The sequence below is a fragment of the Sorex fumeus genome, unplaced genomic scaffold (genome assembly GCF_029834395.1).
Source record: "Sorex fumeus unplaced genomic scaffold, SorFum_2.1 ptg000088l, whole genome shotgun sequence".
Taxonomy (NCBI): domain Eukaryota; kingdom Metazoa; phylum Chordata; class Mammalia; order Eulipotyphla; family Soricidae; genus Sorex; species Sorex fumeus.
The window spans coordinates 983,508-1,236,590 of record NW_026606145.1 but is presented as its reverse complement, the minus strand read 5'-3'; the positions used below and the strand labels follow the sequence as shown (position 1 = coordinate 1,236,590).

General features: G+C 43.9%; 1 protein-coding gene, 1 non-coding gene and 1 pseudogene across 2 annotated transcripts; 2 read left to right on the top strand and 1 right to left on the bottom strand.

The window, feature by feature from the left end:
• The first annotated feature begins 21,588 nt into the window (after nt 1-21,588).
• LOC130039570 (NUT family member 2G-like) lies at nt 21,589-141,264 on the top strand. The gene is made up of 9 exons (XM_056131435.1): nt 21,589-21,609; nt 78,689-78,861; nt 79,309-79,437; nt 79,810-79,942; nt 80,418-80,645; nt 81,046-81,147; nt 81,596-81,643; nt 140,515-140,672; nt 141,132-141,264. The coding sequence occupies exons 1-9, from the start codon at nt 21,589-21,591 to the stop codon at nt 141,262-141,264; spliced, it is 1,125 nt and encodes a 374-aa protein (XP_055987410.1).
• A 65,630-nt stretch (nt 141,265-206,894) lies between these two features.
• On the bottom strand, nt 206,895-207,135 carry LOC130039571 (COX assembly mitochondrial protein 2 homolog; annotated as a pseudogene).
• An 806-nt stretch (nt 207,136-207,941) lies between these two features.
• Nucleotides 207,942-208,048, top strand: LOC130039572 (U6 spliceosomal RNA). Its single transcript, XR_008794925.1, has one exon. It is a non-coding gene; the product is annotated as a U6 spliceosomal RNA (small nuclear RNA).
• Nucleotides 208,049-253,083: the final 45,035 nt, after the last annotated feature.

Genomic DNA, 253,083 nt, shown 5'->3' with positions numbered 1-253,083 from the left:
ATAAAGCACAAGCAAGTCAAATGGGAACAAAAAGCCTGGAGACAGAGCTGGACCTTGAGAAAGCAGGAAGGACAGCAGCCCGGAGCAGGTGACACAGTAACCCCAGGTCATGGCATGGCCAGAGACGTGCAGACACCTCCCTCCTCTGGGCACATCATTAAGCACTGACCCCTTTAACTCTTCCACAAGAAGAAAACATCCAACCCCATCAAAAATGGGGCGACGAAATGAACAGAAACTTTCTCAAAGAAGAAATTCGAATGGCTAAAAGGCACACGAGAAAATGCTCTACACCATTAATCATCAGGGAAATGCAGAGCAAAATAACAATGAGATATCATTTCACACCACAGAGACTGGCCCACATCCAAAAGAACAAAAGCAACCGGTGTTGGCGCAGATGTGGAGAGAAAGGGATCCTCCTTCACTTCTGGTGGGAATGCCAATTGGTTCAACTCTTTTCGAAAACAGTACGGACGATTCTCCAAAAATTAGAAATTGAGCTCCCATTTGACCCAGCAATACCACTCCTGGGAATATATCCCAGAGAGGCAAAAACGTATAGTCAAAGTGACATCTGCACTTGTTTGTTCATTGCAGCGCTGATTAAAATAGCTAGAATCTGGAAAAAACCTGAGTGCCCGAAAACAGATGACTGGTTAAATAAACTTTGGTACATCTACACAATGGAGTACTGTGTAGCTATTAGAAAAGATGAAGTCAAGAAATTTACATACAATTGGTACTACATGGAAAGTATCATGTTAAGCGAAATGAGTCAGAAAGAGAGGGACAGACATAGAAAGACTGCATTCATCTGGGGAACATAAAGTAACAAAATAAGAGACTAACACCCAGGAATAGCTGAGATAAGTATCAGGAGGTTTACTCCATGGCTTGGAGGCCAGTCACACGTGTTGGGGGAAAAGGCAGCTCAGATAGAGAAGGGAGCACCAAATCAAGGGTGTTGGGAGGATACTCCCAGGATGGAAGATGCATGCTGAGAGTAGACTATAGACTGAACATGATTGCCACTCAATGCCTCTTTTGCAAACCACAGCACCCAAAAGGAGAGAGAGAACAAAAGGGAATGCCCTGCCACAGAGGCAGGGTGGGATGGAGGGTAAGGGGAGTGGGAGGGATACTGGAATCAGTTGTGGTGGAGAATGGGCACTGGTGGAAGGATGGGTATTCGATCATTGTATAACTGAAACCCAAGCACAAAAATGTGTAAGTCTACAACCGTACCTCATGGTGTTTCACTAATAAAAATTAAAAAGACCAAAAAAAACCCTGTGTTTTTCAGGAAATTCTGACACATGGTCAATCCTAAACATATGCTACCAAGTGAATAAACCAGCAAGAAACAGAAATGCTATGTTGATTCAGCCTAGACAGGTACTCTAATGAGTTGGAATCTTGAAGACAGAATGAAGAGTTGCAGGTTCCTGGTGAGAAGAGGGAGGAGCGTGTGCTTATTTACAGAGCAGTCTCCACCTGCAGAGGGAAGGGGAGAGGAAGATGGAAGGCAGAAGGTTGCACAGTATCATCACTGTAGTTAACATCGCTGCACACTAAGAACAAAGATGCCAACTTTCTCTTTCATATATGTCACAATACAAACCTTTTTAAAACTTGGGAAGTAGATCAGTCATCAAGTGGAAAGGAATGAAATTCTGCAGGGATCTCTTCTGGAGACAAAATAAGAGGCAGAGTGGAGGACTAATTGGCTGATTCTGTGTAGAAAAACATGTAAACCAGAGAAGCCAGGAATAAATAAAAATTATTAAAGACAAAATTAAAATGCCTACACACATATTTATGGCACATGTAATAGATACAACGATAACAAGTATCTCCAAATGGTTAGAAGAACAAGAAAGAAATTAGAAAAGACTTGAAAGGTAAGAAGACTTTCCTGATGAAGTCTGTTATTACAAACTACCACCAGGAATGGTCCAGAAACAGCGTAAAAAAAAAAGTATCTGTCTACTCAGAAGTCTGTATTCCAGGGGCTGCTTCTGTACCACTATCCCACCCCCATCCGCTGCATTCAAAAAAAGCCACATTTGACAAAACGGCTGCATTTTCTCAAATGAAAGCTGCTGTTTGTCTGATGATGGAGTCTGGGTGTGCACATGACCGATTTCGCCAGCAGGGTGAGCTCAGTCCTTGGTGATAAACACTTCTGTCTGATATAAGCTAAAAGAAGTCTTTTCTGTATTCGCAAACAGACATGGGTGAATACATTTTTCTAAGTAAACTGTTAAATTGGAGGCTAAAATACATATGAAGCTCTGAATACAAATTTAAATGTAGCAACACTAATAGGATAATTTAAAAAGTAATTTCTATTTTGATTTTTTTGGTCCCATATCTTGTTGAATCCCTTACTTTACTAGATTATTTTGTACATTATTCTAGCTTCTGAGTACAGAATTATTCTTACAGTATAGCATTTTTACGATACTATCTCACTGCTTTTTCATAGTTGCTTTTTATCAGATTAAAGATTATTTCTTCTTAAACTGTGAAATTTGTATACTGAATGAGGATTATTATGTCGAATTATCTTTCTGTATACAATCATGTGAACATAAAACTCTTTTATCACAATGAATTATGTGGACAGAAACTTCACATTGCTAGAAGATTCATTCTGTCTTGATTGATAGATGGTTTGAAATGTAGATTCAAAGGAACAAGATGTAACTAGTTACATAACTACTTAAGGGAAAATTTTATTAACATTAAAAACATAATCCATGTATTAAGCTCCTACAGTGTTTGTTTTGTAATCTCAATGCTTCCAGAGAAAAAAATATTTGACTGTCATAGTTAGATTTTTTTTTAATTTTATTGAATCATTGTGAGATAGTTACAAGCTTTTATGTTTGGGTTACAATCACACAATGATTAAACACCCATCCCTCCACCAGTGCACATTCCCCACCACCAATATCCTCAGTATATCCCTCCTTTCCTACCCTCCTCTGCCTCCGTGGCAGACAATATTAACCATACTCTCTCTCTACTTTGAGGCACTATGGCTTGGAATGCAGCTGTTAGGAACGATGAAGTCATGAAATTTGTAATAAGTGGATAGACAAGGAGAGTATCATGCTAAGTGAAATGAGTCAGAAAGAGAGGGACAGACATAGAAGGACTGCACTCATTTGTGGAGTATAAAACCACATAACATGAAGTTGACACCTAAGAATAGTAGATACACGGGACGGGAAGATTGCTCCATAGCTGGAAGCCAGCCTCATGAGCAAAGGGGAGAAGACAGCTGGAATAGAGAAGGGATCACTAAGAAAATGATGGCTTGACTTTTGGAAAACAGTATGGATGATTCTCCAAAAATTAGAAATTGAGCTCCCATTTGACCCAGCAATACCAATCCTAGGAATATATCCCAGAAAGGCAAGAAAGTATAGTCAAAGTGACATCTGCACTTTTTTGCTCATTGCAGCACTCTTTACAATAGCCAGAATCTGGAAAAAACCTGAGTGCCCGAGAACAGATGACTGGTTAAAGAAGCTTTGGTACATCTACACAATGGAGTACTATGTAGCTGTTAGGAAAGATGAAGTCATAAAATTTACATACAAGTGGTACTACATGGAAAGTACCGTGTTAAGTGAAATGAATCAGAAAGAGAGGGATAGACATAGAAAGATTGCATTCATCTGGGGAACAGAAAGTAACAAAATAGGAGACTGACACCCAAGAGTGGCCAAGATTAGTACCAGGAGTTTTGCTCCATGGCTTGGAGGCCAGCCACACATACTAGGGGCAAAGGGAGCTCATAGAGTGAAAGGAGCACCAAATAAAGGGTGTTGGGAGTACCCTCCCAGGATGGGAGAAGCATGCTGAAAGTAGACTGTAGACCAAACATGATTGCCACTCAATGCCTCTTTTCCAAACCACAGCACCGAAAAGGAGAGAGAGAACAAAGGGGAATGCCCTGCCACAGAGGCAGGGTGGGATGGGAGGGATGGGTGGTGGGAGGGATACTGGGATCTGTGGTGGTGGAAAATGGGCACTGGTGGAGGGATGGGTACTTGATCATTGTATAATTGAAACCCAAGCACAAAAATTTGTAAGTCTACAACTATACCTCATGGTGTTTCGCTAATAAAATTTTTTAATTAATAAATAAAAGAAAAAAGAAAAAAAATGATGGCTTGAGGAACCGGTAGGAATAGGAGATGTGTGCTGAAAGTAGATAATGGACCAAACATGATATTTGGGTATCTTGCACTTCTCTTATTGTTTCCATAACTTTTTCAGCTTAATTTTTAATTTCATTATCAATACTTTTTATTTCTCTATATTTTGCAAGTTATTTTTATTCTTCTATAGAATGATATTTTAGGACCATTGTAAGCATTCTATCACTATCACTATCACCCCATTGTTCATCGATTTGCTCGAGCGGGCACCAGAAACATCTCCATTCATCTCTGTCACGTGCTAGTGTAGCCCGATGACATATTGGGGGCTCTTTCAAGGTCAGGGGAATGAGGACCATCATTGTTACTATTTTTGGCATATCTAGTATGCCACAGGTAGCTTTCCAGGTTCCGCCCTTGGGGCGGGATACTCTCGGTAGCTTGCCAGGCTCTCCAAGAGCAATGGAGGCTTTTAGGGCAGACTCTAACGTCCTTTACAGGTGTTCCCAGTCAGGCATACATGCAGGAAAGAGACTCTCAGTAGCCTGTTGGGTTCTCTGAGAGTGAGAACTAGACAATAAGAGGTTGCACAGTTGCAAATGCAGCTGTGCACTTCCGGGAGCTTGGTTTTATAGTCTCTGGATCTTGGCTGTTGATGGGTTTGCACGACAGTTGGTGGGTATAACTGTCTAGCTACTAGAAGATGGGGGATCTAGATGGAGGAGGCCCAGTCCCGAACCAGCAGGCTTGGGGATCTCAGCCCCAGGTCCCGCACACCTGGGTTCCTCTGCCGGTTCCTTCATGCTTGAGGCCAGTCCTAGTGTGTAGATAGTGGTCTCAGCATGGCTGTGGCTGGGTCCCGGAGGTCTTCAGCTGCCGGGGCTCTGCGCAGGGCAGAGAGGGAAACTCAACCTTCCTCCCCGCTCCAAGGGGCCCCGGTGAGGACTGCCAGGCACGGAGACAGGAGGTTCTGTGTTGTTCTCTTCTGGGAGCTTGGTTTTATAGTCTCTGGATCTTGGCTGTTGATGGGGTTACACGGCAGTTGGTGGGTGTAACTGTCTAGCTACTTGAAGATGGGAGATCTGGGTGGAGGAGGCCCAGTCCCAAACCGAGCAGCCTTGCAAATCTCAGCCCCAGGTTCTGCACACCTGGGTTTCTCTGCCGATTCCTTCATGAGTGACACCTGTCCTAGTGTGTGGAGAGTGGTCTCAGCATGGCTGTAGCTGGGTCCCGGAGGTCTTCAGCTGCCGGGGCTCGGCTCAGAGCATAGAGGGAAACTCAACCCTCCCCCCTCCAAGGGGCCCCAGTGAGGACAACCAGGCATGGGGGCAGGAGACTCTGCCTTGTAAGCATTAAAGGAATGAAAATTACATCCACTGTAAATATTCTCAGGTCAAAAAAATGGTTGATAATAATAAAACATTCAAAGTCTACAAAAAGTTTAAGTGAACATCATCTTCACCAAATACCATAAGGTAAAAAAAGGTAAAGGCCCTCCCGTTGTTCGTCGATTTGCTCGAGCGGGCCCAGTAACGTCTCCATTGGAGACTTTGTTGTTACTGTGTTTGGCATATCAAATACGTCATGGGGAGCTTGCCAGGCTCTGCCGTGTGGGTGAGATACTCTTGGTAGCTTGCCGGGCTCTCCGAGAGGGGTGGAGGAATCGAACTCGGGTCGGCCATGTTGGCTGCGTGCAAGGCAAACGCCCTACCGCTGTGCTATCGCTCCATACCATATTAAAATACAAAAGTATCTCAGAAAATTTATCCAGAATCTGAAGATACAATCAAAAATAAAAATGCTATCAGAAACACAAGAGAAAATATTTATTGATGAAATTTCAAACCATGATGACCTAGTTTTTCAAAAAAGAATATTTAATCAGCAAACTTCAACTTAATCTTAGAAACCAAATACACAATAGTTGTGAATATAAAAGTTTTAGTATTTTCAATATGATAATAAAATAAATAAACCTGCAATTTAACCACAAAGTTTCAAACTCATTACATTTACAATATGCTAAAATTCTTCACAGAAAAGTTAAAAAATTAAATAATAACATATTTTCAAAATCTCTAAGAACTAGAAAGAGCCCAATGTTTTCTGAAAGCTTCAGGAATGCAGGTTTCATGTTGGTCCCTAGCCTCCACCTGGACTGTCCAAATCTACTCCTTTATGTGACATAAATATAAGGTAAAAGTTATCTTAAACCCTTAAAGCAGTCTTGTTGAAAAGAAGTAGCCAGCTCTTTTGCTGTACATTTCAATCTAACATTTAATATCGCCATCAAATATTAAATTGCACTGTAGCACTGTCCTCCCATTGTTCATCGATTTGCTCAAGTGGGCACCAATAACTTCTCCATTGTGAGACTTGTTGTTACTGTTTTTGGCATTTCAGATATGCCATGGGGATATTGCCAGGCTCTGTCATGAGGGCGGGATACTCTCAGTAGCTTGCTGGGCTCTCCGAGATGGACGGAGGAATCGAACCCAGGTCAGCCGCGTGCAAGGCAAACACCCTATCAACTGTGCTATCACTGTATCACTGTGATCCCATTGATCATCGAATTACTCAAGCGAGTGCCAGTAACATCTCTGTTCCTCCCAGCCCTGAGATTTTAGCAGCCCCTTCTTACTTGTCTTTTCTCAGTGATTAGAGGGTCAGGGAAATGAGACCTGTTGTCATTACTGTTTTTGACATATGAAATACATCACAGGGAGCTTGCAGGGCTCTGCCTCTGTGGGCTGGATACTCTTGGTAGCTTGCCGGGCTCTCTGAGAGGCATATATTTATGTTTTTCTCTATGATTTGTTGCCTACCCATCAGACATGGTGTAGTAATAGTGGAAAATGGGTAGGAAGTGTCTTATAATGTGTCGCACAGCCGCACAGTCCAGTTCCACATTATCTGGGTTTATTAGCTTGAGGAACGCAGAATGGACCAGAAGTTGCAGTTTGGTACCTCATCAACTCTGCAGTGACTTTGGCTGCTGCAATTAGCCCTGCTGCTACCACATAGAAATGGTGGCCAGTGCCCTTGAAGATTGGAACTGAATAAAAAAGATCTCATCAGTGGCCTCACTTCTTTGGTATGCTAAATTCAATTGGTGATGACTGGATTAGCAGGACACTTATTTCCTTTGCTTGGGTTTTTGATTCAACCTATATTTTTCATTGCTTATTAAGTGTGTTAACCAACTAATTTCATCGGTAACATTGGTGTGTATATGAATTCATTATAATTCTATCATGTTAATGGAAAATGGTAACAATGATTTGATATGCACAAGAAATAAAAGAGGAAATATGGTATGTAAGGATTAAATTGCAGCTTCGCTTTGATCTTCGTGTACTCATTGAATTAAGAAATTCCTTATCTTGATGTATTGTAGTCATAGTGGGAAAGGTAAAAGTCTAGGCAGGGAGCTGGAGGTAGGAACTCGGAGTAACCCATTCTAGAAACTGGACAGTGATGTCACAAAGAAGGACCTGATTAGCTAGATAAAGTTGGGAGTGACGCAGAAACAATCTATGACAAAATGAAACATAAAGAGAACGCATCCAACACAAAGATGCCCAGCACTGGGGCTCATTGGTAGCCCTATGTGTGCCCTCCCACCCTGATTTTACAGTAACAATGCAACCAACCAAGAAACTCCATAATTCTGATCCTCTTTGTCCAACAATTGTAATATGGGCCAAGAAAATGCCTACATAAGGTTCTCTGTATCCTAATTCTGGGTCACAGCTTCAAGTCAGTTGGCTTAAATGTGGTCCATTTAGATGCTAATAACATCTTGATTTTTTGCCTAACCATGGTTTCAGTGTGATTAACTAAGCAAATTTCATTACAACGCATTCCCATTCCTTGCCTTTGCAGGGAGTTTCTCTGGCCTAACCATTTTGACTTAGGCTTCTCCACACCTGCTCTTAGGGCTGAAACACTTCAGTAATTATACTTTCTTCTTAAGGACAGTGAGATCAGCTTCCAGCAGCCTTTCATCCCTCCCTCACCCAGCCCCCAAGAAGCAGGTGCACCTACCCTTCAGCCTGCATCGGCCTGTGCAGTGTGCCTGCAACTTTTTTCCCCATTCAGCTCCTGTGGGCAGACACTGGGACACTCCCTCTCTGAGCAAGACTGTGAGAGTCTCACTGGAGACAGGTCAGGGTGAGCCTAATGAGTCTGGGCAGAACTGGTACATAAAAAAGGATTGCACTGTTCCTCTGACTGAAGTGTTCACAGATGATTGCCTGTAAAAACACATGGTCCTCAGCAACAGGATAGAGCTAATGAAGGCACTGAGTAATTATACACAAGCATTGAAAATGGATTCATTCAGAAGGTTCAGGTTCTTCTGTATCTTCAGCTGAGTCATTTCCCATGGCATCAGGTATCTCAATAACTGTACTAGGCTCGGTCTGTGGTAGCAATGTGTCTCCAAGGGTTTGGTAACTACCAGTGTGTGATGATGATACAGAAGAAGTGATAGTGTGTCTTGTGAACAAGACAACAGGTTTCTTTTTTCACGACTGTCCTCATGTTTCAGTAAGAGCTTATTTTTGGAGATTCTCTTATAGTATTTCCAATGTTGCTGGACTGATTAGAAATGTCTTCTATGCTATCAGAGATGTCACATATTTTTAGTAACAAGAAGCATCATTTCCATCATCCTTGATCTCCCACATAAGATCTGAAGAAGGTGTAGTGGTGAGTTAAGGTGGCAATGGACATTTCTATGCAGACGATGAAGTCCTGCAGCCCCATGGCCAATGTCTCTTCCATCTTCCATTCCCAGATGGAGCTCTGGGATATCACACCAAATTTCACCAACAAAGCAATCACCACTGCATGCCAGAACTTAACGACAACCACAAGCTTCACACAAATGAGCTTCCCTGTGGGCTGGGTGGGACTCAGCTCTTCTTCAGTGCTTTGTGAAATAATAGGAGGAAATACATGAAAAAGATCTGGGACACGTTGCTGAAGATAATTAAATCCAAGCTCTGGACAAGATGAAAACTCCTTCACTGTAAACGTGCAATAGCTCACAGATGACTGCCACAGTGATGGTGATCAGAGTGATCATGACATAATGCAGCATGCTCACCTTGCACGAGGACAGCAATGTCTCTCCTAGGGTGCAAGGTGGGAAACAGAGGAAGAGAGGTGAAGATCCTGCACTGCTATTTGACTTTCAGATTGGCCTTGAGGGTGGGAACTAGCTCTTCAGGTAGTTGAGTAGGAAGGTCATGAATTTGTGGAGTACATAAGCTCTAAAGCACTCCAGGAAAGTGTGTGTGTGTGCGTGTGTGTGTGTGTGTGTGTGTGTGTGTGTGTGTATGGTGATGGTGGATTATTTCAGAGCCATGCAGAAACCTTGAGTCCAATTGGTTCATCAGGGGAGTTGCCATGGTTTCCTCATTTTCTGCTGCAGATTTGTTTTCTCAGGCGTCACATTTCAATGGTACCACTTCACAAACATAGGTTCTGCCTCTCCAGCATGATGCTCTGATCCCCTGAACACACGGCTAGTCACTCCTCAAATACTCAGGTTTTTCTCAGGATGTGCAGAGGAGAGCATTGGGCATGTCTATGCCACCACCACCACTCAAGCATCTGGGGGCATTGAGACGTTCACAAGCACTTCAGAAATGGTGTAGAGACCTGGCCAACCTCTCTGTACCTGATGTGCCAGTATGGGGCCTCCACGGGAGGCTTGGGGAACTGGAAGTACCTTCCCAGAGCATTGAAACAGCTGGGTTAGACCAGACCAGTGACTGACGGCCTGCTGAGCAGATACTCCAACTCTCTCCTGCACACCCATCCATGCTATGGGGTCTCTATCCCCTTCACTGAGTGATGCTGCCTGTCTCTTCTCAGAGCACTCAAGGCCCTGCACGCTAAGTCACTCTTGTCCTTTCCCATTCCCGCCCTTTCTTCAATCAGATTAACCATGGTTTTTCTTCCTCATGACCCCAGAGGATGTAGATGTGGGTTTGGGGCATCATCCAGGCATGAGTAGATTTGCTTCTATGACTATTCCTTCTTTTCTGAGGAAATAACCTTTTGACTTTGTGAGTAAATAATAGAGTCACTCTCCTCATGTCCACATCTATCATCGGTCCTCCTCACTATACTTTAGAAATTATAACCACAGCATTGGAGCAGCCGGGCTAGACAAAACCAGTGCTTGTCCTCCTAAATACATGCTAGAAAACACATTTCTCTTTGGCCACCACATTTGGACATGTTTTGCTTACATATCTAGCCTGTAAGAGTCAAGAGGGTTTGGGAGTTTCTTGTTCGCTGAACAGAGGTGGGAGCACAGTGAGAACTTGCAGTCCCAACAAAGTGGGACTTGTGCAATGCAAGGACTTCAGACACTCACTGGTGATAGATGTGACTAACCTGGGCATCTTCTGTGCACTGGTTTCAGCTAAGGAATTTAAGCTAAGTACAAATACCCCAAAGTGAATGCTGGGTTTGGGGCATAGACACCCACACGTCCCCCAAAAATGGCAATTTCAATACCATACTGTGGCTTATCACTTTGATTTTGCTTCTGTCTATGGAGCCAGTTACTAAGGAGCTGAACCCAATTCAGTAGGATGATACAATGTTGCCTCACAAAGAAAGATGAGGGGAGGAAGAGACTATATGCCATTTGGGCGTAAGGATTATTTAAACTCTAAATTTAAAAAAACAAAAGAAGACTTGTGGTAATCTTTGAATTTAGAGTTCTCAGGGAAATCCTGAATTGTATGTGAAAGAAAATAACATTGCTGATGGGAGAAAATTCTGGAAACTGAGACTTAAACCTTTCATAAGACATGTGCATTGATAAAGGATCATTTGCAACTACCCTATCTCCCTGGATGACGTTAAGTCCCAAGAAACTTGTCACTAGAATGGACAGCCAAGTTAGATATGCATAAACAACCTTATTCTGTGTACTATTATTTTCTTGATAGCCTCCTACAAGTGGTATCTCATCTCATCCCTCATTCATACCTTTTGGTTTGGCTTAAGATGATACATAAGGTGGCTGAGTAGGCCATGCTGTAAATATCTCCCATCTATAGGAGAAACACATGACATGACAGTTATTTATTGCTCCTGTTTATCTCTTTTGTTATGAGGACATATTAGCCAAGAACCTAAAAGGTCCACGTGAAAATGTTTTTTCTCTTTCTCCTCCTTTTGTTGCTGCTGTGATGTATGGGCATCACATATCACCTCCACCCACACACCCCGCACAAACACACACATGCCAGCAAATGCCGGCAAGGGGCTACTACCTGTGTGCTCTCCAGGGCTCACTAGTCTGTGAGCTGTGGGCCTCAGAACACACTGGCTGGAGTTCCTGCATTCACAACTCCCATGTCTTTGGATAATGAATAATGAATACACAGCAAGTTTGTTTGTTCATAATCATCTTCACCCTGTGATATGTTTCTGACCTTTAGTGGTCCCCTTACATTTTTCCAGTATTCTTTACCTGCCTAGAAAAGACATATCTGACATCAGAGACAAACCAACATTGCTATGCACGGAGAAGTGCACATTCCTAGTTCTTGACCTCCTACAAAGAATGTAAAGGGCAAAGTATAATGATGGGTTATAATGGCAAAGACTATTTCAAGGCAGATTATGAAGTTCTGCAGTCCCATAGCCACTGCCTACACTGCCTGCCATTCCCAGGTTCGCTTTTGGGAAACAATACCAAGTTTCCTTCAACAATGCAATCGCCATTGCTTCGCAGAGGAAATGAAAACCTTGGGTTTTGCAACAAGGAAATTTTCCATCAACTGGCTGGGACTCAGCTCCTCCATTAGTACTTCGTAAACCAGTAGGAGGAAACACATGGGAAAGAACTGGGACACGGTGTTAATGACGACCAAATAGCTCCAAGCTTTGGAGAGGCTGATGTTTCCTTTGCTGTAGATGTGGACCTGCTCTCAGATGTCACTGATGATGGTGACAAGCAGTCTTATCATGATGTATGGCAAGCATACTCTTCTTGCAATAGAACAGCATTTTCTCTCCTCTGGGGTACAGCAGACAGGAGGAAGGAGTGCTTGTACTGCTCCTTAATGAAGTTGTCAATGACAAACACTTCGTGTGTGAAACTAAAACAAACTTCAATTAAGTATAAGTACAAGTCGAGTAAACGTTATTTAGCTTATGATATTAAATAATTAATATATATTCTGCCCCTCTCAGAGAGCCCGGCAAGCTACCGAGAGTATCTCGCCCTCACGGCAAAGCCTGGCAAGCTCCCCATGATGTTTTCGATATGCCATACACTAACAAGTCTCACAATGTTACTGGGCCTGCTCGAGCAAATCGATGAACAACGGGAGGACAGTGACAGTGAAGTGACAGTGATATATAGTATATATATATATATATATATATATATATATACTTAGTATTCAAATATATAAAATATATTCTCTAAATAACTAGTAAACTTACATGTGAAAATGATGTTCCATAGTACCATACAATGCTAAACACTTCAGTCATGATAAATTGCAGAAAATACTAAAAAATTATGAAAAACAAAATCGTCATTATTATCTTCCAAATATATTTAATATTTAGAAATTTTAAAACCGGTATGAAAGAACAAAAAATTACTTACCAATAGAGAATATAGAAATTTTTTAACAGCAAAAACTTCAATTTTGAAATTAGTTGAAGGTCAACCACATTCTTTTTTTGTGTGTGTATGAAGCACCAACTATTGCATTCACATTAAAAAGAATTTTGAAGTTGAAAATAATTTTATTGATATAAATAACTTATAAGAGAAATTTCAATTCTCAAAATCCATTTATAAAATTATGTCAAGGGCAAAATAAAGCAATCCCTTCCCCCAACCACTCAGATGCAAAGGATCTTTCTACAACTTAATCCTACGAAATAAGGAAACAATTTGAACACCTTTACTAGAATCTCCAAGGTAATTTTATAAAGGGCGGTGGCATATCTCTCTTTAGTCATAAACTTAACTAAATAGGTCTTGTAATTTATCAGATTCTTTAAAGGAGTATCCTATTTGTGTACTCGTTTGTCAAACACCATGTGTGATGCAAGTTTAAAATGGTAGAAGCCAAAAAGGTAGAACATCAAGCACTTACCTAGGACACTACCAACCTAGGTTCTATCTCTCTGGGATCCCAAAGAAGCAGACTTTTGAGTTCAAAGTCAGGAGTAAGTCTAAGTACCTCTCGGTTTATATATGAATATATAGTAAAGAAAGCTTCTTCTTAAAAGGTGTAAACAGCTCTTCATTTTCATCCCCCAAGCTAAATTGGTCTTCTCCCCCACCCAGCTGAGCTGGTCTTCTCCCCCACCCAGGTCAGTTTATCTGCTGCTTCTCGAACCTGGGACTTGGATTTCTCCCTGCAAGCCCCCAGGCGTCCTCTCAGACCTTGGGAGACAAAGCAACCCTGAGCCTCTGACTCTTCCTTTTCGTCCCCTAAACTAAGCTGGTCTCCCCCACCCAGGTCAGTTTATCTGCCGCTTGATCATTGTATAATTGAAACCCAAGCACAAAAATTTGTAAGTCTACAACTGTACCTCATGGTGTCTCACTAATAAAAATTAATTTTAAAAAAAGGTATAAACAAAATCAAAAGTAAAAGGTTAAAAATACTTCAGATAAGCAGAGCAGAATATGCACAAACTTAATTCACGTTTTTACTTTTGACTTTTATAGATGCGAGATGAAAAACAGAGGCCTGAAGAATCACTGTCCTCCCATTGTTCATCAATTTGCTAGAGCAGGCCCAGTAAAGTCTCCATTGTGAAACTTGTTGTTACTGTGTTTGGCATATTGAATATGTCATGGGTAGCTTGCCAGGCTTGGCATGCAGGCGAGATACCCTTGGTAGCTTGCCGGGCTCTCCGAGAGGGGCAGAGGAATCGAACAGGACTCGGCCATGCTGGCCACATGCAAGACAGATGCCCTACCACTGCATTGGTGGTATAGTGGCGAGCCCGAAGAATCATTAATTAATAAAGCTAGTAACTTCTTCTACAAATCAGCAAACCTCAGGGAACATGGACATTGAAGTTTGAAGTATAATAAAAGATTCAAATTGAGACTATAGGAGTTCTACTTACCTCTACTGTGAAAAAAATGCTGGAGACAGAGAGTCATTCGAAACCTTAACAAAACAAAAAATATCTATATGATCTACAAAGTCTTAAAGTTTATTCAAGCAATGAGAAATCTGGGGTAACCAGTAGCTCCCCATCTCTCCCAAAAGCTACTTTCAGAAGGAAAGAGCATAAAACTATTCGCCTGTGTAATGAGGGATCAGAGAGATATAAGGTAGGTAGAATAGGACACTAAAATTGCAAGGATTATATTAGTAATGCAAGATAGAAATAGTGTTAGAGATACAAATGCAAGTTCAGTTCACCCTCAACTACAAACACTTCGTGGTGTCCTTTGCTGGGAACTCTTAAGAAATCTGGGCAGCCCCAATGAAATCTTTCTTTTTCGAAACTCTGGTAAGGGCAGCCACGTTCATTACAGAGTCCTACCAGGAATATTCTCTCTTCATGACATCGAACTGGAAAAAGGCCCTAACCAGCTCCACAGGGATGTAGACTAAGACACAATACCAAAGGGTAAAAACAAGAGAACACTGCTAAACTGACTTGAGGGAAGAAACCCTAGGACTCACCGCTTACCCACTTACCGGGGCAGGGAAAGGTAGAATCTAAGGGCATGCAGAGGAAAGAAGGATCACAAGGACAACAAGTCCTGATACTCTGAGAAAACAGGTGTGGGGAGCTTGGATCCTACTTGGACATCTCACCTGTGCACAGACCGCTGCATACTCACAGCTAACAAGCAGCAGCAGAAACAAGCACACACCGGGAGCCCAGAGTGTAGGAAGAAAAACTTTTCAGGTACAGCAGTGAGTAGGAAAACAGTGAGAAGTAGAGCTCCGAGCAGAATTTCAGCAACAAAGCTCCATCTTAATATTCAGGTTGCACTGAAGGAATGTGCAGCAGCACTGTGCTAATGAAAACAGTATCTCAGAACCCGTTCAACGCTCCTAATCTGACTCAAATTTCCACACGAGTTTCTTGTCAAAAATAGTTTTAAAAAACATGTCATGGCCCAAATGAGCAACTATGTGAGAGCAGACACCTGCGGTTTTACAAGTGTTCTAGAAGTGAGACTTGAATTGTAAACCAGGATCTGCACCAACACAGGGACCCTTCCCTCCAGGTATACCTGTGGCAGGGGGCATGACCTCTGGGGTTGCTGCAGATCATGCATCTGACAATTAATTTCCCTTTCATGCTGCACTGGACCCATATCTCAGCTTCCTTTACAGAACTCTTATGACTAAAGCCTGGCTACCCCAGCTGCATTAAACCAGTAGTCTGCCATTCTATTCCAATCAAAATTCAACAAAATAACTGTGAACACAAGAAACTGTACAAACCTAATTTAAAAGAAAATATTGCCTGGATCAGTGTTAGAGGTCCCACATAATTCGCACAGGAGCACCAAAGTACTATACTTGAAAGAGGAAGATACTATACTTGAAGGGGGAAGAAGAGAACACTATTGACCAAGCTGAAGCCTCAACAGGGAATACCCACATTAAGAATCTCTCTGATAAAGAACTCTGAGGTGAAGCTAAGAGGATGTTATTGAGCTCAAAGAAATAGTGGAATGGACATCCAATAAAATAGAGAGGTAAAGGCCCTCCTGTTGATCATCGATTTGCTCGAGCGGGCCCAGTAACGTCTCCATTGGAGACTTTGTTGTTACTGTGTCTGGCATATCGAATACTCTCGGTAGCTTGCCGGGCTCTCTGAGAGGGGCAGAGGAATCGAACTCGGGTCGGCCATGTTGGCTGCGTGCAAGGCAGATGCCCTACCCGCTGTGCTATCGCCCAGCCCAATAAAATAGAGAGGATATGAAAGAAATGGTGGAAGGGGCAGTCAATATAATACAGAAAGAAATGAGAGCATAAATTTAAAAAAAGCTACAAAAAGAATAGTCACTAATAAAAATTTTGGTAGATGAAATAAAAAACTCAGGGGATGCCCTCAACAGTAGAATGGCAACTGTTGAAGACAGAATCAGTGAGCTTGAAGATGTGCTCCAGAAAACATAAAGGCAATAACAGAATATGGTAAAAAGACTTCAAAATAGCTCAATGGTGAGTAAGAGATATATGGAATGAGTTCAAGAGGCATAACATAAAAATCATCTGAGTACCAGAATAAGGAGGCAAGCCCAATTACTACCAATATTGGTAGTAACTGTTAATGACATCTCTACTGAGAAGTTCCCAGAGCTGGAGAATGCAGGCTTCCAGATCCAAGAAGCCCGAAGGGTACCAGCTAAAAAAGACCCTAATAAAACGAATCAAAGAAACATAATGAGAACGACAAATAGCAAAGATAGAGACACAATACTGAAAGCAGCAAGATCAAAGAAGAAATCACATACAAAGGAGAACTTTTTAGATTTTCAGCAGACTTATCAGACAAAACCCTCCGGGTCCAAAGATATTGGGATATAGTTAAAAAAAAACTCAATGAAATGATTTCCTCAGAATACTGTATCCAGCTAGACTCTCATTCAGATTTGAATGATATACTACTTCATAAATTAATAACAGCTCAGGAATTTTGTAGATTTAAACCTTAAATGAAAAACTGAAGGGGCTAGTGTAACACAAAATAAAACCCCAAAATACAACAATCTTCTACAGAATGTTGACACAAAACCCAATGAAAATATTCTCTCTCATCGTCAATGGTTTAAGTGCACCAATAAAGAGTCACAGAGCTGAAAAATGGATTAAAAATCTAAATCTATCATTCTGCTGTCTATAAGCAAAACACAAACAGTCGTAGTAAAAATAGACTCAAGGTCAAGGAAGGAAAACGAAATTTCAAGCAACCAATTTCTTCAAAAAAGCCAGGGTAGCCATACTAGCATCTGACAACATAAATTTTAGGATGAAAAAGATAAGAAGTGACAATAAAGGCCATTTCACAATCACTATCACCCTATTGTTCATCAATTTGCTCGAGCGGTCCCAGTATCGTCTCCATTCATCCCTGTCACATGCTAGTGTAACCCAATGACATATTGGGGGCTCTTTCAGGGTCAGAGGAATGAGAACCATCATTGTTATTGTTTTTGGCATATTGAGTATGCCACAGGTGGCTTTCCAGGCTCTGCCATACGGGATACTCTCAGTAGCTTGCCAGGCTCTCCGAGAGCAATGGATGCTTTGGGGGCAGCCTCTAATCACCTTTACAGGTGTTCCGAGTCAGTAATATATGCGAGAATGATACTCTCAGTAGCCTGCTGGGTTCTCTGAGAGCAAGAACTTGAGAGTAAGAGGTCGCAAGGCCACAAATGCGGCCGCACGCTTCTGGGGGCTTGGTTTTATTTTATTTATTTATTTATTTATTTAATTTCACAATAATCAAGAAATATGTACATCAGGAAGAAATTACACTCCTAAATTTACACGTGCCCAAGAGGGGTCAGCAAAATGCTTAAAACAACTGCTAATAGACTTCAAGGAGGACACTGTTAGCAACAAAATAGTAGTCAGAAACTTCAGCACTGCCTTATCACCTCTTGATAGATCAATGAGACTAAAACTAAAAAAGGAACTACTGGTGCTGAAGGAAGAAATGGAAGAGAAAGGGCTAGTAGATATTCACAGGGCTTTTCATCCCCTCAAAAGCAGAATACACATTCTTCTCCAATGCACAGGGAACATTTTCCAAGATTCCTTAGTGCAGAGACAGGAATAACCCCTGTGCATTGCCATGTGTGACCCCCAAAAAATGGAATCTAAATTAGCTAGAATGCTACTAGGATGAACTTCAGAATAAGAAGAATCACCAAGGAGAGAGAAAACCATTAATAATCACAAATCATTAATAATCAAAATGCAACATATGTATATATATAACCACAAATATAGTATCTCAATATGAGTAAACTTTGATGGAAGAGAAAAATACTTTAATATCCAGAGCTGACACTTGAACTACCTTAGTAATCTCCAGAACCAGTGAACAAAACCAGTGGCCCAAATCATTGTTTCTCACCCTTTCACTGACTACAACTCCCTTCGGACCTTGTTTCTTCTTGTGGCACCCCGTTCTATCAGTTGGTATTCTAACCTTGTCACAAGACTAGAGGCAAAAATCACCCATTTATAGATTTAAACCCGTGTTCCCCTTGTAACATCCTGGAGGGCCCTAGGAGTTATTTGATCCCTTGTTGACTAATGCTGGTCTACAAAGTTCTATCATTTACTCAATCTACTTAACAATTGTGGAATATACATATACATATACATATACATATACATATACACATACATATACATATACATATACATATGCATATACATATACATATACATGTTTATAAGTATTATACTGCAATCACCAAGCAAGGGATGTAGGGGGGGGGAACGAAGGGACAGGCTAGAAGTATCATATGAGGTGGGGACTGGCAATGGCTTCCAGGGAACTGTTCTAACTATCCATTAAAAACATAGATGCTATTTACACTATTATAAGCATATAACCTGAATTATCATAATAATTTTAATTGGCTAACGTTCCCCACATTTAATTTTCTCAAAACTATGTTCCAGCGGAGCCGCCGCGGGCCCTCGCGGCCGCCATACTGGGGCGCGCCCGTGCATGCGCCCTGAGCCTCCTCTCTGCCGGGCTCGGCGGGTCGCCCCGACTCTGCTGCAGGCTCCTGGGCCGCCCGCCGTCCGGGTTGTTCTGCTGGGGTCCGTCACCTCCTCCTAAGGATGCATCCCAACTTATCTCCACACTTGCACAACTGAAGAGTGCAACATCTTGATACACTTGCTTGAGGAATGTCACAAAAATCACAGCTCTCTGAAATGTTTTGGTCATTGTAATGATCTTGATTGAGAGATGACAAAAATGCTTGAAGAAAGAGCAGAGGCATGGTAATGCGATGCGAAAGAGACTATTTAATTCCCCAGAGGATTCTGAAAAATAAATTCTATTTTCACTGGTTGCCTTGACTGAGAGAAGACCTAAAGCCTCTTGGTTGACAGCTGAAAGAATCCTCTCATTTGGTCTCTAGAACCCTTTGCCGATCCGTAGACACAAGGCATGGAAAGATCCAGAAAAGCCTGGATTCTGACAATGTTTGCAGAGCCTTCAGTTCTCACCAGCAAACTTGACTTCCCACTTTCCCCCTTTCTCTCCACCAGGGAACACTGGAGTAACTTCTCTCCCTCAATAAAAGAACTGATTTTAATCATAAAACACACACACACACACACACACACACACACAAACACACAAAACACTATGTTCCAGCAGCATCCCTTTTACTTACCTCTTATGAAATAATTTGCTTTTTTAAATAAATGGACCCAAGAAAAGTTCATTTGTTAATGGTCATACGATGACTAAAGAGCAGTTTATCTTAAACCCAAATTTGTACGATCAGAGAGATAGAACCAGGATAAGGCTGTGTAGCTGACCCCAGTTTGTTCTCCAGCATCGCATATGGTCCCCCAGAGTACTTCCTGGAGTGATCCTTGGGCACAGAGCCAGCAATAAGCCCTAAGCACCACCAGGTGTAGTCCAACCCCCCTTTCCACTCCTGCCACCACCACCTAATTATGTATAAAACCAAATCCATACACATTACTAGCCTCAGTGCTCATAAATAAAGAGAGAGGGGAAAATATTAGCCCCAAGGGCTCCTAGGTGGAGAAGTCAATAAAGCACAAGTAAGTCAAAAGGGAACAAACAGAAAGCCTGGAATCCAAGCTGGACCCTCACAAAGCCGATGGGAAAGACAGCAGCCTGGGAGCAGGTGACACAGTACTTCCAGGTCACGGCATGACCAAGAATTGCTGGCACCTCCATCCTGACACATGCCCACGACTTGATGTCCAGACACACCATTAAGCACTGATCCTGTTGACTCCCACGTAAGGAAGGTTTATTCAGTAGAAAACATACCAGACCGGCTACATACTCTGACACCATATCTGTCAGTGTTTCTGCATCTCCTCTAAATACGGACCTTCTGGTCTGGCTTCCTTCCAGGACCCGTATCTCCCAAATACAAAATAATGATAATAATAATAATAGTGGTAATTTAAAATGAAATTCTACAAACAAAAATTAGAATAAGATTATCATATAGTACAGCTGTTTGACTTCAGGTTAGATGCCCAAAAGACTGAAAAGAGTCAAAAAGAGATATTACAACCAAGCACACAGCATTAATCACAATAGCAGAAGCATAGAAGAAGCAACACAAGTGTCTAGTGGTAGAAGAGGAAGTAGCAGAATGCTGTATAGACATAAAACAGAGCACTACTGAGCTTCTCAGAAAATTCTGACACATGGTGAACACTAAAGACATGCTGCTAAGGAACAAATCAGTGAGAAACAGAGAAACACATATTGAATCAGCTTAGACAGGAACTCTAATAAGTAGCTGGAATCTTAGAAACAGAACAGAGTTTTGGTTGCAGGTTCCTGGAGAGAAGGGGGAAAAGCATGTGCATTATTTACAGAGCAGTCTCTACCCTGCAGAAGGAAGGGGAGAGGAAGATGGAAGGCAGTTGGTTGCACGACATCATCACTGTAGTTAACATCGCTGAACACATAAGAACAAAGATGCCAATTTTTTTTTTTTTTGGATTTTGGATCACATCTGGTGATATTTAGGGGTTATTCCTGGCTTTACACTCAGGAATTACTCCTGGTGGTGCTCCAGGGGACCATATGGGATGCTGGGAATCCAACCCGGGTCAGTCACGTGCAAGGCAAATGCTGACCCACTGTGCTATCGCTCCAGCCCCTGAAGATGTCAATTTTATCTTTTATATATGTCACAATACAAACCTTTTTAAAGCTTGGGAAGTAGATCAGTGATCTAGTGAAAAGGAATTAAATTCTGCAGGGATCTCTTCGGGAGACAAAATAAAGAGGTGGAGTGGAGGACTAATTTGCTTATTCTGTGGAGAAAAACATGTGAAACCAAGGATGAGTAAAATTATTACAGACAAAAGTAAAATGCATAAGTACGTATTTATGGCACATATAATAGATAATACAGGATTGAATATCTCCAAAGAGAAAAGAAAGAAAATTAGAAAAGATTGAAAGGTAAGAAGACATTCCTGAAGAATTCATTACTGTTATCATAAACTACCAACAGGAATGGTCCAAAAACAGTAAAAAATAGTAACCATCTACTCAGAAGTCTGCTTTTGTGTCACCCCACTAAATTTGAATATTTTAGAAAACCTTCATTTTCTCAAATGACAGCTGCCGTTCGGTTGTCTGGTGAAGGAGTCTGAATGTAGACATGGCCGATTTCACCAGCAAGGTGAGTTCAGTCCTCTGAGATAAACATTTCTTTCTGATGCAAGCTAAAAGAAATCTTTTCTATATTCACAAACAGACATGGGTGAATACATTTGTCTAAGCAAACTGTTAAGTCAGAGGCTAGAATACATATAAAGTATATGATTACAAGTTTAAATATAGCAACAATATTAGAATAATTTAAAAAGTAATTACTATATTGAGTTCTTGGGCCCCATATCTAGTTGAATCACTTACTTGTACAAGATTATTTTGTACATTATATTAGTTTCTGAGTACAGATTTTTTCCTGAATGGTGGACATTTTAATTTTACATTGGTACCCTTTTCCTCAAATGATTTCATTGAATATTATTTCTATGATACTATCTCACTGCTTTTTATAGTTGCTTATCAGATTAAAGATTGTTTCTTTGTAAACTGCTAAGTTTGTTTAGTGAATGGATATTACTATGTTGAATGGGGCTGGAGCGATAGCACAGCGGTAGGGCTTTCGCCTTACAAGCGGCCAACATGGCCGACCCGAGTTAGATTCCTCAGCCCCTCTTGGAAAGCCCGGCAAGCTACCGAGAGTATTCGATATGCCAAACACAGTAACAACAAAGTCTCCAATGGAGACGTTCCTGGGCCCGCTCGAGCAAATCGACAATCAACGGGAGGGCCTTTACCTTTACCTTTATTTAAAATTAATTACCTAAGAAAATTATTAGCATAAAAACGTAATCCACATATTGAGGTCCTACAGTATTTTTAATTTTATTTTTATAAAGTTGTTCACAATAATTGATTACATTTAATATGTGAACCGTGCACGGCAGAGTCTGGCAAGCTACCCGTGACGTACTCGATATGCCAAACACAGTAACAACAAGTCTCATGATGGAGGCGTTACTGGGCCCGCTCGAGCAAAATCGGTGAACAACAGGGGGACTGTGATATATATACCGTGATATATAATATTTGAACATCAATTTCACCACAATTACACCTTGCCATAGCCATATTTCAAGTGTTTACATCCCAAACCCCAAACCCTGCCCCCAAAGCAGAACCTAAGTAATTTATTTTGTATTTCTTGTTATGAATAATCCACTAAAAATGATCCAAAAAAAGTTTTCTTAGAGAAAAATGTGTGAAGATTGTTGTATTTCACCCAGGAGCCATTAAGCCCTTCTATTAGAGATTAGTAGCATGTTGTTAAAGGTTGAGACTTGTGTGCTGAGATATATATATATATATATATATATATGTATATATATATAGCCTACAGTATTTTTGTGTAATCTTGATGCTTCCAAAGGAAAATAGTATTTGACTGTGATATTTAGATCTTCTATATTTCTCTTATTATTCTTAATTCTTTTTATACCTTTGTCAGCTTAATTTTTGTTTTGTTTCTATACTTCTAATTTCTCTGTATTTTTCTTTTAAGAGATATCTATTTCCTTTTATAGGTCCCTAGCCTGGACTGACCAAAGCCTACTTCTTTACATGACATGGTCTCCTAGACTACAGAAAGAACTGGTCAGGCAACAGGTCACCGGAGATCTTTCCGGACCTCTTACTGAGCCAATTCTACTGGGGCACTTCAGACAGAAGAGACGTGCCCTCTCTGCCCGCTCCAGATGAAACCCCTACGGCCACGAGTTTCCAGAATCAAAACCCAGGTATCCGGATTCCAGGACTAAGACTCCAGGCCACATGGCAGTAGCTGAGATGGGCTGTCCCTCCCAGTCTCCCTGCCTGCTTGGGATCCTGGCTGTCATGCCCACGATCTGCCTCCAGGCGCCATCTCAGTGCATGGACAGTCTTGATTCAGAGACTCCCAAATGAATCTCAAAATGTATTAGCTCCCTACAGAGATGTCTCTGGACCCAACCATTTACAATTTTAGAATTCCAGAAGTGTGTGGTTGCTTTTGTGGTCATGTGACCGCTCGTGTTATTCATAATAAGCAATAGAAAATAAAGTATCTAGCATCTGCCGCTGGCAGGCAGGCTTGAATGGTGGTGGAAAAACTCAAGAAAACCATAATGCCGAAAAGTAGAGAGTGTGGGAGAAATTGCCATAGAGGCACGTGGGGGATACTGGGGACATTGGTGGTGGAAAATGTGCACTGGTGGAGAGATGGGTATTTGATCATTGTATGACCAGAACTCAAACGTGAAAGCTTTGTAACTGTAGCTCACAGTGATTCAATTAAAAAAAAAAACTGGTCAGAAACTTAAGAAACTGAGAGATAACATTTCTGCTCTCAAGTACCTTTCAACCCCTAATAAGCTGTATAATTTCACAGACTTTTTAACAGAGAATATTTGGACCACACAGCATTTCTAAGTTATACAACTCAGCTTTGTTTAAAGAAAATCACACAAGTGTGTCCAATTAATTCTCAGTAACATTAAAATTTGTAACAGATTCCACGCATATTATTCTGGGTGCATATTTTGAAAGCAATAAATTCAAACAATAATCATAGCTTACCTATGTGACAAATTTAAATGTAAATGGTAAAACTAAAATAAGTAGGTAAAACAATTAGCTAAAACAAGAGGTAAGCTCGTGTAAGACCATGCTCCAGAGATTCATAAGTAAATCTCAAGAGAACAACAAGACACAAAAGATATTTTTTCCAGACACTCACACATGATTGAGATGTCCATGGTACCCTGGAAGGAGGGGTGGGTCCTGGGCTGACTCACCCAAACAGAACCCTAGCCCGCGCTTGCTCCCACACTTCAAAATAGCCACCATGCTCCCTACGGGACTTCATTGTCTTGGGACTCAACCTCATAGAGAAATTAGTCTGCCGAAAAACTCAGGCATGCGGGTTTTGTGACTGAGATCTTCCAGGCTTTCTCAGAGTCAGGATGGGCTACTTCTGCCCCGCTTCCTGTACTTCCATAAGCCCCAGAAGTCACTTACACACCCTAAAGCCACCACCCAGTTAAAAATTTAACTCCAGTCGCACCACCCTATTAAAAATTCCCAACTTCCTGGAGTGAACAGCCTTGAATGCAAATGACATCTCAAACTCCACAACACAGATTAACCAGTAGTAGCCCACCAGATTGGATGGGATGTAACATAGAAGGCAATCAATCTCAATTAATAAAACATAAACATAAAAGACTTAAGCTGAAATAACATCTTAATAATCTCTCATACAAGGACTTAATGTCTCCATGGTGAGATACAACAATTTATACTAATTTTCTGCTAAAGAAATATTTGTTATCATTGTTAGCAAATTATTGATAAAAGGCAATATAAAATAAATCGTTGAGGGCCTGCTATGGGGACAGGCTTAAGGGGTGGTTGGGAAAATTGGAGACAGTGGTGGAGGAAAAGTATAATGGTGATGGTATTGTGTTGGAATGTTCAATGCCTGTAACGAACCAACATGAACAACTTTGTAAACTACAGTGTTTACATAAAGTGTAGGGGAAAATTTACATATGTAGGCTTTACATATTCCACGCGAACTCCAAAATATATTAACACAGAATTACATGAAAGGTTTTATTAATGACAGGTGAAAGATGATTATTACCATAGTGAGATCCATGTAAAAAGTAAAATTTAATGTAATATACTTTAGATTCCAGTAGCTAGACAGTTGCGCTCACCAACTGTCCTGTAATCCCACCAACGGTTAAGATCCAGAGACTATAAAACCAAGCTTCTGGAAGAGAACAATGCAGACTCTCCTGCCCCCGCACCTGGCTATCATCACCGGGGCCCTTTGGAGTGGGGCGGGTTGAGTTTCCCTACCGGCCCGAGCAGAGCCCTGGCAACTGAAGACCTCCAGGGCCCAGCCATAGCCATGCTGAGACCACTCTCCACATGCTCGGTTGAGCCTCATGCATGAAGGAACTGGCAGAGGAACCCAGGTGTATAGGACCTGGGTATGCAATCTCCAAGCCTGCTCAGATCAGAACTGGGCCTCGTCCACCCAGATCCCCCATCTTCCAGTAGCTAGACAGTTGTGCCCACCAACTGCCGTGTAATCCCACCAATGGCCAAGATCTGGAGACTATAAAACCAAGCTCCCAGAAGCGTGCAGCCACGGATGCTAGACCTTTTATTGTTTAGTTTTCGCTCTCAGAGAACCCAGTGAGCTACTGAAAGTATGTATCCTTCCCGCATACATGCCTGACTGGGAACACTTGTAAAGGTGATTAGAGGCTAACCCAAAAGTCTCCATCCCTCTCAGAGAGCCCGGCAAGCTACTGAGAGAATCCTACCCCCATGGCAGAGACTGGCAAGCTACCTGTGGCATACTCCATATGTCAAAAATAGTAGCAATGATGGTCCTCATACCCCTGACCCTGAAAGAGCCCCAGTATGCCATCGGGCTACACTAGCACATGTCAGAGACGAATGGAGACATTACTGGCACCTGCTTGAGCAAATCAATAAACAACGGGAGGACAGTAATATAGTGATACAGTGATACTGTAGATTCCATAGTTGGAAACAGACACATGGAAATGAGAATAGGCATTTTATTACATTGTATTAAATGATTTTGATTCTTGTATTTACATAGGTCAAATTCATACAGTAATCACAAATTAGCTCTTACTGTTTTATTTTCTGATTATTCTATTTGCCATCTGTTAAGTTTTTTTATTTGGAATAAGCAACATAATGTAAATTTGTTATGTGCCTAAGGGGAAAAATTGGGAGAGAAACTAGGGATATTTGTGGAGGAAGAACACACTGGTGGTGATGAAACACTAAATATTTGAAACAACTGTATAATGAACAACTTTGTAGATCACGGTGCATTTAATAATTTATTTTTAAAAAATTTTGGAGCTAGAGCAATAATACACTGAGTAGGGTGCTTATCTTGCAGGCGGCCAACCTCAGTGCTGTCACAGAAAAGCCTTGCACTGTTAATCATCTGGAAATTGTGGCCTTTGAACTGCTGACAATGTCTTTTTAATCTCACAGATTCCTCTGCAGCTGCCCCTTTTCTGAGGGCTCCACCCTTCTCTGGATGGAACCTTGGATTTCTCCATCTCCTATAGTGTCTCAGTTTCTCCTCTTCAAAAAGCTCAGGGTTTGTATTTCAAAGAGGTCTTCCTATCCTTGGGTTCCTTCAGGGCTAGATAATCTCTTCATTTTAAAATGTATTATTTGCCCAAAGCACATTCCCAAATTCTCTTATCAGTCTGCCTACAACAAAAAGGAAAATAGTTTCTGCTGCCATGATCGTTTCTATGGCTACTTCTAACCTGAGGTTGGTGAAGAGAGAAGGAAAGATCAGTTTAATTCATGGCTCTCACTTGGCTTTTTTTTGCAAATGCACTAGAGTTAGGTTTTGGCTTTTTTTGATCAGCATATCTTTATCAACACTGGGTGAAGCTCAAGTTGCAGTGTGTGTCACATCAGGTGACACGGGCACTTTCATACTCCACTTCACTTTTACCCCACATCACATCCTTATGCTGCACCTGAAAACAGTTGAGTGAAGGCTCTTCTGAGGCACAGTGCATTGCCTGTCCTCTGTACCCACCTCCTCCAGCTCGCCTTCTAAGCCAGGCACAGCAGAAATGCCACGCCTGCCCTGGGGATGCCCCCCACCAGCTACTAGAAGAGGAACACCACGGGCAGTGGTTTTCCTCCTCAGTTCTCTTTGTTTCTTTATCAAGTGCTCAAGGTCCAAGAAATTCCCTGCCATCAGCAAGCAGAGTGACAAAGGAACAGGACTTGGTATAATGGATAACCTTGCAAATCACAGTGTTTTTATTAAAATTGACTTTACAAAAATTGTGGAGCTAGAGAGACTGTAGAGTGGGCAGGGTGCTTATCTTGCAGGCAGCCAACCCGAGTTTGATCGCCAGCACGACATATGGTCCCCTGATCTCACCAAGAGTGATCCCTCATCACAAGTCTGGTGTGGTTCAAAAACAAACAAACAAAATTTAATGTGCTTGACATGTAAGACTGTGTACATTTAGGTTTATAGCACCCTGGCTTAATACATTGAAATATTATTAATGTGACTGCCAACATAGCTCTATCCCTCTACAAAAGTATCATTTTTGTGTTGAGAACTATTAACTCTTCATAACTTTGAGATTTATAAAACAATATTGTCTTTAATCACTAAACTATGCACTAGATCTCTAGAATAAACTTAGCTATGAGTTGCAAGTGAGTGTGTACCCCTAAAAAAGTATCCCCAATTTTCAACCCCTTAGAAACCACCATTGTAGGTTCCATTTCTATGAGATTGGCTGTTTCTGATTCCATTTGTAAGTGGCATCAAACAGTATTTGTCTCTTTCTATCTGGCTTATTTTACCTCACATGAGACCCTAGATCTTCATCTATATTGTTCAAAAGTCATTCCTCTGTTATAGACACAGTTGTTTTCTTATCTTGTCTACTGTAAATAATGTGCAAACAATAAGGGAGTGCTTAGGAGATGGGAGAGCACTAATGGTGGCTTTTAAGGGAACAAACTTACAAGTTCAAAAGTCAACGGGAGCTTATACTTCAAGCCCTAGAGCACATACCTGACTAAGTTTTCTCTTTGTTTATTTCCACTCTGGAGAAGCCCATTTTCTTTAGAGCGTGTACTTCTCTCTATCGTTACCCTCACATCTTTCTAGATAAGTTTCAATAAAAACTATCATGCTTCACATTTAACCTCCTCATGAAATTCTTTTCTGTGAGAGAAAAGTGATGGACCCAGAACTTCCATGCTGATAATAGAACTGACCTGACCTAGACCAGGCATTTCCATGAGCACTGGTGACCAAGGTGAGTCGAGCAGAGGTGGAAGCACTTTCACATGGAGTTAACCTTTTATACTTCTCTCTCGCTCTCACAGTCTCTCCCCCATCCTCTTTCTTTTCTTTCCCTCTTCCTCTCTGCTCTCTCTCCCTCCCTATTCCTCTTCACTCACACCCTTCTCTTCTCTCCTCTCTATTCTTGAGTTAGCATCATCTCTCCTTTTGCTCTCTCTACTTTCTCTTTCTCACCACACCTGGAAGTGCTCAGGGTTTACTCCTGACTCTAAAGTTCATCTCATGCTCCTCAGTTGTTTCAGTCAGTTAACTGTGGGTAAGAGTATATTGGAGACAGGAGTAACGACCATGAAATCTAGAAATAAAAATTATCCTTTCCCTGGGGACCAGGCAGCTTCAGGAAATGACCATATATATACATATGTGTGTCTATAATATGAACATTGAAAGAAAGGTCAGCTAGCCAGAGAAGATAATAAGACTCTTACCTCACAAGGGCTGATCCCAGTTTGATCCTCAGAACCACCAGGAGCAACCCCTGAGCTTACTTCCAGGAGTAACCCAGGAAGAGATCCAAAACCAAAGAAACACAAAAGAAATGACAACTTGTGTTTGGCTTTGTTCAGTGCTAGTGAAGGGATTTCCTTTGCTTGTATAGATATCCCCCTACCTTTCCGTAGTATCTGGGAGGTGTGACGAGTAATATAACTGGAATAATTTTAAAACAGGGCTGTAGAAGCCAAAGATTTAGTATAGGGTTTAGATAGTTGATCCGAGCTTGATCCCAGGCACCAAGTGGCCCCGAGACTCTACAGGTGGAGCTCTGGAGGGCCCAAGTACAAGTGCAGGGGCCTAGGTCATCCCACACCCTAGCCAGCAGCAAGCACCACATCCACAGTCCCTTACATTGGATGTCCTGCATGGTTGGTGGAGAATTGCCAAGAGGACCACGAGGGCCTCTTGAGTACCACTTGATAGAACACCCGCTTCCCCATAAAAGAGGGCTACAGGAGAATGGAGTTGGCTCACAGGGCTGGTGCTCATACTTCCGTTTTGCATCCATGAGGATCTGATTGATCGTGGCACCATATGGATCCCTGGGAGTAGTTCCTGAGCCCTACCGTGTGACCCCAAACTCAAAATAAATGAAATGAAATAAGACAGAGCTGCAAGAAGCCACTGCAGATATACCTACTCTACAATCTGTCTTTCCTAAACTGGGTAAGGCCTCTGGGTTTAAGCATCCCCGGTACTATCCTGCCTCCCTGGGTCCCTCCTTTCGGCTGGCTCCTTGGGTCTCCCGTTCTGCTCCAACGTTCTCATCTAAGGCCAGATCCACTCCCCGAGCTCCAGCTGCGCCTTCGGCCCTTACTTAACTCTGATGTAGACCTCTCCAGCCCAATATCTTCCAAAAGCCAAGTGGAGTTCCTAGGTCCCTCACTTGAGTGAGTAGAAGCACTCAGCTGCTCTGTGGACCCTGCTCCAACTCTCCAAGGCCTGACCAGGTCAGAGTGTGGCCAACGTGGTGTATGAGAGCGGGGGGGGGGGGGGGGGGGTCAGAGGGGGTCAGGGCGGGGTCAGGGCAGGGTCAGGGCAGGCACAGCACAGGGGCAGGCCCTAAGTCAAGGAGGGCTCAGGAGAGAGCTGTGTCCAATGGGGAGGATGGGATTAGAGAGGTCATGTATTAGGGTCAGGGGGCAGTGACAGGGTGGGGTCAGAGGTCAGAGGGGCGGGGCCAGGGCTGATAACACTCTGGCCCTGGCCAATGAGCCTGAGAGCCCCTGGCAGGAAATCCCGCCCCCGGAGCCCTCGTGCCCAGCATGTGCCTCGGGCATCCTAGGCACAGAGGAGCAGATGGGGTGTGGGCGGGGAACAGCCTGGGGTGGACTGGCCCAGCCATCTTCTCTGTTTTCCTCTCTGTGTTCCCCTGTATTCATGCTGGCAGCCGGTCACAGGGTCACAGCGTCCACACAGTTGGGGCACCTGGCCCACCCTGTCCAGGCCACATGGCCCACCGCCCCTCCTGGAGACAGAGGGGAGGTGGAGGCAGGATATTAGTACAGCCCTACACACAAAGCTGGTTTCTGGGCCAGGGGTGGTAGTGGCGCGCGCTGCGGTCATGGGGTTGCCGGGATGCAGCTGTGACCAACTGTGGCAATCATATCACTTCCACGTCACCCCACGGGTCTTGCTCACATGCTCTCTGCTGTCCAGGTTCTTGCTCCCTCGGCAGCAGACAGGGACATCAGACACCAAGCTGCCCTGTCGCTCTGGGACTGGTTGACCCCTGCTTCTGCTTTTCCACTGAGAAGTGCTCAAGGGTCTACTGGAGAGGAAACGGGGATCTCCTGTTTGCCACATGGCATCGGGCTGGTCATCACAGTGTGTGGGAAGCCCAGGGGCATAGGGATGATCTCTGGGGGCCAGGAGGCCGTGGAAGGCCAGTGGCCATGGCAGGCCAGCCTGCAGTACCAGAGCATTCATCCCTGTGGAGCTGTGCTCATTCATTCCCACTGCGTGTTCTCTACCGCCCACTGCTTTACAAAGTGAGTTGTTTCTCAGGTCCTAGCAGCTGGGCTGGCAGGGGGAGAGGGTTAAAAGCTTAGAGCCCCTGCATCCTCACGCTGTGTGCTGGGACAATCTGTGTCCTTCTAGTCCAAGTCTTTCTGCCTGTGACCTGTCCTCTCCTGTATTGTCCTCTCTCCTCACCTGATTTTGCTCATCTTCCATCCTCATCCCTATGTATTTCCCAGACACAGGTATGCACCCGAGATGGCAGTGTTCATCCTGCCTCCCAGGTGCAATGTCAGCTGGTTCTGTGTCACCTCACACCAGGGATTCTCTCAATGTCCCTGAAATCCTGGTTGTCAGAGAGAGGCTGGAACCTGGGATGCAGTGGAAGATGCTGGTGTTCTGCACATCTCTGGCCTGGGGTCTCTGCTCACCACATGTCTATTGGTCAGCTGCATGGACACTAGATATGGAGTCCCTGACCTTGAAGAAGAACAGAGTTGCACTCTGTCCTGGGTCTGGTTGGGTGTTCTGAGAGGTTTTGGGGGGCAATAACCAGGAGCAGGATCTTTGGTACACACAGAGGACCACAAGCACCTGCTCTGTGCTGTGTCCCACTGGAGACCCACTGTGGATTAGGTTGGCTTGACCAACCTCACTGTGTCTCCAATAAGTCAGAGCAGAAGTTTCCCCTGTGGGTGAGCAGGGCTGACACCATTGGATTGGGGGAGTCAGATGGGCAGGCTCCCATGGGCATGGGTCAGCTTGTGAAAGCAAGATTTTGGTCACCAGCTGTGTGGGGAGGAATTTCCAGGTGAGTGAGTGGGAAAGTGGGATGTTTCATCCCTCATGGTCAGAACACAGGACATTTTGCACGCATGGTCTCTTTTGACCAATGATTTTGTGCAGTTTCAGAACAGGTGAGTACCAAGAAGGAGTGAGAAAAAGGAGTGGTGCGAGAGCAGTTTGGTCATAAGGCTTGTCAAGAGCCAAGATGGAGCCAGAGCTCTCTGCATGTGCCGAAGTAAGGTCAGGATTGTCCAGCCCCAAGGGGCCTCCAGCCCTCCGTGATCCTTTCCTTTAATAGTGGGTGTGTGCTGAGCTGTGACTAAAACCGCCCCTGGTCTCCAGAGAGAAGGGATGACAGAAAGGGAGAGTTCTGTGTGGTGGTGCAGACAAGGCAGTGCTGGGGGTCAGATGATGGTGGAGAGGCGCAAGCTGGCATATGCAGAAGATGGATGATGACTGTCACCTTCCCTCCTGCAGGAAGTCTCATGCCCCTGAGGATTACTGGGTGTTTGGGGGAAGTACCCAGCTCTACCAGGACACCCAATAGGCCAGGAGGGTGGCTGTGAGCTGCATTATCATCCATCCAGACTTTAAGAAGCTCCACCGTTTTGCAGCGGTGTTACAACTGCAACAACCTGTGAACTTCAGCTCCTATATCATCCCTGTCTACTTTCCAACCCCTGGCATGGAGCTTCCCCTTGGCACATCTTGTTGGATAACTGGCTGGCGAAAGCTCACTGAGGACAGTGAGTGGCTATGGTGTGGGTGTGGGTGGGAGACGGGGAATGGGATTCTAGCTCATCAAAATCTCTAGTTAGCGTGGAGTCCTATGGACCTTGTGCCTCTGTGCCTTATTTCCAGAGAACTGGACTCTTCTAGTTTCTCTTGTGAAAAAATGTGTCCTTCTGAAAGCTTCAAAGTAACTCAAGTCAAAGACACTGAAATTCTGGTGTCGTTTGCTTTTTGGAGTCAGGAATCTGGATCTCAAAGTTTCTCTGTCTTGGGTGTAAAAATTTAACTACTAAGTGAATTGATGTAGGGTTTCTCAAAAATGCTGTTTAGGTGGCCTGAGAACTCCTCTCAGTGAAGTATGGCTCACCTGCTCAGTTTGAGGATACAGTGTTGTTAGGTCTTGCAGTGACAGGGTTAACCATGCCACCCCAGTGCTGCTGGGGAAACCTCTCGGCCACATCTGGTTGTGCTCAAGGGCCTGTAGGTCTTTATCTTGATGCTTAGGGAACATGTCATGCCAGAGATATAACTGGCAACGATTTTGTGAGAAGCATGTATTTCACACTTCTGTTCTCTTCTAACCCCTTGGTTCTAATATGTCAATTTGATGTAGATCAGACATGACTTTGTCAACTCAATTTGTCTGAGTGCTTCTCTTTCTACTTTGAAATATCTTGATTTTTCCATGGCCATAGAAGGAACATGTAAAAGAAAGAAAAACGCTCTTGGAGAACCCTGGGGAAGAACAATCATGGCCTGAATTGATCTCAGCTCCATCACCTAAGTTTTGTTTTTCTCCTAACCTGTATCTCCTATCTACCTCTTGGATTTGTTAAGTGAATGGAGTAATAGGGTGAATACAGGGCAAAACTTTGTGGATGTTTTCAGTAAAATGAGGAGAAGTATAAACATGAACATTGAGTATAAACATGAACTTGTTCAGAGAAGTGTGTTTATACTTTAGTGAAATGTTGATGGCATAATGATTAGGGAAAAGAAAATATTTATTTTCCTTTAATTTTTTATATTTATAAAGTTGTTCACAATAATTTATTACATTTAGTATTCCAACACTTGAGTCTCCTGCTCCCGTGTCTGACCGTCCTCACCGGGGCCCCTTGGAGGGTGGCGGATTGAGTTTTTCTCTCCACCCTGAGCAGAGTCCCGACAGCTGAAGACCTCCGGGACCCAGCCAAAGCCATGCTGAGACCACTCTCCACACGCTTGCATGAGGAACTGGCAGAGAAACCCAGGTATGCGGGACCCGGGGCTGAGATCTCCAAGCCTGCTCAGTTCAGGACTAGGCTTCCTACACCCAGCTCCCCCACCTTCCAGTAGCTAGACAGCCACCAACTGCCATGTAACCCCATCAATGGCCAGGATCCAGAGACTCTAAAACCAAGCTCCCAGCTGCACGACCTCTTATTCTCTAGTTCTCACTCTCAGAGAACCCGGCAGGCTACTGAGAATATCATACCTGCCTATATGCCTGACTAGGAACACCTGTAAAAGTGATTAGAGGCTGCCCCCAAAGCTTCCACCCTCTTGGAGAGCCCGGCAAGCTACTGAGAGTATCCCGCCCGCACGGCAGAGCCTGACAAGCTAACTGTGGTGTACTCAATATGTCAAAAACAGTAACAATGAATTGTCCTCATTCCCCTGATCTGGAAAGAGTCCCCAATATGTCATCGGGCTACACTAGCACGTGACAGGGACAAATGGAGATGTTACTGGGCCCACTCGAGCGAATCGATGAACAAAGGGGTGATAGTGATAGTGATTCCAACACCAATCCCACCACCATACACCTTCCCACTACCATTATTTTGAATTTTCCCAACTTCCTTCCTTCCTTCCTTCCTTCCTTCCTTCCTTCCTCCCTTCCTTCCTGTCTTTCTGTCTTTTTCTCTTACTTTCTTACTTTTTTTGGTTTTTGCTTTTTGGGTCGCACCCAGCAATTCTCAGGGGGCTGCTCCTGGCTCTGCACTCAGGAATTATTCCTGGCGATTCCCAGGGGACCATATGGGATGCTGGGAATCCTACGTGGGTTGGCCACATGGAAGATAAACGCCTTACCTGCTGTGCTATTGCTTCAGCCCCCCAACTGCCTTTATTTCTAAGGTCATTATTTGGTACACTGTTTCTCTTCAAAGGTGCTACAGACATTTCAGAGAGACCATATCTTCTGGAAATGGGGTACAGCAGCATTCCATATTCTTGCCTGACTCAGTGGCAGGAACACTTCCTTCCTCATAACCAGCCCCCAACTATACATGCACATGCACACATACACACACACAAACACACACGCACAGACACACTCATACAAGCTTATACTGTGTTTGTCTTGAGGTCCAGGAGCAGACTTATCATTAGTCACCCTATAGAATTTCAGACAATCATCTTCTGACTTTTATGGGCTTAGATGTGACCAGTGCTCCCATGCCAGCTCGCCTCCACAAACATTCTTCTGCCCATTACTTCCTCTCCCCTTCTCCTTTCTCTCTAGAAGCTTCCTTGTTTTCACTGGGTCTACAAGTTAGTGTTGTCATTCCTTGGTGATTGCTTGCCTTAATAAATCATCTCGTACATCTGAGCAAAATTTGTTAATTGTCTTTGGATAACTAATTAGTAGTGGTACTTTTGAATCATATAGAATTTCCGTAAATTTTTTTAAGGACTGCATATCATTATCCCTAGCAACTACACTAATTTCATTCCCACTAACAGAGCCCTTTTCTCCACATCCTTGCCAACACTCATTTCTTCTTGAACCATTTTCCCAACTATGAGCCATTTCCCTAATTATAAGTAATTTTGACTTTTTTAATGTGTCTGTGCGCCATCTTTGAGGAAGTGTCTGTTTATGTATTTTGAATAATTTTTATTGTGTTGTTTTTTCCTTTTTTTGTTTTATGAGTTAATATATTCTGGATATTAATCCTTCCTTTTGAATTATGATCAAATAGCTTTTGCCTGTTACTCAGTTGCGTTTGTTTGTTTGCTTCCATGGTTGTTTCCTTTTCTTTGTAAATGCATTTTAATTTTATGTTGTCCCAATCCGTTGGATAACAATGGGTTGTCCTTGCTCCTCCCCCAGAGGCTTAGGTTTATTGAGTTGCTCCCACAACAGTGCCCCTGAAGCACACCCAATTCCATCAAGCACTAATAATCCTATATTATTTTCCTCTTTCCTTTATGTTATTTGCATAGCTTATTTAGCATTGTCCTTTTTGTATAGACAAAGAAAGACAGTTGATGCTATGCTTTGTAACATGGAAGTTAATTCGCTCCAAAATAATATTTACTCCTGGGCATCCATATTTACTTGACTTAAGCCTCAGTTTCCCTTAGTTCCTAGCTCTCCAAAAGCAGGGTCCTGACGAAGGGACTGAATAGGCCCAGGGTAAGCGGAAAACTATCCTGGCATCGGAAAGGGACAAGCTAAGTGTATGAAGTATAAGAAGTTACGAGCATCATCATGGAACAGACTCTGTCATGACCCAAGAAGAAGTTACTGAATAAGGACCCTGCTGAGGTTAGGATCAACTAGCCTGGCCTGAGGACTGTGGTTTGGAATATATAGCAAGATGTCCCAGGAAGAGCCAACCTTTAAGCTTAATATAGTTCTTACTGTGTTCATACAAAAATGACTAGAAATTGTATAAGAAGTTACTATGACTGTTCAAATGGATTACTTACTAGCTAAGGAAAGGAGAAAGCAATACACCCTAGATGCAATCCCGCCCTTGTATGGATCTCCTAGTAATCTGGAGTGCTCCTAGTTATCTGGAGTGCTGAACCCTCAGATGAGATTTTGTCCTTGAGTTAATCTCCTAGAACTTCCCCTGAATGACTAGCTTTATCTCTGTTTGTTGTTCTGATATTGTTCAACCCCACCTATGTGTACCCCCGCCCTTCATGATTTCTATATTACTATACTGTAAGGGGAAAGAGGGGACTAGGAGGATGACAAGGAATATAAGAACAATGCCTGGAAGTAGAGGACTTTGAGATCTATGACGAGACTAGGATGACGGAACTATGATGACTGGGACTACGAGCAAAAGTACAACGATGGTTGTGCAGTAAGGAGAGAGATCAGACTACATTGGGGAGGAGAGAGAAACTGGCTACTGACAAGTTTGGGGTCCAGTTCTCCTGTTCCCTCAATCCTTTGTCCATCTCTTGCTGTTATCTAGCCTGAAAGGTGGCTCTCGGCCACCAAACACTTGAGTCCCATATGTGTGCCCACTCCTTTATTTGGAAACTCACACTATCCATGTATTCTTGATTGCTTTTCCCTCCCCATTGGACATGTGTCTGAATGTATCCCTAATGTTGAAATCCCAGAACATACCCCCTAAATTTTCTTCTGTGTGTTTTATGATGTTATAGACAACATCTCTCTGTATGTGTTTCTCTGTGTGTTTGGGCCACACCAAGAGGTGTTTAGGGAAATTTCTGACTCTGGGGGTGAGGTTGTCACTCCTTCAGCATTAAGGGTACCTGCAGTGTCGCATAGTGACATTTACTCCTGCATGCAGAACATATGCTCAGCTCTTTGACCCAACAATCTCTCTGACCCAAGAACCTTATGTACAGGCAATATCTCCAGACAGTTCTCCCAGCCCCATGCTGTATATGATTTAGTGTCCACACAACTTTATGAAGGTTTGCTGTAAGACTTCAATGCATCATTGTCTGAAAAGTTAGTGGATACAATTTTATCTTCCTGATTCTATTGAGGTATGTTTTGGGACCCAGCACATCGTCTATCTTGAAAAATGTTCCATGTGCACATTTGCAGAAAAGTATGTGTATTCATATTTTGGGGGATGGAAAGGCCTGTATACATCTATCTATCTTCCTGATTCTATTGAGGTATGTTTTGGGACCCAGCACATAGTCTATCTTGAAAAATGTTCCATGTGCACATTTGCAGAAAAGTATGTGTATTCACATTTTGGGGGGATGGAAAGGCCTGTATACATCTATTAGATCTCTCTTTTCCATTTCTTCCTTCAAAGCCATTCTTCAAAGCCATTCTTCTTCCAAAGGCATTCTTCCATGACTTCCTTCTAAGTTTTAATTTTGTTGATCTATCCAGAGGTGATAAGATGGTGTTGAATTCTCTAACTTCTATTGTTTTGCTACCAATATCCTCCTCAAAGTTTCTTAGAATTTGTTTTAAGTGTTTTGGTGGTCCCTCATTGGGTGCGTATATGTTTAGGAGTGTGATTTTCTTCCTGCTGTACATATCCCTTGATTATTTAAAAAAATGTCCTTTGTTGGCCCCTATAATCTTTTTCAGCCTAAAATCTTTGTTGTTGGATATTAGTATGGCCACCGTGGCTTCTTTGAGGGATTTGTTTGCTTGAAGGATTCTTTTCTATCTTTTGACTTTGAGTCTGTGTTTGCTCTGGCTGTTCAGATATGTTTCCTGTAGGTAGCAGAATGATTGGTTCAGGTTTTTAATTCATTTTGCCACTCTGTGTCTCTTAATTGACATTGAGAGATTATCGTATGAGGTTTTGTGCCATCTTTCTGTAGAGGTGTGTTTTGCTTGTAGGGATTTGTCTTGTCTTACAGTAGCCCCTTTAGTCCTTTTAAGATTGGTTTTGAGTCTACGAAGTTCCTGAGTTGTTGTTTATTCAAGAAATAGTGCATCATTCCTTTGAGTTTGTCATTTTCCTCCTTTCCTAAGAAGCTTGAATTTTCATATCAGCTAAATATATTCCCCCCTATAATTTCATATCCCTACTGAGTTTTCTTCACATTACTTATTAGGTCTAGCTCTAAAATAATTCTCTTTATTTCACTTACCGTTTTATCTCTGAACTAAAAATATTCTCCTGAATTTTTGTTGTCTAAAGGTATTAATGCGATGGCAGATGGGTACTGGAAGCCAGGTGGGAGGGTAACAGGAAAGATGGTGGGTCTGTCATTGGATGGTGGAACAGGAAGATATATTGGCTGATCGGGGATTTCTATGAGAATGATGGGAGAATGGATGAATAGATGGACAAACGTGAATGGATAATCAAGGGATAGGAGGGTGTGTGAGTGAATGTACACGAGGATAGAGAGGCCAACGGAAGGGTGACTGCTGATCTGGAAGAATGGGAGAAAACTGACTCTTGGAGAATGAATGGATCCTGAAAGGGGATATCTGCTGGTGAGTGGTTCTGCCCTGTGAGTTGAATGCGTTGGTGGGGGAATTTGCCTTTTTGTGTGTGTAATAAGAGGGTTGAATATTTATTTATGGGAGAGAGATAGACAAAGTAAGATAATTTAGGAGGCATAGGGAAATAGGAGGAGGCTTTTCTTGCTGGTGGGTAGGGGACTGAGGCAGTGCTTGAGGCTCAGCTGGGCTGAAAAACCTTGTTCTTTTGGAGTGCTAGAGAGTGGCAGAGTGAGGTGGGGAGTAACTGAAATGCCGAAAACCTCCTCTGTCCTTTGAGAGCCGGAGACTGGTAGTGAGTTGGAGGTTACAAGGACTCCTGGTGGGATTTTTAGGGAAAAGTATGATTGGCACATTCCCACTCTCCAAGATTAGCCCAGCTCTCAGGCACCAGGGAAGGTGTGACAGCTCACTTCAAATTAGGTGACTAACATAGTGGAAATTCATTATGTTTTTTGGGTCACACCCAGCGATGCACTGGGGATACTCTTGGCTAATGCACTCAGGAATTACTCCTGGAGGTGTTCAGGGGACCATATGGTATGTGGGAATCGAACCCGGATTGGCCACATGCAAGGCAAAAGCCCTACCTGCTGTACTATCGCTCCAGCCCCTGGAAGTGCATTATGATGTGGCTGGAAGTGAAAGTCTGAAATCGAGGTGCAGCCTCTGGTTCCTTTGGATGGTGTATGGCACATGGTCACTTTGGCTATTCCAGTTTCCAGATGCTGCCCCCATTGCTGGCCCAGTACCCCTTCTGGCACACTCAGGGAACATATCTGAGTCTTCCTCTCACCACATCTGTTCTCTCACCTAAGTCCCCTGTCTCCTTCCAGTCGAAGGACCCTTTGATGATACAGGACCCACTGACATGATCCAGGAACATCTCAAATTTCCCGGTCCTCACTTCCATGATGGAGTCCCTTTGCCATGATAAGTATGTGTCCCTTGTTGCAGGGATGGGGATGCTTACATTGTCACATTGTTTGCACCATGTTATTCAGGTTCTGTGCTCCGTCAAGACTGACACCCAAGGAGAGTAGACACAAGGGCCAGGAAGGATTCCTCCACAGTTGGAAACCTGCCATGTGAGTTGGGGGAGAAGGCAGTTGGAATAGAGGAGGGATCAGTAGGTCAATGATGGTTGGAGAGGTCGACCGGGATGCTGAAAGTAGATAAAGGACCGAATGCGATAGCCTCTCAGTATTTATATTTTAAACCATAATGCCCAGAACTAGAGAGAGAGTATGGGGGAAATTGTCTGCCAAAGAGGCAGGGGGAGGCTGGGCTCGGGGAATAATGGGGACATTGGTGGTGGAAAATGTGCACTGCTGGAGGGATGGGTGTTCAATTATTGTATGACTGAAACTCAAATATAAAAGTTTTGTAACTGTATCTCATGGTGATTCCATTTAGAAAAGAGGCACATCCACTTCCTCCTCTCCCTTTCATCTGTAGAGCTTGCTGCCTCTTCTTGAGAACACAGAGCAGTGGGATGGCAGCCACTGATGTTCATGTCCTCATCTCCGCTCCCCTCACCCCTGCATCTTCATCTCTCCAAGCCCCTACAGTGCCACATTGTTGTGGTCTGATTTGGGTGCACAAAGGCTCTCCACCTCAGTCTTCACAACACTCTTTCCTTGCCAAGAGCAGATCCGCAGGTACAGTGTCTGGTCTGCTGCCGCCTTCCCTCTGTCTAACTTTTTTGGGTCTCCTCCTCCTCACCCGTTGTTTCTTCGATCCCCACACCCAGTTGTGTCTCCATTGTGCCCCCATCCCCCTGTGGTCGGTTCCTCGACAGCTGTAATCTTGCCACTGATGAACTTTACATAGGTGTGCATAGATCTATCCCTCATATGTGACATATAAAGAGACATAATAAGGAAATAATAAATGCCAGGCACTATAAAAACTAAGAACTAACCTACAGAGTGGAGTTTCCTTGGTGGCAGGGGAAGAGAATATGGGGGAGAGGAACTGGCTGGGGGGAGGGGACTGGAGTCAAGGCTGGGGTGGGCAGTGGACTCTCTGGTGCTGGTGTGGTGGAGGGACACTGTGTCCATGGACCGCTACCACTGTAACAGTGGGCAGTGCTGAAAGGAGGTAAAGGGATACGCGTGATACCCTTTCAGTAACAGTATTGCAAACCACACTGCCTACAAGGGAAATGAGAGGGGGTGGGGTAGACAGACAGACAGACAGACAGACAGACAGACAGACAGACAGGTGCTCTGGTCTGGTGTGTAGGACACTGTGTCCATTTTCCCTTATCACTGTAGCAGTGGACAGTGAGCAGTGGGCAGTTGGTGCTCTGGTACTGGTGTGTAGGACTCTGTGTCTATGGGCCCCTATCACTATAGCAGAGGGCAGTGGATACTCTGGTGCTGGTGTGCTAGAGGGACATTCTGTCCATGGAAACCTATCGCAATAGCATTAGAAATCATGGTACCAAATGTTTTAGAAATATAAAGAATCACTCATGGTGCCCCCAGATCTCCTGAGCATCCCATGCGGGAGTCTCCCCAACCTCAAGAGAGACCCTGGAACCAGCCCAGTGGTCGCACATGCGTACTGAGGGGCGCAAAGGCCATGTGCTGCCAGACACACGCCCAGCCCAGCACCACTGCCAGGGGGTGTCCTGTCCTCTTGCAGGCCCAGCAGCCAACATAGCCTTCCTGGGGAACATAGCCGAGGTGCCCCGGGCCTCTGCCCAGGTGCAGCACCCCAGAGGGGCAGTCCTGTATGGGGCAGCAGACAGGCACCTTCTGAGGCAATAAGGCCCCAGGAGGCTCCAGATGTCTCCCAGGGTTTAGCAGCACTGTAGGGTAAACTCACAGGCTTGGTCCCCGGCACAGTGTACGTTCACTGGAGCAGTCAAGAGTAACTCCTCAGTACAGAGCCATGAGGAGCCCAAGCACTTCTGGGTGTGACTCAACTGCCCCCAAATTGTTTTAATATTTCTGCTATGGGGGTATATGTTATTCACTTGCATCTCCACTAATGTGTCCAAACACCTCCGCCACTGATTTTTGTCCTGTCTCGTCTGTCCCTTCCCTCTTTGCAATGTAATTTTATATAAATTTAAATTCACTAAATATTTTAAGAAACACATTTTATGCTTAACTTTTCATAAATAGTAGCACTATAGCACTGTCCTCCCGTTGTTCATTGATTTGCTCGAGTGGGCACCAGTAATGTCTCATAACAAATTGTGAGGCTTGTTGTTACTGTTTTTGGCATATTGAACACATCACGGGTAGCTTTCCAGGCTTTGCCGTGAGGGCGAGATACTCTCGGTAGCTTGTTGGGCTCTCCTAGAGGGGCAGAGGAATCAAACCTGGGTCGGCCACATGCAAGGCAAACACTCTACCCGCTGTGCTATCGCTCCAGCCCTCAATAATAGTAATAAGTGCAAATAATTAAAAGGTTTAACACTGAAGAGTTGTTTTCCTACTGTTTCTCAATTATTAGAGTTGTAAGTAGTTTTGAAAAACTATGTAGTAGTTTAGTCTGGAGCGATAGCACAGCGGTAGGGCGTTTGCCTTGCACGCAGTCAACATGGCTGACCCGAGTTCGATTCCTCTGCCCCTCTCCGAGAGCCCGGCAAGCTACCGAGAGCATCTCGCCCGCGCCCAGAGCCTGGCAAGCTACCCGTGACGTACTGTACTCATATGCCAAACACAGTAACAACAAAGTCTCCAATGGAGACGTTACTGGGCCCGCTTGAGCAAATCGATGAACAACGGGAGGACAGTGATACAGTGATGTAGTAGTCTAATTCCCTGAGAATCTATAAGATCCTGAGTTTCAAATATCTTGTCACTGAAAATAAAGAATGGCTTTCAGACACCCGTTCTACAGGTACCAGGACCATCACGATCAGGATCACGATCAGCCTGTTGCTCGTCGATTGCCTCGAGCAGGCACCAGTAATGTCTCCTTCTTTCTAGCCCTGAGATTTTAAAAGAGCCATATTCAATGCTCTTTCAGGGTTAGGAGAATGAGACCTATCATTGTTACTGGGATTTGGCATATTGAGTATGACACTGGATTTGCCAGACTCTGCCATGCGAGCAGGACACCCTCAGTAGCCTGCCGGGTTCTCCAAAGTAAGAACGAGGTAATAAGATTGTGGCCACGTGCTTCCGGGAGCTGGGTTTTTATAGTCTCTGGGTCTTAGCCGTTGATGTTTTTTCATACATGATTATATTAGGATTCTTTATTTCCTCAGAAGGTCTTTGCTGTCGCCTTGCAGAGAGCCCTTCCTCACAAAGCACACACCTTTAAACACTGATTATTCTGTCTGCTGGAGCATGCCTACTCAGAGCTGTTAGGGAACTTCCCTCTGGAAGCAGCCCCATCACCTGCCTGATTTAGAACACAGTTTCTCAAGAGACTCCAGAAGCAGTGGCTCAAGCCAGGCCCCACCAAGAATGAAAGCCTTGCCCTGAGTGCAGATTCAGCCTCTCACATAAATGGCGATTTCTTACTGTTTGTTTTGTTTTGGAGTCACACTCAGTTGTTCTCAGAGTTTACTCCTGGCTCAGAGGTCACTCCTGACAGTGCTCAGGGAGCCACATAGGATACCTGGAGTGGAGCCTGGGTTGACCATGTGCACGGTAAGTGTCCTAAGTGCTGTACTATTTCTTCAGGCCCCCACTTAGGTATTTAAAATAAACAGTTCTTTCTGCTGTTTTATACTCCAGACAGCATCCTAATGCCTGTTGACTCTCGAAGAGAAATGTGTGTGCACACAGGACAGGAGATGCCGCAGGGCTAGAGACTCAGGAAGAGGGCCTCCATCAAAATCCTAGTTTGAAGGTATCTTATCCACACCAATAATTCTGCATTCATTGCAGTCAGGTGATCTATGCTTATTTAACAGTCTGCATCCATAGGAGTTTTGCTGGGGTAGGGGTTTTTAATATTTCTTTTTTTATGCATGTTTTTGTCCTCCATTGTCAGATATGAATTAAGGGGTTGACTTAGATCTGGCTTATTTCATGCTGAAGATTACCATGAAAGAAGTGTGAACAGAATTATTTGATCTGGTGAGGAAAATATCCCTTCAGCTGTAAACTACATTGTATCTTCATATCCCTGCCATGAAGTTCACCTTCAGTCCAAGACATATTTTGCTTTTGCTTTTTCATTTTGGAGGGGCTACACTGGTTTATGTTCAGGGCTTACTCCTGGTGAGACCAGATGGGGTTCTGGCGACTGAACCCAGATCAGTTTTTCTGCTCTACCAACCCTCCAGACACTCCAAGACATAATTTGGGGTGGCAAGTTTTTGAATCTCTACAGTCATATCTTTGAATATTCTTGAGAGGATCCATAACTCAAAAGTTGTTTTGTTCAATTATTTTAGAAAATCCTTTTAATAATCCATACCAAAGGTTTAGTCTAATCTTACTTGATAATCTCAACTGAACAATCACCACATACTTCACTTTAATTTTCAACATTAAACATAGCGAGAGCACAGCGGTAGGGCATTTGCCTTGCACGCAGCCAACATGGCTGACCCGAGTTCGATTCCTCCGACCGTCTCGGAGAGCCCGGCAAGCTACCGAGAGTATCTCACCCGCATGGCAGAGCCTGGCAAGCCACACGTGATGTGTTCGATATGCCAAACACAGTAACAACAAAATCTCCAATGGAGACGTTACTGGGCCCGCTCGAGCAAATCGATGAACAACGGGAGCGCCTTTACCTTTACCTTTACCTTTAAACATAGCCCAAACTATACCTTTACTATAACAGAACACCAGTCCTAAGCCAAAATTATCCTTGAGTAACCCTAACCGAAGGTTTGACCTAACCTTATCTATTAGCCTTTAGCGAACAATCAATCTCCCTATACTTTACTTGCATCTTGTACTTGTGGGTGGAGTGATAGCACAGTGGGTAGGGCGTTTGCCTTGCACCCAGGCTGACCTGGGTTCGATACCTCCATCCCTCTCGGAGAGCTCAGCAAGTACCGAGAGTATCCTGCCTGCATGGAAGAGCTTGGCAAGCTACCCGTGGCATATTCGATTTTCCCAAAACAGTAACAAGTCTCACAATGGAGACGTTACTGGTGTCCTCTCGAGCGATGAACAACTGGAGGATAGTGCTACAGTGCTTGTACTTGTACAAGTAGCCCAGTCTATATCCTTACTCTAACAGAACCCAAACCCTAATAACAGTAAACCAAAAACAGCAAAGCCACATTCTTATAATCCCCAACCTAAAGGCTGGGCATAAACTTACCTATTAGCCTCAACCAAACAATCTCCCTAGACTTTCCTTCATTTTCAGTTTTAAAAGCAGTCAAACCCTTATCAAACAAAACTTTAATCCAAACCCAAACCTGAATGCAATCCACATTCTTTTAGTAACCCACACTAAAGGCTCTGCCTAATTAGCCTCAAATGAACCAACACTCTTTCTCTAATAACACCAACCCCGTCCTAATTCACATTGTTATAATATCCCATACCAAATACTTGGCCTAAACTTACCTGTTGTCCTCAGATGAAAAATTGCCCTATTTTTTATTTTCTCTTTTCAACTTTAAACATAGTCAAACCAATACTTACTTTACAGAACCCTACTCCTACGTCAATTCACATTGTTTTATTCTTTTTTTTTAATTGGATCACCATTAGATATAGGTACAAAGCTGTTCATGATCTGGTTTTAGTCAAACAATGTTCCACACCCATCCCTTCATCAGTGCACATTTCCGACAACCATTGCCCCCAATTTCTCTCCTGTAGGAGAACATTGGTTTGCCTTTCCTTCCCAGCCCCAGGGAGCTTGGGGTTGTTGATTGCTCCCTTAACCTGTCGATTACCTTTGCCTCCTGATCAGACTCTGCTGACTTGTAGATATTGTTTTTCTCTCTTAATGTCTTTTGCATAGTTAGCTACCTCAGAGCAATTGCTTTTTGTATGGACACAGGAAGACAGTTAAAAAGACATGCTTTTGTAACTTGGGAGTTGATTGACTCCAGATAATATTACCTCCTAGACATCTGCTCTCTCAACTTAAGCCTCAGTTGCCCTTACTGTCTACATCCCCCAAATCAGGGCCCCGATGATGGACTGGATGGACCCTGGGCAAGCGGTGATCTACCCTGGCATCAAAATGGGCCTGGCCAAAGTCCCCTAATACTGAACTATAAGTTAAGAGCAAGGTCATGGATAAATTCTGTCATGACCCAAAAGTAATAACTAGATTTGGGCCCTACTGCGGTTAGGAATGATCGATCCGGCCTGAGCAATGTAGTCTGAGTCTGTGGTGAGATGTCCCCAGGAGAGTTGTCCTACAAGTCTAATTGTGTCTATTCCTGTGTCCATACAGAATGGCAATTATTAGGAATTTGAATTAAGATGTTAATTAACTTTCTGGTTTAAGGAGGGGAGAAACACACCTTAAGTGCTGTTTTGCCCTGGTGGGCTGCAGGTGGTCAGAAAGGCGTGAAGAACATGTTGATTGTACCTGGGGTGGGGGAAGGCACGGTTTGGGAGGCTTGGTTAGAGAAGAGGCAGTAAAAAAGATGGCCGCAGAGAGTTGGTGAAAAAAGAGAGGTAGAGTCGGAGAGAGGCAGAGTTGGAGATGTGGGCAGAGCAAGAGACAGAGTTAGCGAGTGAGGGTTGGAGAGAGAATTGTGGAGTGTGTTAAAGAGAGGTTGGAGAGAGTTGGAGAGAGTTGGGGGCACATTGGGGAGACATGACTAGAGGTGGAGAAAATGGTGGAGAGAGTTTGGGAGAGACAAGAGATGGAATAAGGCAACTGATTATCAACCAGCTTGGCCCTAGTTTCTTCTCTGTTGGCCTCAGGCAATGGTCATCCCAGGTGGGGATGCGGTTCAAGAGCACTGAACAGTGAGAGAGAGTCACGAGGAGTGCCCATGAACATCCGTTAATCTGTGATCATTCCTAGCGACACCTGGGTAAAAGGAGTTTTTACAGTCAGGGAAAGGAGCTTAGGGAGTAGCCTGGGAGAGGAGAGCACAGAGAGGAGCCCAGGAGAGCCCAGGAAGGAGTCCAGGGCAGGAGAGCATATTGGAGCCCTGAGTGACAGCAGGGCAGGCCGCCCACCAGGCGCGCACTCCCTGCCGGAGGATGGACAGCGGGGTCTGCACCAGTGACCGGGGTCACTGCACCGTGACTGGCGTCTACACTGGGTGACCGCGGTCTGCACAGGGAGACCCGCGGCTGGAGCCGGACAGGAGGGAGCCGCACTCGGACCCCCGAGTTCGCTCCAGGCCCAGCCTCCTCACTCTGGGGCACACCCTCGGCTCCCCTCCTGCGACCGCCCGCGTGCCTGGGGTCTCGCGGAGATCCCCGCAGGATGTGCGGACACCGGAGGCCGGTCACACTCAGTCCGGAGCGAGTGTAGCCAGAGCGACAGAGCCTGGCTCGCCCTGCACCAGCTGCAGGACAGAACGATGCGTTGAGGGGGCGGTACCTGCACTGCGCCTGCGCACTCGGAAAATCGCCCTCAGCGTGTCAAGCACAACACACGATCCCCCCAAATACCACCAGGTGGCGGTGCTGAGCCAGGAGTAACCGAGACATGCACCAGGGATGATCCCGAAAGTCACTTATTTCAACTCATATTAAAGTTGCCTGTATTGGGTGGTGGCGGTTGGGGGCCAGAATTTCCCTTCCAGCACTACATTCTAAAGTCAGAGAATGTATTTTAATTGCTTTTGCCACTATCCTCTAAAGCAACAGGATTTAGTACTGGACAGATAGTTCAATGGGTAGGGCGCTTCCCTTGCACATAGGGATCCGAGATCCATGCCTGGAATCCCATATGGTCGCTTGAGTCCACCAAGAGTAATCCTTGAGCAAAGCCAGGTGTGAACCAAAATCCAAAATATAAAGAGCAGGAGGTAGGATGCTTGCCTTCATTCTGCAGATCCAGTTCAGATCCACAGCACCACATGTGTTCCATGAGAGGCAGAAAAATCAGAGCACCGCTGGACGTGGTCAAATTGAACCCCGCCCCCCGAATACTATTGATGCAGGTGCAGGAGAAGTGGGGGCAGAGGGTTTCTATGTTCAATCGCGAATCCCAGGTTCTTCAATATTTTCAAGAATGAAAATATTAAATAATAAAGATTCTCAGAGTTAGAAAGTAGAAAAGTTTACTGATAAGTAGAAGAGAAAAAATAGGAGATTCCCAAAATGGGAAGGAACTTAGTGTGGGCCTATGGCTCTTTTTGCGAGACTTTGACAGGAAAACCAGGTCTCTGTGTGACAGAGAATGCAGGGAATCTACAGGGTGGTCATGCTGGTTTATCTTTCAGGTTGTCTGCCTCAGGTATTGTTCATTATCTTAGCCTTGTGACTCCCAATTCTAGGACAGGAGAATATGGTCCTGGGGAACTTCGGGAATGTTTAAGATTTGGCCTTGAACATGAGTTGTAGTAGATCAATAGGGAAAATGGAACTGCTTGTGAGGGGGAAGAGTGGACACCACTCTTGTTGGCGAGGGGAAACTGAGGCTTCCTCTTTCACTATCAAATGATGATATATTCCTGAAGGAGTTACTTGGTTACATAAAACACTTTATTAAGTTTTTCAATTTTGTTTATACCTGTATTTTAATAAGGGCTGGAGCAATAGCACAGCGGGTAGGGCGTTCGCCTTACAAGCGGCCAACATGGCCGACCCAAGTTCGATTCCTCCGCCCCTCTCAGAGAGCCCGGCAAGCTACCGAGAGTATTCGATATGCCAAACACAGTAACAACAAAGTCTCCAATGGAGACGTTACTGGGCCCGCTCGAGGAAATCGACAATCAACGGGAGGGCCTTTACCTTTTTACCTTTACCTAAATTACAGGACATATCAGTTTGGACTCATAAGTGAGTGAGTGAGAAGCAGATTCTCACTATGTATTTGGTGAATGAAAGCTCAATTGAGTCACTTAACACTCTTCTATTCTACTAGATTTTATCAGTTTTTCCTTTAACATTTTCTCGTTTATTGGTTATTATTTATCTATACAACCTCTGTAATGTAATTAATCAAAGAAACATTATGGTAGGGCTGGAGTAATAGTACAATGGGTTGAGCACTTGTCTTATATGCAACCGAACCAGGTTCGATCCCTGGCACTACATATGGTCCCTTCAACCTGGCCAAGACTGATTTGTGAGCACAGATCTGAGATTAATTCCTGAGTACTCCCAGGTGTGGCCCCCAAAACAAACCAAGCAAAAATTACTTTTATGGATCAGTAATATAATGGACTGAGTGCATGCAAGAGTCTCAAGTTTAGTCCATGAACAGATCCCAGGCCCCACAAGCACTACCAGGAATAATGTTGAAAAACAAAGCAAAAAAACCCCATAAACTCAAAATTATTTATTATGATGTGGATTCTGTCTTATCTGGAATGAGAGGCTATGTGTTAGATGACATCCTAGGGATCTTCCACTGGGTGCAGTTATCACTGCACCATAGTAGAGCTCTAGCCAGAGACAGTAGAAATTTGCTTAAACAAAGGATTATTTTGTAGACATGTGAAACGGTGATATTTCTGAACAATTTCTCAGAGTGGAGCTTAATTTATCTGAGTTAGATGGCCAGATACGTAAAATTTAACACAGAGCAAGGTGAAACTTACCATCTCCTTTTCAAGTTCACTGTCTTAGCAGTGGTAGGTTGGTGTGTGGGTTTGAAGTAGAGCATTAATCACCTTTTGGGTTACTAATTGTTTTTTTCCATCTTCAGTGTTTTGCCATTCTGACCCCGGCTAATTTGAGTTGTATTTACTAATGTGATTGTGTAGTTTCCCCATCTTAGTGGGAACATTTGCTTTTGTTTCAATATCTCAGCTGTGCTCCTGTTCTTTCCTCCACCTAAACATTTTCTAAGAAGTGTAACTTCACCATTGGAATGAAGCGTTAATTAACTCTCTCAGCCTTCTAGAGGCTTTTCAATTTCTCTGACTCCTTGTAATCCATAAGTACCCCTTTGCAGTGCATCCACATAAGATATAGTTCTGAACTCTGGAGTACTGTTTGTGGCTGGCTTTACAGCCATATAGCTCTGTGTCAGGTGAACTTGATCTGGCACCATTTAATAATTTCTAAGCTGTTTTTTGGGTTTGATTGTGGTGGAAGGAAGTACAGTAACTTTATACATGCAAAACATGAGCATTAACAATTATAAAAAGCAATACTCAAATAATAATACCCATATTTGGTGTGTGTGTGTGTGTGTATGTGTGTATGCTGATACCCAGGCATTGTTTTAGCCGAAGAGTAGTGTTTCATTTCTGGCTGCATTTTCTCCCAGTAGCCAGAGTGAAAGTGAACAAAAAGTGGGAGTACAACTTAGCTTTCAGGATGATATGTTCTTGTTTTTTTCCTCTTTTAACTGCTCTAAAATGAGTCTCACTCAGTATTGTGAAAAATCAAGTGTCTCTGATGAACTCATTCTAAGGATATTTCTTAGATATATTTCTTAGATATATTTCTTAGATATGGGGGGATGTATGTTGGTACTACCTCCTAAATGGTGCTCTGAAGGTCTGGGACCCTTCTTGGCAGTTCCTAGACAACTGTGCATGAAGTTCATTTCAGGATGCTGCTTGGGCCCTGAGAGTTTGGCCAGGCATCACTGTTGGTTGTCAAGTGCCTCCGAGACCAGAATTAACAGGTCCCAGTGCCCAGGGCTGCAGCTGGAGATATTTGGGGGGCTATGTGATGTCAGGGATCAAACCAAGGTTGGCTTCATGCAAGGCTTGCACCTTAATCCATGTACTGTACCCTAAACCCTATTCTAAGAATTCTTAGATTTATTAATATGATTTAAATCATAGTTTTAATTATTCAAAGTACCCTTTCCCCCCTCACTTCTGAAAGTCTTATATACTCATTGGAAAAGCTAGAAAATACTAAAAATTATATGAAACACAAAAAAGATATATAATTCACCTAGAGAATTGCTGTTAATTGAACTTTTATCTATAAACTAGTCTTCCATATTTTTGCACTTTGTATCCTTGTATCTTTAAAGTGTTTAAAGAGAGACGCCTGCAGAAAAGTAGCTCTGAGACTCTGTCTTTCCCTCTTCACCGCTCACACTGCACTGATCACAAATCAAGGAGCCCAAAGAGTACCAGATAAAAGAGACCCTAACAAAAACACTGCAAGACATATCATAGTTAGAATGATTGATGCTGCCAATAGAGATTACTGCAAGCAGCAAGGTCAAAGAAGGAAATCGCATACAAAGGAGCTCCCCTTAGATTCACAGCAGATCTATCAGAGGAAACCCTCCAAGCCCTAAGGCAGTGGCAAGATATAGTGAGAAAAATTCACTGAAATGAATGCTTCACCAAGAATACTCTATCCGGCTAAACTCTCACTCAAACTCGAAGGAACGGTACACTATTTTCTAGACAAACAGCAGCTCAGGAACTTCATAGCCTCAAAACCAAACCTAAAATAAGGGCTAAAGGGGCTACTGTAAGACAGGACAAACCCTACAACCACAACACACCCTTACAGAAAGATGACACAAAACTTCATAACAATAATCTCTCTGAATGTCAACGGTCTAAATTCAGCAATTAAGAGACACAGAGTGGCAAAATGGATTCGGAGACAGAACCCAACATTCTGCTGCCTACAAGAAACTCATCTCAACAGCCAAAGCAAACACAGACTCAAAGTCAAAGGATGGAAAACAATCATGCAAGCTAAGAGCTCCCTCAAAAAAGTTGGGGTGGCCATACTAGTATCCGACAGCATTAATTTCCCGTCAAAAAAGATTAGAAGGGACAGCAAAGGCTATTTTCTCTTCATCAAGGGACACATACAACAGGAAGAAATCACACTCTTAAATGTAGACACACCTAATGAGCAAACAGCTAAATATTTAAAACAAATGCTAACAGATTTTAAGGAGAACATTGCTAGCAACACAATAGTAGCTGGAGATTTCAACATCACCTTATGATCTCTGGATAGATCAACAAGAACAAAACTCAGCAAGGAAACCTTGACTTTGAAAGAAGAAATAGAAGACAGAGGGCTTATAAACCTATATAGGGCTTTCACAAGATCACAAACATCCTGTTGTTCGTCAATCTCCTCTAGCAGGCACCAGTAATGTCTCCTTCTTCCTAGCCCTGAGATTTTAAAAGAGCTATTTCAATGTTCTTTCAGGGTTAGGAGAATGAGTCCCATCATTATTACTGGTATTTGGCATATTGAGTATGACACGGGAAGTTTGCCAGACTCTGCCGTGCAGGCAGGATACTTTTGGTGCCTGCCAGGTTCTCCAAAAGCATTTGCGGCCGCGTGCTTCCAGGAGCTGGGTTTTATAGTCTCTGCATCTTGGCCGTTGATGGGACCAACCTGGTGCTGGCAGCAGCTGATAGGTATGACGCATACCTACTGGAAGATGGGGGGTCTGGTTGGAGAGGGCCCAGTCCCAATCCAAGTAGGCTTGGAGACCTCAGCCCCAGGACCTGCATGCCTGGGTTCCTCTGCCAGTTCCTTCATGCATGAGGCTTGTCTGGACATCTGGAGAGTGGTCTCAGCATGGCTTTGGCTGGCTTCAGAGGTCCTCAGCTGCTGGGGCTCTGCTCGGGGAAGGGGGGCAGAGAGAAACTCAACCATCACCCCTCCAAGGGGCCCGGTGAGGACAGCCAGGCATGGGGGCTGGAGACTCTGTAAGAAATACTACTGTTAAAAATATTGTAAAATTATCAAACAGTGGCTAAAATGAAATTTAACACTAAATATTTAAAATTTTTTTAATATTCAAATTGCTGTCTCCAGTAATTGGTTATTTTACAACATGCCAACTTAACTATACCTAGTATTATTCCTTGTACTGAAATCCACTGTATCTATTTCAGTTTTCTTAGGTGGGTGGTGTTGGGTCCACTCCCACCTTGCTTAGGTGGTACTCCTGGCTTTGTGCTCGGGAGCACTCTCCAGGGAGCATATGTGGTGCCTGGGAATAAATTGCAGCTGGTGACAAGCCAGACAAATGCCTAAACAATTGTGTGCCTTCCCTGCCTCTCTTCAGGAATTTGAAACACAGTGTTTGCTTTTTCCACCCCCAAGTGCAGAGCTGTTCAGTCTTTATGGTGCTGGGGACAACCAGGCCACACAGAGAGTGCTCTAGTGCTCTTGGGGTCTCCAGTATCTAACCTTGAGGTGGTCAGGGGAATCTTAAATCTATTTAGCTCCCAGTGTTGAGGGAGGGGCGATGTAGTGCCCATATCAAAGTCAGGTTCAGCACCTGCGAAATATGCACCACTGACTAATGAGCTATCATTGATTAAGAACCTAAAAATAAGGGTCATGCTAATCCAGTCAAGACCTATTGAAAATTAGGGTACCAAATAAATAAGCCCTCTAATAAAGTGTTTTCTGTCCAGTCCCAATCCTCAGAAGCAGTGGCCACCAGTTCTGTGCTAGCAGCAGGGCTAATGCAACAGCCAAAGTCAGTGTCAGCTCACTGCACAGAGGTAACAGACTTCGACCTCTGGTCAACGCGGCATTCCTCAGCTTCTGCACTGCTGGCCAGATAGTTCCCAGGATGTTACTGGGTAGCACTAGAACTTCTCGGTCACCTGGAAATCCTCAGGAGTAGCTTTCTCAACCTGACTGGTGAGTCTGCTGAGTTTCCTTGAAGTAAACATACTAAAACACACTCACACACTTGGTGAATGCAAGCTCTAAATAAGACAAAAGAGAATGTCTGACACATTGCTTTCTCTTCTCCTCTGCTAGTAATTCACGAAATAATCCACAAAGTAATGGGTTACGTTTACTTCTGATAAGTAGTGCCACTTATTTTGCATCAACACATTAAGAAATACACAAATTCCTTTCATCTAAAATGTAAAGAGTTTCTTTGGACTCAGCGTAAAAGTTTAGAGCAGGGTGATTTTTTCTGGGGACATCCGGTCATATTCCCATACTAGAGACCTTCAGGTCGGTTTTGTTTAAGCTTTTCCTGTCCTATAATGTCTTGTCAGTTGTTTCCTCTGGGTCAGAATCTGTCCCATGATTGTGCTCTTCACAAATTATATTACTTCGGCATTCAAGTGTTCAGAAACAAGAGTTCTCATGACAGACAACAAAGCAGTAGTAGACAGAGAATCAATTCAATAATAGAGAGAGAATCAACTAATAGTTACCTGGGAATAAAAATAACTGAGTCACTTGGGAAGAAAAATCAGCCACTGCCAGATCGAAAGTTTGCTTCTCCCGAAAAGGAGCATAACTTGAGACCCCCATAACCATGCCACTGGACTCCTCACCAGGCTGTTTCACACGGAGCACTTCAGAGGGGGGCAGGTGAGAGCCCTCCCTGCCCCAAGAGACCCAGCTCTGACAGCCAAAATCTCCACAACCCTACCACCCTACTGCCATGACGCTCTGGGGTCATTCCCCACGTGCTCAAGTGGAGTCTCACACGTGAGTGAACATATTCCTGGAAACAGCATAAAACACCCCCTGCCCAAACTCCATAATTACCACACCACATTTGATGTGGTTCAGATAGTAGGAACAAATCATAGAGGGAAATATATATGCATATATATATTTCTTCACAGTTTCCTATATGAATAATGTTTGTAAGCATTTTCAGCAGTACTACGTAACAGACAATATGAAATATATTATTTCTGTTGTGTTTGGGACAGGGATTGGGGCTTGGGATGGAAACATCCTGAATTTGGTGGTGGTAATATGTAATGGTGGTGGGATGGGTGTTTGAATATTCACGATCACAATCATCCTGTTGATCATAGATTGCCTTGAGCAGGCACCAGTAACTTTTCCTTCGTCCTAGCCCCGAGATTCGAAAAAGTGCCACATTCAAGGCTCTTTCAGGTTTAGGGGAATGAGACCCAACATTTTTACTGGCATTTGGCATATTGGGTATGCAACGGGGAGTTTGTGAGTTTGAATATTAAATGTAATCAAATATTGTGAACTAACTTATAAAATAAAAAAAAAATCTTGACTTTCTTACTGAATACATTTAGCAAGGGCTAAATTATGTACCATTGCATTTCTAACATAAAAGCTCTGCTTTAATTTTTTAATTTTTTATCTCTGTAAAATGTTTTATCAAGTATAAAACTACAAGTGCCATAAGAATTATCTTTGCAGATATTTGTAAGAATCTATTTTGGCTCTGTAAAAATACTTGATGTTGCTGAGGTTTCTTGTGCTCTACACTACATAGATGTTCTACACTAGAACTTTGTAGAAAAAAATTTATTTCTTGTGGGTGAGGAGGCCATCTCATGTGGAAGACAGGGTAGCAGAATGCTTGCTACATGACAATGTTATGTCCCCTTCTACTCATGCAGTGCAACTCCTTCCACAAGAGCGCATGCAATGGTGTTATGAAATAACATGAAAACCTGGTCACAAGGTCTCTCATGCCATTTACCAGATATTTGCAACATAGTTCTAATAATAAAATAGTAAAGGTATTTAGAAACCTGTTTTAAAAACCACCTTTTCTCAAATTCTAACACATGAACAGACAAGACAACATTGTGGTAAAGCAAAAGAGACAAAACCAAGTTTCCAGTGTGACAAAGTTTAAATCTGAAACACAGGTACAATAAATTTTGCAAAGGATCAACGATTTTACATACAATTAAATATCCTATGATACAGAGTAAACTAGGCAGAAAGTCTGCTCTGTATTGCAAATTAACCGGGATACACTCTCCAGCCTTCAAAATTTAATTTCTAGGAAGACAAATGTTAAAGGGTTTAATAAAGCATTCACTTAGATGATTATGAACAAGCAAGACTTTTGGGCCGGACCTATAGTACAGCAGCAGGACATTTGCCTTGCATGTGGCTGGCCGGGTTGGATCTTTGGCATCCCATATGGTCCCCTGAGTAATGCCAGGAGTAATTCCTGAGTGCAGAGTCAGGAGTAACCCTGAGCAATGCCAGGTGATCCAAAAAGCTAGGAAAAACAAAACCAAAAACACATAAAAAAAAAACCACAAAAGAAAACAAAATAAAAAAACCAAGACTAGTTTTGGACATAGTAACAAAGCTGACACATAATAAAATCATCTTCATATATTGCACTTTCAGGTACTTTGCAAAATAATTAGCAATATCATTTAACACTGATTACAATAGTTTCCCACAGTTCTTGCTCAATTATTTAAAAAAAATTTATATTTATAAAGTTGTTCACAATACTTTATTACATACATTCACTATTTCAACACCAATCCTACCACCATTACACCTTCCCACCATCATTATTTCGAATTTTCCCACCCCCACCCAAGCCTGCCCCAAAGGCAGTGGCTAAATAATCGATTTTATATTGCTTATTATAAATAATAGACTTAAAATTATCCAAAGAGACTTCCTTAGAGGAAAGTGTGTGAAATTTGTTGTATCTCAACATTAAGCCCCTCTATAGGAAATGACTAACATGTTGTTATAGGTTGAGCCTTGTATACATATATATATATATATATATATATATATATATATATACAGATCAGTTGCCTTCTACCTTACATCTCATCAAATGTAAATCTCTGACTTCTTTATTTATTATGATGATAACTGATGCTACTTGGCTCAGTGTTTGGGTAACTCCCAGCATTATTTGGGGAACCATGTGTTGCTAAGGACAGAACCGAGGGCTCACATATGTAAAACATGCACAACAGTCCTCTTAGCCATCTCCCTGATGATCCTTCCTTATATTTATGGGAGGTGACTTGCACTAAATTTTGAGAATGGGGCGAGGTTTAGGTAAGCTTCCCAGTTTAGTGGGGTTTTTTGAGTATTAGAAATGATGCTTTCTGAAATGCTCTCATTCTTTTTCTTCTTATAGTTTGTTGTGGGACTTCTCTTTGTCTTTATTCCCCCCATCCTATTCAATTTTGTTTTTATCCTTAGGACTTTTACTTTGCATGTGGGCCCTGGTCTGGGAAGGGATCTTTGGTAGGTCACTTTCGACTGTTCATGAGGCTAGACTAGACCAACTCTTTCGAGTCTTTCTAATCCTGCCTATTTCTTATGTCATCATGACATGGGTACACCTTTTCTAGTGCCAATAACTATTCTCAAATTGGCTGGTTGTATTTTTCATTAAAGTTCCTTTTTTGAAGGGGTGGCAGACCCTATCAGATGCAGCCTTTTATTCTCCCTGGCTTCTCCTTTATTGAGACCTCTATTTACATGCAGGTTTTGTGGCCATTGGTGATTTGCTAGTATTCATTTGTAGTTTGTGGTTCCTTTTGTTATGAACTTTGCCCGAGTTTTCTTATTTCTCTAGTTCCTTTAGATAGAATAAATGCTTTTCTTTGAATGCACAAGGATATTAAACTACAAAGGGCAAAATATCGTTGTGAAAGATATAGATAGGGCTGGTGATAACCAATTTCTATATGGGGACAGTCCCTGGCATTGCCCAGGTACCTAGTGGTACTCAAGCCCTGTGCTGGAGGCCCCTGTTGGCCCTGCAGTGTGTGGTGTCAGGAAGTGTTGGGAATGAGCCCAGGCCTCCCATGTGCAAGGCATGTTCTCTACTACTGGATCCATTTCTCCAACGCAAGAACCCATTTTTTTATTTTACCTGTTAGTCAACATTTTTTTTGACAGGGCTTGGGGTGGTATTTAGGTTTGGGGATCATATCCAGTATTGATTAAGGTTTATTACTACGATTTTTAAATTAAATCACCATGAGATACACCGTTAGAAAGCTGTTCATGGTCCAGTTTCAGTCATACAATGTTCTGACCCCCATCCCTCCTCCAGTGTAGATTTCCCACCACCAGTGTCCTCCAGTTTCTTACTGCCACCCTCAACTCCCAGCCTACCTCTATTGTAGACAGTTTTCCTCTATCTCTCTCTCACACACACACACTATAGTTTGCAATATAAATATTGAAAGGTTATCGTATTTGTTCCTTTACCTACTTTCAGCACTCAGTTATTATCCGAGTAATCATTTACAACTATCCTTGTCATAGTGGATTCTTCTCTATCCCAACTCTAAGTACTTTCCTAAAGGGATCACTCCTAGCAGTGCTCACGATGTTGTGCTTCCATATATGGTGCTAGAGATCAAACTGGGGTTGGTTGTGTTCAAGGCCACTTTTTTTTTAATATTTCTTGACCCTCAACTTTTTAATTAATTATTTTTTGAGAGAAGGTGGGATTGCCAAGAATATAAATCATTACCTCATACATTACAAGCATGTATATCATGCATATATACACATGTATATCACTGAGTAACAACTAGGCTGGTAGTACAATATGAGGACCTGAGATAATTCAGACCTGTTTTGTGGACCATGTGGTATCAGGGATTGAACTGGGGTTGGGCACATATAAGGCATGCACCTTAACGTCTACTGTCCATCTGGCCCCCATCTAATCTTTTAAATTGCAATAAAATACAGCTTTAAAAAATTCCAGAATATACCTATTTCTTATATAGTAATTAAAAAATACAAATTAGTCAAATTCATATCACCCATAGTTTCAGGAATCACATATATACCACTGATATCTATTTATATCTCTATCTATCTATCTATCTATCTATTACTCTTCTTACACATTTCATCCCATCTAACTTATTTCCAGACATCTTGGAAAATTTTAATTATCAATAATAAAGTATATTTTGAAAAAGTTGGAAGACTGACCAAAAGTTTAAACGCTTCTATTCATGCCAGTAGTCAAAGGTAAGACTTCCGGGTCTTCTCTTATTTGAGGGATGTTTTTGGTTTCAGGGAACCAGGGGAAGAAACGTAAGTGAATTTTGGGTAAGTGGATATCAGGTTGACTATACGGATTCTCCTGGTAAGAGAAGCAGAGAACTCCTGGAACTGGAGGAACCATTCAGGGAACTAGGACTAGACCCAGACTCTGCACCTTTTTGTGAACTCAGTCCACAGTAATGTGTTTATTTTCTTCTTAAACTGACTTACTCTTTCATTCCTAGTGACTCAAATCTTTTCTTCCTGATATTTCTGCTTACCTTTTTAGGTTCCCTATTAGAGAGCCTGGCAAGCTACGGAGAGTATCCTGACCACATGGAAGAGCCTAGGAAAATCCCCGAAGTGTATTTGATAAGCCAAAAACAGTAACAATAAGCCTCACAATGGAGACATTACTGGCGCCCGCTTGAGAAAATTCTCTGCTTGGGAGGACAGTGCTACAATGCTGTAGTAGATCAGTAACATGTTGTTACAGGTTGAGCATTGTGTGCTAATATATATATATATATACATATAATTATTTTTTTATCAAGATCGGTTGCCTTCTACCTTACATCCATCAAATGTGGTGTGCTACTCTTGGTATATCAGTGGCACACAGTATGAAATGCCCAGGAATTCTAAAATTTTAAATATGGCGCTAGAGCTGAAGTTAAATTTTTAACTGGATGGTGGTTTGCAGTTCGGAAGCATCTCTGTATCATGTTGGCTCTCTTCCAAAATTTATTTGTGAGTCTCTGGATCATGGTCATTAATGAGCTTAAAAAGGTCACTACTTTTTTTCTATTTTAAGGAGCAAACAATGAATTCCTAAGCTGGAGACTTCCTCCAGTCAGGAAGTGAGAGAAATACAGAACAGAGCTACTTCTAAATTTACTCAATAACACTAAAATTTAAACCACAAGAAAATCTCAAAAATAAACTATTCCTAAGTGTAGTCTATTTTGGTGTATAACTTTGCCTTTCAACTAAGTGAAACTGACTGAAATTAGTTAACACATAACTTTATTTTACAGCTATATAAGTCTAAACTCTCCTTCCCGCCCCCCCCCCACCATTTTTTAAATGACAATGCCGCCCATGAAACTCCAAACAGGCTTGAATTTATAAATAGCAAATTTCATGGATTGTGCTAGAAGCTCTTCTCAGACTGTCATCCCCTTTTATTTTCTTCGAATTCAAGTTTTTCTGTAGAGTTTAGTTCTGGGAATCCCTGTTTTCCAAAAGTTACCACAAAATAATATTTACTTATGTATTTCAACAGAGAATTCCTCAGAGTATATATTTTTCTCCATTAGAACACTAAACATCAAAATTGAGTCTTAACCCAGTAAAGCTGGAATCATTAAAGTTTCGTCGATTCGTCAATTGCCTCGAGCAGGCCCCAGTAACGTCTCCTTCATCCTGGCCCTGAGGTTATATTCAAGGCTCTTTAGGAGAATGAGACCCATCATTGTTACTGGTATTTGGCATATTGGGTGCGCCACGGGGAGTTTGCCAGACTCTGCCGTGTGGGCAGGCTACATTCGGTAGCCTGCCAGTTTGTCAAAGTAGGAATGAGATGTCATAATAAGATGTCGAGCGGCCGCGAATGAGGCCGCGCGGTTCCGGGAGCTGGTTTTTATAGTCTCAGAGTCTTGGCCGCTGATGGGATTACACGGCGCCAGGGGGCCAGTTGGTGGGTGTGACCCCCGCCTACTGGAATTTGGAGGATCTGGGTGGAGGATGCTCGACTCCAATCCGAGTAGGCTTGGAGATCTCGGCCCCGGAACCCACGTGGCTTTGTCCCTCTGCCGGTACCTTCAGGTGTGCGGAGAGTGGTCTCAGCATGGTGGTGGCTGGTCCTGGAGGTCTTCGGCTGCCGGGGCCCTGGCCAGGGCGGGGAGAAAAGCTCAACCCGCTCCCCTCCAAGGGGCTCCGGCGAGGAATAGCCAGGCGCGGGGGCAGGAGACTGCGCTCTTCTCCTCCGGGAGCTGGTTTTTATAGTCTCAGAGTCTTGGCCGCTGATGGGATTACACGGCGCCAGGGGGCCAGTTGGTGGGTGTTGGTTTAAGTTGCCAAAAATGTTTAAGTTGCCAAAAACCTGACGTGATTCTAAATATTTTAAACATTTTGGTCTACTTTCCTTTCTTCAATCTAAATTAGAAGCTACTGATATTCATGACTTCACAGTCTGAGCTTTATTAATGATGCAGCTTTCCTTGAGGGCTTCTACTTCTGCTTTCAATCTCGCTCTAACTTTCTAGCCTTTACACACAGAAAATTGGACAAACTGACTGCACACATGTGCAAACTCACATACACACACATGCATACTCACAGTCTGTTGATTGAGTTTGCTGCTTCTCTGATCCCTCCCCACTCCAAATGGCCAGAAGACTTGAAGGTAGACCAAGAAAGATAGGGTGTTCCCCAGGGCAAGTGGAGCCCTATTGGCCTACTGAGACCATCCAGTGTCCCTTCAGACTCCCCCCCACAACTTCAAATGCCCCTCTGCCCTGTCTGTCTCTTAGGGAAACAGGTCATGAAAGAGCTCTCTTGGCATCAATTTGGCAAAGATAAATCATGAACAAGTAATTACTAAACCAAGACAGTGGTACATAAGCATTCTCAGCTTTTCTAGTTCTGAGCGAGGCATTTTCTCAGCAAACCAGGAGTCTCAAGGTGGCGGTCTTTCTGCAGTTTAAGTTGCAAAGGTGGAGGGGCTGCAGCCTGCTGAAGAAGAAGGAGGGCGGTGGGCACCACCGACAATAGGGAGGCAGGGAGAAGGTGGGAAGGGGTGTATACCAGGAATATTGGTGCTGGGAAATGTACACTGGTGGAGGGATGGGTGTTTGATCTTTGTGTGATTGTAATCCAAACATGAAGGCTTGTACCTATCTCATGGTGATTCAATAAAATTTAAAAAAGGACACCTCTCTCTTTAGAGAGAGAAAACCAAAAAGTATTTCTCTTATCTCATGTCTCAGATTAGCTCATTTTTACCCTATTTCTTGGGTCTAAATCAGTGTTTCAAAAAAAACAAACTCAAAATCTCAAAAGCCCAAGTGTTGGAATTTTCTGTATTAGCCCTTTAAGTCCATATATTTTGAGAATAAGAAGTGTAAAGTAAGAATTTCTCAATGTTCCTTGGGCAGGGAGGGCTTTCATCCGCCCCCCCTTGGGGTGCCTGGAGTGAAACAGCTTGGCTCAGAGTCTGGTGGCATGGCTATGTCAGGTGTCATGTTACTCCCTTCCAGGAGAAAAAGCTGGGACAAAGCCCTGGTAATTGAAAGCCTCCAACCCAACTGCCACCATACTCAAGGCTGCTCCCCACATGCTCAGGCTGACTAGTGAACATATTCCTGGACCACGCCACACATCATAAGACACTCCATACCCATTCTCCATAAGTACCACACCACATTTGATGTGTGCCTACAAATAGTAGGCAAAAAATCATTTTGGGAAATATATATATGCGTATATACATATTTTCTGATATATAAACGAAAGCTCATATCACTGAACCTTTAATAACATGTTAGTGATATCCTAATGTATGTTTTAATGGCCCCTGCCAAAATAAAACAATCTTCACACTGTTTCCTCTTTGGAGACATTCTTGTAGCATTTTCAGTGGTTTTTCAAAACAGACAATACAAAACATATTATTTCAGTTGTGTTTTGGGCTGGAGCAATAGCAAAGCAGGTAGGGCATTTGCCTTGCATACAACTGGCCCGGCCAAGAAGGGTTCGATTCCTTCGCCCCTCTCGGAGAGGCTGGCAAGTTACCGAGAGTATCTCATCCACAAGGGTGAGATTGAATATAATATATATTCAATATGCCAGACACAGTCACAACAAGTCTCATGATGGAGACGTTACTGGGCCTGCCGCTTGAGCAAATCCATGAACAACTGGAGGACTGTGACCCTGTTTTGGGACAGGAACTGGGGCTTGGGATGGAAACATCCCAAATTGGGTGGTGGGAAGGTGTAATGGTGCTAGAATTGGTGTCTGAATATTATATATAATCATGTATTGTGAACTACCTTATAAAATTTTAAAAAGTGATTGTTTTTTGCTTTTATTTTTTTTTCTTTTTGGGTCACACCTGGCGATGCTCAGGGATTACTCCTGGCTCATGCACTCTGGAATTACTCCTGACGGTGTTCGGGGGACTATATGGGATGCTGGGAATCGAACCCGGGTAGGCTATGTTGGCTGCATACTAGACAAACACACTACCCGCTGTGCTATCGCTCCAGGCCCAAACATTTAAAAAAAAAAAGAATTTCTCAGCGTTCCGTGTAGGAACCTGTCAGCTAACAAGTTTCAGAGAAATGATCAAAGCAACTTGGATGATGCCAACAGAGAGGAGGAGTTCTGGTTCTCTTGCCACTAAAAAACAAACTGTCAGGGACCCCTTATGCTCTCTTCCACGGAAGCTATTAACCCCTTGCTTCCTGGGGAATGGAAATCTTGGTAAAATAACGGTGAGTTTCTGAGGATAGGAAAGAAAGACGAGTAACTCCAAAATATTTCCTCCCAGCCATCTAAGAGAGAAAAGTTGCTCACTCCACCACACGCAGAGTAATACGAAAAGAAAGTCCCAGGTCACCAGATGAAGTGGGGTAACAGGAAAGAGAAAAAGATGGTGAGCAGGGAAATGAATACCAGATCCTTGGGAATTCCCCAAAAGAAAAAGACAAACACTACACATGGGTGACTCATTAACCCTTCCCCACACTGAGTAGGTAGGTGATCAGTCTCTCCCAGGCCCCTGAGTGAGAACCATTGTGAAAGCAATGTTCAGAACAGGCAGCACTCTGTGGGCCGCTTGGGGCCAGTCCTGGCATCTGAGAATCAAACTCCATCCAGAAGGGAAACTCACTCCCCACATACTGAAAAGGACTCAGAATCCAAACCCTCCCTGGGAGAGGAGCTAGGGGCTTTCCTGGAAGTCTGTCCAGGTAAGAAGCTGTTAGGGAAGGTACCTGTTGTCAGTGAATCCCATTGATCCCTCGCCCACCTGGCCAACTTCTCCTGGAGTCTGTGGGCTGCTAAGGAAAGCTGGTACCCTCAGGCACCTTCTATAAGGACCCAGGTCTCCTTTCACCGACCAAGCCAGGAATTCCAAGTTGTCTTAGCATCATACCAGGGCCTCCAAATGTAACAGTTCGATTAGTCCATCACACCAAAACAAACTTTAGGACATTAAGCAATGAGAGTGAATTATTTCATGTCAAGTCTGACCGCAACCAGGCAATCTGCTGGAACTGTAGCCAGACAGGGGCACTGAGCACTTGACATAGGAACATTCCTGAAACCACTCACTGGGGGCAAAGAGAAGAGAAGCAAATAAATGGGGCTTCTCAACTGGTTTTGTTGTGACAATACACTAAGTTACACTGAAGCAGGAGGGGTCTTAGTTGTGGTTCCTGTTGCTGGAAATCTTTGTTATGGACACATTCTTTTAGGTACCATATATGAATTGACTAATTGTATCTGTGACCCTTCCCTACTTCTCCATCTGGGTAACAGGTGGGTGTGGGTCCTTATGCTCCATTCTGAACCAAGACTTATTACTGATGACCTATTCTTCTCTGCTAGGTTCCTAGAATGAGCCACTCAGAGTTCCTGCCTCTGGCTGTCTCCTGGTTCCCTTTGCTTAGCTCCCCTTCACATTTCTAACTTTGCTGTCACTATAGCAATACACCATGAGAAGGTATTTCTTAATTCAAGAGGTACAGCAGAAGTAGAGCAAAAGTACAATTTAACCCTTACAATATCAAAGTAGCCTGATACACCAATGGGAACAGTACATCACTGCTCAGACCACCTTGTACCCAGGGTTAAACCCAAAACTCACATGAAGCACTAGTAATAATGAAAAAAATTAAGAAATTTCACCATTCTTTGGACAGAGACAGAAGCCCAGAACACTTCTCAAGTGCTTCATAAATTCTGACACAGACTGACATGACCTAAAGCAACAAAATGCTCTTCATAACCACTGAACTACTAAAGCATCACAAGTGTCAATGAACCTACAAAAAGACTGAGGGGAGAAACAATAAGTAATTGAACAGAAGAGGTAAAGAATACAATAGTAGGACTCAGCATTAGAATGAAAGAAGCCAAAATTGAATCAGTGACACACGTGGCGGGGGGTGGGGGGAGTATGATACAGCCAGAAGTTCAACCTGGACCTTCAGGGCGAGTGCATCAGCAGCCTGCTGTTGTCTTCATTGCTGCGGTGCCTTTGGTCGGACCCCAACAACTTTGGACCAAGTTTGCCAGGAAAGTAAACCGCCAAAATTTACGTATGTGGGAGCCATACAGACAAACCACCGCTGGCTCAGCTATACAGGCTCATTTATTGGCCTTATTTTCAGAGACCCATAAATTTCGAAAGAGAACAAAAACCATAGTTAAGGGCGGTGGTGCACTGTTGGGTTGCAGGCGTGCCCTGCATGGCATATGCCAATTTCTCTGGAAAAGATGGAACCAAGGGCCATGATCCAGAGACACAAAAGAGTCTCGAACAGAGCAGCTCACTGCAGAGATGCCTCCAGAATTCAAGCCAGACCAACTTCACTGACATGCCCTGATTTGGTGGGGGCGGAAGGCAATGTCCCTCCACCTGCCCCCTAAGCCCCACCTCCCTGGAGGTTGCGAACTTTCAGAACCCAGAGAGAAGTGCAGGTAAGCGGGTTCAGAGACAACAAACTCCTTGCGTCAAGGGATAGGGGATGGGAGGGTCCCTCTCTTCCCCCATCCCCATAGGTCCCTGGATGTCATGCCCACAAACTGCCTCTGGCTGCTACTTAAGCTTCTTAATGGCCATGATCCAGAGACACACAAAAGAATCTCGAATTGAGCAGCTTGCTGCAAAGATTTCTACACACCCTACTTATCTAGAATGTTAGAATTCCAAGAGCACGCTAAGGCCCTTGTGACCACGAGACATCTTATGTGAATCATAACAAGAAATTCAAAAGGGAGCATAGGGGAGATTGTCTGCCATAGAGGCAGGGGGAGGGGTGGGAAGGTGGGGATACTGGGGACATTGGTGGTGGAAGATGTGCATTGGTGGAGGGATGGGTGTTTGATCCTTGTATGACTGAAACACAAATAGGGTAGTTTTTTAATTATCTCACAGTGATTCAATAATTTTTTTTTAAAAGACAGTACACATGTCCTCATCAATAAGCAAGAGATGGAGGCGAGAAAGATAGCAAACCAGGTAGGGCACTTACTTGCACATGACTGATCTGTTTGATCCCTTGTTCCCCATGTGGTCTGCTTAGCCAGCCAGGATTGTTCTCTGCATGCAGAGCCAGGGTAAGCCCAGAGCACCAGTGGATGTGGCCCACAAACAAATAAAAAAGAGGTCTAGAAAAGAAAAATTTTAAATAAATGATGTAAGCTATTTAACTGACAACAGAAGAGAAAAATCACTGAATTATAGAATTTCTGGAAGGACAGTAAAGAAACAAATGCAATAGTGTAGTGGGTAAGGTACTTTCTTGCATGAGGCTGACTTGGATCCAATATTCAATATCACCAAGGATCCTACAAGTCCCACCAGGAGTGACCTCTGTGTACAGAGCCAGAGCACTTAATAGCCATGAGCACTGCTAGTGTAGACCCCAAACAAAAATTAAAATGAAAAAAATCAATAAAAAACCTCCCCAAGCAAAAGTACAGATCCAAAATGGATTTATTAACACAGAAGCAAGCCAAATTAGATCTTCAGCACCCACATGTTTTCCCAAGGCCCCTGGGTGTCACTCACAATCACTGAACCAGCAGTAAGATCTGAGCTCCTCTGGGACTGATGCAAAAAAACAATAACCTAGAAATCAAACTAATATTCACAACAAATGCAAAAAACTACATGAGTCTTATCAGTAATTTTACAAAGGAAAAGGAAAGGAATCCCGGAAATGGGAAAATGCTACATGTTTATGGGTATGAAAAATTAACATTGCCCAAATGATAATGCACAAATTATACATATTTAATGCAGTTGTTCAAGATTCTGATGACATTCATCAACAATTTAGAAAAACTTTCAGTGAAATTAATACAGAATCATAAAACTCCCTGAGAACTAAAAGCAATTCTAAGAAAAAAGGAGGGAAGTATTGCTTTTCCTGACTTAATATTGTACTATAGTAAATTTTCTCGTTATAGGATGTATGGTTGTTAGTGAGACCCCAGAAATACCCAAAGGGGCCATGGGTGAATATTAGTTAACTGGAGGTGGTGGTGGTGGTGGGGATAGGCTAAGACTATAGGGTTAACCAATAAGATAGGAAGATATAGGAAGAATCAAGATTGAAAGGGGGCACATTAAAGATAAGGTCAGAAGCAACGTTGCAAAATATAGTAATCAAAACTGTGATCTATTGAAAAAAAAGCGAACTCTCCGGCCATGGGGTAGAATTGACAGCACACAGATATAACTCGCATATTTATTGAAAAATCTACGACAAAGTTGCTTGGTACATAAAGTCGGGCAGGCAAGTCCTCTTCAACTAACATGTGGGGAAAACTGGAAAATAAAATGTAAAAAAAGAAAAAGAAATACATATCTCGTATCCACCCAAACTTAACTCAAAGTGGATTATAGACTTTGAAATTGGACCATAATCCATACAATACATTTTTGAAAGCATATACAGACCTGTCTAGGAAAGGAACCTCATAGGTGTGTGCAATGGTTTGATTTTACTGGTAAAAGAAATAAAAATACAAAGGGGATTAAAACAAATGTACAAGTGATTACAGAACAAATGAAACTTGAGATAAAATTTTAAAACTGCCCTACTGAGTGGGAGAAAATATTTTCAAACATATAAAAAATAAAGCACCAATATCAAGATGTATAAAGCATGCAAAAGCTCAACAAAACGCAAATCATCACATCAAATAGGAGAGAAGTGAGAACCATCCACAAAGAAGACATACAAATGATCAATAAGTGTATGAAAACATGTTCAGTATCAACTATTACCAGGATATTGCAAATCAAAACAATGAGATATTATCACCCACCAGTGAAAATGTCATATGTCACAAAGAGTAGAAACAACCACTGTAGGCAGGAATGTAAAAAAGGTTCCCTCACCTCACTGGGAAACTGAACTCGTTCAACTTCTAGTTAAAACACGCCAGAGATTTCACCAAAACAATAAAAATATAATTTCCATATGTTTCAGAGATTTCACTTTTTGGCATTGACCCACTAAAAACAAAAAATATTAATTTGAAAAAATATATGTATACCTGTGTTCATCGAAGCACTAATTAGAATAGCCAGGATATGGAGACAACCCAAACATCAATGAAGGATGAATAAAGAAGTTCGGACACATGTGCACACATGCAGATGTCCACAATAGAATTTTACTAAGCTATTACAAAATAATGAAATCTCTGACTGGAGCTGGAATAAGTCAGAGGGATTAAGACAAAAGCCTTAATTTCAATAAGTAAGTTAGTTGAAATAAGTAAGAGAGATTAAGACAAAACTCATACAATCTCTCTCATGTGTGATATTGGGAGTCAAAAAAACAAGGAAATAGAGAGTGCCAAATATGGCAACCCCTTAACCTTGAATTCCCAGCCTGAGATTACCATACACTTGGGGGAGGAGTGGGATAAAACAAGAGGTGAAGCTGGAAGTAGCACATGGATAGTGGTGGAATGTCTTGGGCATTTTGGTGAGATGAAATGCAATGACTGTAATAATAAATACCGTTCCCCCAACAAAGCAGTGGTTAGAACAGTTGGTTATTAATTATTTGTTAACAGGGAAGGCACACATGACCTGCAAAGATTAACCTTAGACCTGTCACTCATCATCCTCATTTAGGAGGACTTGAAATGCTACCGACTGAAGTAGTGATGGTTTGCAATGAGAAAAATTCTCTCTAGCTTTCACATGACTCAAACTATGCACACAGGCTTATTATTTTAACCATCTTAGACATCCATCCTAGCCAATCAGGGCGTACAAACTCAATACATCAGGATCCTTCATGAGCTCTATTGCGGATTCACTACCAAGATCTCACCACTCTACAAAGAAGTAATCATCCATAGCAAGAGAGGGGTACGGCCGGGTGATACCATTTCACCAAAACTTCTCAGTACCACCCTCGAGAACATCATGCGACGACTGGAATGGGACAGCATGGGAGTGAAGATAGATGGTCGGCAACTACACCACCTCCGCTTTGCTGATGACATCGTTCTAATAACACCAAACATCAGCCAAGCAGCACAAATGCTGAACGACTTTGACCGTGAATGTGGAAAGATCGGACTACAGCTGAATCTTACGAAGACAATGTTTATGAGAAACAGCCTTGTTCCTGACGCTCCATTCGCTCTCAACGGAACCACCATCTCCGAATGCAACAGTTATATATACCTAGGTCGAGAAATCAACATGATGAATGACCTGGCACCTGAGTTGTGCAGGAGGAAGAGAGCGGCTTGGAATGCCTTCAAGAGCATTGAAGAAATAACTAAAAGGACAAAGAACCTCCAGCTACGAGCACATCTCTTTGATTCCACTGTTCTTCTTGAATTAACACATGCCTCAGAGACCTGAACTCTACAAAAACAGGATGAGAACGCTATTCGGGTCTCTCAAAGAGGAATCGAAGGAGCTATGCTTGGAATATCACGATTCACTCAAATGAGAGATAGAATCCGGAGTTCTGATCTTCGTCAACGCTCAAGAATCAGGGACGCTGTCTCATTTGCCAAGACATCAAAAATCAGATGGGCTGGACACGTAATGAGGTTTACAGACAACCGCTGGACTAGAGCCATTACTGATTGGATTCCACGGGACATCAAAAGATCACGTGGACGCCCACCTACAAGTTGGTCAGACTTCTTCGTCAAGACCCTGAATGATCGGTTTGAGGCTCTGCATATTCCTAGAACGAACAGATACCATTGGGCTACGCTAGCACGCAACCGGGATGAATGGAGACGTTACTGGCACCCGCTCGAGTAAAGCGATGAATTACGGGGATTAAGTGATTAAGTGATTAAGTGATTAAGACATCCATAAACTCCTTTGATGTTCAACCCACTTGGGAGCTAGATAGCAGTGGGTGCTGGTCTCCTGGTGTATTTAGGGCTCATTCAAGCCCGGAATGGGTGGAAGGGAACACAACAATCTATCTGGGGTCTCCACCTATAGAGTCGGAGTGCAAATAACCCAGAGCACAACCAACACAGCAGAGCCAGAGAATCAGAAATGAAATTCAAAGCAATGAAGGAAAAATATACAGGCATACTTATTTACTATACATATATAAAGCAATCAATGCATCACAATCTTCCTAAGTGCACATGGGATATTTGCTAGGACTGATCATTTGTTAGACCACAAAAAATTTCTTAGCAATTTCAAGAAGATCTAAAACATGCCAAGTAACGAATGTGAACACAATTGCAAGAAAGTAAAAATGAATCATAAAGAAAAATTAGAACTACATATATGCATGAAAATAAAAAAAAACTCTGAACAGCCAATGGTACGAGAATGAAAGTTAAGTGGAAATTAGAGGGGGAAAAATGAGACAAATAAAAAAGGAAACACATCTTTCTAAAACACGTGACATGCTGCAGCGTTAAGAGAAATTTCACAGCACTTAAGGCCTACGTCAAGCCCTGGCAGCCAAAAACCTCCAGATTTCAACCGCTGCCATGGTCACAGCTGCTCTTCACATGTTCAGGCAGAGCCTCACCCATGTCTGAACCTATTCCTCGACTGTGCGGCTGCATTTCATACCGGACACAACCCATCTTCCAAGAGTGGCACACCACATTTGATGAAGGCAACCAATTCTCGAGGGATATATATCTTTACATATATATATATGTATATCACTGTTACTGTCCTCCCATTGTTCATGGATTTGCTCCAGCAGCCCAGTAACGTCTCCATTTTGTGACTTGTTGTTACTTTCTTTGGCATATCGAAGAAATCGCGGGTAGCTTGCCAGGCTTTGCCTTGTGGGCGAGATACACTTAGTAGCTTGCAGGGCCTTTGAGAGGGACGAAGGAATTGAACCCGGGTTGGCCACATGCAAGCAAACGCCCTACCGCTTTGCTATCGCACCAGCCCAATATCTATTCAGAAAGGACTGAACCTTTAACAACATGCTCATAATCTCTTATAGAAGGGTTTAGTGGTTCCTGCGTGAAATACAACAATCTTCACACATTTTTCTCTAAAGAAACATTTTGGAGCATTTTAGCATTTTATTCATAACAAATTCGTAATGCCCGCCTGTCCTTCACCAACTACAAAACCAAGATGACTGCCCTCCGACATCATGATGGATCTATCACATCTTCCAGAAGGGCAATGGAGAATATTATTCATGACTTCTACTCAGATCTCTTTAATAGCCACATCCACTTGCCCACATACCACATACCACATGATGGATATGTCGTTCCCAATGTTCTCCCTTCCGAAATCCAACATACCATCTCGTCGATAAAGAAACAAAGAGCACCTGGCCCAGACAAGATCAGACCTGAACACCTGAAGAACTTACCATCAGTACTCATCAATACATTGGCTCGACTCTTCACATGCTACCTGTCTGAATGCAAGGTTCCATCCCAGTGGAAAACCAGCAGGACTGTACAGCTATACAAGAAAGGAGACATCCATGACATTGGCAACTATCGCCCAATCTGCCTATTATCTGTCATCTACAAACTATTCACTCGAGTCATCCTGAATAGGATTAGCAGAACACTAGATGAAGAACAACAATGTGAAAAAGCTGGATTCCGAAAAGGATTCAGTACCATCGACCATATCCACACAATAAACAAGCTCATTGAGGTATCTCAGGAGTTCAAGATGCCGCTCTGTCTAACGTTCATTGATTTAAAAAAGGCCTTTGATTCTGTTGAGACGAAAGCGGTCATGGAAGCCCTAGCCAATCAGGGCGTACAAACTCAATACATCAGGATCCTTCATGAGCTCTATTGCGGATTCACTACCAAGATCTCACCATTCTACAAAGAAGTAATCATCCATATCAAGAGAGGGGTTCGGCAGGGTGATACCATTTCACCAAAACTCTTCAGTGCCACCCTCGAGAACATCATGCGACGACTGGAATGGGACAGCATGGGAGTGAAGATAGATGGTCGGCAACTACACCACCTCCGCTTTGCTGATGACATCGTTCTAATAACACCAAACATCAGCCAAGCAGCACAAATGCTGAACGACTTTGACCGTGAATGTGGAAAGATCGGACTACAGCTGAATCTTACGAAGACAATGTTTATGAGAAACAGCCTTGTTCCTGACGCTCCATTCGCTCTCAACGGAACCACCATCTCCGAATGCAACAGTTATATATACCTAGGTCGAGAAATCAACATGATGAATGACCTGGCACCTGAGTTGTGCAGGAGGAAGAGAGCGGCTTGGAATGCCTTCAAGAGCATTGAAGAAATAACTAAAAGGACAAAGAACCTCCAGCTACGAGCACATCTCTTTGATTCCACTATTCTTCCTGCATTAACATATGCCTCAGAGACCTGGACCCTACAAAAACAGGATGAGAACGCTATTCGGGTCTCTCAAAGAGGAATTGAAAGAACTATGCTTGGAATATCACGATTCACTCAAATGAGAGATAGAATCCGGAGTTCTGATCTTCGTCAACGCTCAAGAATCAGGGACGCTGTCTCATTTGCCAAGACATCAAAAATCAGATGGGCTGGACACGTAATGAGGTTTACAGACAACCGCTGGACTAGAGCCATTACTGATTGGATTCCATGGGACATCAAAAGATCACGTGAACGCCCACCTATAAGATGGTCAGACTTCTTCGTCAAGATCCTAAATGATCGGTTTGAGGCTCTGCATGTTCCTAGAACGAACAGATACCATTGGGCTACGCTAGCACGCAACCGGGATGAATGGAGATGTTACTGGCACCCGCTCAAATAAAGCGATGAATAACGGGGATTAAGTGATTAAGTGATTCATAACAAATAATGCAAAATAAATTATTTTGGTTCTGCTATGGGGCAGGGGTTGGGGTTTGGGGTGAAAACATCCGAAATATGGTAGTGGGAATGTGTAATGGTGTTGGAATTGGCGATCAAATATAAAATCTAATCAAATATTGTGAACTAATTTTTAAAAATAAAATTAAAAATAAGAAATAAGAAAATTCTCAAATGAAAGGAAAAATTAGCCAATTCACCAGGTGGTTCTGGAAGAATAAACAAAATTGACAAGAAAAAAATATCCAAAGATGAATAGCCTAAGATGCCGTGTGGGCAGGATACTCTCAGTAGATTATCGGACTCTCTGAAATATATAAATATATGTAATATTTATATATTTATTTATGGGCTGGAGCGATAGCACAGCAGTAGGGTATTTGCCTTGCACGCAGCCAACATGGCCGACCCGAGTCCGATTCCTCCAACCCTCTCAGAGAGCCCGGCAAGCTACCGAGAGTATCTCACCTGAATGGCAGAGCCTGGGAAGCTACCTTGTATTTGATGTGCCAAACACAGTAACAACAAAGTGTCCAATGGAGACGTTACTGGGCCCGCTCAAGCAAATCGATGAACAATGGGAGGACAGTGATAAAATATTTATATATTTATATACAAATATATATTTCCTCTATCATTTGTTGCCTACTGTCTGAAACCCATCAAATATGGTGTGGTAATAATGGAAAATGAGTAGGGATGTGACCAGGAATATCTTCACTCGTATGTGAGGCTCGGCCCAAGCATGTGGAAAGCGGCCTGGAGTGTGGTGGCAGTTGGGTAGTGGAGCAAGAATATAGGTTCCAAAAGACCTAGTGATTTCACATTTGCATGTTCCTACCAAAACCCCTTAATAGAAAAGTCAAAATGATATATGCACTCCTATATTCACTGCCGTGCTAAGTACAATACTCAGAAAAACCCCAAATGGACACATAAACGGATAAAGTTGTAGTATAAACACAAACAACAGAACCCTACTCAGCTACAAGAAAAGGTAAAATCTTGCAGACTCCTGCAATTTGGATGGATGGAGGGCATCCTGACAAGCAAAAGAATTCAGAGAAAGGACAAATATTGTAGGATCTCAGTGCTATAGCACAGCGGGTAGGGCGTCTGCCTTGCATGCAGCCAACATGGCCGACCCGAGTTCGATTCCTCCGCCCCTCTCGGAGAGCCCGGCAAGCTACCGAGAGTATTCAATATGCCAGACACAGTAACAACAAAGTCTCCAATGGAGACGTTACTGGGCCCGCTCAAGCAAATCGACGATAAACAAAAGAAAGTAATTAAAAACTCCTGAATGAAAAGATGTCTTTACTTTTGATTACAAAAGAAAACCTCAGTCAAGGAAGAAGCAGACTGAAGGTGATCTGAGGACAATGGTGGGGAAAGGCACCCAGGTCGAGAGTTACTGATGACAACATGTATGACCTTAGTTGTGTGATGCACATATAACATGCAGAAAACCACATCCCATGACCGCTACACAGGTGCCAAAGTTTTCAAACACACCAACACTGGACCTTCACAACTCAGGTTGAAGAACACCCCTCATTCTGTGCCCTGGGAAAGAATCCATAAGAGTTTCCATGACTCGCTACTCCCAGGAGAGATTGGACACACTCAATAAGCTTCTGCCTTGTCTGCCCAGTTCACCATCATCCTTCCCTCTGGAATTTCTCAAGATTCTTTCCAATTGCTCTTTGCTCTCCCCTTTCTACAGCATATATTTCTCATCCTAACAAATTCTTCGTGGGATGAAGGAAACTGAATTAGTGCAGCCATGATACCAGAACCACCACCACCACCACAGGTTCCTCATATTTGATGGATCATCAAGCTCAGCTTGATCTGCTGGGCCCAAAATTTCACTAGCTGCTTCCTGAAGTAAACAATCTGAAATCCCTGTCTCTGTCATCTGGCCATACTACTGCTTTCTTGGAACTGGTAATCACCATACTTAAACTCAAACAGATCTGGGATTGCAGCATTACACCCATGTACTTGTGAGCTGACAATGGCTGGACACCTCTCCCTGGTCTCTATAAATGAAGTGTCTGTGTCCAAAAATACTACAGATGATGAACACACATTTAAGAGGTTTTTAAGGCATTACAATATACAAAAACATAGTTTCACTGTCAGTTTTGTAAGCTCAACTGAACCTTACACACCTCTGTCGATATTTGCTTAATTCTTGCATCTCCTGCCAACCAGGCTACCAATTGCACAACAATTGGATGTCAGATTATGATTGTTTCAATATTTTAAGTCACGAAAACTGTTTCATTTATTGATGAGGGAATAGTGATGGAACCTAATTATTGGTTTCTAAAACGCTTTGGGAAACAAAGGTGAAGCTTTTCTATGTATGTATTTTCTATGTATGTCAGAGCTTCCCATTTTCCCCGACTTTTTTCATGTTCAAGGGCTAAAGTTTTCAATAAGGAAAAACTTTGTGTTTGCTTTTGCATCCTACACAAAAGTTCCACATGTAGGGCTTTGTTTGCTCTTGCTGTTTTATTACTGTTGTATTTTGGGATTCTTTTGTTTTGGTTTGAAGCCACACTGGCTGTGCTGAGGAATTCCTTTGCACTCAGGAATTACTCTGGCGGTACTCAGGGTACCATCTGGGATGAAGAGGATGGAAGCCAGGTTGGCCATATGCAAGGTAATGGCCCTCCCCCGCTGCACATTCGCTCCGACCCCAAGTAGCAGTCTGAATGGTCCCAGGAGTCCTTTACCACCCTAGCTCTCAGCGTCCAGATCCGGAACCGATCTGGCGCAGGTGTGCGGCGCTGCCACAGCCTGGGGGATACGCGCCCCCGAGACAGCTGGACAGTGCCACATACCCCTCTGTTGAGCCTGACATAGGCGTGGGTGCGACTATCCCAAAAGGAATCATTACTCCCATAGCTTGTAGGACGTTGGCAGTTGCAGACCCCGCGAGAGATGCAGGTGCGCGTGCGTGTCCGTTACCTCTAACTGCTTAGAACTGAGCCACGACAGCCCCAGTGCGCGCGCACCTACAGGCTGCAGTGGTGCAAATGTCGGCCAGTCATGCACGAGATTGGTGGCTTTTCAGGCATAACAAGGATTCAGTCAGGGACTGCAGAAGTTCATGCTGTGTGGATGGAGTCTCCTGAACAAGAGAGAAGCCGTTTGACCAATATAAAGAAATCACTACACATGCCAGCTGGTAGAACGTACATGTACTTCTAACCAGAGTGGAAATCAGTTATGAGTTCATAAAAAGGAGATCCTTAGGATTTTCAGTTCATAGTACATGTCTAGAAATATGTTAACAACAGAAAACCAGTTTGGTGTGGGAGAGAACATTGTACTTACAAGGCGAAGTTGAAGGGAACACCCAGCCATGCATTAAAAACACATCATTGAGCCTCTGGCAAAACTTAGCTTTGAACCACTAAAGATATTCCTCGACTCAACATTATATTTAGGAGGCAAATCATCCATAAAATGTATTGCAAATGCAAAGAAGTAAGTTTGAGCTTCGTAGCTGTTTTAACATGAAACTTCATGGCTATTCCAGGAGGGATAAGAGATTCCAGTAGAAAGAAACATTGAAAAAGCTAGTCAAACATGTTAGACAATTCCACATTACTTTCATTCCTAGGGATTGGACCCTAATGAAGGATTAGCAAAACAAACAAACAAAAAAGCAAAACCCACTGTGTTTGCTTGGGAAAACTCCTTTTAGTTTTTGACCTCCATGGGTTCACAAGTCACAAATGACTGAATATTGCAAACACAGAGTAGACCCTGTTGAAGGAGGTCAACAGGAAGAGAGGAAGGAGAGAGATTTGAGGGGCACACAACTAGACTGGTGGATAAAGTATTGAGATACAGCGAAGACCAAGCCAACCTGTGTGGTGAGAATCGGGAAACTTTGTCTTAGTGGCTGGAAGAGGCCATGTGAGCTGCTCTGCCATTGAGCAGTTTGAAGGAAAGTTATGGTTCTGGCCGTCCAATCAGAGCCCTTCATGGAATGTTTCCCCAGCCAGGCCCTCCTGGCCCTCTCCTCCCCCACTGCAGAATGTCTTGGGCCCAAGATTCTGAGGTTTGAATTCAAACTTCACCCTCACCCACTCGGATCCTGAGCGTTTGCGTGAGCAGTTCACTCTCTGATCCTGGTCCTGATTTTTGCCGTTGTGAAGGCTGATAAACTGCAGTGGCCTCTGGCCACGTCTATGGCGATGGCGTCAGGAGGAGGTAAGCCTGTGAGGGTGTCTGTGTATGTGAGTAAGTCTCTGTCACCCTGAAATCCATTGGGTTCATAGTCACCCTGACTGGGAACACCATATTTTGAGTGGGTGAAAGAGGAGAAAGACCTGGGCTCCATAGATATCTCACCTGTACAGCAAAGGGAGCCCAGGAGAACCTGAGGGGTCTGGGAGGGCATCGTTGGAGGTGTGTCAAATTACCTGGGGGTAGGTCATTGGTATGGACAGAGGGAGGCAGCAGGCATATGGCTGCTTTATATTTGAGTGTCCTGCTGGTGGATGGGGGAACAGGGCCATTTGTCATGTGTCTGGAGGGACTGTTTTGTGGTGGCACAGGAAAGACCCAGGCATGCTGAGTCCATGTCTCCTCCTGTGCTCTAGAATAAGTTTAGAAGTAATTAGACTTGGGCTGAGTTCAACCTGATTTGGACAGCTCAGCACAGATGGTCCAGCCTGAGCCTTGTTGAGTGAGGCTGTCTGTGTGTACTTCTGCCATGATGCGTCCTCCCCAGAGCTGGGCTGCAAGTGACTAACTGCCACAGTCAGAGCCTGACACTTCTGCAGACTTAAACTCTCTGCTGGCTGAGCCCAGCAGCTGCCTTGGGTCAGCAGGTTGGGAGACAGCGTAGTTATGACTCAGATTCCTGAGTTATTCTGGATTGTTCTCATTTTGGTGAAGTTTGTTCTTCCATGGTCTGGCATCTCATGGTGCAGCCCCAGCAAGCATTTCAGCTCTGAGGTGAAGATTGATTGAGAATTGCCATCCCTCACAGACAAGGGATAAATGGATGTGTGAGTCTATGTGTGAGTTTGTGAGAATGAGTGTGTGTTTCTGTGTGTGTGTGTGTGTGTGTGTGTGTGTGTGTGTGTGATATGTGGGGTTTTCCTGAGAAAAGTCTGTGAAGGTCTGTTCCTTGAGGAGAGGTGGAGTGTACTGAGGCAGAAAGAGCATCGTCAGAGCAGTTGGAGACATCAGGGACTCTGTCCTGAGCATGATGCGCACAGGCTCTGGGTCGTCTCTAGTGCGAGTCTCTGTGTGAATTCCACCTGAGTAACGATGGTGGCAGACAATTTTCTTTCCTGGCACCTGGTTTATGCCTGATGTTAATTATCCTGTATCTGTCTCTGGGATAAAGTCTTAGATTATTTAGAAGATGTTACCAATTTTCAATCTAACATGATCAGCAGCTCCAGAACTCTGGAAACATCCGCAAGTGTCTGACTGGTGAAATCTCTGGCCATTTCCACACCTGCTGCCATCCCTGATGGAACTCTCCCAGAACACAAGAACCCTAGCCTTAGGATCTCCACGAAATATAACCCAGCTGGAGGGGAGGTATGGCCTGTGCCAGGGACACAGGGCTGAGACAGGGCACACCACCTCATTCCTTTCAAAGGGCCTGATCTAGAGATGGTTGGGCCAGTGAGGCCTTGCTTCCCCCCACACCGTCTCCCTCTCACTCCCCTCCCTCCTCTCCACAGTGTCTCCTGTGCTGCTCCCAGAGATGACCATGAACCTTGGGGTCTCCGGCTCTGCTTTCCGGGTCTTGCCCTTTCTCAATCCAGGGCTCCCCCAGCCACCACCCTGGGAGCCCATCCAGATGCCCCCTCTGGTGACCTCGGCCATTGCTCCTGGCAACCCTCTGGTACTGTCACCTTTCCCCATGATGCCTGTGGTGGCAGGAGCTGCCAGCCATGGTCCCCGCGTTCCTGAACCTTGCAAGGTCATCATCCAGGTCAGCCCTGAGGTGGGGCTTGTGGAATCAGCCCAGAACCAGCCTGTCATCCTGACACAGGCTTCACTCAACTGGGGGGGCCCAGAAGTTCCATCTGCCGTGAATGGGCATCCTGCCCCCGTCTACTTGGTGTCATCTGTGCCGGAGACCGTTATGCCTACCCCAGCTACTACTGTCACCCAGGCTGGGACAGGAGACCATCCTCCTCAGGCTCCACTGCCAGTGGCCCAGGTGGTTCCCATCATCCTCCCATCCAGTGGTGGACCACTGCCCCAGTGGGTTTGTGGTGAGAGTGGTCCCGCCAACACCCGGAACCAGGCATCACCTGAAACCTCCAGCAGGCCCAGTAGCGTCTACGAGAACTTTCGGCGCTGGCAGAACTTCAAGGCCCTGACCCGGAGGTACCTTCCTCAGACTCCGGACACTGAGGCCGTTTCCTGCTTCCTCATGTAAGCCCCTCAGGTGTCCTAGACCTAATGGGAGCTTCACAGGAAGGGACTGGGGTGACCCCCAGGGTAGTGTCCATGACAGCATGACCTCAGGAATGCCACCCCGGGGTTTCGGCTCAAATCCCATAGTGACCAGTCATGCCCTAAAGCTTCAACTCAGTCTGCTCATCAGGGTTGGACCTGACCTGTGGTCTGTAGGACAGACATTCTGTTCCTAATACCAGACACAGCACAGATGCACCAGGGTTCAGACAGGCCATGACTGCTCGGCCTTGGTATCTCATGACGTATCCCCAGAGCTGAGGGATCACACCAGCATGGCCACTGAGTGGGAGGCAGAGTCAACTCTGCGCGGGGAGACCAGGCCACCATCGGGGGTCTAGGCATGGGTGTAGGGCAGCGGGGGCTCCCGGCAGATACAGACCCTGACCGAGCCTCTCCTTGCAGCCCGGTTCTGCGCACCCTGGCCCGCCTGAAGCCCACCATGAGCCTGGAGGAAGGCCTGCGCCGGGCCCTGCGGGAATGGGAGGGCACGAGCTATTTTGACCGCATGATCTACTACGACATGGCTGCCAAGTAAGTCAGTCCTGGGCAGAGAGTGGGGGTTGGGGCTGGCTGCGGGACTGGCCTTCAGGGGCTGCTCCCAGATGGCCAAGGCGTCCTTGGCATCCCCGGGAGGCCCTTTCCCTGTGGAACCTTGTCCCTCCTGGGGCCGGGACACTTCTCCCCACCCCACTCTGGGGCTCCTGACCACAGTCTGAGGGTCACAGTCCCTTATTTTCTGTGACCCTCAAAACGCTCCTTTGGGGAATAAATGGGGGCGCTGGGGTCTGTGCCCACCCATTCTCCACCCTCCTGAGCTCTTGGCCGTGAGTGTTCCCTGTCCCTGCCTCATCCAGTGTGGTCCAGACCAGCCCAACTCAATGGGGTCTGTGCTCCCCATACCAGGTTCATGGAGTTTGAGGCTGAGGAAGAGATGGAAGCGCAGAAGCTGCAGTGGATGAATGGAGTACAGGGCCTGCCAACCCCTGCCCCACCCAGGCCTGAGCCTCAGGGGGCTCCAGGCCCACCGCTAGGCCAGCAGCCAGGTACCGACCCTGTTCCCCAGCTAATTTTCATAGGTCCAGGAAGGTGCTAGGGTTCCTGCCCTGCCAGGGAGCCTTCACTCTCCCGGGGACACCCAGGCCTATGCTCAGCGGCCCCCTGTTCCTGGGTTTCTCCCTCTCCCTGAACACAGCACACTGCCTGAGGGCTTCAGACTCACCTTTGAAGTGGGTTTGGAGACCCTGGCGACACGGTTGACCCCTCCTCCCTTTGAGGGTCCCCTCATCCCTCACGCCATTATGGGATTCTATTACACACAGATGTGGACACACACTTGACCTAACACTTCCCACAGGTATCCGTCCCCATTTCTGTGCTCAGTGCTGTGTGTCTAAGGGCAATGGACGCGGGGTCCCCTCACGTCCCACTCCCCTTCTTCCTCCTCAGCCTGTGTCCCTAAGAAATCCAGACCCCGGGCTCGGGCAGCCTGCCCCAAGATGCACAAATCACAGCGGGCCCCCAAAACCAAGGCCCCCAAGGAGATCCCCCCTGAGACCATGCAGGAGAACATGGATATCATGGACGAGCAGCTAAAGGCCCCCGATACAGTCTGCGGGGCGCCCCTTGGCCGAAGGGCAGCGGGCATGAAGGAGCAGCAGGAGGAGGCCGGGACCTGCCCTGACCCGGGGCTCCTGAGCTATGTGTACGAGCTGTGCTCCCAGGAGGCCTTTGTCACCAAGGTGGGTTTTGGGCGGTGCTGTAGGGTTTGGAGGGCGCAGGGTTGCTTCTGTCCAGGGCTTGGTAGTGACATATTTCTACTTGTGTTTGTGTGTATGTGTGCACATGTGTTTCCCTGTGTACAAACAACATTGGGCCTAGTTTGTGAATTTCTGGGTTTGGTGGATGTGTGAACATCTGTGTGTTTCCATCTGTGTACTGTGTGGGCTCTGCGCAGAAACGTGTGGATACATGTACATGTGCCTAGAGGTTGAAGAGTGTGTGTCTTTGTGTCATGTGTGTACATGACAGAGACTATGTGCAACCGTCCAAGACCCTGCACTGTGCTGAGAACGGGTGTGTTTGTATCTTAATTCCTTCCTAGTCCGTATGAGAACCCTCACGCCCGCTTCCCCCTCCCAGGTCGAGGCAGTCATTCATCCCAGCTTCCTGGCGCACCTGCTCTCCCCAGAATCCCAGCTGGATCTCCTGGACCTGGCTGAGGAGCTCGAGGAGGAGGAAGGACTCACCCCCAAACAGGTGAGGCACATAGGTCTCTGGGATCCATGCAGGACCCAGGGGAATAATGTGAGGGTTTCCTGTAAGGCAATGGGTAGCTGCCCACGGCAAACAGGGGGCATTTTGCATGTGATTGCTGGAAAAGAGTGCCTGCAGGGGAAACAGGGGACAGGTCCCAGGGCACTCAGAGCAGCAGGTGGGTCATGAGTCAGGGAGGGGCGCCTAGCACTGGGGCCTAGTCACTTGGTGCCCTCCCTGCCCAGGCCATGGCCAGAGGCCACCCTTTGAGTCCTCAGGGAAGATGAGGACGTGAATATGGGGTGAGGGAAAGGTTGGTGGGGGTGAGGGCCCTTAGTGGGACAGAGATCTGGGTTTTCTACTCTGGGAGGAGTCGCGGTCACTCTCTGTCCCTCCCTGCACCCCCACATGCCCACACTCTCATTCCTCCTTTCAGATTGTGGAAAAGCGTCTACAGACTGCGCTGGACAAGGAGGTCCAGAAGGCTTGTCCCCAACACCAGCTGACTCCAAAGGACTCAAGTCCATCTGAGAGTGCCGCAGGTCACTGCAACCCAACTCCTACCTGGGGCCATAAGCCAGGGGCCAGCGCTGAATCCTGCCCCCCTGAGACTGACTTTGGACACGCCTCAAGGCCTGTGCAGGCTGAGGCCACTGGGATGGCACCTCGAGCCTCTGTCCTCTCTTTGGGGAGCCTGGAATCCCCATCCCTTCAGGCAGAACAGGCCCCCTGTCCCCGCCTCGCTGCCCCTACTCTGGACAGCAGGGTCTCCCTCATTCTGGGAGAGGCCCCTCCTGGCCAGGGGCCACATGGGGCTGCAGAGGGCTCCAGTGAGGAGGAGGAGGAGCTGCCCTGCGTGGCCTTCCTCCAGGCCTCTCAACACAGCCTCCTGCCCTGGGGCTTCCCCATGAGCCCTGGCTCAGACACTGGACCCCGCTGCCCGAGGGCCTGGGGGGTTTCTCAGACCCAACCCACTCAAAGAAGAGCCTGCAATCCTGCTGCCCCTGCTACTGCCCCTTCCAGGAAGCGTCCTCTGTGTGGGAGCGCAGGACTGGGCACTAGTGAGAAGAACCCCTTCCCTGGGGAGCACCCCAGGCTGTCTGGGGACTCAGCCTTGACTGTAGAGCTGGTGGGCCCTTCCCTGCCCCGAAAGAGAAGGTTCCAGCCTGCTGTAGCCCAGAGGAGTACAGTACAGGATGGGTACAGCATCCAGTAGGTCACCGGGGGGCTCCCTCCGGAGCCTGGCTGCCCCTAGCAGCCTTGTCTTCCACCTGATCTTCATCCAGCTAGGACTTCTCTGTATAATTTGGCGGGCCCAGTGGTGGGGTTGTGCTGGAGCAACCCCTTTGTGTCATTGTGTAAATAGTTAATAAATTTCATTTCATTGAAAACACTCTTGGTATCTCCTGTCGCTCATGCTCCTTGGACAATCCTGAGATGAAAACAGGTAAGGGCGTTACAGGGTTTGGGTCCTGTGAGACATTGTGCTCCCTGGAGCAGGGAGGAGTCCTCCCTACCCATTGGGAGATGTGCTCAGTTTCACCAGACCCACCCAATTCTGTGGACATAGCCGTGGCTCACGTTTGCTGCCTTTTCCTTGGAGTGCATCAAAAAGCACATCAAAGATTGAGGGCATCACGCTGGGAAAAATCACAGCATGGGAGAGAGCAACACAAAGGAGCTCTCACAGATGTGGGAGACAGACTGTTTCTATTTCTTCCCTGAGTCCGTGGGTCACACCCAACAGTGACTGCTCTACAGAGCTCCTTGTTCTAGGACTCACTCCTGGTATAGCTCAGGGGACAACGTGGTGCTAGACATCAGTAGAACGAGGGCTGTGCACATGCAACACAAGCACCTTAATGTGTATACAATTTTCCCAATTCTCAGCATTCCATTTGTTTTAGTGTCACACAAAATGGTTCCTGGAGCTTACTCTGGCTCTGCCCAGGACGTACTCCTTTCTGGACTCAGGGGACCATATGGAGTGCCAGGAATCAAATCCAGGTTGGCCATGTTCAAAGCAACTGCCCCATCAGCTGTACTACTTCTTCAGTTCCAAAATACCTTTTAAAACAATTTCACCACACTTTAAAATAGAGCTCGTGTCCTCAGAAGGTGTCCATAATCTCCTCCACTCAGCCATCACCCTTTCTCTCCCCATTGATCCTTGAGTCTTGAACCCCATATTCCTTTCTTCCTCTAGATTCCCAGAACCTGGCCATCTAGCGTTCTGTGGCCTCTTTCACTGAGAACAGCTTTTCCTGGACCACCTACATCAGCTCATGTCCACAGTTCAAACGTTAACTACAGAATCATATTCCATGTGCAGAAGGGCTACATCTGGCAATTCCTTCAATGGTTGATGAACAATGAGCTTCTTTCTACTCCCTTGTACTAGCTAACAGCAGATACGCAGATTTTAAGTGAGGTTCTCAAAGAATTTTATTGAGAACGCAAGCCTGGAGAAAACCCTCTCACTGCTGGCAGAGAACCCCAAATTTGGGATTGTGGAGTAGAGATTTGATGCACTGTGTAATGCAACCCAAGCACGAAGGTTCTGATAACTGTATTAGGGATGCAACGATTTGTGTTATCCAGAGAACATGTGTCCTCTCTTGGTGTTTTCTTTACACTAAGACAAACAGCAAGGTCCTTAACCTTTCCTTGTCTGTCCTGTCTCGACTTCTGGAACTGAGCATGGTGTCCTGAACCTGCAGTTTTCTTTATCCCTGATAGTTCAGGATCTATATAGCCTTTGGTGCTCTGTTACTTTCTGCCTATTTGGAGAGAGTTCAAAATCACAGGTAGTTCCTGTCAGGAATGGGGTGGTTTTTTTTGGTACGCAAAATAATTTTTTAAATTTTATTTGGTACGCAAAATAATTTTTTAAATTTTATTTTCATAAAGCGTTGGGAGTTTAAGCAACAATGACCTGTCTGGAGAAAGCTCTGCTCTCCACTGCGGAGCACTGAGGAAGCCCTCCAGTCACAGTCAGGGAGCTGAGGGGTCCCTAGGCTCTTCCTCCTCCATGGAGCAGACCCTAGAGGGGCAGCTGGGCTGTGGAGCTGGGTTGGATGGAGGAGACTCTGAGGTGGGGGTGCTGATAAAGGACCTGAAAAGTTGGATCAAGCATCTGGAAAGCCCTGGGGACCTGGCTTTTACCTGTTAGAGCAGGGATGGCAGCTTGCTGAGACCAGCTCTTCATTCCTCTGAAGTGGGAGGGGAATGAGGGTGGAAAAGGGTCTATCTGGGGCTTGGGAGGTATTAACACAGTTTGCTCCCAAGAAAATGCATATCTCAAAATCCCTGGAGAGGGGACCATGTTTTATGTGACCAGGATAAAGATTGAGGGGTGCATTTTCATGGGATAGGTGGAAAACAAAGGTCTCATTATCAGGCCTTGAGGATCCTGGAGCCCCGGAAGACTCTTGCTGTTTGTGTCAAGTTCTTGGGATTGGGTTGTGTCAGACTAAAGCCATCCCAGAGCACATGCAGGTACACCTGTGGCCGTGCCTGGAAAACACTTGCAGGTGTTCCTTGAATTGTTGTTGCTTCGACAGGCTTTGGTGCCCAGTTTTCCCAGGGCCTGTGCTCTCTGTATGTGTTGTATCCAAAAGGGGTCACCTCGGATAGGCTCTGGAAATGGCAGCAGCCTCTGCAGTGGCCAAAGGGCCATGTTCCAAACCCCACAGTTGGAACAGCTCTGGTGAGGGTCCAAACTGCACATCCAGTTGTGGGCTAGGTAAGGGCTCATGCACTGGATCATGGAAGGGAAAACAAAACCCGCACCAGAGCTAGGTGAGAAGAGTTTCTGCAAACCTGTGTAGGCAGGTTCAAGCTGTGCAGGAGCTAGGGACTTACATGAGTAGATGGTCCACAACTCTGGGCCAGAGGGGTCAGGACAGGGATAGCACAGGGGCAGGTCCAAAGTCAAGGAGGGCTCATGAGAGAGCTGTGTCCAATGGGGAGGATGGGATTAGAGAGGTCATATTTTAGGGGTCAGAGGTCACAGGGATGCAGCCAGGGCTGAAGCCACTCTGGCCATGGGCATGGAGACTCGAAGCCCCTTCAGGAAGTCCTAGCCCGGCAGCCCTCGGCTCAGCAGGTGCTTGGGGCACCCGGGGCTCAGGTGAGCAGATGGGCTGTGGGCGGGGAACAGCTGGTTTGGACTGGCCCATCAGTCTCCTCTTTTTTCCTCTCTGTGTTCCCCAGTCTTCGAGCGGGCAGCCGGCCACGGCGTCCACACAGTTGAGGCACCCGGCCCACCCTGTCCAGGTCACATGGCCCACTGCCTCCCGGAGACAGTGGGAAGGTGGAGGCAGGACACTAGTACAGCCCCGCACACAAAGCTAGTGTCTGGGCCGGGGGTGGGGGTGGGGGGTGCTGAGGGCATGGGGTCTCCGGGATGCAGCTGTGACCACCTGTGGCCACCACATCCCTTCCGCGGCTTCCCACGGGGCTTGCTCACTGTGCGCTCTGCTGTCCACATTCCTGTTGCCCAGGCAGCAGACAGGGATATCAGACACCAAGCTGCCCTGTCACTCTGGGACTGGTTGACCCCTGCTTCTGCTTTCCCACTGAGAAGTGGTCAAGGGTCTACCTGAGAAGAAACGGGGACCTCCTGTTTACCACATGGCATTGGGATGGTCATCACAGTGTGCGGGAAGCCCAGGGGGTATGGATGATCTCTGGTGGCCACGAGGCCATGGAAGGCCAGTGGCCATGGCAGGCCAGCCTGCAGTACCAGAGCATTCATCCCTGTGGAGCTGTGCTCATTCATTCCCACTGGGTGTTCTCTACTGCCCACTGCTTAACAAAGTGAGTTGTTTCTCAGGTCCTAGCAGCCAGGCTGGCAGTGGGAGAGGGTTAAAATATTAGAGCCCCTGCATCTTCAAGGCTGTGTACTGGGACAATCTGTGTCCTTCTAGTCCAAGTCTTTCTGCCTGTGACCTGTCCTCTCCTGTATTGTCCTCTCTCGTCACCTGATTTTGCTCATCTTCTATCCTCATCCCTGTGCCTTTCCCCTACACAGGTCTGCCCCCTAGATGGCAGTGTTCATCCTGCCTCCCAGGAGCAATGTCAGATGGCTCTGTGTCACCTCACACCACGGCTTCTCTCAATGTCCCTGCAATCCTGGTTGTCAGAGGGAGGCTGGAACCTGGGATGCAGTGGCAGATGCTGTTGTTCTGAACGTCTCTGGCCTGGGGTCTCTGCTCACCACATGTCTATTGGTCAGCTGCATGGACACTAGATATGGAGTCCTTGACCTTGAAGAAGAACAGAGCTGCTCTCTCTCCTGGGTCTGGTTGGGTGTTCCCAGTGCTTTGGGGGGGCAGTAACCAGGATCTGGATCTTTGGTGGTACGTACAGAGGCCCACAAGCACCTGCTCTGTGCTGTTTACCACTGGAGACCCACTGTGGATAAGGTTGGCTTGACCCACCTCACTGTGTCTCCATTTAGTCAGAGAAGAAGTTCCCCCTGTGGGTGAGCAGGGCTGACACCATTGGAGTGGAGAACTCAGATGGGCAGGCTCCAGTGGGCATGGGTCAGTTTGTGGATGCGAGTGTTTGGTCACCAGCTGCGTGGGAAGGAATTTCCAGGTGAGTGAGTGGGAAGGTGGAATGTTTCGTCCCTCATGGTCAGAACACAGGACATCCTGCACGCATGGTCTCCTTTGACCAATGATTTTGTGCAGTTTCAGAACAGGTGAGTACCAAGAAGGAGTGAGAGAAAGGAGTGGTGCGAGAGCAGTTTGGTCATAAGGCGGGTCAAGAGCCAAGATGGAGCCAGGGCGCTCTGCATGTGCCCAAGGAAGGTCAGGATTGTCCAGCCCCATGGAAACTGCAGCCCTCCGTGATCCTTTCCAATAGTGGGTGTGTGCTGACTTGTGATTAAAACCGCCCTGATTGCTAGAGAGAAGGTCTGACAGAAAGGGAGAGTTCTGTGCGGTGGTGCAAACAAGGCAGTGCTGGGGGTCAGATGATGGTGGAGAGGCACAAGGTGCCATATGCAGAAGATGATGACTGTCACCTTCCCTCCTGCAGGAAGTCTCATGCCCCTGAGGATTACTGGGTGTGTTGGGGAAGTACCCAGCTCTACCAGGACACCCAATAGGCCAGGAGGGTGGCTGTGAGCTGCATTATCATCCATCCAGACTTTTAGAAACTCCACCGTTTTGCAGCGGTTTTACAACTGCACCAACCTGTGAACTTCAGCTCCTATATCATCCCTGTCTGCCTTCCAACCCCTGGCATGGAGCTGCTTCTTGGCACATCTTGTTGGATAAATGCCTGGGGAAAGCTTACTGAGGACAGTGAGTGGTTATGGTGTGGGTGTGAATGGGACTAGGATTCTAGCTCATCAAAATCTCTAGTTAGCGTGGAGGCCTATGGACCTTGTGCCTCTGTGCTTTATTTCCTGAGAACTGGACTCTTCTCATTCCTCTTGTGAAAAATGTATCCTTTTGAAAGGAGGACAAGTTACTTCAAGTTACTCAGGTCGAAGACACTGAAATTCTGGGTCCTTTACTTTTGGGAGTCAGGAATCTGGAAATCAAAGTTTCTCTGTCTTGGGTGTAAAAACTTAACTAATAAGTAAATTGATGTAGGGTTTCTCAAAAATGCTGTTTAGGTGGCCTGAGAACTCCTCTCAGTGATGTAAGACCCACCTTCTCAGTTTGAGGATACAGTGTTGTTAGGTTCTGCAGTGACAGGGTTAACCAGGCCACATCAGTGATGCTGGGGAAACCTCTAGGCCACATCTGGTTGTGCTCAAGGGCCTGTAGGGCTTTACCTTGATGCTGAAGGAACATGTCATGCAAGAGATATAACTAGCAACGATTTTGGGAGAAGCATGTATTTCACACTTCCGTTCTCTTCTAGCCCCTTGGTTCTAGTATTTCAATTTGATGTAGATCAGACATGACTTTGTCAACTCAATTTGTCTGAGTGTTCCTCTTTCTACTGTGAAATACCTTAATTTTTCCATGGCCATAGAAGGAACATGTAAAAGTAAGAAAAAAGCTCTTGGAGAACCTCGGGGAAGAACGATGAAGACCTAAAATCATTTCAGTTCCATCACCTAAGTTTTGTTCTTCTCCTTACCTGTGTCTCCTATCTGCATCTTGGATTTGTCAGGTGAATGGAGTAATAGGGTGAATACAGGGCAAAACTTTGTGGAGGTTTTCAGTAAAATGAGAAGAAGTATAAAAATTTGCATAAACATGAACTTGTTCAGAGAAGTGTGTTTATACTTTAGTGAAATATTGATGCATAATGATTAGGGAAAAGGAAATATTTATTTATCTTTTCAATTTTTTATATTTATAAAGTTGTTCAAAATAATTTATTACATTAAATATTTCAACACCAATCCCACCACCATGTACCTTCCCGCCACCATTATTTTGAATTATATCTTTAACTTTATATTTTTATATCTTTATATCTTTATGGGCTGGAGCGATAGCACAGTGGGTAGGGCGTTTGCCTTGCACACAGCCAATATGGCCGACCCGAGTTCGATTCCTCTACCCCTCTCAGAGAGCCCGTTAAGCTACCGAAAGTATCTTGCCCATATGGCAAAGCCTGGCAAGCTTCCTGTGATGTATTCGATATGCCAAACACAGTAACAAGTTTCACAGTGAAGGCGTTACTGGGCCCGCTCGAGCAAATCGATGAACAACCGGAGGACCGTGGACCGTGATATCTTTATATTTATCTTTCTTTTTTTCTGTCTGTCTGTCTTTTTCTTTCTCGGTCTCACCCAGCAATGCTCAGGGGGTTGCTACTGGCTCAGCACTCAGGAATTATTTCTGGGGATGCTCAGGGGACCATATGGGATGCTGTGAATCAAACGTGGGTCGGATGCATGCAAGACAAACGCTTTACCTGCTGAGCTATTGCTCCAGCTCCCCAACTGCCTTTATTTCTAAAGTCATTATTTGGTACACTGCTTCTCTTCAAAGGTGCTACAGGTATTTCAGACAGACCATATCATCCGGAAATGGCGTACAAAAGCATTCCAGATTCTTGCCTGAATCAGTGGCAGGAACACTTCCTTCCTCGTAACCAGCCCCCAACTATACATGCACATGCACGCACACACACACACACACACACACACACAAACACACACACATGCTCGCAGACACACTCATACTCTCACTCAGTCATAGAAGCTTATGCTGCGCTTGTCTTGAGGTCCAGGACCATGCCACAGACTTATCATTACTCAGCCTATAGAATTTCAGACAATCAGCTTCTGACTTTTATGGGCTTAGCTGTGACCAGGTGGCCTCACCTCCAGTGCTCCCATGCCAGCCCGCCATCATAAACATCCTTCTGCCCATTACTTCCTCTCCCCGTCTCCTTTCTCTCTAGAAACTTCTTTGTTTTCACTGGGTCTGAAAGTTAGAGTTGTCATTTCTTCGTGATTGCTTGCCTTAGGAAATCACTTTTACATTTGAGCAAAATCTGTTAATTGTCTTTGGATAACTAATTAGTAGTGGTACTTTGGAATCATATGGAGTTTCTGTATTAATTTTTTAAGGACTGCATATCATTATCCCTAGCAACTACACTAATTTCATTCCCAGTACCAGAGCCCTTTTCTCCACATCCCTGCCAACAATCATTTCTTCTTGAACCATTTTCCCAACCATGAGCCATTTCCCTAGTTATAAGTAATTTTGAATTTTTTAATGTGTCTGTTCGCCATCTTTGAGGAAGTGTCTGTTTATGTCTTTTGAATAATTTTTACTGAATTTTTTCTGTTTTTTGGTTATATGAGTTAATATATTCTGGGTATTAATCCTTCCTTAGGCATGATGTTCAAAGAGCTTTTGCCTATTGCTCAGTTGCTTTTATTTGTTTCTTTGTTTATTTGTGTCCATTGTAGTTTCCTTTTCTTTATAAATGCGTTTAGTTTTATGTTGTCCCATTCTATTAGATAACATTGGGTGTCCTTGCTCCTCCTGCAGAGAGATTAGGTTTTTTGAGCTGCTCCCACAACAGTGCCCCTGAGGCATACCCAATTCCATCAAGCACCAATAATCCTATATTACTTTTCTCTTTCCTTCATGCCATTTGCAAGGATTATTTAGCAATGTCCATTTTGTATAGACACAGAAAGACAGTTGATGGCTATGCTTTGTAACATGGAAGTTAATTGGCTCCAAAATAGTATTTACTCCTGGTCATCCATATTTACTTGACTTAAGCCTCAGTTTCGCTTGGTTCCTAGCTCTCCAAAAGCAGGATCCTGACGAAGGGATTGGATGGGCCTAAAATCTTTGTTGTTGGATATTAGTATGGCCACCCTGGATTCTTTGAGGGAGTTGTTTGCTTGAAGGATTGTTTTCTATCTTTTGACTTTGAGTCTGTGTTTGCGCTGGCTGTTCAGATACGTTTCCTGTAGGTAGCAGAATGTTTGGTTCAGTTTCTTAATTCATTTTGCCACTCTGTGTCTCTTAGTTGACATTGAGAAAGATTATTTTATGGGGTTTTGTGCCATCTTTCTATAGAGGTCTTTTGTGCTTGTAGGGATTTGTCTTGTCTTACAGTAGCCCCTTTAGTCCTTCTTTTAAGATTGGTTTTGAGTCTACGAAGTTCCTGAGTTGTTGTTTATTCATGAAATAGTGCATTATTCCTTTGAGTATCATTTTCCTCCTTTCCAGAGGGGCTTGAATTTTGGTGTCAGCTAAATAAATTCTCCCTATAATTTCATCTCCCTACTGAATTTTCTTCACATTATTTTCTAGGTTTAGCTCTAAAATAATCCTTTTTATTTTACTTACATTTTTATCTCTGAACTAAATATATTCTCCTGTATTTTTGTTGTCTAAAGGTATTAATGCGATGGCAGAGGAGTACTGGAAGCCAGGTGGGAGGGTAACAGGGAAGATGGTGGGTCTGTCATTGGATGGTGGAAAAGGAAGATATATTGGCTGATCGGGAATTTCTATGAGAATGATGGGAGAATGGATGGATAGATGGACAAAGGTGAATTGATAACCAAGGGATAGGAGGGTGTGTGAGTGAATGTACACGAGGAGAGAGAGGCCAAAGGAATGGTGACTGCTGATCTGGAAGGACGGGAGAAAACTGACTCATGGAGAATGAATGGATTTTGAAAGGGGAGTTGTGCTGGTGATTGGTTCTGCTCTGTGTGTTGCATGCATTGGTGGGGGAATTTGACACTTTTTGTGTTTAATAACAGGGTTGGGTATTTATTTATGGGAGAGAGATGAACAAAGTAAGATAAGTTAGGAGGCATAGGGAAACAGGAGGAGGCTTTTCTTGCTGGTGGGTAGGGGGCTGAGGCAGTGCTGAGGCTCAGCTGGGCTGAGAAATCTTGTTCTTTGGGAGTACTAGAGAGTGGCAGAGTGAGGTGGGGGTAACTGAAATGCCAAAAGCCTCCTCTGTCCTTTGAGAGCCGGAGACTGGTAGTGAGTTGGAGGCTACAAGGACTCCTGGTGGGATTTTTAGGGAAAAGGATGATTGTCACATTCCCACTCTCCAAGATTAGCCCAGCTCTCAGGCACCAGGGAAACTGTGACAGCTCACCTCAAAGTAGGTGACTAACATAGTGGAACTGTGTTATGATTTTTGGGTCACACCCAGCGATGAACAGGGGTTACTCCTGGCTCATGCACTCAGGAATTACTCCTGGCAGTGTTCAGGGGACCATATGGGATGTGGGAATCAAACCCGGATTGGCCACATGCAAGGCAAATGCCCTACCCGCTATACTATCGCTCCGGCCCCTGGAAATGCATTATGATTTTGCTGGAAGTGAAAGTCTGAAATCGAGGTGCAGCCTCTGGTTCCTTTGGATGGTGTATGGCACATGGTCGCCTTGGCTATTCCAGCTTCCAGATGCTGGACCCATTCCTGGCCAAGTACCCCTTCTGGCATACTCAGGGAACAAATCTGAGTCTTCCTCTGTCACCACATCTGTTCTCTCACCTAAATCTCCTGCCTCCTTCAGCTGAAAGACGCTTACAGAGTGGAGTATCCTGAGTGGCAAGGGAAGAGAAACTGGGGGAGAGGAACTGGCTGGGGAGAGGGGACTGGAGTCATGGCTGGGGTGGGCAATGGACCCTCTGTTGCTGGTGTGGTGGAGGGACACTGTGTCCATGGACCGCTACCACTGTAGCAGTGGGCAGTGCTGAAAGGAGGTAAAGGGATACGCATGATACCCTTTCAGTAACAGTATTGCAAACCATACTGCCTAAAAGGGAAATGAGACGGGGTGGGGGGAGACAGACAGACAGACAGACAGGTGCTCTGGTCTGGTGTGTAGGACACTGTGTCCATGGTCCCCTATCACTGTAGCAGTGGACAGTGAGCAGTGGGCAGTGTGTGGTCTGGTGCTGGTGTGTAGGACTCTGTGTCTATGGGCCCCTATCACTATAGCAGAGGGCAGTGGGCACTCTGGTGCTGGTGTGCTAGAGGGACATTTTGTCCATGGAACCCTATCGCAATAGCATTAGAAATCATGGAACCAAATGTTTTAGAAATATAAAGAATTGCTCATGGCGCCCCCAGATCTCCTGAGCATCATATGGGTAGTCTCCCCAATCCCAAGAGAGGAATCAGTCCAGTGGTTTCACATGCATACTGAGGGGCGCAAAGGCCATGTGATGCACATGCACAGTCCAGCACCACTGCCAGGGTGTGTCCTGTCCTCTTGCAGGCCCAGCAGCCAACATAGCCTTCCTTGGGAACATAGCCAAGGTGCCCTGGGCCTCTGCCCAGGCGCAGCACCCACAGAGGGGGCAGTCCTGTATGGGGCAGCAGACAGGCACCTTCTGAGGCAATAAGGCCCCAGGAGGCCCCAGATGTCTCCCAGGGTTTAGCAGCAATGTAGGGTAAACTCACAGGGTTGGTCCCTGGCACAGTGTACGTTCACTGGAGCATTCAAGAATGACTCCTCAGTACAGAGCCAAGAGGAGCCCAAGCACTTCTGGGTGTGACTCAACTGCCCCCAAATTGTTTTAATATTTCTTTGTTTTAATATTGCTTTGGGGGAATATGTTATTCACTTCCGTCTCCACTAATGTGTCCAAACACCAACCGCCACTGATTTTTGTCATGTCTAGTCTGTCCCTTTCCTCTCTACAATGTAATTTTATATAAAAATTTATATAAATTATAAATTAGCTGTTGATATTTTTTCATACATGATTATATTAGGATTCTTTATTTCCTCAGAAGGTCTTTGCTGTCTCCTTGCCGAGAGCCCTTCCTCACCAAGCACACACCTTTAAACACTGATGATTCAGCCTGCTGGAGCATGCCTAAAGGGAACTTCCCCCTGGAAGCAGCCCCATTACCTGCCTGATTTGGAACACAGTTTCTCAAGAGACCCCAGAAGCAGTGGCTCGAGCCAGGCCCCACCAAGAATGAAAGCCTTGCCTTGAGTGCAGATTCAGCTTCTCACATAAATGGAGATTTGTTATTGTTTGTTTTGTTTTGGAGTCACACTCAGTTGTGCTCAGAGCTTAGTCCTGGCTCAGAGATAACTCCTGACAGTGCTCAGGGAGCCACATAGGATACCTGAAGTGGAGCCTGGGTTCAACATGTGCACAGTAAGTGTCCTACATGCTATACTATTTCTTCAGGCCCCCACTTAGGTATTTAAAATAAACAGTTCCTTCTGTTTTTACTCCAGACAGCATCCTAATGCCTGTTGGCTCTCGAAGAGAGATGTGTGTGTACACAGGACAGGAGACGTCGCAGGGCAAGAGACTCAGGAAGAGGGTGTCCATCAAAATCCTAGCTTCAAGGTATCTTATCCACACCAATAATTCGGCATTGATTACAGTCAGGTGATCTATGCTTATTTAACAGTCTGTATCCAAAGGGGTTTTGCTGAGGGGATTTAATGTTCCTTTTTTATACATGTTTTTATCCTCCATTGTCAGATATAAATCAAGGGGCTAACTCAGATCTGGCTATTTCATGCTGAAGAAGATCACAATGAAAGAAGTGTGAACAGAATTAATTGATCTGGTGAGGAAAATATCCCTTCAACTGTAAACTACATTCTATCTTCAGAATCCCTGCCATGAAATTCACCTTCAGTCCAAGACATATTTTGCTTTTGCTCTTTCATTTTTGAGGGGCCACACTGGTTGATGTTCAGGGCTTACTCCTGGTGAGACCAGATGGGGTTATGGTGACTGAACCCAGATCAGTCGTTCTGCTCTAACATCTCTCCAGAAACTCCAAGACACAGTGGCAAGTTTTTATTTCTCTACTGTCATATCTTTCAAAATTCTTGAGAAGCTCCATAACTCAAAGCTGTTTCGTCCAATTATTTTAGAAAATCCTTTTAACAACCCATGCCAAAGGTTTAATCTAATCTTACCTAATAGTCTCAACTGAATAATCGCCACCTACTTAACTTCAATTTTCAACATTAAAAATAGCCAAACCTATACCTTCACTATAACAGAACACTAGTCATAAGCCTAACCAAAGGCTTGACCTAACCTTATCTATTAGCCTTAAGTGAACAATCTCCCTATACTTAACTCTCATCAAGTAATTGTGGGTGGAGTGATAGCACAGTAGATAGGGCGTTTACCTTACATGTGGCTGACCCAGGTTCGATTCCTCCGTCCCTCTCAAAGAGCCCAGCAAGCTACTGAGAGTATCCTACCTGCATGGCAGAGCTTGGCAAGCTACCCATGGCATATACTATTTTCCCAAAACAGTAACAAGTCTCACAATGGAAATGTTACATATGCCCTCTCGGGCGATGAACAACTGGAGGATAGTGCTACAGTGCTTGTACTTGTACAAGTAGCCCAGTCTATATCCTTACTCTAACAGAACCCAAACCCTAATAACAGTAAACCAAAAACAGCAAAGCCTCATTCTTATAATCCCCAACCTAGAGCCTGGGCATAAACTTACCTATTAGCCCCAACTGAACAATCTCCCTAGACTTTACTTAATTTTCAGTTTTAAAAGCAGTCAAACCCTTATCAAACAAAACTTTAATCCAAACCCAAACCTGAATGCAATCCACATTCTTTTAGTAACCCACACCAAAGGCTCTGCCTAATTAGCCTCAAATGAACCAACACTCTTTCTCTAATAACCCCAACCACGTCCTAATTCACATTGCTATAATATCCCATACCAAATACTTGGCCTAAATTTACCTGTTGTCCTCAGATGAACAATTGCCCTATGTATTATTTTCTCTTTTCAACTTTAAACATAGTCAAACCAATACTTACTTTACAGCACCCTACCCTACGCTAATTCACATTGTTTTATTCTTTTTTTTTATTGGATCACCATTAGATATAGGTACAAAGCTGTTTATGATTTGGTTTTAGTCATACAATGTTCCACACCCATCCCTTCACCAGTGCACATTTCCGACAACCAATGTCCCCAATTTCTCTCCTGTAGGAGAACATTGGTTTGCCTTTCCTTCCCAGCCACAGGGAGATTGGGGTTGTTGATTGCTCCCTTAACCTGTCGATTACCTTTGCCTCCTGATCAGACTCTGCTGACTTGTAAATATTGTTTTTCTCTCTTAATGTCCTTTGCGTAGTTAGCTACCTCAGAGCAATGGCTTTTTGTATGGACACAGGAAGACAGTTAAAAAGACATGCTTTTGTAACTTGGGAGTTGATTGACTCCAGATAATATTACCTCGTAGACATCTGCTCTCTCAACTTAAGCCTCAGTTGCCCTTACAGACTAGATCCCCCAAATCATGGCCCCAATGAGGGACTGGATGGACCCAGGGCAAGCGGTGAGTTACCCTGGCATCAAAGTGGGCCTGGCCAAAGTTGCCTAACACTAAACTATAAGTTAAGAATATGGTCTTGGACAAATTCTGTCATGATCCAAAAGTAATAACTAGATTTCGGTCCTGCTGGGGTTAGGAATGATTGATCCAGCCTGAGCACTGTAGTATGAGTCTGTGGTGAGATGTCCCCAGGAGAGTTGTCCTACAAGCCTAATTGTGTCTATTACTGTGTCCTTACAGAATGGCAATGATTAGGAAGTTTGATTAAGATGTTAATTAACTTTCTGGTCTAAGGAGAGGAGAAACACACCTTAAATGCTGTTTTGCCCTGGTGGGCTTCATGTGGTCAGAAAGGCGTGAAAAACATGTTGATTGTACCTGGGATGGGGGGACACACGGTTTGGGAGGTTTGGTTGGAGAAGAGGTGGTAATAAATGTGGTTGCAGAGAGTTGATGAAAAAAGAAAGAGAGGTAGAGTCGGAGAGAGGCAGAGTTGGAGATGTGGGCAGAGCAAGAGACAGAGTTAGGAGCAAGGGTTGGAGAGAGAATTGTGGAGTGTGTTAAAGAGAGGTTGGAGAGAGTTGTGGGCAAATTCGGGAGAGATTCATGGACACAGTGGTGGATAGAGTTTGGGAGAGACAAGAGATGGAATAAGGCAACTGATTATCAACCAGCTTGGCCCTCGTTTCTCCTATGTCGGCCTCAGTCAAAGGTCATCCCAGGTGGGGAAGCGGTTCAAGAGCACTGAACAGCCAGAGAGAGCCACCAGGAGAGCCCATGAACATCCGCTAATCTGTGATCATTTCTAGAGACACCAGGGTAAAAGGAGTTTCAACAGTCAGGGAAAGGAGCTTAGGGAGGAGCCCTGGAGAGGAGAGCACAGGGAGGAGTCAAGGGCAGAAGAGCACATTGGAGCCCTGAGTGACAGCAGGGCAGGCTGCCTACCAGGTGTGGGGTAGCCTGGGAAGGAACCCACTGCTCACTGCCTGTCTGAGGACAGGCAGCGGGGTCTGCCCCAGTAACCTGCGTCTGCACGGTGACCGGGATCTGCACTGTGACTGGATTCTACACTGGGTGACCGTGGGCTGCACCGGGTGACCCTGGTCTACACAGTGACCAGGGTCTACACTGGGAGACCCGCGACTGGAGCTGGACTAGAGGAAGCCGCGCTGGGACCCCTGAGTTCGACCGGCACCGCCTCCTCACTCAGGGCCGCACCCTCAGCTCCCCTCCTGCAACCGCCCGCGTGCCTGGGGTCTTGCAGAGACCCCCGCAGGATGTGCAGACACCGGAGGCCGGTCTTACTCAGTCGGGAGCGAGTGGAGTCGGAGCGACACAGTCTGGCTCACCCTGCACCAGCAGCAGGACTGGAGGAGGCGGTGAGGGGCGGTACCAGCACTGCGCCTGCGCACTCGGAACAACGCGCCTAGCCCAACACATGATCCCCCAATTACCACCAGAGGGCGTTGCGGAGCCAGGAGTAATCCAGACCTCCACCAGGGATTTCCCAAAATGTCACATATTTCCACTCATATTAAATTGCTTGTATTGGGAAGCTGCGGTTGGGGGGGCCGAATTTCCCTTCTAGCACTACATTCTAATGTCAGAATGTATTTTAATGACTTTTGCCACTATCGTCTAAAGCAACAGGGTTCAGGACTGGACAGATAATTCAATGGGTAGGGATCTTCCCTTGTACATGCAGACCCGAGGTCCATGTGGACCCGAGATCCATGTCTGGAATCCCATATGGTCGCTGAGTCCACCAAGAGTAATCCCTGAGCAAAGCCATGTGTGAACCAAAATCCAAACTATAAAGAGCAGGAGGTAGGATGCTTGCCTTCACGCTGCAGATCCAGTTCAGATCCACAGCACCACCTGTGTTCCATGAGAGCCAGAAAAATAGGAGCACTGTTGGACGTGGTCAAATTGACCCCCCACCCAAATACTATTGATTCAGGTGCAGCAGAAGAGGCGGCAGTGGGTTTCTATGTTCATTCGCAAATCCGGGTTCTTCAATATTTTCAAGAATGAAAATGTTAAATACTAAAGATTCTCAGGCTAGAGTGATAGCACAGTGGTAGGGCGTTTGCCTTGCACGCAGCCAACATGGCCGACCCGAGTTCGATTCCTCCAACCCTCTCGAGAGCCCGGCAAGCTACCGAGAGTATCTCCCGGCATGTCAGATCCTGGCATGCTAACGGTGGCGTATTCTATATGCCAAACACAGTAACAACAAGTCTCATGATGGAGACGTTACTGGGCCCGCTAGAGCAAATCAATGAACAACGGGAGGACAATGACCATGAAAGATTGTCAGAGTCAGAAAGTAGAAATTTTATTGATAAGTAGAAGAGAAAGGAATAGGAGAGTCCCAAAGTGGGAGGGAACTTAGTGTGGGCCTATGTCTCTTTTTGTGAGACTTTTACAGAAAAACCAGGTCTTTGTGTGACAGAGAATGCAGGGAATCTACAGGGTGGTCATGCTGGTTTATCTTTCGGGTCATCTGCCTCAGGTATTGTTCATTATCTTAGCCTTGTGACTCCTAATTCTAGGACAGGAGAATATGGTCCTGGGGATCTCCAGGAATGTTTAAGATTTGAACTTGCAGATGAGGTGGAGTAGATCAATGGGGGAAATGGAACTGCTGGTGATGGGAACAGTGGACACGCCTCTTGTTGGCAAGGGGAAACTGAGGCTTCCTCTTTTACTATCAAATGATGACATATTCAAGAAAGTGTTTCTTGGTTACATGAAACACGTTATTAAGTTTTTCAACTTTGTTTATATCTATCTAAGTTACAGGATATATCAGTTTGGACTCATTAGTGAGTGAGAAGCAGACTGTCACTATGTATTTGGTGAATGAAAGCTCAATTGAGTCACTTAACACTCTTCTATTCTACTAGATTTTATCAGTTTTTCCTTTAACGTTTTCTCATTTATTGGTTATTATTTATCTATACAACCTCTGAAATGTAATTAATGAAAGAAACATTATGGTAGGGCTGGAGCAATAGTACAATGGGTTGAGCACTTTTCTTATATGCAACCGAACCAGGTTCGATCCCTGGCACTCCATATGTTCCCTTCAACCTGGCCAAGACTGATATGTGAGTGCAGATCTGAGAGTAATTTCTGAGTTACTTCGAGGTGTGGCCCCTGAAACAAACCAAACAAAAAGAATTTTTATGGATCAGTAATATAATGGACTGAGTGCATGCAAGAGTCTCAAGTTTAATCCCCGAACAGATCCCAGGCCCCCCAAGCACTACCAGGAATAATGTTGAAAAACAAAACAAAATAATTCCATCAAACTCAAAATTATTTATTATGATGTGGATTCTGTCTTATCTGGAATGAGAGGCTATGTGTTAGATTACATCCAGGGGATCTTCCACTGGGTGCAGTTATCACTGCACCATAGTAGAGCTCTAGCCAGAGGCAGTAGAGATTTGCTTAAACAAAGGATTATTTTGTAGACATGTGAAACGGTGATATTTCTGAACAATTTCTCAGAGTGGAGCTTAATTTATCTGAGTTAGATGACCAGATACGTAAAATTTAACACAGATCAAGGTGAAACTTACCATCTCCTTTCCAAGTTAACTGCCTTAGCAGTGGTAGGTTGGTGTGTGGGTTTGAAGTAGAGCATTAATCACCTTTTGGGTTACTAATTGTTTTTTTCCATCTTTAGTGTTTTGCCTTTCTGACCCTGGCTAATTTGAATTGTATTTACTAATGTGATTGTGTAGTTTCCCCATCTTAGGGGAACATTTGCTTTTGTTTCAATATCTCAGCTGTGCTCCTGTTCTTTCCTCCACCTAAACATTTTCTAAGAAGTATAACTTCACCATAGGAATGAAGCGTTAGTTAACTCTCTCATCCTTCTAAAGGCTGTTCAATTTCTCTGACTCCTTGTAATCCATAAGTAACCCTTTGCAGTGCATCCACATAAGATATAGTTCTGAACTCTGGAGTACTGTTTGTGGCTGACTTTACAGCCATATATTTCTGCGTCAGGTGAACTTGATCTGACACCATTTAATAATATCTAAGCCATTTTGGGGGTTTGATGGTGGTGGAAGGAAGTACAGTAACGTTCTACATGCTAAACGTGAACATTAACAATTATAAAAAGCAATAATCAAATAATAACACGCATATTCGGGGTGTGTGTGTGTGTGTGTGTGTGTGTGTGTGTGTGTATGTATGCTGATGCCCAGGCATTGTTTTAGCAGAAGAGAAGTGTTTCATTTCTGGCTGCATTTTCTCCCAGTAGCCAGAGTGAAAGTGAACAAAAAGCGGGAGTACAACTTAGCTTTCAGGATGATATGTTCATGGTTTTATCCTGTTTTAACTGTTTTAAAATGAGTCTCACTCAGTATTGTGAAAAAATCAAGTTTCTCTGATGAACTCATTCTAAGGATATTTCTTGGGGATACGGGGGCATGTATGTTGCTACTACCTCCCAATTGGTGCTCTGAAGATCTGGGACCCTTCTTGGCATTTCCTGGACAGCTGGGCATGAAGTTCATTTCAGGATGCTGTTTGGGCCCGAGAGTTTGGCGAGGCAACTCTGTTGGTAGTCAAGGGCCTCCGAGACCAGAATTTATAGGTCCCAGGGATGAAGCTGGAGATGGTTGGGGAACTTTGTGATGTCAGGGATCAAACCAAGTTTGCTTTCATGCAAGGCTTGCACCTTAATCCATGTACTGTACCCTAAACCCTATTCTAAGAATCCTTAGATTTATTTATACGATTTAAATCGTATTTTTAATTATTAAAAATACCCTTCCCCCCCTAACTTCTGAAAGTCTTATATACTGATTGGAAAAGGTAGAACATATTGAAAATTATATGAAAGTCAAAAAAGATCTATAAATCACCTAGATAATTGCTGTTAATTGAACTTTTATTTCTAACTAGTCTTCCATATTTTTGCACTTTGTAACTTTAAAGTGTTTGAAGAGAGACGCCTGCAGAAAAGTAGCTCTGAGACTCAGTCTTTTCCTCTTCACTGCTCACACTGCACTGATCTCGTCCCAAATCCAGCAACATGAAGAAACAACGCAAATCCCCACCACATGGGGAGAACAAGAAAAATAATGCAGAAGAATCTGTCAATACTGTTCACCTAAGGGACCTCTCAGACAAAGAATTCAGATATGAAGTCTTGAAAATGTTCAATCAACTCAACCAGATAGTTGGACCGATATCCATTAACATGACAGAAAAAAATGACAAATTACGCTAGGAAATGAGAGCAGAAATGTCATGAATAAAAGATTCCGTAGATGAAGTGAAAAACTCAGTCTCGTCTCTCAACAATAGAATGACCGCAGCTGAAGAGAGAATCAGTGAGCTGGAAGATCAGCTGCACCAAGCCAACAGGCAACAACACAAAGTGGCAAGGCACCTCAAATTAGCTCTACAGAGAATCAGAGTCCTAGGAGATGATTCCAAGAGGAACAACATTAGAATCATTGGACTACCAGAAGCTCAGGGAAACAATCCAAATGAAAAAAAAACACGGTGAAACAAATCATTCCTGATGTATTCCCAGAGCTCCACAATGCAGCCATTCAGGTTCAAGGAGCCCAAAGGGTACCAGCTAAAAGAGACCCTAACAAAAACACTACAAGACATATCATAGTTAGAATGATTGATGCTCCTGATAGAGATACAATACTGCAAACAGCAAGGTCAAAGAAGAAAATCACATAAAAAGGAGAACCCCATAGATTCACAGCAGATCCATCAGAGGAGACCCTCCAAGCCCTAAGGCAGTGGCAAGATATAGTGAAAAAAAAAACTCACTGAAATGAATGCTTCACCAAGAATACTCTATCCAGCTAAACTCTCACTCAAAATTCAAGGAGTGGTACAGTATTTTCTTGACAAACAACAGCTCAGGAACTTCAGAGACTCAAAACCAAACGTAAAATAAGGGCTAAAGGGGCTACTATAAGACAAGACAAACTCTACATCCACAATATACCCTTACAGAAAGATGACACAAAACTCCATAACAATAATCTCTCTCAATGTCAACGGTCTAAATTCACCACTTAAGAGACACAGAGTGGCAAAATGGGTTCAGAGACAGAACCCAACATTCTGCTGCCTACAAGAAACTCATCTCAACAGCCAGAGCAAACACAGACTCAATGTCAAAGGATGGAAAACAATCCTGCAAGCAAACAGCTCCCTCAGAAAAGATGGGGTGGCCATACTAGTATCTGATAGCATTAATTTTGCATTGAAAAAGATTAGAAGAGACAATGAAGGCTATTTTCTCTTCATCAAGGGACACAGATAACAGGAAGAAATCACACTCTTAAATGCATATGCACCTAATGAGGGAGCAGCTAAATATTTAAAACAACTGCTAACAGATTTTAAGGAGGACATTTCTAGCAACACAATAGTAGCTGGAGATTTCAACATCATCTTATCACCTCTGATAGATCAACAAGAACAAAACTCAGCAAGGAAACGTTGGCTTTGAAAGAAGAAATAGAAGAGAGAGGGCGTATAGACCTGCACAGGGCTTTCTACCCAAAAAAGAAAGAATACACATTCTCCAGTGCGCATGGAACATTTTCAAAATAGAACATGTCCTAGGCCACAAAACATACCTAAATAGAATCAGGAAGATAGAAATAGTATCAACAATCTTTTCAGACCACGATGCACTGAGAATAGGAGTGAATCACACACAGATACGGAGAACCAAATCAAACACCGGAAACTAAAAAACTCAGTGCTTCAAAACGAGTGGATCAGGAGGGAAGTCAAGGATGAAATCAAAAGATACTTGGAAACAAATGAGAATGAAGACACGAGCTACGAAAACTTATGGGATGCAGCAAAAACCGTTTGAAGGGGAAAATATATAGCTGTGCAAGCATATCTCAGGACAGAAGAAAAGATGCACATAAACAACCTGACTTCACAGCTCAAGATGTTAGAAAAGGATCAACAGGAGGAGCGGAAATTGTGCAGAAGGAAAGAGACTATAAAACTTGGAGCAGAAATCAGCGACGTGGAAACACAAACAAACAAAAAAAACAAATCGAAAGATCATTGAAACCAAGAGATGGTTATTCGAGAAAATAAATAAGATAGAAAAACCACTAGCAACACTCACAAAGAAACAGAGAGAGAACCCTAATAAATCAAATCAGAAATAAGAATGGGGATATCACAACAGAAACCAAAGAAATTCAAGAGATCATCAGAGACTACTTTAAAAGTCTGTATGGCACGAAACAAGAGAACCTAGAAGAAATGGATAAATTCCTGGATTCCTATTATCCCCCAAGGCTGAATCAAGAAGATACAGTGTACCAGAATAGACCTACTCACATCAAGGAAATTGAAACTATAATCAAAATTCTTCCCAAAATCAAAAGCCCAGGTCCAGAAGGATTCACTAGCCAATTTTTCCAAACATTTAAAGAGGACCTATTGTAGGTTCTTCTCAAGATTTTCCAGGAAATTGAAAAACCAGAAACTCTCCCAAACAGTTTCTATGAAGCCCATATCTCTCTAATACCAAAAGGAAACAAAGACACCACAAGAAAAAGAAAACTCAGGCCGATATTCCTGATGAACACGGATACGAAGATACTCAACAAATTAGAAGGAAATAGAATTCAACAACTCATCAAAAAGATCATACATGACCAAGTGGGATTCATCCCAGGGATGCAAGGACGGTTCAACATTCGGAAATCCGTCAACATAATCCATCATATCAATAAAAGAAAATATGAAAATCATATGATCATATCGATAGATGCAGAGAAAGCATTTGACAAGATCCAGCAACCGTTTATGACGAAAACCCTCACCAAAATGGGGATAGCGGGGACTTTCCTCAAGATAGTTAAAGCCATCTACCACAAACCTACAGGAAACATCATCCTCAATGGGGAAAAACTGAGAACCTTCCCGCTAAGATCAGGGACGAGACAAAGATGCCCAATCTATCCACTACTGATCAAGATAGTACTGGAAGTACTTGCAATAGCGATTAGGCAAGATAAAAATATTAAGGGCATCCAGGTAGGGAAGGAAGAAATCAAGCTCTCACTATTTACAGCTGATATGATACTGTACTTAGAGAATCCTAAAACTGCTACCAAGAAACTCCTTGAAACAATAGACTTGTATAGTAAAGTTGGAGGCTATGAAATCAATACACAAAATTTCATGCTTTCCTATACGCATATAGTGAAAGAGAAGAAAGTGACATAAAGAAGACAATCCCATTCACAATTGTACCCCAGAAAATCAAGTACCTAGGAATCACGTTAACTAGGGAAGAAAAGGACCTGTACAAAGAAAACTACAAAATGCTTCTTCAGGAAATAAAAGAGGGCATGAGGAAATGGAAAAATATCCCCTGCTCCTCTTTACAATAGCCAGAAACTGGAAGAAACCTGAGTGCTCAAGAACAGATGACTGGTTAAAGAAACTTTGGTACATCTACACAGTGGAGTACTATGTAGCTGTTAGAAAAGATGAAGTCATGAAATTTACATACGTGGTACAACATGGAAAGTATCATGCTAAGTGAAATGAGTCAGAAAGAGAGGGATAGACATAGAAAGATTGTATTCATCTGGGGGATATAAAGTAACAAAATATGAGATTAATACCCATGAATAGCTGAGATCAGCACCAGGAAGATTACTCCATAGCTTAGAGGCCAGCCAGGTATTCTAGGGGAAAGGGCAGTTCAGATAGAGAAGGGAGCACCAAATAAAGGGTGTTTGGAGGATCCTCCCAGGAGGGGAGATGCATGTTCAAAGTAGAGTAAGGACTGAACATGTTTGACACTCAATGCCTCTTCTGCAGACCACAACACCCAAAAGGAGAGAGAGAAAAAAAGGGAATGCCCTGCCACAGATTCAGGGTGGGATGGGGGGAATGGAGGTGGGAGGGATACTGGGATTCATAGTGGTGGAAAATGGGCACTGGTGGAGGGATGGGTATTTGATCATTGTATAATCTAAACACAAGCACAAAAATTTGTAAATCTACAACTGTACCTCATGGCGTTTCACTAATAAAAATTTTTTTAAAAATCCCTTGCTCATGGATGGGGAGAATTAACATTGTCAAAATGGCAATACTTACCAAAGCACTGTAAAAATTCAATGCGATCCCTATAAGGATAGCCATGACATTCTTCAAAAAAAATGGAGCAAACAATCCTGATATTTATATGGAACAATAAGGCCCCAGGAATAGCTAAAGCAATTCTAGGGAAAAAGAAAATGGGAGGAATCAACATCCCTAACTTCAAACTCTACTACAAAGCAGTAATAATTAAGACAGCATGGTACTGGAACAAAGGCGGAGCTGTAGACCAATGCAACAAAGTTGAATAGATTTACATCTTCCCCTGTGTAAACACACAAAAAATAAAAAGGCCAGGGGTCAGACCGTTTCCCCACTCCTGGGAGGTCGATGGCAATAGTCAGGCGAAGGAAGGAAACCAGGGCCAGGCTGGTTGGTCTTAGCAGCGGTTTATTACATGGAAGAGATATATGTCATGGAGGCCCCAGGATCTCTCAAGCACGTGTGCCTTTGTTCTCTCAGCTTCTGTCCTCAGCCCCATCTTCCTAGGTTCTCTGATGCACGTGTCCCCCAGAGAGCCCTGAAATCTCCCTTATATAGATCATAGTACCTCTAAAGGCACAATATAGTGATGTCATCAAAAGGAGTTACAGAAAGAACATTGAGGTGGCAAAACATACATTGTTTCTTTACATCTGCAGGTCAGTAAACCTGGCCTCACCTTTTACAAGCTACAAGCACTGGGATTAGCACATCAAAGAAGAGTCTGCTAGAGCTTGGAATCTAAATCTCCAAAATCAGCCAGCCTGGAGCCAGGCATCTACATACCAAAGATCAGGCCTGGCTTAGCACCTGGGATCTGCATACCTAAGGCCATCTAGGTTCCTGTGAGATAAGAGAAACTGCCTCAATATACTGAAATCATTTACTGAAGGCAGTTTGAAGGGGAGAAAGTTCAGTCTCATCCAAAGCTAGTCAGAACACAAAGGAAAGCTGCTTCTAAGGCAGATTCTCATTTAGCAGATCAACTCCCCTAGAACAGATTTCCCTGGATGTGTTTCTCCTCTCCTTGTCCGACCAACATATAAGCATACATGATATAAATCATTTTGTATGGACAGAGTAAGAAATACTTTGAGCATATAGAATTGCTCTCCTAGGACCATCTCAATCTCAGACGGCAGTGCTCAGGCCAGGTAGCTATCCTATTCTTAGCAGCAGGGTCCTAGTCTCGTCGTTACTTTTGGATCATGATAGCATTTGCCTATGATCAAACTCTTAACTTATAGTTAAGAATCGTGGCACCTTGGCCTGGCCCATCTCAATGCCAGGGTAGCACATAACTTACCGGCTTTGCCCTTGGTTCCATCCAGTCCCACGTCGGGACCCTGCCCTTGGAGTGCTAGGAAGTGAGGGCAACTGAGGCTTAAGTTGAGAAGGCAGATGCCCAGGAGTGAATAATATTCAAGGCCAATTAACTCCTAAGTTACAAAGCATAATATTAACGGTCTTCCTGTATCTATACAAAAAGGACATTATATTAAAGTAAACTATTCAAAAGCCATAAGGAGAGAATATTAACTTACAGTACAAGTTCAGTGTCCTAGAAGGATGAGACCTTAAAAAGTGCTTGGGGAAGAGAGCATAGAAGTGATTACGGACAAAGAAATGGGAGTGACTCAGGAGCACTGTGATGGGTGCAACCTGATAAACCTAAGCTCCTTGTACTCCAACATTCCCCCTAGCATATTATGATCTAATTTTTAATAAGGGGACAAGGAATGTGAAGTGGAGCAGGGAAAGCCTCTTTAACAAATTGTGCTGGCAAACTGGATGGCTATATGCAAAACAGTGGGCTCAGAACTCTACCTAACGCCATACACAAAAATAAGATCAAAATGGATTAATGACCTCAACATCAGCCCGGAATCAATAAAGTTCATTGAAGACAAAGTTGGCAAAACCCTCCATTATATGGAAGCTAATGGTATCTTCAAAGATGTCACACCACTGGCCAAGCAAGTGAAAGCAGAGATAGACAAATGGGACTATCTTAAACTAAGAAGCTTCTGCACCTCAAAAGAAACAGTGACCAAAATACAAAGACAGTCTACAGAATGGGAAAGGATATTTGCCAAATACACATCCTTCAAGGGTTTGATATCAAGGATATACAAGGTACTGATTGAACAACACAAGAAAAAAACACCCAACCCCATCAAAAAATGGGGCGAGGAAATGAACAGAATATTTCTCAAAGAAGAAATCTGAATGGCTAAAAGGCACACGAGAAAATGCTCTACATCATTAATCATCAGGGAGATGCTGATCAAAGCCACAATGAGATATCATTTCACAACACAGAGACTGGCCCACCACTAAAAGAACAAAAGCAACTGATGTTGGCTCAGATGTGGCTAGAAAGGGACCATCCTTCATTGTTGGTGGGAATGCTGAATGGTTCATCCCTTTTGGAAAACTGTATGGACGATTCTCAAAAAATTAGATTGAGCTCCCATTTGACCCAGCAATACCATTCCTGGGCATATATCCCAGAGAGGACAAAAGTACAGTCGAAGTGATGTCTGCACCTGTTTGTTCCTTCCAGCTACTGTTTACAATACTGGAATCTGGAAAAAACCTGAGTGCTGGAGAACATGACTGGTTATAGAAACTTTGGTACATCTACATATGGGATTACTATGTAGCTGTTAGAAAAGATGAAGTCATGAAATTTACAGGAGAATAAAACACAAGAATAGCCGAGATTAGTACCCGGAGGTTCACTCCATGGCTTGGAGGCCAGCCGCACATGCTAGGGGAAAAAGCAGCTCAGATATAGAAGGGAGCACCAAGTAAAGGGTGTTGGGAGGATCCTCCCAGGATGGGAGATGCATGCTGAAAATAGATTATAGACCCAATATGATTTGCACTCAATGCCTCTTTTGCAAACCATAGCACCCAAAGGAGAGATAGAACAAAAGGGAATGCCCTGCCAGAGGCTGGGTGGGATGGGGGGATGCTGGGTGGGAGGAATACTGGGATCAGTGGTGGTGGAAAATGAGCACTGGTGGAGGGATGGGTACTCGAACATTGTATAACTGAAACCCAAGTACAAAATTTTGTAAGTCTACAACTGTACCTCATGGTGTTTCACTAACAAATTTTTAAAAAATTAAATAAAAAAGCTACTCCAGCCTTACCTTCCCAATAAAAATACCAAATGCGCTGAACAAACACGATGACCTCAGTACATGTATTGCAAGCCATAATGCACAAAAGGAGAGGGAGAGAGGGAAGAAAAGTGTCTGCCATAGAGGGAGGCTGGAGGGCTGGAGGGGGTATATAGTGGCAGATAGTGGGAGGAAAACAGGGCACATTGGCCGTGGAAATGTACAATAGTAGAGGGATGGGTGTTATATCATTGTATGACTAAAATCCAATCATGAACAGCTTTGTAATGTCTGCCTCACTAATATTAAACAAAAAACTGAAAAAGAGAAATGAAGAAAATGAGACATTATGGGGGGGGAACGTGTTGATATGTGTTAGAATTTTCTATGTATGAAACATTGCTGTTGAAAAATATTGTAATATTATCAGACAGTGGCTAAAATAAAATTTAACACTAAATATTTAAAAAAATTTTAATATTGAATTTGCTGTCTAAAATAATTGGCCATTTTACAACATGCCAACTTAACTATTTCTAATATTATTTCTTCTATTGAATTCCACTGTATCTAGTTCATTTTTTTTAGGGAAGTGGTGTTGGGTCCACTCCCACCTTGCTTAGGTGGTGCTCCTAGCTCTGTGCTTGGGAGCAATCTGCAGGGAGCATATGTGGTGCCTGGGAATCAACTGCAGCTGGTGACATGCCAGGGAAATGTCTAAACCCTTGTGTGACATTCCAGCCTGCCTTCAGGGATTTGAAACACAGTGTTTGCTTTTTCCATCCCCAAATGCAGAGCTGTTTAGTCTTTGTGGGGCTGGGGACCACCAGGCCACCCATAGAGTGTTCTAGTGCTCTTGGGGCCTCCAGCATCTCACCTTGACGTGGCCAGGGGACTCTTAATTCTATTTTGCCCCCAGTGTTGAGGGAGGGGCAAAGTAGTGCTCACATCAAAGTCAGGTTCAGCACCTGCGAAATTTGCACCACTGACCAATGAGCTGGCATTGATTAAGAACCTAAGAAATAAAGGTCCTGCTAATCCAGTCAAAACCTATTGAAAATTAGGGTACCAAATAAATAAGGCCTCTAATAAAAAATTTTCTGTTCAGTCCCAGTCCTCAGGAGCAGTGGCCACCAGCTCTGTGCTAGCAGCAGGGCTAATGCAACAGCCAAAGTCAGTGTCAGCTCACTGCACAGAGGTAACAGACTTCGACCTCTGGTCAACACGGCATTCCTCAGCTTCGGCACTGCTGGCCAGATAGTTCCCAGGATGTGACTGGGGTAGCGCTAGATCTTTTCGGTCCCTGGAAATCCTCAGGAGTAGCTTTCTCAATCTGAGTGGTGAGTCTGCTGGTTTTCTTGAAGTAAACCTACTAAGACACACTCACACACTTGGTGAATGCAAGCTCTAAATATGACAAAAGCAGGAATTACTGAAACATTGTTTTCTCTTCGCCTCTACTAGTAATTCATGAAATAATTCACAAAGTAATGGGTTACCTTTACTTCTGATAAATACTGCCACTTATTTGCATCAATACTTTAAGAAATACACAAATTCCTTTCATCTAAAACTTAGTTTCTTTGGACTCAGCGTAAAAGTTTAGAGCAGGGTGATTTTTTCTGGGGACATCCAGTCATATTCCCATACAAGAGACCTTCAGGACCATTTAACTTAAGCTTTTCCTGTCCCTTAAAGTTTTGTCACTTGTTTTCTTTGGGTCAGAAATCTGTTCCATGATTCTGCTCTTGACAAATTATATTGCTTCGGCAGACAAGTGTTCAGAAGACAAGAGTTCTCATGACAGACAACGAAGCAGTAGTAGAGGGAGAATCAACTATTAGTTATCTGGGTATAAAAATAACTGAGTCACTTGGGAAGAAATATATCTCTGTAAGGGACAGGCCCAAAATGGACTACCACCAGAACTAATTTAGCTTAGTTTAATAGGAACCTGCATTGCAAAATAACTTGTTTTTCAAGGAACAGGTCTAGATAAGCTTTTTCAGATCCGCTTTATAGGAGCCTGCACTGCAAAATAACTGGTTTTTCTGCCTCTGACCAAGGAATTCAGATACAGGTACTTGAAGGGTGGGGGTCAGACCAGATAACCGGATGTCTCTCACAAGACCCATGTTGCAAGACCCAGGACTGCCTTAAAAATCTGTCAGTTCCTAAGCACCGACACAAAATGCTGATCTTTAAAATATAGGCTAAGAAGTGATGTACCCTTAATTGGATAGGTTAAGAAAGCATATATTGTTACAAATCTGTTGGCTATGAAATGTGCGGGCTTTACTGTAATGGCCAGTGAAGGCCTATATAAGATCCCCTTTGAAGAGGTTCGGGGTCTTGCCTCACCTAACTGACTTGCGTGTCTGTGTAGGCGACTTGACCCTGGCTAGCCAGTCTTACAATAAACCTTGCTTGCTGTTTGCAATCTCTGGAGTTTCTTTGTCGTTAAAGGAAGATCACGATCCACGCCCTAACAATCTCCACTTTCATCAGCCACTGCCAGATCAAAAGGCTGCGTCTCCAGAAAAGGAGCATAACTTGAGACCCCCATAACCATGCCACTGGACTCCGCACCAGGCTGTTTCACACAGAGCACTTCAGAGGGGGGCAGGTGAGAGCCCTCCCCGCCCCAAGAGACCCAGCTCTGACAGCGAAAATCTCCACAACCCTACCACCCTACCGCCACGACGCTGTGGGGTCATTCCCCACATGCTCAAGATGAGTCTCACACATGACTGAACATATTCCTGGAAACAGCATAAAAACAACCCCTGCCCAGTCTCCATAATTACCACACCACATTTGATGGGGTTCAGATAGTAGCAACAAATCATCGAGGGAAATATATATGCATATATATATTTCCTCACAGTTTCCTATATGAATAATGTTTGTAAGCATTTTCAGCAGTACTACGTAACAGACAACATGAAATATATTATTTATGTTGTGTTTGGGACAGGGATTGGGGCATGGGATGGAAATATACAAAGGAGAACCCCTTAGATTCACAGCAGATCCATCAGAGGAAACCCTCCAAGCCCGAAGGCAGTGGCAAGATATAGTGAAAAAAACTCACTGAAATGAATGCTTTACCAAGAATACTCTATCCAGCTAAACTCTCGTTCAAAATTCAAGGAGAGGTACAGTATTTTCTAGACAAACAACAGCTCAGGAACTTCATAGACTCAAAACCAAACCTAAAATAAGGGCTATAGGGGCTACTATAATACAAGACAAACCCTACAACCACAACACATCCTTACAGAAAGATGACACAAAACTCCATAACAATAATCTCTCTCAATGTCAACGGTCTAAATTCACCAATTAAGAGACACAGAGTGGCAAAATGGATTCAGAGACAGAACCCAACATTCTGCTGCCTACAAGAAAGTCATCTCAATAGCCAGAGCAAACACAGACTCAATGTCAAAGGATGGAAAATAATCCTGCAAGCAAACAGCTACCTAAGAAAAGCTGGGGTGGCCATACTAGTATCCAATAATTTTGCATTGAAAAAGATTAGAAGAGACAATGAAGGCTATTTTCTCTTCATCAAGGGACACAGACAATAGGAAGAAATCACACTCTTAAATGTACATGCACCTAATGAGGGAACAGCTAAATATTTAAAACAACTGCTAACAGATTTTAAGGAGGACATTTCTAGCAACACAATAGTAGCTGGAGATTTCAACATCATCTTATCACATCTGGATAGATCAACAAGAACAAAACTAAGCAAGGAAACGTTGGTTTTGAAAGAAGAAATAGAAGAGAGAGGGCGTATAGACCTGCACAGGGCTTTCTACCGAAAAAAGAAAGAATACACATTCCTCTCCAGTGCGCACGTAACATTTTCCAAAATCGACCATGTCCTAGGCTACAAAACATACCTAAATAGAATCAGGAAGATAGAAATAGTATCAACAATCTTTTCAGACCACGATGCACTGAGAATAGGAGTGAATCACACACAGATACGGAGAACTAAATCAAACACCTGGAAAGTAAAAAAACTCAATGCTTCAAAACGAGTCGATCAGGAGGGAAGTCAAGGATGAAATCAAAAGATACTTGGAAACAAATGAGAATGAAGACACGAGCTACCAAAACTTATGGGATGCAGCAAAAACCGTTTGAAGGGGAAAATTTATAGCTCTGCAAGCATATCTCAGGACAGAAGAAAGGATGCACATAAACAACCTGACTTCACAGCTCAAGATGTTAGAAAAGGATCAACAGGAGGAGCGGAAATTGTGCAGAAGGAAAGAGACTATAAAACTTGGAGCAGAAATCAACGACGTGGAAACAAAAAAAAAAACCAATTTGAAAGATCAATGAAACCAAGAGCTGGTTATTCGAAAAAATAAATAAGATAGATAAACCACTAGCAGCAATCACAAAGAAACAGAGAGGGAACCCTAATAAATCCAATCAGAAATAAGAATGGGGATATCACAACAGAAACCAAAGAATTTCAAGAGATCATCAGAGACTACTTTAAAAGTCTGTATGGCACGAAACAAGAGAACCTAGAAGAAATGGATAAATTCCTGGATTCCTATTATCCCCCAAGGCTGAATCAAGAAGATACAGTGTACCAGAATAGACCTACTCACATCAAGGAAATTGAAACTGTAATCAAAAGTCTTCCCAAAAACAAAAGCCCAGATCCAGATGGATTTACTAGCCAATTTTTCCAAACATTTAAAGAGGACTTATTGCAGGTTCTTCTCAAGATTTTCCAGGAAATTGAAAAAACAGAAACTCTCCCAAACAGTTTCTATGAAGCCCACATCTCTCTAATACCAAAAGGAAACTAAGACACCACAAGAAAAAGAAAACTCAGGCCGATATTTCTGATGAGCATGGATTCGAAGATTCTCAACAAAATAGTAGCAAATAGAATTCAACAACTCTTCAGAAAGATCATACACCATGAGCAAGTGGGATTCATCCCGGCGATGCAAGGATGGTTTAACATTCCGAAATCCGTCAACATAATCCATCATATCAATAAAAGAAAAGATGAAAATCATATGATCATATCAATAGATGCAGAGAAAGCATTTGACAAGATCCAGCAATCGTTTATGATAAAAACCCTCACCAAAATGGGGATAGAGGGGACTTTCCTCAATATAGTTAAAGCCATCTACCACCATCCTACAGGAAACATCATCCTCAATGGGGAAAAACTGAGAACCTTCCCCCTAAGATCATGGATGAGACAAAGTTGCCCACTCTCTCCACTACTGTTCAAGATAGTACTGGAAGTACTTGCAATAGCGATTAGGCAAGATAAAAATATTAAGGGCATCCAGGTAGGGAAGGAAAAAATCAAGCTCTCACTATTCATTCACAGATGATATGATACTCTACTTAAAGAATCCTAAAACCTCTACCAAGAAAGTTTTTGAAACAATAGACTTGTATAGTAAAGTTGGAGGCTATAAAATCAATACACAAAAATTCATGGCTTTCACGCAAATAGTGAAAGAGAAGAAAGTGACATAAAGAAAACAATCCCATTCACAATTGTATCCCAGAAAAGCAAGTACCCAGGAATCACGTTAACTAGGGAAGAAAAGGACCTGTACAAAGAAAACTACAAAATGCTTCTTCAGGAAATGAGAGGACATGAGGAAATGGAAAAATATCCCCTGCTCCTCTTTACGATAGCCAGAAACTGGAAGAAACCTGAGTGCCCAAGAACAGATGACTGGTTAAAGAAACTTTGGTACATCTACACAATGGAGTACTATGTAGCTGTTAGAAAAGATGAAGTCATGAAATTTACATACGTGGTACAACATGGAAAGTATCATGCTAAGCGAAATGACTCAGAAAGAGAGGGATAGACATAGAAAGATTGCATTCATCTGGGGGATATAAAGTAACAAAATATGAGATTAATACGCATGAATAGCTGAGATCAGCACCAGGAGGATTACTCCATAGCTTAGAGGTCAGCCAGGTATTCTAGGGGAAAGGGCAGCTCAGATAGAGAAGGGAGCACCAAATAAAGGGTGTTTGGAGGATCCTCCCAGGAGGGGAGATGCATGTTCAAAGTAGACTATGGACTAAACATGGTTGCCACTTAATGCCTATTTTGCAGACCACAACACCCAAAAGGAGAGAGAGAACAAAAGGGAATGCCCTGCCACAGAGGCAGGGTGGGATGAGGAGGATGGGGATGGGAGGGATATTATCCATGGTGGTGGAAAATGGGCACTGGTGGAGGGATGGGTATTTGATCATTGTATAATCTAAACACAAGCACAAAAATTTGTAAATCTACAACTGTACCTCATGGCGTTTCACTAATAAAAATTCAAAAAAAAACATCCCCTGCTCATGGATGGGGAGAATTAACATTGTCAAAATGGCAATACTTACCAAAGCACTGTAAAAAGTCAATGCGATCCCTATAAGGATATCCATGACATTCTTCCAAAAAATGGAGCAAACAATCCTGATATTTATATGCAACAATAAGACCCAAAGAATAGCTAAAGCAATTCCTGGGAAAAAGAAAATGGGAGGAATCAACATCCCTAACTTCAAACTCTACTACAAAGCAGTAATAATTAAAACAGCATGGTACTGGAAAAAAGGCAGAGCTGTAGAACAATGCAACAAATCTGAATAGACTGTTATCTTCCCCCAAGCATATGATGATCTAATTTTTAATAAGGGGACAAGAAATGTGAAGTGCAGTATGGAAAGACTCTTTAACAAATTGTGTTGGCAAAACTGGATGGCTACATGCAAAACAGTGGACTCAGAACTCTACCTTACGCCATATACAAAAATAAGATCAAAATGGATTAATGAACTCAACATCAGACCGGAATAAAGTTCATTGAAGACAAAGTTGGCAAAACCCTCCATTATATGGAAGCTAATGGTATCTTCAAAGATGTCACACCACTGGCCAAGCAAGTGAAAACAGAGATAGACAAATGGGACTATCTTAAACTAAGAAGCTTCTGCACCTCAAAAGAAACAGTGACCAAAATACAAAGACAGTCTACAGAATGGGAAAGGATATTCGCTGAATACACATCTTACAAGGGGTTGATATCAAGGATATATAAGGTACTGGTTGAACAACACAAGAAAAAAACACCCAACCCCATCAAAAAATGGGGCGAGAAAATGAACAGAAACATTCGCAAAGAAGAAATCCGAATGGCTAAAAGGCACACGAGAAAATGCTCTACGTCATTAGTTATCAGGGAGATGCAAATTTAAACAACAATGAGATATCATTTCACAACACAGAGACTGGCCCACATCTAAAAGAAAAAAAGCAACTGATGTTGGCTCAGATGTGGCTAGAAAGGAACCGTCCTTCATTGTTGTTGGGAATGCTGAATGTTCATCCCTTTTGGAAAACTGTATGGACGATTCTCCAAAAATTAGATTGAGCTCCCATTTGACCCAGCAATACCATTCCTAGGCATATATCCCAGAGAGAAAAAAGTATAGTCGAAGTGATGTCTGCACTTGATTGTTCAGTCCAGCTAGTGTTTACAATACTAGCATCTGGAAAAAAACCTGAGTGCTGGAGAACATGACTGGTTAAAGAAACTTTGGTACATCTACATATGGGAGTACTATGTAGCTGTTAGAAAAGATGAAGTCATGAAATTTACAGGGGACTAAAACACAAGAATAGCCGAGAGATTAGTACCAGGAGGTTCACTCCATGGCTTGGAGGCCAGCCGCACATGCTGGGGGAAAAGGCAACTCAGATATAGAAGGGAGCACCAAGTAAAGGGTGTTGGGAGGATCCTCCAAGGATGGGCTATGCATGATGAAACTAGATTATAGACCCAATATGATTTCCACTCAATGCCTCTTTTGCAAACCACAGCACCCAAAAGGAGAGATAGAACAAAAGGAAATGACCTGCCAGAGGCTGGGTGGGATGGGGGGATGGTGTGTGGGGGGAATACTGTGATAAATGGTGGTGGAAAATGAGCACTGGTGGAGGTTTGGGTACTCGAACATTGTGTAACTGAAACCCAAGTACAAAATTTTGTAAGTCTACAAATGTACCTCATGGTGTTTCACTAACAAATTTAACAAAAATTTAAATAAAAAAGCTACTCCAGCCGTACCTTCCCAATAAAAATACCAAATGCGCTGAACAAACACGATGACCTCAGTACATGTATTGCAAACCATAATGCACAAAAGGAGAGGGAGAGAGAGAAGAAAAGTGTCTGCAATAGAGGGATGCTGGAGGGCTGGAGGAGGTATATATTGGCAGACAGTGGGAGGAAAACAGGGCACTTTGGTGGTGGAAATGTATAATGGTAGAGGGATGGGTGTTATATCATTGTATGACTAAAATTCAATCATGAACAGCTTTGTAATGTCTGTCTCACTAATACTAAACAAAAAACTGAAAAAGAGAAATGAATAAAACGAGACATTATGGGGGAGGGATGTGTTGATATGTGTTAGAATTTTCTATGTATGAAACATTGCTCTTGAAAAATATTGTAAAATTATCAAAGAGTGGCTAAAATAAAATTTAACACTGAATTTAAAAATTTTTAATATTGAATTTGCTTTCTAATATAATTGGTCATTTCACAACATGCCAACTTAACTATACCTAGTATTATTCCTTGTATTGAATTCCTCTGTATCTATTTCAGTTTTTTTAGGTGGGTGGTGTTGGGTCCACTCCCATCTTGCTTAGGTGGTACTCCTGGCTGTGTGCTTGGGAGCACTCTCCAGGGAGCATATGTGGTGCCTGGGAATCAACTGCAGTTGGTGACATGCCAGGGAAAAGTCTAAACCCTTGTGTGACACTGCAGCCTGCTTTCGGGGATTTGAAACACAGTGTTTGCTTTTTCCACGTCCAAGTGCAGAGCTGTTCAGTCTTTATGGTGCTGGGGACACCAGGCCACCCAGAGAGTGCTCTAGTGCTCTTGGGGCCTCCAGCATCTCACCTTGAGGTGGCCAGGGGACTCTTAAATCTATTTAGCTCCCAGTGTTGAGGGAGGGGTGATGTAGTGCCCACATCAAAGTCAGGTTCAGCACCTGCGAAATATGCACCACTGACCAATGAGCTAGCATTGATTAAGAACCTAAGAAATAAGGGTCATGCTAATCCAGTCAACACCTATTGAAAATTAGGGTACCAAATAAATAAGGCCTCTAATAAAGCATTTTCTGTCCAGTCCCAATCCTCAGAAGCAGTGGCCACCAGTTCTGTGCTAGCAGCAGGGCTAATGCAACAGCCAAAGTCAGTGTCAGCTCACTGCACAGAGGTAACAGACTTCGACCTCTGGTCAACACGGCATTCCTCGGCTTCGGCACTGCTGGCCAGATAGTTCCTAGGATGTGACTGGGGTAGCGCTAGATCTTTTCGGTCACCTGGAAATCCTCAGGAGTAGCTTTCTCAACCTGAGTGGTGAGTCTGCTGGTTTTCTAGAAGTAAACCTACTAAGACACACTCACACACTTGGTGAATGCAAGCTCTAAATATGACAAAAAGGGAAATTACCGAAACATTGTTTTCTCTTCTCCTCTGCTAGTAATTCATGAAATAATCCACAAAGTTTACTTCTGATAAATAGTGCCACTTATTTGCATCAACACATTAAGAAATACACAAATTCCTTTCATCTAAAACTTAGTTTCTTTGGACTCAGCGTAAAAGTTTAGAGCAGGGTGATTTTTTCTGGGGACATCCCGTCATATTCCCGTACAAGAGACCTTCAGGACAGTTTCGTTTAACCTTTTCCTGTTCCTTAAAGTCTTGTCACTTGTTTCCTTTGGGTCAGAATCTGTTCCATGATTGTGCTCTTGACAAATTATATTACTTCGGCAGACAAGTGCTCAGAAATAAGAGTTCTCATGACAGGCAACGAAGCTGTAGTAGACAGAGAATCAATTCAATAGTAGCGAAAGAATCAACTATTAGTTATCTGGGAATAAAAATAACTGAGTCACTTGGGAAGAAAAATATTTCCACTTTCATCAGCCACTGCCAGATCGAAAGGCTGCTTCTCCCGAAAAGGAGCATAACTTGAGACCCCCCATAACCATGCCACTGGACTCCGCACCAGGCTGTTTCACACAGAGCACTTCAGAGAGGGGCAGGTAAGAGCCCTCCCCGCCCCAAGAGACCCAGCTCTGACAGCCAAAATCTCCACAACCCTACCACCCTACCGCCACGACGCTGTGGGGTCATTCCCCATGTGCTCAAGCTCAGTCTCACACATGACTGAACATATTCCTGGAAACAGCATAAAACACCCCCTGCCCAGTCTCCATAATTACCACACCACATTTGATGGGGTTCAGATAGTAGCAACAAATCATCGAGGGAAATATATATGCATATATATATTTCTTCACAGTTTCCTATATGAATAATGTTTGTAAGCATTTTCAGCAGTACTACATAACAGACAATATGAAATATATTATTTCTGTTGTGTTTGGGACAGGGATTGGGGCATAGGATGGAAATATCCTTAATTTGGTGGTGGTAATATGTAACGGTGGTGGGATGGGTGTTTGAATATTCACGATCACCATCATCCTGTTGTTCATAGATTGCCTCGAGCAGGCACCAGTAACTTCTCATTTGTCCTAGCCCTGAGATTCGAAAAAGTGCCACATTCAAGGCCCTTTCAGGTTTAGGGGAATGAGGCCCATCATTCTTACTGGTATTTGGCATATTCGGTATGCCACCTGGAGTTTGCCAGTTTGAATATTAAATGTAATCAAATATTGTGAACTAACATATAAAATAAAAAAGAATCTCCACTTTCTTACTGAACACATTTAGCAAGGGCTAAATTATGTACCATTGTATTTCTAACATAAAAAGCTCTGCTTTAGTTTTTTAATTTTTTATCTGTTTAAACTGTTTTATCAAGTATAAAACTACAAGTACCATAAGAATGATCTTTGCAGATATTTGTAAGAATCTCTTTTGGCTCTGTAAAAATACTTGCTGTTGCTAAGGTTTCTTGTGCTCTACACTACATAGATGTTCTACACTAGAACTTTGTAGAAAAAAATTTATTTCTTGTGGGTGAGTAGGCCATCTAATGTCGAAGACAGGGTAGCAGAATGCTTGCCACAGGACAATGTTGTGTCCCCTTCTACTCATGCAGTGCAACTCCTTCCACATGAGCGCATGCAATGCTGTTATGAAATAACATGAAAACCTGGTCATGTTATGACCAGGCACTTTAAGGTCTCTCATGCCATTTACCATATATTTGCAACACAGTTCTAATAGTAAAATAGTAAAGGTATTTAGAAACCTGCTTTAAAAACCACCTTTTCTCAAATTCTAACACACGGACAGACAAGACAACATTGTGGTAAAGCAAAAGAGACAAAACCAGGTTTCCAATGTGACAAATCTTAAATCTGAAACAGAGGTACAATAAATTTTGCAAAGGATCAACGATTTTACTTACAATTAAATATCTTATAATACAGAGTAAACTAGGCAGAAAGTCTGCTCTGTATTGCAAATTAACCGGGATACACTCTCCAGCCTTCAAAATTTAATTTCTAGGAAGACAAATGTTAAAGGGTTTAATAAAGCATTCACTTAGATGATTATGAACAAGCAAGACTTTTGGGCCGGAGCTATAGTACAGCAGCAGGACATTTGCCTTGCATGTGGCTGCCCGGGTTGGATCTTTGGCATCCCATATGGTCCCCTGAGCAATGCCGGGAGTAATTCCCGAGTGCAGAGTCAGGAGTAACCCTGAGCAATGCCAGGTGATCCAAAAAGCTAGGAAAAGCAAAACCAAAAACACATAAAAAAAAAAACACAAAAGAAAACAAAAAACCAAGACTAGTTTTGGACATGGTAACAAAGCTGACACATAATAAAATCATCTTCATATATTGCACTTTTAGGTACTTTGCAAAATAATTAGTAATATCATTTAACACTGATTACAATAGTTTCCCACAGTTCTTGCTCAATTATTTAAAAAAATTATATTTATAAAGTTGTTCACAATACTTTATTACATACATTCACTATTTCAACACCAATCCCATCACCATTACACCTTCCCACTATCATTATTTCGAATTTTCCCAACCCCACCCAAGCCTGCCCCAAAGGCAATGGCTAAATAATTGATTTTATATTGCTTATTATAAATAATAGACTTAAAATTATCCAAAAAGACTTCCTTAGAGGAAAGTGTGTGAGATTTGTTGTATCTCACCAGCAGCCATTAAGCCCCGTGTAGGAAATCACTAACATGTTGTTACAGGTTGTGCCCTGTATATATATATATATATATATATATATATATATATATATATATACACACACACACACACAGATCAGTTGCCTTCTACCTTACATCCCATCAAATGTAAATTTCTGACTTCTTTATTTATTGGGACGATAACTGATGCTACTTGGCTCAGTGTTTGGGTAACTCCCAGCAGTGGTTGTGGAATCGTGTGTTGCTAAGGACAGAACTGAGGGCTCACATATGTAAAACATGCACAACAGTCCTCTGAGCCATCTCCCTGATGCTCCTTCCTTATATTTATTGGAGGTGACTTGCACTAAATTTTGAGAATGGGGTGAGGTTTAGGTAATCTTCCCAGTTTAGTGGGTTTTTTTTAATATTGGAAATGATGCTTTCTGAAATGCTCTCATTCTTTTTCTTCATATAGTTTGTTGTGGGCCTTCTCTTTGTCTTTATTCCCCCCATCCTATTCAATTTTGTTTTTATCCTTAGGACTTTTACTTTGCATGTGGGCCCTGGCCCTGGATCTTTGGTAGGTCACTTTTGACTGTTCATGAGGCTAGACAAGACCAACTCTTTCGAGTCTTTCTAATCCTGCCTATTTCTTATGTCATCATGACATGGGTACACTTGTTCCAGTGCCAATAACTATTCTCTAATTTGCTGGTTGTATTTTTCATTAAAGTTCCTTTTTTGAAGGGGTGGCAGACCCTATCAGATGCAGCCTTTTATTCTCTCTGGCTTCTCCTTTATTGAGACCTCTATTTACATGCAGATTTTGTGGCCATTCGTGATTTGCTAGTATTCATTTGTAGTTTGTGGTTCCTTTTGTTATGAACTTTGGCCCGTTTCCTTATTTTTCTAGTTCCTTTAGATAGAATAAATGCTTTTCTTTAAATGCACAAAGAAATGAAACTACAAAAGGCAAAATAACTTTGTGAAAGATATAGGTAGGGCTGGTGATAGCCAGTTTCTTTATGGGGACCGTCCCCTGCATTGCCCAAGTACCTATTGGTAATCAAGCCCTGTGCTGGAGGTACCTGTTGGCCCTGCAGTGTGTGGTGTCAGGAGGTGTTGGGAATGAGCCCAGGCCTCCCACGTGCAAGGCATGTTCTCTACTACTGGATCCATTTCTCCAACGCAAGAACTCATTTTTGTATTTTACCTGTTAGTCAACATTTTTTTTTGACAGTGGTTGGGGTGGTATTTGGGTTTTGGGATCATATCGAGTGTGCTTAAGATTTACTACTATGATTTTTAAATTCAATCACCATGAGATACAAAGTTACAAAGCAGTTCATGATCCAGTTTCAATCATACAATGTTCTGACCCCCATCCCTCCACCAGTGTAAATTTCCCACCACCAGTGTCCCCCAGTTTTTTACCACACCATTAACTCCCAGCCTATTGTAGACAGTCTCTCCCTCTCTCCCTCTCTCTCTCTCTCTCTCCCTCTCTCTTTCTCTCTCACACACACATTATGCTTTGCAATATAAATATTGAGAGGTTATCGTATTTGTTCCTTTTCCTACTTTTAGCACTCAGTTCTTATCTGAGTAATCATTTACAACTATCGTTGTCATAGTGGATCCTTTTCTATCTCAACTCTAGGTACTTTCCTCAAGGGATCACTCCTGGCAGTGCTCACGATGTTGTGCTTCCATATATGGTGTTAGGGATCAAACTGGGGTTGGTTGTGTTCAACGCAAATGCCCTATCTACTTTTTTAATATGCCTGAACGGCCCCTCAAGTTCTTAATTAATTATTTTTTGAGAGAAGCTGGGATTGCCAAGGATAGAACTCAGTACCTCATACATTGCAAGCATGTATATCATTCATATATACTCATGTATATCACTGAGTAACAAGTAGGCTGGTAGTACAATATGAGGACCTGAGATAATTCAGCCCTGTTTTGGGGACCATGTGGTATCAGGGATCGAACTGGGGTTGGGCACATATAAGGCATGCACCTTAACGTCTACTGTCCATCTGTCCCCCATCTAATCTTTTAAATTGCAATAAAATACAGCTTTAAAAACTTGCAGAATATACCTATTTCTTATATAGTAATTAAAAAATACAAATTAGTCAAATTCATATCACCCATAGTTTCAGGAATCACATATATACCACTGATATCTATTTATATCTCTATCTATCTATCTATCTATCTATCTATTTCTCTTCTTGCACATTTCTTCCCAGCTAACTGATTTCCAGACATCTTGGAAAATTTTAATTATCAATAACAAAGTATATTTTGAAAAAGTTGGAAGACTGACCAAAAGTTTAAACGCTTCTATTCATGTCAGTAGTCAAAGGTAAGACTTCCGGGTCTTCTCTTAGTTGAGGGATGTTTTTGGTTTCAGGGAACCAGGGGAAGAAACGTAAGTGAATTTTGGGTAAGTGGATATCAAGTTGACTATACGGATTCTCCTGGTAAGAAAAGCAGAGAAGTCCTGGAACTGGAGGAAGCATTCAGGGAACTAGGACTAGACCCAGACTCTGCACCTTTTTGTGAACTCAGTCCACAGTAATGTGTTTATTTTCTTCTTAACTGAGTTAATCTTTCTTTCCTAGTGACTCAAATCTTTTCTTCCTGATATTTCTGCTTACCTTTCTAGGTTCCCTATTAGAGAGCCTGGCAAGCTATCGAGATTATCCTGACCACATGGAAGAGCCTAGGAAACTCCGCGAGGTGTATTTGATAAGCCAAAAACAGTAACAATAAGTCTCACAATGGAGACATTACTGGCGCCCGCTTGAGAAAATTCTCTGCTTGGGAGGACAGTGCTACAATGCTGTAGTAGATCAGTAACATGTTGTTACAGGTTGAGCATTGTGTGCTAATATATATATATATATATAATTATTTTTTTATGAAGATCGATTATCTTCTACCTGAAATTCATCAAATGTGGTGTGTTACTCTTGGTATATCAATGGCATACAGTATGAAATGTCCAGGAAATCTAAAATTTTAAATATGGCACTAGAGCTGAAGTTAAATTTTTAACTGGATGGTGGTTTGCAGTTCTGAAGCATCTCTGTATCATGTTGGCTCTCTTCCAAAATTTATTTGTGAGTCTCTGGATCCTGGTCATTAATGAGCTAAAAAGGTCACTACATTTTTTCTGTTTTAATTAGCAAACAATGAATTCCTGAGCTGGAGACTTCCTCCAGTCAGAAGGGGAGAGAAGTACAGAACAGAACTACTTCTAAATTTACTCAATAACACTAAAATTTAAACAACAAGAAAATCTCAAAAAGAAACTCTTCCTAAGTGTGGTCAATTTTGGTGTATACATTTGCCTTTCAAATAAGTAAAACTGACTGAAATTAGTTAACACATAACTATATTTTATAGCTATATAATTCTAAACTCTCCCCCAAAAGGCAATGCCTCCCATGAAACTCCAAACAGGTCTGAATTTATAAATAGCAAATGTCATGTATTGTGCTAGAAAATCTTCTCAGACTCTCACCCCCTTTTATTTTCTTCCAATTCAAATTTTTCTTCAGAGTTTAGTTCTGGAAGCCCTGTTTTCCAAAAGTTACCACAAAATAATAGCTACTTATTTATTTCAACACAGAAGTCCTCAGAGTATATATTTTTCTCCATTAGAACACTAAACATCAAAGTTGAGTCTTAATCCAGTAAAACTGGAATCATTAAAGTTTAAGTTGCCAAAAACCTGACGTGATTCTAAATATTTTAAACATTTTGGTCTACTTTCCTTTCTTCAATCTAAATTAGAAGCTACTGATACTCATGTCTTCACAGGCTGAGCTTTATTAATGATGCAGCTTTCCTTGAGGGCTTCTACTTCTGCTTTCAATCTCGCTCTTTCAAGCCTTTTACAAACAGACCGTTGGACAAACTGACTGCAAACATGTGCAAACTAACATGCACACACATGTATACTCACAGTCCATTGATTGAGTTTGCTATTTCTCTGATCCCTCCTCCCACCCACCCCCGCCCCAAATGGCCAGAGGACTTCAGGGTAGACCAAGAAAAACAGGGTGTTCCCCAGGGCAAATGGAGCCCTATTGGCCTACTGAGATCATCCAGTGTCCCTTCAGACACCCTCCACCTACAAATGCCCCTCTGCCCTGTCTGTCTCTTAGAGAAACAGTTCGGAAAAGAGCTCTCTTGGCATCAAATTGGCAAAGAGAAATTATGAATAAGTGACTACCACTACAGTGGTACATAAGCATTCTCAGCTTTTCTAGTTCTGAGAGAGGCATTTTCTCAGCAAACAAGGAGACTCCAGGTGGTTGTCTTTCTGCAGCTTAAGTGCAAAGGCGGAGGTTCTGCAGACTGCTGAAAAGGAAGGAGGGCAGTGCACCACTGACACCATGGAGGCAGTGAGAGGGTGGGAAGGGGTGTATACCAGGGATATTGGTGCTGGGAAATGTGCACTGGTAGAGGGATGGGTGTTTGATCATTGTGTGATTGTAATCCAAACATGAAAGCTTGTACCTATCTCATGGTGATTCAATAAAATTTAAAGAAAAAAGGCACCTCTCTCTTCAGAGAGAGAAAGCCAAAAAGTAATTCTCTTATCTCATGTCTCAGATTAGCTCATTTTTACCCTATTTCTTGGGTCTGTATCAGTCTTTTAAACAAAACAAACTCAAAAGCTCACAAGCTCAAGTGTTGGAATCTTCTGTTTTAGCCCTTTATGTCCATATATTTTGAGAATAAGAAGTGTAAAATAAGACTTTCTCAATGTTCTTTGGGCAGGGAGGGCTTTCACCCGCCCCCCTTGGGGCGTCCAGAGTGAAGCAGTCTGGCGCAGAGTCTGGTGGCTTGGCTATGTCAGGCGTCATGTTACTCCCTTCCGGGAGAAAAAGCTGGACCCAAGCCCCGACAACTGAAAGCCTCCAACCCAACTGCCACCACACTCAAGGCTGATCCCCACATGCTCAGGCCGACTAGTGAATGTATTCCTGGACGAGCGACACATCATAAGACATTCCCTACCCGTTCTCCATAAGTACCACACCACATTTGATGGGGTACAAATAGGAAACAAAATCATAGAGGGAAATATATACGCATATATACATATTTTCAGATATATAAACGAAAGCTCATATCACTGAACCTCTAATAACATGTTAGTGATATCCTAAAGTATGTTTTAATGGCCCCTGACAAAATAGAACAATCTTCACACTGTTTCCTCTTTGGAGACTTTTTTTGTAGCATTTTCAGTGGTTTTTCAAAACAGACAATACAAAATATATTATTTCAGTTGTGTTTTGGGCTGGAGAGATAGCACAGCAGGTAGGGCGTTTGCCTTGCACACAGCCGGCCCAGCCAAGCAGGGTTCGATTTCTCTGCCCCTCTCGGAGAGGCTGGCAAGCTACCGAGAGTATCTTGCCCACAGGGGTGAGATTGAATATAATATATATTCAATATTCCAGACACAGTAACAATAACTCTCACGATGGAGACATTACTGGGCCCTCCGTTTGAGCAAATCAATGAACAATGGGAGGACCGTGACCCTGTTTTGGGACAAGGACTGGGGCTTGGGATGGAAACATCCCAAATTGGGTGGCGGGAAGGTGTAACGGTGGTAGAATTTGTGTTTGAATATTAAATATAATCATTTATTGTGAACTACCTTACAAAATTAAAAAAAAATGTTTGCTTTTTGTTTTTTTTTTTCTTTTTGGGTCACACCTGGCAATGCTCAGGGATTACTCCTGGCTCATGTACTCAGGAATTACTCCTGACGGTGCTCAGGGGACCATATGGGATGCTGGGAATCGAACCCAGGTAGGCCATGTTGGCTGCATACAAAGCAAATGCCCTACCTGCTGTGCTATCGCTCCAGGCCCAAACATTTTTAAAAAGGAAAAGAATTTCTCAGTGTTCCGTGTAGGAACCTGTCAGCTAACAAGTTTCAGAGAAATGACTAAAGCAACTTGGATGATGCCAACAGAGAGGAGGAGTTCTGGTTCTCTTGCCACTAAAAAACAAACTGTCAGGGACCCCTTATGCTCTCTTCCACGGAAGCTATTAACGCCTTGCTTCCTGGGGAATGGACATTTTGGTAAAATAACGGTGAGTTTCTGAGGATAGATAAGAAAGACGAGTAACTCCAAAATATTTCCTCCCAGCCGTCTAAGACAGAAAAGTTGCTCACTCCTCCACACGCAGAGTAATATGAAAAGAAAGTCTCAGCTCACCAGATGAAGAGGGGTAACAGGAAAGAGAAAAAGATGGTAAGCAGGAAAATGAATACCAGATCCTTGGGAATTCCCCAAAAGAAAAAGACAAACACTACACATGGGTGACTGATTAACCCTTCCCCACACTGAGTAGGTAGGTGATCAGTCTCTCCCAGGCCCCTGAGTGAGAACCATTGTGAAAGCACTGTTCAGAACAGGCAGCACTCTGTGGGCCGCTTGGGTCCAGTCCCGGCACCTGAGAATCAAACTCCGTCCAGAAGGGAAACTCACTCCCCACATTCTGAAAAGGACTCAGAATCCAAACTCTCCCTGGGACAGGAGCTAAGGGCTTTCCTGGAAGTCTGTCCAGGTAAGAAGGTGTTAGGGAAGGTACCTGTTGTCAGTGAATCTCATTGATCCCTTGCCCGCCTGGCCAACTTCTTCTGGAGTCTGTGGGTTGCTAAGGAAGGCTGGTACCCTTAGACACCTTCTATTAGGATCCAGGTTTCATTTCAGCCACAAAGCCAGGAATTCCAAGTTGTCTTAGCATCATACCAGGGCCTTCAAATGTAACAGTTCGATTAATCCATCACAGCAAAACAAACTTTAGGACATTAAGCAATGAGAGTGAATTATTTCATGTCAAAACTGACCGCAACCAGGCAATCTTCTAGAACTGTAGCCAGACAAGGGCACTGAGCACTTAAAATAGGAACATTCCTGAAACCACTCACTGGGGGCAAAGAGAAAAGGAGCAAATAAATGGGGCTTCTCAATTGGTTGTGTTGTGACAATACACCAAATTACACTGAAGCAGGAGGGGTCTTAGTTGTGGTTCCTGTTGCTGGAAATCTTTGTTATGGACACATTGTTTTAGGTCCCATAGAGACATCTATTGATTGACTAATTGTTTCTGTGACCCTTCCCTACTTCTCCACCCGAGTAACAGGTGGGTTTGGGTCCTTTTGCTCCATTCTGAACCAAGACTTATTACTGATGACCTATTCTTTTCTGCTAGGTTCCTAGAATGAGGCACTCAGAGTTCCTGCCTCTGGCTGTCTCCTGGTTGCCTTTGCTTAGCTCCCGCTCACATTTCTAACTTTTCTGTCACCATAGCAATACACCGTGAGAAGGTATTTCTTAATTCAGGTGGTACAGCAGAAGTAGAGCAAAAGTACAATTTAACCCTTACATATCAAAGTAGCCTGATACACCAATGGAAACAGTACATCACTGCTCAGACCACCTTGAACCCAGGGTTAAACCCAAAACTCACATGAAGCACTAGTAATAATGAAAAAGTTAAGAAATTTCACCATTCTTTGGACAGGGACATAAGCCCAGAACACTTCTCAAGTGCTTCATAAATTCTGACACTGAGTGACATGACCTAAAGCAACAAAATGCTCTATATAACCACTGAACTACTAAAGTATCACAAGAGTCAATGAACCTACAATAAGACCGAGGGGAGAAACAATAAGTAATTGAACAGAAGAGGTAAAGAATAAAATAGTAGGACTCAGCATTAGAATGGAACGAGCCAAAATTGAATCAGTGACACACTTGGCGGTGGGTGGGGGAGTATGATTCTGAGAGCAGGTCAACCTGTTCCTTCAGGGCGAGCGCATCAGCAGCCTGCTGGTGTCTTCAATGCTGCTGTGCCTTTGGTCGGACCCCAACAACTTGGGTCCAAGTTTACCAGGAAAGTAAACCGACAAAAGTTACATATGTGGGAGCCACACAGACAAACCCCCGCTGGCTCAGCTATACAGGCTCATTTATTGGCCTTATTTTCAGAGACTCATAAATTTCGAAAGAGAACAAAAGCCATAGTTAAGGCCGGTGGTACACTGTGGGAGAGCAGGTGTGCCCTGCATGGCATATGCCAATTTCTCTAGAAAAGATGGAAACAAGGGCCATGATCTAGAGACACAAAAGAGTCTCAAACAGAGCAGCTCACTGCAGAGATGCCTCCAGAATTCAAGCCAGACCAACTTCACCGACATGCCCAGATTTTGGGGGCGGGGAAGACATTGTCCCTCCACCTGCCCCCTAAACCCCACCTCCCTGGTTGTTGCCAACTTTCAGAACCCAGAGAGAAGTGCAGGTAAGCGGGTTCAGAGACAACAAACTCCTGGCATCAATGGATAGGGGATGGGATGTTGCCTCTCTTCCCCTATCCCCAAGGGACCCTGGATGTCACACCCAGAAACTGCCTCTGGCTGCTACTTAAGCTCCATAATGGCCATGATCCAGAGACACACAAAAGAATTTCTGAATCGAGCAACTTGCTGCAGAGATTTCTACACATCTTACTTATGTAGAATTTTAGAATTCCAGGAGCATGCTGCCGCTCCTTGACCACGCGACATCTTATTCGAATCATAACAAGCAATACAAAAGAGAGTATAGGGGAGATTGTCTGTCATAGAGGCAGGGGGAGGGGTGGGACGGTAGGGATACCCGGGACATTGGTGGTGGAAGACGTGCATTGGTGGAGGGATGGGTGTTTGATCATTGTATAACTGAAACACAAATAGGGTAGTTTTGTAATTATCTCACAGTGATTCAATAAAAATTTTTTTTAAAGATAGTACACATGTCCTTATCAATAAGCAAGAGATGGAGGACAGAAAGCTAGCAAATCAGGTAGGGTACTTACTTGCACATGACTGATCTGTATGATCTCTTGTTCCCCATGTGGTCTGCTTAGCCAGCCAGGATTCTTCTCTGCATGCAGATCCAGGGTAAGCCCAGAGCACCAGTGGATGTGGCCCGCACACAAATAAAAAAGAGGTCTAGAAAAGAAAATTTTTAAATAAATTATGTAAGCTATTTAACTGACATCAGAAGAGAAAAATCACTGAATTATAGAATTGAGAGAAGGGCAGTAAAGAAACAAATGCAATAGTGTAGTGGGTAAGGTACTTTCTTGCATGAGGCTGACTTGGATCCATTATTCAATATCACCCAGAATCCTCCAACTCCCACCAGGGGTGACCTCTGTGTACAGAGCCAGGAGTAAGCCCTGAGCACTGCTAGTGTAGACCCCCCCAAGGTAAAGGTAAAGGCCCTCCCGTTGATCGTCGATTTGCTCGAGCGGGCCCAGTAATGTCTCCATTGGTGACTTTGTTGTTACTGTGTCTGGCATATCGAATACTCTCGGTATCTTGCCGGGCTCTCCGAGAGGGGCGGAGGAATTGAACTCAGGTCGACCATGTTGGCCGCGTGTAAGGCGAACGCCCTACCCGCTGTGCTATCGCTCCAGCCCGTAGACCCCCCAAAAAAAATTAAAATGAAAAAAAATCAGTAAAAAACCTCCCCAAGCAAAAGTACAGATCCAAAATGGATTCACTAACACTCAGCCAATCCAAATTAGATCCTCAGCACTCCTATGTTTTCCCAAGACCTGTGGGTGTCACTCACGATCACTGAGGCAGCAGTAAGACCTGAGCTCCTATGGGAGTGATGCAAAAAAAACAATAACCGAAAAATCAAACTAATATTCACAACAAATGTAAAAAATTACGTGAGTATTATTAGTCATTTTACAAAGGAAAATAAAAGGACTCTGGAAATGGGAAAACACTACATGTTTGTGGATATAAAAAATTAACATTTCCCAAATGATAATACCCAAATTATACATATTTCATGCAGTTGTTCAAGATTCTGATGACATTCATCAACAATTTAGAAAAATTTTTAGTGAAATTAACACAGAATCATAAAACTCCCTGAGAACTAAAAGCAATTGCAAGAAAAAGGAGGGAAGGAATGCATTTCCTGACTTAATATTGTGCTATAGTAAATTTTCCCATTATAAGGATGTATAGTTGTCAGTGAGACCCCAGAAATACTCAAAGGGGGCATGGGTGAAAATTAGTTAACTGGAGGTGGTGGTGGTGGTGGGCATAGCATGAGAGTATAGGGTTAACCAATAAGATAGGGAGATATAGGAAGAATCAAGATTGGAAGGGGGGGCACATTAAAGGAATGGTCAAAAACAATGTTGCAAAACATAGTATTCAAAATTATGATCTATTCAAAGAAAAGCAAACTCTCAGGACCATGGGGTAGAATTGACAGCACACAGATATAACACAGATATATACACAGATATTTATTGAAAGTCTATGACAGAGTTTCTGGGTACATAAAGTGGGGCAGGCAAGTCCTCTTCAACTAACATGTTGGGAAAACTGGAAAATAAAATGTAAAAAAAGAGAAATATGTATCCCATATCCCCCCAAATGTAATTCAAAGTGGATTATAGACATTGAACTTGGTCCATAATCCATACAATACAATTATGAAAGCATATGCAGACCTGTCTAGGAAAGGAACCTCATGGGTGTGTGCAATGGTTTGACTTCTCTGGTAAAAGAAATAAAAATACAAAGAGGATTAAAGCAAATGTACAAGTGTTTACAGAACAAAAGAAACTTGGGATAAAATTTTCAAACTGCCCTACTTAGTGGGAGAAAATATTTTCAAACATATAACAAATGAAGGACCAATATCAAGATGTATAAAGCATGCAAAAGCTCAAAAAAACACAAATCATCACATCAAAACAGGAGAGAAGTGAGACCCATCCACAAAGAGGACATACAAATTATCAATAAGTGTATGAAAACATGTTTAGTATCAACTATTACCAGGAAGTTGCAAATCAAAACAATGAGATATTATCACACACCATTGAGAATGGCATATGTCACAAAGAGTAGAAACAACCACTATTGGCAGGAATGTTAATAAGGTTCCCTCACGGGGGAAACGATCTGGTTCAACTTCTAGGGAAAACACTCCAGAGATTTCACCAAAACAATAAAAATATAATTTCCATATGATTCAGAGATTTCACTTGTTGGCATTGTTCCCCTAAAAACAAAAAAAAATCTGAATTTGGAAAAATATATGTATACCTGTGTTCATGGAAGCACTGATTAGAATAGCCAAGATATGGAGACAACGCAAACATCAATGATGGGTGAATAAAGAAGTTAGGACACACGTGCACACATGCAGATGTACACAATTGAATTTTACTAAGGTATTACTAAATAATGAAATCTCTGACTGGAGCTGGAATAAGTAACATGGATTAAGACAAAAACCTTAATTTCAATAAGTAAGTTAGTTGAAATAAGTAAGATGTATTAAGACAAAGCTCACAGGATCTCACTCATCTGTGATAATTGGGAGTCAGAAAACAAGGAAAGAGAGAGTGTCAAATATGGCAACCCCTTGGCTTGAATTGCAAACCTGAGATTACCATGCACTTGAGGGTGGAGTGGGACATAACAAGAGGTAGCACATGGATAGAGGTGGAAAATCTTGGGCACTTGAGTGGGGTGAACTGCAATGACTGTAATAATAAACACTGTTCCCCAAGAAAGCAATGGTTAGAACTGTTGGTTATTAATTCTATGCTAACAGGGAAGGCACACATGACCTGCAAAGATTAACCTTAGACCTGTCACTCATCATCCTCATTTAGGAGGACTTGAAATGTTCTTGACTGAAGTAGTGATGGTTTCCAATGAGAAAAATTCTCTCTTGCTTTCACATGACTCAAACTTTGCACACAGCCTTATTATTTTAACCATCTTAGACATCCATAAACTCCTTTGGTGTTCAACCCACTTGGGAGCTAGATGGCAGTGGGTGCTGGTCTCCTGGTGTATTTAGGGCTCATTCAAGCCCGGAATGGGTGGAAGGGAATACAACAATCTATCTGGGGTCTCCACCTATAGAGTTGGAGTGCAAATAACCCGGAGCACTATCAACACAGTAGAGCCAGAGAATGAGAAATCAAATTCAAAGCAATGAAGGAAAAATATACATGCATACATATTTACTACATATATATATGTATATATATAGCATTCAATGCATCACAATCTTTTCAAGTGCACATGGTTACATTTGCTAGGACTGATCATTTGTTAGACTACAAAAATTTTCTTAGCAATATCAAGAAGATCTAAAACATGCCAAGTAGCCAATGTGAACACAATGGCAAGAAAGAAATTAATCATAAAGAAAACTTAGAACTACTTATATGCATGGAAATAAAACAACTCTGAACAGCCAATGGTACAAGAAAGAAAGTTAACTGGAAATTAGAGGAGAAAAAATGAGACAAATGAAAATGGAAACACAACTTTCTAAAACAAGTGACATGCTGCAGAGTTAAGAGAAATTTCACAGCATTAAAGGCCTGCGTCATCCCCTGATGTAGGATAACACTCTTTTGTCCTTCCTCAGGTAGCTTAGGTTTGTCAGGTCACACCCATCTAAGGACACTGAACTTGTAAGCAATGTCCTTTCTGTGTGGACACAGGAAGACAGTTAATATTATGCTTTGTAACTTGGGAGTTGATTGACTCCAAATAATATTTACTCCTGGGCATCTGATTTCTTGACTCAGTTGCCCTTAGTTCCTAGCACCCCAAGAGCAGGGTCCCGATGAGGGATTGAATGGACCTAGGGCAAGCGGTGAGCTACCCTGGCACCGAAATGGGCCAGGCCAAAGCGCCACGATACTCAACTATAAGTTGAGGGCATGATCATGGACAAATGCTGTCATGATCCAAAAGTAAGTAATGACGAGACTAGGACCCTGCTGGAGCTAGGAAGATTAACCTGGCGTGAGGACTGCAGAATGTATAGTGAGATGTTCTCAGGAAGAACCAAACTAAGTTTATATCTCTTACTGTGCTCATACAGAATGACATTGCTAGAAATAGTAGAAATAGATTTATTACAACTATTTAAGTAGATTACTAACTGAGGGAAGAACACACCCTTGTTGGGATCCCACCCTTGAGCAGATCTCCTAGTAATCTGGAGTAATCTCTTTAGATGAGATTTTATCCTTAATCTCCTGGAGCAGTGGTCTTACCTCTCTTTGTTGATTTGTCAGTATTCAACCCACCTTTATGTCACCGCCTTACGTGATTGCTATATAAACTAAGACTGTAAACTCAGAGAGGAGAGTCAGAGCAAGAGGGGCTCAAGCTTGAGAGAAAGAACAGCCATCCTGATCCAGGCACACACAGGACTCAAGAGCACTGAACGAAGGCAGTGAGAAAGGGCCATCCAGTGAGCCCGTGAACACACAACCTTCAGCGTGATAAGATTTTACACCCTGGCAGCCAAAATCCTCCAGAACTCAACTGCTGCCATGTTCACAGCCGTTCTTCACATGTTCAGGCCAAGGCTCACCTATGAGTGAACGTATTCCTGGACCATGCGGCTGCGTCTCATACCTGACCCCACCCATTTTCCAAGAGTGGCACACCACATTTGATGGGGTTTAAAGGAGAAGGCAACCAATCCTATGCTTCCTGTTCATTGATATCGACTTGCTCCAGCAGGCCCAATAACGACTCCATTTTGAGACTTGTTGTTACTGTGTTTGGCATATTAAAATGTCACGGGTAATTTGCCAGGGTTTTCAGTGCCGGCGAGATACTCTGGGTAGCTTGCTGGGCTCCCTGAGAGGGAAGGAGGAATTGAACCCAGGTTGGCCTTGTCGGCCACATGCAAGGCAAACGCCCTACCGCTGTGCTATCACTCCAGCCCAATATATATGCACACAATGTTCAACATTTTACAATATGCTCATAATCTCTTATAGAAGGGCTTAGTGGGTCCTGCGTGAAATGCAACAATCTTCACACAGTTTTCTCTAAGGAAACATTTCGAGCATTTTCATCATTTTATTCAGAACAAACAATACAAAAGAAATCATGTTGGTTCTGCTTTGGGGCATGGGTTGGGGTTTGGGGTGAAAACATCTGAAATATGGTAGTGGGAAGGTGTAATGATATTGGGATTGGTGATCAAATATTAAATGTAATCAAAGATCGCCTTACAAGCGGCCAACATGGCCGACCCGAGTTCGATTCCTCCGCCCCTCTCGGAGAGCCCGGCAAGCTACCGAGAGTATTTGATATGCCAGACACAGTAACAACAAAGTCTCCAATGGAGACGTTACTGGGCCTGCTCAAGCATTGTGAACTACTTTATAAAAATAAAATTTAAAAAAAGAAATAAGAAAATTCTCAAATGAAAGGGAAAATTAGCCAAGCCACCAATTGATGCTGGTATAGTAAATAAAATTGACAAAAAAATAAGTAGCCTACAATGCTACAACTTGCAAAGGAAACATTTAAACCAACATTAAAATACAAAGAAGAACACAGCTACTGTGAACAATGGTACACCAACAAATCTAAACAAGATTGACTCAGGATAAAAATACATAAAATAAAACCAGAAATAAACAAATGGGCCTACATCTGAAAGCTTATGCATGGCAAAAAAAAACCAGACTTCTTAAAAATCCAAATCAGACTTTCTTAAAATTGAAACACTTCCTACGAAATGGGAGAAAACATTTGCAAACCATGCTTTTCGTAAAGGCTTAAATATTACATACGCATAAAGCATTATAAAGCTCAACCAGAAAAACTCAACAATTACATAAAATTGGAGATGAGCATCCATTTTCCGAAAATGGCTAAGAAAAGCCAGCAGACATCTGAAAAGATATTACTTACTAGTCACTTGTTATCTAAGAAATGCAAAGCAAAAATTAAAAAGCAATGAATTTCAAGTCACAAGAATCAGAAAGATATATATATCTTAGCTAAATATATATCTAAAAATAACTGATATATATACATATATGTGTGTGAGTGTATATATATATATGTGTGTATGTGTATATATATATATATATATATATATATATATATATCTGGAAACAACCAGTACTGAGAAGGGGTGGTGTAAAAGGGGTGCTATTTCATTCACAGTCTGTGGGAACAACATTTGGCTGAACCTCTGTGGAAAAGTTTGGAAACTTCTCTAAAAGCAAGAATCACTCTATCACTGTCATCCTGTTGTTCAACAATTTACTTGATGAGCTCAATGAAGTCAGGTGCCAGCAATGTCTCCATTCATCCAAGCCCTGAGATTTTAGCAGCCTTTCCTTACTTGTCTTTCCCAATGATTGGAGGTTCTTTCAGGGTCAGGGAAATAAGACTCATTATTTTAATAATTTTGGCATATCGAATACACCATGAGTAGTTTGCCCGGCTGTCCAGTATGGGGAGAATACTCTCGGGAGATTGCTGGACTGTTTGAGATATATATATATATATATATATATATATATATAAATTCCCTCTATGATTTGTTACCTATTGTCTGAAACTATATATAAATATATATATTTACATATATAAATATATATATATTTACTCTATGATTTGTTACCTACTGTCTGAAACCCATCATATTGGTGCTGTAATTATAGAAAATGGGTAGGGATGTGGCCAGGAATATGTTCACTCAGATGTGAGGCTCGGCCCAAGTGTGTGGAAAGCGGCCTGGAGTTGGGTAGTGGAGCAAGAATATAGGTTCCAAAAGACCTAGTGATTTCACATTTGCATGTTCCCACCAAAACCCCTTAATAGAAAACTCAAAATGATATATGCACTCCTGTATTCACTGCAGTGCTAAGTACAATACTCAGAAAAACCCCAAATGGACACATAAACGGATAAAGTTGTAGTATAAACACAAACAACAGAACCCTACTCAGCTACAAGAAAAGGTAAAATCTTGCAGACTCCTGCAATTTGGATGGATGGAGGGCATCCTGACGAGCAAAATAATTCAGAGCAAGGACAAATACTGTATGATCTCAGCGTGCTATTTAAACAAAAGAAGGTAATTTAAAAATCCTAAATGAAGAGAAAGTCTTGACTTTTGATTACACTAAGAAATCCTCAGTCAAGGAAGAAGCAGACTGAAGGTGATCTGAGGACAATGGTGGGGAAAGGCACCCACGTCGAGAGTTACTGATGACAACATATATGACCTTAGTTGTGCCATGCACGTATAACATGCTGAAAACCACATGCCATGACCACTACATATGTGCCTATCTTTGCAAACACACCAACACTTGACCTTCACTCCTCAGGTACACAAAGCAACTTAAACTCCCGAAGTTGCTCATGGGGAAAATGAAGGACACACTTCATTCTGTGTCCTTGGGAAAGAATTCATAAGAGCTTCCATGACTGGCTACTCCCAGGACAGAGTGGAAACGCTCAGTGAGCTGCTGCCTTGTCTGCCCAGTACACCGTCTTCCTTTCCTCTGGGATTTCTCAAGATTCTTTCCAATTGCATTTGCCCTTTCTCCAGCAGATATTTATCATCCTAACAAATTCTTTGTGGGATGAAGGAAACTGAATTAGTGTTGCCATAATACCAGAACCACCACTACCACAGGTCCCTCATATTTAATGGGTCACCATGTTCAGCTTGCTCTGCTGGGCCCAAAATTTCACTGGCTGCTTACTGAAGTAAACAACCTGAAATGCGTGTTTCTGCCACTTGGCCATCCTACTGGTTTCTTGGAACTGGTTATCACCATGCTTCAACTCAAACAGATCTGGGATGGCAGCATTACACCCATGTACTTGTGAGCTGACAATGGCTGGAACACTTCTACCTGTTCTCTGTAAATGAAGTGTCTGTGTCCAAAAGTACTACAGATAATGAACACACATTTTAAATATTTTAAGGCATTAAAACGTACAAAAATAAAGTTTCACTGTCAATTTTGTAAGCTAAACTGAGCCTTTACCTATCTTTGTTGATATTTGCTTTGTTCTTGCATCTCCTGCTAACCTGGCTATCAATTGCACAACAATTGGACGTCATATTATGATTGATCCATTATTTTAAGTCATGAAAACTGTTTCATTTATTAACGAGGGTATAGTGACGGAAACTAATTGCTGGTTCCTAAAACGTTTTGGGAAACAAAGGAAAAGCTTTTCTATGTATTCATTTTCTATTTGTGTTAGAGATTTTCCCCATTTACGACGGACCTGACTTTCTTCAAGTTCAAGGGCTAATGTTTTCAATAAGAAAAAACTTCGTTTGCTTTTGTATCATACAAAAAAGGTCCACAAAGTAGTAGGGTTAGTTTGCTTCTGCTGTTTTATTGCTGTTGTGTTTTGGGATTCTTTTGTTTTGGTTTTAAGCTACACTGACTGTGCTCAGTAATTGCTCTGCACTCAGGAATTACTCTGGCAGTACTCAGGGTACCATCTGGGATTACGGGGATGGAAGCCATGTTGGTCATATGCAAGGCAATGGCCCTGCCCACTGCACTATCGCTCGGACCCCAAGTAGCAGTTTGAATGGTCCCAGGATTCCTTTACCTCCCTCGCGCTCAGCATCCGGATCCGGAAAGGACATGGCGCAGGTGTGCGGTGGTGCCCACAGCCTGGGGGAGATGCGCCCCTGCAGACAGCTGGACAGGGCCACACACCTCTCTGTTGAATCTGATAGAGGCATGGGTGCAAATATCCCAAAGGGGAATCATTACACCCATAGCCTGTAGGACGTTGGTGGTTGCAGACCCCGCGCGAAATGCAGGTGCGCGTGCGTGTCCGTTACCTCTAACTGCTTAGAACTGACCCAGGACAGCCCCAGTGCGCGCGCACCTACGGGCCGTGGTGGGTGCAAACTTCCGCCAGTCACGCACGCACAAGAGCCTCCAGAATTATAGGTGGCTTTTCAGGACACAGCAAGGAAGCAAACATAAAGTCTTGCCTGAAGCCTGAGGACAAAGTTCAAGCTCAAAATCCATCTCATGAGAAATCCCTGGCTGAAAATCAAGTATAGTTTCTTCATGACAGAATTGGAAGTTTCAAGAAATTTCTCGAGTCCTCGTTCCCTGTGTCCAACATTGTTTGGGGAAGGATGTTCTTGATTTTGATAGAATTCTTATGACCTGGATACCGCTGTTGAACCAATGTACAGTGACAGAGCAGCTGCTGGGAAGCGTCCGGAGATTGGTGTCTGCAATGGCAGCTTGCCACGCTGCTTAGGATGGAATGATCTGACGGCTACTGGCTGAGCAGGTCATTCCCTCCATAGAGGCCAAACAGTGCAATGAATGTTGTATTATAAATGCATATTCCCAAATCCTTTCAGACTGAGATTTTGGGGAGATCTTATAAATCGTTCCAAAACTAGACTGAAAAATTATTTTCTTATAAACACTGAAGAAAAGAGTGTAGAGGAAATTTGAATCAGGTTTTCCCAGCCACGGATGAAAATATGCAGAAGGTAACTTTGTTGCTGATCTGAACATTGAAGTCAGTTGCACTTCCATTCTGCTCCACTTCCTAATTCAGACCTCCCTATTCCATTCGCCACTGAATTGCCAGACACTGTAAGGATTTAGTTAGGGTCTGCAGAATTTCATGCTATGGGGATGGAGTCTCCTGAAAAAGAGAGAAGCCGTTTGACGAATATAAAAAAAATCACTACACATGCCAGCTGGTAGAACATACATGTGCTTTTAACCAGAGTGGAAACCAATAGTGAGTTCATAAAAAATGAGATTCTTTGGGGTTTCAGTACATAGTACATATCTAGAATTATGTTAACAACAGAAAACTACTTTTGTGTGGGAGAGAATTGTACTGACCAGAGAAAGTAGAAGGGAACACCCAGCACTGCATTAAACACACATCATTGACTTTTGTCAAAGCTTAGCTTTGAACCATTAAAAATATTCCTCGATTCAACGTTTTATTTAGGAGGCAAATCATCCATAAAATATATTGCAAATACAAAGAAAGTAAGTTTGAGTTTGGAAGCTGTTCCAACTTGAGGTTTCATGGCTATTCTACGAAGGATAAGAGCTTCCAGTAGAACAAAACTTTGAAAAAGCTAGTCAAACATGTTAGACAAATCTACATTACTTTCAGTCCTAGGGACTGGACCCTAAGAAGGATCAGCAAAACAAACAAACAAAAAAGCAAAACCCACAGCATTTGCTGAGGAAAACTCCGTTCAAATTGTGACCTACAGGGGTTCACAGGTCACTAATGACTGAATTTTCCAAAGAAAGAGTAGACTCTGTTGAAGGAGGTCATCAGGGAGAGAGGAAGGAGAAAGATTTGAGGGGCACACAACTAGACTGGTGGATAAAGTATTGAGATACAGCGAAGACCATGCCAACCTGTGTGCTGAGAACTGGGAAACTGTCTAAATTGCTGGAAGAGGCCATGTGAGCTGTGCTGCCACTGACAAGTTTGAAGGAAAGTTCTTGTTCTGATCCTCCAATGAGATCCCTTCATGGAATGTTGCCCCAGCCAGGCCCTCCTGGCCCTCCCCCTGTACCATCTCCCTCTCACTCCTCCTCCCTCCTGTCCGCAGTGTCTCCTGTGCTGCTCCCAGAGATGACCATGAATCTTGGGGTCTTCGGCTCTGCTTTCAGGGTCTCGCCCTTTCTCAGTCCAGGGCTCCCCCAGCCACCACCCTGGGAACCGATCCAGATGCCCCCTCTGGTGACCTCGGCCATTGCTCCTGGCAACCCTCTGGTGCTGTCACCTTTCCCCATGATGCCTGTGGTGGCAGGAGCTGCTGGCCATGGACCCCATGTCCCTGGACCTTGCAAGGTCATCATCTAGGTCAGCCCTGAGGCAGCGCTTGTGGAGTCAGCCCAGAACCAGCCTGTCATCCTGACACAGGCTCCACTCAACTGTGGGGCCGCAGAGGCTCCATCTTCCATGGCCGGTCATCCTGCACCCCTCTACTTGGTATCGTCTGTGCTGGAGACCGTTATTCCAACTCCAGCTACTATTGTCACCCAGGCTGGAACGAGAGACCATCCTCCTCAGGTTCCACTGCCAGTGGCCCAGGTGGCTCCCATCATGCTCCCATGCAGCGGTGGACCACACTCCCAGTGGGTTTGTGGGTAGAGTGGTCTGGCCACCACCCGAAACCAGGCATTGCCAAAAACCTCCAGCAGTCCCAATAGCGTCTATGAGAACTTCCGGCGCTGGCAGAGCTTCAAGGCCCTGACCCGGCAGTACATTCCTCAGACTCTGGACACTGAGGCCCTTTCCTGCTTCCTTATGTGAGTCCCTCAGGTGATCTAGAACTAATGGTAGCTTCCCAGAAGGTACTGGTGTGACCCCCAGCGTAGGGTCCATGGGAGAGAATGTCCTCAGGAATGCCATCCCAGAGTTCTGGCTCAAAAGCCTGTAGTGACCAGCCATGCCTTAAAGCCTCAGCTCAGTCCCCTATCAGGGTTGGTCCTGACCTATGGAATGAAGGACAGACATTCTGTTCCTAAGACCAGACACAGCACAGATGCACCAAGGTTCAGACAGGCATGACTGCTCGGCCTCGGCGTCTCATGACTTATCCCCAGAGCTGAGGCTTGACACTAGAATAGCCACCGGTCTGGGGTGTAGGAGGCGAGTCAACTCTGGGAGGGGAGGGGAGACCAGGCCGTCATCGGGGGTCAAGGAATGGGTGTGGGGCAGCGGGGGCTCCCACCAGACGCAGACCCTGACCAAGCCTGTCCTTGCAGCCCAGTGCTGCGCACCTTGGCCTGCCTGAAGCCCACCATGGGCCTGGAGGAAGGCCTGCGCCGTGCCTTGCGGGAATGGCATGGCACGAGCAACTTTGACCGCATAATCTACTACGACGTGGCTGCCAAGTGAGTCAGTTCTGGGCAGTGAGTGGGAGTTGGGGCTGGCTGCGGGCCGGGGCTTCAGGGGCTACTCCCAGATGGCCAGGGGGGCCCTGGTATCCCCAGAAGGCCCGTCCCCTGCAGAAACTTGTCCTACCCGGGGCTGGGACAATTCTGCCCACCATGCTCTGGGGCTCCTGACCACAGTCTAAGGGTCACAGTCCCTTATTTTCTATGACCCTCAAAGGGCTGATATGGGGAATCACTGGAGGTGCTGGGGTTTGTGCCCATCCATTCTCCATCCTCCCGAGGGCTTTTCCATGAGCATCCCCTGTCCTGCCTCATCCCACGTGCTCCAAGCCAACCCGACTCAGTGGGGCCTGTACTCCCCACACCAGGTTCATGGAGTTTGAGGCTGAGGAAGAAACGGAGGCACAGAAGCTGCAGTCGAAGAATGGAGTGCAGGGCAAGCCACCCCCTGCCCCACCCAGGCCTGAGCCTCAGGGTGCTCCAGGTCAACCACTAGGCCAGCAGCCAGGTACAGACCCTGTTCCCCAGCTAATGGTCACAGGCCTGGGAAGGCCCTAGGGTTCCTGCCCTTCCAGGGAGCCTTCGCTCTCCCATGTACCCCTAGGCCTATGCTCAGCGGCTCCCTGTCCCTGGCTTTCTCCCTCTTCCTGCACACCCCATGCTGCCTGAGGGTGTCGGACTCACTTTTGAAGTGGGGTTGGAGACCCTGGGGACACTGTGGGCCTCTCCTCCCATTGAGGTTATCCTCATCCCTCACGCAGTCACGGGATTATAGTACAACAGATGTAGGCACTCACCTGACCCAGCCCACAGGTACCCATCCGCAACTCTGTGCTCAGTGCTATGTGCCTGAGGGCATGGACCTGGGTTCCCTCACATCCCTCTCTTCTTCCTTCCTCCTCAGCCTGTGTCCCTAAGAAGGCCGTAACCCGAGCTCCGGCAGCCCAACCCAAGACACACAAACCACAGCGGGCCCCCAAGACCAAGGCCCCCAAGGAGATCCCCCCTGAGGCCGTGCAGGAGTACATGGACATCATGGACGAGCTGCTGAAGGCCCCCGACACAGTCAGGAGGGCACCCCTCGGGCGACGGGCAGTGGGCACGAAGGAGCAGCAGGAGGAGGCCAGAACCTGCCCTAAGCCGTGACTCCTGAGCTACGTGGACGAGCTGTGCTCCCAGGAGGCCTTTGTCACCAAGGTGGGGGACTGGGCTCTGCTGTGGGGTGGGGAGGGCGCAGGACTGCTTCTGTCCAGGGCTTGGTAGTGACGTGTGCTCTTTGCTTTGAGACCACCTGTGCTTGCATTTTTCTACTTGTGTTTGTGTGCATATGTTCACGTGTGTCTCTCTGTACAAACATTGGCCCTTGTTTGTGAATTTCTGGGTTTGGCCGATGTGTGAACATCTCTGTGTGTCTCCATTTGTGTGTACTGTGTGAGCTCTGTGCAGAAACGTAAGAGGATACATGTACATGTTCCTAGAGGTCGAAGAGTGTGTGTCTTTGTGTCATGTGTGTATATGCATCCATGTGTATTTACATGTGCTTCTCTGTGAGAGTAGGTGAATAGTCCATGTGCCTTTGTGAGTGCGGATTGTCTGGGCCTGTGTGTGTGAGAGTGTGAGCGCTCCCGGCTTGTGTCTGTGTGAGAATTTGTGCAGCCGTCCAAGCCCCTGCACTGTGCTGGGAACGGGTGTGTTTGCTTCCTCATTCCCATTGGTCCTTATGAGGACCCTCACTTCCGCTTCCCCCTTCCAGGTCGAGGCGGTCATTCATCCCAGCTTCCTGGAGCACCTGCTCTCCCCAGAATCCCAGCTGGATCTCCTGGCCCTGGTTGAGGAGTTGGAGGAGGAGGAAGGTCTCACCCACACACAGGTGAGGCAGATGCGTCTCTGGGGTCCATGCAGGGCCCAGGGGAAAAAATGTGAGGGTTTCCTGCAAGGCAGTGGGCAGCTACCCAGGGCAAGGTCCTTAATCTTTCCTTGTCTGTCCCGTCTCGACTTCTGGAACTGAGCATGGTGTCCTGAACCTGCAGTTTTCTTTATCCCTGATAGTTCAGGATCTATATTGCCTTTGGTGCTCTGTTACTTTCTGCCTATTTGGAGAGAGTTCAAAATCACAGGTAGTTCCTGTCAGGAATGGTTTTTTTTTTTGGTACGCAAAATAATTTTTTAAATTTTATTTTCATAAAGTTATTCACAATAATGGATTACATTCAATATTTCAATCCCACCACCATTACACCATCCCAACACCATTATTTCTAAGCTTACCACCACCACCTCTCAAGCGTGCCTAAGAGACTGATACTTTATTTTGTATAGCTTATTATGAATAGCATGAGAAGTCACATGGCCACAAAAGTGGCTGCACGCCCTGGAATTCTAAAATATTAAATAATTAGTGTCCGAAGAAATCTCTGCAGCTGCTGCTGGATTCTGAGATTCATTTTTGAGTCTCTGGATCATGACCATTACTGAGCTTAAATGGCACAAGGAGAAAGGCAGTTCATGGGCGTGATATAGAGGCTAGGAGATGGGAAGGAGCAGCTGTCCCTGATCCCTTGAGGACTAGAGTCAGCAGTCACTGGTCTCACATACCTGGGTTTTCCATTGGGCTCTGGATTCGTAAGGGGCAGGTGGAAGTACAACACCTGCCCCTGTCTGAGGAAACCCGGTGAAATAGGCCTGGTGCAAGATCAGGAGAAATCGCTTCAGCAAGCTTCCTGGTTCCGAGATTCATTTCTTGTTGGGAATGTTTTAGGGGAAACTTGAGGCTCCTCCACAGCACCGGAAGCGTCTGGTGTGAAGTGGCTCAACATGCCTGATCATGCATTTGGTCCCTAGAAGCAAGAACAGTTCCTGGGCACCACACCAGTTTTGTTCTACTCTCTCTAAAACTGTGATCAGTGTGGTAGAAATGAAGTATGTCCAGACTCTGTGGCACAGCTGAAACAAGGTGGTCAGACCTTTCTACTGTTCCTGCATGCTCCCTTATGGGCACACAAAGTCCAGCATCCAGACTTCAGAGCAGATCAGCTGCCCTGTAGGGGACCCAGATACAGCAGCGGGGCCTGTGCTCATTCCCATAGACTAGACCATAAACTCCAGGTTGTTCCTATTGGCGAGCTCCTTGACACCTGGCCCCACCCCAGCAAGCGCTGGGAGTTTAAACAACACTGACCTGTCTGGAGAAAGCTCTGCTCTCCACTGGGGAGCACTGAGGAAGCCCAGCAGTCACAGTCAGGGAGCTGAGGGGTCCCTGGGCTCTTCCTCCTCCATGGAGCAGACCCTAGAGGGGCAGCCGAGCTGTGGAGCTGGGTTGGATGGAGGAGACTCTGGGGTGGTGGTGCTGATAAAGGACCTGAAAAGTTGGATCAAGCATCTGGAAAGCCCTGGGGACCTGGCTTTTACCTGTTAGAGCAGGGATGGCAGCTTGCTGAGACCAGCTCTTCATTCCTCTGAAGTGGGACGGGAGTGAGGGTGGAAAAGGGTCTATCTGGGGTTTGGGAGGTATTAACACAGTCTGCTCCCAAGAAAATGCACATCACAAAATCCCTGGAGAGGGGACCATGTTTTATGTGACCAGGATAAAGATTGAGGGGTGCATTTTCATGGGATAGGTGGAAAACAAAGGTCTCATTATCAGGCCTTGAGGATCCTGGAGCCCCAGAAGAGTCTCGCTGTTTGTGTCAAGTTCTTGGGATTGGGTTGTGTCAGACTAAAGCCATCCCAGAGCACATACAGGCACACCTGTGGCCGTGCCTGGAAAACACTTGCAGGTGTTCCTTGCATTGTTGGTGCTTCGACAGGCTTTGGTGCCCTCTTTGCCCAGGTCCTGTTCTCTCTGTATGTGTTGTCTCCAATAGGGGCCACCTGGGATAGGCTCCGGAAACGGCAGCAGTCTCTGCACTGGCCAAAGGGCCATGTTCCAAACCCCACAGTTGGAACAGCTCTGGTGAGGGTCCAAACTGCACATCCAGTTGTGGGCTAGGTAAGGGCTCAGGCACTGGATCATGGAAGGGAAAACAAAACCCGCACCAGAGCTAGGTGAGAAGAGTTTCTGCAAACCTGTGTAGGCAGGTTCAAGCTGTGCAGGGGCTAGGGACTTACATGAGGAGATAGTCCACAACTCTGGGCCAGAGGGCTCAGGACAGGGATAGCACAGGGGCAGGTCCAAAGTCAAGGAGGGCTCAGGAGAGAGCTGAGTCCAGTGGGAAGGATGGGATTAGAGAGGTCATATTTTAGGGGTCAGAGGTCAGAGGGGTGCAGCCAGGGCTGAAGCCACTCTGGCCATGGGCATGGAGACTGGAAACCCCTGGCAGGAAGAACCAGCCCCGCAGTCCTTGGCTCAGCAGGTGCTTGGGGCACCCGGGGCTCAGGTGAGCAGATGGGCTGTGGGCGGGGAACAGCCGGGCTGGACTGGCCCATCAATCTCCTCTTTTCTCCTCTCTGTGTTCCCCAGTCTTCGAGCGGGCAGCCGGCCACGGCGTCCTTACAGTTGGTGCACCCGGAACACCCTGTCCAGGTCACATGGCCCACTGCCCCTCCCGGAGACAGTGGGGAGGTGGAGGCAGGACACTAATACAGCCCCGCACACAAAGCTAGTGTCTGGGCCGGGGGTGGGGGTGAGGGTTGCTGAGGGCATGGGTTTTTCCGGGATGCAGCTGTGACCAGCTGTGGCCACCATATCCCTTCCGCGGCTTCCCACGGAGCTTGCTCACTGTGTGCTTTGCTGTCCACGTTCCTGTTGCCCAGGCAGCAGACAGGGATATCAGACACCAAGCTGCCCTCTCACTCTGGGACTGGTTGACCCCTGCTTCTGCTTTCCCACTGAGAAGTGGTCAAGGGTCTACTGGAGAGGAAATGGGGACCTCCTGTTTACCACATGGCATCGGGATGGTCATCACAGTGTGCGGGAAGCCCGAGGGGTATGGATGATCTCCGGTGGCCACGAGGCTGTGGAAGGCCAGTGGCCATGGCAGGCCAGCCTGCAGTACCAGAGCATTCATCCCTGTGGAGCTGTGCTCATTCATTCCCACTGGGTGTTCTCTACCGCCCCCTGCTTTACAAAGTGAGTTGTTTCTCAGGTCCTAGAGCCAGGCTGGCAGTGGGAGAGGGTTAAAAGATTAGAGCCCCTGCATCTTCAAGGCTGTGTGCTGGGACAATCTGTGTCCTTCTAGTCCAAGTCTTTCTGCCTGTGACCTGTCCTCTACTGTATTGTCCTCTCTCCTCACCTGATTTTGCTCATCTTCTTATCCTCATCCCTGTGCCTTACCCTGAAACAGGTCTGCCCCCGAGACGGCAGTGTTCATCCTGCCTCCCAGGTGCAATGCCAGCTGGCTCTGTGTCACCTCACACGACGGTTTCTCTCAATGTCCCTGCAATCCTGGTTGTCAGAGGGAGGCTGGAACCTGGGATGTAGTGGCAGATGCTGGTATTCTGTACGTCTCTGGCCTGGGGTGTCTGCTCACCACATGTCTATTGGTCAGCTGCATGGACACTAGATATGGAGTCCCTGACCTTGAAGAAGAACAGAGCTGCTCTCTGTTCTGGGTCTGGTTGGGTGTTCCCAGTGGTTTGGGGGGGCAGTAACCAGGAGCTGGATCTTTGGTACGTACAGAGGCCCACAAGCACCTGCTCTGTGCTGTGTACCACTGGAGACCCACTGTGGATAAGGTTGGCTTGACCCACCTCACTGTGTCTCCATTTAGTCAGAGAAGAAGTTCCCCCTGTGGGTGAGCAGGGCTGACACCATTGGAGTGGAGAACTCAGATGGGCAGGCTCCAGTGGGCATGGGTCAGTTTGTGGATGCGAGAGTTTGGTCACCGGCTTTGTGGGAAGGAATTTCCAGGGGAGTGAGTGGGAAGGTGGAATGTTTCGTCCCTCATGGTCAGAACACAGGACATCCTGCACGCATGGTCTCCTTTGACCAATGATTTTGTGCAGTTTCAGAACAGGTGAGTACCAAGAAGGAGTGAAAGAAAGGAGTGGTGCGAGAGCAGTTTGGTCATAAGGCGGGTCAAGAGCCAAGATGGAGCCAGGGCGCTCTGCATGTACCCAAGGAAGGTCAGGATTGTCCAGCTCCATGGGACCTGCATCCCTCCGTGATCCTTTCCAATAGTGGGTGTGTGCTGACTTGTGATTAAAACCGCCCTGATTGCTAGAGAGAAGGTCTGACAGAAAGGGAGGGTTCTGTGCGGTGGTGCAGACAAGGCAGTGCTGGGGGTCAGATGATGGTGGAGAGGCACAAGCTGCCATATGCAGAAGATGATGACTGTCACCTTCCCTCCTGCAGGAAGTCTCATGCCCCTGAGGATTACTGGGTGTGTTGGGGAAGTACCCAGCTCTACCAGGACACCCAATAGGCCAGGAGGGTGGCTGTGAGCTGCATTATCATCCATCCAGACTTTTAGAAGCTCCACCATTTTGCAGCGGTGTTACAACTGCACCAACCTGTGAACTTCAGCTCCTATATCATCCCTGTCTGCATTCCGACCGCTGTCATGGAGCTGCTTCTTGGCACATCTTGTTGGATAAGTGCCTGGGGAAAGCTTACTGAGGACAGTGAGTGGTTATGGTGTGGGTGTGAATGGGAATAGGATTCTAGCTCATCAAAATCTCTAGTTAGCGTGGAGGCCTACGGACCTTGTGCTTCTGTGCCTTATTTCCTGAGAACTGGACTCTTCTCATTCCTCTTGTGAAAAATGTATCCTTCTGAAAGGAGGACAAGTTACTTCAAGTTACTCAGGTCGAAGACACTGAAGTTCTGGGTCCTTTGCTTTGGGGAGTTAGGAATCTGGAAATTAAAGTTTCTCTGTCTTGGGTGTAAAAACTTAACTAATAAGTGAATTGATTTAGGGTTTCTCAAAAATGCTGTTTAGGTGGCCTGAGAACTCCTCTCAGTGATGTATGGCCCACCTTCTCAGTTTGAGGATCCAGTGTTGTTAGGTTCTGCAGTGACAGGGTTAACCAGGCCACCTCAGTGAAAACTGGGGAAAACCTCTAGGCCACATCTGGTTGTGCTCAAGGGCCTGTAGGGCTTTATCTTGATGCTCAAGGAACATGTCATGCCAGAGATATAACTAGCAACGATTTTGGGAGAAGTATGTATTTCACACTTCTGTTCTCTTCTAGCCCCTTGGTTCTAGTATTTCAATTTGATGTAGATCAGACATGACTTTATCAACTCAATTTGTCTGAGTATTCCTCTTTCTACTGTGAAATACCTTAATTTTTCCATGGCCATAGAAGGAACATGTAAAAGTAAGAAAAAAGCTCTTGGAGAACCTCGGGGAAGAACGATGAAGACCTAAAATCATCTCAGTTCCATCACCTAAGTTTTGTTCTTCTCCTCACCTGTGTCTCCTATCTGCATCTTGGATTTGTCAGGTGAATGGTGTAATAGGGTGAATACAGGGTAAAACTTTGTGGAGGTTTTCAGTGAAATGAGAAGTATAAAAATTTGCATAAACATGAACTTGTTCAGAGAAGTGTGTTTATACCTTTGTGAAATATTGATTCATAATAATTAGGGAAAAGGAAATATTTATTTGCCTTTTAAATTTTTTATATTTATAAAGTTGTTCACAATAATTTATTACATTAAATATTTCAACACCAATCCCACCACCATGTACCTTCCCGCCACCATTATTTTGAATTATATCTTTAACTTTATATTTTTATATCTTTATATCTTTATGGGCTGGAGCGATATCACAGCGGGTAGGGTGTTTGCCTTGCACACAGCCAATAAGGCCGACCCGAGTTTGATTCCTCTGTCCCTCTCAGAGAGCCCGGTAAGCTACCTAAAGTCTCTTGCCCGCATGGCAAAGCCTGGAAAGCTTCCTGTGACGTATTCGATATGCCAAACACAGTAACATGTTTCACAATGAAGGCATTACTTGGCCCGCTCGAGCAAATCGAAGAACAACTGGAGGGCCGTGGACCATGATATCTTTATATTTCTCTTTCTTTTTTTCTGTCTGTCTGTCTTTTTCTCTTTTGGTCTCACCCAGCAATGCTCAGGGGGTTGCTACTGGCTCTGCATTCAGGAATTATTTCTTGGGATGCTCAGGGGACCATATGGGATGCTGGGAATTGAACTTGGGTCAGTCGCATGCAAGACAAACGCTTTACCTGCTGTGCTATTGCTCCAGCTCCCCAACTGCCTTTATTTCTAAAGTCATTATTTGGTACACTGCTTCTCTTCAAAGGTGCTACAGGCATTTCAGACAGACCATATCTTACGGAAATGGGGTACAAAAGCATTCCAGATTCTTGCCTGAATCAGTGGCAGGAACACTTCCTTCCTCGTAACCAGCCCCCAACTATACATGCACATGCACGCACACACACACACACACACACACAAACACACACACATGCTCACAGACACACTCATACTCTCACTCAGTCATACAAGCTTATACTGCGTTTGTCTTGAGGTCCAGGAGCATGCCACAGACTTATCATTAGTCAGCCTATAGAATTTCAGACAATCAGCTTCTGACTTTTATGGGCTTAGCTGTGACCAGGTGGCCTCACCTCCAGTGCTCCCATACCAGCCCGCCATCACAAACATCCTTCTGCCCATTACTTCCTCTCCCCTTCTCTTTTCTCTCTAGAAACTTCTTTGTTTTCACTGGGTCTGCAAGTTAGAGTTGTCATTTCTTCGTGATTGCTTGCCTTAGGAAATCACTTTTACATTTGAGCAAAATCTGTTAATTGTCTTTGGATAACTAATTAGTAGTGGTACTTTAGAATCATATGGAGTTTCTGTATTAATTTTTTAAGGACTGCATATCGTTATCCCTAGCAACTACACTAATTTCATTCCCAGTACCAGAGCCCTTCTCTCCACATCCTTGCCAACAATCATTTCTTCTTCAACCATTTTCCCAACTATGAGCCATTTCCCTAGTTATAAGTAATTTTGAATTTCTTAACGTGTCTGTGCGCCATCTATGAGGAAGTGTCTGTTTATGTCTTTTGAATAATTTTTATTGTGATTTTTTCTGTTTTTTGGTTATATGAGTTAATATATTCTGGTTATTAATCCTTCGTTAGGCATGATGATCAAACAGCTTTTGCCTATTGCTCAGTTGCTTTTATTTGTTTGTTTGTTTATTTGTGTCCATTGTAGTTTCCTTTTCTTTGTAAATGCGTTTTAGTTTTATGTTGTCCCATTCTATTGGATAACATTGGGTGTCCTTGCTCCTCCTGCAGAGAGATTAGGTTTTTTGAGCTGCTCCCACAACAGTGCCCCTGAGGCATACCCAATTCCATCAAGCACCAATAATCCTATATTACTTTTCTCTTTCCTTCATGCCATTTGCAAGGATTATTTAGCAATGTCCATTTTGTATAGACACAGAAAGACAGTTGATGGCTATGCTTTGAAACATGGAAGTTAATTGGCTCCAAAATAATATTTACTCCTGGTCATCCATATTTACTTGACTTAAGCCTCAGTTTCACTTGGTTCCTAGCTCTCCAAAAGCAGGATCCTGACGAAGGGACTGGATGGGCCCAGGGTAAGCTGAAAACTACCCTGGCATTGGAAAGAGACAGGCTAAGTGTATGAAGTATAATAAGTTAAGAGCATAATCAGGGAAAAGACTCTGTCATGACCCAAGAAGAAGTTACTGAATAAGGACCCTGCTGAGGTTAGGATCAACTAGCCTGGCCTGAGGACTGTGGTTTGGAATATATAGCAAGATGTCCCAGGAAGATTCAACCTTTAAGCTTAATATAGTTCTTACTGTGTTCATACAAAACTGACTAGAAATTTTATAAGAAGTTACTATGGTTGTTTAAATGGATTACTTACTAGCTGAGGAAAGGAGAAAGCAATACACCCTAAATGCAATCCCGCCCTTGTACAGATCTCCTAGTAATCTGGAGTGCTCCTAGTTATCTGGAGTGCAGAACCCTCAGATGAGATTTTGTCCTTGAGTTAATCTCCTAGAACATCCCCTGAATGACTAGCTTTATCTCTGTTTGATGTTCTGATATTGCTCAACCCCACCTATGTGTATCCCCATCCTTCATGATTTCTATATTACTATACTGTAAGTGGAAAGAAGGGTCTAGGAGGATGACAAGGAATCCAAGGACGATGACTGGAAGTATAGGACTTTGAGATCTATGAGGAGACTAGTATGATGGAACTATGATAACTGGGACTACGAGCAAAAGTACAACGATGGTTTTGCAGTAAGGAGAGAGATCAGACTACATTGGGGAGGAGAGAGAAACTGGCTACTGACAATTCTGGGGTCCAGTTCCCCTGTTGCTTCAATACTTTCTCCATCCCTTGCTGTCATCTAGCCTGAAAGGTGGCTCTCGGCCACCAAACACTTGAGTCCCACATGTGTGCCCACTCCTTTATTTGGAAACTCACACCATTCATGTATTCTTGATTGCTTTTCCCTCCCCACTGGAGATGTGTCTGAATGTATCCCTAATGTTGAAATCCCAGAATATAGACCCCTAACTTTTCTTCTGTGTGTTTTATGACTTTATAGACAACATTTCTCTGTATGTGTTTCTCTGTGTGTTTGGGCCATTTCTCAGAAATTTCATGGAAATTTCTGACTCTGGGGGTGAGGGTTTCACTCCTTTAGCTTTAAGGGGACCTGCAGTGTTGGATAGTGACCTTTACTCCTGCATGCAGAACATATGCTCAGCACTTTGACCCAACCATCTCTCTGACCCAAGATCCTTATGTCCAGGCAATATCTTCAGACAGTTATCCCTGCCCCATGCTCTATATGATTTAGTGTCCACACAACTTTATGAGGGTTTGCTGTAAGACTTCAATGCATCATGGTATGAAAAGTTAGTGGATACAATTTCTATCTTCCTGATTTTATTGAGGTGTGTTTTGGGACCCAGCACATAGTCTATCTTGGAAAATGTTCCATGTGCACATTTGCAGAAAAGAATGTGTATTTACATTTTGGGGGATGGAAAGGCCTGTATACATCTATTAGCCCTCTCTCTTCCATTTCTTCCTTCAAAGCCTTTCTTCAAAGCCATTCTTCCTCCAAAGGCATTCTTCCATGTCTTCCTTCTGAGTTTTAATCTTGTTGATCTACCCAGAGGTGATAAGATGGTGTTGAATTCTCTAGCTACTATTGTTTTGCTACCAATATCCTCCTTTAAGTTTCCAAGAAGTTCTTTTAAGTGTTTTGGTGGTCCCTCATTGGATGCGTATATGTTTAGGAGCATGATTTTATTCCTGCTGTACATATCCCTTGATTATTAAAAAAATGGCCTTTGTTGTCCCCTAAAATCTTTTTCAGCCTAAAATCTTTGTTGTTGGATATTAGTATGGCCAACCTGGATTCTTTGAGGGAGTTGTTTGCTTGAAGGATTGTTTTCTATCTTTTGACTTTGAGTCTGTGTTTGCACTGGCTGTTCAGATACGTTTCCTGTAGGTAGCAGAATGTTTGGTTCAGTTTCTTAATTCATTTTGCCACTCTGTGTCTCTTAGTTGACATTGAGAAAGATTATTGTATGGGGTTTTGTGCCATCTTTCTGTAGAGGTCTGTTGTGCTTGTAGGGATTTGTCTTGTCTTACAGTAGCCCCTTTAGTCCTTCTTTTAAGATTGGTTTTGAGTCTACGAAGTTCCTGAGTTGCTGTTTATTCATGAAATAGTGCATTATTCCTTTGAGTATCATTTTCCTCCTTTCCTGAGGGGCTTGAATTTTGGTATCAGATAAATAAATTCTCCCTATAATTTCATCTCCCTACTGAATTTTCTTCACATTATTTTCTAGGTTTAGCTCTAAAATAATCCTTTTTATTTTACTTACCTTTTTATCTCTGAACTAAATATATTCTCCTGTATTTTTGTTGTCTAAAGGTATTAATGCGATGGCAGAGGAGTACTGGAAGCCAGGTGGGAGGGTAACAGGGAAGATGGTGGGTCTGTCATTGGATGGTGGAAAGGGAAGATATATTGGCTGATCGGGGATTTCTATGAGAATGATGGGAGAATGGATGGATAGATGGACAAAGGTGAATGAATAACCAGGGGATAGGAGGGTGTGTGAGTGAATGTACACGAGGAGAGAGAGGCCAACGGAAGGGTGACTGCTGATCTGGAAGGACGGGAAAAAACTGACTCATGGAGAAAGAATGGATCTTGAAAGGGGAGTTGTGCTGGTGATTGGTTCTGCTCTGTGTGTTGCATGCATTGGTGGGGGAATTTGACATTTTTTTGTGTTTAATAATAGGGTTGGGTATTTGTTTATGGGAGAGAGATGAACAAAGTAAGATAAGTTAGGAGGCATAGGGAATCAGGAAGAGGATTTTCTTGCTGGTGGGTAGGGGGCTGAGGCGGTGCTGAGGCTCAGCTGGGCTGAGAAATCTTGTTCTTTGGGAGTGCTAGAGAGTGGCAGAGTGAGGTGGGGGTAACTGAAATGCCGAAAGCCTCCTCTGTCCTTTAAGAGCCGGAGACTGGTAGTGAGTTGGAGGCTACAAGGACTCCTGGTGGGATTTTTAGGGAAAACGATGATTGTCACATTCCCACTCTCCAAGATTAGCCCAGCTCTCAGGCACCAGGGAAGCTGTGACAGCTCACCTCAAAATAGGTGACTAATATAGTGGAACTGTGTTATGATTTTTGGGTCACACCCAGCGATGAATAGGGTTGGGTAGCCAGGGGTTACTCCTGGCTCATGCACTCAGGAATTACTCCTGGCAGTGTTCAAGGGACCATATGGGATGTGGGAATCAAACCCAGATTGGCCACATGCCAGGCAAATGCCCTACCCGCTATACTATCGCTCCAGCCCCTAGAAATGCATTATGATGTCGCTGGAAGTAAAAGTCTGAAATCGAGGTACAGCCTCTGATTCCTTTGGATGGTGTATGGCACATGGTCGCCTTGGCTATTCCAGCTTCCAGATGCTGGACCCATTCCTGGCCCAGTACCCCTTCTGGCATACTCAGGGAACAAATCTGAGTCTTCCTCTGTCACCAGATCTGTTCTCTCACCTAAATCTCCTGCCTCCTTCAGCTGAAGGACGCTTACAGAGTGGAGTATCCTGAGTGGCAAGGGAAGAGAATCTGGGGGAGAGGAACTGGCTGGGTAGAGGGGACTGGAGCCATGGCTGGGGTGGGCAATGGACCCTCTGGTGCTGGTGTGGTGGAGGGACACTGTGTCCATGGACTGCTACCACTCTAGCAGTGGGCAGTGCTGAAAGGAGGTAAAGGGATACGCATGATACCCTTTCAGTAACAGTATTGCAAACCATACTGCCTAAAAAGGAAATGAGAGGGGGTGGGGGTAGAGAGACAGACAGACAGACATACATGCGCTCTGGTCTGGTGTGTAGGACACTGTGTCCATGGTCCCCTATCACTGTAGCAGTGGACAGTGAGCAGTGGGTAGTGGGTGCTCTGGTGCTGCTGTGTAGGACTCTGTGTCTATGGGCCCCTATCACTATAGCAGAGGGCAGTGGGCACTCTGGTGCTGGTGTGCTAGAGGGACACTTTATCCATGGAACCCTATCGCAATAGCATTAGAAATCATGGTACCAAATATTTTAGAAATATAAAGAATTGCTCATGGCGCCCCCAGATCTCCTGAGCATCATATGGGTAGTCTCCCCAACCCCAAGAGAGGAACCAGTCCAGTGGTTGCACATGCATACTGAGGGGCGCAAAGGCCATGTGCTGCCAGACACACGCCCAGCCCAGCACCACTGCCAGCGGGTGTCCTGTCCTCTTGCAGGCCCAGCAGCCAACATAGCCTTCCTGGGGAACATAGCCAAGGTGCCCCGGGCCTCTGCCCAGGCCCAGCACCCACAGAGGGGCAGTCCTGTATGGGGCAGAAGACAGGCACCTTCTGAGGCAATAAGGCCCCAGGAGGCTCCAGATGTCTCCCAGGGTTTAGCAGCAGTGTAGGGTAAACTCACAGGGTTGGTCCCCGGCACAGTGTATGTTCACTGGAGCATTCAAGAGTGATTCCTCAGTACAGAGCCAAGAGGAGCCCAAGCACTTCTGGGTGTGACTCAACTGCCCCCAAATTGTTTTAATATTTCTTTGTTTTAATATTGCTTTGGGGGTATATTTTATTCACTTCCATCTCCACTAATGTGTCCAAACACCAACTGCCACTGATTTTTATCATGTCTAGTCTGTCCCTTCCCTCTCTATAATGTAATTTTATATAAATTTAAATTCACTAAATATTTTAAGAAACACATTTTATGCTTAACTTTTCATAAATAGTAGCACTATAGCACTGTCCTCCCGTTGTTCATCGATTGGCTTGAGCGGGCACTAGTAATGACTCACAACAAATTGTGAGGCTTGTTGTTACTGTTTTTGGCATTTTGAATACAGCACGGGTAGCTTGGCAGGCAGGCTATGCCATGCAGGCGAGATACTCTCGGTAGCTTGCCAGGTTCTCCTAGAGGGGCAGAGGAATCGAACCTAGGTCACCCGCATGCAAGGCAAACACCCTACCCGCTGTGCTATCGCTCCAGCCCTCATTAATAGTAATAAGTGCAAATAATTAAAATGTTTAACACTGAAGAGTTGTTTTCCTACTCTTTCTCAATTATTAGAGTTGTAAGTAGTTTTGAAAAACTACGTAGTAGTCTAATTCCCTGAGAATCTATAAGATCCTGAGTTTCAAATATCTTGTCACTGAAAATAAAGAATGGCTTTCAGACACCGGTTCTACAGGTACCTGGACCATCACGATCACAATCACCATCAGCCTGTTGTTTGTCGATTGCCTTGAGCAGGCACCAGTAATGTCTCCTTTCTAGCCATGAGATTTTAAAAAGCCATATTCTGTGCTCTTTCAGGGGTAGGAGAATGAGACCTATCTTTTTTCTGGTATTTGGCATATTGAGTATGACACGGGAAGTTTGCCAGACTCTACCATGTGAGCAGGACACCCTCAGTTGCCTGCTCGGTTCTCCAAAGTAAGAACGAGATAATAAGTTTAGTGGCCACGTGCTTCCAGGAGCTGGGTTTTTATAGTCTCTGGGTCTTAGCCATTGATGTTTTTTCATACATGATTATATTAGGATTCTTTATTTCCTCAGAAGGTCTTTGCTGTCTCCTTGCAGAGAGCCCTTCCTCACCAAGCACACACCTTTAAACACTGATGATTCAGCCTGCTGGAGCATGCCTACTCAGGGCTGTTAGGGAACTTCCCCCTGGAAGCAGCCCCATCACCTGCCTGATTTAGAACACAGTTTCTCAAGAGACCACAGAAGCAGTGGCTCGAGCTAGGCCCCACCAAGAATGAAAGCCTTGCCTTGAGTGCAGATTCAGCCTCTCACATAAATGGTGATTTCTTACTGTTTGTTTTGTTTTGGAGTCACACTCAGTTGTGCTCAGAGCTTAGTCCTGGCTCAGAGATAACTCCTGACAGTGCTCAGGGAGCCACATAGGATACCTGAAGTGGAGCCTGGGTTGACCATGTGCACGGTAAGTGTCCTACGTGCTATACTATTTCTTCAGGCCCGCACTTAGGTATTTAAAATAAACAGTTCTTTCTGCTGTTTTATACTCCAGACAGCATCCTAATGCCTGTTGGCTCTCGAAGAGAAATGTGTGTGCACACAGGACAGGAGACGTCGCAGGGCTAGAGTCTCAGGAAGAGGACGTCCATCAAAATCCTAGTTTCAAGGTATCTTATCCACACCAATAATTCTGCATTGATTACAGTCAGGTGATCTATGCTTATTTAACAGTCTGTATCCAAAGGGGTTTTGCTAAGGGGGTTTAATGTTCCTTTTTTATACATGTTTTTATCCTCTATTGTCAGATATAAATTAAGGGGCTGACTCAGATCTGGCTATTTCATGCTTGAAGAAGATCACAATGAAAGAAGTGTGAACAGAATTAATTGATCTGGTGAGGAAAATATCCCTTCAACTGTAAACTACATTCTATCTTCAGAATCCCTGCCGTGAAATTCACCTTCAGTCCAAGACATATTTTGCTTTTGCTCTTTCATTTTGGAGGGGCCACACTGGCTTATGTTCAGGGCTTACTCCTGGTGAGACCAGATGGGGTTCTGGCGACTGAGCCCAGATCAGCTCTACCATCTCTCCAGAAACTCCAAGACATAGTGGCAAGTTTTTGTTTCTCTACTGTCATATCTTTGTAAATTCTTGAGAAGCTCCATAACTCAAAGCTGTTTTGTCCAATTATTTTTAGAAAATCCTTTTAACAGCCCATACGAACGGTTTAATCTAATCTTTCCTAATAGTCTCAACTAAACAATCGCCACCTACTTAACTTCAATTTTCAACATTAAACACAGACAAACCTATACCTTCACTATAACAGAAAACTAGTCATAAACCTAACCAAAGACTTGCCCTAACCTTATCTATTAGCCTTAAGCGAACAATCTCCCCATACTTTACTCTCATCAAGTAATTGTGGGTGGAGTGATAGCACAGTAGATAGGGCGTTTGCCTTGCACATGGCTGACCCAGGTTTGATTCCTCCGTCCCTCACAAAAGCCCAGCAAGGTACTGAGAGTATCCTACCCGCTTGGCAGAGCTTGGCAAGCTACGCATGACGTATTCTATTTTCCCAAAACAGTAACAAGTCTCACAATGGAGATGTTACTTGTGCCCTCTTGAGCGATGAATAACGGGAAGACAGTGCTACAGTGCTTGTACTTGTACAAGTAGCCCAGTCCTTATCCTTACTCAAACAGAACCCAAACCCTAATAACAGTAAACCAAAAACAGCAAAGCCACGTTCTTAAAATACCCAACCTAAAGGCTGGGCATTAATTTACCTATTATCCTCAACTGAACAATCTTCCTAGACTTTACTTCATTTTCAGTTTTAAAAGCAGTCAAACGCTTATCAAACAAAACTTTAATCCAAACCCAAACCTGAATGCAATCCACATTCTTTTAGCAACCCACACCAAAGGCTCTGCCTAATTAGCCTCAAATGAACCAACACTCTTTCTCTAATAACCCCAATCACGTCCTAATTAACATTGTTATAATATCCCATATCAAATACTTGGCCTAAATTTACCTGTTGTCCTCAGATGAACAATTGCCCTATGTATTATTTTCTCTTTTCAATTTTAAACATAGTCAAACCAATACTTACTTTACAGAACCCTACCCTACCCCAATTCACACTGTTTTATTCTTTATTTTTTTTGGATCACCATTATATGTTGGTGTTTGGCATATCCAATACTCTCGGTAGTTTGCCGGGCTCTCCGAGAGGGGCAGAGGAATCGAACTCGGGTCGGCTATGTTGGCCGCTTGTAAGGCAAACGCCCTACCCGCTGTGCTATCGCACAGTAACAACAAAGTCTCCAATGGAGACGTTACTGGGCCCGCTCGAGCAAATCGACGATCAACGGGAGGGCCCATTATATGTTGGTACAAAGCTGTTCATGATTTGGTTTCAGTCATACAATGTTCCACACCCATCTCTTCACCAGTGCACATTTCTGACAACCAATGTCCCCAATTTCTCTCCTGTAGAAGAACATTGGTTTGCCTTTCCTTCCCAGCCACAGGGAGCTTGGGGTTGTTGATTGCTCCCCCAACCTGTCAATTACCTTTTCCTCCTGATCAGACTCTGCTGACTTGTAAATATTGTTTTTCTGTCTTAATGTCCTTTGCATAGTTAGCTACCTCAGAGCAATTGCTTTTTGTATGGACAGAGGAAGACAGTTAAAAAGACATGCTTTTGTAACTTGGGAGTTGATTGACTCCAGATAATATTACCTCGTAGACATCTGCTCTCTCAACTTAAGCCTCAGTTGCCCTTACTGCCTACATCCCCCAAATCAGGGCCCCGATGAGGGACTGGATGGACCCAGGGCAAGCGGTGAGCTACCCTGGCATCAAAATGGGCCTGGCCAAAGTTGCCTAATACTAAACTATAAGTTAAGAATATGGTCATGGACAAATTCTGTCATGATCCAAAAGTAATAACTAGATTTGGGTCCTGTTGGGGTTAGGAATGATTGATCCAGCCTGAGCACTGTAGTCTGAGTCTGTGGTGAGATGTCCCCAAAGAGAGTTGTCCTACAAGTCTAATTGTGTCTATTCCTGTGTCGATACAGAATGGCAATTATTAGGAAGTTGAAATAAGATGTTAATTAACTTTCTGGTCTAAAGAGGGGAGAAACACACCTTAAGTGCTGTTTTGCCCTGGTGGGCTACAGGTGGTCAGAAAGGCATGAAGAATATGTTAATTATACCTGGGTGGGGGGAGGAACAGTTTGGGAGGCTTGGTTTGAGAAGAGGTGGTAAAAAATGTGGTTGCAGAGAGTTGGTGAAAAAAGAAAGAGAGGTAGAGTTGGAGAGAGGCAGAGTTGGAGATGTGGGCAGAGCAAGAGACAGAGTTAGCAAGCAAGGGTTTGGAGAGAGAATTGTGGAGTGTGTTACAGAGAGGCTAGAGAGATTTGGGGGCAAATTGGGGAGAGAGTTATGGCCAAAGGGGGGAGAGAGTGGTGGATAGAGTTTGGGCGAGACAAGAGATGGAATAAGGCAACTGATTATCAACCAGCTTGGCCCTCGTTTCTCCTCTGTCGGCCTCAGTCAAAGGTCATCCCAGGTGGGGAAGCGGTTCAAGAGCACTGAACAGCCAGAGAGAGCCACCAGGAGAGCCCATGAACATCCCCTAATCTGTGATCATTCCTAGAGACACAAGGGTAAAAGGAGTTTCAACAATCAGGGAAAGGAGCTTAGGGAGGAGCCCAGGAGAGGAGAGCACAGGGAGGAGTCCAGGGCAGGAGAGCACATTGGAGCCCTGAGTGACAGCAGGGCAGGCCGCCCACCAGGTGCAGGGTAGCCTGGGAAGCAACCCACTGCTCACTGCCTGCCTGAGGACGGGCAGCGGGTCTGCACCAATAACCGGCGTCTGCACGGTGACTGGGATCTGCACCTTGACTGGAGTTTACACTGGGCGACAGGGGTCTGCACCGGGAGACCCGCGGCTGGAGCCGGACAGGAGGGAGCCGCGCTGGGACCCCTGAGTTCGACCCGGCACCGCCTCCTCACTCAGGGCCGCACCCTCGGCTCCCCTCCTGCGACCCCCCGCGTGCCTGGGGTCTTGCAGAGACCCCCTCAGGATGTGCAGACACCTGAGGCCGGTCACACTCAGACGGGAGCGACCGGAGCCGGAGCGACAAAGCCCGGCTCGCCCTGCACCAGCAAGGGGACTGGACTTGGCGCTGAGGGTGCTGTACGTGCACTGCGCCTTCGCACTCGGAACATCGCGCTCACCGCGTCAAGCCCAACACATGATCCCCCAAGCACCACCAGGGGGCGATGCGGAGCCAGGATAATCCAGACCTCCACTAGGGATTTCCCAAAATGTCACATATTTCCACTCATATTAAATTGCCTGTACTGGGGGACGGCGGTTGCGGGGCCGAATTTCCCTTCTAGCACTACATTCTAAAGTCAGAATGTATTTTAATTACTTTTGCCACTATGGTCTAAAGCAACAGGGTTCAGGACTGGACAAATAGTTCAATGGGTAGGGATCTTCCCTTGCACATGCGGACCCGAGGTCCATGTGGACCCAACATCCATGCCTGGAATCCCATATGGTCGCTGAGTCCACCAAGAGTAATCCCTGAGCAAAGCCAGGTGTGAACCAAAATCCAAATAATAAAGAACAGGAGGTAGGATGCTTGCCTTCATGCTGCAGATCCAGTTCAGATCCACAGCACCGCATGTGTTCCAAGAGAGGCAGAAAAATAGGAAGACTGTTGGACGTGGTCAAATTGACCCCCCACCCAAATACTATTGATGCAGGTGCAGCAGAATTGGCGGCAGTAGGTTTCTATGTTCATTCGCGAATCCAGGTTCTTCAATATTTTCAAGAATGAAAATATTAAGTACTAAAGATTCTCAGGCAGGAGTGATAGCACAGTGGGTAGGGCGTTTGTTTTACCCACAGCTAGCATGGCTCACCAGAGTTCGATTCCTCTGCAACTCTCCAGAGCCCGGAAAGCTACTAAGAGTATCTCGCCTGCCCGACAGAGCCTGGCAAGCTAACCGTGGCATATTTAATATGCCAAACACAGTAACAACAAGTCTCATGATGGAGACGTTATTGGGCCCGCTAGAGCAAATCAATGAACAACGGGAAGACCATGACCGTGAAAGATTGTCAGAGTTAGAAAGTAGAAAAGTTTATTGATAAATAGAAGAGAGAGGAATAGGTGATTCCCAGAGTGGGAGAGAACTTAGTGTGGGCCTATGGCTCTTTTTGTGAGACTTTTACAGAAAAAACAGGTCTTTGTGTAACACAGAATGCAGGGAATCTACAGGGTGGTCATGCTGGTTTATCTTTCGGGTCATCTGCCTCAGGTATTGTTCCTTATCTTAGCATTGTGATTCCTAATTCTAGGACAGGAGAATATGGTCCTGGGGAGCTCCAGGAATGTTTAAGATTTGGCCTTGCAGATGAGGTGGAGTAGATCAATGGGGGAAATGGAACTGCTGGTGAGGGGAAACAGTGGAGACGCCACTTGTTGGCAAGGGGAAACTGAGGCTTCCTCTTTCACAATCAAATGATGTTATATTCATGAAGGCGTTACTTGGTTACATGAAACACGTTATTAAGTTTTTCAACTTTCTTTATATCTAAGTTACAGGATATATCAGTTTAGACTCATTAGTGAGTGAGAAGCAGACTGTCACTATGTATTTGGTGAATGAAAGCTCAATTGAGTCACTTAACACTCTTCTATTCTACTAGATTTTATCAGTTTTTCCTTTAATGTTTTCTCGTTTATTGGTTATTATTTATCTATACAACCTCTGAAATGTAATTAATGAAAGAAACATTATGGTAGGGCTGGAGCAATAGTACAATGGGTTGAGCACTTGTCTTATATGCAACCGAATCAGGTTCGATCCCTAGCAGAACATATGGTCCCATCAAACTGTCCAAGACTGATATGTGAGCACATATCTGAGAGTAATTCCTGAGTACTCCCAGGTGTGGCCCCCAAAACAAACCAAACAAAAGGAATTTTTATGGATCAGTAATATAATGGACTGAGTGCATGCAAGAGTCTCAAGTTTAATCCCTGAAGAGATCCCAGGCCCCGAAAGCACTACCAGGAATAACGTTGAAAAACAAAACAAAAAAATTCCATCAAACTTGAAATTATTTATTATGATGTGGATTCTGTCTTATCTGGAATGAGAGACTATGTGTTAGATGACATCCTAGGGATCTTCCACTGGGTGGAGTTATCACTGCACCATAGTAGAGCTCTAGCCAGAGACAGTAGAGACTTGCTTAAACAAAGGATTATTTTGTAGACATGTGAAACGGTGATATTTCTGAACAATTTCTCAGAGTGGAGCTTAATTTATCTGAGTTAGATGACCAGATACGTAAAATTTAACACAGAGCAAGGTGAAACTTACCATCTCCTTTTCAAGTTCACTGCGTTAGCAGTGGTAGGTTGCTGAGTGGGTTTGAAGTAGAACATTAATCACCTTTTGGGTTACTAATTGTTTTTTTCCGTCTTTAGTGTTTTGCCTTTCTGACCCTGGCTAATTTGAACTGTATTTACTGATGTGATTGTGTAGTTTCCCCATCTTAGGGGAACATTTGCTTTTGTTTCAATATCTCAGTCGTGCTCCTGTTCTTTCCTTCACCTAAACATTTTCTAAGAAGTGTAACTTCACCATTGGAATGAAGTGTTAGTTAACTCTCTCATCCTTCTGGAGGCTTTTCAATTTTTCTGACTCCTTCTAATCCATAAGTACCCCTTTGCAGTGCATCCACATAATATATAGTTCTGAACTCTGGAGTACTGTTTGTGGCTGACTTTACAGCCATATAGCTCTGTGTCACGTGAACTTGATCTGGTACCATTTAATAATTTCTAAGCCATTTTGGGGGTTTGATGGTGGTGGAAGGAAGTACAGTACCTTTATACACGCTAAACATGAACATTAACAATTATAAAAAGCAATAATCAAGTAACAATACCCATATTTGGGGTGTGTGTGTGTGTGTGTGTGTGTGTGTGTGTGTGTGTGTATGTGCTGATGACCAGGCATTGTTTTAGCAGAAGAGAAGTGTTTCATTTCTGGCTGCATTTTCTCCCAGTAGCCAGAGTGAAAGTGAACAAATGTGGGAGTACAACTTAAGTTTCAGGATGATATGTTCATGGTTTTATCCTGTTTTAACTGTATTAAAATGAGTCTCACTCAGTACTGTGAAACAATCAAGTTTCTCTGATGAACTCATTCTAAGGATATTTCGTGGGGATATGGGGGCATGTATGTTGCTACTACCTCCCAAATGGGGCTCTGAAGATCTGGGACCTTTCTTGGCATTTCCTGGACAGCTGGGCATGAAGTTCATTTCAGGATGCTGCTTGGGCCCTGAGAGTTTGGCCAGGCAACCCTGTTGGTTGTCAAGGGCCTCCGAGACCAGAATTTACAGGTCCCAGGGATGAAGCTGGAGATGGTTGGGGGACTTTGTGATGTCAGGAATCAAACCAAGTTTGCTTTCATGCAAGGCTTGCACCTTAATCCATGTACTGTACCCTAAACCCTATTCTAAGAATCCTTAGATTTATTTATATGATTTAAATCATAGTTTTAATTATTCAAAATAACCCCCCCCCCCCACCCCCGGAGCGATAGCACAGCGGGTAGGGCATTTGCCTTGCAGGCAGCCAACATGGCTGACCCGAGTTCGATTCCTCCGCCCCTCTCAGAGAGCCTGGCAATTTACTGAGAGTATCTCCCCCGCACAGCAGAGCCTGGCAAGCTCCCTGTGACATATTCGATATGGCAAACACAGTAACAACAAAGTATCCAATGGAGAAGTTACTGGGCCCGCTCGAGCAAATAGATGATCAACGGGAGGGCCTTTACCTTTACCTTTACCAACCTCCCCACACCCCAAAGTCTTATATACTGATTGGAAAAGCTAGAATATACTGAAAATTATATAAAAGATAAAAAAGATCTATAAATCACCTAGATAATTGCTGTTAATTGAACTTTTATTTCTAACTAGTCTTCCATATTTTTGCGCTTTGTATCTTTAAAGTGTTTAAAGAGAGACGCCTGCAGAAAATTGGCTCTGCCACCCTGCCTTTCCCTCTTCACCACTCACACTGCACTGATCTCGTCCCAAACCCAGAAACATGAAGAAACAACGCAAATCCCCACCACATGGGGAGCACAACAAAAAGAATGCAGAAGAATCTGTCGATACTGTTCACCTAAGGGACTTCTCAGACAAAGAATTCAGATACGAAGTCATGAAAATGTTCGATCAACTCAATCAGACAGTTAGACAGATATCCTGTAACATGATAGAAAAAATTGACAAATTACGCTAGGAAATGAGAGCAGAAATGTCACGAATAAAAGATTCCGTAGATGAAATGAAAAACTCAGTCTCTTCTCTCAACAATAGAATGACCGCAGGAGAAGAGAGAATCAGTGAGCTAGAAGATCAGCTGCACCAAGCCAACAGGCAACAACACACAGTGGCAAGGCACCTCAAATTAGCTCTACAGAGAATCAGAGTCCTAGGAGATGATTCCAAGAGGAACAACATTAGAATCATTGGACTAACAGAAGCTCAGGGAAACAATCCCAATGAAAAAAACACGGTGAAACAAATCATTGCTGATCTATTCCCAGAGCTCCACAATGCAGTCATTCAGGTTCAAGGAGCCCAGAGGGTACCAGCTAAAAGAGACCCTAACAAAATCACTCCAATACATATCATAGTTAGAATGATTGATGCTCCTGATAGAGATACAATACTGCAAACAGCAAGGTCAAAGAAGAATATCACATACAAAGGAGCACCCCTTAGATTCACAGCAGATGCATCAGAGGAAACCCTTCAAGCCCGAAGGCAGTGGCAAGATATAGTGAAAAAAACTCACTGAAATGAATGCTTCACCAAGAATACTCTATCCAGCTAAACTCTCACTCAAAATTCCAGGAGTGGTACAGTATTTTCTAGACAAACAGCAGCTCAGGAACTTCATAGACTCAAAAGCAAACCTAAAGTAAGGGCTAAAGGGGCTACTATAAGACAAGACAAACCCTACAACCACAACACACCCTTACAGAAAGATGACACAAAACTCCATAACAATAATCCCTCTCAATGTCAACGGTCTAAATTCACCAATTAAGAGACACAGAGTGGCAAAATGGATTCAGAGACAGAACCCAACATTCTGCTTCCTACAAGAAACTCATCTCAACAGCCAGAGCAAACACAGACTCAATGTCAAAGGATGGAAAACAATCCTGCAAGCAAACAGTTCCCTCAGAAAAGCTGGGGTGGCCATACTAGTATCTGATAGCATTAATTTTGCATTGAAAAAGATTAGAAGAGACAAAGAAGGCTATTTTCTCTTCATCAAGGGACACGGACAACAGGAAGAAATCACACTCTTAAATGCATATGCACCTAATGAGGGAGCAGCTAAATATTTAAAACAACTGCTAACAGATTTTAAGGAGGACATTTCTAGCAACACAATAGTAGCTGGAGATTTCAACATCATCTTATCACCTCTGATAGATCAACAAGAACAAAACTCAGCAAGGAAACGTTGGCTTTGAAAGAAGAAATAGAAGAGAGAGGGCGTATAGACCTGTACAGGGCTTTGCACCCCAAAAAGAAAGAATACACATTCTTCTCCAGTGCGCATGGAACATTTTCCAAAATAGACCATGTCCGAGGCCACAAAACATACCTAAATAGAATCAGGAAGATAGAAATAGTATCAACAATCTTTTCAGATCAAGATGCACTGAGAATAGGAGTGAATCACACACAGATAGGGAGAACCAAATCAAACACTTGGAAATTAAAAAACTCAATGCTTCAAAACGAGTGGATCAGGAGGGAAGTCAAGGATGAAATCAAAGGATACATGGAAACAATTGAGAATGAAGACACGAGCTACCAAAACTTATGGGAAGCTGCAAAAACCGTTTGAAGGGGAAAATTTATAGCTCTGCAAGCATATCTCAGGACAGAAGAAAGGATGCACAATAGCCCAGGTCCAGATGGATTCCCTAGCTAATTTTTCCAAACATTTAAAGAGGACCAATTGTAGGTTATTCTCAAGACTTTCCAGGAAATTGAAAAAACAGAAACTCTCCCAAACAGTTTCTATGAAGCCCATATCTCTCTAATACCAAAAGGAAACAAAGACACGACAAGAAAAATAAAACTCAGGTCGATATTCCTGATGAACACGGATACGAAGATTCTCAACAAAATAGTACCAAATAGAATTCAACAACTCATCAGAAAGATCATACACCATGACCAAGTGCGATTCATCCCAGGGATGCAAGGATGGTTCAAAGTTCGGAAATCTGTCAACATAATCCATCATATCAATAAAAGAAAAGATGAAAATCATATGATCATATCAATAGATGCAGAGAAAGCATTTGACAAGATCCAGCAACCGTTTATGATGAAAACCCTCACCAAAATTGGGATAGAGGGGACTTTTCTCAATATAGTTAAAGCCATCTACCACAAAACTACAGGAAACATCATCCTCAATGGGGAAAAACTGAGAACCTTCCCCCTAAGATCAGGGACGAGACAAAGATGCCCACTCTCTCCACTACTGTTCAATATAGTACTGGAACTACTTGCAATATCAATTAATCAAGAAAAAGATATTAAGCGCATCCAGGTAGGGAAGGAAGAAATCAAGCTCTCACTATTCGCAGATGGTATGATACTATACTTAGAGAATCCTAAAACCTCTACCAAGAAACTCCTTGAAACAACAGACTTGTATAGTAAAGTTGGAGGCTATAAAATCAATACACAAAAATTCATGGCTTTCCTATATGCAAATAGTGAAAAGAGAAGAAAGTGACATAAAGAAAACAATCCCATTCACAATTGTACCCCAGGAAATCAAGTACCTAGGAATCAGGTTAACTAGGGAATTAAAGGACCTGTACAAAGAAAACTACAAAATGCTTCTTCAGGAAATAAAAGAGGGCATGAGGAAATGGAAAAATATCCCCTGCTCCTCTTTACAATAGCCAGAAACTGGAAGAAACCTGAGTGCTCAAGAACAGATGACTGGTTAAAGAAACTTTGGTACATCTACACAATGGAGTTCTATGTAGCTATTAGAAAAGATGAAGTCATGAAATTTACAAACGTGGTACAACATGGAAAGTATCATGCTAAGCGAAATGAGTCAGAAAGAGAGGGATAGATATAGAAAGATTGCATTCATCTGGGGGATATAAAGTAACAAAATATGAGATTAATACCCATGAATAGCTGAGATCAGCACCAGGAGGATTATTCCATAGCTTAGAGGACAGCCAGGTATTCTAGGCGAAAGGGCAGTTCAGATAGAAAAGGGAGCACCAAATAAAGGGTGTTTGGAGGATCCTCCCAGGAGGGGAGATGCATGTTAAAAGTAGACTATGGACTGAACATGTTTGCCACTCAATGCCTCTTTTGCAGAACAGAACACCCAAAAGGAGAGAGAGAACAAAAGGGAATGCCCTGCCACAGAGGAAGGGTGGAAGGGGGGGGGGATATTATCCATGGTGGTGGAAAATTGGCACTGGTGTAGGGATGGGTATTTGATCATTGTATGACCAAAACCCAAGCACAAAGATTTGTAAACCTACAACTGTACCTCATGGTATTTCAGTAATAAAATATATATATATATATAAATTTTTAAAAAAGGAAAACATATTGTTTCTTTGTAAACTGCTAAGTTTGTTTAGTGAATGGATATGTTGAATGCTATGTTGAATACTCTTTCTGCATAGAAACTGTGAACATAAAACTGACTTGTCAAAATGAACTGTGTAGACAGAAACTTCACTTTGCTAGAAGATTCACTTTGTCTTGATTTATATAGAGATGGTTTGAAATGTAAATTCAAAGGAATGAGATGTAATTTTTCTTTTCCTCTACTGTCTTTGTAATTTTTAAACTTAGAAACTCTATATTATTATATTGTTGTCGTAAATGAGTTAAAATGTGAATGGAAAAGATAAGAACAAAAGACGAGAATAAAAAAATAATAAATGACAGTATCCTGAACTTTATGGTCTACATTTACTATTTTACTTAAAATTAATTATCTAAGAAAATTATTCGCATAAAACCGTAATCCACATATTGAGGTCCTACAGTATTTATAAAGTTGTTCACAATAATTGATTACATTTAATATTTGAACATCAATTTCACCACCATTACACCTTCCCATAGCTATATTTCAAGTGTTTCCATCCCAAACCCCAAACCCTGCCCCCAAAGCAGAACCTAAGTAATTTATTTTGTATTTCTTGTTATGAATAATCCACTAAAATGATCCAAAAAAGTTTTCTTAGAGAAACTGTAGCAACGTCCACCAGTTGTCCATCGATTTGCTCAAGAGGGCCCAGTAATGTCTCTATTGTGACACTTGTTGTTACTGTGTTTGGCATATCAAATAGGCCACGGGTAGCTTGCCAAACTTTGCCATGTGGGCGAGATGCTCTCGGTAGCTTGCCAGGCTCTCCGAGAACAAAGATAAATAGTATTATTTAGTATTATTTAGGAGTGAACATTTCATTTGAGCAAATCTTTGAGAACCTAGGAATTATTGAAAGTAAATAAAACAATAGTTTACACTTGATCCCCTTAGTACTGTGAATCACTTAAAATATAGCTCAGTTTAAAAAATTAAATTTTTTCCTATTATTTTGTACTATATCTGATGATGACAAACTTGATTCTGATTTTTCTGCCCCTAAAATAAACCTGAAAATTGAGTTACATGGCATAGTAATTTAATTTAAAGTTTAAATATTTATTTTTTTACTTGTTTTTTAATTTTTATTAGTGAAACACCATGAGGTACAGTTGTAGAAGTACAAATTTTTGTGCTTGGATTTCAGTTATACAATGATTGAGTACCCATCTCTCCATCAGTGCCCATTCTCCACCTCCAGTACTCCCAGTATCCCTCCCACCACCCCATCCCCCCATCCCATACCACCCCTGTGGCATTCCCTTTTGTTTTCTCTCTCCTTTGGGGTATTGTGGTTTGCAAAAGAGGCATTGAGTGGCAATCATGTTTGGTCTAGAGTCTACTTTCAGCATGCTTCTCCCATCCTGGGAGGATCCTCCCAACACCCATTATTTGGTGCTCCCTTCTCTATCTGAGCTGCCTTTTCCATTTTCCTCCAGCACGTGCGGCTGGCCTCCAAGTCATGGAGTGAACCTCCTGGTACTTATCTCGGCTATTCTTGGTTGTTAGTCTCTTATTTTGTTACTTTATATTCCCAGATAAACGCAATCTTTCTATGTCTGTCCCTCTCTTTTTGACTCATTTCGCTTAGCCTTGGAGTGTTTTTATTCGGGTCTCTTTTAGCTGGCACTCTTCTGGCTCCTTGGATCTGGATGTCTGCATTCTTTAACTTTGGGAACTGTTCAGCAAGATTTCTAAGAGTTCCATTGTATTGGTGGTGCTGTTTCTGTGCTGGTGATAGAGCCCAGGCCCATGTACATGAGGAGCAGATTCTTCATCGTTCAGCTGCTTCACCCCTCCCCCCACAACTCAGTTTAAATTTATTTGAAGAAATTCATCTATATAGTAATATTTAGAATTGAGCAAGTAAAAATGTGAACAATTAAAGAGCTTTTTTAAAAATTTTATAGTACTTCAGTGCTATGGATCTTCTTGAATGAGTTCATATGATGAAATAAAATCTGAAAGATAGCAAATTCAAACCTGATGGATGTTTTTACAACAACACAAGAAAATAGTAAGCTTCCTTAATTTTTTTTTAATTTTTAAGAATACAAATAAATTTCTTGGCACTTAATGATTTTTTGAATTAAAGACCTGCTGTAAGTTATAATTTGATATATAGCTGGAAATAGAGTGACTTACTTTTCTTTAAAAAAATTTTAAATTGACAGGGCCAGAGAGACAGTACAGCAGAAAGGGAGCTTGCTTTGCAGGCTTCTGACATGGGTCCATCTATGGTCCCTTAAACCCTCAGAAGTGATCCCTGAGCACAGAGCCAGGAAGAAGCTCTGAGCACAGCTAGCTGTGGGACCAAAACAAAACAAGACAAAACCAAAAAAATTGACTTGTGGTAAGTTAATTCTAATTTACAATTAGTATTACTGAAGTATCATTTACTTATAAGGTAAGGTAAAGGCCCTCCCGTTGACCATCGATTTGCTTGAGCGGGCCCAGTAACGTCCCCATTGGAGACTTTGTTGTTACTGTGTCTGGCATATCGAATACTCTCGGTAGCTTGCTGGGCTCTCCGAGAGGGGCGGAGGAATTGAACTCGGGTCGGCCATGTTGGCCGCGTGTAAGGCAGATGCCCTACCCGCTGTGCTATCGCTCCAGCCCTTTGAATTGCTCAATTCTATATCACATTTTGTTATATAGCATTATCAACATAAGATAATATCAGACACATTAAAACTGCATTATCAAACTTGTTTTTGAAAACCTAAAAATGTCAAGGAAGTCTATATGTTGCAATCCCTTTAGAAAATCCAAGCCTATAGTTACTCCTCTAAATTTTTTCCTTATTTCTAGAGCTAACAGTTGACTTATTAAAACTACTATTTAGGATTTAAATTACTAATTGGATTTAAATTACTATTTGGTCATTTAAATTGTCATTGTCATTGTCCTCCAGTTGTTCATCAATTTGCTCAACCAGGCCCAGTAACGTCTCCATTGTGAGACTTTGTTGTTAGTTACTGTGTTTGACATATCGAATATGTCACGGGTAGCTTGCCAGGCTTTGCTGTGCGGGCGAAATACTCTCGGTAGCTTGCAAGGCTCTCTGAGAGTGGCAGAGGAATCGAACTCGGGTCAGCCATGTTGGCTGCGTGCAAGGCAAATGCCCCACCCGCTGTGCTATCACTCCAGCCCTGGGTAATTTAAATATTACCCAAAACGTTACCAAAAATATTTCAATGATTTCATAGAGCTATGTTATGTTTATTCTAATAAAACTCATTCCTTTGCTTATTTTCCAAAGAGAATGATAAAATTATTGTATTAATTCAAAAAGGGTTGAATATAAGTAAATGTGTAGGTAATGTTCAGTTGGCATTGAATATTTAGAGAAAAAATAATATAAAAATATTTAATGCTATTGGTTTGAGCATATTAAATATATGGGTTTTTTTTTAATTTGAATATGGGAATTCTGCTGGTAGAACAATTCTTGAAGGAAATTTTGCTCTCCAAGTTACAGATGTAATCATGGAAGCATATTGGAAGATATAGGCTAAAAATGAAGCAATAAAAAGAACTATGTTAAAAACAAATAATAAACTAACAATAAAGAAGCCATCTTCTCTGCCAAATTGTAGTCTCTGAAAACTAAAAAGGCCAGGAAGGCATCTGGGACTCTGGTTTGAATTCAGGGGCGCCATTTTGCTCCCCAGGTCAGGATTGAACCCCACCTATGAAGAGCGACGTTGTGGAATGAAGAGGAACAGCCATGTATTTCTTCACCTCTCCATAATCATAGACATACACAGACATTCTAACTACGACAATGCACAAGAAACAACTTCAAATTACAACAGTCACAATGGTAAAGCAATGCAGAAACCCACTAAACTTAGATCAGATTCTAGCCCAGATGAACCAACCAGTAGCAATGAGCTATATAACCTCTCTGATAAAGAATTTAGAATGAGATTGATGAAGATCCATAGGAAACTCAAAGAAACAATGGAGTGCACCGCCAATGAAACACAAGAGGATATGAGAGCAGAAACAAGGAAAATACAAATGAAAACACAAGCATAAATGCCAGATCTAAAACCTGGAAGATGAAATGAAAAACTTACTGGGAAACCTCCTCATTAACAGAGTAACAGCTTATGAACACAGAATCAGTGAACTCCAAGATGAGGTGCAGGAAATCTCCAGAAGACACCAGAAGATAGAAAATAGCCTCAAAATAAACCAATAGATGACAGGAGAACTTTGGGATGAATTCAACAACAATGTAAGAATCCTTGAGTTCCCAGAGGGACAGGGGAAAAAACCCTATGTAGAAGGAACTGTCAAGGCCATCATTTATGAGTTCCCATAGCTGAACAGCACATGCACCCAGATCCAGGGGGCCCAACGGGTGCCAGCTAAAAGAAATAAAAATGAAAATACCATGAGATGCATCTAAATCAGAATGCTGAAAATGATAGAGATAGAATACTGAAAGAAAACATCACAAAAGGACATCACTTACAAAGGAGCATCCTTAATATGTACAACCAACTTATTGGATTAAATCTTCCATGCTTGAAGATAGTGGTGAAATACAGTGAATAAAATTCAATGAAACAAATGCCTCACCAAGAATACTTTACCCGCCAGATTCTCATTCAGATTTTGAAGGAACAAAACACAACTTCACAGCTAAACTTCATAGACTTAAAGCCATTTAGATGGGTCACTTTAAGATAAGACAACCCCCACAGACATAGCAAATTCTTACAAAAAGATGGCACAACACCCACCCCCAACAAAAATCTCTCTCAAAGTCAGTGGGCTAAATATACCAATTAAGAGAAACAGAATAGTAGGATGGATTAAAAAATTGAAACCAACACTCTGTTGTCTGCAAGAAACATATTTAAACAGCAAACATAGACTCAAAGTCAAAGGCTAGAAAACAATTGTTAAGGATATCACTTGATCACTTGACTTCCTGTTACTCATCGATTTGCTTGAGTGGACACCAGTAACATCTCCATTTGTCCCTGTCTTGTGCTGGTGTAGCCCAATGGCATCTGTTCATTCTAGGAACATGAAGAGCCTCAAACAGATCATTCAGGGTCTTGATGAAGAAGTCTGACCATCTTGTAGGTGGGCGGCCACGCAATCTTTTGACGTCCCGTGGAATCCAGTCGGTAATGGCTCTAGTCCAGTGGCAGTCTCCAAATCTCATTACATGTCCACCCATCTGATTTTCGACGCCTTGGCAAACAAAACAGCATCCCTGATTCTTGACCCTCGAAGGAGGTCGGAACTCCAAATTCTTTCTCTCATTTGAGTGAAAAGTGACACTCCAAGCATAGCTCTTTTGATTCCTCTTTGGAAGACCCGAATAGCATTCTCATCCTGCTTTCGTAGGGCCCAGGTCTCTGAGGCATATGTTAATGCAGGAAGAACAGTGGAATTGAAGAGATGTGCCCAGAGCTGGAAATTCTTTGTCCTCTTAGTTATTTCTTTGATGTTCTTGAAGGCGTTCTAAGCCGCTCTCTTCCTCCTGAGCAACTCAGGTGCCAGGTCATTCGTCATGTTGACTTCTCGACATAGGTACACATAACTGTTGCATTTGGAGATGGTCGTTCCGTTGAGAGCGATTGGAACATCAGGAACAAGACTGTTTTTCACAACACTGTCTTCGTGAGATTCAGCTGTAGACTGACCTTTCCACACTCATGGTCAAAGTTGACCAGCATTTGTGCCACTTGGCTAATGTTTGGTATTATTTAGAACGATGTCATCAGCAAAGCAGAGGTGATGTATTTGCCGACCATCTATCTTCACTCCCAATCTTTCCCATTCCAGTCATAGCATGGCATTTCTGGGGGTGGCACTGAAGAGTTTCGGTGAAATGGTATCACCCTGCTGAACCCCTCTCTTGACATAGATGATCACTTCTTTGTAGAACTGTGAGATCCTGGTAGTGAATCCGTACTACAGCTCACAGAGGACCCTGATTGATGTATTGAGTTTGAATGCCCTGATTGGCTAGGGCTTCAATGACTGCTTCGGTCTCAATAGAATCAAAGGCCTTCTTTAAATCAATAAACGTTAGGTAGAGCGGCATCTTGAACTCCCGAGAAACCTCAATGAGCTTGGTTATCGTGTGGATGTGGTCAATTGTGCTGAATCCTTTGCGGAACTTGGCTTGCTCGCATGGTTGTCCTTCATCTAGTGTTCTGTCAATCCTATTCAGGATGACTCAAGTGAACAGCTTGTAGATGACAGACAATAGGGCAGAACATGCGACAAAAGAGGCATCGGAAGTGTCGGTGTCCTTGTCAACACGAACTTGGCCACAGCATTAATTCTTTCGAATGCCTTACAACCTGAATAGGACAATTACACTTGAACAGATGCGGCTCACTGCCGGCAGTTTCTATCTTCGTTGTAAACGCATCAACATCCAATTATGATGAAGGAGTAATTGAGAAGTCCTACATGCAGTTGGAGAAGTTCTATAAAGAAGACCACACCTTCTACAAGATCATTGTTAGTGATTTTAATGCCAAGATAGGACCGAGAAGTTCAGCTGAAGAACTCCACATTGGGACCCATGGCCTAGAATTGAACGAACAGGGTGAGAGACTGTCTGACTTTATTGTGTCGACCAAGACAAAGACTATCCAGGGTAACTCACAGTTCCAGAAGGCTGATTCTAAACGTTGGACATGAGAGTAAAGACCAAGTTACCAGAAATTGTGGGATGTAGCTAAAACAGTTATAAGAGGAATATTTAGTAAGAATTCTCTAAGAATTCATCAGGAATGAAGACCCACATATTCAGCTTAACTTCTCACTTTAAGATCTTGATAAATGACCATCAAAAGGAGCTTAAACCAGGTGGCAGGAAGGAAATAAAAAAAAAAACAGTAAAAATGAACGAGCTGGAATCACAAAAGATAATCAAAAAAAATCAATGAAACCAAGAACTTGTTCTTGAAAAAAAGACAATAAACTGCTATCAAGACTTACAAAGAAAGAGAGAGAACCCCAATAAACTGAGAAATGAAGGGGGGACATCACAACAGAAACCACAGAAATTCAAAGAATCATCAGAGATTGTTTTGAGAATCTTCATGCAACAAAACAAGAGAAACTTGAACAACCAGATAAATTCTTGTATTCCTATAAACTCCCAAGCCTATACCAAATTTGGAATGCCTGAACAAACCTATTACTATTGAAGAAATTGAAATGGTAATCAAATTCTTTCCAGAAACAAAAGCCCAGGCCAAGATGCATTCACTGGTGAATACTTTCAAAATTTTAAAGAGGACCTACTGTCAATCTTTATAAAGTTCCTCCAGAAATTTGAAGAAATAGAAACACTCCCAAACAATTTCTATGAGAAAAATATCACCCTCATAACAAAAGCACAGATATTAAAAAAAGTCAGAAAGAGAGAGAGAGAGAGAGAAAGAGAAAATTATAGTCTGATATCCCTGATGAACATAACTGCAAAGATCCTTAACAAAATACTAACAAATCAAATCTAGCAGGTCATCAAAAAGATCATACACCATGACCAAGTAGGACTCCTCCCAAGGATGCAAAACTGATATAACATTTGCGATTCAATCAACATAATACACCATATCAATAAAAGAAAAGATAACAATCATATAATGACATCAATCGACGCAGAGAAAGCATTTGACAAGATCCAGTACCCATTCATGATAAAAACCCTCAACAAAATGGAAGTTGAAAGAAATTTTCTCAATATAATCAGTCATCTCACATAAGCCCACAGCAAGTATTATAGATGGCAAAAAACTAAAAACCTCTAAGATTAGTTACAAGACAAGATTGCCCAATCTCACCACTCCTATTCAATATACTACTGGAAGTACTGCTCATAGCAGTTAGGCAAAAAACAAAAAAAAATTCAAGGGCATCCAGATATGAAAGAAGTCAAGATTGAACTATTTGCAGAAAATAGGATACCACATTTAGAAAATTCTAAAGATTCTACAAAAAAAAAACTCCTAGAAGAAGCCATCTGCTGAAATTCTCAACTCTTTGGGAGGTAAGCAGTTAAAAAGAGCTTTGAATATTTTTAATTAAATCATTAAATTGTTAGTGATTAATACCCTCTGAATTACTCATTATAATTTTGACATTTTTATTTTTTTTTGCATTCCTAAATAAAATATGTAAACAGTAACACTACCAATGTGTCTGAGTCCTTTTGCCCATCTTACCTCCTATCTGCCTCTTCTTCCTTTCCTTCCCTGTCCTTCTCAAGTTCTTTTCCTTCCCTTCCTTCTCAGGTCTATAATCCAGAGTAATCTAGGTGTTCCTCCTTTGATACCTTGCATTATCTCTCTTCTGGAGCTTCCATTCAGAGACTGGGGAAGTTCTGAGCTCTCTTCTACAAGCTACTTTTCTACTTCCTCTTCATCCTCTTATCTAATATTTTCTTGGCATCTATTGATATGATTTTTAATTTTTTTGTGTTGATGTAGAGCATTGCATTGATTAACTTGAGAATGTTAAATAATTTTTGGAGTTATGTTTTGTGATTTTACGTGTGGTCTATCATGGAGCATGCCCTATGTGCATTGGAGAAGAATGTGTATACACACATACATATATATGTGTGTGTATATATTTGTATAATATATGCATATATACTAAGTTCCTCTCTTCTGTTTCTCTCTTCAATTCCAGTCAATTCCAGTATTTCCTCTTTTAGTTTTAGCCTAGCTGATTTATCAAGTGGAGACAGAGTGGTGTTGAAATCTCTATTATTATGCTGTCATCAATGTCCTTCAAGTCTATTGGTCATTTTATGAATTTTAAATGTGTTTAGGAGTATGTGAGTTCTTTCTGATGTTCATATCCCTTCATCACTGAGAAATGGCCTTCTTGGTCTCTTAAAACCTTTTAATACTATAGTCAATGTTGTCTGATATCAGTATGGCCACCCAGCCTTTTTTGGGGCTTGTGTGCTTGAAATATTGTCTTCCAATCTTTGACTTTGAATCTGTTTGCCCTTACTGCTTAAATTTAATTCTTGCAAGCAGCAGAAGGTTGGACTCAATTTTTTAATCCATCCTGACACTTGGTGTTTCTTAATTGGTACATTTAGGCCTCTGACATTGAGTGTGATTATTGCCTTGGAGTTTGTACCGTCTTTTTGTAGAAATTTGGTCTAGTTGTGAGATTCCTCTCATCTCTGGTACCCCTTTTCATTCTCTTTTTACAGCAGTTTTGAGTCATAAAGTTCCTGAACTGTTTCTTATCCTGAAGTTGTGTATAGTTCCTTCAAATCTGAATGAGAGTCTGGCTGGGTAAAGTTGTTCATTGAGTTTAATTATCTCCCACCATTGTCTTGGGGCCTCATGTAAGAAATCTTCTGTCATTTGTACCAACACTCCTTTGCATGTTATTTTTTTCTTTAATCTTTAAGTGCTCTATACCTATCTAAGACATTCATCATTCTGAGTAGTTTGTATTTTGAGTATTTTTAGTTGGATTTCTTTTATCTGGTACCCTTCAAGTCTCTTGGATCTGGGTGCTTGCCCCCTCCAGCTCTGGGAACTTCTCAGCAGTGATGTTTCTGACTGTTACATCTTCACAAGAGTTGCCTTCCTGTCCCTGTAGGACAATGATTATTTTTATGTTGTTCCTCTTGAATAAATTCCAGAGTTATCTTATCAACTGATCCTTCCACCAGTTCCCATTCTCCACCACCAATGTTCCCAGCATCCCCCCCATAATCCCCACCCCACCCCCCACTCCTGCCTCTGTGGCAGGTGGAGAGTACCTTTTACTCTCTCTCCTTTAGGGTGTTGTGGTCTGCAATCCAGGTATTAAGTAGCCATAATGTTTGGTCTATAGTCTAGGAAGATGTGTGCTTAAAGTGGGTAAAGGATCAAATATGATGGCCTCTCAGTATCTATACTGCAAAACATAATGCTCAAAAGGGGAAGGAGAGAGAGATGGGGGAGGTAAAAGAGAGAGAGGGAAAGAGAGAAGGGATAGAGGGGAGAGAGAGAGAGAGAGAGGGAGGGAGGGAGGGAGGGAGGACTGGGGACACTGGTGCACTGGTGGGAAATGTACACTGGTGGAGGGACAGGTGTTTGAACATTTTATGACTGAAACCAGATCATGAAAACTTTGTAACCGTGTATCTCAAGGTGATTCAATTTTAAAAAAAAGAGCTGGAATCCCCAAAACAATCCAAATGATCAATGAAATCAAGTGCTGGTTCTTTGAAAAAATGAACTAGATCAATAAACCATTGACAAGACTCTCAAAGAGAGAGAGGGAGAACCCCAATAAACTGAATCAGAAATGAAAGAGATAACATCACAACAGAAACTATGGAAATTCAAATCAGAGATTACTTTGAGAATCTTTATGCCGCGAAATAAGAGAACTTTAAAGAAATGGATAAATTCCTGGACTCCGATACTCTCCCAAGGCTGAACCAAGATTTGGAAGAGGGAGGGAGTGAGAGAAATGGAGACAGACAGACAGACAGGATGGATTTGCATATGGAGAGCTGTAACTCTTTCCCACTTTCATCCTTTCTCTTCATTTAACCAACCTTGTTTGACTTCTCAGGATTTTTTTTTTGAGAATTATGAGGGCCTTTTTCAGTTAGAAAAACAAGATCTTCTAAGGCACAGATTCCCCTCACTCTGGAACTTTTTGCAAGCTACTTGCTGTTTTGTACCTCTATAAAATGGAGGATAATGTAGAATTCATTGAGTTGCTTTGGGATAGAGATTTTAAAAAATGATTAAGCTCCATTTTAAACTACTATTTGGCTAATATAACAATTTAAACTTTGAATTTATTAAAAACAAACCTTGATTCACAAGTACACTGAGCCTTAAGTCCACTAACCATGAATACGAAATGCATTCAAAGTACCATATCAGAGACAGCTCAACGAGACTGAGCACATGCTCTGTTATGTAGAAGACTCTGGATTGGGTTGGATACTTGGCACCTTAAAATCCCTCAAGCACCCCCAGGAGCAACTCCAAGCACAGAGCCTGGAGCAGCCAGCCCCTGCACACTACCACACAAGCAAAAAGCACCATATCAAGTACTGGGGAAATCATAATGGATGGCAACATCCCTGTCTTCCAAGGGTTTACAACCTAATGGAAGATATATGCGCAATTAAATTACTCAAGGGCAGAAATGAGGGCTGTAAAAGGACTATGACAAAGTGGTGGAGAGGATATTCTGATCAAACCCTCCGAAGGCTAAATGCTGAGGACTTACTCTGAAAGGATTTCAATTTAAGGCCTGCCAAAGAGAACAAAAGGCAGATTCCAAGAGCAGAGGATACATGTTATCAAGATGCTTGAGTAAGTGGATGAGGGAAATACTGAGCAATGGTGAATCAGAGATGTGGGTGCGAGTCCAAAGGAAACTAAGCCTGAAGAGTAATCCTAGAGAGTCTGGACTTATCTGGAAGGGCAGTAGGAGGGACTTGGCCCTGTGAGCTCCAGGTACACTTGCAGTGCTTGTGAAAGGAGGGAGTGATTGCAATATCCTCTCAAGAGGCAGACACTGGGGCAAGAAAGACAACCTCTTAGAATACCGTGAATGCTATGAGGGGATGGCGAGATTTCAATGTAAAAACACAGGTTTCAGGGAGAGAGGAAGACATGCATCTCTGTCTGCTAGATCAATGCAAGTCAAACAAGCACCTCCGTCCCACACTTAAGAATAGGTACTTAAGTGTGGATGCTGGTGGTGGGAAATGTGCATTGGTGGAGGATGGGTTGTTCAATCATTGTATGACTGAAGCTCAATCATGAAAGTTTTGTAACAGTATCTCATACTGATTCAATAAAAAAAAAAGTTAAATTAAAAAAATTGGAAATGAGAGCATGGCAGGTAGGACCCGTGTCCTGACCTGGGTTTGATCCCTGAGCACTACCAGGAGTGATTCCTAAGTGCAGCACCAGAAGTAACCCCAAAACAAAACAGGACTGGAAATGTGGACCATCAGGGACACGCACGTCCATTCCTACCTGGTGCATAATCACTCAGAGCAAAGTCAGAATGCACAGCACAGAGAAAGCTTCCTGGGCCTCCCCTTGCAGTGCTGTGAAGGGAACATCTTCACATCTAAGGTCTTCTAGAAGTAGCTAAAGGGTTCACTCTCCAGAACTGTCAAAATTAACAATGATAAATATTTTTTGCATACCTCAAGGAACTTAGTAAGTAAAGTAAAGTAAAGGCCCTCCCGTTGATCATCGATTTGCTCGAGCGGGCCCAGTAACGTCTCCATTGGAGACTTTGTTGTTACTGTGTCTGGCATATCGAATACGTCACGGGGAGCTTGCCAGACTCTGCCGTGCGGGCGAGATACTCTCGGTAGCTTGCTGAACTCTCTGAGAGGGGTGGAGGAATCGGACTCGGGTCCGCCATGTTGACTGCGTGCAAGGCAAAAAGTAAGGAAAATAGAAATGAAAAAAGATCATGTAAAAGATCAGTGAAATCACTACTCACAATGAGAAAGACAGATACAGGATGATCTCACTTATATATGGTATTCAAAGAAATACACCACAAGGAGAGAAATGTCAAAGACAAACCCATAGACTCTAACTCCCAAACTGAGCACACCAAGAGGCAGGGCAGGGTTGAAAGGTCCAGGGGACTATGGCTGAGGGATACTGTCACTTTGGTGGACACAGGGTGGTGACATTATACCCCTAAAACATTTTAAAATGGAGGGCTTGACGCATAGCACAGTGGCTAAGATGCTTGCCTTGTAGGTATATGGTCAAATGAGTTCAAATTCCATGTTGCCACATGTGCCAGGAATGTTCTTGGCACCCAAACCACTGTCACATGTTGTGACTAATAACCATGAACCCAAACACCACAGTCAGAATGTGTGAGCCCTGGGAACTTCAAACAGAGCATCACAGTGACTCCTCACCCTGTGAGCCCTGCAGCTAGAGCCCACATGCCTCAGCCAGAGGCGCATGCCAGCAAGCAGAGATGCATGCACCACAGCCACAGGAGCACAAACCCAAGAGCCTGCAGCCTAACACTCGACCTGCTAGGAGCACCCCAGCAGAGTGAGTGATTTATCCTGACATATGATGCCCCATCAGCACCCCAGCAGATTCTGTGAGCCCTGCACCCTGCCCGCAACCCCTGCCAGCATCACAGTGAGAACTGCGAGTGCCACAATAAAGCTGCATGTGGACCCCACATGGCAGATCAACAGCAACAAGGGGGAAGGTCAGGAGAGGGAATAAGAGTGTGTTTATAGAACCTCGGTGCCTGAGAACAGATGACTGGATAAAGAAACTCTGGCACATCTACCCCATGGAATACTATGCAGCTGTTAGGAAAAATGAAGCACGGAATTTTCATGTAAATGGATGGACACGGAGAGTATCATGCTGAGTGAAAAGAGTCAGAAGGAGAGGGACTGACATAGAATGACTGCACTCATTTGTGGAATTTAAAAAAAAAAAACAGTATGAGACTAACACCTGAGGACAGTAGAAACAAGGGCCAGGAGGACAGGTTATGGTTGCAAGTTGGCTTCAAGTGCTGGGGAGAAGGCAGTTTGGATAAAAAAGGAACCACTATGACAAAGACAGTTGGAAGTGATCACTCTGAATAAGAACTAAATAAGAACTGCTGAAAGTAAGTAAAGGAACAAGCATGATGACCTCTCAGTATCTGTACTGCAAACCATAGTGCCAAAAGGAGATAAAAAAGGAAAGTGCTTGCCATAGAGACAGGCTGGACGTGGTTTGAGGGAAACTGGGGATACTAGTAGTGGGAAATATGCACTGGTGAAGGAATGGGTGTTGGAGCATTGCATGACTGAAACCCAGTCATGAACAATTTTGTAACTATCTCATGATGATTCAATTAATATAAAAATTATTTAACACACATACACACACACATTTGAGGCCACATCCAATTGTGCTCCAGGTTTACTCCTGGTTCCATGCCCAGGGATCACTCCTGGTTTGCGCAGGGGACCATATGGAGTGTCAGGGATCAAACCCAGGTAGGCCACAGGCAAGACAGGCACCATCCCTGCTGAACTATGTCTCCTGCCTTCTCTAAAACAAAGACAAGTGTGCCAGGGGTTCGAGTGAGCTCGATGGATTGAGTGCATGCTGTGCATGCAGGCCAAAGCTTCACGGTTCCCTGAGCAATACCACCAGCAACTCCAGTGTACAGAGCCTGTGGTAACTGAGTATCTCTAGGTGTGGGACAAAAATCAGGGGGAGAAAGAGAGAGAAAAAGTGAGAAAGAGAGAGGAGAGAGAGAGAGAAGAGGGGGGAGAGAGAAAAGAGATAAAGGGACAAGAGAGGAGGGGGAGAGAGGAGGAGGAGAGAGAACACAGGGGAGAGAGAGAAGACAGGGGAGAGTGAGAGGGGGGAGAGAGAAGAGAAGGGAGAGGGGGTGAGAGAAAGAGATGGAGAGGGAGAAAGAGGACAGACAAGAGAGAAAGAGAAAGAGAAGAGGGGAGGGGGAGAGAGAGACAGAGAGAGAGAGAATGTGAGAAGAGAGAGCAGAGAGACAGCGCAGTGTACCCAAACTGCTCTAGAATCAGAACTATTAATGGTTTAGTGACAGGCCGTCCGAGGCAGATCAATGGACCATAGGGGCACAGGCCGGTCTTTGGAAGTGCAGACACCAGTACTGACCTCTGTCCAGTCAGTTCCATTCACAGCTCTGGACACTCAGCATGTGCACCTGAATGAGGTCCACACTAAGCTGCTCTGTGGGCCTGGCTCCCGAATGAGGAACCATACTGCAAAGACTCCTGCTGGTGCCTTGGCTTGAGGGAGCATCCAGGACATGCCTCGGCAGCAGGCAGGAATGAGGCCTTGGTCACTCGTCCCTCTCACCCACACACAGCACAGGGAGTCACCAGTACTTCCCGACACTGTGAGGTCCTATGGGTGTACAATGGCTACATACACGGCCAGGATCCTGCTCTTCAGAGGTAAAATCTTGCAGGACTGGAGAGAGAGTACTGGGACAGAGGCACTTGCCTGTGCACAGCTGACCCCAATCCAACCCCCAGGAAGGCCTATGGCTTCCAAGATTTCCAGGAGTGATCCTTGAGTACAGAGCCAGAGGTGAACCCCGAGTACCACCAGGTGTGCCCAAACCTTCCACCCTCCAATTTTTTTTAAGTAGCAGTATGTAAGTACTATTCAAATTATCATCCTATTTAATGTCATGTTACACTCGGCACAAGGGAAATAAGTGATGGTGCCCTAAGAATCTATAACAGGAGCTTTCTCCTAAATCAGTCAAGGAGGGCTTCCTGAGGAAGTGGCAGGGGCGCTAACATGTTAAGGATGAACAGGGTTAACTCTGTGGGAAAGGGAAGGAGACATCTGGCCACTGATAAGAACAATAAACCTGACTGAGGGTGAGGGTAGGTGGAGAGAGAGCACAGAGGGTCTGGCTCTTGAAACTTCCCACTGGTTTCGGGGTCAAGACCAAACGACCCCATGGCCACTCCTGTCCCTGGCCACTCTGTGCTCTGCGTATCCACCACATCCACTGTCCCTCTCACTCCCCTTACAGCCACACTTGCACTCCATAGGGCCAGTTTTGTTTGGTTTTGGGCCACACCTGGTGATGCTCAGAGGTTGCTCCTGGTTTGCAATCAGGAATCACTCCTGGCGGTGCTCAGGAGACCAGAAGGGATGCTGGAGATTGAATCCAGACCAGCTGCATATAAGGCAGGTGCCTTATCGCTCCAGGTGGGGCTATTTTTTTGAGGGGGGCTGCACAGTTGGCTGTGCTCTGAGCTTTCTCCTGGCTCTTGCACACAAGAATCATTCCTGGTGGGACTTGCAGAACTATATGGGGTTCCATACTTGAATTTCAAAGATCTTTCTTGTTTTGTTGTGCTTGTTTCTTCTTTTGGGCTACATCTAGCTGTCTCTGGCTCAGTCATCAGGGTTCACACGCTCAAGGGACCATATAGGGAGCTGGCGATCAAACCTGGGCTGGCTGTATGCAAGGCAAGTGCCTTCTCCACTGTGCTGCCTCTCCAGCCCCTCAAATCTCTTCCTGGCTTTGCGGTGGGTGCCACAGTGTGGTGGTGGCAGGAGGAAGGGACCAAGAAGAGGAGGAAAACTCGCTCACACACAAGGCACAGGAGCTTCTGCCTCTGCCCACAGGGTGTCATGGTTTTGGAGAAAAGGCGAGGGCCACTGCCAATGAATGTAGAGGAGCTCTTGGGAACTGAGCTGGCTTTGGGAGCACCTTCCTCCGAATCACCTTGGGGACCCAGGAACTCTGTCCAAGGGATGCTGCAGGGGTGTCTGTGAGGGCAAGGCATGGGCTGGAAAGAGACAGCAGCCATTACCTGGTCATCCAGGGGGATCCCGTTGCTCATCTTCACTCGATTTCCCTCCGGGTGATAGTCATCTGCATCATAGAATTTCCACCCGAGCTTGGAAACAAAACGAAAGGAGTATGTAGCGGGCAGGGTGTCTCAGGCGACTGCCGCCACGAGGGCCCACACAGCAGCTCCGTGCTTCCCCCCAGTTGCAGGGGAGCATCCCCGGCCTCCCCCCCGCCCCCCTCCCTCAGGAAAGAAAAGGGGTTTGAAGCTCAGCAGTGTGCTGTGGGGCTCACCCATCATTATCTGTAATCACCCGATGGGAAACCAAACCGCAGCAGTGAGTGGCACTCTGTGCTTGTTCGTGCTTACAGATCAGCCTGCCTTCGGGTCAGGGAAGGGAGAGAACAGTAGGAGACCAGTAGGGTGTGCGACTGAGGGACAGAAAGGCGGGTTACCTCGGATGCCAGCAGGGCACCCACGCTCCATCTGTGGAGAGGATACAGATGTTCAAATGACCACGCCCTCCCAACCAGCCCATCTGAGGGTGCCCCCCAGAACTCAGATCAAAGTATACTGATGACAATCTGCAAGTGGTTGTGATGCCTTGTTGGTTTTGGGTTTTGGTGATCCCCGGAGGTGCTCTAAGGTTACTCCTGGCTCTGTGCTCAGGGGCCGCTCCCAGTAGATGCTTGGGAAACAATGGGGTTCAGGAGCCTGACCCTGGGTTTCCGGCATGCAAGGCATGTACTTCAGCCCACTGCATTATTGCTCCTACCCCAAAAGTGATGCTCTTGACCATGGAATCTAGAGTATGGTTTTCGTTTTCTCCAGGAGTTTAAAGAAAGACATCATTACCCACGTGCCGCTAACCTCTCCCCCGAAACATACCATCAAATCTCATTAAACTCCTTAAGTGTTTTGGCCCCTGCTTAATAGATGCCTCCCAAGTGGTGCTCAGAAGACCTGAGAGCCCTTCTGGTGGTTCTTGGCCCACATGGCCAGGGGTCTTGTGCAAAAGCCAGAGACTGTGGTACTGCTCAGCCCTGCCGTGCTTGGCCTCACCCAGGCCACAGAGGTGCTCAGAAACCTCCAGGGCTGCACCAGATGGTGCACAGGCGACCACGAGGCACTGCAGTACAGAGTGCTGGGCATGCACCCTGACTACTGTCCCAGCTCCAGCCCCTAGGTGTTTATTTTCTAAGGGAAAAAAAAAACTGAATTCCTGAAGTGCTCAAAACTCTCCTGAGGATGCTAGGAGGGATGTGAAGGGGATTAACCTCCTCTAACTCCTACAAGGTGGAAAGCACAGCACTGCCTCAGGGCTCAGGGGGACATGCTTGAGCAGAGAGACAGGACAACAGTAAGGCCCTGCAGGTTCAACCCCCAGCAACCCATCTGGTTCCTGCCAGGAGTGATCCCTAAGCACAGAGCCAGGAGTAAGCTCTAGGCACAGTTGGGGGGGGGGGCTCCCAAAACAAAAATGAAGAAATAAATAGAGGAGACGCACTCTTAATGGACACAAGAGACAGGCCAGCCCTTCAGACTGGATGTCCAGGGATCTCTGCTCCGAGTATCTGATAAGGATCTGTTCCCCCTAAAAGGCAGCACAGGTGGTGGGAAGGCCTCGGGGCTCTGAATCTGACATCTGGCAGGTTCTCTATTCTGTCATTACTGTACTAGGCTCCAGTGTAAGGTGAAACTCTTTTCTCACCAGCAAAATGAGAGAACTGAGCCACAGTTCTCCATCCGCTCATTTCATTTAGCCAGCACTGACTGAGCTACCAGCTGGCCGCCAGAGGCTTGGTCTGTGCCACGGAAGATGGACAGAGAAGGCAGCCAATGAGAAATGAAATCCTTTCTGGCTTTCAATTTCTAAGGTGTTGCACAAATACCATTTACCACCATCACAATTTACATATCCGCTTACTATTTATCAGACCTGGTCTCCCAAATTTTATATACCAGTCACAGTCACAGTCACAGTCACAGTCCTTCCGTTGTTCATCGATTTGCTCGAGCGGGCCCAGTAATATTGTGAGACTTGTTACTGTGTTTGGCATATAGAATATGTCACGGGGAGCTTGCCAGGCTTTGCAGTGCGGGCGAGATACTCCCAGTAGCTTTCCGGGCTCTCCAAGAGGAGTGGAGGAATCGAACTCGGGTCGGCCATGTTGGCCCTTGTAAGGCAAACACCCTACCGCTATGCTATTGCTCCAGCCCTTTATATACCAACTCCACAATTTTTACAAACTGTGTTTAAGATAACATGGTTACAATTATACTTTTGGTGTATAAAGTTATTGTACGCCAGTACCAAAATCTCTCCACCACTGCCCTTATGTCGCTTCTAGTCTCTCTTTTCCCTCATTCCTCAACCCCTCCCCCTTCCATCTGGTGACGTCAACTTTGTAATCAAAGTCCAATTTGTTGGTAAACATTTACCAATTCCAAAGTGTTTACTTGTTTCTCGGGGTCCACACCTGACAGTGATCAGGACTTACTCCTGGCTCTACATTCAGGTATTACTTCCGGTGGGGCTCAGGCGACTATATGAGGTGCCAGGAATGGAACCCGTGTCAGACACGTGCAAGACAAACACCCTTACCCACTGTGCTACTGCTCTAGCCCCTACTTGATATTTTTATATGACTGCTTCACTTTCTGAAATCAAATATATTTTTTAAAAAAGTTTGGGGGGTCACAGAGGTAGTACATCTGCAAACTTCTGACTTGGAAAATCAATCCCCCATTTGACAAATTTATTTGAAATAGACTCAGTCCCACACTGAGCTCCAGATATTTTCCTTCCACATGTGTCTCCTGCTTCTCCATATCAGCCTATAACAGAGGTTCCCGAATTTCTTTGTCCTGAGATTCCCTATTCAGAAAAATTATTACTCCAGGCTGGAGAGGTAGTCCACAAGTTTTGAGGCTTGCCTTGTTCGTGGCTCATCCCAGCTGAATTCCTGCCACATGATCCACTGTGCACTACCAAAAGAGGCCCTCAAGGAGTGCTTGGTATGACCCCAATCCAACCATAACATTACTCAACAACCCCTAATTTCATCAGAGGCTAATACTGCCTTTCTGGATTCTTCCAGAAATCCTGGAGCAGCATCTTCCTCTTTGGGAAACACTGGTGTACTTCTCCCTTCTCCAAGCTGCCCAGGTGCAAGTCTTAAAACCCCTCTTTACTTCTCATTCATAGTCCATCCACAACGCTCTTATTTATATTCCATAACCGAATCTCTAACTTCAGGCCACCCATCTTGCCCTGCTGGGGTTCCCTGATAATCCATAAGGCGGTCAGGCCTCTGGGCCTTGACACGTTCTAGTCCCTCTGCCATAACGCTTTCCCACTGTTCTCCAGGCTTGTCCCCTCCTCTCTCCTAACTCCCACATTTCTTCAGAGGGTCATTCCTTGACCCTCCTGCCTGGTGCTCTACCCCACTTCCTCCCCAGTCTCTCCCCTGGAGATGGCCACCACCAGCACTTTTGGATGATGTGTATATATTCACTGCTATCCCCCATAGTGGCATATAAACTCCCTGAAGGTAGGGATTTTTGTCCCATTATCAGTGACAACCATGAATGACTGAGTCCAATATTTTTCTGAATGCATGAAACTAACCATCTTAATTGTATAGGACATCTTCCCCCTAGCCTGATGGAAATGTGACTAACTGCCCAAGCTAGCTCAGCAGGCCATGGTGGAACCAAGTCCTGCGGTTACTAAGTCCCTTACACCAAGCACAGGAGCAGTTTTACACCTTTTTTTTTTCCTTTTTGGGTCACACCCGCAATGCACAGGGGTTACTCCTGGCTCATGCACTCAGGAATTACTCCTGGCAGTGCTCAGTGGACTATATGGGATGCTGGGAATCGAACCTGGGTCCGCCGCGTGCAAGGCAAACACCTTACCCGCTGAGCTATCACTCCAGCCTCAGGACACCACTTTTAAAGCAGGTAGCTAGGAAACTGCAGGTGCTGACTTTTAATGTCATCCCAGATTCCCTGTCTTTGAGGGTAAACATGCTACCCCCCCAATTCTTCTAAAGATATGTCTATTTACCCGAAGCAAGCTTTTTAAATGGATACAACCCACATGGGTGGTTCCTGACTAAGGAGAGTCTAGAGCATCTGAAGGTCAAGCTACTTTAGCACAGTGGACGGGGATACTTTAGCAAGATACTTTAGCAAGTATCTTTAGCACAGTGGACGGGGCTCTCGCTCCTGTCCCCGCGAAGGGGAAGGGGACTCCCCAGGGCTCCCGCGTCCCCACGGACCTGTCCTCCTCCCGTGTGCCTACCGCCCGCCTCCCGGACGTACTTCCTGGAGCCGCTCACGCCCATCACCAGCAGAGCGCTCGGGGTCGTCAAGTCGCCCCGCTAGCTCCAGCCGCCGGCTTCCGGCCCGCTCGCCCCAGCTCCCGCTCGCTGGCCCCGCCCCACCTTCCGCTTGCCCCGCCCCGCCTCCCGCTCGCCCCGCCTCCCACTCGCCCTATCTTGCCTCTCCCATCTTCAGGCTTCCTGTCCCCTTATAGCTGAATATGAATATTTATTTTTTTCTTTTTGTTTTTTCTTTTTGGGTCACACCCAGCATTGCACTGGGTTTATTCCTGGCTCATGCACTCAGGAATCACTCCTGGCGGTGCTTGGGGGACCATATGGGATGCTGGGAATCGAACCCAGTCGGCCACTTGCAAGGCAAACACCCTACCCGCTGTGCTATCGCTCCAGCCCCTGGATATGAATATTTATGAAGTGTGCTCATGATATAGTGTTTTTTTAATGTAACCAAGCGTTTTGCCTAGAGGTGGGCATCCCAGTTGATATCCAGCATGTACTGTGAGAAATAACCCACCTGTCTAAAATGCATAGATTTAGAGCCTCAAAGAGAGGGGGGAAAGGAGGCTTTAATAGCAACTATTGATTTTTTTCAATTTGTTTTTAGTTTTATTTTATTTTTAAAAAGTTGTAGTTGACTACAGTTAATATTCAAACACCAATCCCAACATCGTGCAATTCCCACCACCATAAGAGGAAATTTTGTGAAGATTGCTATATTTCATCCTGAAGTCATTTAAGTAAGTCCTTGAGTAAGAGATTGCAAGTAGTTATACCCAAACAAATGTGTGCTACTTTTTGGTACATCAGTGGACTAGAGCATAAGAGATCCTGCAGCCGTGAATTCAGCCTCATGCTCCAGGTTGTTCTATGTCACACTCTTCCATGAGCTTTATTTTATAGTCTCTGGGTTTTGACCTTGGATGAGATTATATGGCACCAGAGGCAGTTTGTTGTGTGACTACCAAGACACTGGAAAACTGGGGAGTTGAGGGGAGGAGGCCCAGACCCGTTCCGAGCAGGCTTGGAGATATCAGTCACGGGTCCCGAATACCTGGATTTTTCTGCAGGTTCCCTCATAGGTGAGGCTCATCCGAACCTGTGCAGAGAGGCCTTGAGCATGGATATGGTTGGATTCAGGAGGTTTCTGACTGCCTGGACTCTTCAGGGGTGGGGAGGGAAACTCAGCCTGTCCCCCTCCGAGTGGCCAGGGTGAAGACAGCCTGGAGCAGGTTCAGGACGTTCTATGTTGCTCTCTTCTGAGAGCTTTTTTAAGAGTCTGTGGATCTTGGCCATTGATGAGATTATATGGTGCCTAGAGTAGTTTGTCAACCATTGATTATGGTCTTTCAAGATTGGGTGGTTGCCAAGTAGGCAAACTCGGCACACATGGGCAGGGGTTCTGAGCGAATGCTAGTTCCTGGTCCTTTCTTTCATTTATTAGATACTATCAGGCCCATGTTCTAGGCCCAACCATGTTTCACTACATATGTAGCTACCAAATTTATAAAATTTGTAATTTACAAGTTATAGTTCCTCCTTCTTAGGCTTCAGGGCTAAAGACTGCATTTTAAAACCAAACTAAATTTCCTCTAACAATAATCTTTAACGGCAGGATTTTCAATCAGTATCTAGTGTCAGCACGAGAGGTCTAGTTTCTATTGCCCTAAATATGCTTCCCTATTCCTCTTACATGTACTGTGACTGTTTGATATCCCTGAATGGGAAGGGACATACTTTTAATATACCCATTTGCTAGAAAACAGAACCGTAAGTCACGGTCACGGTCATGGTCCACCCGTTGTTCATCGATTTTCTCGAGAGGGCCCAGTAACGTCTCCATAGTGAGATTTGTTACTGTGTTTGGCATATCGAATACATCACGGGGAGCATGCCAGGCTTTGCCGTGCGGGCGAGATACTCTCAGTAGCTGGCCGGGCTGTGAATTAATATAGTTGAAGCCCCCCTTCTCATCCCTGAGGGGAGATAGCCTGGCATGCTCCAAGCTTTGCCTTTGATTTCCTAGGTCTTCTGATTTTCTCCTCAACAGAGTCCATTAAGAATTGCTAGGCTGAGGACGGGAAATAGCCCTACAACTAAGTAGAGTGAAGAAATAACACTTTCAACCTCCAGTGTTACCCAAATTTATTTTCCTATCTATCCTGGAAAACAAGAAGGCTAACCCAAGGTCTTTAATGAACATTTAGGTTACCACTGCAGTGACTTTGTTTTTTCCCAATATGGTGGCAAGACTTTAGCTTTCCTCTGTCAGGTACTGATAAAGAAGTCACGGCTGGCAGCTAAGGTGACTTGTAAAGTTACAGGTCAGTTATGGCTAGACCAGGGCAGAGGTAACTTCTACAGAGGCCTTTGTAGTCAGTGTGTGTAGAAGCCCTGCACCATATCTCATATCTCCACGCCAGCCTCCTGCTGAGACGAGATGTAAGAAAGACCAGGTCAAACAGTCATTAGACCAAAATATCTTTTTAAAAAACAATTTTTATTTCATTAAAGAACCGTGATTTACAAAGTTATTGAAACGTCTAATGTTCTAGCATCAATTTCCCATCACCAGTGACCCCAAGTTCCCTCCCACCCCCACAAGCTGCCACTTTACAGGCACATCAGAATGTTTGGTTGTTGTCATTTGTATCTCATGTTTTTAGTGTTGTTGACTCTGTTTTGTGTCTGTAGCTACCCACCCCTCCACATTACTGATGTATCTCAGGCCCTTGACCCCTGCTTACCCATTACTTTCTGTCTTCATCTTCTTTATCTCTTTCCCCAGACCCCCACCGCTATTTCTTTCCTTCTCTGTTCTACACACATAGAATACTACCCTTCTGTAAAAAATGATAAATCATACAATTAGCTGCTACCTGGCAGGATCTGGAGAGTATCATGCTGAGTGAAATTAGGAGAGATGTTGGATTGGTTTGTCCTTCCTCCCTTGCCTCAGGGAGGTTAGGTTAGGTTATTGAGTTACCCTCATCACAAAGCCCCAAAGGCACTCCCATTCCTCTTTATTTATCTTTAACTTATTCTTTGTGTTCTGCTTCCCTCTCTGTTAATCACTATATCCCAAAATCAGACCCTGTGATTTGTAAAGTCAGATTCTTCTCAGGAGTCTGGATTTTGTATATGCAACTGAAATATTTGCTTTTTTCTTTCCCTTATGTCCTTTTCATAGTTTACTCTAGAGCAGTGTCCTTTTTGTATAGACACAGGAAGATAGTTAATGCTGTGCTTCTGGGAGTTAATTGACTCAGAACAATATTTATTCCTGGGCATCTGTCATATTTACTCGACTTAAGCCTCAGCTGTCCTTAGTTCTTAGCACCCCAAAAGTAGGGTTCCAGTGAGGGTCTTGGATGGACTCAGGGCAAGCCGTAAGCTACCCAAGCATTGAAAAGGGACAAGCCATAAGCTCTCCTGGTATCTAAAAGGGACAGGCCAACCACCATAAAATATAGTAAGTTAAGAGTATGGTCATGGACAAATTTTGTCATGACCCCCAAAGAAGGATCTGAATAAGGACTTTATTCAGGGCCCATGAATAAGGTTAGGAAGACTAACATGGCCTGAGGACTGTAGTCTGGGATATAAGAGAGATGTCTCCAGGAGAGCCACCCCATCCTTTAAACTTAATAATCTTACAGTGTTCAGTTTCTCTTTATTTCAACTCAGAAATATTTAATTACTCGAATTATAGGACGTAAGTTGATCATTAACAAACTTCTGTATAAAACAAAATGGGAATAGGAAGAACCATCCCTTTGTTCAACATAGCAATTTTCCAATAATACAAACCTTAATAGTGTTAGCACAGTGGGTAAGGCGTTTGCCTTGCATGCGGCCGACATGGCTGGCCCAGGTTCTATTCCTCCGCCCCTCTCGGAGAGCCGGGAAAACTACTGAGAGTATCTCGCCTGCATGGCAAAGCCTGGCAAGCCACCCATAACATATTCAATATGCCAAAAATAGTAACAACATGTCTCACAATTTGTTGTGAGACATTACTGGTGCCCACTTGAGCAAACAGATGAACAACAGGAGTACAGTGCTACAGTGCTACGGTGTTCATACAAAATGACTAGAAATATTAAGAAGTAAATTTAAGATGACCATTTAAATGGAAATAGACCAAGGAAAGGAGAAATATGCCCCTAGATGGTCTTCTGCCCTTGGGTGTATCTTCTTGCAAGATGAGATTTTGTCCTAGAAGAAGTTTCACCTGAGGGAAGGGACTTACATATATTGAGTGTGGAATCACAACAAGGTGTATTACTACCCCCAACTCTGGGGGCCTGGGTGAATAACGAAGGCTGTGAGATGGGGCACGAGGGAATGGGAATGAGGGCAGAGTGAGACTGGAATGAGGGACAGGGTGAAACTGGAATGGGGCATGCGGAGAGACTGGAATAGACACATAGGGAGAATGGAATGCATGGAGGAACATAGACTGTAATAAATGGCGATTAATCCCCAACCATTTTGGTGGCCTTTTTTCCTCCCTCATGTGTTGGTATGCAGAGGCTGATTGGGATGGGGTAGTGACTCTTGACCACCAAATGCACGTGGTGAGTGCCCTCACTCACAGAGAGAGAGAGACACACACAGAATGATCTCTCTCCTGATGGAATATAAAGACATGTAGCAGGGGATTAACAAATACCCAAAGGTCACAGAAATTGAGAACTGGTCTTAGTCGTAAACTACCTTGGTGAGTGAAGAGGAGAGACACTGGAACAATGATCAGAGAAGTAGATATTCAGGTGAGGGGTTTGGTGCTAAACCGTGTCGTGCACGAAATGCTACTATTTATTAACAGCATAGTAAACCACTGTGCCTAAAGTAAAATCAATACAAAATTCTCTTGACTATCTACCATTCTCAAAAGTCTAAAATTGAGACCAGAAAGATAGCACGGCACTTCAGGTACTTTCCTTGCACATAACCCATCTGGATTTGATCTTGGCACCACATATAGGCCCCAGACACTGCCCAGGAGTAATCCCTGAGCACAGGTGGGTGTGTGGCCCCAAACAAAGCAAAACAAAAACCCCTCCAAAAATTAAAATTGATGACCCTTAACAACCGAATAAAAAGTCGAATTGGGAGACAATCAGAGTGTTTATTTGGGCATTAAAAGGGCACCATATAAACTCATTAACGGTCATGATCCAGAGTCTCACAAAAAAAAGTCTCGAAAAAGCGCAACAAGTGGCAGAGATGCATTTATCTCAAGCTGTATCATTTTATTTAAAATTTTGGAATTTCTGGAGTTACATCTCATACTCTATGCCTCTGGTGTACCAACAGTAGCACAACATACGTGATGGGCTGTAGAGTAGAAGGCAACTGATCTTGATCTATCTATCTATCTATCTATCTATCTATCTATCTATAGATAAGATAAGATAAAGGCCCTCCCGTTGATCATTGATTTGCTCGAGCGGGCCCAGTAACGTCTCCATTGGAGACTTTGTTGTTACTGTGTTTGGCATATCGAATACTCTCGGTAGCTTGCCGGGCTCTCCGAGAGGGGCGGAGGAACCGAACTCGGGTCGGCCATTTTGGCCGCTTGTAAGGCGAACGCCCTACCGCTATGCTATTGCTCCAGCCCATCTATCTATATATCCATATACATATATATTTACACACACATATATATGTACACATATATATGTCTACACAAGACTCAACATGTAACAATATGTCAGTAATTTCTTATACAAGGCTTAACAGCACCAAGATGAGATACAACAATCTTCATACATTTTCCTCTAAAAAGCCCTCTTTGGATCATTTTTAGTGAATTACTCTTAACAAACAATAAAAATAAATTATTGAGGATCTGCCTTTGGGGCCGGCTTGGGTAGTAGTGGTAAAATTGAAAATAATGGTGATGATAAGGTGTAATGGTGGTGGAATTGGTTTGGTGTTAGAATATTGAATACAATAAATTATTGCAAACAACCTTATAGAAATTAAAAATAAGAAAAAAAGAGTTGTAGAGGGGCAGGAGTGATAATATAGCGGGTAGGGAATTTGCCTTGCATGTAACTGACCCAGCTTCGATCCCCACATCCTATATGGTCCCTATATGGTCCCCCAAGCACCGCCAGGAGTGATTCCTGAGTGCAAAGCCAAGAGTAAACCTGGAGCATCCCTGGGTGTGACCTCAAAACAAAAATAAATAAATGAAAGGGTTGTAGAGTTCATATTCAGATAGAGTCTGAAGAAGGCACAAAAGTGAATTTTTATAAGGGAAATTTTATGAGGTAATAAATGATATGCTGATCAGGTGAAAGCATCAACATGGTCAGGAGGTAAAAGTAGATTAAAGTTCACTTTTTATCAGTCCGTTCAAACAGGATATTCTTTTTTTTAATTTTTATTTTTTATTTTTTTTATTATTTTTAGTGAAACACCATGAGGTACAGTTGTAGATTTACAATTTTTTGTGCTTGGGTTTCAATTATACAATGATCAAATACCCATCCCTACACCAGTGCCCATTTTCCACCACCATGGATAATATCCCTCCCACCCCCATCACCCCATCCCACCCTGCCTCTGTGACAGGGCAATTCCTTGTGTTCTCTCCCTCCTTTTGGGTGTTGTGGTCTGCAAAAGAGGCTTTGAGTGGCAAACATGTTCAGTCCATAGTCTACTTTCAACATGCATCTCCCCTCCTGGGAGGATCCTCCAAACACCCTTTATTTGGTGCTCCCTTCTCTATCTGAGCTTCCCTTTCCCCTAGAATGCCCAGCTGGCCTCTAAGCTATGGAGTAATCCTCCTGGTGTTGATCTCAGCTATTCTTCGGTATTAATCTCATATTTTGTTTCTTTATATTCCCCAAATGAATGCAATCTTTCTATGTCCCTCTCTTTCTGACTCATTTCGCTTAGCATGATACTTTCCATGTTGTACCACTTGTATATAAATTTCATGACTTCATCTTTTCTAACAGCTACATAGTACTCCATTGTGTAGATGTACCAAAGTTTCTTTAACCAGTCATCTGTTCTTGAGCATTCAGGTTTCTTCCAGTTTCTGGCTATTGTAAGAGTGCTGCAATAACAAACAAGTGCAGATATCACTTTGACTATACATTTTTGCCTCTCTCAAACAGGATATTCTTGTTCTTGTTTCTTCTTGGAATGTTGGTGGCCAGAGGCCTTACCCTTTTTAGGGAAGACAGACTGTAGAGTTGGTATATCTGCAGTGGCTTCTTGCAGCTCTGTTTTATTTCATTTCATTTATTTTGAGTTTGGCATCACATAGTAGGGCTCAGGAACTACTCCCAGGGATCCATATGGTGCCATGATCAATCAGATTCTCACGGATGCAAAACAGAAGTATGAGCACCAGTCCTGTTAGCCATCTCCATTCTCCGGTAGCCCTCTTTTATGGGGGATCGGGTGTTCTATCAAATGGTACTCAAGAGGCCCTCGTGGTCCTCTTGGAAATTCTCCAGCAACCATGCAGGACATCCAGTGTAAGGGACCGTGGATGTGGTGCTTGCTGCTGGCTGTGGTGTGGGATGACCTAGGCCCCTGCACTTGTACTTGGGCCCTCCAGAGCTCCACCTTTAGAGTCTCGGGGCCACTTAGTGCCTGGGATCAAGGTGGGATCAACCATCTAAACCCTACACTAGATCTTTGGTTTCTACAGCCCTGTTTTAAAATGATTCCAGTTATATTACTCACCACACCTTCCAGGTACTTTAGAAAGGTAGGGGGATCCCTTCACTAGCACTGAACAAAGCCAAACACAAGTTGTCATTTCTTTTGTGTTTCTTTGGTTTTGGAGCTCTTCCTGGGTTACTCCTGGAAGTAAGCTAAGGGGTTGCTCCTGGTGGTTCTGAGGATCAAACTGGGATCAGCCCTTGCGAGGAAAGAGTCTTATTATCTTCTCTGGCTAGCTGATATTTCTTTCAATGTTCATATTATAGACGCACATATGTATACATATGGTCACTTCCTGAAGCTGCCTGGTCCCCAGGGAACGGATCATTTTTATTTCTAGATTTCACGGTCATTCCTCCTGTCTTCAATATACACTTACCCACAGTTAACCGACTGAAACAACCGGGGAGGATGAGATGAACTTTAGAGTCAGGAGTAAACCCTGAGCACTTCCAGGTGTGGTGAGAAAGAGAAAGTAGAGAGAGCAAAAGGAGAGATGATGCTAACTCAAGAATAGAGAGAAGAGAAGGGTGTGAGTGAGAGAGGAATAGGGAGGGAGAGAGAGGAGAGAGGAAGAGGGAAAGAAAAGAAAGAGGATGGGGGAGAGACTGTGAGAGCGAGAGAGAAGTATAAAAGGTTAACTCCAGATGAAAGTGCTTCCACCTCTGCTCGACTCACCTTGGTCACCAGTGCTCATGGAAATGCCTGGTCTAGGTCAGGTCAGTTCCATTATCAGCATGGAAGTTCTGGGTCCATCACTTTTCTCTCACAGAAAAGAATTTCAGGAGGAGGTTAAATGTGAAGCATGATAGTTTTTATTGAAACTTATCTAGAAATATGTGAGGGTAAAGATAGAGAGAAGTACACGCTCTAAAGAAAATGGGCTTCTCCAGATTGGAAATAAACAGAGACAACTTAGTCAGGTATGTGCTCTAGGGCTTGAAGTATAAGCTCCCGTTGACTTTTAAACTTGTAAGTTTGTCCCCTTAAATGCCACCATTAGTGCTCTCCCATCTCCTAAGCACTCCCATATTGTTTGCACATTATTTACAGTAGACAAGATAAGAAAACAACTGTGTCTATAACAGAGGAATGACTTTTGAACAATATAGTTGAAGATCTAGGGTCTCATGTGAGGTAAAATAAGCCAGATAGAAAGAGATAAATACTATTTGATGCCACTTACAAATGGAATCACAAACAGCCAACCTCATAGAAATGGAACCTACAATGGTGGTTTCTAAGGGGTTGAAGATTGGGGAGACTTTTTTAGGGGTACAAACTTGCAACTCATAGCTAAGTTTATTCTAGAGATCTAGTGCATAGTTTGGTAATTAAAGACAATATTGTTTTATAAATCTCAAAGTTATGAAGAGTTAATAGTTCTCAACACAAAAATGATACTTTTGTAGAGGAATAGAGCTATGTTGGCAGTCACATTAATAATATTTCAATGTATTAAGCCAGGGTGCTGTAAACCTAAATGTACACAGTCTTACATGTCAAGCACATTAAATTTTGTTTGTTTGTTTTTGAACCACACCAGACTTGTGATGAGGGATCACTCTTGGTGAGATCAGGGGACCATATGTCGTGCTGGCGATCAAACTCGGGTTGGCTGCCTGCAAGATAAGCACCCTGCCCACTCTGCAGTCTCTCTAGCTCCACAATTTTTGTAAAGTCAATTTTAATAAAAACACTATTGCGGAGGGCCCACAAACCACTCTCCGACCCGCGGAGGTGGCCCTAGGATCCGTAGGTGCAGGGAAGGACCGACCGAATGAACACAAGACACAAGAGACAGAGTATAGTTTAGAAATAGAGAGAAAAAGGGACAGCACTTTATTGAGGGATACAGGCTGTTTATATAGGTTCTGGGCAGCTTAGTCAGGAGCAGAAGCAGTATAACCATATATGGTAAGGTCAGCAACAAGAGCTTTACCTAACATTCAAGGTAGACATTTGTACATCAAAAGGTCTTGTGGCAATAGGTGCATCCTGAGCTTTACAATTGTATATCAAATGGCCTTATGGCAGTAGGTGTATCCTGAGCTTTACAATTGTATATCAAAGGGTCTTAGGGAGTAGATGCATCCTGGAGGTTACTATAGATAAGGCCAGCTAAGCTAACTGTCAGCCTGATGTTGCTTGCTATAGATCAGGCATCCACTGAGATCAGGAAGTCCTGGGAGACTGTCACCAATGTCTGTCCCAAGCAGTTCCTAGCATGGGAACCACGGCCAGGGTCTATGAGAGGGCTCTTGGCTTCCCACACACTATGATTTGCAAGGTTGTTCATTATACCAAGTCCTGTTCCTTTGTCACTCTGCTTGCTGGTGGCAGGGAATTTCTTGGACCTTGAGAACTTGATAAAGAGACAAAGAGAACTGAGGAGGAAACCGTGGTGCTCCTCTTCTGGAAGCTGGTGGGGGGGGGGGCATCCCCAGGGCAGGTGTGGCATTTCTGCTGTGCCTGGCGTAGAAGGCGAGCTGGAGGAGGTGGGTACAGAGGACAGGCAATGCACTGTGCCTCAGAAGAGCCTTCACTCAACTGTTTTCAGGTGCAGAATAAGGATTTGATGTGGGGTAAAAGTGAAGTGGAGTATGAAAGTGCCCGTGTCACCTGATGTGACACACACTGCAACTTGAGCTTCACCCAGTGTTGATAAAGACATGCTGATCGAAAAAAGCCAAAACCTAACTCTAGTGCATTTGCAAAAAAAGCCAAGTGAGAGCCATGAGTTAAACTGATCTTTCCTTCTCTCTTCACCAACCTCAGGTTAGAGGTAGCCATAGAAAGGATCATGGCAGCAGAAACTATTTTCCTTTTTGTTGTAGGCAGACTGGTAAGAGAATTTGGGAATGTGCTTTGGGCGAATAATACATTTTAAAATGAAGAGATTATCTAGCCCTGAAGGAACCCAAGGACAGGAAGACCTCTTTGAAATACAAACCCTGAGCTCTTTGAAGAGGAGAAACTGAGACACTATCCAGATGGAGAAATCCAAGGCTCCATCCAGAGAAGGGTGGAGCCCTCAGAAAAGGGGCAGCTACAGAGGAATCTGTGAGATTAAAAAGAGACTGTCGGCAGTTCAAAGGCTGCGATTTCCAGATGAATAACAGTGCAAGGTTTTCCTGTGACAACACTGGGGTTGGCTGCCTGCAAAATAAGCACCCTACTCATTGTACTATTGCTCTAGCTCCAACATTTTTTAAAAATAAATTTTTATTAAATGCACGGTGATCTACAAAGTTGTTCATTATACAGTTGTTTCAAATATTTAGTGTTTCATCACCACCAGTGTGACCTTTCTCCACAAATATCCCTAGTTTCTCTCCCAATCTTTTTCCTTAGGCACATAACAAATTTACATTATATTGCTTATTCCAAATAAAAAAACTTAAGAGATGGCAAATAGAATGATCAGAAAATAAAACAGTAAGAGCTAATTTGTGATTACTGTATGAATTTGACCTATGTAAATACAAGAATCAAAACCATTTAATACAATGTAATAAAATGCCTATTCTCATTTCCATGTGTCTGTTTCCAACTATGGAATCTACAGTATCACTGTATCACTATATTACTGTCCTCCCGTTGTTTATTGATTTGCTCAAGCAGGTGCCAGTAATGTCTCCATTCGTCTCTGATACATGCTAGTGTAGCCCGATGGCATATTGGGGGCTCTTTCAGGGTCAGGGGAATGAGGACCATCATTGCTACTGTTTTCATCATATGGAGTATGCCACGGGTAGCTTGCCAGTCTCTTCTATGGGGGTAGGATACTCTCAGTAGCTTGCCGGGCTCTCTGAGAGGGCTGGAGGCTTTTGGGGTAGCCTCTAATCACCTTTACAGGTGTTCCCAGTCAGATATGTATGCGGGAAGGATACTTTCAGCAGCTCACTGGGTTCTCTGAGAGCGAAAACTAAACAATTAAAGGTCTAGCATCCGTGGCTGCACGCTTCTGGGAGCTTGGTTTTATAATCTCTGGATCTTGGCCATTGGTGGGATTACACAGCATTTGGTGGGTGCCACTGTCTAGTTACTGGAAGATGGGGCATCTGGGTGGAGGAGGCCCAGTTCTGATCTGAGTAGGCTTGGAGATCTCAGCCCCGGGTCCTATACACCTGGGTTCCTCTGCCAGTTCCTTCATGCATGAGGCTCAGCTGAGCGTGTGGAGAGTGGTCTCAGCATGGCTGTGGCTGGGTCCTGGAGGTCTTCAGTTGCCAGGGCTCTGCTCGGAGCGGGAGGGAAACTCAACCTGCCCCCCTCCAAGGGGCCCTGGTGATGACAGCCAGGTGCAGGGGCAGGAGACTCTGCATTGTTCTCTTCCGGGAGCTTGGTTTTATAGTCTCTGGATCTTAACCGTTGGTGGGATTACAGGGAAGTTGGTGAGCACAACTGTCTAGCTACTGGAATCTAAAGTATATTACATTACATTTTACTTTATACATGGATCTCACTATGGTAATCATCTCTCACCTGTCATTAATAAAATCTTTCATGTAATTCTGTATTAATCTATTTTGGAGTTCGCATGGAATATGTAAAGCCTACATATGTAAATTTTCCCCTACACTTTATTTAAACACTGTAGTTTACAAAGTTGTTCATGTTGGTTCGTTACAGGCATTGAACATTCCAACACAATACCATCACCATTATACTTTTCCTCCACCACTGTCTCCAATTTTCCCAACCACCCCTTAAGCCTGTCCCCATAGCAGGCCCTCAACGATTTATTTTATATTGCTTTTTATCAATAATTTGCTAACAATGGTAACAAATATTTCTTTAGCAGAAAATTAGTATAAATTGTTGTATCTCACCATGGAGACATTAAATCCTTGTATGAGAGATTATTAAGATGTTGTTTCAGCTTAAGTCTTTTATATTTATGTTTTATTAATTGAGATTGATTGCCTTCTATGTTACATCCCATCCAATCTGGTGGGCTCCTACTGGTTTATCTGTGTTGTGGAGTTTGAGATGTCATTCGCATTCACGGCTATTCACTCCAGGAAGTCCGGAATTTTTAATAGGCTGGTGCAGCTGGAGTTAAATTTTTAACTGGGTGGTGGCTTTAGGGTGTGTAAGTGACTTCTCGGACTTATGGAAGTACAGGAAGCGGGGCAGAAGTAGGCCATCCTGACTCTGAGAAATCCTGGAAGATTCCAGTCACAAAACCCCCATACCTGAGTTTTTCAGCAGACGAATTTCTCTGAGGTTGAGTCCCAAGACAATGGAGTCCCGTAGGGAGCATGGTGGTTATTTTGAAATGTGGGAGCAAGTGCGGGCCAGGATTCTGTTTGAGTGGGTCAGCCCAGGACTCACCCCTCTTCCAGGGTACCATGGACATCTCAATCATGTGTGAGTGTCTGGAAAAAATATCTTTTGTGTCTTGTAGTTCTCTTGAGATTTATTTACGAATCTCTGGGGCATGGTCTTACATGAGCTTACCTCTTGTTTTAGCTAATTGTTTTACCTACTTGTTTTAGTTTTACCATTTACATTTAAATTTGTCACATAGCTAAGCTATGATTATTGTTTGAATTTATTGCTTTCAAAATATGCACCCAGAATAATATGCGTGGAAACTGTTATAAATTTTAATGTTACTGAGAATTAATTGGACACACTTGTCTGACTTCCTTTAAATAAAGCTGAGTTAAAAAAGTCTATGAAATTACACAGCTTATTAGGGGTTGAAATGTACTTGAGAGCAGAAATGTTATCTCTCAGTTTCTTAAGTTTCTGACCAGTTTTTTTTTTTTTAAATTGAATCACTGTGAGCTACAGTTACAAAGCTTTCACGTTTGAGTTTCGGTCATACAATGATCGAATATCCATCTCTCCACCAGTGCACATTTTCCACCACCAATGTCCCCAATATTCCCCCTGCCCTTCCCAACCCCCCGCCCCCGGTGCCTCTATGGCAATTTCTCCCACACTCTCTACTTTTCAACATTATGGTTTGCTTGAATTTTTCCACTACCATTCAAGCCTGCCTTGCCAGGGGCAGATGCAGATACTTTATTATCTATTGCAGATACTTTACTATCTATTGCTTATTATGAATAACACGAGAGGTCACATGACCACAAAAGCAACCACACACTTCTGGAATTCTAAAATTGTAAATGGTTGGGTCCAGAGACATCTCTGTAGGGAGCTAATACATTTTGAGATTCATTTGGGAGTCTCTGAATCAAGACTGTTGATGCACTGAGATGGCGCCTGGAGTCATATTGTGGGCATGACAGCCAGGATCCCAAGCGGGCAGGGAGATTTGGAGGGACAGCCCGTCTCAGCTACTGCCATATGGCCTGGAGTCTTAGTCCTGGAATCCGCATACCTGGGTTTTGATTCTGGAAACTCGTGGCCGTAGGGGTTTCATCTGGAGCGGGCAGAGAGGGCAAGTCTGTTCTGTCTGAAGTGCCCCAGTAGAATTGGCTCAGTAAGAGGTCCGGAAAGATCTCCGGTGATCTGTTGCCTGACCAGTTCTTTCTGTAGTCTAAGAGACCATGTCATGTAAAGAAGTCGGGTTTGGTCAGTCCAGGCTAGGGACCTATAAAAGGAAATAGATATCTCTTAAAAGAAAAATACAGGGAAATTAGAAATATAGAGGAAACAAAACAAAACTTAAGCTGACAAAGGTATAAAAAGAATTAAGAATAATAAGAGAAATAAAGGAGATCTAAATATCACAGTCAAATACTATTTTCCTTTGGAAGCATCAAGATTACACAAAAATACTGTAGGCTATATATCTCAGCACACAAGTTTCAACCTTTAACTTCATGCTACTATCTCTAATAGAAGGGCTTAATGGCTCGTGGGTGAAATACAACAATCTTCACACATTTTTCTCTAAGAAAACTTTTTTGGATCATTTTTAGTGGATTATTCATAACAAGAAATACAAAATAAATTACTTCGGTTCTGCTTTGGGGGCAGGGTTTGGGTTTTGGTATGGAAACACAGGCTATGGGAAGGTGTAATGGTGGTGAAATTCATGTTCAAATATTATATTCACGGTATATATATCACGGTACTCCTGTTGTTCATCAATTTTGCTCGAGTGGGCCCAGTAACATCTCCATCATTAGACTTGTTGTTACTGTGTTTGGCATATCGAGTACGTCACGGGTAGCTTCCCAGGCTCTGCCGTGCGGGGTTCAAATATTATATCTAATCAATTATTGTGAACAACTTTATAAAAATAAAATTAAAAATACTGTAGGACCTCAATATGTGGATTACGTTTTTATGCTAATAATTTTCTTAGGTAATTAATTTTAAGTAAAATAGTAAATATAGAGAATAAGTTTCAGGATACTGTCATTTATTATTTTTTTGTTTTTGTCTTTTGTTCTTATCTTTTCCATTCACATTTTAACTCATTTACGACACCAATATAATAATATAGAGTTCCTAAGTTTAAAAATTACAAAGACAATAGTGGAAAAGAAAAATTACATCTCGTTCCTTTGAATTTACATTTCAAACCATCTCTATATACATCAAGACAAAGTGAATCTTCTAGCAAAGTGAAGTTTATGTCTGCACAGTTCATTTTGACAAATCAGTTTTATGTTCACAGTTTCTATGCAGAAAGACCATTCAACATAGTAATATCCATTCACTAAACAAACTTAGCAGTTTACAAAGAAACAATCTTTAATCTGATAAGCAACTATAAAAAGCAGTGAGATAGTATCATGAAAATAATATTCAATGATATAATTTGAGGAAAAGGGTACCAATGTAAAATCAAAATGTCCACCATTCAGGAAAAAAATCTGTACTCAGAAGCTAATATAATGTACAAAATAATCAAGTACAAGTAAGTAATTCAACTAGATATGGGGCCCAAGAACTCAATATAGTAATTACTTTTTAAATTATTCTAATATTGTTGCTATATTTAAACTTGTAATCATATGCTTTCTATGTATTCTAACCTCTGACTTAACAGTTTGCGTAGACAAATGTATTCACCCATGTCTGTTTGTGAATATAGAACAGATTTCTTTTAGCTTGCCTCAGACAGAAATGTTTATCTCAGAGGACTGAACTCACCTTGCTGGTGAAATCGGCCAGGTCCGCATTCAGACTCCTTCACCAGACAACTGAACGGCAGCTGTCGTTTGAGAAAATTATGGTTTTCTCAAATATTCAAATTTAGTGGGGTGACACAAAAGCAGACTTCTGAGTAGCTGGTTACTATTTTTTACTGTTTTTGGACCATTCCTGGTGGTAGTTTATGATAACAGTAATGAATTCTTCAGGAATGTCTTCTTACCTTTCAATCTTTTCTAATTTTCTTTCTTTTCTCTTTGGAGATATTCAATCCTGTATTATCTATTATATGTGCCATAGATACATACTTATGCATTTTACTTTTGTCTTTAATAATTTTATTCATCCCTGGATTCACATGTTTTTCTACACAGAATAAGCCAATTAGTCCTCCACTCCGCCTCTTTATTTTGTCTCCGGAAGAGATCCCTGCAGAATTTAATTCCTTTTCACTAGATCACTGATCTACTTCCCAAGCTTTAAAAAGGTTTGTACTGTGACATATATAAAAGATAAAATTGACATCTTCAGGGGCTGGAGCGATAGCACAGTGGGTACAGCATTTGCCTTGCACGCGACCGACCTGGGTTGAATTCCCAGCATCCCATATGGTCCCCTGGAGCACCACCAGGAGTAATTCCTGAGTGTAAAGCCAGGAATAACCCCTGAGTATCACCAGATGTGATCCAAAAAGCCAAAAAAAAAAAAAACCCTGGCATCTTTGTTCTTACGTGTGCAGCAATGTTAACTACAGTGATGATGTCGTGCAACCAACTGCCTTTCATCTTCCTCTCCCCTTCCTTCTGCAGGGCAGAGACTGCTCTGTAAATAATGCACATGCTTTTCCCTCTTCTCTCCAGGAACCTGCAACCACAACTCTGTTCTGTTTCTAAGATTCCAGCTACTTATTAGAGTTCCTGTCTAAGCTCATTCAATATGTGTTTCTCTGTTTCTCACTGATTTGTTCACTTAGCAGCATGTCTTTAGTGTTCACCATGTGTCAGAATTTTCTGAGAAGCTCAGTAGTGCTCTGTTTTATGTCTATACAGCATTCTGCTACTTCCTCTTCTACCACTAGACACTTGTGTTGCTTCTTCTATGCTTGTGCTATTGTGAATAATGCCGTGTGCTTGGTTGTAATATCTCTTTTTGACTCTTTTCAGTCTTTTGGGCATCTACCCTGAAGTCAAACAGCTGTACTATATGGGAATCTTATTCTAATTTTTGTCTTTAGAATTTTATTTTAAATTACTACTACTATTATTATTATCATCATTATTTTCTATTTGGGGAGATATGGGTCCTGGAAGTAAACCAGACCACAAGGGTCCGTATTTAGAGAAGATGCTGAAACACTGACAGATATGGTTTCAGAGTATGTAGCCGGTCTGGTATGTTTTCTACGGAATAAACCTTCCTTACGTGGGAGTCAACAGGGTCAGTGCTTAATGGTATGTCTGGACATTAAGTCCTGGACATGTGTCAGGAAGGAGGTGCCTGCAATTCTCTGTCACGCCGTGACCTGGAAGTACTGTGTCACCTGCTCCCAGGCTGCTGTCTTTCCCATCGGCTTTGTGAGGGTCCAGCTCTGACTCCAGGCTTTCTGTTTGTTCCCATTTGACTTACTTGTGCTTTATTGACTTCTCCACCTAGGAGACCTTGGGTCTAATATTTTTCCCTCTCTCTTTGTTTATGAGCACTGAGGCTATTATGTGTATGGATTTGGGTTTTATACATAATTAGGTGGTGATGGCAGGAGTGGAAAGAGGGGTTGGACTACACCCGGTGGTGCTTAGGGCTTACTGCTGGCTCTGTGCTCAAGGATCACTCCAGGAAGTATTCTGGGGGACCATATGTGAAGCTGGAGAACAAACTGGGGTCAGCTACACAGTCTTATCCAGGTTCTGTTTCTCTGATCGTTCAAAATTGGGTTTAATATAAACTGCTATTTAGTCATTGTATGACCATTAACAAACAAACTTTTCTTGGGTCCATTTATTTAAAACTGTAAATTATTTCTTAAGAGATAAGTAAAAGGGATGCTGCGGGAACATAGTGTTTGTGTGTGTGTGTGTGTGTGTGTGTGTGTGTGTGTGTTTTATGATTAAAATCAGTTCTTTTATTGAGGGAGAGAAGTTACTCCAGTGTTCCCTGGTGGAGAGAAAGGGGAAAGTGGGAAGTCAAGTTTGCTGGTGAGAACTGAAGGGTCTGCCAACATTGTCAGAATCCAGGCTTTTCCGGATCTTTCCATGCCTTGTGTCTACGGATTGGCAAAGGGTTCCGGAGAACCAATTGAGAGGCTTCTTTCAGCTGTCAACCAAGAGGCTTTAGGTCTTCTCTCAGCCAAGGCATCCAGTGAAAATACAATTTATTTTTCAGAATCCTCTGGGGAATTAAACAGTCTCTTTTGCATCGCATTATCATGCTCCCTGCTCTTGATCCTCTTTTCCGTGCACTCTTTCTTCAAACATTTTTCTCATCTCTCAATCAAGATCATTGCAATGACCAAACATTTCAGAGAGCCGTGATTTTTGTGACATTCCTCAAGCAAGTGTATCAAGATGTTGCACTCTTCAGTTGTGCAAGTGTGGAGATAAGTCGGGATGCATCCTTAGGAGGAGGTGACGGACCCCAGCAGAACAACCCGGACGGCGGCCAGCCCAGGAGCCTGCAGCAGAGTCGGGGCGACCCGCCGAACCCGGCCTAGACGAGGCTCAGGGCGCATGCGCGGGCGTGCCCAAGTACGGCGGCCGCGAGGGCCCCCGGCGGCTCCGCTGGAACATAGTTTTGAGAAAATTAAATGTGGGGAACGTTAGCCAATTAAAATTATTATGATAATTCAGGTTATATGCTTATAATACTGTAAATAGCATTTATGTTTTTAATGGATAGTTAGAACAGTTCCCTGAAAGCCACTGCCCAGTCCCCACCTCATATGATACTTCTAGCCTGTCGCTTCATTCCCCCCTACATCCCTTGCTTGGTGATTGCAATATAATACTTATAAACATATATATGTATATGTATATGTATATGTATATGTATATGTATATGTATATTCCACAATTGTTAAGCAGATTGAGTAGATGATAGAACTTTGTAGACCAGCATTACTCAACAAGGGATCAAATAACTCCTAGGGGCCCACCAGGATGTTACAAGGGGAACACAGGTTAAAATCATATAAATGGGTGATTTTTGCCTCTAGTCTTGTGACAAGGTTAGAATACCAACTAATAGAACAGGGTGCCACAAGAAGAAACAAGGCCCAAAGGGAGTTGTAGTCATTGAAAGGGTGAGAAACAATGGTTTGGGCCACTAGTTTTGTTCACTGGTTCTGGAGATTATAAGGTGATACAAGTGTCAGCTCTGGATATCAAAGCATTTTTCTCTTCCATAAAATTTTACTCATGATTTGCTCGCTTTGGCAGCACATATACTGAAATTGGAACGATACAGAGAAGATTAGCATGGCCCCTGCGCAAGGATGACACGCAAATTCATGAAGCGTTCCATAAAAAAAAAAAAATTACTCATGTTGAGATAATATATTTGTGGTTATATATATATATATACATATGTATATATATGTTGCATTTTGGTGATCAGTGCTTTGTGATAATTAATGGTTTTCTCTCACCTTGGTGATTCTTCTTATTCTGAAGTTCATCCTAGTAGCATTCTAGCTAATTTAGATTTCATTTTTTGGGGGTCACACATGGAGATGCACAGGGGTTATTCCTGTCTCTGCACTCAGGAATTTCTCCTCGCAGTACTTGGGGTACCATATGGGATTCTGTGACTCGAACCCAGGTTGGCTGGGTAGGGACTGTAGATGAAATAAGACAGAGCTGCAAGAAGCCACTGCAGATATACCAAATCTACAGTCTGTCTTCCCTAAACTGGGTAAGGCCTCTGGCCACCAACATTCCAAGAAGAAACAAGAGCAAGAATATCCTGTTTGAAAGGACTGATAAAAAGTGAACTTTAATCTACTTTTACTTCTTGACCATGCTGATGCTTTCATCTGATCAGCATATCATTTATGACCTCATCTTTCTCTTTCCCTTATAAAAACTCACTTTTGTGCCTTCTTCAGACTCTCTCTGAATATGAGCTTTACAACTCTTTCATTAATTTATTTTTGTTTTGAGGTCACATCCAGGGGTGCTCCAGGTTTACTCTTGGCTTTGCTCTCAGGAATCACTCCTGGCGGTGCTTGGGGGACCATATAGGGACCATATAGGATGTGGGGATCGAAGCTGGGTCAGTTACATGCAAGGCAAATTCCCTACCCGCTATATTATCACTCCTGCCCCTCTACAACTCTTTTTTTCTTATTTTTAATTTCTATAAGGTTGTTTGCAATAATTTATTGTATTCAATATTCTAACACCAAACCAATTCCACCACCATTACACCTTATCATCACCATTATTTTCAATTTTTTTTTCCCCCTTTATTTTATTTTATTTTTTTTTAAAGTTGTAGATTTACAATTTTTTGTGCTTTGGTTTCAATTATACAATGATCAGATACCCATCCCTCCACCAGTGCCCATTTTCCACCACCATGGATAATATCCCTCCCACCCCCATCCCCCCATCCCCCCGTCTCTGTGGCAGGGCAATCCCCTGTGTTCTCTCTCTCCTTTTGGGTGTTGTGGTCTGCAAAAGAGGCATTGAGTGGCAAACATATTCAGTCCATAGTCTACTTTCGACATGCATCTCCCCTCCTGGGAGGATCCTCCAAACATCCTTTATTTGGTGCTCCCTTCTCTATCTGAATAGCCCTTTCCTCTAGGAGACCCGGCTGGCCTCTAAGTTATGGAGTAATCCTCCTGGTGCTGATCTCAGCTATTCTTGGGTATTAATCTCATACTTTGTTACTTTATATCCCCCAGATGAATGCAATCTTTCTATGTCTATCCCTCTCTTTCTGACTCATTTCGCTTAGCATGATACTTTCCATATTGTACCACTTGTATGTAAATTTCATGACTTCATCTTTTCTAAGAGCTACATAGTACTCCATTGTGTAGATGTACCAAAGTTTCTTTAACCAGTCATCTGTTCTTGGGCATTCAGGTTTCTTCCAGTTTCTGGCTATTGTAAAGATGGCTGCAATGAACAAACAAGTGCAGATGTCACTTCGACTATACGTTTTTGCCTGTCTGGGATATATTCCCAGGAGTGGTATTGCTGGGTCAAATGGGAGCTCAATTTCTAATTTTTTGAGAATCGTCCATACTGTTTTCCAGAAGGGCTGAACCAGTGGACATTCCCACCAACAGTGAAGGAGTGTCCCTTTCTCGCCACATCCACGCCAGCATCGGTTGCTTTTGTTCTTTTGAATTTGGGCCAGTCTCTGAGGTGTGAGATGGTATCTCATTGTGGTTTTGATCTGCATCTCCCTGATGATTAATGATGTAGAGCATTTTCTCATGTGCTTTTTTGCCATTCGGATTTCTTCTTTGAGAAAGTTTCTGTTCATTTCATTGCCCCATTTTTGGATGGGGTTGGATGTTTTCTTCTTGTGGAGTTTAACCAGTATTTTGTATATCCTGGATATCAACCCCTTGTCAGATGTGTATTCGGTGAATATCCTTTCCCATTCTGTAGACTGTCTTTGTATTTTGGTCACTGTTTCTTTGGAGGTGCAGAAGCTTCTTAGTTTAAGATAGTCCCATTTATCTATCTCTGTTTTCACTTGCTCGGCCAGTGGTGTGGCATCTTTGAAGATACAATTAGCTTCAATGTCATGGAGGGTTTTGCCAACTTTATCTTCAATGTACCTTATGGTTTCTGGTCTGATGTTGAGGTCTTTAATCCATTTTGATCTTACTTTTGTACATGGTGTTAGGCAGAGTTCTGAGCCTATTTTTTTGCATGTAGCCTTCCAGTGATGCCAACACAATTTATTAAAGAGGCTTTCCTTACTCCACTTCACATTACTTGCACCTTTATCAAAGATTAGATGAGCATATGATTGAGGAGAGATGTCAGTGTATTCAACCCTGTTCCATTGGTCTGCAGTTCTGCCTTTGTTCCAGTACCATGCTGTTTTAATTATTACTGCTTGGTAGTACAGTTTGAAGTTCGGGAGGTTGATTCCTCCCATTTTCTTTTTCCCAAGAATTGCTTTAGCTATTCGTGGGGGCTTATTGTTCCATATAAATTTCAAGAGTGTTTGCTCCATTTCTTTGAAGAATGTCATGGGTATCCTTATAGGGATTGCATTGAATTTATACAATGCTTTCGGTAGTATTGCCATTTTGACAATGTTAAGTCTCCCGACCCATGAGCAGGGGATATCTTTCCATTTCCTCATGTCCTCTTTTATTTCCTGAAGTAGCGTTTTGTAGTTTTCTTTGTAAAGGTCCTTTACTTCCTTAGTTAAGCTGATTCCTAGGTACTTGATTTTCTGGGGCACAATTGTGAATGGGATTGTTTTTTTCATGTTGCTTTCTTCTCTCTCACTGTTTGCGTATAGGAAAGCCATGGACTTTTGGGTATTGATTTTATAACCTGCAACTTTACTATACGAGTCTATTGTTTCTAAGAGTTTTTTGGTGGAAGTTATTGGGTTCTCTAAGTAGAGTATCATATCATCTGCGAATAGTGAGAGCTTGATTTCTTCCTTTCCTACCTGAATGCCCTTAATATCTTTTTCCTGCCTAATCGCTATTGCAAGTACTTCCAGTACTATATTGAACAGCAGTGGAGAGAGTGGGCATCCCTGTCTCGTCCCTGATCTTAGAGGGAAGGCTCTCAGTTTTTCCCCATTGAGGATGATGCTTGCTGTAGGCTTGTGGTAGATGGCTTTAATTATGTTGAGGAAGGTCCCCTCTATACCCATTTTGGCTAGGGTTTTCATCATAAAGGGGTGCTGGATCTTATCAAATGCTTTCTCTGCATCTATTGATATGATCATATGCTTTTTATCTTTTCTTTTGTTGATATGGTGGATTATGTTGATTGATTTCCGAATGTTGAACCATCCTTGCATCCCTGGGATGAATCCTACTTGGTCATGGTGTATGATCTTTTTGATGAGTAGTTGGATTCTATTTGCTAGTAGTTTGTTGAGGATCTTTGCATCTGTGTTCATCAGGGATATCGGCCTGTAATTCTCTTTCTTTGTGGTATCTCTGTCTGCTTTTGGTATCAGTGTGATATTTGCTTCGTAGAAACTGTTTGGAAGTGTTTTTGATATTTCAATTTCGTGGAAAAGCTTAAAGAGCATTGGGAGTAAGTCCTCTTTAAAGATTTGGAAGAATTCACTAGTGAATCCATCCGGGCCAGGACTTTTGTGCTTGGGGAGACTTTTTATTACCATTTCAATTTCCTTGATGGTGATAGGTCTGTTCAGGTATTCCAGGTCTTCTTGGTTCAGCCTTGGGAGTCTGTAGGAGTCTAGGAATTTATCCATTTCCTCGAGGTTTTGATGTTCCGTGGCATAAAGCTTCTCAAAGTACTCCCTGAGGATCCTCTGAATTTCTGTGGTTTCTGTTGTAATGACCCCCTTTTCATTTCTGATTCGGTTTATTAGGGTTTTCTCTCTCCCTTTCTTTGTGAGTTTTGCTAGAGGCTTATCGATCTTGTTAATTTTCTCAAAGAACCAGCTCTTGGTTTCATTGATCTTTCGGATTGTTTTTTGGGTTTCCATCTCGTTAATCTCTGCTCTGAGTTTTATTATTTCCTTTCTCCTGTTCGGGTTGTGCTCCTTTTTTTGGTCCTTCTCCAAGCTCTTAAGCTGTGAGGTTAGGTTACTTATGTGTGCTCGCTCCTCCTTCCTGAGGAATGCTTGTAGAGCTATAAACTTTCCTCTTAACACAGCCTTTGCTGTGTCCCATAAGTTTTGGTAACTCGTGTTCTCATTTTCATTCGTTTCTAGGAATCTTTTGATTTCCTCTTTGATTTCCTGTCTAATCCACTCGTTGTTCAATAGTGCACTGTTTAATTTCCAGGTGTTTGATTTAGTTTTCTGTTTTTGTGTGTGATTTACTTCTAATTTCAGCGCATTATGGTCTGAGAAGATTGTTGATACAATCTCTACCTTCTTCATTTTATGGAGGCATGTTTTGTGGCTCAGCATGTGGTCTATCTTGGAGAATGTTCCATGTACGCTTGAGAAGAAAGTGTATTCAGCTTTTTGTGGATGAAGTGTCCTGTATATATCTAGTAAGTCCCTTTCTTCCATTGTTTCCCTCAAATGAAGTATGTCCTTGCTAAGCTTGAGTCTGGTTGATCTATCAAGAGGTGACAAAGCAGTGTTGAAGTCTCCCACTAGTATTGTGTTGCTATTGATGTCTTTTTCCAAATCTATGAGTAGTTGTTTTAAGTACTTTGCTGGTCTCTCATTAGGTGCATATACATTTATTATTGTAAGTTCTTCCTGTTGTACAGATCCTCTGATCAATAAGTAATGGCCTTCACTGTCTCTTATGACCTTCCTCACTCTGAAATCAATGTGGTCTGATATAAGGATGGCTACCCCAGCTTTTTTATGGGAGCTGTTTGCCTGTAGGATTGTTTTCCAGCCTTTGACTCTGAGTCTGTGTTTGCTTTGACTATTGAGATGCGTTTCTTGCAGGCAGCAGAATGTTGGGTTCAATTTTCTAATCCATCCTGCCACTCTATATCTTTTAATTGGTGCGTTTAGCCCATTGACATTGAGAGAGATTATTGTTATGGGATTTTGTCCCATTGTTATGTTAAAATTGGGTGTATTTGAGGGGCCTTTCTTGCCTTAAAGTAGCCCATTTAGTTGTTCTTGTAACCATGGTTTTGAGTCTATGAAGTTCCTGAGCTGTTGTTTGTCTGTGAAACTGTGTGTTGTTCCTTCTATTATGAATGAGAGTCTTGCTGGGAAAAGTATTTTGGGGGAGGCATTTATTTCATTGAGTTTTTTTACTATGTCCCACCACTGTTTTCGGGCCATGAGGGTTTCATCAGAAAAATCAGCTGTGAATTTTAAGGATGCTCCTTTGTAAGAGATTTCTTTCTTCGATCTTGCTGCTTTCAGAATTTTGTCTCTGTCTAAGGTTTTGGTCATTTTGATCAGAATGTGTCTTGGGGTATTTTTATTCGGATTTCTTCTAGCTGGTACCCTTCGGGCCTCCTGAATGTGGTCACAAGTTTTCTTCAGCTCTGGAAATGTTGTAGCAATGATGTCTTTGACAGTTTCTTCTTCATCGAGGTTTTCTTCCTGTCCCTCTGGGACTCCAATAATTCTTATGTTACCCCTCTTGGCTTCATCACGATCTTCTCTTGCCATCTGTTCCCGAATTGTGAGTCTCTTTTCCATTTTCTGCTCTTTTCGGGAGAGTCTCTGAACTTCATCTTCGAGCTCACTGATTCTGTTCTCAGCCGCTGTTACTCTGCTGCTGAGGCCTTCCACTGAGCTTTTCAATTCGCCTACGAGATTTTTCAGGTCTGACATTTCTGATTGCATTTTCCTCATTTCTGCCTTCAGATCCTCTTGTCTTCTATTGGCATTGCTTTCCATTGTTTCTTTTAATTCCCTAAGCATCCTAAGTAGCTCCCTTCTGAATTCCTTGTCAGAGAGGTTGTCTAACACGACAGTACTGTTGGTGTTATCTGGGCTAGACTCTTCAATATGAAAGTTTGGTGGGCTTTTGCGTTGCTTTACCATTGTGAGAGGTGTGGTTTAGTCCTTCACGTTCAGTGTTACTATTCTGCTTGATATGCAGTGTGAGTTAAGATAGGCTTATGAGTTATTGGCAACTGTATTTCCAGTGGCTGAGCTAAAATAGAGAAGTTTCCATCTAAGAAGTTAGCTTATGGTTCCTATGGCATATGTAGTGGGAAAATATTTCGCGGCCGCTAACGCGGCCGCGGCTCCGGAAAGAGTCCCTGGCACTGGGCGAGGAGTTGGGAATGTCTCCTGTTTGGAATTGGAGCCGTTCAGCTTTGTTGCCCAGAGCTGGGCCTCTGTGCCCGTCCCACGCGGCTCAGGGGTTGAAAACCGGCTGTCTCGGGGCTGTTTCTAGCTGCGCGTGCCCAGAGAGGAACCCAGGCCCTTGGGGGCGGGCTGTACCTGTTGGAATTGGAGCCGTTCAGCTTTGTTGCCCAGAGCTGGGCCTCTGTGCCCGTCCCACGCGGCTCAGGGGTTGAAAACCGGCTGTCTCGGGGCTGTTTCTAGCTGCGCGTGCCCAGAGAGGAACCCAGGCCCTTGGGGGCGGGCTGTACCTGTTGGAATTGGAGCCGTTCAGCTTTGTTGCCCAGAGCTGGGCCTCTGTGCCCGTCCCACGCGGCTCAGGGGTTGAAAACCGGCTGTCTCGGGGCTGTTTCTAGCTGCGCGTGCCCAGAGAGGAACCCAGGCCCTTGGGGGCGGGCTGTACCTGTTGGAATTGGAGCCGTTCAGCTTTGTTGCCCAGAGCTGGGCCTCTGTGCCCGTCCCACGCGGCTCAGGGGTTGAAAACCGGCTGTCTCGGGGCTGTTTCTAGCTGCGCGTGCCCAGAGAGGAACCCAGGCCCTTGGGGGCGGGCTGTACCTGTTGGAATTGGAGCCGTTCAGCTTTGTTGCCCAGAGCTGGGCCTCTGTGCCCGTCCCACGCGGCTCAGGGGTTGAAAACCGGCTGTCTCGGGGCTGTTTCTAGCTGCGCGTGCCCAGAGAGGAACCCAGGCCCTTGGGGGCGGGCTGTCCATTATTTTCAGTTTTAACACTACTACCCAAGCCGGCCCCAAAGGCAGATCCTCAATAATTTATTTTTATTGTTTGTTAAGAGTAATTCACTAAAAATGATCCAAAGAGGGCTTTTTAGAGGAAAATGTATGAAGATTGTTGTATCTCATCTTGGAGCTATTAAGCCTTGTATAAGAAATTACTGACATGTTGTTACATGTTGAGCCTTGTGAACACATATATATGTGTACATATGTATGTATATATATATATGTATATAGATAGATAGATCAAGATCAGTTGCCTTCTACTTTGTGTGCTACTGTTGGTACACCAGTGGCATAGAGTATGAGATGTAACTCCAGAAATTCCAAAATTTTAAATAAAATGATACAGCTTGAGTTAAATGCATCTCTGCCACTTGTTGCTCTTTTTTGAGATTTTTTGTGAGTCTCTGGATCATGGTCGTTAATGAGTTTATATGGTGCCCTTTTAATGCCCAAATAAACACTCTGATTGTCTCCCAATTCGACTTTTTATTCGGTTGTTAAGGGTCATCAATTTTAATTTTTGGAGGGGTTTTTGTTTTGCTTTGTTTGGGGCCACACACCCACCTGTGCTCAGGGATTACTCCTGGGCAGTGTCTGGGGCCTATATGTGATGCCAAGATCAAATCCAGATGGGCTATGTGCAAGGAAAGTACCTGAAGTGCTGTGCTATCTTTCTGGTCTCAATTTTAGACTTTTGAGAATGGTAGATAGTCAAGAGAATTTTGTATTGATTTTACTTTAGGCACAGTGGTTTACTATGCTGTTAATAGTAGCATTTCGTGCACGACACGGTTTAGCACCAAACCCCTCACCTGAATGTCTACTTCCCTGATCATTGTTCCAGTGTCTCTCCTCTTCACTCCCCAAGGTAGCTTACTACTAAGACCAGTTCTCAATTTCTGTGACCTTTGGGTATTTGCATGTCTTTATATTCCATCATGTCTACTACATGTCTTTATATTCCATCAGGAGAGAGATCATTCTGTGTGTGTGTGTGTCTCTCTCTCTGTGAGTGAGGGCACTCACCACTTGCGTTTGGTGGTCAAGAGTCGCCTCCCCATCCCAATCAGCCTCTGCATACCAACACATGAGGGAGGAAACAGGACCGCCAAAATGGTTGGTGATTAATTGCCATATATTACAGTCTATATTCCTCCATGCATTCCATTCTCCCTATGTGTCTATTCCAGTCTCGCCCCATGCCCCATTCCAGTTTCACCCTGTCCCTCATTCCAGTCTCACTCTGCCTTCATTCCCATTTCCTCATGCCCCATCTCACAGACTTCATTATTCACCCAGCCCCCCAGAGTTGGGGGTAGCAATACAACTTGTAGTGATTGCACACTCAATATATGTAAGGCCCTTCCCTCAGGTGAACCTTCTTCTAGGACAAAATCTCATCTTGCAAGAAGATACACCCAAGGGCAGAAAACCATCTAGGGGCATATTTCTCCTTTCCTTGGTCTATTTCCATTTAAATGGACATCTTAAATTTACTTCTTAATATTTCTAGTCATTTTGTACGAACACCGTAGCACTGTAGCACTGTACTCCTGTTGTTCATCTGTTTGCTCAAGTGGGCACCAGTAATGTCTCACAACAAATTGTGAGACATGTTGTTACTATTTTTGGCATATTGAATACGTTATGGGTGGCTTGCCAGGCTTTGCCATGCAGGCGAGATACTTTCAGTAGTTTTCCCGGCTCTCCGAGAGGGGCGGAGGAACAGAACCCGGGTCAGCCATGTTGGCCGCATGCAAGGCAAACGCCTTACCCACTGTGCTATCACTATTAAGGTTTGTATTATTGGAAAATTGCTATGTTGATCAAAGGGATGGTTCTTCCTATTCCCATTTTGTTTTATACAGAAGTTTGTTAATGATAAACTTACATCCTATAATTTGATTAATTAAATATTTCTGAGTTGAAAGAAAGAGAAACTGAACACCATAAGATATATTAAGTTTAAAGGATGGGATGGCTCTCCTGGAGACATCTCTCTTATATCCCAGACTACAGTCCTCAGCCCAAGTTAGTCTTCCTAACCTTAGCAGGGTCCTTATTCAGATCCTTCTTTTTGGGTGATGACAAAGTTTGTCCAGGACCATACTCATAACTTACTATATTTTATGGTGGTTGGCCTGTCCCTTTTAGATCCCAGGATAGCTTATGGCTTGTCCCTTTTCAATACTTGGGTAGCTTACAGCTTGCCCTGAGTCCATCCAAGACACTCACTGGAACCCTACTTTTGGGGTGCTAGGAACTAAGGACAGCTGAGGCTTAAGTCGAGTAAATATGACAGATGACCAGGAATAAATATTGTTCTGAGTCAATTAACTCCCAGAAGCACAGCATTCACTATCTTCCTGTGTCTATACAAAAAGGACACTGCTCTAGAGTAAACTATGAAAAGGACATAAGGGAAAGAAAAAAGCAAATATTTCACTTGCATATACAAAATCCAGAGTCCTGAGAAGAATCTGACTTTACAAATCACAGGGTCTGATTTTGGGATATAGTGATTAACAGAGAGGGGAAGCAGAACAAAGAATAAGTTAAAGATTAATAAAGATGAATGGGAGTGCCACTGGGGCTGTGTGATGAGGGTAACTCAGTAACCTAAACTCCCTGAGGCAAGGGAGGAAGGACAAACCAATCCAACATCTCTCCTAATTTCACTCAGCATGAAACTCTCCAGATCCTGCCAGGTAGCAGCTAATCGTATGATTTATCATTTTTTACAGTAGAGTAGTATTCTATGTGTGTATGTACCACAGCTTCTTTATCCTGCCATCTATTCAGTCAAGACATGTTTTAAATAACATAAAATACCACTGATTCATGAATAAAAAAAAGTATTTTACAGAGTGAAAGTTTAGGGCTGTGGAAGAGAAAGATTCTAACAGAATTCTGCTTCACTGATGGGGCCCCCGTCCCCGAGAGCAAATTGGGGTTTATATACTCTGCAGTGGACCATTCTCAAGGAAGGAAAAACTTACATTGAAATAATAGTTAAAAGGAGACAAAGTATGAGTTTTTAACTGCCCTATGGTAATTTTCAACATCCTCACTGAGTAAGAAATAATAAATGCATTTTGAATTTTGAAAAGATACCTTACACAGGAGCCATTTAACATATAAAAGTTAATGTAAATCAAGAGATTACAATCTCTTATTATAAATTTCTTATTTTGGTTAGGTGAAAAAGGAACTCTCATCCACTGGTGGTAGGAATGTTCAACCAATGTGGAAAGTATGAAGAGTTCTCAGTAAATTGAACTGCCATATGATCCAGCTATTTCACTCTTGGGAATCTACCCTCAGGACACACAAACATTCATCTAAGATGACATCATCACACCATTATTCATTGCAGCACTTAAAACAAATAGCTATAATATGGAATCAACTTAGGCGTCCAATAAAAATGAATGTATTATGAAGATGTGGTACATATACACAATGGAACACTATACACAATGGAATATTATGCAGCTGTAAAGAATGAAGAAATCATTCAATTTGCTGCAACCTCAATGGAACTGGATTATATCATGTGAGTGAAGTAAGCCAGAAAAAGAAAGAAAATCATAGGATGATCTCTCTTATCTGTGATATATAAGTTAACTGGAAGAATAAGGAATGAAATATGGCAAAGAGTGGATGTCTAGATTGCCCCTGATTATAGAGTACAGGGAAGAGAACAAAGAAGGTAAGAAATAGAGGTGGGGTGGGGGGAAGAGGAAAGAAGAGGAAGACAGGAAGTAATGGGTAAGCAGGGGTCAATGGCCTGAGATACATCAGTAATGTGGAGGGGTGGGTAGCTACAGACACAAAACAGAATCAATAACACTAAAAACATGAGACACAAATGACAACAACCAAACATTCTGATGTGCCTGTAAGGTGGCAGCTTGTGGGGGTGGGAGGGAACTTGGGGTCACTGGTGATGGGAAATTGATGTTAGAACATTAGACGTTTCAATAACTTTGTAAATCACGGTTCTTTAATGAAATAAAAATTGTTTTTTAAAAAGATATTTTGGTCTGATGACTGTTTGACCTGGTCTTTCTTACATCTCGTCTCAGCAGGAGGCTGGCGTGGAGATATGAGATATGGTGCAGGGCTTCTACACACACTGACTACAAAGGCCTCTGTAGAAGTTACCTCTGCCCTGGTCTAGCCATAACTGACCTGTAACTTTAGCCAAGTGACCTTAGCTGCCAGCCGTGACTTCTTTGTCAGTACCTGACAGAGGAAAGCTAAAGTCTTGCCACCATATTGGGAAAAAACAAGTTCACTGCAGTGGTAACCTAAATGTTCATTAAAGACCCTGGGTTAGCCTTCTTGTTTTCCAGGATAGATAGGAAAATAAATTTGGGTAACACTGGAGGTTGAAAGTGTTATTTCTTCACTCGACTTAGTTTTAGGGCTATTTCCCGTCCTCAGCCTAGCAATTCTCAATGGACTGTGTTGAGGAGAAAATCAGAAGACCTAGGAAATCAAAGTCAAAGCTTGGAGCATGCCAGCCTATCTCCCCCAGGAATGGGAAGGGGGGCTTCAACTATAATAATTCACATGTAGTTATGGTGCTGTTTTCTAGCACATGGGTATATTAAAGGTATGTCCCTTCCCCTTCAGTGATACCAAACAGCCACAGTACATGTAAGAGGAATAGGGAGGCATATTTAGGGCAATAGAAACTTGACCTCAAGTGCTGACACTAGATACTGATTGAAAATCCTGCCGTTAAAGATTATTGTTAGAGAAAATTTAGCTTGGTTTTAAAATGCAGTCTTTAGTCCTGGAACCCAAGAAGGAGGAACTATAAATTGTAAGTTACAAATTTTATAAATTTGGTAGCTACATCTGTAATGAAACATGGTTATCCCTAGAACATGGGCCTGATAGTATCTAATAAATGGGAGAAAGGACCAGGAACTAACATTGGGTTAGAACCGCTGCCCATGTTTGCTGAGTTTGCCTACTTGGCAACCACCCAATCTTGAAAGACCATAATCAATAGTTGACAAACTACTCTAGGCACCATATAATCTCATCAATGGCCAAGATCCACAGACTCTTAAATAAAGCTCTCAGGAGAGTGCAACATAGAACATCCTGACCCTGCTCCAGGCTGTCTTCACCCTGCCCACTCGGAGGGGGACAGGCTGAGTTTCCCTCCCCACCCCTGCAGAGTCCAGGCAGTCATAAACCTCCTGAGTCCAACCATATCCATGCTCAAGGCCTCTCTGCACAGGTTCGGAAGAGCCTCAACTATGAGGGAACTTGCAGAAAAATCCAGGTATTCGGGACCCGTGACTGATATCTCCAAGCCTGCTTGGAACGGGTCTGGGCCTCCTCCCCCCAGCTCTCCAGTTTTCCAGTGTCTTGGTAGTCACACAACAAACTGCCTCTGGTGCCATATAATCTCACCAACGGTCAAAACCCAGAGATTATGAAATAAAGCTCATGGAAGAGTGTGACATAGAACAACCTGGAGCATGAGGCCAAATTCACGGCTGCAGGACCTCTTATGCTCTAGCCCACTGATGTACCAAAAAGTAGCACACATTTGTTTGGGTATAACTGTACATGCTTGCAATCTTTTATACAAGGACTTACTTAAATGGCTTCAGGATGAAATATAACAATCTTCACAAACTTTCCTCTTATGGTGGTGAGAAGGTGCACAATGTTGGGATTGGTGTTTGAATATTAATTGTAGTCTGTTGGGGTCCGAGCTCAGGACAGCCTCACCTGTCAAGGAAAACTCTGAGAGACCAAGTCCATGCAAAAGCAAGAGGTTTATTCAAGCATGCTCGGGCTCACAGCATGACCACAAACCGTCAGTGACTGAGAGCCCCGAGCCTCTTCAAAGGGGGCTTTTTATAGGGCAGCTTCCCGAGCATTTCAGAAAAGCCCGCGCACAAGTCACCCAATACATTTGAATTATCACATTAGATGCTGCACGCAGGCAGCCAGTCATTTTGCAACAAGCCATCAGCACCAGCCACTCTCTTCTGTACCTGTCACCAGGTCCTCCCAATGGGCAGTCAATTAGGCCTTTTCATTAGGCCTTCTCCAACCTTGTGGCCTTATCTGGTGAATTCCAGGTGCAAGGAGGAGATGGGAGTACTTGGTGTTGGGCCTTGTTAGGCGGATTCCAGGACAAAGAGATGCCTCATTAGGCCTTCTCAGGCCTTGTAGCCTTATCTGGCGAATTTCAGGTGCAAGGAGGAGTTGGGGGTACTTGGTGTTGCTAGCCTGCTGCAGCTGCAGGACGGGATATGGGCTGGGACTTGCTTTGCTAGGGCCCAATTGTCATGGGGCTATATTTCATAGTCAACTGTTGTTGAACAGCTTTTTTAAAATAAAATAAAAATAAAAACAAATTGAAAAAAATCAATAGTTGCTATTAAAGCCTCCTTTTTCTCCTGTCTTTGAGGCTCTAAATCTATGCATTTTAGACAGGCGGGATATTTCTCACAGTACATGCTGGATATCAACTGGAATGCCCACCTGGAGGCAAAACGCTTGGTTACATAAAAAAACACAATGGCATGAGCACGCTTCATAAATATTCATACCCAGGGGCTGGAGCGATAGCACATCCGTGTAGGGCATTTGCCTTGTACGTGACCATCCTGGGTTCGATTCCCTGCATCCTATATGGTCCCCCAAGCACCGCCAGGAGTAATTTCTGAGTGCGTAAGCCAGGAATAACCCCTGTGCAATGCTGGGTGTGACCCAAAAAGAAAGAAAAAGAAAAAATAAATATTCATATCCAGCTATAAGGGGACAGGAAGCCTGGCTATGGGAGAGGTGGGGCGGGGCGAGGGGGAGGCGCGGCGAGTGGGGGGCGGGGCGAGCGGGAGGCGGGGCGGGGCCAGCGAACAGGAGGCGGGGCGAAGGGGCGGGGCGAGCGGGAGGCGGGGCGAGCGGGAGGCGGGGCGGCGGGCCGGAAGCCCGCGGCTGGAGCGAGCCGGGCGACTTGACGACCCCGAGCTCGCTGCTGGTGATGGCCGTGAGCGGCTCCGGGAAGTACGTCCGGGAGGCGGGCGGCTGGCACACGGGAGGAGGACAGGCCGCGGGGACGCGGGGCCCCTGGGGAGTCCCCTTCCCCTTCGCGGGGACGGGAGCGGGGCGACGCGAGCCGGAGCGGCCGGAGCGCGTTCCCGGCGCGGGCGGGCGGCGCGGGCCAGTCCGGGCGGGCCACAGCAGCGGCAGCTCGGGGGTCCCGGCATCCCCGCTTCGGGGCCCCTGCGCGCCGCCCGCACCTCCTCCTGCACCTGCGCCAGTCAGTCCCGGCGAGCGCTTGCACCTCCCGGTCTCGAGAAGTGAACTTGACCTTCCGTTGTTTTTTTTTCCCGTCCTTAAATGACGAGTTATCGGTGTAAACGACAGTGGTCGTGTTCACTTGAACCGTATTTTCTTTTTTTTAGTTGGGAGGCTATGTGACAGGCAGCATAAAGCATCTCACAATCTTGATTGCCCGCACCGAGACCTTTGTTCCCTGATTAGGAGCCAACTATTAACTCTACACAGTTACTGGTAGTTTCTGGTAAAACAGTTACTGAAGCAAAAAAGAAAAAAAATCCAGAACTAAACTATCCGGGGGGTGGGGCTTCCTCCTGGCCCGAGCTCAGGCATCACTCTTGGTGGTGCTCCGGGAAGTTTATGGGGCACTGGAGGTCGAGCACCGGCTGACCGCGTGCAAGGCCAGCATCTTGCCCACTGTGATAAAGTATCTTGACCCTCAGATGCTCTAGACTCTCCTTAGTCAGGAACCACCCATGTGGGTTGTACCCATTTAAAAAGCTTGCTTCGGGTAAATAGATATATCTTTAGAAGAATTGGGGGGGGTGGGCATGTTTACCCTCAAAGACAGGGAATCTGGGATGGCATTAAAAGTCAGCACCTGCAGTTTCCTAGCTACCTGCTTTAAAAGTCGTGTCCTGAGGCTGGAGTGATAGCTTAGCGGGTAGTGTGTTTGCCTTGCACGGGGCGGACCCAGGTTCGATTCCCAGCATCCCATATGGTCCAATGAGCACCGCCAGGAGTAATTCCTGAGTGCATGAGCCAGGAGTAACCCCTGTGCATTGCCGGGTGTGACCCAAAAAGGAAAAAAAAAAGGTGTAAAACTGCTCCTGTGCTTGGTGTAAGGGACTTAGTAACCGCAGGACTTGGTTCCACCATGGCCTGCTGAGCTAGCTTGGACAGTTAGTCACATTTCCATCAGGCGAGAGGGAAGATGTCCTATACAATTCAGATGGTTAGTTTCATGCATTCAGAAAAATATTGGACTCAGTCATTCATGGTTGTCACTGATAATGGGACAAAAATCCCTACCTTCAGGGAGTTTATATGCCACTATGGGGGATGGCAGTGAATATATACACATCAACCAAAAGTGCCGGTGGTGGCCACCTCCAGGGGAGAGACTGGGGAGGAAGTGGGCAGAGCACCAGGCAGGAGGGTCAAGGAATGACCCTCTGAAGAAATGTGGGAGTTAGGAGAGAGGAGGGACAAGCCTGGAGAACAGTGGGAAAACGTTATGGCAGAGGGTCTAGAACGTGTCAAGGCCCAGAGGCCTGACCGCCTTATGGATTATCAGGGAACCCCAGCAGGGCAAGATTGGTGGCCTGAAGTTAGAGATTCGGTTATGGAATATAAATAAGAGCGTTGTGGATGGACTATGAATGAGAAGTAAAGAGGGGTTTTAAGACTTGCACCTGGGCAGCTTGGAGAAGGGAGAAGTACACCAGTGTTCCCCAAAGAGGAAGATGCTGCTCCAGGATTTCTGGAAGAATCCAGAAGGGCAGTATTAGCCTCTGATGAAATTAGGGGTTATTGAGTAATGTTATGTTTGATTTTGGGTCATGCCAAGCACTCCATGAGGGCTTCTTTTGGTAGTGCACAGGGGACCATGTGGCAGGAATTCAGCTGGGATCAGCCACCAACAAGGCAAGCCTCAAAACTCATGGACTACCTCTCCAGCCGGGAGTAATAATTTTTCTGAATAGGGAATCTCAGGTCAAAGAAATTCGGGAACCTCTGTTATAGGCTGACATGGAGAAGCAGGAGACACATGTGGAAGGAAAATATCTGGAGCTCAGTGTGGGACTGGGTCTATTTCAAATAAATTTGTCAAATGGGGGATTGATTTTCCAAGTCAGAAGTTTGCAGATGTACTACCTCTGTGACCCCCCCAAACTTTTTAAAAAATATATTTGATTTCAGAAAGTGAAGCAGTCATATAAAAATATCAAGTAGGGGCAAGAGCAGTAGCACAGTGGGTAAGGGTGTTTGCCTTGCACGTGGCTGACACGGGTTCCATTCCTGGCACCTCATGTGGTCCCGTGAGCCCCACCAGAAGTAATACCTAAATGTAGAGCCAGGAGTAAGTCCTGATCACTGTCAGGTGTGGACCCCGAGAAACAAGTAAACACTTTGGAATTGGTAAATGTTTACCAACAAATTAGACTTTGATTACAAAGTTGAGGTCACCAGATGGAAGGGGGAGGGGTTGAGGAATGAGGAAAAAGAGAGACTAGAGGCGACATAAGGGCAGTGGTGGAGAGTTTTGGTACTGGCGGTACAATAACTTTATACAACAAAAGTATAATTGTAACCATGTTATCTTAAACACAATTTTTAAAAATTGTGGAATTGGTATATAAAGTGCTAGAGCGATAGCATAGCGGTAGGGTGTTTGCCTTACAAGGGCCAACATGGCCGACCCGAGTTCGATTCCTCCGCCCCTCTCGGAGAGCCCGGCAAGCTACCGAGAGTATCTCGCCCGCACGGCAAAGCCTGGCAAGCTCCCCGTGACATATTCTATATGCCAAACACAGTAACAAGTCTCACAATGTTACTGGGCCCGCTCGAGAAATCGATGAAGAACGGGAGGACTGTGACTGTGACTGGTATATAAAATTTGGGAGACCAGGTCTGATAAATATTAAGCGGATATCTAAATTGTGATGGTGGTAAATGGTATTTGTGCAACACCTTAGAAATTGAAAGCCAGAAAGGATTTCATTTCTCATTGGCTGCCTTCTCTGTCCATCTTCCGTGGCACAGACCAAGCCTCTGGCGGCCAGCTGGTAGCTCAGTCAGTGCTGGCTAAATGAAATGAGCGATGGGGAATGGGTACTGTGGCTCAGTTCTCTCATTTTGCTGGTGAGAAAATAATTTCACCTTGCACAGGATCTTAGTCCTGTAATGACAGAATAGACAACCTGCCAGATGTCAGATTCAGAGCCCCGAGGCCTTCCCACTGCCTGCACTGCCTTTTAGGGGGAAAAGATCCTTATCAGATTCTCGGAGCAGAGATCCCTGGACATCCAGTCTGAAGGGCTGGCCTGTCTCTTGTGTCCATTAAGAGTGCGTCTCATCTATTTATTTCTTCATTTTTGTTTTGGGAGCACCCCCCCCCCCCAACTGTGCCTAGAGCTTACTCCTGGCTCTGTGCTCAGGGATCACGCCTGGCAGGAACCAAATGTGTTGCTGGGGGTTGGACCTGCAGGGCCTTACTGTTGTCCTGTCTCTCTGCTCAAGCATGTAGCCCTGAGACCTGAGGCAGTGCTGTGCTTTGCACCTTGTAGGAGTTAGAGGAGGTTAATCCCCTTCACATCCCTCCTAGCATCCTCAGGGGAGATTTGAGCACTTCATGAATTCAGTATTTTTTTTTCCCTTAGAAAATAAAAACCTAGGGGCTGGAGCTGGGACAGTAGTCAGGGTGCATGCCCACCACTGTGTGCCTGCAGTGCCTCATGGTCTCCTGTGCACCATCTGGTGCAGCCCTGGAGGTTTCTGAGCACCTCTGTGGCCTGGGTGAGCCCAAGCACAGCAGGGCTGAGCAGTACCACAGTCTCAGGCTTTTGCACAAGACCCCTGGCCATGTGGGCCAAGAACCACCAGAAGGGCTCCCAGGTCTCCTGAGCACCACTTGGGAGACATCTCTTAAGCAGGGGCCAAAACACTTAAGGAGTTTAATGAGATTTGATGGTATGTTTCGGGGGAGAGGTTAGCGGCATGTTGGTAATGATGTCTTTCTTTAAACTCCTGGAGAAAACGAAAACCGTACTCTAGGTTCCATGGTCAAGAACATCACTTTTGGGGTAGGAGCAATAATGCAGTGGGCTGAAGTATATGCCTTGCATGCCGGAAACCCAGGGTCAGGCTCCTGAACACCATGGTTTCCCAAGCATCTACTGTGAGCGGCCCCTGAACACAGAGCCTGGAGTGACCTTAGAGCACCTCCAGGGATCACCCAAAACCCAAAACCAACAAGGGATCACAAGCACTTGCAGATTGTCATCAGTATACTTTGATCTGAGTTCTGGGGGGCACCCTCAGATGGGCTGGTTGGGAGGGCTTGGTCATTTGAACATCTGCATCCTCTCCACAGATCAAGCGTGGGCGCCCTGCTGGCATCCGAGGTAACCCGCCTTTCTGTCCCTCAGTGGCACACCCTACTGGTCTCCTACTGTTCTCTCCCTTCCCCGACCCGAAGGCAGGCTGATCTGTAAGCACGAACAAGTACAGAGTGCCACTCACTGCTGCAGTTTGGTTTCCCATCAGGTGATTACAGATAATGATGGGTGAGCCCCACAGCACACTGCTGAGCTTCAAACCCCTTTTCTTTCCTGAGGGAGAGGGCGGGGGGGAGGCCGGGGATGCTCCCCTGCAACTGGGGGGAAGCACGGAGCTGCTGTGTGGGCCCTCGTGGCGGCAGTCGCCTGAGACACTCTGCCCGCTACATACTCATTTCCTTTTGTTTCCAAGCTCGGGTGGAAATTCTATGATGCAGATGACTATCACCCGGAGGGAAATTGAGTGAAGATGAGCAGCAGGATCCCCCTGGATGACCAGGTAATGGCTGCTGTCTCTTTCCAGCCCACGCCTTGCCCTCACAGACACCCCTGCAGCATCCCTTGGACAGAGTTCCTGGGCCCCCGAGGTGATTCGGAGGCAGGTGCTCCCGAAGCCAGCTCAGTTCCCAAGAGCTCCTCTACATTCACTGGCAGTGGCCCTCGCCTTTTCTCCAAAACCATGACCCCCACGTGGGCAGAGGCAGAAGCTCCTGTGCCTTGCATGTGAGCGAGTTTGCCTCCTCTTCTTGGTCCCTTCCTCCTGCCACCACCACACTCTGGCACCCACCGCAAAGCCAGGAAGAGATTTGAGGGGCTAGAGAGGCAGCACAGTGAGAAGGCACTTGCCTTGCATACAGCCAGCCCAGGTTTGATCGCCAGCTCCCTATGTGGTCCCGTGAGCCCACCAGGTGTGAGCCCTGATGACTGAGCCAGAGACAGCTAGGTGTAGCCCAAAAGCAGAAACATGCACAATAAAACAAAACAAGAAAGATCTTTGAAATTCAAGTATGGTACCCCATATAGTTCTGCAAGTTCCACCAGGAATGATTCTTGTGTGCAAGAGCCAGGAGAAAGCTCAGAGCACAGCCAACTGTGCACCCCCCCCCAAAAAAAAATAGCCCCACCTGGAGCGATAAAGCACCTGCCTTATATGCAGCTTGTCTGGATTCAATCCCCAGCATCCCTTCTGGTCTCCTGAGCACCGCCAGGAGTGATTCCGGATTGCAAACCAGGAGCAACCGCTGAGTATCACCAGGTGTGGCCCAAAACCAAACAAAACTGGCCCTATGGAATGCAAGTGTGGCTGTAAGGGGAGTGAGAGGGACAGTGGATGTGGTGGATACGCAGAGCACAGAGTGGCCAGGGACAGGAGTGGCCATGGGGTCGTTTGGTCTTGACCCCGAAACCAGTGGGAAGTTTCAAGAGCCAGACCCTTTGTGCTCTCTCTCCACCTACCCTCACCCTCAGTCAGGTTTATTGTTCTTATCAGTGGCCAGATGTCTCCTTCCCTTTCCCACAGAGTTAACCCTGTTCATCCTTCACATGTTAGTGCCCCTGCCACTTCCTCAGGAAGCCCTCCTTGACTGATTTAGAAGACAGCTCCTGTTATAGATTCTTAGAGCACCATCATTTATTTCCTTGTGCCGAGTGTAACATGACATTAAATAGGATGATAATTTGAATAGTACTTAGATACTGCTACTTAAAAAAAAAAATTGGAGGGTGGAAGGTTTGGGCACACCTGGTGGTACTCGGGGTTCACCTCTGGCTCTGTACTCAAGGATCACTCCTGGAAATCTTGGAAGCCATAGGCCTTCCTGGGGGTTGGATTGGGGTCAGCTGTGCACAGGGCAAGTGCCTCTGTCCCAGTACTCTCTCTCCAGCCCTGCAAGATTTCACTTCTGAATAGCAGGATCCTGGCCGTGTATGTAGCCACTGTACACCCATAGGACCTGACAGTGTCGGGAAGTACTGGTGACTCCTTGTGCTGTGTGTGGGTGAGAGGGACGAGTGACCAAGGCCTCATTCCTGCCTGCTGCCAAGGCACGTCCTGGATGCTCCCTCAAACCAAGGCACCAGCAGGAGTCTTTGCAGTGTGGTTCCTCAGTCGGGAGCCAGGCCCACAGAGCAGCTTAGTGTGGACCTCATTCAGGTGCACATGCTGAGTGTCCAGAGCTGTGAATGGAACTGACCGGGCAGAGGTCAGCACTGGTGTCCGCACTTCGAGAGGCCGGCCTGTGCCCCTATGGCCCATTGACCTGCCTCGGACGGTTTGTCACTAAACCATTAATAGTTCTGATTCTAGAGCAGTTTGGGTACACTGCGCTGTCTCTCTGCTCTCTCTTCTCACCTCTCTCTCTCTCTCTCTCTCTCTCTCTCTCTCTCCCCCCCCCTTTTCTCTTTCTCTCTTGTCTGTCCTCTTTCTCCCTCTCCATCTCTTTCTCTCACCCCCTCTCCCTTCTCTTATCTCTCCCCCTCTCATTCTCCCCTGTCTTCTCTCTTTCCCCTGTATTCTCTCTCCTCTTTCTCTCTCCCCCTCCTTCTCTTTCTCTCCTCCCTTCTCTCTTTCTCTCTCCCTGTTTTCTCTCTCCTCTTTCTCCCTCCTCTTCTCTCTCCTCCTCCTCTCTCCCCCTCCTCTCTTCTCCCTTTCTCTCTTCTCTCTCTCTACCCTCGTCTCTCTCTCTCCTCTCTCTTTCTCACTTTTTCTCTCTCTTTCTCCCCCTGATTTTTGTCCCACACCTAGAGATACTCAGTTACCACAGGCTCTGTACTCTGCAGTTGCTGGTGGTATTGCTCAGGGAACCATGAAGCTTTGGCCTGCATGCACAGCATGCACTCAATCCATTGAGCTCACTCCAACCCCTGGCACACTTGTCTTTGTTTTAGAGAAGGCAGGAGACATAGTGCAGCAGGTATGGTGCCTGTCTTGCCTGTGGTCTACCTGGGTTTGATCCCTGACACTAAATATGGTCCCCTGCGCAAACCAGGAGTGATCCCTGGGCATGGAACCAGGAGTAATCCTGGAGCACCATTGGATGTGGCCTCAAACGTGTGTGTGTGTCTATGTGTGTTAAATAATTTTTATATTAATTGAATCATCATGAGATAGTTACAAAATTGTTCATGACTGGGTTTCAGTCATGCAATGTTCCAACACCCATTCCTTCACCAGTGCATATTTCCCACTACTAGTATCCCCAGTTTCCCTCAAACCACGCCCAGCCTCTCTCTATGGCAAGCACTTTCCTTTTTTCTCTCCTTTGGTCACTATGGTTTGCAGTACAGATTCTGAGAGGTCATCATGCTTGTTCCTTTACTTACTTTCAGCAGTTCTTATTCAATTCTTATTCAGAGTGATCACTTCCAACTGTCTTTGTCATAGTGGTTCCTTTTTTATCCAAACTGCCTTCTCCCCAGCACTTGAAGCCAACTTGCAACCATGATCTGTCCTCCTGGCCCTTGCTTCTACTGTCCTCAGGTGTTAGTCTCATACTGTTTTTTTTTTAATTCCACAAATGGTGCAGTCATTCTATGTCAGTCCCTCACCTTCTCTTTTCACTCAGCATGATACTCTCCATGTCCATCTATTTACAAGAAAATTCTGTGCTTCATTTTTCCTAACAGCTGCATAGTATTCCATGGTGTAGATGTGCCAGGGTTTCTTTATCAAGTCATCTGTTCTCGGGCACTAAGGTTCTATAAACACACTCTTATTCCCTCCCCTGACCTTCCCCCTTGTTGCTGTTGATCTGCCATGTGGGGTCCACATGCAGCCTTATTGTGGCACTCGCAGTTCTCACTGTGATGCTGGCAAGGGGTTGTGGGCAGGGTGCAGGGCTCACAGAGTCTGCTGGGGTGCTGATGGGGCATCATATGTCAGGAAAATCACTCACTCTGCTGGGGTGCTCCTAGCAGGTCGAGTGTTAGGCTGCAGGCTCTTGGGTTTGTGCTCCTGTGGCTGTGGTGCATGCATCTCTGCCGGCATGCGCCTCTGGCTGAGGCATGCAGGCTCTAGCTGCAGTGCTCATAGGGTGAGGGGTAACTGTGGTGCTCTGTTTGGAGTTCCCAGGGCTCACACTTTCTGACTGTGGTGCTTGGGTTCTTGGTTATTAGTCACAACATGTGACAGTGGTTTGGGTGCCAAGAACATTCTTGGCACATGTGGCAACATGGAATTTGAACTCATTTGACCATATACCTACAAGGCAAGCATCTTAGCCACTGTGCTATGTGTCAAGCCCTCCATTTTAAAATGTTTTAGGGGTGTAATGTCACCACCCTGTGTCCACCAAAGTGACAGTATCCCTCAGCCATAGTCCCCTGGACCTTTCAACCCTGCCCTGCCTCTTGGTGTGCTCAGTTTGGGAGTTAGAGTCTATGGGTTTGTCTTTGACATTTCTCTCCTTGTGGTGTATTTCTTTGAATACCATATATAAGTGAGATCATCCTGTATTTGTCTTTCTCATTGTGAGTAGTGATTTCACTGATCTTTTACATGATCTTTTTTCATTTCTATTTTCCTTACTTACACTGTAATTTTTATTTTTTTCCCTTCATCTACTGACTTTGGCTTTAATTTGTTCTTCTACTAAGTTCCTTGAGGTATGCAAAAATTATTTATCATTGTTAATTTTGACACTGCTGGAGAGTGAACCCTTTAGCTACTTCTAGAAGACCTTAGATGTGAAGATGTTCCCTTCACAGCACTGCAAGGGGAGGCCCAGGAAGCTTTCTCTGTGCTGTGCATTCTGACTTTGCTCTGAGTGATTATGCACCAGGTGGGAATAGACCTGGGTGTCCCTGATGGTCCACATCTCCAGTCCTGTTTTGTTTTGGGGTTACTTCTGGTGCTGCACTTAGGAATCACTCCTGGTAGTGCTCAGGGATCGAACCCAGGTCAGGACACGGGTCCTACCTGCCATGCTCTCATTTCCTATTTTTTTTAATTTAACTTTATTATTTTTTTTATTGAATCACTATGAGATACCGTTACAAAACTTTCATGATTGAGCTTCGGTCATACAATGATCGAACAACCCATCCTCCACCAATGCACATTTCCCACCACCAGCATCCACACTTAAGTACCTATTCTTAAGTGTGGGACAGAGGTGCTTGTTTGACTTGCATTGATCCAGCAGACAGAGACGCATGTCTTCCTCTCTCCCTTAATCCTGTGTTTTTACATTGAAATCTCGCCATCCCCTCATAGCATTCACGGTATTCTAAGAGGTTGTCTTTTTTGCCGCAGTGTTTGCCTCTCGAGAGGATATCGCAATCACTCCCTCCTTTCACAAGCACTGCAAGTGTACGGGGAACTCACAGACCCAAGTCCCTCCTACTGCCCTTCCAGATAAGTCCAGACTCTCTAGGATTACTCTTCAGGCTTAGTTTCCTTTGGACTCGCACCCACATCTCTGATTCACCATTGCTCAGTATTTCCCTCATCCACTTACTCAAGCATCTTGATAACATATGTATCCTCTGCTCTTGGAATCTGCCTTTTTGTTCTCTTTGGCAGGCCTTAAATTGAAATCCTTTCAGAGTAAGTCCTCAGCATTTAGCCTTTCGAGGGTTTGATCAGAATGTCCTCTCCACCACTTTGTCATAGTTCTTTTACAGCCCTCATTTCTGCCCTTGAGTAATTTAATTGCACATATATCTTCCATTAGGTTGTAAACCCTTGGAAGACAGGGATGTCGCCATCCATTATGATTTCCCCAGTACTTGATATGGTGCTTTTTGCTCGTGTGGTAGTGTGCAGGGGCTGGCTGCTCCAGGCTCTGTGCTTGGAGTTGCTCCTGGGGGTGCTTGAGGGATCTTAAGGTGCCAAGGATCCAACCCAATCCAGAGTCTTCTACATAACAGAGCATGTGCTAAGTCTCATTGAGCTGTCTCTGATATGGTATTTTGAATGCATTTAGTATTCATGGTTAGTGGACTTAAGGCTCAGTGTACTTGTGAATCAAGGTTTGTTTTTAATAAATTCAAAGTTTAAATTGTTATATTAGCCAAATAGTATTGTTTAAAATGGAACTTAATCATTTTTTAAAATCTCTATCCCAAAGCAGCTCAATGAATTCTACATTATCCTTCATTTTATAGAGGTACAAAACAGCAAGTATCTTGCAAAAAGTTCCAGAGTGAGGGGAATCTGTGGCTTAGAAGATCTTGTTTTTCTAACTGAAAAAGGCCCTCATAATTCTCAAAAAAAAAAAAAATCCTGAGAAGTCAACCAAGGTTGGTTAAATGAAGAGAAAGGTTGAAAGTGGGAAAGAGTTACAGCTCTCCATATGCAAATCCATCCTGTCTGTCTCTCTGTCTCCATTTCTCTCACTCCCTCCCTCTTCCAAATCTTGGTTCAGCCTTGGGAGAGTATAGGAGTCCAGGAATTTATCCATTTCTTTAAAGTTCTCTTATTTCATGGCATAAAGATTCTCAAAGTAATCTCTGATTTGAATTTCCATAGTTTCTGTTGTGATGTTACCTCTTTCATTTCTGATTCAGTTTATTAGGGTTCTCCCTCTCTCTCTTTCTTTGAGAGTCTTGTCAATGGTTTAATGATCTAGTTTATTTTTTCAAAGAACCAGCACTTGGTTTCATTTTTTTTTTTTATTTATTGAATCACTGTGGGAAAGGTTACAAAGCTTTCAGGTTTATGTCTCAGTCATGCAAATATCAAACACATTTCCCTTTACCAATACTTATTTTTTACCATGAAGAACCCCAATAAAACCCCACCCCCCACCCCTCCCCGTCCCTGTGAGGCAGATGAATTCTAGTTAACACTCTATCTGCTTTGATTAGATTCATTGTTTCAATAAAAGATTCACCACTATTATTTAGAGTTTACCCCCCCCTCCAAATCAGACATGCTGAAAAAGCATTGTGAAGTGATTTTCTTTCTACAGCTGGGTTCAAGAATTAAATGTTGGTTTTGGATTTCTGCTATTTTACCTATTGACCCTGGAAGTATTTCTACTGAAAGTCAGATAGTTAAGAAATTGGTTTCTGTGTTCTGGAGTTGTGGCCGTCCTGGAGAGCCGCTCGCGGGGGGCAACTGGTGGCCTGGGTAGGGCGTGAAGGGCGGAGCGAAACGCCCCCCTTCCCATGAGGTTTTAGTCGCCCCCACACTCCCGGCTCATACCTGCGTCCACAAGGCTCCCATGTGGCCGCCATCTTTCTTTCCAGAGAGGAGAGGGCGAATGGGGCAACACCCTTTCCCCTCCGGCAGACTTGATGGGCTGGATCAACGCATAGTCCGTTCACTTTTCTGCTCCAAGCTGCTGGGTTCTGCATTAAGCCCTTGTGCTTCTTGGGCTGTGGCCGTGCTGGTGAGCCGCTCGTGGGGGGCAACTGGTGACCTCGGTAGGGCGTGAAGGACGGACCGGATCGCCCCCCTTCCCATGAGGTTTTAGTCGCCCCCACACTCCCGGCTCATACCTGCTGTCCACAAGGCTCCCATGTGGCCGCCATCTTTCTTTCCAGCGAGGAGAGGGCGAATGGGGCAACACCCTTTCCCCTCCGGCAGACTTGATGGCCTGGATCAATGCATAGTCCGTTCACTTTTCTGCTCCAAGCTGCTGGGTTCTGCATTAAGTGCTTGTGCTTCTGGGGCCGTGGCTGTGCTGGGGAGCCACTCGTGGGGGGCAACCGGTGACCTCGGTAGGGCGTGAAGACGGACCGGAACGCCCCCCTTCCCATGAGGTTTTAGTCGCCCCCACACCCCCGGCTCATACCTGCTGTCCACAAGGCTCCCATGTGGCCGCCATCTTTCTTTCCAGAGGGAGGAGGGCGGAAGGGAGCAACACCCTTTCCCCTCTGGGCAGAAATGATTGCCTGGATTAACTCATAGTCCTTTCACTTTTCTGCTCCAAGCTGCTGGGTTCTGCATTAAGCCCTTGTGCTTCTGGGGCTGTGGCCGTGCTGGAGAGCCGCTCGTGGGGGGCAACTGGTGACCTCGGTAGGGCGTGAAGGACGAACCGGAACGCCCCCCTTCCCATGAGGTTTTAGTCGCCCCCACACCCCCGGCTCATACCTGCTGTCCACAAGGCTCCCATGCGGCCGCCATCCTTCTTTCCAGAGAAGAGAGGGCGAATGGGGCAACACCCTTTCCCCTCAGGGCAGAAATGATGGCCTGGGTTAACTCATCATCCGTTCGCTTTTCTGCTCTAAGCTGCTGGGTTCTGCATTAAGTCCTTGTGTTTCTGGGGCTGTGACCGCAGCACTTGGTTTCATTGATCATTTGGATTGTTTTGGGAATTCCAGCTCTTTTTTTTTTAATTGAATCACCTTGAGATACACTTAAATCACTTAATCACTTAACTTCCTGTTAGTAGTCGATTTGCTCGAGCGGGCGCCAGTAACATCTCCATTTGTCCCTGTTGCGTGCTAGTGTAGCCTAATGGCATCTGTTCGCTCTGGGAACATGAAGAGCCTCAAACAGATCGTTCATGATCTTAACGAAGAAGTCTGACCATTTGGTAGGTGGGCGGCCACACGGTCTTTTGACATCCCCTGGAATCCAGTCGGTAACAGCTCTAGTCCAGCGGTCGTCTTTAAATCTCATTACGTGACCAGCCCATCTGATTTTTGACACCTTGGCAAATGAGACAGTTACAAAGTTTTCATGATCTGGTTTCAGTCATAAAATGTTCAAACAGCTGTCCCTCCACCAGTGTACATTTCCCACCAGTGTACCAGTGTCCCCAGTCCTCCCTCCATCCCTCCCTCCCTCTCTCTCTCTCTCTCTCTCCCCTCTATCCCTTCTCTCTTTCCCTCTCTCTCTCTTTTACCTCCCCCATCTCTCTCTCCTTCCCCTTTTGAGCATTATGTTTTGCAGTATAGATACTGAGAGGCCATCATATTTGATCCTTTACCCACTTTAAGCACACATCTTCCTAGACTATAGACCAAACATTATGGCTACTTAATACCTGGATTGCAGACCACAACACCCTAAAGGAGAGAGAGAGTAAAAGGTACTCTCCACCTGCCACAGAGGCAGGAGTGGGGGGTGGGGTGGGGATTATGGGGGGGATGCTGGGAACACTGGTGGTGGAGAATGGGCACTGGTGGAAGGATCAGTTGATAAGATAACTCTGGAATTAATTCAAGAGGAACAACATAAAAATAATCATTGTCCCAGAGGGACAGGAAGGCAACTCTTGTGAAGATGCAACAGTCAGAAGCATCGCTGCTGAGAAGTTCCCAGAACTGGAGGGGGCAAGCACCCAGATCCAAGAGACTTGAAGGGTACCAGATAAAAGAAATCCAACTAAAAATACTCAAGATACAAACTACTCAGAATGATGAATGTCTTAGATAGGTATAGAGCACTTAAAGATTAAAGAAAAAAATGACATGCAAAGGAGTGTTGGTACAAATGACAGAAGATTTCTTACATGAGGCCCCAAGACAATGGTGGGAGATAATTAAACTCAATGAACAACTTTACCCAGCCAGACTCTCATTCAGATTTGAAGGAACTATACACAACTTCACAGATAAGAAACAGTTCAGGAACTTTATGACTCAAAACTGCTGTAAGAAAGAGAATGAAAAGGACTACCGTAGATGAGAGAAATCTCACAACTAGACCAAATTTCTACAAAAAGACGGTACAAACTCCAAGGCAATAATCACACTCAATGTCAGAGGCCTAACTGTACCAATTAAGAAACATCAAATGTCAGTATGGATTAAAAAATTGAGTCCAACCTTCTGCTGCTTTCAAGAATTAAATTTAAGCAGTAAGGGCAAACAGATTCAAAGTCAAAGATTGGAAGATAATATTTCAAGCACACAAGCCCAAAAAACGGCTGGGTGGCCATACTGATATCAGACAACATTGACTATAGTACTAAAAGGTTTTAAGAGACCAAGAAGGCCATTTCTCAGTGATGAAGGGATATGAACATCAGAAAGAACTCACATACTCCTAAACACATTTAAAATTCATAAAATGACCAATAGACTTGAAGGACATTGATGACAGCACAATAATGGTTAGAGATTTCAACACCACTCTGTCACCACTTGATAAATCAGCTAGGCTAAAACTAAAAGCGGAAATACTGGAATTGACTGGAATTGAAGAGAGAAACAGAAGAGAGGAACTTAGTATATATACATATATTATATAAATATATACACACACATATAATTTTTTAAAGATAACTATCTCGAAAGAGAGCATAAAATGGCTCCCCATACCCATGCCGCCAGACCCCACACCAGGCTGTTTCATTCAGGGGAATCCAGAGGGGGTGGGTGAGATCCTTCCCCACCCCAAGGGACTCAGACCCAGCAGCCAAAAACCTCCAGAACTCAACTACCACCATGCCCTCAGCCCTCTCCACATGCTCAGGCCAAGCCTCACGCATGAGTGAGCTTATTCCTGGACCAGGAATTTATTCCTGGACTGCACAGCCATATCTCATACCTCACACCACTCATATTCCAAGAGTAGTGCACCACATTTGATGGAGTTTAAAGTAAAAGGCAGCCATTCTTAGAGGAAAATAAGTTTTTACATATATATGCATATTCATATGCATATACGTATATTCTATAAGGACACAAGCCTCAATCTTTAACGACATGTTATTGATCTCTTATAGAAGAGCTAAATGGTGAAATACAACAATCTTCACTCACTTTCCTCTAAGGAAAATTTTTGGAGAATTTTCAGCAGTTTATTCATAACAAACAATGCAAAATAAATGATTTCGGTTCTGCTTTGGTGCAAGGGTTGGGGTTTGGAACAGAAACATTCGAAATATGGTGGCGTGAAGGTTTAATGGTGGTGAGATTGGTGTTCAAATATTAAATGTAATCAAATATTGTGAACTAATTTATAAAAATTAAATTTTAAAAAACACTTTTAAACTCTAAAAAATAAAACTTATTTTACCTTACAGCCAGAGTACAATTTCAATGCCTAGAAATGTACAAGGTCCAAATTTATCAAAATTGAAATCCTTTAATTGTTTAATTTAAACAAGGTGAAATTCTCTAGCTCATTTTACTATTCTTTTTTGTTTTGCTTTTTGGGTCACATCTGGCAATGCACAGGGGTTACTCCTAGGTCTGCACTCAGTAATTACTCCTGGCAGTGCTCAGGGGACCATATGGGATGATGGGAATCGAACCTGGGTCGGCCGCATGCAAGGCAAATACCATACCCGCTGTGCTATCGCTGCAGCCCCCTCTAGCTCACTTTAACTATGTATATAATAATTACCATTTGGGATCAGAAGGGGCAGAAAATAACATCGCTATCACTATCACCCGGTTGTTCATCGATTTGCTCAAGCGGGCGCCAGTAACATCTTCATTAGTCCCTGTCACGTGCTAGTGTAGGCCGATGACATATTGGGGGATCTATCAGGGGAATGAGGATCATCATTGTTACTATTTTTGGTATATCGAATATGCCACAGGTAGCTTGCCAGGTTCTGCTGTGGGGGCAGGATAATCTGAAGAAAATAACATGTCATTTGAAAAAACATAATTAAAAATTTGTTTTTCTAGACAAAATTAAAATAAACATTTGAAGCATAGTATTATTAAAGTCCTTGGCATCAGGTGGGCAATACAAACTGTAACTTAAAGTAAGCATAATATATTGTTTCCCAGAATATAAGACAATAAGCACATGTCCTGAGAAGAGCCACTTATCTGTTCAAAGGAAAACTTAGTCTTTCTTTTTATCGTTTGATTTTTTAATAGTTTTTAATTTTTTTTTATTTTATTGAATCACCGTGAGATAGTTACAAGCTTTCGTGTTTGGATTACAATCAATCACACAATGATCAAACACCCATCCCTCATCAGTGCACATTCCCCACCACCAATATCCCTGGTATACCCCCCCTTTCCTACCCTCCCCCTGCCTCCATGGCAGACAATATTCCCCATACTCTTTCTAATTTGGGGGCATTATGGTTTGCAATGCAGATACTGAGAGGTTATCCTGTTTGGTCCTTTATCTGCTTTCAGCACACATCTCCCATCCAGACCGATTCCTCAAGCCATCATTTTCTTAGTGATCCCATCTCTATACTAGCTGCCTTCTCCCCTTTGCTCATGAGGCAAGACTTACTCTTTAAGGAATAAGTAGAAACCAATTATGTCAACTGAGTGGGACAAAACAAGGAAGACAGAGGCTGAGACCGCAGAGAAATCCATAGGTTCCTACTATCACGGTATCGTGGTCCTCCCATTGTTCATCGATTTGCTCAAGCGGGTCTAGTAATGTCTCCATTACTAGTAGAGAGAGAGTAGGGGGAAAATTGTCTGCCAGAGAGGCAGGGGGAGGGTTAGAAAGGGGGGAGGGGCATACCGGGGACATTGGTGGTGGAAAATGTGCACTGGTTGAGGGATGGGTGTTCATTTATTGAAACTTGTTGTTACTGTGTTTGGCATATTGCATACATCACGGGTAGCTTGCCAGGCTTTGCGGTGTGGGCGAGATACTCTCGGTAGCTTGCTGGGCTCTCCAAGAGGGGTGGAGGAATCAAACCCGGCTCGGCCATGCTGGCTGTGTGCAAGGCAAATGCCCTACCTCTGTGCTATCTCTCCAGCCCCCTACAATAACAAAAGAGAATATTCTACAGAAATAATAACTACCACTTTCCAGAAACTTGATATTTATTAAGCTAAAAACAAGAAAATTACCAATGGGACTGAAGCAACAACAACCAAAAAAAAAAAGCACAGCAAAACAAAGATATATCGTGGGGGAAAAAATACAGTATTCTTTACTATGATGAAGTATTGTTTCATTTGAACACTTCTCATCAAGAGATAAACCAACACTAATGCTATTCCCTATACTATAGTAAATATATTTAGCAAAAGCCTACAACTACTTCAGTAAGTGTACAGAAGTCTCCTTACACATCTTACACATATTCTGAATATAATCAAAATTCTTAAGTAAAAGTGAAACTGAGCCTAAAAGACAAAGTTCAAGTCAAACACCTCCTGCATGTGAGGTTCCTACTATCTATATTGAAAATGAGTCAGAAAGAGAGAAACAGACAAAGAAGGACTGCACTCATTTGTGGAATTTAAAATAATATAACATGAGACTGACACCTGAGGACAGTAGATACAAGGGCCAGGAATATTGTTTCATAGTTGGAAGTCTGCCTCATGAGCTGGGGGCGAAGGCAGCTGGGATAGAGAAGGGACCACTAAGCCAATGATGGTTGGAGGGATCATTCGGGATGGGAGATAAAAGCTGAAAGTAGATAAAGGACCAAACGTGATAGCCTCTCAGTATTGCAAATCATAATGCCCCGAAGTAGAGAGAGAGCAGAGGGAAAATTGTCCGGCAGAGAGGCAGGGGGAGGGTTAGAAAGGGGGGAGGGGCATACCGGGGACATTGGTGGTGGAAAATGTGCACTGGTTGAGGGATGGGTGTTCATTCACTGTATGACTGAAAGCTTTGTAACTGTATCTCCTGCTGATTCAATAAAAAAATGGGTGAAATGACTTATGTATCTATTTTAGGACTTAAAGCAAAGTACAAAAATGAGTTTCCCTGGATCTCAAGACAGCACATTGCCAAACTGTTCCGTTCAACTCATGTGACAGCCGAAATACTATCTCTTCTATCACTGATCCATTTGTTATTGACGTTAGAAGCAATGTCTAGCTTAGAGTGACACTACAGACACTCTCCACAATATTCAGTGAGAGCTCCTAGAGCAGGACATTCCAGCCTGAAACTTGTCCAGCGGTCTGCTTACAATCTAGGTTCCACTATCCCCAGTGCAACAAACTCCCATAGCAATAACAATCAAACGAATCCGGAAGAAGTTAGTTTGGTTATTCTTGTTGTTTGTTCTTAGTAATTTACGATACTGATGCGGTTACACTTACAATACAAATCAAATACATTTCAACATTATTTACAATACTGTTAACAATAATTAATTCCTTTGAGATAACACAGTCCACAGATATTTCTGCCTCTGGCAAAGGTTGCCCCCTCCAACTCACAGATCTAGGAAGGGTGTTTTTTTAAAACTCAGCTACAAGTTTCTGACAGTTGAGAAGTGGAAATCCCAGAGATTAAAAAAAAAACAATAAATAAATGCAAACGTCAGAATCTAACAGGACTGAGCCTTGATACCACCTCTCCAACACTTTCTCAGATTGTACAGGGCACCTGCCTATATAAACAGTTATTGAAGTGTATACAAGGGGGGGAAGGAGAGAGAGAGAGAGAGAGAGAGAGAGAGAGAGAGAGAGAGAGAGAGAGAGAGAGAGAGTTCACTTGATCTCCTGCAAGTCCCGAAGCACTTAGGACCAAAGCCCTCTCGCCTGTTCCAGTCTGGGCGCGAGTAAACGTCCTCTGCTCCTATTTCAGTCTTCCAGGCGTTTCTCCCCAAAGCCCGGACACACGCAGCATCCCTTGAGCATCCCTTGCCTATGGCCTCGCGCTCTTCCTTTTTCTCCACCTCTCAGCCAGACTCCGAGGGAGCCCAGCTGGCACAGCGCGCTCCCTGCCTAGGAGGGTGCAGCGCAGCCGGGGGTTCCCAGGGTTGTGGCTTTCCCTCGCGGGAAACTTCAGCGGCCCCCGCCGCGGAGAGGCAAAGGCCATCAACACAGGGGGTGGCAGGGGCCGTGGCGGGTTCCCAGGCCGTGGCCACGGGGAGAAAGGGTTGCACGGGACCCATGCGTGCCTCACCCACGTGGAGGAAGGGGGCAAGGAAGAGCGGGAGGTGCCCTCGGCTCTCGGGCATCCCCTTTCCTGGTGGGGTAACTGGAGGCAGCTGCCCACCCGACGCCCCTAGCCGGAGTGTGGCGAGACAAGAGTCCAGGGTCGCACGCCTGGAGAGGGGGCCGCGGGGCCAAGAAGCCGAGCCTGGCGCCTGCCGGGACCGTGCCCCGTGCCCGAGAAGGGCTCTCAGCCTCCGACCACGAAGGAAGCGGAGTAGGGCTTTCCAGCAGGCCCCTGGGTGGGTTCCTGGTCCTGGCCACCCACGCCCACCCGCAGAGGGTCCCCCCCGCTGCGCGCGCACACACACACACACACACACACACACACACACACACACACACACACGCCAGCGACCCCGGCTCCATATTACTTTCCAGAGAGGCTGAACCAAATTACATTCACACCAACACTCGATAAGGGCTCCTTTCTCACTACAACCTGGTCAACACTGTCTGTTTCTAGACTTGTGGATATGTGTCATTTTCAAAGTTCTGAAATGATATCTCATTATTGTTTTGATTTGCATTTTCCTGGTCATAAGTTACAATGAGAAATTTTTGATATCCCAGATGGCCATACATATGTCTTCTTTGGGAAGGTGTCTGACAACCCATCCTTTTAAAGTTACAGGACTGGGGATGGAGCAATAGCACGGCGGGTAGAGCATTTGTCTTGCACGCAGCTGATTCAGGTTTGATCCCCAGCATCCCATATGGTCACCTGAGCACTGCAAGGAGTAATTCCTGAGTGCAAAGCCAGGAGTAACCCCTGTGCATCGCAGGATGTGACCCAAAAAGCAAAAAGGAATAATAATAAAAATAAAGTTACAGAGCTATTATTATTGTACTGACATTTGGCTCCAAAAAAACCAATTTCCCAGTTTCTCATGTTCATATTATAAAGTTGTATATCACATTTCAAGAAAGCAGAATAAGATCAAGAAGTTGGGAAAGAAAAGTACAAGTCAAATGACTCCCAGTCTAGAATTGCAAGCAATAGAATTTTGAGGATATAAGAAAAATCGGGGAATGGCTGTCTGGCTTGGTTTGGAATGAAAGCTGAAATTCAGCCAATATATAAGGACTCTGTAACCCTGATAAAGCAGCAAAGAGCCACGTGTGGTAATATAGATCAATGATCTTCAACCACCAGACCATGACTAGTGCTGGTCCCCAGGTTTAGAAAAAGTGAAAACCAATACTGTATGGTCTTGGCTTACGCAGGTCCCTGGATTGATGCAATTTTGCAGGTGTTGAAGAATAGATTGAATAAACTCTGACCTAGACTAATGTACCCACTGAAAACAAGGCTTTGGAAAATCAAGTGTCCATTTCCCAGAAAAACTAACATGAAAAGCAGAGGATTTCAAAGAACAGATGCAAGAAATGAGTTTGAAACTTGTCCTAAATAAAACAATGAATGAAACAGTGTCCTTATTTTTCAGGTCAAGCCTTTAAACATTTATATTCTTCCCATGATGATACAAATAGAATTTAGTAATATAAAAGGTTAAAACTACTGAAACAAAAAACTACAGGCAAACTAAAAACTTAAGTGAAGTATAACCTTTACCAGACTTCACATATGTAAGGGTCATCATGAAGGAATGGGTAGAAAGAATAGGGATGGGATTGAATGAGAGGTGTTGTATGATTCCTAGTAACTTAAGGGAAGAATCCGAAGAATCAAGAAGGCAGTGTTAAAGTGAATGTTCACATTTAATAAGGTCACTCCTTGTACCCAGGTCTCCTGAGAAAGCTTTAGGCTCTCAGAGAATCACTGATGAGCTGAACATAAAATGTCACTGTCACTGTCCTCCCATTGTTCATTGATTTTCTTGAGCCGGCCCAGTAAGGTCTCCATTGTGAGACCTTGTTGCTACTGTTTTTGGCATATCGAATACATCACGGGTAGCCGGACATAAAATGAAAAATTATAAAGCTTTCAGAATATAATAGAGAAGAAAACGTACTAACCTTCACCCTGGTGATTTTTTTCCAAATAAAACACCAAAAGCACAGTAAGTCGGACTTCGTTAACGTTAAGCTTTTCTGCTAATTGTTAAAAGAATAAGTAAACAAGCCACAATTTTTTAAATTTATTTTTTATTTTTAGTGAAACACCATGAGGTACAGTTGTAGATTTACAATTTTTTGTGCTTGGGTTTCGATTATACAATGATCAAATACCCATCCCTCCACCAGTGCCCATTTTCCACCACCCTGGATAATATCCCCCCCACCCCCATCCCCCCCATCCCACCCTGCCTCTATGGCAGGGCAATCCCTTGTGTTCTCTCTCTCCTTTTGAGTGTTGTGGTCTGCAAAAGAGGCTTTGAGTGACAAGTCACAATTTTTTGGAGAAAAATTCAAAATAGGGATGGGAGATAAAGTAGAAGAGTTAAGGTGCTTGCTTTAGATATAGCAGACCCGGGTTCAATTTATAGGATCACCTATAGTCTCCTAAGCATGATCTAGAATGATACTAAGTACAGAGATATGAGTTAATTCTGAGAACTGCCAGGTGTGGTCAACCCAAAAATGCAAAGTACATATCACACTAAAGATTTTTATCAAAAATACTCAAAGAAATCTTTTAAAAATCAAAAATAAAAACAGAATCCAATTTTAAAAAATAGTTTCAGTGTGATTGTTTTTTTTACCTTTTTGCATTGATTGAGGCTTGCAATAGCACTGCACTGTTTTCCTGTTCATTGATCTGCTCGAGCAGGCACCAGTAATATCTACATTGTGAGACTTGTTACTGTTTTTGGCATATCGAATACACCACGGAGAGATTGCCAGGCTCTGCTGTGGGGGCGGGATATTCTCAATAGCTTGCCGGGCTCTCCGAGAGGGAAGGAGGAATTGAACCCAGGTCAGCCGTGTGCAAGGCAAATGCCCTACTGGCTGTGCTATCGCGTCAGCCCTGGCAAATACTATAAAAAATTAAAATATATTTTGCAACATCAATAAAAACTATAAAACACAGAAATAAACCTGGTAAGAGATAAGAGCTGTGCAAGACCAACTGCAATCATAAAATTTTTCTGAAGGACACAGGAATTGGGATCAACCAAATTGATTATTTTTCTTTCTTCAAATCAATTTATGAACCTATTACATTTATTGAGGCTTGCAATGAAATGGTTAATGATGGCTTCTTGTTGTCATAACTCCAACACCATATCCATTACCCGTGTACCTACCTTCCTCCCTCAAAGACCACAGCATCCCTCCCTTTCAATCCCTGGCCCCTGCCACCAACTCAATTGTGTGGATCACATCTGATGGGTTGCCTTTGGTCCTTTTTTACTACCTCTTTGTGTGACTTTGACTTCCACATATTAGAGAGAAAGTGATTTCACTCAGCATGTTATCCTCTAGTTCCATCCATGTTGCAGTCAAATACAGTCAAAGGAGCTAAGAGACACTTCACAAAGAAGTGAAAATTAAAATTAGATCTTTAAAATGAAAATAAAATAAAAATGAAAATAAAATAATGAAATGAAATAAAGATCTTTGAAAATTAAAATGAGATCTTCTTGGCTCCTTAAATACAGTCAAAGAAGCTAAGAGACACTTCACCAAAGAGGTGAAAATGCCAAATAAGCATGTGTAAAGATTAACAATGGCACCATATACCAATACCAAACTGCAAACTTAACAGATTGAGGTACTGCTATATATTTACTAGAATGATTAAAATCTAAAACACTGACAATGCCAAATATTAGCAAGAACATGCAGAAACAGGGACTCGTGAGCTTATTGGCCATTAATATATCTTCATTTTTGGTTTTTGCTTTTTAGATGTTTTGTTTGGTTGGAGGACCACACCAAGCAATACTCAAAACTTGCTCCTGGCTTTGTGTTCAGGGATCACTCGTGGAGCACTCCGGGGAGCATCTGAGCTGCAAGGGAGTGAGCCTGGATCAGACACATACAATGCAAGCACCCTACCCACTGTATTATGGCTCTAGCCTCTCTTTTGCCTTGCTTTATTTTGTTTTGGAATCACACCTTGTGGTGTTCAAGACTTACTCCTGGCTCTGAGCTCAGGGACCACTCCTGGCAGTGCTTTAGGAACCATATATGCTGTCAGAGATCAAGTTGAGGTCACCTGTGTGCAAGGCAAGTGTCCTACCCACTGTATTAACTCTCTGAACCCTAGTATCTCTTCTTCAGAAAAAGTGTGTATTCAAGTCACATTTCAAACTTTCAATAATTTTTTTGGTTCTTGCCATTGATATTAAGAGTTCTTGGCAAATTCTGTTCCACAGAAATTTTGAAATGATTGCATTTAGTTTGCTCTTCTTTTATAAAATATTTAATTCTATAGTATTTCTAATCCACATAATTTAGAATGCATTCCTTTTTTACTCTATTGACAGTGGCATTAAATGCACAAACTTTTAAATTTTCATTAAAGTTGCCTATTTCCTTTCTAAGCCATTCATTGTTAGTAGTGAGCTGTTTAATTTCCAGGTGTTTGATTTGATTTTCTGTTTGTGTGTGTGATTCACTTCTATTTTCAGGGCATCATGATCTGAGAAGATCGTTGAAATAGTTTCTAGCTTCTTAATTTTATGTAAAAGTTATGTTTTGTGGCCCAGCATGTGGTCTATCTTGGAGAATGTTCCATGAACACTTGAGAAGAATGTGTATTCAGCTTTTTGAGGATGAAGTGTCCTGTATATATATGTACTAAGCCCCTCTCTTCCATTTCTTCCCTCAGATAAAGTCCTTGTTGAGCTTGAGTCTGGTTGATCTATTGGAAGGTGATAAAGTGGTGTTAAAATCTCCATCTAGTATTGTGTTGCTATCGATGCCTTTCTTCAAGTCAATGAGTAGTTGTTTTAGGTATTTCGTCAGTCCCTCTTTAGGTGCATATGCATTTAGGAGTGTGAGTTCCTCCTGATGTTCAGATCCCTTCATCAATAAGAAATGAACTTCACTGTCTCTTGTGACTGTCTTCAGCCTAAAATCAATGTGATCTGATACCACTATGGCTACCCAAGCTTTTTTGAGGGAGTAGTTTGCCTGTAGAATTGTTTTCCAGCCTTTAACTTTCAGTTTGTGTTTGCTCTGACTGTTGAGATGTGTTTCTTGTAGGCAGCACAATGTTGGGTTCAATTTTCTGATTCATCTGCCACTCTGTATCTTTAAATTGGTGTATTTAGCCCCTGATGTTGAGCGAGATCATTGTTATGGGGTTTTGAGCCATCTTTCTGCTGAAGTTTGATGTATTTGAGGGGCTTGTCTTACCTTAAAATAGCTTGTTTCGTTGTTCTTGTAACCATGGTTTTGAGTCTATGAAGTTCCAGAGTTGTTGTTTGTCTGTAAAAATGTGTGTTGTTTCTTCTGATATGATATGAATGTTAGTCTGAGCCAAACTGGGTAAAGTATACTTTGTGATGCGTTTATTTTATTGAGTTTTTTCACTATATCTCACCATTGTCTTTGGACCCTGAGTTTTCATCATATAAGTCATCTGTGAATCTTTTTTTTTTATGTAGGAGTACTGATACTTATTCAGCCACGGATTAGCTGATTTAATTGTGCATGAACTCCACCTTACTTTTTTTTTTCATTTTTTTAATAATTTTATTTATTGAATCACCGTGAGAGCAGTTACAAAGCTTTTGGGTCTAAGTCTCGGTCATACAATGAAACACCCGTACCTTCACCAGTGCCCATTCTCCACACCCAATAACCCCAGTATACCCCTTGTCCCACACCCTCCCCCTACCTGTGGGGCATATAATTTCCACATTACTCTCTCTCTCTACTTTGATCACATTCAATATTTTGACACCAGACCCGCCAGTATTATTTGAGATTTGACCCAACACTCAGATCTGCCGAAAAGGCAATAGTAGACAATTTGTTTTCTATTGCTGGTTACATATGATGTCGCGTGGCTGCAGTAGTGGCTGCGCGATTTTAAAATTCCGAAGTTTTAACACTTAAATCTGGAGGGATTTCTGCCAAAACCTGCTGGGTTCTGAGATTTGCTCCTGAGTCTCTGGGATCATGGCCATTAAGCAGCTAGATCAGGAGCCAGAAAGGCCATTCGTGGGTGATGACTTGGGGTCTCTTTGGGGTGGGAAGAACAGGATCGGCTCCACTCCCGTCCCGTGAGGCCCAACATGTCTCGTCACTGCAGGCCCAAACCTGACTATCCAATGGCCTCTGGACGATGATGGTCACCGAGCCGCCAAGGGCAAGCAGGCGGAGGGACAACACCCTTCCCCGCCCCCCCCCCCCCCGGGGTGGCCTGACAACAGTAACCTACTGTGTGATCCAGACGCACTTCTGCCAAAAATTGCTGGGTTTAGAGATTTGTTTTTGAGTCTTTGGGATCATGGCCATTAAGCAGCTTGATCAGGAGCCAGAAAGGCCGTTCATGGGCAGTTGGGGTCTTGTTGGGTTGGGGAGGAAAGGACCGGCTCCACCCCCATCCCATGAAGCCCAAAATGTTTCGTCACCGTGGGCCCAAACCTGACTGTCCAATGGCCTCTGGAGCATGATGGCCACTGAGCCACCAAGGGGGAGCAGGCGGAGTGACAACACCCTTTCCCCCCTGGGGTGGCCCAGTGACAGTAACCTACTGTGGGTTCTGGGCGCATTTCTGCCAAAGCCACTGGGTTTCGACCTTTGTTTCTGATTCTCTGGGATCATAGCCATTAAGCAGCTTGATCAGGAATCAGAAAGGCCATTTGTGGGCCATGACTTGGGGTCTCGTTGGGGTGGGGAGGACAGGACTGGCTCCACCCCCATCCCTTGAGGCCCTGCGTGTCTTGTCACTGCGGGCCCAAACCTGACTGTCCAGTGGCCTCTGGAGAATGGCTGCCACCGGGCCGCCAGGGGGAGCAGGCCAAGGCACAAAACCTATTCCCACCTGGGTTGGCCCAGCACCGGTAACCTACTGCAGAGACCGGACGCATTTCTGCCAAAAGCCGCTGGGTTTCGAGATTTGTTTCTGAGTCTCTGGGATCATGGCCATTAAGCAGTTCAATCAGGAACCAGAGAGGCCATGCCTCCAATTATATAGCTGAGCTTGAAGTGGTTTGCCACTTACCTAACTTTTGGCCGTTTACTTTCTTGGTAAACTTTGCCCCAAGTTTTTAGGGTCTGGCCAAAGGCACAGCAGCAATTTTGGGGTATCTGGAAGTCTGAAGGTGCCATCAGTCTGCTGATGCACTCGCCTCACAGGTATAGGTTGACCTGCTGGTGGCACCATACTCCCCTCATCTGTGAATCTTAAGGATGCTCCTTTATAAGCAGTTTCTTTCTTTGATCTTGCAGCTTTCAGAATTTTACCTCTATCTTTGGTTTTCATCATCCTGATAGGGATGTGTCTTGGAGTATTTTTATCTGGATTTTTTTTACTAGTACCCAGCCTTCTGAATCTGCTTGCGTGTGCTCTTCAGCTCTGGGAATGTATCAGCAATTATGCCTTCGACAATTTCTTCATAAGGGTTTTCTTTCTGTCCCTCTGGGACTCCAATGTTTCTTATGTTATTCCTCTTGGCTACATCCCAAATTTCTCTTAACATCTGCTGGTTTATTTTGAGGCTCTTTTCCATTTTCTGCTGTTGTCTGGAGATTCTCTGAAACTCACCTTAGAGCTCACTGATTCTGTCCTTAGCAGCTGTTACTTTGCTGCTGAGACCTTCCACTGAGTTTTTAAATTCACTACCAGGTTTTTTAGATTTTTCATTTCTGTTTGTAATTTTGTTTGTGTTTTCCTCATTTATGCTCTCAAATCCTCTTGTATTTTACTTGTGGTTCATTCCGTTGTTTCACTTAGCTCCCTAAGCATTCTCATTAGTTCCCTTCTAAATTCCAGGATATACAAGACATTTATAGAATTGTACAAGAAAGAATCCTCCAATCCCATCAAAAATTGGGGAGAAGAAATAAACAGAAGCTTCCTCAAAAAAGAAATACAAATGGCCTTTGGTACTTAGAAAAATGCTCTACATCACTAATCAGCATAAAGTCTCAAATCAATACAACAATGAGATATCATTTCACATCACAGAGACTGGCACACATCAAACAGAACAAGAACAACCAATGGTACTCTCTTTCATTGTTGGTGGGAATGCCGACAGGTATAGCCTTTTTGGAAAACAGTATGAGCATTTTTTAAAATATGACCCAGCAATGCCACTTCTGGGAATATATTCCTAGAGTGCAAAAAAGCACAGTAGAAATGACATCTATATCTGTACGTTCATTGCAGCACTGTTTACAATAGCCAGAATCTGGAAACAACCTGAGTGACTGAGAACAAATGACTGGTTAAAGAAACATTGGTACATCTACACAATGAAATACTATGCAGCTGTTAGGAAAGATGAAGTCATGAAATTGGCTTAGAAGTAGATGGTCATAGAGAATGTGAAGTGAAATGAGTCAGAAAGAGGGACAGACATAGAATGACTGAACTCATTTATTGAATCACTTGTATCACTTGTCATCCCATTATTAATTGATTTGCTCAAGCAGGCAACAGTAACGTCTCCATTCATCCCTGTCGCGTGCTAGTGTAGCCCAATGACATCTGCTCACTCCAGGAACACGAAGAGCCTCAAACCGCTTGTTCAGGGTTTTGACAAAGAAGTCTGACCATCTCGTAGGTGGTGGCCATGCATCCTGTTGACATCCTGAGGAATCCAGTCGGTAATATCTCTAGTCCAGTGGTCATCTCTAAATCGCATTACATGTCCAGCCCATCTGATTTTCGACACCTTGGCAACAAGACAGCGTCCCTGATTCTCTATCATCAACGGAGGTTGGAACTCTGGATTCCTTCTCTCACATGAGTGAACCGTGGTACTCCAAGCATAGCTATTTCGATTCCTCTTTGGGTGATCCAAATAGAATTCTCATTCTGTTTTCATAGGGCCCAGATCTCTGAGGCATATGTTAGTGCAGGAAGAATGGTGGAGTTGGAGTTGAGAAGATGTGCCAAGAGCCGGAGGTTCTTTGTCCTCTCTACAACTTCTTCAATGATCTTGAAGGAGCTCCGTGCCACTCTCATCCCCTGTGCAGTTCTGGTGCCAAATTGTTCCTCATGTTGAGTTCTCCACCGAGGCACACATAGCTGCTGCATTCAAAGATGTTTGTTCTGTTGAGAACAAATGGAATGTCAGGGACTAGTTTGTTTTTTATGGACATTGTCTTGGTGATATTCAGTCCGACCTTTCCACACTCATGGTTGAAGTCGGCCAGTATTTGTACCGCCTGGCTAATGTTTGGTGTTATGAGAATGATGTCATCAGCAAAACGGAGGTGGTGTAGTTGCCGACCGTCTATCTTCACTCCCATTTCTTCCCATTCCAGTTGTCGCATGACGTTCTCGATGGTGGCATTAAAGAGTTTCGGTGAAATGGTATCTCCCTGCCAAACCCCCTCTCATTATGTCTATGATCACTTCCTTGTAGAATGGTGAGATCCTGGTGGTGAATCCGTAATATAGCTCTTGGAGGATTCTGATGTACTAAGTTTGAACGCCCTATTTATCTAGGGCTTTGATGACCGCTTCAGTCTCAACAGAATCAAAGGCCTTCTTTAAGTTAATGAATGTTAGACAGAGTGGCACTCTCATAAAACCTCAATGAGCTTGGTCACTGTGTGGATATGGTCAATCATGCTGAGTCCTTTTCGGAACCCGGCTTGCTTGCATGGTTGTCCTCCATCTAGTGTTCTGCCTATTCTAATCAGGATGACTCAACTGAATAGCTTGTAGATGATGGACAACAGGCAGATTGGGCGATAGTTGCCAATGTCGTGGATGTTTCCCTTCTTGTACAGTAGAATGATCCTGCTGATTTTCCATTGGGACAGAACCTTGCATTCAGATAGGTAGCATGTGAAGAGCCAAGCCAGTGTATTGACAAGAACTGGTAGCATATTCTTCAGGTGTTCAGATCTGTCCAGGTCTGGAATGGGTGCTGTACACTTCTTTACCAACCAAATGGCATGTCAGATTTCAGTGGGAGAGCGTTGGGGACAACATATACAAACTGCGGAATTTGGTATGTGGGCTTGTGGAGGTGGCTGTCTAAGACATCTGTGTAGAACTCGTGGATAATCTTCTCCATTGCCCTTCTGGAAGATGTGATAGATCCATCAGGATGTTGGAGGGCAGTCATCTTGATCTTATTATAGTTGGCAAAGGACAGGCGAGCATTACGAATATTTTTCCCGGCTTCTGCCATATTGGCCAACACTGCTGCTCTTCTCTCTTTGAGGTCTTCATTTATCGCTTCTCTGCACAGTTTTGTGAGCTCAGACATTAGCTTGTGGTTGCCTGAAGCTCATGCCAAACCACTTTGGCGAATGAGCTAAAGAGTTTCCGAATCCAGGCATCCTTTTGTGGCTTTCACACTCTCGGCATTCCTCATGCAGTCACGGAGGTGCTGAACCAGTTGATGGTATTCCTAGTCAATGTTGTCAATGATGGCATCTTCCCACGTTACCACAATAGTGCCAAAAAGCTCCCAGTTGGTAGTCATTCTGAAAATTTCTCTTCTTAAACTTTGTAGTCCTTTCTCCCCACTCTGTGAAGTAGAATTTTGCACAAAGGAGACGCTGGTCTGATCCCGTTTGGAATTTTATAACAATAGTGACATCGGTCAGGCAAAACCGATGATTGAATATGATGTGGTCAATTTCGCTGTGGAATTTTCCACCAGGAGACTCCTATGTCCAACATTTAGATTCGGCCTTCTGGAACTGTGAGTTACCATGGATGATCTTGGTCGACATGATGAACTCAGACAGTCTTTCACCCTGTTCATTCCATTCTAGGCCATGGGTCCTGATCTGGAGTTCTTCGGCTGATCTTGGTCCTATCTTGGCATTAAAATCACCAACAATGATCTTGTAGAAGGTGCGGTCTTCGTCATAGAACTTCTCCAGCTCAATGTAGAACTTCTTAATTTATTCTTCATCGTAGTTGGATCTTGGTGTGTAGACAACAAAGCTAGAAACTGCTGGCAGTGAGCCACATATATTCAAGTGTAATCATCCGATTCGGGTTGTTAGGCATTTGAATGAATCAGTGCTCATGGTCAAGTTTGTGTTGATAAGGACACCAACAGCACTGATGCCTCTATTGTCGCATATTCTGAGGAACAGTTCTTCTCCAGTGTCAAAAATGGCATGATGTGATTGATGCCTTCTCGTCTCGGTCAGACCAATGATGTCATACTTGATCTTCTGTGCTTGCACCATCAGGTCCTCAATGGACTCTTCCAATGACAGTGTATGTGCCTTGAAAGTACAGACAGTCATTTTAGTCCTTATTAATTTTGGCAGCCTAGTTCGTCCCTGAGAGTTCAACAGCTTCTCCTTGCTCATCCTTCTTAATGCTGCCATATTGGGGGCTCTTTCAGGATCAAGGGGGATGAGACCCATTGCTTTTACTGTTTTTGGCATATCGAATATGCCACGGGTAGCTTGCCAGGCTCTACTGTGTGGGCAGGATACTCTCGGTAGCTTGCCATACTCTCCGAGAAAGATGGAGGCTTTTAGGGCGGCCTCTAATCGCCCTTACAGGTGTTCCCATGGTTCACACCGTGTTTGAGCTTCATCAAATATGGTGCAGAGAATGGGTATTAAGTATCTTATTACGTGTCTGGAAAGCGGCCTGGAGTGTGGTGATGGCTGGGTAGTGGAGGTAGTGGATGTTGGCCAATGAGGTATTTATCTGGCACCAGCAG

What these genes read in the sequence shown, in the direction of transcription:
- LOC130039570 (XM_056131435.1), top strand. Translation starts at nt 21,589, where the DNA reads ATGGCCGATTTCACCAGCAAG. An exon ending in GCCGTTTCCTGCTTCCTCAT is followed by an intron (nt 78,862 to 79,308) that starts GTAAGCCCCTCA and finishes CTCTCCTTGCAG; the next exon opens with CCCGGTTCTGCGCACCCTGG. An exon ending in GCCCTTTCCTGCTTCCTTAT is followed by an intron (nt 140,673 to 141,131) that starts GTGAGTCCCTCA and finishes CTGTCCTTGCAG; the next exon opens with CCCAGTGCTGCGCACCTTGG.